General features: G+C 44.7%; 2 protein-coding genes across 3 annotated transcripts; both read right to left on the bottom strand.

Annotated features, from left to right (window-relative positions):
* Positions 1-10,251: 10,251 nt before the first annotated feature.
* cd34 (CD34 molecule) lies at positions 10,252-25,591 on the bottom strand. Its single transcript, XM_010732009.3, has 8 exons — positions 25,335-25,591; positions 15,846-15,911; positions 15,532-15,731; positions 15,287-15,361; positions 13,297-13,411; positions 13,124-13,176; positions 12,736-12,888; positions 10,252-12,078 (listed from the first exon to the last, which is right to left on the bottom strand). The coding sequence occupies exons 1-8, from the start codon at positions 25,408-25,410 to the stop codon at positions 11,887-11,889; spliced, it is 930 nt and encodes a 309-aa protein (XP_010730311.2). The 5' UTR covers positions 25,411-25,591; the 3' UTR covers positions 10,252-11,886.
* Positions 25,592-38,436: 12,845 nt separating this feature from the next.
* plxna2 (plexin A2) lies at positions 38,437-199,183 on the bottom strand. Of its 2 annotated transcripts, none has more exons than XM_019273879.1 (32): positions 199,121-199,183; positions 173,973-175,308; positions 169,956-170,138; positions 133,620-133,754; positions 110,827-110,927; positions 101,827-101,950; positions 99,614-99,767; positions 97,427-97,523; positions 95,419-95,533; positions 94,099-94,299; positions 93,248-93,344; positions 92,763-92,962; positions 85,554-85,705; positions 82,423-82,540; positions 80,660-80,796; positions 78,657-78,824; positions 77,265-77,358; positions 71,384-71,623; positions 70,846-70,989; positions 69,836-70,070; positions 67,838-67,980; positions 66,101-66,369; positions 57,207-57,273; positions 56,884-57,030; positions 56,068-56,227; positions 54,783-54,886; positions 49,443-49,542; positions 46,707-46,897; positions 46,390-46,559; positions 46,037-46,249; positions 45,613-45,763; positions 38,437-42,458 (listed from the first exon to the last, which is right to left on the bottom strand). In XM_019273879.1, exons 2-32 carry the CDS (start codon positions 175,170-175,172, stop codon positions 42,363-42,365), a joined length of 5,706 nt encoding a protein of 1,901 aa, XP_019129424.1. In that variant the 5' UTR covers positions 175,173-175,308; positions 199,121-199,183; the 3' UTR covers positions 38,437-42,362. The 2 variants fall into 2 exon arrangements, with proteins under 2 accessions (XP_019129424.1, XP_019129423.1); XM_019273878.2 differs by lacking the exon at positions 199,121-199,183 and adding an exon at positions 197,994-199,070.
* Positions 199,184-282,015: the final 82,832 nt, after the last annotated feature.

Below are 282,015 nucleotides of genomic sequence, written 5' to 3'. Positions count from 1 at the left end.
TTAGGCCTCCGTTCAATGCACGTCTTTCTTCCTATGTTCCTTTTTCCCACCGGCACGTTTCCCCTATCCCTTGTCCCAACCCCCACCGCCCCTTTCGTCTTCTTAACCTCCCTAAAACCAATACGATCTACTCTCAGTGCCATGACTAATACCCCTGTTCCCCCATTAAGTATTGCAGTGTATTAAGACCCAAATAGCCATTGAGGTATGCCAAATAAATCATAATAATGATTAATAGAAAAGATTCTTGATTCAAAACAAATTATATTGATAAACCCCTAGCTAATTTTTTTAGTGTTTACTCCACATCTTTTCTCCTTTAAAGTATCTGCGTGGAATTTTATTTTATTATTTTTAGTTTTTTTATAACAACTAATGATGAGGCATGTTTGTGATTTGAAGATGTTTTTCTTTTCTCTAACCCTTTATTAGGCTATTTTATGCACCAGAGGCTAAACACATGATATATGAGATTCCAGTTAGAGACATTCATTGTAGATTAGTAACTTATCGGTGGCCATATGGCCTCCCTTGCTCGGTTACACACTCCAATCGCGTCTCTTTTAAAAGCCCTGAAGATGTGTTTCACCAGCCTCTTCTAAGTGATGGAGTCTTTTATGACAGCATTTTCTGTTGTGTGTTACTTCACATGAGAGATTTCTGTAGGAAATTTGTGTTTTGAAGCTGTTTGAAAAAAAAGTGTTATGTCATGCTAGCTTAAATGCATGTACTGTGTGTTTGATTCTAGCATCAGTGTGATTCATCTAGCCTAGGACAGAAGGGTGTACTTTTTAAGTTTAGCTTACCCTTAATTCAACCTATTTGATAACAAAAAAATATAAATGTTTAGATTTTTGTTTTTTGTTTTTTTTGTTTTGTGTTGGGTTTATTTATTTTTTTTATTTTATTTTTTTCATTTGAATGTTTGTGCTGTTGTTATGTTTTATATATATATATATATAATATATATATATATATATTATATATAAAATACATGAGCTGATCAGGTCGATATAAAAAACTATATCATATACTATATATACTGATATTATCAGGGGCTGGTAGGCAGGTGAGTGTAAAAAAAATGGTAAAATCATGATTTTGAAAAATTTGGAAATTCCGACATCACCGCCGTGAACTTCCGCGTCAAGATGATACCCTGTCGGTTTCTGTGTCCGTTTAGGCGCACAGGATAAAGGGAAAACACCTGCAGCCCTCGGTGTTTATGTGAACCCTGGAAAGCTGGAAATAATCTAACGGGATGACGACACCTGTATCCGCAGCATCGTGAACGTGCAGTGCTGCGGAACTTTCTAGAACACAGGTGAGCTGACGTCAGTTTGGCCAATTCACCAATAAATAAATAAAAAAAACACCGTGCGGCCTTTTAAATATTAAAATGAAATAAGAAGATTAATTATTATTTCCGACACGTCAGACACGTCGCTGAGTTTAAAACGCAGCAGACAAACCGAGGTGAACCGTGTCGCGTGTCTCTGCTCTCTGCGCCTGTTTGTAAACATGCGTCAAAAGCACGTGACCCCGAGAGGAGCCGTCCAATCAGCGGACGGGGTGTGCGCCGGGTGGGCGTGGCCGTTTGTGTCGCTGTGAAAATGTCGGTGGTGTGTGTGTGTGTGTGTGTGTGTGTGTTTTTTTCTGTAATCAGTGCAGGGGTCCCATCTGGATTTGATTTTAAAGTGGGAGGTGGATCGGGGTGGGAGGTTGGTTTTGGCAGCGGTGGATGACGGAGTGGCGACAACAACAAGGACGTGTTGCGAAAGAGGCTGTGTGGGTAAGTCATCGCCCCTTTCCCGGAGAAAGTGTTTATTTACATCCAGCGCCATGCTCCACAAATCATACAACCCTGCACATATTTTATATATATAGCATGGTATAGGTACTGTGCATGTATGGTGAGCGGTGAGGCTGTTTAAGAATTATTTATTTATTATTTTTATTTTTTTTATTTTTATTTCATATGACGTTCCTATACTGTAACATGCTTTATTTGCTCTTGTTGCTCATAGGTATCTCTTACCAGAGCCAATTAAAAATCACGCATGCCCGTGAATTGATTGTCGTGCGCAGTTGTCTTCCAACGTTACCCGGAAATAAGCAAGGATTTGCTCTCAGCTGTTTCTTTTTTTTATTATTATTATTATTTATTAAAAACATGTAAAAATGTTTTTTTTAGTTGTGTGAAACAAGTTGTAGTTTGACTCCAGCTGAGGTCAAAAAAAGAAACGGGCTCCCTCCTCATGGGGACGGGGACACCACACCGGGTCTGTTCTGGCGTCTCCAAAAACCAGGAGGAGGGAAACGGCAGCGGTAGCGCTCATTCCATCAGCTGCTCGCCCTGCATCGAGTCTCCACAGTCAGTCCACAGATTCAAACTTTTGCACACAAAAATAAAAAATAAAAAAATAAAAAATATAAATAAATAATTACTTAAACAGCCTACCGCTCACCATACATGCACAGTAACCTATACCCATGCATATATATATAAATACATATGTACAGGATTGTATGATTTGGTGGAGCATGGCGCTGGATGTAAATAAACACTTTCTCCGGGAAAGGGGCGATGACTTACCCACACAGCCTCTTTCGCAACACGTCCTTGTTGTTGTCGCCACTCCGTCATCCACCGCTGCCAAAACCAACCTCCCACCCCGATCCACCTCCCACTTTAAAATCAAATCCAGAGTGGACCCCTGCACTGATTACAGAAAAACACACACACACACACACACACACACACACACACACACACACGCACCGACATTTTCACAGCGACACAAACAGGCCACGCCCACCCGGCGCACACCCCCGTCCGCTGATTGGACGGCTCCTCTCGGGGTCACGTGCTTTTGACGCATGTTTACAAACAGGCGCAGAGAGCAGAGACACGCGACACGGTTCACCTCCGGTTTGTCTGCTGCGTTTTAAACTCAGCGACGTGTCTGACGTGTCGGAATATAATAAATTAATCTTAATATCTCATATTTAATAGTTAAAAGGCCGCACGAGTGTTTTTTTTATTTATTTATTGGTGAATTGGCCAAACTGACGTCAGCTCACCTGTGTTCTAGAAAGTTCCGAGCACATGCACGTTCATCGATGCTGCGGATACAGGTGTCGTCATCCCGTTTGATTATTTCCAGCTTCCAGGGTTCACATAAACACCGAGAGCTGCAGGTGTTTTCCCTTTATTCTGTGCGCCTAGAAACGGACACAGAGAAACCTGACAGGGTATCATCTTGACGCGGAAGTTCACGGCGGTGATGTCGGAATTTCCAAATTTTTCAAAATCATGATTTTACCATATTTTTTATACACTCACCTGCCTACCAGCCCCTGATAATATCAGTATATATAGTATAGTATATAGTATATTTTTTTTTTAGATTCGACCCGAGCAGCTCATGTTGGTGCAATATATATTATATATATATATATAGATAATAGATATTATAATATAGAGAGATATCTATATATAAGATAATCTAGATATAGACACACATACGGAATAGATATATATATATATATATAGATATATCTCTATCTATATCTCGAGCTGATCGTATATGATAATCCACCCACCTATAGTATAATACTCTCTATGCTATTATCTCTCATCTACTCTCTCATCATATCTATATCTCGAGATCTCTCTATCAATGCGAGACATACATACCACTCACCCACCCACACCCCACACCATACCCCGCACCAACACTCAAATAAAAATTAATAATACTACTACCGCCAACACCAAACAAACACAACACAACCAATAAAAACCACTAACACACACAGCTATAGCGTGCATCCAACTTACTTTTTCCCCCACCCAGCTTCAAAAACCAACAATTTCCTACAGAAATCTCTCATGTGTGAAGTAACCAAACAGAAATTGCATTTTCATAAAAGACTCCACTCCCGGATAGCAGAGGTGTGTGGAGAACACATTTTCAGGGCGAGCCCCTGATAATATCAGTATATATGTATAGTATATATGTATAGTATTTTTTATATTCGACCTGATCAGCTCATGTATTATATATATATTATATATATATATATATATATGATATATATCTATATATTATATAATAATAGAGAACAAACAACAGCACAAACATTCAAATGAAAAAAAAAATAATAATAATAATAATAAACCCATAAACCCATAAACCCAACACAAAACAAAAAAACTAAACCAAATAATACCAAAAATCTAAACATTATATATTTATTTTAGTTAACAAATAGGTTGAATTAAAGGGTAAGCTAACAATAAAAAGGTACACCCTTGTGTCCTAAGGCTAGATGAATCACACTGATGCTAGAATCAAACACAATATTTATGTGGAATAAGCTAAAATAAGCATGACATAACACTTTTTTTTTCCCCCAACAGCTTCAAAAACACAAATTTCCTACAGAAAATCTCTCATGTGAAGTAACCAAAGCAGAAAATTGCATGTTCATAAAAGACTCCATCACTGATAGAAGGAGGTTGGTGGAGAACACATTTTCAGGGCTTTTAAAAGAGACGCGATTGGAGTGTGTAACCGAGCAAGGGAGGCCATATGGCCACCGATAAGATTACTAATCTACAATGAATGTCTCTAACTGGAATCTCATATTATCATGTGTTTAATCTCTGGTGCATAAAATAGCCTAATAAAAGGGTCAGAGAAAAGAAAAACATCTTCAAATCACAAACATGCATCATCATTGGTTGTTAAAAAACACCTAATAATAATTCCACGCAGCATACTTTAACAAGGAGAAAAGACGTGGAGTAAAACACTAAAATATAATTAGCTTTAAATCAATATATTTTTGTTAAAATTCAAGAATCTTTTTCTATTTAATCATTTATTTTGATTTATTTTTTGCATACCTCAATGGCTATTTTTGTCTTAATACACTTTGCAATTACTATTTATGTATGGTGAACAGTATTTATTCATTTCAACGTATATAGTATTCTATTTTTTAAGATTATTAAATTGACTAATTTGCTTTTGTTGCTGTGACAATGCAGTTGAATTGCCTATTTTCAAAATGCATGTATGTAGGCAAGAGTGCCTTGAAATTAGAGCCAAGGCCGTGGTGTTCAGTAAGGAATATACAAGCCTCAAGTCAGGCTTGAACCGTGGTGTCCACTGCCAAGTAGACCATGTGTCTGTGAACTGGCAGAGTGTAAAGCTTGTAAGACTTCTAATGAGGTTATAGAGACTTGCAGGTATTTTTATACTCACTGCAGAAATACACTTTAACAGATCCAAACAGCATTGCACTAACAGTGACGTCTATCACGACAACACAGCTTCAGATTGTAGTTTACATGATGTGCATGAGAAAAAAAAGCAGAATGTACAGTCACACATGTCTTAAGTTAAAACTTCGGTTGGGCCGGGGGAATCAAATTCCTTAAAATTATAACAAATGGTTCGCTTTGTATTTGTTTCTTTTCACTCTGACTCTGCTGTTTCAGGCTTGCCCTCAGTTTGCCTCTAAGGCCACAGCAGGGGGCATCCTAACCCAACAATATCACATTCAAACTTCACGTTCCTCTGCATGCTTCAAAGTTTGGATTATTTCAGTTTGGACTGATGTCAAATCACTTCCACCACAATGTTGTGTATTTGCCTATTTTAATGTGTGTATATTTTAATCGAATATTTCAGTTTAAGTATTTAGAGGCTAATATTACATCTCGTTTAATCAGCCAGATACATTAGACTTCTAGTAAGTAGCATTATTGCACAATTTGTCTGGAGTATTTAAATCCGCATTAGTACATTTTCATTAGTATGCAATCAACTGCATGATCTACACATTACACTGCAGGGTGTGATGTGCCTTCTGTGAACAGTTGCATCACTGGAAAAAGGAGACAATGCCTTCCAGATTGTTTTCCTCAGCAGATGTTGGGAATGGACGACAGCACAGAGAAATGTGCAGGAAACAGACGGGATATCAATTTTCCGTTGTTATTTGCTGTTTAGGTGTCTATGGAGACAAAATATACAATCTGAGCTTTTCAATTTTCATCATTTGTTCATTAGTACATCCGCTGCTTTCATAATCCAAGTGCAGTCGCTCCATTTTTAACCTCATACCACACATATTAGGCAGATGACGCGTGATAAGAACCTGCAGTTTATGAACACCAAATTAATCTTGTGGCGACTTTTAATCAGGCGTAAACTGTTGTTACACAAGAAATGATTAAAAAAAGTGACCTGGCCTTTGACACGGCTCTCTGATGGGACATTTACATGTAGGACGTGTCTGGTTACTCCCTCGTGTGTGCACATTAGTCAGTGGGGCTCCATATTTGTCTTAGAGTGGGACCCCTCCCTTAATGTGGATCCCAGCTTTGAAACTGCATAGTACATTTCCCATGATGCATGTTTGGAGTTTTTTTTTAAATATATAAAGTTTCTCTCTCCGGTTTTCATGCATTTTAGATTTTGAGAGGATGTCTCTGCGAGCGTGGGTGGATGTGTACTGTTGTGTTCATTCAAGGGTGTTGCATGAGGAAAGAAAACAAACTCTTTCACAGCTGCCAAGATGTCAGAGACGTAAATCATTCCATCAAGTTCAAGTGGAGTACACTTCTGGAACTGAAACCCACTCAAACTTTATGAATTGTTCTCTTGATAAGCGGGTCGGTTTAATCTCTAAAAAACTAAAACAGGTGGCATTGAATTAACTGATTCCAGGTTAGGTTTAACTGGGCCTTCGTTATCCATTCTGATCACAGATTTCTTGATGTAATACAGTGTGTGATTCAACGTGCGTAGGTCATTTCTTTTGATTGGCAGAGTGCGATTAAATTGCCCAGTGCAATTAACTCTGACAACTGTTTTGTTTACTCTCCTCCACAGTAACAGTATATTTGGGCAGTAATTTCATTTCCAGGTCTGGCTCTCAGCATGCAGCCAATTCTCCAGTCTCTCATCTCTATCTGAGGATACTTTCAGGTTCAACAATGAGCTATTTTGTGGTATTATAACAGCACTCACTTGGCCTATAAATCTGTTATTCATAACTCTTTTTTTTCCCCCAAGCCTGTTGTCTAGCAATATTGTTTGTACATTTTGTACATAATTACATATTTCTATGTAAGTCATGTTGAACATGAACAACAGATGTTGTTCATAAACAGAAAACCCATGAAGTATTATCCCCCAACTCAGCTCCACTGAGCGTTTTAGCTTCTTTAAGCACATTGTTTTGATTTTTAGCACTACTAAATGACTCAGGCACACTGTCACAAGTATTTTACATTCACACCAGGTGTTTAACTCACTGCACACTAACTACCAAGCACCAAATAGCACATGGACAAAGTTAGCACCTAGCTGATGTTAGGCCCAGTTTGTGCCTCTGGTGTACTGGCATGCATTCAGGTGATACAGGTAAGCACTGGTAATTAACCAGCGCTGTTCAAAAGCACTTACCGCTGTTCTGACGGCATTTTCCGAATCCTCAAACAGTCTTCCAACTCCCTGGATGAAAAACTATTCTGCCTGCTACACATAAAAAAAGATATTTGACCCTTTTTTCCACGTTGCAACACTTGTTTCCTCTCCAGGTGGCCGACCAGGTGCCATCTTTGTTTTGATTCAGGAACAGACGTCATTCAGCAAACGGAATATTTTGTTATCCAGATGTTTAGAAGAGAGTCTGGATTCTGGAAATACATCCAGAACAACAATAAGTGTTTTAAAACGACCTGGAGTTTTCCAAACACCACTGGTTAATTATGTATCTATGACCAAAATATGCAAATGAGGGTGCACACACAGGGCCAATTAGCAGCTAGATATTTAGTAAGGACTTACACTCATCAGGTGGTCAGACACATGACTCCAAATGTAAAGCTGCTCCATACCTGCTGGGCGTGTTAATAAGCAGCTGTTTGCTAATATCAAATTAAAATAATATGTCAGTGTGTTCACATATTGTTTCTGCTGCCACCATGCGGCCAACATTTGTAACTGCAGGTTTAAAATCATAATCTTTTAGATGGATGAAATGTTTTTCTGCTTCACTGTTAACCTGCTAAAGGTTCTTTCTTAATTTTTCCAGACAAAAAAAATCCCGACATTTGGATTAATATTTACTGTATCTGTCTTGTACATAATTGATTGGGACTAACTACATGGTGCTTGCATTAATCATTGAATATAATGCATTTTCACTGTAGGAAAACTTGTTAACAGAGACTATCTCGTTGTTGCATGAACTTCAGAGAGGCCATGCTGTGTTATTCACAGTTTTCCAGTCAGTATCAACACCACATGTGATGATCCAGAAAGGAATTAAGTTGGTAAACATCCCTTGTTGTATTTTGTCCTAGAACCGAAAACTCAGAGGAGAGATATGATGTATGATGGCTCCAAATCCTGTATCATGCAGGATGAAAGACCTGATGAATTCCTTCGTTAATACTGCCTCCCAGCATCACTGTAACCTTTTCATGAACCCGAAACTTTATCATCTTTTAATTTTCATCGCAGGCTCCGTCTGCAGACCACACCTTCTGACCTCAGGGTCCCACTCGGCCTCTTGTGTGCACTTCTTTACCTCCCACCCTTCCATTCCGCCCAATATTATCTTACCATCAATGAGTTTGGAAGGGGTGTGCTCTGGCAAGGAGAAGGAAAACATGACGTATCTGGCAGCTGTAGCTACGCAGAGGGGGGAGCCACCCCACAATAAAAACAACCAGCTGAGTTTTGTTCGTAATCCCAGATTCCACTGCACATACACTACTCTTGGCTGGATGGAGGAGTAGAGGGGTGGAGAAATTTAAGAGCTGGATGGGATGAAGGATGGGAGGGGAGGAGGCTGGAGCTGGGGGACTTGTGTGACACTGAAGAAAAGCTGCAGAAGAGAAGATTTGGAGTGATATGCAGTAGGGGTACAGGGGCCGATTGGTGGAAAAATGAAAAGTTTGATTCACCCAAATCACAAATAAAACATTTTTATTCACTTATTGTTGGTATTAGGCCAGTTAGATACCATTGGAGTGCAATTGAGTTGAATGGAATTTTCTTTGCAATGATCACAGAATAGAAAAATAATTCAACCGCATCTCTTTCCAGACACAATGTCTGCTTTACTCTGGATAATGCACATAGCACATTGACTACAGTTTGCATAGTATTTCCAATGAAAAATGCTCACAACAAAGTCTCTGGATTATGAAGAGATTATGGAGATGTTTTCAATAATGCAAGCAGCTCAATTTCACTTAATCTCCATTGTATTGGGTCGGTGGCAGAAAATCCAGAGATGCATATCCCAAAAACTGGGCAAATCAATCTGCATGCCAAGATACTATTAGTGATTTATGAAAGAATATGTGTCTAACTTGAACGAACCATCCCTTTAAGTTTGATAGAAGAGAGAGCCTATAAGGAATAAGTAAAAAGAGAAGTGAACTCGATATTCTCACATAGTCTGTTGGTTTCTTTATTCAAGGCACTGTGTGTAAAATAAGATCTTAGCTGGGGATTCACCTCACAGAGTTCAAGGTCAAAAAAGGCTGCAAATGACACATAGAGGGACGATTACATCCACCGGGATTTACACGTCTTAAATTTGCACCGTGCAGCAGTTGGCCAGACTCAGAATGTAGATGATGACATACAACCCAATATATTTATGTCTGTGCTATGTGTTTTTCTGTGACGGTTGTGTCAATTTGTGACAACAACAGGACTGTCCGACAGCAGCACTCAACAGCCTTGAGGAAATATTTTCCTGGCAGGGTGTGGAAGGGGACAGGGCAGGGTAGGAATTCACACGGGGCTTGATCTTGTGATGAAAGAAGGGTGTGTGTGTGTGTGGGGATGGGAAATAAACTGTCACACCGTCACATGCAGCGGATGATGACAGAAAATACATTTTTAAATAAATGCGTATACGTGACATGATGGATAGTGAGCAGGCTCCGGGCTGACATGTTGCTCATGAACATGTACTGTGCCGTATAGAAAAGACAGCTGGTGGATGTTTTCGCTGCCCCACCCAAACTGTGAAAGACAAAACAGCGCAAAGTGATGTCATTACTACCGCTTATGCAAACCAGCTGTGTGATGTTATGGGCTGCACGGGATTTAAATTCAATGTGTGTGTGTTAGAGCACAGATGTACAGATGAATCCTCCATACGCTCACTCCTATTTAAAAAGAAACGAGGCTGAGAACACGACAATTCCTAAAAAGTTATTTATTTTTTCGCATTTTATTCTTTCATGTTAAACCCAATTTAAACTACAGGGTGCTAGTAAAAATGTTGCAATTAGTTAGAAATGAAATTATACAAAATTCAAAAGGAGAAATCAATGCAAGACATCCCACTTACAGTATATATCAGAATATTTTTCAGAACATTGCGGCTTACTTTTGTATTCAGGACAAAGAAATCACAGATTTGGGGCCACTGGTTGCGTCTTTTCTAACACAGCCCTTTAAACATATTTCTTTATGTTGTATGACCTGGATCACAATTAAGTGCCACAGAAGATTTTAGAGTACAACATAAGCCATGAAATGAAATTCTTTGATACACAGAAACAAACAAATGTGGGTACACAAAATAAAATCAATTTAAAAAAAAGCACCATACTATACATACTGCTCAAAAGAATACTGGTAGTGAAAAGAGCTTAAACAGTATATTGAAAAGAGAGTAACACTGACAAAAACAGAGCTGACAGTGAGAGACTCTGCGTCCGTCTGTTCGCCAGACAGCCGGTCTCATGATTTTCAGCAGTGACTGTGAAACCGCCGTAAGAGAGAGAGGCCTGTTGGCTTTGTGATTGATTTCACTACAGCGTGCAGTGATAGATTGGAGAATTCCTCTGGGCTGAGAAAATGGTGTGATTAAAACTTCAATACTCCTTCCGCCTCAACGGGGATGTGAGGGTGAGGGGGGGGGTGAATCACTTTGTCAACTCATTTCACAAAATTGTACACTTTTCATGGCTAATGTCACATGCACATTCAAGACATCGTCATTCACTCGGAATTTACCACAAACAACCACGCGTACATACAGCGAGCAAGCTTAGATGCATGTATGGATATATACATACAGTGCATGCACAGTACAAATGCAAGTATACGTTAACACACACACACACACACACACATGCATGATCTGAAGGCACACCAACTGATCAATAACTCAATCAGACATACGAGATCAGAGCCCAAATTGATTTTCTCTCTGAGAAGTCTGTAAACAGATTTCAAGGCAGTGTGATTTATTTCCTCTTGGCTTTACAACAAACTAAGAAATGATTTCATTTATATGCTTATTTATATGCTTTTAACTAGAGGAGGGTCGGTGGGAGCTTAAAACCTGATGACATGCAGAGACTCTGCTGTGTGACAGCACATGGCTGTGACTCCAGAGGCTGCAGTCATCATGGGAACCAGTGCTGCTGAAAATACACTCTCTTCCCACCCAGAACTGCCCATCTCCTGTCTCTCGTTCCCAGCCGGACTGCCGTCAACAACCCAGGGACTGAGCCTTCGTCATCATCGACATCACTCACCGTCGCCATCATCAGACTAGTTTTTCCTGATGTTTATTGAGGCACACAGCCAAAGGAGGAGGCAAAGGGGACCATAACAAGAAGAGTGTTGATGTAGGAGAATGTTCTAGTCCCTGATGTCCACCTTGTTGTGGAGTCTTTGTGGTTGGGCAGGAGTGGATTCAGAAAGGGAGGAGAGTTTGCATAGACATGTATGTGTGTGTGTGTGTGTGTGTGTGTGTGTGTGTGTGTGTATGTATCGGTGTGTTTGTGGGGTTAGTTCCTGGTCTGCGATTATTTGTAGACTTTCACAGCTCGGTGTCTGCTGTCTTGGTGGAGTGGCCATTGGTGGGAGGAGGTGTTTGGGTCTTCTCTGCCTCGGGGGACTCGCCGCCGTTCACACTAGGTTTCTCCGGGGTTTCTGGAGGGGGGTTGAGGGGGGCCACGGATACAAGGGTGTTCCCCTGGTTCTCCTGATCTACTGGATAGGCCTCCTCCGCCTGCAGATACAGCACGAAAAAGAAAGGATGGATGGAAAATTTCACCCGGGTGGCGGGATATTTAAGGAACTAGCTGCGGGGAAGGGAGCACATATGCATCTGTGCACAAAACTACTTCACTGTGCTGTTGTCCTTCGCTTAAACCTCTAAGGAAAGCGAAAAGCATTTGTTTTGATGATTGGACGTCCTGTCACGCACAAAAAAAGACACATATGTACACAGATGCATCCACCAAGTCCCCCACCCGCTTCAACTATTGCTTATAAACACACAAACACATCCTCTAATGTGGTCACATCTGCGTCTGGCTAGTAGATGAAACAGTGACTTCTGCAGATGAATATGGCAGCAGAGAGCAGGGTGTGGGTCTCTCCCTCTCTCTCTGTATTCTCTGTGATAGCTGGCCAGCAGCATTTCCCAATTAAAACGCTGGCAGCTAAAGAAGAAAATAATGATTTTAAACATGATTTCAGATGTAGGAAAACATGAATCTCGCCTGAGGAAATCTCTGCATGCTGGTAGTGAATCTATAACGTGATTGCAGCAAGTACGCGGTCAAAGAATGACTGTACTCCTACAGGTCATAATGTAAGGTTAAAAGTTACAGTGTCTGCTGATTGCGCAGTGGTAACATACAGATCCGTAAAATGTGCTCACCAGCTTCACTTCCTTGACGTCAGACCTGCGTTGGCATTTCAAGTATCCCACGATGATTCCGAGGGCGGCAAGCAGACCAGAGACCAGAACTCCCACGAATACGTTGGGACGCGATGAAGACGATGCTGGAGCGTCAATATTTGTCACACCCAGCTGCAAACAAGTCGAAGAGATATATGGTTTTGGTCAAAAGAAGTATGTGCATGTGTGATGATTTGAAACCATGCAAAATCAGCAATTCTTCGGCCCAATAAAACAGAAAAGAGGGGCATGTTTAGAGACATCTCAGTGCATCCTTGATGCAGAAGTTTGAGTACTGGATTAAAGTCAGTTAAATTCAGTTAGAGACCTCCACACCATCATAACTAAGTACCTGGTGCTCTCTTACCTTGTCTTTGAAATGTTCGCCCCGGAGGGTTTTAACCAAAGCATCCACGTTAGCTGCAATGTTTAGAAATACAATTAGAAAATACATATTATACTATATCAGTAGAATAGAATACATAAATTAAACTGAACATGTAAAGTGATTATGTACGGATGGATGCCATCAATACTCACCACTATCACTGGTCATTGCCAAATTCTTGCCGTTTTGGAAGATCTTTAGGACGCAGCTTTCTGCATTTGCGCACCAGCCTGCAGGGGTCTCGGTAATAATGCTTTTAGTTGCTTCCTATAAAAGAGGATTTGTACGTCAGGGTACAACGCACACTTGTAATTCACAATACCTTTCTGAATAAACACAATCAATAGAGGATTAACACAGACAGGAAGGATTAATCTTAACTTATTCTGTGCAGCACATTTCGAGAAATCATAAAAGCGCTTCAAAACTTGCGGAAGCCTGATTGAATTTCACATTTTCAGTCTCTCAAACACAGAGTATAGACGCTTTATCTATTTTGGGTGATCACTGAGGCCAACAGTCAAATGTGTGTTCCTGAATTCTCCCCACTGACCATCCGTGCACGTAGGCCTTTAAGTGCGTAATGGAGACAAAATGCAGTGGGATGGAAAATTTGCTGACCACACCTTCTTTCTTCCCACCTTAACCCTGAACTATGATATCACCCCATTGCACAACTTTTCAAAGGCCTGTGCAACTTGGGAGCACTCTTGATTTTCTGTAATGTGATCCAGACAGCTCTCAGTGTTCCCAGAAGACCACTTCGAGCAAACCCTGAATCCTGAAGTTAGTTGGGAGTGGGCCCACAGCTGGACTCTCCAGTTAACACCCAGATCTTTGAGGCAAAGAGGAAGAAACAGGGCTCAACTCGAACGTCGAAGTCACTCCAGTGGAACCTTTTCCCTCCAACCATCTGTCTGTGTCACTTGTGACCCATGACATGTTGCACTTGGGAATCCTACATTGTCTCATACCCTGCTTTGCTTGACCTTACTCGGCCTCCTGCACCCGTGGCTAGAGTTCAGAGGAGTTACAATAGGTCTGCATTTGAATAAACACATCTGAACAACGGAGAGATTTAATCTGATACAAAACAATGTGTTTTTATTAATGTTGTCATATTAAACACTTTGTTTTATAGAGAGTGATGGCTTGGGGATTTACAGAGATATGAAAAAAAATATTTTCCACTTTGTATACAGAACATTGTTGCTGTCTTTTAAGGTCTTTCACACCATTCGCTCTTTCTTGCCTTGCTTTTTTGAACTGATCATCATCTGGCTAAAGCGTCTGGCATGCTGGTCCATGTTTAGTTTCAGGTTGAGTCTGACAAATGACTTCTGCAGATGCTTCTGGCTCTGTGGCTGATACAGCAATGACCCAAATAGTGGCTAACTAAAACATGTGGACTGGGAGCTGACCTGCTGCTGTGGCTTTGTTCACCTGTACTGACATACTGTATAATTTAACAATGAGCTCTGTTTGAACGTTTTGAGGCATTACTGAACGAATATACACACAATTAGAATTTACCAGTGAAAGGGAAAACTATAATTATGTACTAAGATGGCTCCAAACATGATATTTTCTAAAGTTTGGAGTCTTTCAAAACTCAAAACAAAACAAAAACACCTCTTTGTATTAAGGGAAAATGCAGCCACACCCTCCTCGTCCTTTTGTCTTAAGGACCTCGGAGAAAAGGAGGAAATTTCGTCCCCTCCTCTTCAATTGTCTCCCTGCAGGAACACAATCTCAAGATTTACGACACTCGAGGAATGTCTGAGAAAATATCTGTCTTTATAAAAGAGCCATTTACAACTATAGCTCTTTAAAACACATCTACTTCCCCTAGGTGGGGAAAAACCACATCCTCAGGACTCAAGGTGTAGGGGGCCAGATAAAGTTCTTGGTAAAAGTAAACTGTCACTAGAAGTTGAAGAACATGGTGGTCTTAAATTCTGCATGCAGAAATCTCAACTGTTGGTAGTTGGATCCTGCCTGTGGTTGGCAGGGACGGGAGGCATGGTGGGCTTTTGTTACAAGACGAATGACATGAAGGTGACAGCAGGATGTAGCTTTGGAGAATATATTCTACTTTTACAGTCATATTGTGAGAAATAAAATGGATTGACTCATACTTACACAATTATCTGTTGTCACCTCAGCCTTGACAGCATCTGCTGAGATGTCTTCCTCTCCAACACACCTCACATCAGGCTGTGGAGACAGCAAACCAGGTCAGGTAAGGTCAGAAAAAAGAAAATATGGCGAGAACCACAACATAATCATCATCCATTGTAATTTTCCATTGTAATGTTTAATGGCAGTACTAACTCCAGGTCTTTGGTAGACAGTCACCATCTGAACATTGTACAGGCGGTACTCACCACCACATCAGCTGAGGCCACACTGACATCGCCGGGAGCAGCAGTGACCCCTGAGATGCCTGGAGCGCCTCCATCAGGTAAAGTAAACATGGTAAACCCAGGATCAGCAGCAGTAGCAGCGTCTTGACCGCCAACATCGGGAGAATCTGATGGGGCATTAGTGTTGACTGGAGCTGCAGCAGAGTCCAGGGCATCTGTCACTGAGAACACAATTCAAGGACAATGCTATTGCACACAGGGAGATACTGGACGAGTCTTAAGGTAAGGATATAGAGGGATATGACATTAGAAAATCTGAACTTCAAGGCTCCTACCAGCACTGCTGTCTGCATCTGCAGGTGCTACAGGTGTAGCTGATGGATCTTGACACATCACCTCATCTGCAAGGAAGGGAAAGCAAGAGAGACACAGAGGGCAAGACAGCAGCAAGTTAAACACTTGGATTTGCATCCGATGAATCATTGCTCTTTGTGGCCAGCTTTAAAACTCCTCATTTGATTTGGGACCATGCTCAAAATTTTGGAACGACAGAAAACCTGGCACCATTTGCAATGCACTCATGGATGTACAGATATATGTGACCAGATTACTTTGCTATTGGAGAAAACCTCAACACCTGAAGCGTCTCGGGAGAGTTCAGGAACCTATAAGTAGCATCTTTTTCTGTGATTTGTAAGCATATTTATGGATGTTTATTCATGCTGGACATCATATAATGATATCCCCGAGAAGTTAAAATATTTGCATCATGTCTGTATGTTCAGATTTCAGCAAGTTATGACTTATCACAGCCTCTGCTACAGCTCCCACTGCTCGTCATGTTGGCATGTGCCAAATAAGCCAAACTACAACAACTAACTTCCTGTTGTTTTTAGAACACTGGTGTCAAAAAATATGTTCCCCCCCTTACCTTTTCCTCTCCCTAACCCCAACCAGTCATCTTCTGAGATGCTTATCCAGGCCACACACTTTACCTTAACCCCAACCAATTATCTTTGCTACACCTAATCACAACCTAACCCAAGCAGCCAACCCCAACTACAGAATGGAGCGCTTCAGGAAACAAGAGCTTAAACAAAAGGAATGCACCGCCCGAGGGGGAAATGGAAAAGATGTAAGCGGTATCTCGGAATGAAATCTCTCGCTCTGTGGAATGTTTGTGTGAATGAGGTCAGGGCAGATGGTTGGTCTGGTGAACCAAAACTCATGCCCGGCCCATAGATGCCAAAACCAATTTGGCATGTGTGTTCTCAGGGGCTTTATCTAATTACTAGTCACATATGGGCTAATTCTCACAGTCTGCAGCCTAATAAACAGCATAGTCTAAAAGGTCATGACCTCCTGACTACACATCCCTCCTCAGGGGAGAGATCCTGTTTCTATAATAATCCTGGAAATAAACAGTTGGGTGGTGCTAAGACCCTTCTGACATAGAAAGGTTAAGAAAAGAAGGAAAGCATTCCTCGAGTTCATGTGAGGTTGTTTTAGGTAAAGGAATAGAAGGCTTCACTAATTACCTGTTGAAGTATAATATGACGGGATAATGAGTAGATAATGTTGTCAGCGGGCATTTTAACTTTGCGTTGTCTCACTGAACCCACGCACAGCTGCACCGAGCTCTCTCTAAAGTTGCATCAGTGTGTGTTTAAGTCCAATCAGCAATCAGCCTTACCAAACAAAAAGAGACGAGTCTGTTTGAGTAGGAATCAGAGACTACAGCAGTGTAATCCAATTCATCCCGCGCCATCATTTCTAAACACTCTCCTCCGCATGGAAGGAAACCAATATAGTGTGTAAACAGTTTACCATCGAACCAAAACTATGCTGCAAACAGGGAGGAAACGTGTTTGGTGAACCATTACCGTTATTTAGTTAATCATAAGACACATTTAGACGTTTGGTGTGTTTTTGCAATCCTATAAACATGAATGACTTTAACACACTCTGGTATAAGTTCCAAACTTTAACTACAAAACAAAAAGTAGTGTTACATCATTTCTTTCCCAGTGACCACCGTGATAGACCGGACGAGCTCTGTAACATACGGTTCCCTCCTGTAGTGTGTTCTATCTCTGCGGTGGCGTCGGCTGGCTGAACGTTGTCCAAAGCTGGTCAGACGCTGCATTTTTTTTACTGGTGTAAGCGGGCACAAATCGTAATGTTTAACTGTGCTATTAGAGGCCTTCAGCTAATTGCCTTCGGCTTGAGCTGCTCTGTTTAATAGAGCTGTAATTTAGGACAAAAAATGTTTAGCCTCCGCACCACTTGAATTAACCTCAGTACCTCAGTTTATGCCTTATTCAGGAGGTATAAAGATTTTATTAGGACAAATAGTATCTATGGAATGTTTTTAAAGCACTTCACTGTTTAACCATTTATTAAGTGTTGACTGGAATAAGCATGATTTATTTATGTCTTAAAGTTACCCCAGTATAAATCACTGTATTAATGGGTTCTCGTTCAAACACAAAGTGCTAGTGGATGCAGACATACACACCAATCTGCTCACTTTCACACACACGGTAACTCTCCATGTGGACACAGACACCTCAGACAGCTGTGTGAGAAATCTCACTGTGTTTCCAGCCAGGCCTCCTCAGCATCAACACGAAGCCTTTAGGACGTCCAGTCTCAACACAAACACAGGAGAAACATACATAACACTCCTACTCCATAAACACAACCTCGGTGGCTCTCCTGAGAGTTTTAAATCGGGGGGCCGCTCAGAGAGCACGAGGCCACGGGCTGCAAGACTTTAACCTCAGCTTCAGTCCTGCTCTTCACCACACTCTTCACTACTGAACTACATCAAGTGGATTTCCTGCGCTGGCTGTCCTCCTTAAAGCTTTCAGCCTGGGTGTTCCGGTCTTTGACGTGGTGTGTGGTGTGCAGCCAAAGAACTAAATCACAGGGTTAAAGAGAGGATATGACATGAGCTGGGGATGGTGAGTGACAGTTCAAATGCTGCATTTTTTTCCCGCCCCGCGGTTGGACATATCAACGGCAATTAGAAGCCAGGACAAAAGCAGCTATTTCACCAGCGAATGACAAGTGTAATTTGGTGAAATGCTTCAAATGCCTTACAGCACCATGTCTGCTTGCATAGTTAGCACACAAAGCTCCTGGCGAATGCGTCTAGATTTACAGGACCACAACCATTACTGTTGACATGCTGCTGGAATGTGCTCCAGCTACGCAGCTGCAGGACTCAGCTGACCCAACTCTGCTTCATGAACTCAACTTGAAACAGCTCTTAGTTGAAACTGTAACTGTAAATATGAGAGCTATCAGGTGCAGAAATAAAGCAATCGAAGTCCCTTGGAGGATGGTCAAGAATTTCACAACCGAGGGCTTTCTACTGAACTCACAAACCCGCATCGAACATCATTACTTACTGCTTGAATTCCAGGGTCTAGTCCAAACTGAAAATAAATCACATTACAAGGCTGAGATGGATACACAAACACATAAAAACGTTGTGTAACACTCCATGATGTGATGAGAGCGATGACTGATGAGAAAAGTGCAGATGTGAGACGGCTTCCCAGGTTTCTTTGCTCCGCGTCAGGTAGTGAATCATATACTGTGTTTCCAAATGGACAGAGTCAGGAGAGCGGGGAAAGAGACATGATGAAGTGGAGGCGCTGTCTTATCATCAATTTACATACTGAAGCCGTCTTGTGTTTTTACATTTGGCTCTGTTTTCATCCAGACAACCGTCCTCCTCACTGAAGAAAACCCACATGAGTTCATGAACGCACACCTACAACGTAGGGAGTATAGACATCAGTCTAAAATACTGACAGGGGCAAACACACACTATACCACCTGAACTTTGGATGTTTTTCGATCCCAGTGTGTTCAACTCGACAGTCCAGTTTGCACCAAGCTTGATTCCAGCATGCTCAATAGCTGCTTTCTTTTCTTATCTGGAGAGCTACTGTATGTTTTGGGGTGGCATCTGTGATTCTACAATCATCTGATGATGAAGATGTTGTCGTGTTCTGGGATCTCAGCATAGACTGTGGTGAGTACAGTGTTATTATAACTGGTACCTGCGGCCAGAGCTACAAACATAAAGTCTGGGTTGTAATATGGCACCATTTCCACTTCAGGTTTGCAGCACCTCTTTTTTTGTCTTGGTGCCTCTGGACCCTGTAGTGATCTAGTTTATGCCACACAGAGGCATCGGCATGCTGCACAGGTAGATTGTTAACTTGCACACACATGCACGCTTTTATTACCCGCCACTGTTTTTGGTGGAAAGCAGCTGCAGCCAAACAGATTGCATTTCTATGTTTATGTGCACTTCAGATAGCGGGGAAGTGATTCTTTTTTTATATGGTGCTATCTGCTCCCATGGTTAGTCACTCATCTTGTCAGAGCCTTTCCTATCCTCTTCCTGACGTCTAGGAGCCACTGTGACTGTCATCTTTCTACCCTTCCTGCTGTTTCAACGCTCTGATTTAAGGGTGGGGAAGTGCGAGGAAATCTGCAGTAGAAACAAACATATTTCGCATGAGGAGGGGGGGGCAGCAGCTGCATTAAGTCTCCTTAGGGAGCTCTTTCCCTCCCTGCATTTGTGCTGTGCTGTCAGAGAGAAGTGAAGTCTCTGACATCATGCTTCAGCTCTAAATCCTGGGACTTGCATTTGACCTCCACCCAGACCACAGAGACAACACCTTGGCTGTCATGACGTGCCACACCCTCCTCTCTTTCCAGATGTCCGCGGAAGACTCTAAACTCTCCCCTCACCCGTTTTCTTCTCATTTCCTACTGTACTGCCACTTCAGCTTAAGTCGGGAATTCTTTCAGCCTCGCGGACCCCCGAGGGAATTCTAGGGTCTGAAAAAACGCAAACAGGAAGGAAGACTGTGGTCAACCGAGATGAAGAAACGAGGCTCAGACTGCAACTAATTATTTTTTATTGTCGATTAATTCACCCGTTTTTTGTCGTTGTTTGTTTCAAATGTCTCTTTAGTCAATAAAATATCAAACAGAGCAAATCTTCCCATTTGAGAGGGTGTGACCACGTTATGTTTGTCAGTTTTGTTAGTTTGTTTTCTGCTGATCAGAAATGAGGTCTGCGTACAGGCTACACACACACACTGTCTATACTACTACAACTGTGTAACCATGGAAATCGATTACAGTCTACTTTACTACTCTCAGCCACTCCAGTAACAATCAGAAAGAAAGGAACTCCCAGGAATACGCCGCTCAGGTTCCTGAACGTGAGAACTATTTTGGTTTCTGCACAGACGGGTGGCAAAAGTTGACTTTTCCGCCCCGTCCACGCCCGTGATGTTTTTATACAAAACACGAGATAGTTTTGGAGGAAAAAAAAAAAAAAAGGAATTAATAACAGATTTGTGGAATGTTATCCATGCACATCCTAGGACAGGATGTGGCTGTCACAGCACACGCCATGCAATGACCTCTGCAGAGGTTAACATGCTGGGGGCTACAGATAACACACACACACACACAGGCTCTGGAATACAGACACACACTCCTGGAGTTGGATTACATCTGTCATGTTATCATCTTTCATACAGGACGGGTAAAAACCAAACCAAACCCTCCAGTTTGGGGCGAAAGCAAAGAGTGAAAAAAGTAACAGTAAGCAGCTACTGACCATTGTTTTTATTCAGCCCCTAATTCACTCATAAAAATAGTTTCAGCCGGGCAGTGAAACTTTAAACCTGTGTTTCCAAAAACAGCCCATCCATTTTGTCCGTGGATTAGGATCTGGAAACACCAGCTGCTTTGGGAGGCCGTAGCATCTAGCAGCTCTCCTCTCTGTGTCAGAACCAGCAACCGGGCTGCAACAGCAGATGTCCCTGGACTGATTCCAGCTGCTGTTTTTACACGAGAGTGTGTGTGTGGGGAGAGGTTGTAAAAAGATATCGAAACCTATAACCCTTAAAACAATCTGGCTCTGATATGGTTTGAGGCAAAAGGAGCCAAGGGTGGGAGTGGAAGATTGATTGAGAAATAATAGCAATAATCAGAGTTGCAGATGTGACTTAAAATCTGCAGTTTTGTCCAAAAGGTGTCCAGACTCAGGACCTGCAAGAACAGCAAAAAGGGGGCACAATCTTGTGTTTTCAATTAGGAAGTATAGAGCATGGCTTCCACGACTTGCTTTTTACTGAACATTAATTACCAGGAGCCATTATTCTGGCAGTCAGAAGGCCTCAGCCGAGGCTCATTAAGTGCTTTTATTCCCGAGGGTAAACAGCATACCCCTCCATAAAGACAGCCCTGCCTGGTTATCCAACATACTCTACGTGCTATTCCTTTCTACCGTTGTTTGGCATGACATCATCGTAACCTTGGATCAGTCAGCGCCGCTGAAGTTTTAAGTTTTGAGCGGGCTTGAAAAGAAAAAGGATGACACAAGAAGTAGAGAGCTCCTCCAAGTTCTGGTTTTGGACTTCGCACCATAATCTCGGGGCAGCTCATTAGCCGAACAGAGGGGGTGATTTGGTGATCTGATATCTGGAGTTTCTCTGCCTCGGTGCTGCCTGTACCCGCCAAATTTTCTGGGCTGAAAATGGAGAAACCAGAGGAGAGGCCTTTCTTCCTTTATGCTGGTAAAACCTAACAGCTGTAAAATTGCAGCAGGGTGCCAGGGGAACAAGGAACAATAAGCTCACCAGAACAGCAGTAATTGGAATAGGAAGATTTGAATGCTAACACAGCATCTGCTTTTCATTAGAGATTGTTTCACTAGGTAAATATTGTTGCTAGACGATCTATTTCTCCAAGTCGAGTCCTTTTTCCTTTAAAGATAATTTAAGCTTTAGTGGCTTTGTTTTCTTCTTATTAATATGTTTTCTTTGGAAAACAGTCGCCTTCAAATGAAGATAATTCAGAGAGGGAGAAGTAGATTTTAATAAGTCCTCCTCTTGTTACTGTGAGTGAAGGCCAGCAGAAGGGGGTAACAGAACAGACACTGATGACAGGCGGTTTTTGTTAGAACATTTGAATGATTTCAGCTGTAGCCTGACCTGGCTCTCTCGCTCTCTCTCTTGCATGTAGAAATCACCGAAGCAAACTGGCGGCTTGACAGAACACAGGCTCCAGGTTTAATTACTTTGTGAGCTCACGTGGCTCCTCAGCCATAACTATGAGCCCAAGTGGACACACACCCTAGCCTGACATAAGACCGCTATCTGCCAAGGCTTATATAAAAAGACCCACACCCTCCCAGCAGATGACGTGAATTCAAAACTTCACCATCACAACTTGGGACTGAAAGAATGTTGGTCAATAACTCAAGGCCATGAGAAAGTGAGTGGCAATATTCTGCCCGTGTTTATGTTGGATAGGCAAAGGGCTGCTATCTGAGGAATTTGTGCACAGGGAGATACGAATGCGATCGGTATTGTCGCAGCTCATTCAGCTCCGCCTGAGGGCCCTTGACTTAGCAACAGAAACATTCATTGTGGATGACATGCTGAAAATGAGAGAGACAAGATGTTTTTCTCCTTCTCCAGAGCTGATTTAAAGCTCGGGTTTTCCCCCAAAAAGAGAGACAGCTTATAAAATACTCCAAGGGGCGTTGAATGACATCATCCAACATTGCAGTCCATGCCCAATTCAGCACTACATATTTGCTCGCCTGCATAACTACTGAATGACAGCCATGGGAAGTGGGAGCATAGACGAGCAGTCAGTGGTGTTGGCCTGTTCATATATACATATGATCTGTGAATCTGTGTTTTGAGAATCTAGTAGTTTGAGTTGTGAGTTTTAGATCTGCACAGCTTAAAGATTAATCGCTCTGTTTAGTGACTTTGGCTGCAGACTCTGCAATAAATATTCTGCCCAGATAGTATTGCAATGCCGCATCGTCTTTGAGTGACACTTGAAATGCATTTTTTTTTCATTCCAAAAGAAAAACTGATGTTGCCCGATGAGTGGTAAATCCAAGGTCTTTGCAAGATTGCTCATTTCCATGGCTTCCAAATATGAGACAAAGAGAGATGGTTGTATAAATACTACAAAGCCTGTTTTTTAAGACAGGCCAGGGATCAGCTGCCTCGCCCAGTTACCCTTGCGGGGCTAATGACGTCACTGCCATCAAAAACTGATGCAGCGTTGATTAAAGCTCCTGATTCACAATGATTTCACACTGAGAACAAGACACAATAGGCGACATTTGTCAGAAGGCAGTGACTTGACAAAGAGTCTTCTTCATGTACACCAAGACAGCCATAACGGAGCATGAAACATTAAAACTGTCTGTCTTGACGTCAACGGAGGGGCCAGACCTCTGACCCATATATCACTGCAACCACATAGCCCTATATTGTGAAAAGAGTCAATGAGGAGACAGATCGTCTCTTGTGACTTGGCTGGCGTTGCAAAATATATCAAAACAAAAACAGAGAAGAGCCGCAGAAGTATGCAGCTGATTGACGGAGTGGCAGGATGTAGCTGCAATAAACCATTGCATGCGTGAGGCTGAAGGGGTTCTCCTCTTTTTTTTGTTTTTGTTTTGTTTGCCGGAGCCATATGTGACCAGGCCTGTGCAAATTCGCACAGCGATGCCAGTTGGAGTGTCAACAATGTAGCAGGTCCGTGTGATCGGAGGGCTGCTGTTGGATGTGGTGAAGAATGAGGACGGGTCAGCAGACTTGAGACAACACCCCTGTGATATTCTCAAAGTAGAAACGAGGACTTGTGTGTGAAAAAGCTAAAAACAGGTTTGTGCCAGTGTTAGATCTTATTTCAAACAGGAAGCCAAGAACATTACATTGGTGTAGGCAATATGCAAATATGACAAAAGGCAGGCTGGGCATGTAATTAGGAATGGCTCAAAACAAAATCCTAATTATAGCGATAATAAGATAGTATAATAACAATAATACACAAAAAAATACATTAGTCGTGTCTTGAAATGTTGTCCCTGTATCGTGGCTTTAATTTCTTGGTGGGGAGTGCCCAGAGAAATTAGATTCCCATGTCAATCTAATTACCATCTGTTAAGCTGCTGCTGAGACGGTATGCGGTGTGCCTTTTTATTGTGCAAAACTACCAACATGTTCCGCCGTCTCATGATCTTTTCCCTTTTAAAGTAAACCCTTAGTTATTTTCATCAGTCTGGGATACTCCTCCTAGTACTTCCCAAGGTCATTCCAAACATTCACCGCCCCCATGTGCCCATAGATGGGGGCCCTAATGGCTCTGGAGAAGTCGTTACATTGGGCTGAACTAGAACTAGTCCTGCTTTACAACCAATGGGGCAGCAACACCGTCCAAGCCATACATCACCCTGCAATTAGCATCGGGCCTCAGACTGATTTGGAGTGGACTGCCCAGTGAGTCCACATGCATCCGCATGATTGCAGACACACACTTAGTGCTCACAGATCTGAAGGAAACACAGTCAAGGGTCGAATCCATGTGTTACATGCACATGAAACGTGATGCAAAAGAGAGTTACGCACATTAGCTCCACCCAGATGCACTGCAGGATTTAAAGCATAATTATTCTCAACTGCAACTTTCCACTGCTGAGCAGACCCTTTGTGTCTGCACCAACCCCGCCGCTAACCATGCCTCTTTGCATCTGTGTGCAACCTCATGGCAGAGCACATCAAAGCAACCCCTCCCGACCAGTTTGTAAGAAACCGCAGTTGATGTAAACATGCATATGTACAAATCCCCTGGACACACAAAAACAAAAGTTCATTTCCACGCATGGTATGAAACTGCGAGAGGAGAGGGAACACTGAGGCGTGTCAAAGTTGCAAAAGAAGACTGTAAACAATAAGTATAAGAGTACTCACTGCTGAGCAATAGAGCGCAGAGCACCAGAACTCCAGCCGTCCTTCTCCAGAGCCCATTCATTCTCCACATGGTCATCCTCTCTGGTCAGCGAGCCGGTGGGACTGTGTGTTAGAGTAAAAGAGTGTGGTGAGGTGATAATGAGCGAGTGTGTGAGGGCGGAGGGGGAGTTGGGAGTTTCCTGTGAGGTCTAAGTGAGCGGGACAGACAAGCAGGATAAAGCCCGGTTTGTGTTCTGTTGCTCTTTATATGGCCCCACTCCTCTGGCCTCTCTCTCTCTCTCTCTCTCTCTCTGCTCTTTCCACACCCCCTTCTCTAACCGCCTGCTGTAACCCGTTTCCCCCTACACCGTCCCAGCCTCCTCCCTCGTCCCCGAGTGCGTGCACATTTGCAGCAAGCACCAGAATGAGATAGGTTAGTGGCTTAAAACTTGACATCCTGTTGAGCTTTATCTTTATTGCAGGCTTGTGCGTTTGTGGCTTAACCGTTTTTTCTGCGACGTGGAGGCTGTGGTGGTCGCGCTTCAGGAAAGCTTTCAGGTGATGATGCTCTGGAGAACAAGCTGTTTTCCAGTGGAAAATAAAGCACACGCTGGCTCCTGTGAACACATTTGAATTAAAAAAATACTCATCTACAACAGACTTCATCTCGACTTTGAGACAGGATTCGTGAAAAGGTGTTAAAGAATCCGAGTGTGTCCCATTTCTCTGTGTTGAGGATGCACCTGGTAAGCAGGAAGCACCCCTCCTGCCTACTACATGTTGTGTACATAGCAGAGAGGCCTGTAAAAGCACATGGCGTCTCACACAAAACCCCAGTTTTTGTGTGTCCCTGGACAGATGACTAACAGGCCATAGTAAGTCATCCATTGAACCGAAGTACTAGCGCACGCTTCCATGTACTGTACACGCCTTTTTTTTCTCCCAAAGCTGACATCATAGACAAAAACACATGCTATTTCCTAATCACACCACATCAGCAGAAAGCGACCAACAATTCGTTTTGATGTGCGGTGTTGTTGGAGAGTGTGATGCTGGGTGTTCACGGTTCATGTTCGGTGAGAGAGATGTGCTGTTCCAGTGATCCAGGCAGGCCACATCTGGAAACACTGCAGTCCCACCGCTGGGTTTTCTGAGAAGTGTCTGGAGACTAGCTTGTTAAACAATGCAGCCATATGAGGCCGAATCAAGCCAAGATCAGGCTGGTGTCGTGGAAAGGGGCGCTCCTGCTGGTCACCCTGCATCTTACAGACCAGATACTTTAAAAAGTCAAAGGGTCTATATCTCTATTTGAAGAAATCAGACTCCATTGACAAAAACATCATTGCAACACTCAAACTCGACAGAAACACAATAAGACTTACTAAAACCATTTCCCTTAAGGATTACGTTGCAGCCAGTTTCCTGTCTTCAGACGGGCGAAGCCCTGACGCTCAATACTGCACCAATTCCAAAAATTGTTGTCCCCATTGGTCGCTCTTACGGGAAAACACAACAATACATAAAATGGAAGAACCGTTTGAATGTCTAAACCGCCATAAACTGTGAAAAGACTTGAAAGTTCAAAAATTGATCTTCTCTAATAACTCCTTTGTCGAAAATGTCTTTTATATTCGCAATATTACAAAGCTTTGATTTTGAACATGATTCAATGGGAGTCAGTTCACTCATTTCAGTGATTCAAGTGTTTTTTTTTTTTAGATTTATATGCTGGGATTAGTATTTCAGCAGAAAGAAACATCAAAACTCTGGGAACAAAAACACGGCTCAAAACAACTCACACCACAACGGGCAGAAACTAATTAAGTCAAACAATCGTGTTACGTGACAGTCAGTCAAATTAATAATTGAATAAACAGCTGTGCTTTCAAATGAACGCTATTACACAAAAATATCATCCTGGTTATTAATTCTCAGAAGTTCAAACATAGTTGATATAATATTTAAAAAAGGTCCAGTGGGAATCAAATCCGACTGCCAATCTTGAGTAATTTTCTCTCATTATCGCACTGTTAGACAATCATAACGGAGGGGTGTAACACTTAAGCTGCCCAAATATAATGAAAAATAAATGAACATAATGCAACATGAGTGAAAAACCCCATTAAAAGTAATAGACCAGTTAACTGGACTGAGTAATTTCAATATGTGGGTACATTCACCGTGTTTTCACATCCATCTTCCAACTTCTCTCCCCTGGCATGATATTTGTTTGTACAGTATTTGAATGTGAAGCACGTGTCTGTTTACAGCTGAAGAATCCTGATTAGCCGAGCCTGGCTCCGGAATATTTCTGGCAGATTAAACTTATATCTCTCGTGCCCTTCCGTCCTTCCCTCCAGTCACCCTCTTATCCTGACATCTGACTTATTTTGGTTGAGATGCACAAAGAATCTCTGTACGGTGGGGGTGGGCACTGCCAGGACATCACGAGGATCAGCAGATGGTAGCAGAGAATCTGACCCTCAGGGATCTGTTTGGGTTTTTTAAAAAATATATATTTTCTTTGTCGTCGATGTTTTTTTAGGAGTTTTTGGTGTTTTGTGAGCCAGCTGGATGGAGCGATCGTAAGAGCGCGACTGTACAGGCTAACCGATGAAAGCTCACATTTTGAAAAGCATGAATATGAGAACACTGCGAGAGAGCTGGTGGATAAGCTGTTGCTGTTCCCAATAATAGGCCTGGTTGTGGCCTCATTTTCCCTCATCTGTTTCTGTGCACAGGGTGGTATCCTTCTTCTGCACTGTGGTATGTGACAATATCATTTGCTGAATACTAAGAGGTTGTTTTTTCCTGTAGACTGCAGTAAAAAAGCGAGAGCTTGTACCCTATAGCCATTCTGCTTCTAACTGAAAGGAGCAGTGTGCAGGATTTTGTGACACCTAGAGGTGTAAACTGCTGATTGCAACCATGTCGCCTCACCCTCTCCTTTCTAGTATGAAGAAGAAACTACAGTTGACAGAAAACAAACAAACAGACAAAAAGGAAAGGCTCTATCTAGTGCAAGTGTTGGGCTCCTGTTAAAACATGGTTGTTGTCATGGCAGTCTTTTTCGTGTAAAAACATTATAGACGGTCTAAAATATGGATGTTGCATCCGTGACATTTCAGAGGAGCTGTTTTTAAGCTCCGGTGATTCTGGCTATTGCCATTTTGGCAGTCCTGCTTCAGCGGCCTCCCAGCTAATCTAAAAGTGGGCAAAGACGTGGATCATTGGTGGACTTGGGTCGGGCTGAATGACAACTGAGGGCTCAAACAAGAAACCTGTAACTGTACCCACCTGTCAAAGCATCAAAGCAACCACCAGAAGTGGACCCACTTGCAGACACAGAAGTACGGAGACCACAAAAATGCAATAAATAAAAATCCAGGACTAAGAACAAAAAAATGGGATTAGAGGCAGGAACACAGGTAAGCAGACCCATAATGGACAGACAAAGAAACAAAGGAAACACAGGAACTAAATAACCATTCAGGTGAGACAAATCAGGGACAGATGCATAATCAAAAACAAGGCAGGAATACAGAGGAGAACTACAAAATAAAACAGGAAACACAAAATTGACTCCAAACTGTTTCGATATTCTTTAAATAGATCTTACTGGACTTTTAAAAACCTCCTACATGCAACCTATCTTCTTTGTTTTGTTGATGTTGTTGATTCTCCATTGGTTTTAACTGGCATTTGCAAAGAGGCTGATGATATTAAAAGAGCTCAGAGTGAGGTCATCTGAGACAGCGTATCTTCTGGGATCTGTGCCACGGTAATTTAATAATTCCACAAACATTCCTGGAAGTTGCGAGGCTTTCCTGCTTTCTTTGTCATTAGTTGCAGCATGGATTAGGAGGGTGGATGCAGTGACTCATCCCTCTCGGTGCGATGACACTGCCGGTGTTTCTCAATTCGGTCTGACGGGCTCCTCTCCTCCTCCCTCATCATCCTGTTGACCTACCCGTCTATCGCCACTCCTGCATCGAAATTCCTCTTCTGTTTCCTGCCATTCTCCCTCTGCATGATTAATCCTAACGGCCAGGAGTTCACCCTGCCCTGTGTCCAGAAGTGTGCAGACAGACCCAGTGATGACCCCGAAGCCGATGAAAGACAAACATGGAAATGTATTTATATTCACCCTTAACCTTTTTGCTTGGGGCGTCCTGATGCTCATCCTTCCATGTTTGTTACACAAGACCGTGTGAAACGGGACAGACCTGGCCAAGTGTTTCCGCATCAGCACCAGAGTCCAGTTTCTCACCATGGGACCTGGGTGGAAAGAGCAACAGGAAAACAAAATGGAACGTAACAATTTGGCATGACAAACACTCTGGAGAGTTCATCAATGTAGAGTACATCCCACACTCTCAGGTCTGGGGTAGCTCAAACGAGTGAGGAACGAAACCTGAAGCCACAAAGATATGCTTTAGGATATGATGTCAACGTCGTAGTATCTCGACACCGCCGACAAATCTTATTGAAGAAAACAGACTGCCAGAGGAGACAGAGGCAAACAGTTAACATGACAGAGGCCTCAACCTCTTTTGTTATTACATCATGTTCTGTGAAACCCAAAGAACGTCTCTGTGTAAATACACTTCTCACACAGAATTCTGTTGAATGTGTCCTGCAGGGAAGACTAAACTGAATATCTGATACATGCTCTTGATAATCTAGTGCAGAGCTGTTCGAAATGTTTCCTCTCTTATCCGTTTAGTTCGGAGTCTTTAGTTCTGCATGGCCTGCTTGCTTTATTGATTGAGAGGTCTGCTGTTGTTGTACTTTCCAAAACACCCATGTGAAGGCCAGTGCCAAAAAATCCTCCCTTTCCTTCTCCTCCCACCTTTAAACTCTCCTTCATTCTCTCCGTTTGCCTTGATGCCATACAGATGTTCTTCTTTAGCACTCCCCTCTGGAGGGAGCCTACTCCTATTGTTCATAAAATCAATCCCATGGTCCCGGCTGACCCAGCCCAATGCACAGAGCACGCACATACTGCAGACAGTTATGCACACTCAGTCTTGGACACATATGATCAGATACAAAGCGCAGTAAGCCAACAAAGCAACAATTGCAACACTTCTTTGGAAAACCCCAGCTCAGAGGACAGCGAGTTAATAACAAAACTCTGACACACACACACACACACATCTCCTTTTTCACAGTCTCCTCTTCGTCCCCAGCTTCCTCCTGTCCTTTCCTGTGTTTTTTCTTTTTCTTTTTTTGAAAAGGGCAAACTCTACAGGCCTGTAACTATCCCTAATTGGCTCTGATTGGGTGGCTCGGTAGACATCTTGAAGTGATTTATGCTCAAGGTTGAGAGAGGGTTGTGAAGGTTGGGAGTGCTCTGGGTCTCTGAGATTCTCATTCATAACCCCAGGAGCTTTAAATCCCCCGATCCAGACTCTCGTTGAGTGTTTCTATTATGGTCTATGCATATTGATGCAGAAAAGAAGCACTTGCAAAGAATGGGACCAAAGCACTGAGCACTTCCAAAGGCATTTCACAGCTCATATTTCACTGCCACATATTTTTGATTTGTTACTCCACTTTTTGCAATTAAATTGAGCAATCATTTATTGGTCCTTAATGTCCATGTTATATAACTTTTCTGCTATTGGGTTGCAACAACAGCAAAGACAAAAAAAGGAAGGGGGGAAAAGGGAGGAAAAGTTTGTGCATCTCATTTTCATCAGCAACAAATTAATATCCTGTTTATGAAACGTTTTAACGTTCCAGACTTTTCTTTAATCCATCACAACAAAGAGGAACCGCAGAAAAAAAAATGAAAGGCTGCCGTTTGCATGGTACCAGATGAGAGAAGCCCACTATAGTATTGGCATCCTTGTAAGTACATAATAAACTGTGTGTGTTCTGGCAGCACATGACCAGATAAGGTCTGCGGGATCAATTCATTAGAGTGCGGACTGCCCAGATGGTCCTCATTACATGTATCTGTTTGATTTATCTCTGGAGCACTTTCGTCAAACGTCGGCGGTAATAGTGGTTTTCGGGTAAAAAAAAAAAAAAAAGCAGTAATCTAGCCAGTTGTAACATTTTTGCCAAAGTTCAGTAATGACTGATATTATGGTCTCTAGGGGCCCCATTAAAATCTACAAGTTCATGTACAACTTTGTTGAAACAGATGTTAGACATTTTTATTATTCATTTGTTTTACCATAATAGGAAGGATTAAACTGCAAATGACCCTCGAATGCAGGTGTTTACATGCAATTAACAGTCGCAAGCTCCAACTTTATGTAGTTTTCTTTAGTAGAGTGGTGGTGCTTCAGTTTTCCAAAGGGAATCTGACCACAGAAGCTATTTCACACAGTGAACCATGAGATGGCACTACAGGACCAGGCTTGTAAAACCATCTCACGCCTGGCACAAAGGGAAAAGAGATTTCTCAATGACTCAACTCTGCACTCTTGTGGTGGCAGGAAACACTAAAGATATCCTCTTGAGTTACAGTTCTCCAACCTTTGCCATTGAAAACATATGGAGTTGACTAAAGCCACGCCATGAACCTGTCAACGTGTCATCATTTGAAGTTAAAGATGAGGTCCAGAGGAAAATATAAGAACAAGAGCCACGCATGCCAGAAATAAAAATAAAAAACAGATATAGTATTGTAAGGGACCTTGAAAAAAAGCCAATGGGTAAAGTAAGACAATGCACATCTAAGATCAGATGAGACAGCCTCCAGACTTTACGATACAGACCTTCTCATTCAATAACCCACCATAAAACGTCTGGAGTTTTTTTTGGGTGGGGGTATGGTGATGAGTGGATGAGGTGTGTGTGTGTTTTGAAGCAGGGAGCTATACACCTCACCCTAGTCGTTCTCTGAAGTGTTGCTCTGGGCTCGTCGGGAGACGCTCAGGTCCTCCACATCAAATATTCATTTCACAGAAACTCCTAAGCCTTAAATAATTCTCAAAGAAGTGTGCCGAAAGCAGGCCCTTGCTATCCGAGGCACGTTTCTATCTGGACAATGCATTCAAGGGAGCACGAGGACGGAGAAAGAAAGAAGGGGAGAAAGAAAGAAAGAAAGAAAGAAAGGGGGTGGCGGAGAGATAGAGAGAGACAGTGAGTGGGAATTGGATCTATTGTCTGGGCCCACAACAGATGGCTTGCTTTAAAAGGTATCAACTGGATATGCAGTGTGCAACAGGCCATGTTTAATGACAGATTATAGTTAAAGGAGATTAAGAGCAGAGTAAAAGTTGCTTTGTGATGTCGGATAAACATGGTAGTCAGTGTTAAACATCCTGATTAATCACCTTTCGGACATTTAAAGACCGTGAAGGGTTTCGAATAAAGCGTTCTAAAAATATCTGATGGATATTATCTATTGATTTAGTGGACTGAGTCTTAATTTCAAGGTTTTTGAAAACCTGCTTTCATTCGAAACTGAATTGGCAGTGCTCAACCCTGTCAAGCCTGTGTGATAACAACCATCACCTGATCTCATCTGATCTGACCTTACTCTCATCCAGGGCCTTTATTCCAACCACAATTACACCATACCGGATGGATAATCTCGCACTCATTACCCCCTCCATATCTGAGACCCTGACTGAACAAATCTGTCCCCTCTGGTGAGCGTGTGGCAGGTGGTGTGTCGACTTGGCCCCCGCCCCAGTCCTCGGTCCTGGCGCGCTGATAAGAGCTCAGCGTGGAAAATCAGACAGCGGCGCTCTGGCCTTTCAGAAACGAGCAGGAGAAAATGAGCCATGAAGGAAATCGGAGGTGATTATCTTTATTATCAGCCAGGGGAGTAACTGTGGAAACGGCGACCTGTGGGGGGGAAAGAGAGAGAGAGAGAGAGAGAGAGATGCACAAGCTGTTCCAGCAGCCTGCTGATTGGCCCATACAAGCTCCAGTGGTAATTAACATCTGCATATGCAAACGAGTGCTCCAGCTAGGGAAATTTGGCAGGCGTTTCTCACCTGCACCCCGTGCCTGAAAGCAGCAGGGTGTTTGAGTTTGTGTCACTGTGTGTACGTCTAAGCGTGTGCGTGGGTACACGGGGCGCACAGGCAGACACACGCGCGCACAAAAATCAAATTATGTGTGTTCTTGCGACTTCATATTCATAACACAACCCTGTTCCTGGGCGCACTCGTGTATTTTAATGTCTCTGCGCATTTGCATAGCTTGAAAAAAATAAAAAATACTTACGGCTGCACTTTTTGGGAAGCACAGTTGGTATGGGTGGACCCCGGGGGCCACTGGGTCGAAATGGACGCCACCCACCCACTTCTTTGTTTTTGCTGGCGGTGCTAAAAGACATGAAGCCACACAACAGGAGGCTGTCAGCGGGCCTGCTGGGAGAGCCTCATTACCATCTCAGGGAGCAGGGAACAAGTCGCGTCCGGAAGAAAGCCGACGATCGTCAGCCTCGCTTGCTGATGGGGACAGTCACAGTGCTTGGAAAGGTGGAGGAACTTGTCAGCAAACTTTCTACAGGCATATGGACGAAGACAAACAGTTACTTAAAGGTGCAGTGTGTAGGATTTAGGAGTATTTCTTGCAGGAATATGAATACTATATTCATTAGTATGTTTTCATTAGTGTATAATAACCTGTGTATAAGAATTGGTCTAAAAATATTTATATCTACAGTGACAGCGGGTCCTCTTCCATGGAGTCTGCCATGTTGAACCACCATTTTTCTACAGTAGCCCAGAACAGACAAACCAAACACTGATCCAGATATAGACTTGAGCTTTTAATGTGAATTTTGCAGCCAGAGTTTCACCCTCTACAGCAGGGGTCCCCAAACTTTTTTCGGTGCGGGCCACATCAACTTGCCCTTTCAGTGATACGGGGCCGGGGTCAGTCTATAACCTGAAATGATATCAGTCCCACCAGGATTTCACGGGCCTTTTTTTGAAATAGTTGTGGCCTAAATGCCTGATGTTGCATGAGGTTTTCAAAAAAATTGCGGTGAAAGTTGCGGTGCTTTTTACATTTTTGTTGCGATTTTGTTGCGGGAGGAAGTGAAAGTTGTGATAAATTGCGATTCGACAGTCGCGGAGAGGGCGCAGCGAGAACTAAGTCCACGGCCCCAGGAAGCGGCGAGGTCCGGGCAGGAGGGCGCTGTAAAGCTCGCGGTCGGAGCCGTGAGGCACCTTCGCCCCCGAGCCTTTCCAAGCTGACCCAGAGCCGGTCGCGGTGCACCGCTGCGGAGAAAATGCACCCGCGGAGGCCAGCCAGCCCCGGGCAGAGGTCCTACGAGGGGGTCCTTCCGCACCTTGAATCCCCCAGGCAGACTGCGCGGAAGTTTATCACGAGCAAAATCACGTATATAATAATATATATATACCATTACATATACCATTGTGTGAGGGAATGAAAATTAGCTAGTACTGGAAATTGTTCGTAAATAAGGTAGATTTTAATTTGAATGCCAAGCTTAATGATTAAGTGTGGATATTTTATAATAGGAAAATTTTGAAAAATAGGCCATGTTTAGAGGGATTGTTTGGGATCGTTAAGTGGGTCACTCCAATTGTTTAGGCGGGCCGGATGTGGCCCGCGGGCCGTAGTTTGGAGACTCCTGCTCTACAGGATAAGTTGAGACGTGGCGGAGTGTTTATTTGGTGCCACTAAGTCCTACGCACTGGACCTTTAATAGCACTTCCGTTTGCATAATTCAAAGAACTCGTCCTGCTGATTACGCACCTGTTTGTTCCTGTGTTTTCCATCATCATACTATTTACTGTGTGTGTGTGTGTGTGTGAGGCTAACACATGCTGCTCGAATGAGTCTCTGACCTGTGAATTATGCAGAGCGCCTTACTGACGCGGTCGACGCGTGTTGCGGAGAGTTCTAATGAGAGGGAGGCTAGCGGGGCGGCGGGCGAGACGAGCTGCAGAGCACACTGAGAATGACAGCTCCAGCAGCGGGAAGCCAGACTATAAATAGAGCCTGTGCCGAGAGCTCAGGCACCTGGATTCACATTCGTTTGCAATTTCGCTCCGTCCAACTTCCACCGCATCTCTTTCTTGTTTTCCGTTCATGCTTCTCATGTCTCCTCTATGTCAAAGTTTTTTTTTTCTTTCATCTCTCTTTACTGTCTCTCCGTCCTGTCAGGCGTCTTCTTGGATTGTATCAGTCCAACTCTTCCTCCCATTCCTGGTTTTTCTCATTTTCTCCAACACGTCCAACAAGTTCAATTTAAACAAATACACTTTTTACAATAAATTAAAGTCTCGCCTTTAAGTAAGAAATAAACCTGATTTTTAAAATGTATAAATCGGGTTTAGTCAGTCAAAACTGAAGAAGCCCCCCAAACTGATGGTACCCACAAGGCATAATCCAAGAGCTAGGCGCTTCTTGCTTTAGAGGGCACACCCACCCACTTCTGGCTGCCATCGGGGTCCAAGGCTTCATGCCACATGCAGCTTGCTCTGCTGCACTTCCTGAGAAAATGGTGACAGTATAGAAGATGCAAGTCGTATCCATGATGTTACCCGTAGGTTCCGGGCAGCAGCCAGAGCAACCGAGCCTGCCTGTTCCACCTCATGGCTATTCTTAAAAATTGGCAAAGACATGCATCATCGGTGGAGTTGAGGCGGGATAAATGACGCCTCAACAAGCCTCGGAGGTTTCTGCTTGATCATGATGACAACATGACCATGGTTTTGAGTTGATGCCACAGTACATACATCTTGTTGCTGTATCACCCGTGAACCACACAAATCCGCTGCTGAAAATAGTCCCAAACAAACACACTATTTACTCCTGTTTAAGTCATGCTTGCTAGAAACTAGAATTCCAGATGTTTTAGGAAATCTTTCAGGCTTAATTAATGTCCTTGCAAATACAGCTATAGCTGATTCTGAGCAGAATCTTTAAGATACAACCTATGGCTCTAAATGATAAATGGAGTGCAGGTTTACAGTGTGGTGTGAAGCACCTTACAGTGCCCCACATTGTTCCATGCGCTCCTCAGAAGCAGCGGCGCTTGCTCAAGGACACTTGGAGTTGTCGGCCATAAATCTAACCTGCAGTGCGAGAGCTTTTTGACTACAGGAGTACAGTACAACCCTGCTACCGCCACAAAATGTGGCAATCTGAAACTTGCGCCTCAAAAGTGGCAAAGGGAAAACAAAGACGTTTTACGACCGTCATGATCAGGATGAAAAGCACTGAGGTCCAACAAGGTGTTACGGATTGTTTCATTATGAAATTAATACCCGACCATTCTTCGAAAAATGGGGCTGAAATCACCCCTGGCATCCTCTTTTGCCAACTCACATTAATTATTTCAGAATTTGCCTTGTAATCCAGGCTGAGAATCCTACCCAGAACGAATGGGATGTCAGCTTTATGCAACTACTTGTAAAGGCATTACAGGGCGTTAAGTCCCGTGTGGATTTGAATTGGTCTCAGCAGTACAGGATTAGAAGCAGCGGGGATTAGACCCCTAGAGGAGCAGGGGTGGCCGAGGGACTCAAGATATAGAATACATATTGCTAGATACACTGACTGCACCGGGATGTGGAGAAGCATCGTGACTCCACCTCAGTAAACTCGGTCCTTTTCTGTGGTGTTGTGTAAAATGACCAATCCTCTGTCTTTCTAGACATAATCAGTAAAATCTGCTTTTGACACAGGTGTGATAACACTGCCTTGTATTCATGTGGTGCAAATGGTGGTGGGGCTGCCAGAATCTCACTGTGTGGATGATGAAAATAGCCAAAAATCACAATAACACTGTAATGACTGTCAGGGAATAAGGTGGCAGTTTCGTTCGATGACTTTCCTTAACACATGAGTATCTCAGCCTCCTTCCTGATTCTCTCTCTGCCCACCATCTCCATCTACTCTTCTTCCTACTCTTTACCCTCTAATAAAAGACAGGTCCATCCAAAAAGTGGACATTTATAAAAAAGTATAAGCTTATGCCTCAGTGGTCATCCACAGTCGTCCTCTGTGGAATCACTGACCCCAGGGCCATTTCATTCCAGCTAAACACACTGACCCACACCTCCATTAACAACCTAATGTGATTGCAGCCCCCGTGTTGGCGCAGAGAAGCCGAGCCCGGTCTGAACTAACAGACTCGCATGAAGATAAACGACCGCAATTCAGCGTGTTACAGCCGCGGGTTATTCCGTGGCCAGGAAGTAAGTGCGAAATGCAAGATGAACCCAGAGAGCTACCGGGGATGGGCGAGAGAGAGAGTGAGATAGTCAGTGTCTGCTTGTGGATATGCCTGACAGTGATCACCCTAGGGCAGAGATTAGACAGTATAAGGAATGGAGTGTGGAGGCTCTGGCCAACGCCATGTTTGCTGTCCTGCCTCCTGCCACCTCCCGGCTAATCTAAAAATGGGAAAAGACGCACATCCTCACTGGTTTTTGTACCATGCTCGGCTTCATTTCAGAGCCACAGAGGTTGCCACTTAGTTTCAACCACTACCGACACCGTGGCAGCCAGAGCCACTGATTTTGAGCCTCCATTCCTTATACTCTCAGTGGTTTCAACACATTTAAAGGGTCCAGTGTGTAGGATTTAATGGCATCCAGGCAGTGAGGTTTCAGATTGCAACCAACTGAATACCTCACCTCACTGCCCACCTTTGCCAAGGATGTATGAGAAACTATGGTGGCCCTATCTAAAGCCTGTGATCAGGGCCGGTCCTAGCTATGGGCAATGTGGGCGGCCGCCCAGGGCGCATTCTCCGTGGGGGGCGCACGAACGCCCGAAAAAGCAAAAAACCTCGGTAATTTTCGATACCGCTCATTAAGTTAGCGGAGCGGGCGCCCCGGGAGCGGGGTGTTGACAAGGCAGAGGGGGGCGTCGGACAGACCGATGGGGGCGCACGCATCCCGGGGCGCACGGCGCATCCAGGGGCGCACGGGCGTCCGTTAGGGCGCACGAGAAAATGTTCACTCCGGGGGTGGGCGGTTCGCCCAGGGCGCAAATGTGACCAGGACCGGCGCTGCCTGTGATAGTTCACAAACACAGGCAGCTGTTTCTGTTTACATCCCCTAAAGCATGATGGGAAGTGTAGTGTGATTCCCTCCTCTCGACAAAAAGACATGATTCCAGATTTTGGCTCTATGCAATTTTTAACCAGCAAAGTTTATTTATATATAACAACAGTACAAAGTGAATCCTTGGCTTGCAAAATAGGTGTGCTTCATATTTACAATAGGTACACAATAATATATTATCATAACAAAACCAAAGCAAATAAAAAACAAAACAAAACAAGAGAACAACCTTTTTTTTTTAAATACTTTAAGTTTCTTACAATTTTCACAACACTTTTATAAAACAAGAAGAACAGACAGCCATTATTATTATCATCATCATCATCATCATCGTCATCATCATTGCCAGTAATTACTATTTTACAGAACTCCAGTGTCTACAAAGGGTTTGTTTACAATGTGTTTAAAATGGAAGGATACTCGTTTTATACTTGGTGATATTTTGACTTTGAGAGTAATACATTGATCTGGATTTCAATTCATCTGCCGTAAAGCAAATAAAAAAATAAAATAAAGGCTGATAAAATGTGAAATGTTGTATAAGGAATGACACGTGCCAGTCAAAAAAACACAACACCGTCTTTTTCGGCTCCACGTTTAGACTGAAAAAAAAAGTGCACCACGCATCTTCAGTTAGCAATCAGCTCGAGCTGAAATGAGGTTGTGTGTTCGTGAGCGTCTCTCCACATCTCACATCAACTGGCAGTCAAACGGGATTCTGCGCTGCAGAAAGAGTAAACAAACTTTTCTCAGTTCAAACTGAATCAAAATAGTCCCAGAAATAAGTGTTACAGCATGGAAACGAGCTATATCTAGTAATTTAAAAAACAAAACAAAATCTCTTTCACATAAAAAAAAGGTGCATTCAGCTGTGATTTCAGACGAGTGTACAAGTGGGAAGAAGAATCGCAGTTCGATTTAAATGACGGCGCGGATCGATACGGAATACCAGGCGGAGATTAAACCGGGAATTAAAAACGCATGCAAAAAAATAAAATCTCACGCAAGACAAAAAAGGAAAATCCTGATATAAACGATCTCTGAGAGGAAAAAATAAATCAAAGCCACTCTCCAAACAATTTGTGTGCCTCTGATTACATTTGTCACAATTCTTCTTTGTCTTGCAAAAAAAAGAAAAACACACACACACAAAAAAGGCATTTAGGTCCAGTTAAAATGATAAAAAGCATTACTCCATACAAGCAATGTGAGGTATGAAGGAGGATACAATTCTATTTGCTGAAATTGGGAAGACACCTTAATCAAAAGGAAGAAGCTTTATGTTGTGTGTGTGTGTACTGTATAAGTGCGCCTTTGTGTACCGATAGATGTTTATTATAGGGAGTGACAAGGTGCTTTTTTCAGACGAGGGAACAAATCACGACAACTCGTCCCCACCTCTGCCCCCACTGGCCAGACACAGTAATAGCATGTCTCATCCTATATTTCTCCTCGCCTGTTAGTTTGATGTTTTTTTTTTCCATCTCCTGATCATACTGTGCACACAACCGACTCAGATCAAAGAGCAGCTTCAAAACCCGGAGCAGGAAACTAGAGCTAAAGGGGTTCTCTCTCTCTCTCTCTCTCTCTCTCTCTCTCTCTCTCTCTCTTTCTACCTCTTCTCCCTCCCTCTCCTCATTTCTCGACACTTCTTCTTCAAACGGCTCAGGCGAGCCGAGTGCTGAGCGAGGCAATGTCTGCCTGAGCCCGGGTCGTACCCTCTTCACCTTTCCTTTTTTTTTTTTTTTAACTTTATCTCGCTAAGACAGTTCTCAGCAAAAAGGATCCAGGGGCCAGGTATCACTAAAAAAAAAAAAAAAAGCAGGGAACGGACTGTGCTGCCGAGTCGACGACTAATAAGATCAGGAACACTAAGCAGGTGGGTATCTAAGGCCACAGAGAAAAGAAGCACCTTTCACCCACTACTGGTGTTTGTCATGCTCTCAACGCACACAACTGCAGTATACTGTGCAAACCTTTTTTTGAATTTTTATTTATTCTACCTATGTTCAAGTACTTGATGTAAACAACAAGCAAACATATATCTCGGAAGAAAATGACCTCGCCTGTCCGGAGGATGGGATCTACAGTTTGTCGTCATCCAGCTAGAAGGTTGGAAGGTTACATCATCCTTTTAAGCTCGTGACATTTTGGTTTAAGACGCATCCACATGACATGAAACATACTCTTTTTTTGTTTTTGTTTTTTTTAAACGTAGATCTCCTTTCTCCCGCTTATGTTTCGTACCTTTCACGAGTTTCCAAAAAACTCGCCGTTCCAGTTACGCAAGCTTCAACTTTAACCGGCTCTACTCTCCAAATACGAGAAGTTTTGCTCCCTCTGTAAAGCATAAACCGATTTTTTTTTTTTTTTGTTTTTTTTGTTTTGACACATTAGTGAACAATTTCGACAGGATCTTTTGGCACTTGGTCAAAAAAACTAGACCCACGCAGATAGATAGGCTTCTTATAGTCTGTGTGAGGAAAAACGGGTGGTGGTGGTGGTGGTCGGGTGAGATCTCCCCGTCAGTTGACATCTCAACTGGCCAACAAACTCGGGCTGGCATGCTTCATTGGCACTTGATAAAAAATAAAAAAAAAGAAATATGGACCCTTAGAACACTTCAGATGTGTGACAGCATGCATGCAAAGTACACATAAAGTTGTTCCCAAAGAGATACAAACTGTGGTTATATAACAGAGTGCTCTCGTCTGGTCTGTGCAGACGATACGCGCTCTCCTCCCCTTTAGCAGTAATGTGATTTACGGGTAAATAATTTTCGGGAAGCGGTTGGATGGGCCGGGTGGAGCCAGGACGGACAAATGGAGTTGTTCACTTGACGGGCTACTGCAAATATCTACGGAGCTTCAGTTCAACTGAGCCCGCTTTTTCTGTTTGCAAAACTCAAATAGACAGACAAACAAACAGACGAACAAATCATTAAAACATAAAAACATTTGTACATTCACATACACTGATTGGCAACCGGTACATACACAGATGACCTAACTGCTGACAAAAAAAAACAAAACAGAGTGATGTTGATTTAAGGTCATCTCCTAAAAATACACTATAGACTTCATCGCCGTCATCCTCAAGTTTTAGGTGCAAGCATGCTGGCTGAACTGTTTGACCACCACAGAGTTGGAGTTCCATTGATGAGTTTTCATGTTTTCCTGTACACTTCTGATTGGATAAAGAGCAGAGGTTTTTCCCGTGTCCGTGTCATGTGACGCATCAGTCTGAGGAGAGAAGATGTGGACCATGGCCTGTTTTACAAACCACACTACCGCCGCTGTAGTGTTACACTCGTTATGTCTTTTTATACAACGACACTTATGTGGGATCCTGGGTGGATATTTCGACTGCAACTGATAATATTCAAATGTACAAGTACAAAAATAAAATCTGAGAAATCTGAACGCGCTGTCCAACATGAGATCTGCTCTTCTTCTTCTTTTCTTCTTCCTAATCTCCATTTCACACTCAGACGTGTTTCTGACTGAGTGAATAAATCTGTTTCTCCGTTTTTTGTTTTTTGCTCTCCGGCAGTCTTCTCCAGCACGGCACAAACACACACTCATGCACACGCCCGCGCACACACACACCCACCCACACACGACGACGTACAATTTCCTGTCAAACTGAGAGAAAATATCCTTTGAGAAAAAGAAACAAACAAACAAAAAAAATAATAATAAATACAAGCCATGTTGTTGCCTTTCCCCGCTGATGTTCCTTCCTTATGTCATTATTAGCTCCAGCTGCAGGGCCCCTCTATCTTAAGTTCGTTGGCCCCTTAACTGGCGCCATCATGGAAGGAGGTGGGAGAATTACAAACTAAAGCAGTTGTATGTCTGTCCAGCTGTGGATGCAGGGAGGTCCCAGGTCTGGTTCATGGTTCTAGCTCCCACAATGAGAGGTATAAGTAATGCGGGACCTTTTTTCATTTTTTTTTCATTTTGGGAGGTCCTGTAGAGATCGTGGTCCTGTCTCTCTCTCTCGTTCTCGTTCTCGGTCGCTCTCAGCTCTCGAGCGACATGGCAGAGATGAGCTGCTCCACCTTGTAGGACAACCTCTGCTTCCTTGCCTGTTCGTCTTGCTCCAGGGCTGCCGTGATCTGAGGAGAGAAACACAAGGCCATGCTGAAACACAACACGGTCGGACTACATCCTGCGTGGAATTAGATCTGACAACATCTAATAGGAAATAATTGTTTTCTTTGAGGTGTTCTTCTAGGGTTCCTTTATGGACATCACATGAAAGAAGCAGGAAAAGAATTACATCACTGCTTTTGCCTTTGACAGCATGGAGAAATATTTGTGTATTAGCCTTTCCCCCGTTTTATCTTTCTGAGCCCATTTCTTTCTTAAATTTGGCATTTGTCAAGTCGGGGTTCAAAGGGAATCCAGACAGGCTCTCTCCCCTTTCGTTCTCTCATCTAGTGTCTGCCTTGTCAAGATGAATCTACGTCAGAGTGACACAGCAGCACGCATCGCAAAGGCCTTTTAATATGAATATATAACAGCAGAAAAAGACACATTTTTATCACCTTTGATATAGATCTCTGCGTCGACGTATGGCTTCATAAAGTTCGCTGTTGTGTTTCTGTCGGCTACTGTAGATCCATTACACATATCAATAATCAATGATCTAAACAAAATAATTAATTGACCCCTCTTATGCAGTGTCATTTTAAATATTCGGAGATAAATAATAAATGAACACGGGAGGGAAAGCGTCGCCCGCAATGCACTATTCATCCATGCTGAGTCACGTTTTAAAAAAACTAAAAGAAGAAGTATATTTCACTATTATTCTGTCAATTTAACTCTCAAGTTATTGTTGCTATGAAAAAAATATGTTAATTTTTGGGCTTTCAAACGTTTTACAATCAGGGCTCTAAATGAACTTTTTTGATCGAGTTTCTGAAGTTACCAGCCAATAAGAATTTCCACTAGCCACATTTTTTCCCGTGCAAAAAAGACAGATTATGAGAGCAACTGAATTCATTCATTCATTCATTTTATTAACCAAAGGTTTAAATTAATCTTACAATGAAGTTGGGAACTTAAGTACATACAAAAATTATCCCAACATTTCATTACTCGTCGCGTGCAGGAAGGACCAAATACGCCAACGCTCACGCAACGCCCCGGGAAGCCTGTTTGACCAGTGAGAGCACGCGCTGTGCGGGTTCCCATAGAAACCACGATCACGCGTCCCGCGAAATAGATGGTAGAGGGCCTCATTTATCACCGGCCAAGCTGGCTAGTGAGTTTTTTGTTTTAATACACGCCAAAATGTATTTTCACCCGCATTTGGCGGGTTGGCGGGTGTTAATTTAGAGCCCTGTTTACAATGCATCAAAATTCCCATCAGGCACGACTGGAATGTCGCTTTGTCGCCTTTAGAACCACATTTTTGGTTTTTCGAGTCGGTCGGCGGCTCTCCCGCCTTTCACGCGGCAAAAGTCGACTGACTTGCTTGTCGTCTGGAAAACATGTCAGCAACATCCTCACTCTTCCTTTTTTCTTTTCCCCGCCTAGCATGGCAAACCTTTGTTCGCCTCCTGTCCTCTTGCGGAGCACGCTAGCTTTCTGCCCACCTAACATCTTCCACTCATCTGCTTAAGTGCTCTTAAAAGGCTGGCAGCTACAGGCAGGAGCATTTCCTCCTCCTCCTCCTCCTCCTCCTCCTACTCCTCATCATCTGGGCCCCCGATAGCAATCTATTATTAATCTGTAGCACTGTATGCAGGTGCAGCTCCCACCGCCATCTCCCAAATCCATTTTTAAGTAGGCTGCGGCTGCTCTGGCCTGGTTAGCCTGACACACAGCCCTTTTGTGAAAGAGAAGGGGAGGCCGAGAAAGAGTGAAGCTATAGGCGAGACAAGCGGATACTGCGGGCAAATCGTGACGGCATGCAAAAACACAAAGAGCATACGTCGTGCATACGTCTCCGTGCGCACGCGCACACACGCCGGACGCCTACGAGTTGCAGAGGCAGCAGAAGTGGGAAAAGTGTGAGATTCATGGAGAGCAAAGGGGAAGCTGACTGGATAATGGGTAAAAAGAGAAGGAATGTACGGGCGGATAGAGAGCGAGAAAGAGGGAGAGATACCGTGGTCCAACATAAAGGTCAGGCTAATGCTTCCCAGAGGAGGAGCTGACATTAGAAGCAGAATGTCTCCATAAATGCACTCTCTCTCTTTCTCTTCCTCCCTCCTTTTTTACGCTTCCTGTGATCTGACAGCATGTGTGTGTGTGTGTTCCCCATGATTCTGCTCATGAGCGCCCTATATAACAGATCGCCCCGCTCTAACTCAGCACGGGCGAAAAAGGACAGAGCGGCACGCTGAGAGCTTGTAGACATTCACTTTCTACTCTACAGATCAGACACACTGCCTTGTTAAGCTCAGGTCTCACTAGACCTCTGGGCTTCGGGGAAGTCTACTGAAGACTCCGAGCCGACCTCACTAACCTTTCGGTCTGAGAACACAGAGGGCGAGATATACCTAACATTACAGCGAGGAGCAAATTTGCCGGAGACGCCCTTTTGTTCCAATTTTCGCTCGCGATCCTGCCTGTAATTAGCGGCTGATTTACTATTAGGCGGCAGCTCATTACGCAATCAGTGCCTGGGACTGCCCTCCAGGTAGAATCTGTGAAGTGGAAGGGAGCTCGGTGGGTAGTTCAGAGGGATTTCCAAGCTCTGGAAAAGAAATTATGCTGCGTAAAAATACTCAGGAATAAAAGTTCCAAAGGCATTTAATAAGGGCAGAGTTCAGCTCCACCTGAGGAAAAACTGTCTGTTACACTCCAAATTATAATAAAATTCGCACTATTAATGCAACAGGAGCAAGAAAGGGAGACGGGGATAGAATACAGAGAGATAGCAGCGGAGGATGGAGGTGGTGTTTCGGAATACAAAGGCATGTCTCCTCAAATTTAATTGGATAAACTGGAATTTTCCATCCTGTCTTTGTCTGGTGTCATTTAGTGTTCTGTCTTTCCCTCGTCCTATGTGTCCGCTCAGTTTTTGTCCAGAAATGACGGAGCTCCGCGATTTCTGCAGACTGCGCAAGTCAACCACAGTTTCGTCTTTGCTATATGCACGATTCTCTGTCTGCACGTTGAGGAGAGAGATTCACTGCTGACACAAAGTCGGGGCGAACTTGTCTTTGACCGGAACGTGGCGTAAATCCAAGGTGCACGATGCGTCATGAACATTTTGCGCGCGAGCGCACCGTGCGTCTGCCGAGCGTCACTCACCTCCTCGCTGTACTTGCTGACGTAAGAGTAGATCTCGTTGAGGGCGCTGAGCATGTTGAACTCTGTGGAGTGGAGTCTGGCCTGTTCTGCCAAATAGGCGTTCATGTCCTGGTCGCTAATGGCTGGCAGCCGGTTGATGTCGGCGTAGTACCTGAGGAAAAAAAACTTGGCATCACTCGCGAGTAATAGCTCAAATGAGACCCAAATTCTTTATGCGGTATCATTTTTTGGACTCTCTGTAACAATGTATGCTTACAGTCACTCTCAAAAGGCTTTTACATAATCTGGTTGAGAAGTGCAGGCCAGAAGAAAGAGAATTATGAATCAATTTCCCTCGAAGATTCCACTTTTTATTGTAAGAGGATACAAAAAGGATGCGACAGGGGGGGATCAGAATGTTTAAAGCCAGTGCATCAGCTCCTACCTCTCTACCCAGCTCTTGTAATTGGGGATATCTTTAGCGTAGAGCAGCTTATTGGATGGGGAGTCTTTGCCCAGGCGGTGCTCTGAAGTGGAGCACGAATCCATAAAGGTCTGAGCAACCACAGACAGACAGGCGTCTGTGATGCTGCTCTTATGGATGTCGAACACAAACTGCGGGTTCTTGATCACGTTTACCCAGAAACGCAACGGGAGGCTGGAAGATGGAGGAAAAAAAAAACGAGGATGAGTAAGAGGCAGAATCTCAGCTTGAATTCTCAGAAATCAGGCGAGCCGAGTTCACGGATCGGATCATCGGAGGACGTACATGCACGTGATAGGTGATAGGACACTCACCAGTTGCTTTTCCATGTGTGGCGTACGTCTGTGTCATGAATGCCGTGTTTGTCCGCCTGCTCGTCCAGGAAGTCGAACATGTACTTGATGGCGAGGGGAAGAGTGCTCCCTCGGTGAACCGTACTGAACAACGTCTCGAATAGATCGTCCACAAATTTTTGTAGTGTACCCTGACAGACGGAGGAGGAGGAGGAGAGGGCACAGATTAGCAATTTACTGGCAAAGAGACAGCCTGGATCTAAGATAACGGGGTGTGTCTATAAGGACTCGGACGTGCCGACACATAGAAGCGTATGGGGGGGAGAATACTGATGTACCTTGGTAGCTAGCAGCCTGGTCAGATAAATCTCGGAGACCATCTTGCTACCGCGGTCGCCTTCCTTCTGGTCTCCGTGTTCGTGGTTCTTCACCAGGTGCCACACCTTCACGCCACTTTCCAGATCGGGGGTGATCATGGGAGCGCGTGAACGGAGGCTGTCGGGACTGCCCGTGTAGCGGAATGAAGAATCTGCCCAGGAAAGGAACATAAAAAAAATATTGTCAGTAAATGACTGCACACTAACATTCTCTCACTCATTTCCATCTCTTCTTGCTGAATGTTTGTGTGTTTGCTGCGCCGTAAAAGGAAATTGCAGCGGTGGATAATTTCATAGAGTAAGCGGAGTAATGAAAGGGGGAGTGGGAGTTGTGGTCCCTGGTGTTGCATTGATTAGTCGTGGCCTCCCTTGAAACTGGAATCCTTGATGACACACAATATGGGTGAAAACAAGACCCTGCCACCCGCATACAGGGTGCAGCGGGACAGAGGTATTCACAAAATGCTACATGTTCGTTCTGTTTGTTCTCTCTCTGTCGTGAATGATTTGCTTCTTTCTCTTCTTTATGTAACCTCTGTCTCACTGACTCACACACGTCGAGCCTGGCTCCGCCTTAAAGCACTCGTAATTGGCTCTTCCCCCGCCGCACTGTATTGAAAGCGTCCCTGTCACACTCACTAATCAATGCATCAAAAGATCCCTAATTCGTTAAGCACCGGAGCCACCCTCCCCTTCATCCATACATCCTCCTCTCGTCTCCGCTCTTGTGTTCCTGCCTCCTCGCTCTTCACTCGGTCTGAATGATGCCGGTTTTTAAGTTTTTTCTCTAATTAGCCCGCCGTCTACTCCTGGCAGCCGGGGTCTCTAGAGGTTCAGGATCTGAGGGATCTCAATGAGGATCTCTCTGACCTGGCTTCAAAGGCCCGAGCTGAACAACAAAGCTTTTTGCTACCAATACAGCCACTTACACATTTCAAATAGAACCAACCTGCACCTCTGTAGAGGCCACTAGGGACCAGGGCCCGGGTAGGCGGGGGTTGAATATATGTGGCTGTGTGCAGGGTGGATTGAGACCCCAAATCCCAGCTTAATCCAGTCACTGTTTTTTACTGCTCTACTATTTCCTCAGCCCCTTTATCCTTTCCGGGGCCCCTCAGCCTTTTCCTAAACTCCCCTAACACTAAGCTACGACCCGCAGCCCTTCCTTCGTCCTCTGCAGGCCTCCCATCTCCTGGACACAGTCAGGCAAGTAGGGTTAGTAGGGGATTTTAGGGCTGGAGTTAGGGGGGTGGGTGGATGCCGGTGGTGTAAATTGAGTCAAGATGCTAAGTGTTGAACGTTAAATTGGTATGAATCCATCAGCAGGTGTCGAGCTGCAGCTGTGCCTGCTGTGCCAACCCATGATTGATGAGGGACGAGCACATGCCAGCAAGAGCCTCCGCTTTCTATGCAACGCACGTCCAAACCAAACTCCAGTGCCTGAGCACACTGGCTCACCAAAAAGAAAAAAGAAAGTAAATAGAAAAATGTGAGCGAGTGCAGCCTCTCAGCAGCTCATTGAAATCTCGTGACAGGTTAAAACATCCCTTGTGAATAAGATATTTGAGAGTAACTCTGTGTAACAACAACAAGGCGTAGCAGGTGGGGGTAAAATGAATGTGCGATATTGAAACGACAACACAATGATTCTGCGCTTTTGTCGCATCGGTAGTTCTACTTGCTGACATTAGTTTGGTTGTTAAAAAGAGAGTAATGACTGAGCACGCTGTAATCTTCTTAAGGCCAGCGGAGATAATCTTCCACAGTTATGTTGTGAATGTCACTCCACATTCAGATGTTTTTGGATGGGAAGTATCTGCAGTCAAACACGCCTTGTATTTGAGGGGTGAAGACGCCGTTAGACAGTTTAAAGGCAGCGTTCGCTTTCTATCCCCCCCAATCCTGATAATTGGCCGTCGCTCGTTTATCTTTTTTTCTGTTTGTGTGAAGTATCATTCACACGGAATAATTAGCAATCACAAGTCGCCCCGGTGCTGCTGTGCGTGTGCCTGGCGTCGGACCAAATTCGGCACCCACCCACCAAGCAGCACAACAGTACAAGCGCGTCTAAAGCAGGCACGTGCGTGTAGGTGCTCCACGTACTGTCAGCTGGCAGCCTGTTGTGTCCTGCACGGAGCGCATCTTCATTCTGATAAATATTGTGTCTTTAAAATCTAACAGTAACCATAACTGTCATATTTATCAAAGGGTTTTTTGTGGGCAGGTTTTTCCTCACTCGAACTGAGGGTCTAAGGACAGAGGGTGTCACTCCCTGTACCGATTGTAAAGCCCTCCGAGGCAAATGTATTTTGTGACTTTGGGCTATACAAATGAAATTTGATTTGATTTGATATCTGTCACTCTCTGCTGCTCTTTGCCTCTTCTTCTTTACATTCTTGTACCATAGCAACACAACTGTGAAGCAAAAACTGCAGCATGCACAACTGAAGAGAGGAAAAACGGTTGGAAAAACAGAGCTGGCCGTTGCTCTGGGGGTGAGCAGATTTGTCTTTGTTCATATCTGAAACATTCTGATGTGTCTGCAAGGCGACCAGATTACATTTGCATGGAATTAAAACTGAGTAAGGCCTGCAAACACATCCATAATTACCTAATATATATGCTGTTGGCAGTTTGCAATCAACGTCGAAGCCACAACAAGGCCGTGAAAGGAGCAATCTGCTCTAACCGACTCACCGTATCTGCTGATGGAGGTGCGGGATATGCTGGCTGAGGATGGGATGTTGTACGACGAGGTCTGTTTGGGCACCAAAGCCACGACGCAGCGGTCTGACACCTGTGGGAAAAGACAGACACATGTAACATGAATCTGCTGCTATCTTTTGGTGTTTTTCCATATTTTACTTAGCACAGTTCTTCTTGTAGTAGACTACATAATTCCCAAACCAGTGCCTTCATGCCATATCTGTGCTCCCCTGCTGTTCTCTACTACAGACCCTGTGGCTGTGGCTGCATGAAAAGGCTGTGCTACTACATGACTGTCATTGTTATCCCCCATCGCAAACATTAGAAACATGATGTAAGCCTTGGAAGACGCTAAGAGGGGGTGAAAGAGAGCGGGAGAGACGGAGGGGGGGAAAAAGAAAAGAAAAGAGAGAACTGTCAGAAAGAAAGAGACGGAGACTAGAGCTCTGAACGTCTCATCTCATCTCGTGTGCGCTTCACAACCTCAGAGAAAATGGGGTACGCAGGTACGGCCTAATAATAGCATTAAAGCGGCACAGAGTCGGAGTCAAAGGAAAAAGACGGAGAGAAGAGGCTGGGGAAAGATGGCGCGTCATGAAAAAGAGACACACGCTGAGGTTTATCCTCCCCCCCTCTGTGGTTTACATTTACAAAGGGCCCTTGGCCTTATATGACGTGCTGGAGTCACTTCAGATAAGCTGAGAAAAACTGATGCAAACATTCGAAATGATAGTTTGAAAATCGGTTACTTAACAACCCTTCTTAGCAGAGATCTCTCGTCAGTCAAACACTGTGATTGATTCATGAAAAGGCAATTAAACTATAATTAATCTTTGAAAGGCTGTATTACTGTTAGTACACCAAAAAACATCACATTTTTAGGAGCAAAACAAAACTCGTGGTTCTTTTTTTTTTCCAAAAGCCAAAAACAACAAACAGCTTGTTGGCTGGCATTTTCAGGCCACCCCGAGGAGGGATTTCTGCTTCAGACCGGGCGACGAAAAACTGATGAGCCTCCAGCGGAGAAATAAACAAAAGGCAAATGCCAGGCACCAAAAGGAATACCTCAAAGAATCTATAGAAAAACAGAAATGTCTTCTTTTCATCTTCCCTTAGCAGGAACGCCGTCTTTTCTGTCCCTTGTTGGAAACCAGGCGAGTGGATATTGGGACGGACATTTGCAGAGCGTCTACTTGCTCTCGAGAGGCCCTCCGCCTCTCATCCTCCCCCTCAAGTCTCGTCCTCAACCCTTTTCCTTGCCATTCTTTCCAAACTAAACTCTGCTGTGCTATTAGTTGGAGTTGCCATCTGGCCACACTGAAGAGAGGCACTTGGAAACCTGGAATGAAATCTGCAGGAATCCTCTTAAAGAAAGATGCAGCTCTGGTTGCCCTGGCCTCTTGGAGGGTCTTCCTTCAACCTAATCCCCGATCCACGACCGGCATCTTTGACCCTTCGCTCTCTTAAGCTCACCTTCTTCACATTTGTCTCTGCTTTCCTAAACCTAATTTCTGCAGCCACTCCGTCCTAAAGCCTCCTCTTGGCCCGACGACGCACGCACCAACTCTAATACACCAACACTTGCGTGAAGCTTCCACCACTATTCCTGTGATACATTTTCTCCGGGGAGCATGAAATAGCTTCTCTGTCCCCCGCATTCCCTTTAACGCCTCCCCTCCATCTCTCTCTTTCTCTCTGCTTTTTATGGCTGACAGAGAGGCTACAGCAGCGATGGGTCCTTGTGATAGAGTAAATGATTGAAGGCGTGCAGATTCGCCCTTCAGGGATAATCCAGTGTGGGGCTGATAGTGGGCAGGTGTGATAAGGGCTGTTGGGCCCTGCCTGTGATAAGACCTTCTATTAGACAGTGCAGAGCCCGAGCAGACAGCAGAGTGTGGTCAGCCTCTATCTTTCTTTTCTCAGCCCTTCACATCACAAACCCACAGCCCCGGCCCTAGCCTGTCTGTCCCCATCTCTCCTGGACTCATGCCCTAAGATCACGATGTTTATCATACCTGCCAACTCTGCTCAGTAGTTTGGAAACACACAAACAAAGTATGTGTGTGAATATAACTCTTTTGAGTGTCAAAAGGAGTCTTCAGTGGAGTTAAATGCCAATCTGCAAGCCTTTCTGAAGGTAAATCAATGAAATGTGTCACTGAAGTGCAGGTTTTTTCAAACACTGTGCTTGTTGCTATTGAATATATGACTCAGGGTGCAGAATTAATCAAATACGTCGTTTCCTATTTTCATGGAAAACAACTATTTGTTCAAATATTTTTCCTTCCTCCATATCCCCACCTGTCTTGGATTTGTATTCAGGTTTACAGTGGGGTCCAGTGAGCCGAGACAGCCGCACACAGCATTAGATTAATGAACAGACAGCGATGTAGTAGTATCCGTTGTGTCTGGGTTTCTGTTGAAAATAGCCCAAAATGCCCCCGAGTGATGTCTGCAAGGTGGGTAACAGGATCTAGCTGGCAAGGCTCTCCTGGTGTGGTCATCAGTGTCTGCTCTCCCTGTTCCTTCACCGCAGAGAAGAGGACGGACGGAGGTCACCGAGCAGCGGGGGGAGGAGGAGGAGGCGGAGGAGGAGGAGGGAAGTTTCCAAACTGACTTTTTACTTTATGTTTTGACGCAGTCTGAAAGTGAAAGAGGGAGCCGTCTGCCCTTTACTGTCAGTTATCTGCGCATTAGGAATAATATTCTTGAAAAAAAAAAAAAAAAACACAGTGTCCATGTGTCCGCACGCAAGCGGACGCGGCAAACAAATATTAATATGCTGGAAAAGCCACAGTCCACCTGTCATAAATCAACACGTTGTCAAATATCATCAGTGTAATTACTCACAGAGCACGCCCAGGTGAATATGGTGCAGGTCTGTTTGCGATTTGAGTCCTAATAAATAACCCGAGCAGTCTGACAACTCCAGTTCGTGACAATGCCCTGTGTTTACGAGAATAATTAACGCTGCCCTCTCTGATTCATGCGACTGCGGTGCACCTCGGGATCCATGCTTACTGGATCCGGATGCGATCCAGCAGGAGGAGGAAGGTTTAACGCTTTACCTATGCCTATGAGACGAAAGAGACCTGGGAGAGGGAGGCGGAAAAGAAGGTGTGATGAAACGCTTCAACGCGACAGGGCGGGAGATTAAACAACAAAAAGATCCAAATCAGCAATCGGCCCAAAAAAAAATTCTCCAATCTCATAAATCTTTTATCTCAACCACTGGTTTTGTCTGTGCACGCGAGAGCGAGTGCTGTATATGTGTGTGCACGCGCATATTCTATCTTCTTCTGTCTTTATCTATGCATGGAAGACTGTAAAAAAAAACAAATACAGAAGTAGAAATAGTGCAGTGGGAAGATGGGTCCCCTGACTGTGAGCCGAATAAAGATTCTGAACTTGTTTTAAATGTGTGCGTTTATGTTTTTAATTTCGTTGCGGCAGGGAGCTGGGAAGGTGTGTATTTCCATATCCAGGTTATGTAAACTATTATTTCCCGTGTGGCAGGGTAAATAGCCAGTGGGGGTTCTTGGTGATGCTGAGAGACCCATGAATTTTAATGCCTCTGTCTGGTCCCTGTGTCTCTGCTACGGGAGAATTACACTCCAGGTGATGCTCGGTCTCACTCTGCATATTTCAGACCTCTCTTTCAATATTGCCTCTTTACTTTTTTTCCCTTTACTTCAAGCTTTTCCCTCTCTCACTCCGGGGCCTAATGAGCTGTGATCCCTTGTTGTGATAGGCAGCCAGATGTGCAGTTGCAGCTTCCAGCACAATGACATGTGACACACAATCTCCCGCACAGGGGGCCACATTGCCAGCTCATCGAAAACGTAATGATGCACAGTCGTCTATGTTGTTCCATTCTACTCTCATCTCTTCCTACCGCCAACTGTCCTATCCCTTCACGCATCGTCTCTCCCTCCCTCTTTCTCTTGGTCCCCCCCCCCCCCCACGTTTTTTTCCCACTGCAGCCCACCGGCATCTCCTCTGAAGTTGCACAGCGACGGGCTTTAACGTTCTACGCAGGGACCCCTTAGATCCGTGATCAATAGCGGGGCCTTAGATCTGCTATTGAGCGAGCGAACAAGTGAAGCCGGCCACACGCGTGTTTGCTTTGTGCCCCGTAGCGTCTCCCTCGGCTAACGATTGTGATGCAAAGAATTGCAAAAAAGAAAAAACAACAACAACAACAGAGAAAGCCCATTATGGCGTGGAGGCAAACACACTGCGCGGCTCCATCAAGGATTAAAAGCACTGCAGAGACCAGAGAAGAAGTAATACTCAAGGCCACGTGACGAGGAAAGGGAGGACGGAGGAAATAAAAAACGAACGCTCATTGCTCTTCAGAGGGCGAGAAGGAAAAAAGAGGAAGAGAAATGTAAGCAAGACAAAATGTATGGAGGGAGTTTGAAGACAATGAAGGTGAGGGGAGACAAAGACGCTGCACGGTGAAGGACATTATGACGTGTCCCTTCTTCTTAATGACTGCTACATCTGTTAAATTATGCTGCGGCAGGAGTTTAGAATGACCCTTCCCTCCCAGCGTGAGGTCTCCGATCCTCGACAGTCCTCGCCCCCCATTTTTTCCGCCTCGAGATGGAGCTCCTAGGCCCCCATGGTCCGGGTCTCCAACCCCAGCCACAGCTGCTTTCTCAGACCTAGCTTCTGCTCTTGACCAGGTAGCCCACAATCAAGCCTCATGCAGTCTTTAAGCAGATGGTCCCCCCCCCCTTTGGCTGACTAATGAGAGACCGCTGAGCATGCGCCGTTAAAGATTCATGACATCCTACCCTGCCTGTTCCTTTTTTTTTTTTTTCCTTTATTTATCTTTATTATTTCTGCAGAACTCCTCTTGTTCTCTATTTTCTCGAGAGAATTGTGGGGTGTGAATTGAGGTTTCCTACGCGCAATAGAGACAATCACAGCGGGTCTAATTGTTGCACATAAGTCAACAGGCCAAAGAAAGAGAGGGAGGGAGAGACGGTGTCCTCCTGACTGGAGCAGCAGCAGCGTCTCTCCGGGGAGGAGGGAGAAGTGTCGGGCCGAGATGCTGAGGGTTCATCTCTCCTGCCACCTGTACAGTAATTGTCCTCTATTCTGTCACTTGGATCACACCAAGCAAGGGCATGCAAATGAGGAGCATGAAAATTGGCTGCCTAAAAAAAAGTCAAGAGCGGTTGGGGGGAAAACATCAAAGTTTGCCGAAGTATGCGGTATAATAATAAAAAAAAAGCCAAGGTGAAACTTGAACTGAAACGATAAAGAAGGTGAAGTCTGAGAGTTAATTAAAGGGAAACTTTACATTAAAGGTATATTTACCTGGTAGTGCATGAGAGTGTTGAGTCTCTTCCAGTCGTTCTCTATCTTGGTGGTGATGTCTTCGTCCTGCAACACCACGCGAGCCATTCGCCCCTGGCGCCACTCTGAGAAGACAAGACATGTAGGATATCAGCTCTTCCTCTCGCGGACTGGGATTGACACGCATCTTAATTAAACACGCCAACGATTTCGAGATGTACACGCAAGGCGGGCTGCACGCTTTAATTGGTACTTGTGTGGCGGATAAAACGGCGTCCCATTAGCATACGCAGCGGTTCGGGGGCCCGTCAGGGTCAGAAAGAGAAGAGGAGTAGAGCAAGACAAGAAAGGATGAAAAAGCAAAGTATGAGAAAATCACCTCCTTTCAAAGGAAAGAGAGGGGGGAACAGGTGGGGGCTGTATATGTAGCTGGTGCTGGTGGAGGGTTGTAGCTGACGGCTCGCTGTGGGGTAATGAAATGATAATAAGGGTGTTGACGGGGGAAGTGGACAGCCATTGTGGCTCTCATGCTGGGAGTGATCATTGATTTTCTCCTCTGTTGACTTGGTTTTTATTACGTTTGTGCCTCTGCCAGGTGACCACATGATACCTCTGCCCTACAATCGCTCTACAGCAAAAAAATATAACAAAAAAAAAAAGTGCACACACTCAATCCAAGTTGCACAGGCTCAATTATTCTCAATGCAACAGTGAGAAGTGAGCGAGAGAGGACAGCGGATGGACCCGCAGCCGTATTGTAGAGATGTGACGGCGTGCTGATTTGCAGCGAGCAGTGGGAGGCTTTTGTTCTCTCCGCCCATGAGGAGTGAGAGAAAATGAAAGCGACAGAGAAATGGGGAGGCAAGGTACGGACAGGCGGGGATGAAAGTGGCAGACTGCGTGGGAGTGGAGCCCAGCGTGAAGCTGGCGAGCCCGTCTGTCAGGCTCTTACCTGGGTCAGCCAGACAAGCCACGTCACAGACACACAAACACACACACATGCGCACTTCTCTGTCTCGATCTACTGTGTCTTATTGGCACTGCCGGGCAGAGAAAGCAGCCAGACGGAGGGATGCGCCACACAGTGTCAGTCAGTTTGATAGAAGGCCTGGCAGCAGCACACTGCGGCTGGCTGGCTGGCTGGCTGGCTGTGCTGCTGGAACACAGCTTTTATCACACTAATGCACCGATAATCTGTACACATGGCTAGGTTTTCTATCACTGATACATTAATCTGTGGGTGTGAAGGACTTTACACCTGCCAGTTGCATCTGTGAGTGTCTGGATTGGTGTGTGCGAGTCTTACCGAGGTCCATGTCGACAGCACGCGGCCGCTGAGAATAGGGCATGTTCTTGTAAACGGCGTCTAGTATCTTCTCCTTCACTTGGGTGATGGTGTCACAGTTCAGCACCTTGACTGGAATCTCCGGACTGTTCTCGTTGTCGGGGTTCACGCAGTTTAGGATCTGGATTGTTGGAGAATAAGACAGGAAAAATGAAGTAGGAGCAGAGAAAAAGAGGCTAGAGGTGTCCGGGTTACTGCCTGGACTTTGGTCCAGTTTGAGGCTTCGCCCTCATTAGAGTCTCCTTGGAGCATGGCAGGAGCTTCGAGAAAACCATTTCCGCTCTCGCTGGCAACCCAAAATCTAATTTCACACCTTCGGCGGGACACCAATTTCCAGCTCTGCCGGGGTATTAGCACGTAATGAGCCAAATTCCCAGTCGGAGCAATCAGAGCATTGTCATGTCACATGCTGGCTGTGTGAGTGTGTGGTTGGTTTTTTTGTTGTGTGTGCATGTGCGTATATGTGTGTATGTGGAGAGGGAGCTGTTCAGCCACCTACCCTGATGTTGGACCAACACTAGAGCCTGTGGGATCATTAGTTAATTTACTTCCCATACAGGAAGGAAGACACCCAACACAGCAGACAAAGCTATGGCGTCTTAATAATGGTCGGTGGTGAAAAAGTAATTTTTTTCTCCTGGGCGTTTGTGTCTGCATGTGTATGGCAGCATTTTGCTATATTCGAGCCTGTGCATGTGCATGTGCGTTATGTTTCCACGTGTGTGTTTGTGTACGCCCGCGGAGCTCTGGGCGAACTCCTCTGCAAGTTTGACGTACCAGGGTTTTGTACTCGATCTGCTGACGGATGAGCTTGTCTTCACTCAGGGAGTAGCGGGCCTCTCCGGTGATGGCGTCGATGGGCCCTTTTTCCATCTGCTGCTTGATGGCGCAATACAGCATGAACAGAGGCTCCCCGGCACACTCCTGCAGACAAGACGAACCAACCAAACAGATTCACACATGAGGGCACTGGAAAAAAACACCTACAAGTCCACATACATGTACATATCCGATAATGTGCAATCACACGTTTAATTTAGGAACTTTATGAAATGTTCATATAACACCTGCAGACACCGATAAATGCTTGGTGTGCTAACCTTGAGGAATTTGTGAAGGAGGAAGGCGAACCAGTTTGTGAGCATCTTCTCTGCAACCGACTCCGTTCTGAAATCACACAAAAAAACCAGAAAAAAAAACAAAATTTAACTCTTCTTTCTGTTGATATTTCAAAAGCTTTAGATAATACAAGAGCTCCATAATTCATGAGGTGATGTGTAAGACTTCTGGGAGGTTATCTTGGCATCCTGTGGGTACCGCCTGCAACATCGTGGTCATGGTGAGTGAGCAGAACACGAGCAGAGTGTGTGTGTGTGCACATGGTTAAAAAAAAGCGCGTGATTGAGTATGCATAGATGCGAGCGTGTGTGTGTGTGTGTGTGTGTGTGTGTGTGTGTGTGTATTCACGTGTGGTTGAACACAGCGGGACATCAGCAGCTGTGACAAGCCTCAGCTGTTGAGAGAGACGAGTGCTGTCACAGCCAGGTAACGCCTGATCACAGCCAAAACGATCTCCTCTCCTCTCATTTCCTCCCTCCTTCTTCCTCCTCCCCCCCTAACTCCGCTTGCCTTTCCCAGTCAATCGCACGTGGAGGTACAGCTCGCTTGCTGGGCTCGATTGGGCATGAAAACACACAAGTGTGCAATGACCTCTTGACTGTTTCCACCGCAGAGCGCACAAGAGGAGAACCGTGTATGTCTCTTTTATATATATATATATATAATTTCTGCTCACATCTTTCTCTGAATGCCAGACAAACAATCTGCTCATTAGCACCATCATGGAACACTAGAAACAGAAGTTAGACCAAAACAGACGGGTGGGAATGGTTAACGAGCATGAAGCATGGATGAAAGGTTTAGTTCTGTGTTTCTCATGTGGACAAAGCAACCTGAGGTGAATCCCCAACAACAACAAGCTCCCACCTCGACTCTCCTGCCCTGCCCTCTCTCTCGCCTCGCCCGTTTGACTACCGTGCAAGCCCGCACGCTGGCAGGATTCAAAAAGCCGCCCCCCCGGAAAAAAAAAAACTGGAAATGGATTTTTCTATTCCGTCATTACCCCTGCTTTGTTTTCACATTAATCAGAAGTTAAGATGCCATTGCAAAGTGTCCCGTGGACTGTTTTTGCAAGTGAGTGTGACTTGTCACGAGGACGTGAATGATCCTCTCTCTCTCTGCGTTCCAAATTCAAACAGCGTTGAAAAAGAGAAAGAAAAAATGACCCTCTTAATGTGGCAGGAAATGACTGTGATTACTCTGGTGTATATAATGGAGGGGGGGCATACAGCGTACACTGTGCTGAACTGGGGGGGGATTAGCATGGAATCGAAGCGGCCAGGTATTAAAAGACGAAGCTGGAAGGCTTCCGTCTCCTCACGAGCTAAATAGAGCCAGGGATGATTATACCTATTCAGACTCTGAATGCACCTTAAAGGAAGATTATGACTATCATGGAGATAATTGCGTTAAGTCCTGTTTAAGGGCTATAAGCAAGAGTCTGGGGACTGAAGTCCCAGGAGGACTGTCTTAGCCAGGGGAGGTTCCAACAGCTTTTAGTCACCGAGACGAGGAAAAAGCGTCAGTCATTCTCTCTGTCTCATTAAGACGGAGACGGGGTGAGGCTTCTTCCCTCTTGTTCTTTTTCCTACAGCCTTCCTGCAGCCAGCAGCACGGCGGAGCAGAGGTTTTATATTTTGTGTTGAATGATGTGTTGTGATGTTGCCTTCCTCTCCCCCCCCCCCCCCCCCTCCACCCGCTGCCTTGAGGCGATTCCTCTGACTGCCGGCCAGTCTGTTGGCAGCTTGTTCGCAGAGGACGGAGAGAGAGAGAGAGAGGTAGGTGACAGCCTATTTGAAGTGCGATGCGCCTTGCAGCGGGGGAGGAAAGATGTAGATTAATTCACCCAGATTCGGCTACGAGCACGAGAGAGTAAACATTGCTGGAAAGCTGTGCGGCTCTCTTGTGCACGTGACTGCATCCTCACACACACACACACACACACACACACACACACACACACACACACACACACACACAGGTGTGTGATTCTCTTTCATTCTGACATATACAAACACACAGGTGGGGGTGCACATAAAGAAAGCAAGTCGCAGTATCCACAAGCTCAATGTTTGAAACAACATAATAAGGAGCAGCGACCGAGGCGCCTGCGGCTGTATTTGCACGCAGAACAAACCTAAATACATTGTGGATTTTTTTTTGGACAATACCCCAAATCCCTCCGTAATTGCCCTCCTTCCTCTACGAGAATTCACCTCTCCTTGCCCCCCCTCCCTCCCTCCCTCCTCGCTCTGCGATGCTTACCGTGCGCCCCCCCCCCCTCCCGGCTTGTATGAGACTTGAGTGTGTTAGAAGTTAATGGAACCTATTAAGCATTTTAATAAGCTCAGCAAGTCCCCGAGAAGGAAGTCAAATAAAGCCTTTTTTTTGTGTGTGACTCCCCCTTAATATCGCTCCCTTTGAATGTCGGGGAGAGAGGAGGAGGAGGAGGAAGGGGGGGGAGAACGCACTTTGTTCTCCTCCTTCTCCTTTTCCTTCTTGTCCTCCTCCTCATCTGCCTCCCCTTCCTTTTTTTTGCTATTAATTGAGTGTCATTAATGAACATCAGGATTTCATTATCCCACATAGTGTTTAAGAGGGGCTATGCATCCCCCCCCCCTCCATCTCTAGTCTCCTAATGGCAGATAGGCTTGAGTTGGGGAGGGAGCGAGGGGGGGATGTCTTTCAATGAAACTAATGCCAAACACAATACTCGCTCTCTTAATAACTCTGTACTCCATTGCTCTGCATGGGCGGAAATCTCATTACAAAAATGCTGAGGAGAAAAATAACACAAGATTGAAAAGTCTCAAGGTGATAGAAGCAATGTTCTGTGATTCCATTAAAAGAACATTATGAAGGAGAGAAAGAAACTGGGTGAAGGGAAAACCTAAGGAGGAGACGGAGAGAATGGAGGCTCGGGCGTAATGTGTAAAAGAAGTGTCGGGCTTTACAAGAATGTTGTGGTTGGGGGTCATCGAACACAGAGGAGTTTTAGTAATAATGGACGGGCAGGAGGGGAGGGCAACGCTGTGAAATAACGAGAGACATGAGGACCCTCTCTGGTTAAAATGAGCGCCGAGAGAAAGCGAGAGAAAGCGAGAGCGCGGGAACATATTTCACTAATGTAGCAAAATACAATCCAAACACCGCGAGGTGCAGCATCAGTTCCACTTAGCGCACCGGAGAGTGAGCAAATCAAACGCATTGTCAAAGCTCAGATATTGCTTTCAAAAAGCTTTTAGGAGAATGTAAGTGTCTGCAAGCTCAAATCTTTCCGTGTCGAGACAAAGAAAAGCGGGAATGCATCTCAAATCTTTAAATACCAAAGAGACCAAAGAGTTTCTTTGGAAAAAAACACGTCTCTGAAGAGCATGAGTGCACCCTTCAAATGTGTTTCCAGGAACTTAACTGACTTGGGATATTATATCTCTGCTACATAAAGGCAATGTGCTGTACATGCTATAATTTGTTTTCTCTGCATTGTTGCTGTGATGGATGGCGAAATGGGAGCCAGCACTTAAGCAAAATAGTCAGAAGAGTACGTGCCCACGGAACAACTGCAGCATGACGTGAACACAAACTGCCCTCTGCCATCCAAACGCATCCAGACCGCCGTTATACTCAGCCAATGACACGAGCCGGTGCCTGGTGTCATTCTCTGCAACTACTACTTCCTCAAATAAAACAACGACGATTTGTTTTCCATCCCGCTTAATCATAAATTAACTTTCTTTCTGTCATTCCAGTTTAACGTTCAGGAAAGAAATGAATTGCATAAAAGTGCATATTAATAATTTATTTTAGGTGCTGTGAGGTCAGCGATCAGATGTTAGCAGACACATGAGCAGAGATGTATAGTAACGAAGTGGAACTACTTAAGTACTGTACTTAAGTACTAAAATGCAGTATCTGTACTTTTTTGGAGTATTATTTTTTCCCCCAACTTTTACTGCACTACATATTTTTGATGAATTTAATACTTTTACTCCGATACATTTTTCATGTGCTGAATCGTTACTCGTTACTATTGTAGCGTCCAGCCGGACGAGGCGATATTGAACAAACTGCATTTATTGCTGAACGGTTTGGTTCCAGGACTCGGTGACTGTCGGTCGGAACCACGCCAAAAAACAACAACAACAGTCCCGGTCTCATGAACATTGTAACACTGTAACATTAGAAGTTCTGCCTTAATAAATATTTGAAATAATATAAACAACAGTACTTGTACTTTTACTTTCAGTACTTGAGTAGAAATGTTTTACATACTTCTACTTGCAATACTTAAGTACAAAACATTTGGAATACTTTAGTACTTTTACTTAAGTATGGTGTTTAACGAACACTTCAACTTCTACTCAAGTCAGTTTTTTGATATAGCACTTGTACTTCTACTCCACTCTGTTACTTGAGTACTTTATACATCTCTGCACATGAGTGAAGAACAGGCAGACAATTTTTTTCCTTCTACCTTTAGCTGTGCAAACTATTTGAGAAAGCCACATACCTCGTCGCTTTTTATTCGAAAAAATCTGAAATTATTATAGCCGTATCTATGCTGAGGTTCACTTTGGGAGTGACCAGGATGAGTACAACAGAGGGACAGCACATGTTAGAGGTTTTGGAGATAAAGTCAGAGAGAGGCCAGACTGAGATGGTTCGGACATGTCCAGAGGAGAGAGAGTGAACATATTGGTAGAAGGATGCTGAGTTTTGAACTGACAGACAGGAGGAGGCCTAGAGGAAGACCAAAGAGGAGGTTTATGGATGCAGTGCAAGAAGACATGAAGGTTGGTGGTGTGAGAGAAGAGGATGCAGAAGACAGGGTTAGATGGAGGCAACTGATTCGCTGTGGCGACCCCTGAAGGGAAAAGCCGAAAGGAGAAGAAGAAGATCTATAGTTAGGACTCTATATAAAGCGAAGACTGTAATCTAATATTATCATTCCCAATAAAGTACAGATAGCACATCAGCAATTAAACACTCAAATATGAAGAAAAAAAAATGCTATCAGGGGATAATCTGCCGTGTGAGACAGTATGTGTGAGAGGAATACAGAGAACAGGCAGAGACGCGGTGTTAATGTTAATGTTAATCAGACATCCAGTTTACATGCAGCATCTTCAGTGTGCGGCCCACGTAAGTTCCCTCGTGGAAACGCATTCGGAACCTCCTTTTAATTTGCAGAATTAATACGTTTATGAGTTGTTTAAACTCCTAATTCGAGTCCCACTCTCTTCTCTCGCCCGCGCTCTCTCTCTCAACCTTCCCCTTCATTTTTCCTCTCGTCTGCCCTCTCGTCCTCCCCTTCCCCTCCGCGCTGTGGCTGGAGATGGCATGGTGCTCCATCACTTGAGCTCACCACAGAGAACGGGGCTCAATAATTAAAGGCGCCTTGCTTTCGCTGGAGCGGCCACATTGTACTGCCGCTGTGTCCCTCTGCGCTATGAGCACACACTGTACCTAAGGTCTTATACGCACTGACAATATACTGTATAGCACAAATACTTCTCCCTGTAAAGCTTTCGAATGTTTTCGCTATAAACAAAAATTCTGTGTTTTCTTCCTAATAATTTACCCTACAGTATCTCCTGTGAACTATTCAAGGTCCAGTGTGTAGGATTTAGTGGCATCTAGCAGTGTAGTTGCAGATTGCGGCCCCCTCGTGTCACCCTCTGAGTTTAGCCCACAACTAAAGGGCCTAAAAGACCTTATCTGAAGCTCTAATGTTTAGTTTGTGCATTCTGGGCCCCCGATGCACACTGCTCTGGTGCTCGACAGTGTGTGTCAGCCTCCAACACAAAGACTAATTACTCCCGTTTGAGTAATGCTTGCTGAAAACAGTGCCCAGGTCTTTTAGGAAGTTACGTAAAATCAAAGTATAGTGTGTGGATGTTGGAAAACACAGAGACGAACTGATGCTTTGTTGGTTTTGGTCTTTTCATGGCTTTAGTTGACAATAACACACATATAGAATATCACCACAACCATTTGGATCCGTTGTACGTGTTAAACTTGGATCACGATTGCAGGGTCACTGAGGAAACAGGGAGGGATCGACATGCTGAAAAAGCCATGACGGATGGAGCTATATTTGTATCTGCGCGATTCTAACTTTCTCTTAAAAGGTCGAGCATGCTCGCTCGTGGAGACCTCAAGAGAAAAGCATTCGATGACAGCTGAGCGATGGTGAGAGGAGCGAAGCTCTTCGCTGTGACTCGGACGCGTCTTGGGACGCACTTTCAACCCACTGTAATATAAATGAGAAGAGGAAGAAGAAGGTTGGCTGGTGACCTGAAGGTTGCTCCTGTATGTAAACGTGGTCCAGGGACTGTGAGCTCACTAATAATTCATGTAGAGCAACATTTTAGTGTGACCCCTACTTCTACTAATCTACTGAAAGCACACTGGGTTCTAATATAGCCAACACAGTACATTAGGATAGTGTGCTCGTACACAACATGCAATTTGGACGCCATAAAAAAAAACAAAAAAACACAAGGATCTGTTTACATGCTGCCAATTCGTTTCATACCAGAAAACAGAGAGGTATCTTAGCCAGCATAATAGCAAGCATTACGCGATCCTATTATATATGATAATGGGCTGAGAAGAAGCCGACAGAAAAGACAAGTGAACGCTAAGATGGCAACAAAGCACAGCCCAGCAGCCTCTCTCTCTCTCTACGCCCAGTGCAAACACAATTACTGCTTAGAGACGTGCTCGTTTCGACTATCATCACAGACGTGTGTGTGTGTTTGCGCATGTATGTGTGTGTGTGAGTGAGTCAGCAGGCTGGCTTGACTGTCGGCTTTACTTTAAATAGGCAACGAGGAAGACAACAACAGCAAAAGAGCCACGTCGAATCGATAATCCCTTAAATTCTTCAGAAAAAAAATGGGGAGTGAAATTTAAAAAAAAAACACTATGGGACATTTAGCCCTGCAGGCTGCAAGCGGCAGGACCCCGAGGATTACGTACTCACTGTGCTCCTTAATAAGAGAGGATAATGAAAACTTTTAAAAGGTGATGAGGGGCCCTGCTGTCATCTGGAATAACAGCTTAATCCAAGTCCATTTGATGCTGTGTCACTTTAGTCCACTTCTCTGTCTTTCAGCCTTTCTCTGCTTGTCTTTTTTTTTTTGTCTGGCGGTATTCGTTCTGACTATTAATGTGGGATTTTTTTTCAGAACAGAGACACAGCGGGATCGACGGTGAGGCAGTGGTTAAACGGCCCTTTCATCCAAAGCTATGAGGTTTTTGCTCGCTCATTCACCCTGTCCTGACCATCGGGAATAATGGGGTTCAATTGGGTATCTTGGCGAAAGACACTTAGACATGTGGACGAGAGGCGGTGGGGATCAAACGGCCGACCTTGTGATCAGTGGACGACCTGCCACCTTAGTAAGGCGGTTTGTGCTTTTGAATCTGCAGGCAGGATCTGAGGTCTTTCTGTGTGCAGTTTTCTCCCACAGTCCAGAGCAACGTTTAGTTTAGGTTAACCGCCAACTGAATGTGAGTTTGAATGATCGTCTGTCTTTATATGTCAGCTCTGAGTCCGACGGCGTACTCTGCCTCTCGCCCCCCCGACATCAGCCGTCAGGCCAAAGACCCTCTAGAGGATCACATCAGAACATTAACATCAGAATGGAGGTGTTGTTTGAAAGTAGCAGCTGCTCGCTCTGGCTGTATCTGCTTATTAGTCATGTAATCATAATCAAAACCATGCACAGGAGCAGTCAGGCTTTCAGCTCAGAGAGTCTATTCACAGGGCCGCGCTTTGTACTGTCTGTTTCTTTTGTGCTCCGTATTGTTTGTCAGTCCTTTAACCTGTTTCTATACCTACAGAGCCACCAAAGCAGCTGAGGACACTCAGGCAAGGACTTAGCGGGTGTTTAAAGTTTTACCACATCACCCCAACTCCCCCGGAAAACAATGTACGCTGCAGACACAGAGATGGGGAAGAGGAAAAAAAAAAAAAGAAAGTTAAGCTGAACCGCTTCTGAATGTTTTATAAAGGAGCCCGAGCCTGGAGGATAAGCGAGGCTGACATTGGCACTGAGAGAGACCAGGGGAGAGACAGTGAGAGAGAGAGAGAGAGAGAGAGAGAGAGAGAGAGAGAGAGAATACAGAATTGTGCATAAAACTCATGATGTGAAGAGCGCGTGGCGTTTATGTCAGCATGCTGTGGATGTACTGTAGCACTCATTACAAGTCTTATCCTGTGAAGCGTCTACGCGGCGACGCAGGGGAAATTCAAAATGCATGCACAGCTCTAGACCGGTCGCCATTCATCTGTCTATATGCATCATCGTCCTCCTACAGGCTTCCGCTCCCTTACATGTTTTTAAAACGAGGACAGTGTTTTTTCAGGATCTGCAGAACTATTCTCCGAGCACAGGATCACATGTGAAGGGATGTTTCCTGTATCCTCTCGACATCAAACGACTAAGAGATTTCTTGTAGTGACTGTGTACGATTTGCTTCCCTCTTCTTTTAATCATTTCAATTAAAAGGGAACATCGGGGCGGTGGGTAGCGTAGTGGGTTAAGCGGCCGCCCCGTGTGTGGAGGCTACAGTCCTCGCTGCAGCCGGCCATTTACTGCGTGCCCCCTGCTTCCTGTCTATCTTCAGCTGTCCTATCATTAAAGGCATGAGAGGCCAAAAAAATAACTGTTTACTTAACAATACTTTGTCTGTTTGCTATAAAAAGCTTTGTGGGTGTGTGAGCTGTAAATCTGATTCATAAACTTTAATTAACACATTCAATAAACGACTTTTAAATTTAGCCGGAACCAGCCGAACCGAGTCCTCGGGTCACTTACACGACGTTATCGCTGTGTTCGTGTCTTAACACGCGCTCCCCCCTTACCTGCGCAGCAGCAGTTTGGGGTGGTTCTTGCTCTCCAGGTTGCGGTCGATGAGGTCCGACAGCAGGTGTTTAAGGACGTCGGTGGCGTACTCCAGTCGCCCTTGCAGGGCAGTCATGATAAGTGAGGCCACGTTGCCGCGGTCCCTCATGGAGAAAGAGCGCTGCATTTCCAGCGTTCGGATGAAGGTGAGCAGGAACACTTTGTTGTTGATGAGCTGGCCAAACAGCTTCAGGGCCTTCTCTACATTCTGCTGGCCATTCCCTGACACCTGGGGTAGAAGAGGAAGGGAAGCATGCATGTTAGTGCTAATAAGAGAACTCATTTGAATAATAAATGTCAGGGAAACAATTTGCTAATTTACTGTGTTTACTGTGTTTGAGGTGCTATGTCCCCTGAGGGTTGCAGGAGTTGAGTTGTTGGTGCTGGTTATTATTTTTCTTCTTAAATCCGCCCCGGTTAGACAAACCCAAGATGTTAAACAGTGACGAGCTGAATGAGTTTTCGAAAAGGGCCGCTGCTTTCCCAACTTTCATCTTGACCTTGTCTCACACAGAATAAAGATTTTTTTTTTCCAAAGGCACCAAAATGCCTCACTCATGTTTCACTCCAGGCAGACAGAAGTTCCCACTCATGGTGAGTAACTGAGAAGATCTTAATCAATTATTGACCCGGGTCTGTTAAAAAGCATTGGACCCCTTGAGTTAGCTGCCACTTCGCTTTCAAGTCAAATGTCAAAGAACTTGCCACGGTAAGACAATCCCAAAGTGACAAAACTCACTTTCTTTGTTGTTGTTGTTTGAGCACACGTCACTGTTTTGTTTTTAAAAGTTTGGATGTCGGGGGCGGTCGGTAGCATAGTGGGTTAAGCGACCGCCCCGTGTGTGGAGGCTATAGTCCTCGCTGCAGCTGGTCCCGGTTCGAATCCCGCATCGGACGGCTAATTTACTGCGTGTCATTACCCCTCTCTCTGCCCCCTGCTTCCTGTCTATCTTCAGCTGTACTATCATAAAAGGCCAAAAAAAAAAGTTTGGATGTCCAATTTGGGTTTTTCTTGGTCAGACATCGCCTGCGACACCCCACTACCTAACCAGGCCTAGTAAACCAATCCAACCTTACATCACACACAATCTACAAACAAAGTGCTGGACCTCTGTCATGATGAATCTCTTTATCCCTGATAGTTTGGACTCTGTGTGTCTTCCACATAAAATAAACCCATTCCCCAGCACTACTCTGGCCCCATGAAGACGAGCAAAAAAAAAAAAAAAAAGTGTTAAGCAGCCAGTTTTTCCCCCAGTGGAGGAAACCACAGTCATGCCTGAGGATTGGGAATTACTCAGTTCATTACCCCTCATACTGCAGCCACTGGTGGATGAAATAGCCATGTGCTGGGACCCTGTTTTCCATGAGGGAGCTTGCATGTGAGGCGCATATACATGTGTGTATGCCAGCTATATGTGTGTATGTGTGGGAGACCAGAGGGTAGGAAGGATAAGTGGCACACTGCTATCCTTCCCCCCTCAAGCACTTTGGCACTTATGGAGGTTACCCTGCGGGGAGAGCGGTAAGGGCAGACACACTCTCCCCCCTCTATCTCTCTTTTTACCTCAGCTTGACTTTCTCTTGCCCTTTTCTTATTACATTTGCTGCATATATGCCCCAGCCACCTTCCTTCCTTCCTTCTCTTCCAATCTCTCTCTCTCTCTCTCCCTTGCACTCTTTCTTTCTCTCGTTACCTCCAGTTCTCGGAGGACAGGATGATCCTCGATGCCGGGAAAGAGGACCCTCATAGCGTATGTCCTGTAGTCCAAATGGGGGATACCGGCTCTGTCCAGGTCACTGGTCAGCTCATTGATGTCTGTCTGCAGCTCGGCAAAGGCTGGGAGAGCGGGAAGAGAGAAAAAAAAGAGAGAGATGAGTTGAAGGGAATACTTGAGACATGCAGCATGAGAGCAAAACCCATTCTTTAATCCCCAAAGAACCAAATACACGAATCCTCCTCATCTTCATGGTGTTTACCATCGTTTTGATGAAGCTGACAGTTAAAGCCCGAGATAGTCTTCATGTCAGAGAAACTCAACATTTCACATATTTCACCTCGCACACACACTTTTCTTTCACACTCATTTTTATCTACAGTACCAGCCCGTAAATTGGCTGCAGCTAAGGCCCCAAAGTGTGTGTGTGTGTGTGTGTGTGTGTGTCATCTCCGTGTGAGGCTGCAGGTGAGCACCAGTTAATTGGCTCCATCCTGACTGACTCCTGTTCAGGCCCCACGGCTCTGTTGAACTGCTTCGCCGCCTTTGGGGAGGGCCCCCGTGTCTGCAGCCTATCACAGGAGCAGCAGCAGTCCCCCTAACACCTTCTTCAAAACTCCGCCATCTCCAGCCGGTCTTAGCCCTCACCTCCTGGCCCCTAGCCCGCCCCCCCTTCCCACTGCGACTGGTGGGTTAACACCACCAGCACATGAGCTCACATGGAGTGTATATACTCATAAGGAGGAACCCAGGTACCCATCTAAATCCACCCCGCGGGGCAGTACACTCCTGGCCACTGCTAATGGTTAAAACATTAATCTTCTCTTTTCCCAAGGCTGCCTGTGTGTGACTGGTTCTGTCTCTCTGCCTATCTGTCTGTCTGTCATTTGACCATTCTGAAAGTTTGTTGCAATTGGGTGTTTTTTTTTTTTATTTATTTTACTTCATAATAACAACCGGGAGAGCCGATCAGGGGTGGCTGGAAGGGATAAATAATAAGGTCCTCTCTGGCTGATGAAATCCCCTGAACACTGTCAAACACAAACCCCACGTATGCTTGTCTCGGTGATTGGCTATAATGACCTCGATGATGACATCGGAGGCCAATCAGCTGTGTTTATTTGAAAGCATTCATAGAAAACTCAATGTTGCAACACGGGGCGCCCCCGTGGTGAACCGCTGCTCGAGAGCGGATAGCAGGAGGTCGGCCTGTGGTTATCTGTTTTTCCCTCCCACTGGGCGGAAGGTCAACGGTCAAATGGACTCTCTTAACCCAGGAGCCGCAAGAGAGGAGTGCGTTCGATAGTGTAGCAGGGACACTGACAACTCACTTTTGCGGCACCAAAACACACGCAGATTTAAAAAGGCGCGCGTGAAAAGATAAACGTGGAATTACCCTCAACTTAAGACCGGGATAAAAACATAATAAGCATAACGTGTCTCTCGCTGGGAGGAGGTTGAGGTTACGCTAATGAGAATCTCTGTATTCATGTGTCAGTTTGTGTTGCGAGTGTGTGTCCTGCATGCAAACGAGAGAGAGAGCGGCAAGAACCGCGACGCCTCTCTACGTGACGAGACGGGTCACGCGCGGGGTTAACCGACTCTGTGTTGTGATATATAGGCAGCGTGACTCACTGACCCAGATCTGGAGAAATTTTCGCTGCATTATTTAACACACACACACACACACACACACACACACACACAAATCACCAGCGATTTACTTACTGTACTCTGCGCACAAATACAGAATTACGTCTGTTTTGCGAGTACAGTCTTTACAATGAAATTCATTCACCGGCTCCATTAAGCTGCATGAGTGATAGAGCAGCCTCTGAAATTACTGACTGTAAATGGAATATTCCAAGCAAAGCAGACACATAATCAACCTCGCTCTGCAATTTGAAATCCAAACAATAGTGCCTCTACTCGGCACTAGCACTTAGTCCGCTGACCACACACAGTTCCAATATTAACCTTCTTTGCACTCCAGGGCGACTCGTGACTCCAGGTTGTCCATTTGCATCTGCAGGCGCTTCAGGGTGAGGTCGTTCTCTCGGGACTTTCGCTTGTAGGCGATGAGGACGAGGATGACGATGATGAGGAGGAGGCCTCCGCCGGCGGCGATGCTGACGATGGCGGGCAGGGTCAGCAGGCTGTCGGACATGATGTGGACCGAGCCGGGAGAGACGTGGAGACCGCCTACCTGAACCTTTGGAGAGATAGATGAACACAGACGGTGTTTTAAAAGGACATGTTTGGGGGAATCTAGCTGCTGGCTGCAACCCCCTCGCCTCACTCTCAGTTCAGTCTTAAAACAGTGTTTGGTTTGTCTGTTCTAGGCTTACTGTAGACACTTGGTAAAGGCTCATTCTATGCCAACAACAACATAATAACTCTTATTTCCAGCCGGTTATACAGAAATAAAAACACAGTTATGCATATTATATCCAATTTCTGCCACATTCTGTAAATAGAGCCTAAATCTTACACTCCAAAACTAAAAAAAGAAAGTGAGAAACCCAATCCAATCAACTGGTCCTGAGATCTATATCACATGGTAACTGATACACAGCGACACATAAGCCAAGTCTCCCGAAAAACGCTGCCAAAACATAAGGTAAATATTGTATGCTGAAAGTGATACTGAGTGCAAACACATGCGGCCACCTACATGCCGACGGGGGAGAGGGAAACAGTCCGGGCTTGCACTCAATAAGCGAGCAGGCAACTAAAAATAATTGCAGCGGATTCTGGCAGAACCTTTTGACAGCCAGAGCACACTCACGCCGCTCTCCCTTTGACCTATTTCCTTCAGCTGAATGAACAATGATGAGAGCACGAATAATGGAGTTTAGAGGCCAACTATTATGAGGAAGAAATCAAAAATGAAGGGAGGGGGGGGTAGACGGGAACAGAGTCAGAGGAAAAAGTTAGGAAGACAGACGCTAAGAAAAGACGCAGACAGACCCATTACCCATACTGACCATGACTTTGTATTGTCCGGTGAGGTTGGGCGGCTCGCACAGCAGCTGGCTCTCAGACACGGTGACAGAGCAGGGAGTCTCTCCTATCAGCACGGTGTAGTTAAGCTTCACCCCTCCTGACGCCGGAGGAACCAGGTTTCTGCCCTGTGGGCACACGGAGATGGACAGCAGGGGTTGCGAAATTAGGAAGGGAAAAACTCGGGACACACACAAAAAACACCACGAGGCTCGATGAGGATCAGACAATTTCACAAACCCAGCAAAAGCCCAATATGTCCCCCCTCAACATGCTGTAAATTAGATTCCATGGATTGGGCACAGCTGTGGCCAAATGTGACTCCATGCTGAGATCAAACAAGGCGATGCACTTCACAGTGACAGTAAGTGGGAACAGCTGGGAGTCAGGACTAAAAAATAAAATATATTCCTTCGTGTCCTCGGGTTAGAAGATGTCTTAAAACCACGGAATGCATAAATTATATATATTTAGCTGATGTTGATGCCCAAAGAAAGTAGCTATGATCTGTGTTTCTGGTACCTTGAGAATGATGGGGGAGCCTGGTTTCTGCTCCAGGACACCGTTGGTGCTGAGAGGCTCAAAGTAAGGGTTTGGGTAGTAGAGGAGGTTGGTGTTGTTGTAGACCAGCAGCGCCTGGACGTTGTTGAAGATGAACCCGAACTCGTCGGCGTGCTTTACCGTGTCCAAACCGGGAAGGTACTCTGCCATCAGGGAGGGAGCGAAGCAGCTCATGCTGGTGGTGTTCAACACTTTACACACCTAGGCAGGACGGATAAAGACAAGGAGAGGGGAGAAAATCACAGTTTTGATATGCTGTCGGAGATGTATTGCATTCAAATAGTCCACATATCATGCTATGATAGCCTGGAAAGAAACATGAAATGCCATTCAGTCATCCGGGATAAACGCAGACGGTTTTAGCACAGCTTCTTTTTTCTCCGTTTCTCCAGAATAAAAACACAAAGTTTCAAGCTGATTTGTTGTAAAGCGCAATCTTAGCCGAAACGCATCAACACGAACCCTGCAGGCAGATCTGCGGCCTAATAATTGGCACATAAAATCCTCATTCTTTTCAGAGAAAAGGGGATTTATCGTCTGTCATTAAATCCGTCTTTATTGGAGAGGAAGCCTCCATAAAACTGAAAATAAATTGCAGCTACTGCTTCGCTGAGAAACACTGGAGGACAACAACCACAAAGGATGGAGCCAGTGCTCCTCTATCTCCTTAGGTAGAGGTTGAGCTATGGCTCTTTTATTACTTCTCTCCAGTTTTCCCAGATGAGAGGACCTGTCTTCCATCCATCCTCACTTGCTCGGCTCTAGAGGGAAAAGGGAGAGAGGATTGATTGCTGCACAGCACTCTGCTCAGAGAGGTTTTTATCTCCTCTCACTCCTTCCCAGCTCTGTGTCTCTCTCTCTGGGGAAGAAACTTAATTAGAGGTAAATATCATCAAAGCTGGTGAACGCCAGCGACTACCACGCCTCCTACCTGTTGTCCGCTGCTCAGGAGCAAGCGAGGGAGATCGATGCAAACTCATTCTGCGTGGGCTACACCAAATGTATTTTGCCAGCGTGGTGCAAGGTGTGTGTGTGTGTGTGTGTGTGTGTGTGACTGCAGAGGTGGAAGGAGAGTCTGGTCTCTTTATTTACTTTTCTCTTGGATACAGACTGGAGAGTGGTAGAGGGCACCGCATCTAGACGTGATAAGAAATCGTGATTGAAGAACTTGGGCATTCTGTGCAACCGATTACTTTAATCATTGATTATTCTGTTGATTATTACTATTTTCTCAATTCATCTTTAGGATGTTTGGCCTATCGAGTGTCTGATACAGTTTCCTAAAGGTAAAGGTGACATCTTCTAATGCCTTGTTTCAGTTTTTAATGACCTAAAACGCTTGAAAAATAACCCAAACTACTTTTTTAATCCATCAAAGTAGTTGCTGTTCACTTCTTTGTCGATTTAGTAAACCAATCTTCATCCCTATTTGATTCATCAGCTGGCTGAAATCTGGGTTTTTACTCTATTCCAACCTCACCACCGTCACAGCAAAGTGTGCAGCTGCACTCCGAGGTCTGAATGCTCCGTAGTAGCTTTCCCCCCTCGACCTTTCCCCGACTTTCTTTTTTTAGGATTCACGCTTACGGTAGCAGCGCATGACAGAAGTGAGACAACGAGCCTCTTTTTTAAAAATAGCTAAACCAAACAACCAGATAGGACTCCTGACATACTTTCACCAAATGTAGGTTCTGTATATGCATGGGCACTCCGCTGGAAGCCAGAGGTGACTGACAGAATTTGAACAGCGTATAATGTATAATGTGCGATAACATTGTTGTTCACAGAGAAGATGGTGAATGATTAATTCATGAATGAATAATTCTCCTCCTAACATATATAAAGCAATTACAGGAGGAACGCGTCATGCGGATTTCTTTTACCTGCCCGCACGTTATGTTCTATACGGAGATTTAAAATGGACAAAAGAGTTCACGTTAAGTTGGATCCGGGCTGCTTTCTTACTGTTGGCATGGTAACACGTTATATAGACAGGCCCAGATGCTCTGGCAGCATCCTCGTGACTGTCACGTTGGAACAGCGAGGCATTTGCAAGTCAACTACAGCGCCGACTACCATCTGCTCCGCCAGAGATGGATACTGTAGGGTTTTTTTCTCCTCATCACTTTCTCTCCTTTTACTTTAAATAAATCATTTCCTTCGCTGTATTAAAAAAAAACTGCTTCTATCATGTAGGATATTTTGTGACGTGTGTAAATCCAAAGAGCGAGTAAATAGTGATGGTGAATGGGGCATTGTGGGATTTGATGAAGGACGTGTGGTATTTGGGTTCCTCTGTGGGTGTGGCTGTATTTTTAAAAAGAGTATTACTCCTGCCTTTCAATAGATTACTTTGAAACAATGCATACTGACTTACATGCAAACTAAATCACAGGATTATTTTCTACCACTCCATCTACAGTACACAGCCATGACATTACCCTGCCTCCATTCCAAACAACATTATATACTTTCACTCTCTATCTTGAGCGCATTCACAATAAAAACTCAATTCTCTATACTGCCAAATGCACAGCATACAATGGTACATCCAGTCCTTTAGGCCATGTGTGTGGGGAAAAGTAGCTACACATTGTTCAGCATTGATAAAGTGAATTGAGGTCAACAGATAGAGAAAATAATTGGAATCTCGGCCTCATCTGTCTTCTTTCTCCAGTGTTGGACAGAGCCAGGGTGTTTTAAGGCAGTAACACTCCAACCCCTCTGGCTGAATACATTACCATGATCTACTGTGCTGCTACAGCCCACTCAACCATTCAAAGGTCTCTGGCCAGGGAAGTAGTGAGAGAGAGGGATAGAGGGAAAAGACGTGGACTGGCTGTGCAGATGAGCGTAGGAGAAATGCGAAGGGTCAGAGGGTCAAAGGTCACGCTAATGTTCGATAGATAGTCGCTGGCTGTTCCTGTACTTTGTTACTCCTACACTGCGCCTATTTATTTTCCAACCAATGGCTAATACGGGCATTCGTTCTAACTCCATTAAGGATGTGTGTGCCGTTTAAAAGCCAGATCTGGGTAGTTTCATTTTCCTCCGAGATGTGTGCAACGCCGAAAGCGAAAAAAAAATCATCAGCGAGGACGTCTCGTGATGAGGGTGCGACTAATTTCGAGCATTTCGTGCGAGCACTTCTGCATGCGTTAACAAGTGTGTTCTCTTCTTTCAAAGTCAGCGCCGAGGCTACACAACAGAGATGTCAAGGAGGAACAACAGTAGTAGCCCTCTACATGGCGAACACTCAAGATACCGTGATGATTCAATGAGCCACTCGTGATGCTGTTAGTGCTGAGACGTCCGGCATCGTAAGACAGACTCATTATAAACTGTAGGTTCTGAGCATCCGGTGTCATTGCTCATAGTAATGATATGCGCCTCGATCTGTTCAGCGTACCAGGCAATCAGCCTGATTGGCCTTGACGTGACAGGCATAGACGTGACACACACCCGTGCCGAACACTTTCTGTGATCAGCAGCAGCCGCAAATGCACCTGGTGTACCGAGCCTGACACTCCGTCCAGGCGTCTTAAGTGTGGCAAATACGGTAGATGAAATCTTCCCGGGACAGGGAAATGTTCTGGGGCTGGAAAATAACCTCCCTTTAAGCTTTAATCAAGATTATGATAAATGTTTCAGTTGTGAAATCCTGTGACAGATACAGAGCGTTTCCACAAAGAAAATTGTCCTTTCTCTCTCTCTCTCTCTTCTCCCGGTTTCTTTGTGAATCTGTGCAGGTGACACAAGGGAGGGAGCGAAGCGAAGCAATTTAGTGGGAGACAGGTGATCATTTGAAGGCTGGCTGACAGACAGCGGCTCTTATTGCTATGGGCTGCTCCGCTGTTTGCCTTCCTCCAGTGACAAAAGGGGGGAAAAAAAAAGGGGGTAGAGAGGAGGGAGAGACGGGATGAAGGATAGGTAATTGTAAACTTAGCATTTAATAGAAATTCATTCTCTGTGGCTGTGGGGCCAATCAAGACGGTGACACAGGCTTATTTTGCGAGGCGCTAGGTGGGAAGGGGAGGGGGTTTGTGTGGAAGAGACGAGGCAGGGTGGAGATGAACAACTCTCTTTCAAAGCCTTGGAAACTGACAAATCAGACGGCACGGCACTTACACCCCGACTCAAATCCCATTTCGCCAGGTCTCCGAGAGTCTCTCACTATATTTTTTCCTCTCTTCTTTAAACATGAAACATCACAGATCTGTTTTTTTACCTGTCATTTTTTTTTAAGATTTCATAACTGACAAAAGCCTTTTAGGGAAGCTGTGTCCTTACTTGCCGTAAGCGCAAAAAAGCCCGCGGCAGAGTTATGATTTTTTAGTAAAGGAACATTGACTAAGCAAGTCAGACACTTAAGGCCAATTTTAGACTACTAATGTCAGGAAAGGGGAGATGGGATTGCAGAGGAGGAGGAGGAGGAGGAGGAGGAGGAGGAGGCACGTTGGGACAAAACTGCAGAATTCTAAAAGTGAGACGCGGCGTTGAGGAGGTTGTTGTGCATGCATGCATGCATGCGTACTAACCTGTTCGGAAATTCTATAAATGAGGCATGAGATATATACGTGGCTGCAGTATATGCAGGAGCATAATGTGTGGGACCGTTTGCAGTTTTTCTCAGTTTTCTGTGCTACAGAAAACACGTGTACGTTGCATGTGAGCGAGGAGTGCGTACGTGCGGCGATTGTTCGTCGAGATGTCTGATGTATCTATGCAAATTAGAGCCCTTACCATGCATTAAAGCCGTGGTTCACAGTGGGCGGTTAGGACCACTCACGGTGGGCGGTTAGGACGCGGGGTCATGAGATGATTACCACAGTCAGAAGTCAGAAAATTCTCATAAATACAAATATAAAACTTTATTTTTTGGACTTTTCTCTAATCTTAGTGTTGATTTCGTGCACTACCGTCTACTCTGACCTCTTTAGACATATCATTTATCACCTGGCCGTTGTAAGGGCTTCGTATTAAGGCATCAGAAGTAAAAACGTTGGGAACTCATTGTGTTAGAGAATGCTTTTGTCTTGTGTTAGTACAGTTTTGCCTATTCTTCTCCCAACCCCGCTCACACCCCTTTAGTTCCTTTCATTCCTCTGATCTCCCAACCTTTCCCCAGACAGTGGAGAAGAAATCCCATCCTCTTAATTAAACAAGGAGCCCCAGGACAGGGGCTCAAATACAATTTGTAACGATTTCCCCGCAGCCGAGACTTTGATTATACAAGGGCTCTTTATGCTGACCAAAGACTTCTGACCACAGTTAATCTTCCATTGATACCCATTAGGAGTCTCCATGCACACCTCCATTCTTCCCACTAACCCACCCACACCCCACCCTTTTTTTCCTTCTCTAAACTCTATTACACTTAAAATATCTTCATATACTGCAGTTTGAAAAGCTGATTCTTCCTCCAACAAGTGGAAACGTCGTTCAGGATGAGCTGTGTGACAGTAAAAACACATCAGGGCTCGGCAGGTAGCGGGGGGGTGGGATGCGGAGCTGAGATTTAGCCTCGAGAAAATGTAGGGTAAACTCTTAATTAAATGCCGCATGCAGACCACACTCACTGCCGGCTGCATTATTCAGATGCTCGTTGGGAGTGCTTGAGACGACTGGGTTCAAGCGGAAGTTAGGCAAGCGTAGAAAGCTGGAGGGGCTGTTAGGAGAGATAGTACTTCTTTTTTTTACCCAAGCTAAACATCACTTAGCCTTCTTGTACTGCAGTATTTGGTGAGTCAAGCAGGACCTAGTTAGTGTGCATAGCACGGGTATTTAGGTGAGTACACACCGGACTGGCTCTTGTTGCTTGAAACAGTATAGTTGTACTTACGTTGACAGACTCTCGGCCAGCGTATTTGACTCTGATCCTGGGCTCCTGAACCACGTCCAGATTGGTCCCTGTCACCATCAGAGGTGTGTGGCCACTGAGGGGGAAAAAAAAAACACCAGAGAACACAATTTATTCCACAGGTTTCAAACGCCTTCTGATTTCTCTCTCTCTTATCTTTTTCAGATTCGAGGAAAAAAGTAATAGAAACAGGAAGAGAAATAAAGTAAGAAGAAGTAGTTCAAAGGCAACTCCAGGCTAAACTTTCCAGCCCCCCGATGTCTCTCCTCAGAATATTCACCATCAGTCGAAAATAAGCGTATCAAATCGGCTTTCATCCTCTGGTTTCTTTTGGGAGATAATAGCCTTTGGAGTGCGGGATGATTAGAGATGCTTTTTTTAACCGACTTCACTTGGCTACAATCAACTGGTTGCAGATTTTGGGCATCTCAAGCTTATAAGGATGCAGCGGTGGGTCCTGGGCGTCCTCGTCACAAGGCGAGCCACAAACAAAGCGCAGGAGAGAAGGTGGAAACCGCGGCTCTCCCTGCAGCTGTTTGGGTTGCTGTAGATGTTTGTTGTGCTTGTCAATGTGGGCTGAATAAAGATGCCGGGCAGGAGTTGTCACTATAATAAATGTCAGATGGGTCTGCTCTACTGTAACGCTATGGACAGTGAGTTACTCTTAGACGGACCTTGTGCTGTCTGAAGGCTCATTAAATTATATTCTTAGCTGCTGTGAGGACTCACACGCTGACTCCTGCTCATCTGTCTCTGTCTAAACACATTAATAACAGAATAATATGTTTATCTACCTAAAATAAGCAACAAAAAAAAAAAGATGACCGACGTGACGCCCTTTCCTGTCCCTGTCTCCCTTCCATCTCCCCCGCTTTCCCTCTGTGCCTTCACACTTCTGCTGCAGTGTCCCTTTACACTCTGCTCGGAAGCCCGAGCCATCTGCTGTGGATTCGCACCTCTGATAGCACATTGTTCTCCATTTCATCTTCATCCCCTCTTCTTCCTTTTAATTAGTTGTGCATAGTGTGTGCGCCCTATCTGCCAAAGGCGTTCAACAGATGGATCAACACTGAATCCGATAGGAGAATCTCAGCCTTAACAGTGCCCATGCTTTCCAATTTGAGAGCTGTGGCACTTCTATCAGATCCAGACTAATTGGAAGAGAACCGACTAGTAATTGAAAGTGCAATATTGACTTGTGTCTGCTTACTTCCACTGGCTTGGACTGGCTGGATATAGGGAGAGGAGGTGGTGGAGGGGTGGAGGAAATCCTTAGTCTGGGTGACAGAAGCTCGGTGAGGACGTCAATAAAATAACAGTCTGTGCAGTATATGGTGCAATACGCATCCTATGAGACAAGTGTTATGACTTTACCTTGCGATGCTCCAGTCCGGGTCAATGCGCTGGACAGTGGGATCTTCTATGTACTCGAAGGTGAGGCTCTCCCTGATTTGGGCGTGATCCACGCTTACGCTGATTTGGACCGGGCCGACCCCAGACAGGGACGGGGCGGAGTAGCACACTATCTCCGTCATGGTCCGTCTACAGAAGAAAATAATATAATTTCAACATGTATCAGATAAAAACGACATCATGGCGTAGTGGGTAAAGCGGCCGCCCCATGTGTGGAGGCTATAGTCCTCGCTGCAGCTGGCCCCGGTTCGAATCCCGCATCGGACGGCTAATTTACTGCGTGTCACTCCCCCTCTCTCTGCCCCCTGCTTCAGCTGTACTATCAATAAAGGCATAAAAGGCCAAAAAAAATAAATTAAAAATTAAAACGACATCATAGTTCTGAAAAGTCAAACTATGTGTAGCCCTTAAGCGTGATTTATTCATTTTACTGTATCTTCTGAACATACAGCTTCTGTTTACACCCCCTCAAACATCAGAATATATTACGCATTTTGTACTACCACCTCTGTTCTGTAATTATCGGAGACAGAAGATGGCAAAAAAAAAAACAACTAAACCTGTCATTTCCTTGGTATAACAAATAAGAGCTAATTACTGCATGGGAGACATTTGAAGAGTAAACTCGTAAACACGGAACATTTTTCAGAGCTTCTGAGACTTTTCAAAGACTTGTGATCTCTCTGATGTGATCACAGATACACAGAGGCGCAAGTGACCCGACGAACATAGAAGTCTATGCACACAAACTCCATCACTATCATATACGCCCCCCTCCCCTCTCCACGGCTCCATGTTCTACCTGCACACCCCCTGAATTTGTCCCAATTCATTAGCAGAGGAGAGTTTGTAGGAGAGCGGACCCCCCACCGTCCTCCTCCTCCTCCTCCTCCTCTCCCCCTCATGCCAGGAATACAGCGGAGAAACACAAACCAGTAATTAGCCTCATATCTCATTAAAGCTGGCTTGACTCCTCGACCTTACCAACGTTACAGTCGGGGCTACCGTGGCAAGGCTTAGATGCCTACAGGAGTGGAAAGGAGAAGGAGGGCGTATGGGAGCAACTAAGAAAGAGAGGGAGAAGGAAAAAGAGGAGGAGGAGGAAGAAGGCTGGTTGGGGTGAGAGACAAGAGAAATAAAAAAAAAAACAGATGAACAGATTGATAGAAAGATATAGCGAGAAGGAGAGGGGGTGGATGGAAAAGAAGAAAGCTCCACAGGAGCACCAGGTTTTCCAGAAGCTATTATTACAGGGTTTGATGCAGTAGGTCATCAAAACCTTATTAAGATTTACATAAGTTTCTGACAGGGAGAGAGAGAAAGGCTTTCCCCTGGGGGATTTCTCAGTAATATCAGCGGGGGGGGGGTGGGGGGGGGGCGGGGGGGGGGGGGGGGGGCGTGAATGTAGCAGCTTATTTAATGGGAATAATCCACATAATCTCGGGAACAAGAGCTATTGTTTTTATTCTTTTTTTTCATTCGCTCGCAGCGCCATATATCTAACATTCCCCGACAGTGATGTATGTAGCGGCTCCAAAAAAAGTTAAAGGAACACTGAGTCAAAGAACTGTGCCGTTATCTTCATATATTCAAAAGGCAGAAATGTTGCAGATGGATCAAAATGCAAATGTGAACATTTAGATTAAGATATTAGGAATAAAAGTGCCAGCGTGACAGAAAACAAATGGGCTCCTTTTTTTTTTTGGAATTACTTAATGCCAAGTGTCAACATTCTTAGATTTTAATGTTGGGACCTGCAAACTGTGAAATTTCAATTTGTGTCTTTCATTTACACGTCATGTTTCTACAGCATCTTAATGCACGAGTACAATAAAAAGCCTTTCTCCGTGAACAGTCTGTGTTGAACAAATGCCCGACCGTGCAGGCCGTTTAGACAAATTCAACTTTACAGGCCTACTAATAGATCTTTGATGGTGGAAATCGGTACAAGAGGAAAGTCTCACCCGAAGAACTCGCACGTCTGGTTTCCAAACTGAACGTTGACGCTGCTGCCGGCGCCAAGGTTTTCCCCCATTATGGTTACTTTGGTGCCCCCGGACTCTGGACCTCGGCTCGGAGACAGACCTGTGACTGAGGGAGTCTACAAAACAGAGAAGATGCAGAGAGGAGAGGTTAATAGACGATGTGTGATGACGTGAAAGTAAATTGAAGGGAGAGGGAAAGGAGCAGAGAGAAAGGGCAAAGCAAAGGTGGGTATTTTCTAAGATAAAAAAGGGGCAGCATCTCTGTGATCTCAGGCAAATTGCACTTATTCATATTGCCGGGCCGATGGAAGTGGAGTGCAACACTGGTGGGAGAAAAGAGGATAAAACCGGGAGCTCTTAGAGTCCCTGAGAGATCCTCCTCCTTCCTGTGTGTCGTGCATTGCTCGGCTGTGTCTGAGTGAAGCTTTTTTTTTAAAGACAGTCTGAAAATAACTAGTGTTTACAGCTGCAGGCAGCTAGCCCACCGTCACACAGACAGACAGATGGAGGACTATCCAAGCAGACAGCCCATCATACAGAGAAACACACACACACACATGTGCAGCAGCACACGCAGACTTCAATTTAAAAACGACTAAATGCAAACTGTCGTTTACGCTGCCCCCTTTGCCAAGAGCTTAAGTATCTGGCTGGAAAAAGACACAAGTCTTGTCTGGGAAAAATTGAAGAACGCTTCTGTGATGGTATATTCTTGTTATTTTTAGGTGGCCTACAATGCAGGAGAATAGCAAGTGGTGCCAATCCCATCCTCAAGTTATTCTTCGAGGAATTCTGCTGTTTCCCAGAGCAGCAGCTTCAACGCTGGTGAGAAAAAAAGCAGCTGACGATTTAACAGCGGAGCCATGAGAGCACAACTCCAAACTGTCAGCTAAGTGTGACTTCCACGATACAGGCTAAAGCAGGTACTCTGAAAACAACAGTAGTAATTTAACGGCTGCTGTTAATTGTTAGGGGAGTGTTAATTGTGAAGGTGTGATGGAGTGCAAATGGAAAAGTAGATTATCCGTCAGCTGCAGGCGTGTGTGCGTCAGAGAGTAGATAACGTTTACCTGCAGAGCGGATTACCGCTGTCCATTTTAGAAAGATGTTTGTTTCTTGCTCCATCTCTCTCATGACCCCCCACCCAATCACATTTGATTATTATTTTCATATCCCTTCTGCTCACACTTGCAGGAGAATTTTAACCAAACCTAAAACACTGCAGGAGCTCTCAATCATGCAGAAACACAAACACCTCAAAGAAATCTTATATACACTGTAGATTAATCTGTTTTTCCAACCATTGAGCAGTTCCAACTTAATTCAGCTCAGCCAGCAGGTTGTAACGAATGTATTGATTTGCAAAAAAAAAATACCGTACATGAGGCTATATTCATTTAACTGCATGACCCCCATCTCAATAAAGGCAGACAGCGTTTACAAGCAGAGAGCTGCAGAGATCATTAACGGATAAAACCTTGTGCTCTTAATGGAAATACGTTATTTTGCAAAATAACAAGTAAGCATCCGCAGAGATGCTTAATAACGACCGCCGGCAGTCACGCATCATTATTCGCCTGTGGCGCGAAGAGAACAATTACTTTGAAGGAAGAGTACAAATCGCTTTTAATTGAACTAACTGTATGTTTTGTATCACTTCAGTGCACATCTTTAGTTTGTGCGGCGCACTTTGCTAATGTACATTAGGGTGTTATATGAGGATACTTGTTTTCGGTTATTACCACAAAGGAGTAGAGCTGTGAGGAACGAGCTCTGAGTTCTGGTCTGCACTCTCCCACACACAGCTGGACCGGACCGGGTCTGCTTTCAGCGGGAGCTGGATCCATCTCGCACACGATCCTACGAAACAACAACACAAGATAATTGATTAAAATAACTGCAAAAGAAAGTTGAATTTTAAGACTCCGCTGTTTGTAAAAGCTGGACTGGAGAAGACTAAAAAAAAGCTCAGAAGTTGTCTACATGTTTCAATGCTTGAGCGAAGTCGAGAGAAAGTAATCAAAACACTTCTCTGCTTCGATATCGATTCATCTCCCACTCTAAATGCAATCTTCTTTTCATTGTCTCACTCATTTCATTACGGGACACATCCAGACATCGACAAGAATCACCCCCCTCCTCGATGACAGTCCTCAAATGAGGCCCAGTGTTCCTCCTTCCCTTGGCACTCCAACACACACAAGTTTGAGGGATGTAAATTTCCCACCAACAGCCCCGGTGCTGTGCCAGCGTGGCTTCGTTTAATGTAAATCACGTAGCGGGATCAATACAGCTTCATCACACCATGTGATCAGGTGTCGCCGAGCGCTGCAGGTGACTAGATCAAATGACATAATAAAAACGAGGACGTCTATTGATCGGCGGTGCCAGGGAGTAACAAAGTACGAGAAGCAATCACAGCGTGGAAAGAAAGATGGAAAGAAAAACGCGCGGCGAGGGCAGATGGCAGGGGCCGGCAGAGGAGTGGAGCACATGAAGCAGAGCAGACGTATTATTTCTCCGGTGCTGATCATCTGAATTACAACAAATGACTGTGGGAGAGTTGTTGGATGAAGTATGTGGAAGAGAGAGAGAGGCTAACGGAGGATTTACTCACTGACAGAGCTGATATTTTCTTGTCACCTCAGAGAAACACACACACTCACCTGAAGGCCTACTGAAGAAGTACCGGTCCCCTTTGTGGAGCTGCAAATTTATGGAAATATGTTTTTCAAAAAACTGAACATTCGATTGTGTGTTCTCCTCGTTCTCCAGCAAGACGGACGCTCTGCTCTAAGTAAAACCTGAGGGCTACTTTTTTTTTTTTAAAGTGAATTCGTACTAATGAGGACTCAATTTGGCCACTAGAAAAATGCAGCAGAACAGCATCAGCCCCACGGAAAAAAAAAAATAGTACTTTCTGACTGCTGGAAAAACACAAAAGTTGAGGCTTTTTCTTCAAAGCGACGAGTGGCTTTCACACACTCCTCTGAAGTAGCAACATAAAAAGAGATATAAATATGTATACATCTCTTTTTCTTTCTTTTTTTTTGTCCGATCCAGTCCGGCCCACCGTAGAAAAACCTGGCGACTGAATTAAAGACTGGAAACAAAAACAGCAACAGTCGGTGTGTAATGAACCTAAAGGCTCTGAATCCAGCTCAGAGCGACCCCCCGCCAACACTCCAACTCCTTCAAAGTTCGACTAAAGGGGTCATAGGTTCGTTTTTTAATTTCGCTCAGTCTATTCTTTTACATGCCATATAAATGAATTCCCCAAGCTCTCCCCAATTGGATTAAAGTGCTGTCAGATCAGTGCGCTGCTGACAAATTGTCCCCTACAGCCAAGTGGCACATAGTGAATTTTAATTACAACTGCCCTGTAAAGAGCGAGGAGCCGCCGACGTACTGTAAATCATACTTTCCAAATACCACAGAAAGTGGGAAACATCTTGATTTAATCGCCAAAACAACCACGTGAATTAGTAAGAGCAGTGTAACCGCACATGTGTGTGTGTGTGTGACCAAATGTGTGTGACATATGTATTGTAACGACACCGCGAGACCTAAAAGTATGTGAGTTACGGTGGCGGCGGCGCGGTGCTGAGCTGTTCTCTTTTTGAGGGCAGAAGTAGGCCAAGGAAAGAATTAGGGTTAAAGGCTCCTCTGAGAGCCATGACTGTGATAGCCTGTGAGTGTGTGTGTGTGTGTGTGTGTGTGTCAGCTGTGCTCCTTTAAAACTTCACACTTTTCTCTAACTGACTCCAAGTCAGCGGACGTAGGAGGAATTTCACACTAACTCAAAGGCAGACCTAAAGAAATCTAATAATAACATACATTTCTATAGGAATGTGCGAGGAATGAGCGTTGTACCACGTCTTTTAATATTTATATATTTCCCCTCATACTGTATTGATTTTTCTCGGTGTAATTATTCAACCTACAGTCGCTACATAATGAGTGTTTTTTTCACGCCGGCTGTATAGAATCCTTTAAAAAATGATTATAGGATTACATTTTTTCATAAAGAATTGCATTTCCTCTACCAATAAAGCTCGATACCCGGAGGCAATTCAACCTGATCCTAATCCGAATACGCTAATATATATTTATGGTAAAGCATCTAAGCCTGGTGTGTGTGTGTGTACATCCTTGCCTTGCATCACCTGGGGAGGTTAAACAACCACGAGGCGCTGAGTTTCTTACCCTGCACACGTCTGTGTGTCTACCCAAAGAGAGGGGGGGCAAGTCGTGAGGCACGAGCAACGTTTCATTAGTTTCAGGGTGAACGGGACAGACTTTAACGTGATGTATGCACAGCATGGGACAATTAGGGAGGTAAACACAAGTAAACACACACAGCTGTTATGGGATTGTTGTTGACTAGATGAGCTACAGAGAGAAAGAGAGAGAGAGAGAGAAGTGGGCTAGTGTGCTGCAGGGGGAGAACAGCAATGTCAGGGCCAGACTGTCTGGACCTGCTCCAGCCTTCATTAAAGAGAAGAGATGGTGGGGAAAGCAGATTTTCTGTCACAATGCACATATATCGATCAGATCCATGTATGCGGCGATGTGTCAAAACCCCGCTCTACATCCGTGTGTTAATAACTGATTTAACGCATGTTTATTATCTTGTAGCCGGTGTTGTGTTTCCTATCAGACGATTTGTCACGCAAACTGTGCTGCTGACAAATTGGGATAATTAATAATAATAATTAAAAACATCTTCATGCCGCATTGTGAACAACGCTCTCTGAACTGCTCTCGGCGATTTCAAAGGAGTTCTTCAAACCGAGCTGAGTTTGATGTTGTTTCTAATCAATGCATGGCTGATCACAATCGTTAACGCTCCATCCTTGCTCGCGTGACTTACTGCTCGGCGATGATGTAGCCGTCCTCCACGGGCGTGCACCTCACCCCCGCCACCTCCACGTTGCCCACCATGTCCGAAAAGGCCAGGCCGAGATTCGTGCCATGGATGGTCACGCGCGTGCCTCCCTCCGGAGGTCCAGCCACTGGGGTCACCTACAGGGAAGCAAAAAAAAAAAAACAACTTGTAAGTGCTTTTTGGCAGTGACATTAAAGTTATGGACCTTTTCTTGAAATCATTAAATAAGCACTGAGGTTTTTCACTGATGCTTAAGGGTAAATGTGCTCTTACGGTCCAGGTGGCTGTAGAAGCAATTAAGAGCACTCCCACGCCTGCATCCGCAGAATGTCAGAACATGCTATGAGTCACTGTGCTGAGAGCATGTGGTATCACACCGGCGGTTAATATTTTGTTGATCTTCCTGTCTAAATATGACATAAACACACACAAAGACCAACTTCTTCCTGTAAACTTCACAGCGGTAAATCCAATAAAAGAAACTTCACGATTAAAAGAAAATGGGATGGATTATTAACATTCTGGATAGGCGCCTGCTCGGAATATACTGCTGTTGCCATGGATGATAAATCTAACAAGGGGCCGTATTAATGCTTAGTGCAGACCACCTACTCATAAAATACAATATGGCTGCCCAGCATGACCTTGGCACAGGGTGGCACGCTGCCTTCTGTGCCGCAGAGCCCTGTTGAGGCTCCGACCTGGCCCTCATCCAGCCCTTTAAACAAGCGAGGAGAAGAAGAGGAGGAGGAGGAGGAGGGAGAAAAAAAAAGAGATAAAGAAAGAACCGAGAGAGTAGACGACAGTGTTCGGTGAAAAGGAGATGGAGGACACTAGGAAAGAGGAGGACGGAGGAGGAGGAGACGACCGTCACTTTGCTGTGTGGAGCTGCTATTGCTGTGTAAACAATCAATATGCTATTACTGGCCATGCAAGCAGAAGGGGTGGGAGAAAAAAAAAAAAAAAGAACAACAACAGCCAGTTGTGCCCGCTTACTGAGCCGCAAAAGTGCCACGTGATGGCGACCCCTCCGAGCGGTGCCGAACACCCTTCCCCTCCCTCCCGACACCCACTTGGGGCATTGCGGCTTCCCTGTGGGACGCCGGCATTGTAATCTAGATTCAGTGGACATTAATTGCTCTGGATGTAAAGTAAGTGTGTCACTGCGCCGCCCGAGGGGTCTGAATACATGAATCTTTTAGCACTGCTTGGGCATGCAGGGTATAGAGGGGGGGGAGGCAGCGGCGGCGGCGGTGGTGATGGTGGTGGTGGTGGTGGTGAAGCGGAGGGGGGAGGACATAACGGCTAAATATATCCATGTCAGGCGATGGCAGCAGCTATTCGAGTAGACTTAGTGCGGTTACATAAGCAGTGTAAGGGCCTGAGAGAGAACGAGAGGAGAGAGAGAGAAAAAATAAGAGAGTGGAGGAAAGAAAAGAAGAGAGAAAATGGAGACGAGCAGCAGAGGGAATGTGGATGCCGCTCTGTTTGGTCCTACAGGCCGTGATGGATGACAGGTGAGGCGGGGGGGGAACGGTGACAGGGCAGCAGTGCTGGATCACAGATGGGCATGTTAAAAGCTTGGGAGAACCTCCTCCTCCTTCTTCTTCTAACCCTTGAGGGTGAAATGGAGCTCTTCCCACGGTGGACCAAGCACAAGGAAGACTAGTCTAATCCATGCATGAAACCCATTTGACTGAGCCCCCCCCCCCCCCCCCCCCCATTGGCAGATAGAGGCTCGATTCATGAGTGGATCATAGAAAAACTTCAAAGGATCACGCCACCGATGTCTCCAGGCTGGGAGGCGTGAGAGGAGTGCGGCGCTTTGTCTCCGTGTCTGTATTTCTTACACAAACAAAAAGGAGCAGGATCTATAAAAGGACCCTCCTTGTACACGAGACTATGGCTTCGACTGCCTGTAAACCAGATCGTAATGACCTTTGCGGACCAGAGGGAACCCGCTGCAGTCGTGTACTGTGGATAATCTTTAGAGAGGCGGCGTTTGCGTTTCATATTTCACTGCAGCGTCTTCTGCTCTGCATCTTCTTCTCCTTCCCTTTGCTTTCCGTCTTTCATCATCTCGTCTCCCTCAGGCTAGGTGACACATCCTCCTCCTCCTCCTCTTCTTCCTCTAAGCACCGGCTTGCTTGTTTGTCTTAACACACAGACTTTTTTCGAGAGGGGAACCTCATTGGACATGCATGCACACCCTTACCCCCCCACCCCTCTCTCCCCCGTTCCCACCCAGTGCTACCATGCCATGCTCCCTGTGTAATCCTTTTAGGAGCAGTGCTGCTGCCCGCCTGGCATTGTCACACTGTCAATAGAGGGTAATTCCCAACAAACAGACAGTCAGCTTGCACATCGCACTCCCTGCACCCCGGCTCTCGCTTCTTCTTTTCTGTAGCATAATCTATTTCTCTCAGCTCAGAGGATCAGAGCGTTGGCCACTTTTAGCCACCACTATTTCCTCTGACATTCTGCAGGATTTTGGCAAAAACCAAAAGAAGACTTAAGAGGGGGTGAGATGGCCTAAATTGAGAAAAAAAAATAATTCTAATCCACGAGAAAGAGAAAGGGGCTCTTTCGGGAAGATAATGTGCACGAGGACAAAACTGTGGACACACAGAGGAACGGCGGTCAATGTGAACAGCCCGGGGGACGTCTGTCAGTGTTGACTTATTCACTTGAAGTAATGGTGGGGAAAGTTGTGCTGATGCAGCCGAGGCTAAACTCAATACACGGAGCAGAGGACAACGCGCCGCCCCCCCTGCTGCCTCCGGGCTATGCAAGCCTAGCACGTCGCTGTAACTACAGTAGCTGACGGAGCTGAATGGCATTCTCCAATTCAGAGCTAATAATGTTTAATCACCCCATTTATTCCTAAAATATAACACAACGTCAGCATTTCTGCCGTATATTCTTTATTAGCGACCTTTAATATACACGTTTATTGCACTCGATTCTTCCCAGAATTACACGAAGCGACAGAGGACGGTCTTTCCACTCTCTTGCCAGCAGATTGATATTTTGCTTTGGAAATTAAATAGCCCTTGACACACGTTAGGAGCTTGCCGCTAATCTCTTTGTCTTTGGACTCGGCTCAGACTAATTCGAGCATGTCACGTTTAATTGTGAGTAGCATTTAATGGGCTTGATAAAAAACCCCACTGATCACTTGTTCCCGTACAAACTACATCCTAAATACTTTATGGGGGTCTTAAATGTCTTGTAGTGAGCCAAGAGATACGGGTTGGGATGAAAAGGAGCTTTTTTTAGTTAGTGTGTAAAGAGGAGAAAACAAGTGACAAATTGATTGGATGTGGGGCGTGTTTGTGGATGACAGCGTGTTTGAACGGGCCTTTTAACGCGTTAGTTGTAGATGCGTGGTGTGTTGTAAAGACTCACTTTTACTGTGCAACATTTACTTCATCCCTCTATTGTCTTGTTTAATGAGGGGAACCACACATGCTGCACAGCAGCTCTCTCGGGGGTTTCAGTTCAGCCGTACCCATGATAGTGACTGACAGGCCCACCATCCCTGCTGTGTTCCAAAATATCAACAATGAGCTTGCGACGGAGACAGAAAGGGAGGAATCCTACACTTTTTTTCTATCCCGAGGCGACGGCGAGATTATATTCAATGTCACTGGGAGGCGGGGAAGCCTCTCTGCTACACTGTAAACTCGTACAGAAGCCACGGCCAGAGCCTATTGAGGAGATGCCTTTAATATGCCCGTCCAACTCCCAGCTTCATTTGATGTCGTTCCCTCTGCTGTTAGCAAGGGCTTACATCTCTTCAATATTAATGGCCCATGGTGGGAGGCACCATGGCACTTAATAGAAACATTAATTATTCAAAAGGCCTATCTTTTGGTAGGCACATCTACTAATGTGCTAGTATGTATACAAATCAGCTCATGATGGGGGGCTTCGGAGCATACAATCAAAACCAAATTTATTAATAAATTCAGCCCACCAGGGGGATGTCTGCTTCTTAAAGGAACTGTAATCACCGAGACGAAGGGGGCTGGGGGGGGGTGGCGGTGGCAGACGGACGCCGACATCACCGGCAATGAAGAGAAGAAATATCGGCGTGTCTGTCTGCGCGGATCTGAAGTGCGTGCTCTTGTGAATCATGCAAATGAAAGCCGAGTTGGTTTTTTCGCCACCTATAGCTGTAAACAGAGTTCAGACAGCCCACAGGGGCTCCCTCTCTCCCCTCTCCTATTGGTTCTTCCCACCTTTTCATGGTTCAGTTCCTTTGCTCTGTCCTTTGTTCTCTCCGTTGCCTCACTTCACCCCCTTTGCTCGCCTCGCTCGGATTCACAGATTTTAACATCATCCGTTCCCTGAAAGAGTCATCCTGCAACACTCCGACTCTGTAACCTATCATTACTCAGCCAGGAATAACTGATAATTACTGTACTGTATTTGTGAGCTCCACTGCAACATTAAACTTGTTGCACTGATCTTCGGCTTACAAACTGTATTTTGTTGGAAAAAGGCTTATGCTATAGGTTTTTCGCATCTCCAGCCCCAGAATATAAGGCAAATTGGTGCGTCTTTCCATTCGATACACGATGTATTTCTACCTAGTTATTGACCATGAGCAAGCCCATACTATGATTCTGACAAACTGGCACATGAAGCTGATGTTCTCTGTAGATATTTGAGATGTTTCTGTAGCTCCTTTGGAAGTACCTTGAGGTGATATCTTGACAGGCCAGGAGTTGATGATCAATACACCATTGGACAACAGATGGATTCAATAATTTAAAGGTATACGGCACCTAAAGCTGCTTCGTGTTTAAGTGTTCTTTTCATACTTCAGCTTTGCTGATCAATACGTGATTGGGCTGAAGCCTCATCGATGAAAAATGTGTATTTTACTTGTGCTGGTCCTCAAACGAAAAGAAACAGCATCGTCACACAAACTCCTTGCAGTATTCTGAATATCAGTAAATCTCCCGGGTCCCTTAATGTTTGCAGAGTGACAGATGAAGGTCTGGGCAAGTGGTGGCCTCGGTAATCGCATACTGTGATTCACAACACTAATGAAAACCTGGTGGGGACTGAGGTATGTCCCACTGGATGGCAGTGAGCATGTGCCATAGAATGACAAACCGAGAGCGTAATAGAGTTACACAAGAGCCTAATTCAATTCGCCGAGATGAGTCAGAGATAGTGATGCACGGGGACACACACAGGGAAGGAAGGAGACAGACGGATAGGGGGAGTGATGGAGAGTTTAAAAAGAAGTAAGGACGGCCTTCTTCTTCATCCCGCCTCTAGTTTTCCGTTCTTATCTGCATACAGTATAGCAAATCAATTATCCAAGTCGTTAACTTCACTTTTTAATTGGCTGGAGTTAGATGTGTGTGTGTGTGTGGTGGAGGAACGAGAGGCCGAGTGAATCAATAGGGTGGTAGAAGGGTCTGGTGGGTTAACCACAATGCACTGGTGCGTTACCAAGCCTAATTAAATAGTATGTCCTCCTGGCCTGAGTCCCCCCCCCCCGTGACAGCAAACCCGCCAGGCGGGATAAAAATGTGGCCTAAGCAAGTAAAGGCTCCACTTATGGGAAAACAAATAAGGACTTCCAGGTCATGATCCTGGTGGTGCTGAGGTGGAGGACGTCGAACCGTTTGAGTAGTTGCGATATCCGAGAAGGCTCTGGAGAAACAAAGGCGAGCCACGAACACGCGTCCTTGTTGTCTTCGTGAATCGCGAGATATGAAAAAGACCCGTAACTGTTAGCTCGCAACTCTTTTGTTTGTGTGTGTGTGTTTTCTTTTCATCTGGGTCCCTTTTTAACATTTGTTGGTGCCAAAGTTACTTTCAAAGAGCTGGAATAACCTTGTGAGAAGACAAAAAATCTCTGAGCAGGCAGCTGTGCATACTGCACAAAGCGAAGGCAGATGTCAGAGACGGGCCTTTAAAACTGAATATCTCTCTCTGTGTGGGTGTGTGTGTGTATTTCAGGGTCCTTGCCCTTGGATAAACCCTGAAGGTAAGAAGAACTATCACATAAACATGCACCTGTGATCAAAACACAGTGCCACACATGTACATACACATAAACACAGAGGAGCATATGCTTTTTTTAAGCGCTTAAGAAAAAAAACAAAACAAATGTTCTCTCAATTAGAGAAAGCGGTACAAGAAAAAAAAACAGAAACACAAGACAGGAAAGGAACTGAACGTTCACAATTTGCAAAGCGTTTGGTGGCCCCGGCTCCCTGGGGAGCTTTTATTTTGAAAGCTCATTCTCATTCTTCTTGGGTTAAGAGGAAAACAAAGCAGGATAGCATGGCTTCTTCTTCATGCACTGCCTCTCAATGACATTTCATTGTCAAGTAGGGCTGCCACGATTAGTCGATTAGTCACGATTATGTCGACGAACAAAATCGTTGACAACTAATTTAGTAGTCGACGCTTCATTTTCATCCCCATGAATTCAGGGCGGTGTTGCAATTTTAACCAATCACCGCGATTTTTCCGCAACTTCCGAAGTCTGCCTGGGGTATTCAACTCGGTGGGTCAGGGACAGCTGCACAGTGCAGGAGGATCCCCTTGTGGGACCTCTCCCCGGCGCTGACTGGCCTCCGCCGAGCGCATTTCCTCCTCGGCGGCTCTGGGTCGGCATGGAAACACTCGGGGGCGAAGCTGGCTCATGGCTCCGTCCGCGAGCTTTACAGCGCCCGCCCACTTGCCCCTCTCCGAGACAATCAATTTACGTACAATCCGATTAGTCGACTAATCGGAAAAATAATCGGCGATTAGTCGACTATCAAAATAATCGTTTGTGGCAGCCCTATTGTCAAGAGACCCCTACCCGTCTCCCTAAGACCTCTGCTGTCATCAGTACAACTTTCACACTTTCAGCATGCCAGGATCATGTAATCTGTGTTTACTGCTACTTTTAGTGGTTATGATAGAGGATACAAGGCGAGTCTTCAAGTATGTAACAGCACTGCTGCTGCCACTAACGCCAAGGTCTTATCAAGCTGTTACACGTCGGTGTAGCTGTTAAGTTTTAGATTTGAATTACAGTCCTGCGGTGTCAGCCTGAGTCGTGATCCTCTATGAAAAACTGCAGCAAAGCGGCGGCTGATTATTGCACATTGATTGGAGCTGGATATGTGTGGGCAGGCAGGCAGGCAGGAGGAGGGACAGACGGAGGATACTGACCTCGGTGATGCGTGGGTTGGTGCACTTGACGTTCTTGCTGGACAGGTTCAGCCAGCGGGTGGTGTAAGGGTTGATGGGGGGGCAGTGGTGCCGCAGGGTGCACCTTCCCTCTCCGCTGCACCAGCCGCACTGAAACTTCCTGTCCGCCTTCAGACACATGCCGCAGCTGTCCCGCTGGGCCGCGCACTTGTACAGGTGCACTGCGGGGACAAGCGACAACTGAGAGATCTGCAAAAGTATCTAGGGAGCGTTTTATTTCAGGAAAACAGACGGCAGGTTTATTACGAGTGAAATATATACGACATAACATGGTAACTGTGATTAAAATAGCATATAAATATACAGTACATGCACAAACTATCTGGAACTCTGCTTAAAAGAGACACGATCTGAAGACAGAGAGAGAAAATGATAGAGAGTGCCAGGTTGGTCCGTCTTCATCCTGCTTGCCAGCGCATGTTGACAGCAGCACCTCTTGTTCTTACCTTGGATATTCTCCGGGTTATCAATAATAAAGTTGCCGTTCCACACCACCGAGAAATCCACAGGCAGCTCGCTGATTTTCATTCCCTCGTACAGATACTAAAGGCCAAAGATTGGTGAGAGAGAGAGAGAGAGAGAAACAGGGCCGGAAGATATACAGAGAGATGTAGATGAAGGTGGAAAAGAGACAAAAGGAGAAGAGGATATCGATAGGAGATTTGGTTATTTGAATCCCCATGATTCCTTCTGTGGATACAGAACTATGTCCTTCCCAAAGTTACCCCAAAGTTACATCATCGCATCATCAGAGAGCTGACAAAAAGTGAGAAGCCACAAGAAACGGGGACAGCTGAGCAGAAGCTTGAACTTTCCTTGTGGCCTTTAGAGATGGTGTCCTTAACTGCCTCCTATGCCCTTAATTCCAGCCTGACTTTCATTGTGCAAGCATGTGTATTTGTGTGTGTGTGGGTGTGTGTGAGTAAGAGAGAGAGACAGATAGGAGAGAGTAAAATGTGTATGTCTGTGGTTCCTCTGGGAAGATACTGCAGAAGTCAGTGCGTGCTTGACTGGAGGGCAGAGCCATGCTGCAGTCTTCTCCACTGTAATTACCTAAACTGCATCTACCGGGTCTCCACTGACTAAATGACACACATATGTACACAAGCACACACACGCCCACACGCACAGTGTATTTTATACCGTAATATATGGTGATATAACCCATATAATCAGTCTATTTTTCTGTAAATGTAAATGAATAATAATACAAAAATCACACACCCACCCAAACAAATCATGCATCACCAATTACACCTAATCTGGCACAATCTGGGCGAAGTGTTACCAAACTTACCGAGCTGTTCTGGCACTGCACGCTGGAGCTGTTGAAGCGGAGGGCTGTTACTCGGTGGCTGACCCCCTGGATGTGGAGGACACACTCGTAGCCGCGTTGGCCAGACTGGGGCTGGGGCAGGTTCCTGGCTTTCAGGGTGATAGGCTTCACCTCCCCCGCTGGGATCAGAATCTCCCCAGAGCGCACCAGCTGGGGACAGTCCTGGAAGAAAAGGGAGCACACGTCAGTGCCAACAAAAAAGAAAAACAAACAAACTAAAAAACAGAGATGATGCTCTTTTTCTGTCTTTAGGTCACCGGCAAGATAAGAGGGAGGATAATAAGAAGTATCAAGTACAACGAGTACGTCTGAAAACTAAAGTTAGAATCTGAAAGTGACTCCTTTGACCTTGGAAAGCACTGAGCTGATGCATAAGTGTTGAACAACTCATTATCAGGAGTAGAACTGTGAAACGGCTCAGCTGGCGAAGACACTGATCAAATAAGAGGCAGCGATTTCCAGGTCAATTCTGCTGGAAATATAACGCGCAAAGGAACATTTGCACACGCACTTTGGTCTTTTTGGTCCTTAAAGATCCATGAATCTTGAACACAGCCTTATCTCTCATCCTATGGAGACTGCTTAGACAGAGAGAAGCCAGTCTTTATTCGTAATTCTGATCCAATTAACAAAACTGTGCGCGAGTTCCAAGTGTTTATGAACCCGAAAGGCTGCGGGAGCGACGCCCGCTGCCAGCGGATCCAGATTTACTGCAACTTAGGAGCAATTAACACTCTTTGTTGTCCTTTAGTGCGAGTAAATGAGTTTATGGAGGTAGAAAAAAAACAAACATATACCGCGGCAAATACCCAAGTACTGTCTGTGTGCATAGCCAAAGAGACACACACACACACACATGAGGTATATTTCAAGCAGTTTGTATCTACTGCACATGATTGACTGGGCCAGAGTGATCCTGTGTCATTGTTAAGACACGCTAAGCTCAATAACTCCAGAGATAATAGAGTGTTAATTGCTACCGCGGAGAACAAGAGCTCTGAGTGAGAAACGCCAATTTCGGAAATAGAAGAGCTTAGATGGCTGTCTTTCTGAAGACATGCCCCGAGGCCGACACGGAGCTGGAACACGGAGCAGGATGCAGGCAGAAGGAAACAGGGAAGAGAGAAGAAGAGAGAGAAGAGAGAACAAAAACACAGGAAAGGAAGAGAAAGTTCTGCTCGCAAGCTTGCATGCATGTGTGTGTGTGTGTTCATGCATTCGTGTGTGTGTTCATGCATTCGTGTGTGTGTTCATGCATTCGTGTGTGTGTGTTCCACCAACCTCAGACGCGTTGACTCGTCCCTCCTGGAAGGAGCAGCTGGAGGGGTCATGGGTACACAAGTTGCGGTACTTGCACCAGTGGCAGCGGAAGGCACTGTTCACACATGATAGACACCTGCACGGACACACACAAAAACACACAAACACACACACGGAGGGAGAGAATTAGGAAAAAGCAGCACAGTCAAGGAGACGCAGAGAGTTTGCCAAAGAGGGGAGGAGGAGGTGGGTGGGGGAGAAGTGCCACAGAGGAAATGAGTTCAGATCCCAAGTGGGCACCTGCTGTTGTTGTGCCCTTGTGGTTGGCACAGTACCTAATAGCTGCTGGGCCAAATTCTCCCTGCATATATTTCCCCAACTGCCGTATATATATTAATGCTGCATGTCATATATGTGAACGGTAGGGTTTGCATATTAGCCCTTTGTAACCAGAATCAGATGGAGAAAGAGAGACGGAGAGAGAGAGAGCGGAGGAACGGCGGCGTAATGAGGACAAACAAGACATTGGCGCAGCTTGATCCTGCAATTACCATTAGCCCCGCATTGTTGGAGTGTCGCTGTAATTACCAGCTGTTAGGTGTGTTTTTTTTTTTTTACATGTAGAAGGGTGTGCATGTGTGTCACCATAGGGGACATACTGCGTCACCATAGGGGGGCATATACTGCACCGGATCAGACCCCTTTACTAAAAATAAGAGCATAAACGAAAAAAAAAAAAAAAAAAAACACTCCAGCGTTCATACTCGGGTGTCTAATTATTACTCGTGAATGACCTCAGAGTTCTACTTCAGCGCGGCGGCTCGGGCACTTTCCAACACTCTGCGCTGATTACATGGATGAATGGCTGGAGAGATGAGCCGGTGCAGAGATGGACAAGAAAAAAAGAAGAAGTGACAGCCTGAGGCTACAAGGCATGATAGTCTCCGTATATATATATTGCCAAGACAACACACACCTTTAATTGATTGTGGCATTTACTCTTCAGAGAGCTTATTGTAGTCGCTCTTTGCTCTCTCTCTCTCTCTGAAATACGGTCGAGTTATGCACACTTGCTTATTGTGAAATATTCATCGGGGAAAAAAAGCACGGGAGGGATCTCTGGCAAGCTCCCTAATAAAGAAGAAAAGAGCTGATTCACCTTCTGGCTAACACAGTAGAGAGAGAGAGAGAGAGAGAGAGAGAGAGTGTGTGTGTGTGTGTGTGTAAGAGAGAGCATATGCCCTTTTCAAGTGTACACATCTTTCTTTGTGTGTGTGTCTGTGTGTGTTTGTCATCGCCGATTAACTGAGCTGATGTGAGAGCTGGTAATTGCTTTCTGTGCTACTCAGACGGCTTACAGCTATAGGCTACTATGTGTGTGTGTGTGTGTGTGTGTGTGTGTGGGAGAGAGCTCCAGAGTAACACTAGCTGCATTAATCAGGCAAAAAAAAGAGACGGTGGCTACAACATTTTGTTTTAATGTCGAGGAGGAGTGATGTGTTGATATGACGTGCTTTTTCCTGCGACCCCCCCCCCCTGCTATGCGTCACTTCTGCTCTCCATTGTGACACTCCAAACCCGGGCGAAGCCTTTGGATGGAGCACAAACAGAATCTGCCACACTCGGATTGAAGCAAGCAATTGCAACAGAGGCACAGCCGACGCCGAGGATCTCCATTCAATTCGACATCACTCAATCAGACGTGGCATAAAAAAAAGGGGCATGAAATCCCCTCTACTGAAGACCTGTTAGGCAGAAAGCTGCGTTTCTTTTTTTGTACTGCAGAAGAAGAAGGCTTCATTAGCGAAACAGCACAGAAACTTCCTGTTACGGGGCTCAGGGAGCAGCCGGCGATCAGATTACATTAGTCTTTACAGGGGGATATTTTTAGGGGTGGACTGAGAGCGGCTAAGGTCGAGGACAAATTGTAACTAATTCCCAAAGCATTGATCCGGTGGTTTTTGGGCAGCAGTTCTGGGGTATTGTTTTTTTTTTAGTAAATGAATGGGGCTGTGAAAGAGATACTCACAGTTGGTGGACGCTGCAGTTGTAAAACTTGACCTCTGTGCTGATGAGCATCTGACCCGTTTCCTTCGAATTGAGCCTCAGCTCAACGCCGGACCAATCTGAGAGAGAGAGGAGGCAAGAGATGACGCAACATTATAATAATAGCAGACATCAAGTTGTTTTGTGCCGGTGATGGTGGCATACAAGTGAAGGATATATCTTGAAGAGTAGCATTTTGTGCGTGGTATTGTACATAAAAAGAAACATTACTCGTGCATGAAATTAGCAGATTTCAGGCGCATGCAGAGCCATTTAATCTGATCAAATGTTGTCTTGCGGCATTTTTCTGAACAGAGTTCTGGCAGTGCTTCTATTCTCTGTGAAAAAAAAACAGCCTCTTGTCTCTCCCCCCCCACGAGAATACAGGCTCCATAAATATGTGCGTGCGTGTTTGTATATGTGCAGAACAGCCTGAATTTCAGATGACATTCAGTGTGTAGGAGGCTTGAATGACCCTCCGCGGCCCGTTCTCTCCACAGCACCTGTTGGGAATCGGGCTCTGTTTCACGCTGTAGTCTGTACTGTAGGCAGGCTGGGCTCATGGCAGACTTCTACCATTGCGTATTTGTCTCACAGGATCTGGCAAACAAAGTGGGATAGAGTTCCTGTTGTCCGCACAAAAACCTCCTCTAGGATCTTTCTTCTTTAGCTCAGGCTCAACATCACTCCTGCCTCCTCACAGTTCTAACATCCTGCAACTTCACTCTTGTTTTAATTTCCCCTCGCTCCTTCATCTCCCCTTTCTTCTCCGCGTTTAATCTCATTTCCTCCTCTCCTCTCCTCCCTTATCCTCTCGTTCTGTCCTCTACTCTCCTCAGGTCATCGCCGCCGTGCGATCGATGACGACGTGCAACAGATAGAAAGCCTTAGCATAGGGGAACGGAGACGGGAGGAGGATAGAGGGGAGGTCAGGAGGAGGAAGGGGCCTCGAAATAAATCGAGGTATAAACAGTGGGGGAACAAAGGAGGAGGGAGGAGGAACGGAGGAAGGTGGTCAAAAGGGGGGAAGGGAAGAGAGGAAGGGTGGGATGGATGGATGGATGGATGGAAGAAGGGCTTACAGGGGGGGGATTGGCTGACATTTACCTAGGGGAGAACATTCATATTAGTGCCTGATGCAGCCCTCCCCATGGGAGCGCTGGGCAAACAGGGCTGTCATTTACTCACAGGCAGGAGGATTACCAAACCCCCAAAACACACAGTGGTTTCCACACACGGCACATAATATATTATTCAGCCTGTTTGGTTCTGTCACCCTGCAGCCATCTTGGCTCGCAAACAACAGGTATTTATTGTCCAACAACAGGTGTTAGTATTCATAATGACATATATGTTTGCAAATAAACAAATGCCACGCCGGGCCGTGGTATTTTTATGGAAATATGCCGGAGGAACGCTGCAAAGGTCGTGATATTTCTATGAATGGTATATTAGTGGCGATTAGCATATCTTTATTCCCGGACCAAAAATTTGTCTTTGGATATGTTTTTACTCTGAATGTGTTCTACTTCAACTTTTATGAGATATCCATGAGCTCTGTTCAGATACATTTAATCACTTTGATGAATTATGGTTTATCATGTCTGTTCTCTGTGTATTGTATCAGACGCCGACAGCGCTGACTCCCCCCATGCCTCGGCTATGCTGGGACACTAATCCACCACATCAACTAAATCGTCCTCCGTCTATTTTTTTGAACCTACATGTTAGCCCATCGCCCATTAGCCCTATCTGAGGGCAGTGATATGGGGAACTGAGGCTCAGCCACAGGCTAAAGGGGACAATCAGTCTGATCCTCCATCAGCTCTAATGGAGCCTGGCCTTGTGTGTAGCACACTTCACAGCTAGAAAACTTATCCTGGATCAGCGGGGGAGCTTGTTACGTAGACGGTGTCTGCTTAAAATAGGAGTGTTGAATCGATAGAGATGTTGCACGTGTGCGCAGGTGAAAAGCTCGGTGTGGCGTAAACAGCAGAAAGGCACAAACAGCATGGTTATGTTTGGGTGTGAAAAGGTTCACCGATCTAGTCGCTATGATCAGATCAGTGTCCTCTGGGAGTACGTAGGAAAATCCATTTTTTTGGAAGCACACATCTCACCAGTTCGCATGCGATGGACGAGCACGTGTGTGTCGGTTTGTTGTATCTACCTTGGTCGGTGGGGATGAGAGGGACATCCTTGGCGGCAGGAGACACGCAGAGTATCTGGTTGCCATTGACCTGCCCTTCCACCTCCGTCAGGTTGCCAAAGGAGCAGGTGATGCCCGCAGAAAGGTCGGGAACGTGGCTCACCTTCACGAGAAGCTGCACACAAAGGAAGGGACAGCGTTAATACGATGTGACAAAGTAGAAGAGCCGAAGCACGCTGATGCGTGAAGCCTCGGTAATGTTACATAAGCAACGAAACGGGGGAATAAATCCTGATTGCACATCCTTTATGGCGTTCGCGTCTTCGGCGAGGATGAGATATGAGCAGCGGTGTAATAAGCTCTAAACAAAATGTAAAAAAAGGGACACGCTGCTGCTGCTGGAAAAGCTTTGCCAAGATGCGTTGCTGCTTAAAAAATGTTATCAACACTGTAATAAGGAAATAAAGCTGTGTTTGGATCTTCATCTTCCATTTGAGGGAAGATATCACCCCAGCAGCAGAGACAGTGTGATTCATTAAGCGGTCAATACGAAGCTGGAGGAAAGGAAATTAGAAAAAATGCTCACTTGGCCATTTCTATTTTTGTTTTCCCTCAAGGACGCATGTAGGTACCACCACTACTACACAACGTGCGATATAAACCAACACGCATGCAGATGCACATAAAGGCGTTTGAAGCCGCTCTCTCTCTCCGGAGAGAGCCGTGACACCGGGGCTGGAGCGTTCAGCTGCTCTTGCCTATAAATAAATGTATTCTGCACACAGGGTGTGTGATCTGGCTCTCCAGCCAAGAGAGAGGCAGTCTGGATAATTATCACCATGGCATTTCACAGCCTTGTTCCATTAGCTGTTATTTTTGGGCCGTACCGTTTGAAGTTTCCTCTTTGTTTTATCTGCCTCTCGCTAAACACCGCGGGGCTACTGGGACAGGCAAGGCAGCTGAGCAGCTTAACTGTAGGCCTTTCAAGAGATGCTGACTGTCTCAGTCGCTGACTACGCTGCCTCCCTCGTTAGCTGGCTTACTCTGGTACCCGGCGAGAGGATGGATGATTTCTCCCTTTTTTTTTTTTTTTTTTTTCCTGCTGAGGACCTCTCGTCTTCCCCTGTTTTACTTTCACCGTGTTTGTGTTGCTTCACTTGGCGAGGTGTGTCAGAGAGATCCTTGATTACAGCAATCACAGCAATCAATGTCTTTTGTTCAATGCAGAATTCCCCGAGTAACCTCTCACATTAATTAGCTCTCATCGCTTCTGTCAAGACACACATGCATACAGACAAACACTCAAAATCTGCTCAGGCGCACACATGCACAAACACACAAACACACAAACACACACGAGGCTGCTGCAGAGAGTACGCTCGTCTCCGAGTGTTAAGCCTTTGCTCTTTTTTGTTCTCTCGTCCTCCCCGATGACGGTGGCGCTGAGTGTTCTTCGCAGCTTGGCGGCGGCGACCGGCCTAATTGGTGGCAGAGTTTTAATAAAAGGTAATTTGATTGTTTTCTCTCTCGTTATCGCTCCCGGTGCCCACGAAAAAAGAAAGGCTGTGTTGTCATGGAGATAGCTGTCTGCTGACGTTAGAGTTTCGAATTTGCAAGTGTTGTTGTTGGACGGTTCGGTGAGATGACCCTTGTTACTGACATGGAAACAGAGATAACTTGTAACATTTTGCCTGACCTACACCTTCTCTTGACACGACGGTCCGTCCCTGAACAAATCAATCTAGAATAGGTTGATAAATATGCTCTTTAAACCGACATGGGTATCTAAAGACTTGAAGCGAGTCCACGCGTGTGAATGTGCAGCATTCAGCAGAACTCTCTCACTGATGCTTCATCTGTCTGTATTTTTTTTTTCCTCTGCTCGGTCCATGTGGAAATGTTGCACTGTATTCAGCTGCACCCGGACAACTTTAACACCTACACACCCACCCACACACAAACATGTCTTGGCACACAAATTGACTGCTCTGTACCAAGTGAGCATATGCACGCTCAAACGCCCACGTGGAGCTCTTATGAACCTTCCCATCTAATGTTTATGCATCAACCACAATCAAGACTAGGCAAACTGCTATGTGGGATCATTTAAAAATCTTCCTCTGCCTCTGTACGTGGGTAGGAAATGTGGAAATGGGGGATAATTTCTCATTGTAATGTGTAGCGAGTAGTAGTTGGGATTGCAGGTGTTTGGTATTTTGTGTATGCAAACTTACGGGAACGCTTGGCTCCGACACCGCAATGCTGTCCGGGTACACGGTGGCCTTCACACACTGGTTGAGAGAGGCGGCGAAACGGTACGGCTCGTCTGCGCGCTCACACCGGTTCCTCTGAGAGCAGCTGAATAGAGAAGAGAAGGAGGGACAAAGAGAGACAGGGGTTATTGATATTTCTTTTTTTTCCAAAAGGAGAGGCTAGCAGAGGCCATTACAGCCCCGAGAAGAAAATAAACGAGATTACAGCAATTATAACCAAAACATAAGTGACCCCACGGATGAATAAATGAGAAAAAGAAGGCGCCGCCTGCCAAAGTTAGAACAGGAAAGAAGATAACGACAATTAAAAGTGGATAAAAGTTCTGAAAACAACAGCAGGATGAATGTGACTTTGTGTCTCTTTGACTGGAAGACACCTCTACATCTACAGACACATTATAATTGATAATCTTTTCAGACGTCTGGATTTGTCACTAACTACTTTTAGTATTTACACCAGATGCTTTGTGCTTTTTTTTCTCAGTTTTCGTGTTTGCATTTGTCACGCAGATTTATTTGTTTTGTGTTGATTAAGGCTGTAAAAGCGACGCGCTCTAGACTCTGGGCTAAGTTATGTTGTTGTTACCGGGCTGTTTTATTATCGTTTTGCAAAACATATGGCATATTGAAAAAGAAAAAAAAAGTTAAAAAAAAAAAAAAACCTTGTAAAAATGTTTTACAGCACTCCCACCGTCGCTAACAGCTGGCCTCTAGGACACGTCGCTTTAAAGGTTTTTACAAAACAGTGCACGCGCTCCCGATAAACCACAGGAACAAGTGGTGGCACCGGCGGGCAAATGAACACAACCAAACTTACAAAGCACTTACACGCCCAAATGATATCCTTCAATCACTGCACAACTTTGAACGCGTAACTAGTGCAAATTACACGCTCATACGTGATCTTAATGGCCGGATAGTGTATCAAGTACCACGCAACACCCCCCACACAATCCGCCACATCTCTCATTAAAACTCATCCACCTCATCCTTCCTTATTAAAACCGTGCGTTCCCTCCAGCCCCATTACACCAAAGGCTCTCTATCCTCATCCAACCCAGCAGTCTAAGTGTCTGACTAACTGGCTGTCTGGTCACAGCAGCTCTAATTGGACTCCGATGGGTCAGCCGCTGTCCATGGTGCTGCTGATGTGCCACTACAAGCCCCTGTCCATTCCCCTCTGGCTGCTGACTGCCTGCTGTGTGTGTGTGTGTGTGTGTGTGTGTGTGTGTGTGTGGCGGTGTGTGTTAGAGCCCCATATCATGCTTCTTAACCACATACTCTCACCCATACTGACTCTGAAGCTACATCTTCATCCATCTGCCTCCGTGTGTAATTATGTTGTCAGAAGTTCAAGACTCACATGAACAGGCACAAGCACACCACCGTGGTTCACATGCACACACACACACACACACACACACTTACACACAAACATTCATATGCACAGTACTCCTTTGGGATTTCAGAGAGCAGGAAAGTGTGGAATTAGTGTAGTCGTGTGACTCTCCCACTGGGAATGGGAAGCCATTGTGGCAGTTTTTTCTTTTTTTAAATGATCACCTGGTTTCTCCCTTTGCCACTTTTGAGATTCTCTACATCATTTCTATATTTTAAATGTGACAGTTTTATTCTTACTCCTCATCATCTTCATTTTTTTTTGCATTTGTCTCAGTAATTGCTGCATTTGCCATATCCTATCCCCCCCATGTCTGTGCACATCTCGCCTCAGTTTTTCATGAGTTGAAATTAGCACACTTTTCTTAGGCGGGGCATTATTCCGTCTGCAATTTGGCGCTTCTTTTTTTTTTTCTTCTTTTTTACGTTCCACAATGGCGGGCAGAAAATGGCGCTTTATGCTGCATGCACAATGTTTTATGCACGAGCTATATGGGTACAGATGCAAAAAAAAAAAAAAAAAAAAAAACCTGGACCGTCATTAACTGACAAAAAGCCTCGCATTGATTTTCCTCAGTGTGATTTAAAGTAAAATTCATTTCGGTAGGGGGGGGGTGAAGCAAGATGAGAGCAGCGCGGCAAGGGAGGGGTGGAGGATGGCTGCTCTGTTGCCATGGTTTCTGGAGATGGCCATTATCTCTGTGTAGTCAGAAGCTGACCCCTTTGCCTCTCTCATTAGCTGAAGTGCATGCCACTGAGTGTTGACTAGAATTCTGCCTTCCTCATATTCCCCCTCATGACCCCCCTCCCCACACCCTTATCCTCCTGTCTGGCCCTGGCCTGTCACTCAGGAGCTTCGCACAGTTCCTTTGTCTTCCATCAGTCACATTCCTGAAAGGGTGGTGCGCTGGTGCTTCTCGCACGGAGAAATAAGGTGTTAAAAGAAGCGATATACACAATGAATTTTAAAAAATGCCTCTGTGTACAGACTGACATGCATTTCTTTCAGCCTGTCTCCCCGTAATAAGAAGCTCATAGCTATTTTCCCTCCAGCGGCTGCTGGAGGCAGTCAGCCTGGGTGTTATGCTCTCTAAGCCCTGTCCATGGTGCTGAAGGAGCTGCGACTACTTCCATCTCTACTCTTCTCTGGCATCTACGACTCCACTGCGGGGTATGAACGCAGTCGTAAGTGGCAGCAGCGCTTCATGCAGTCGTGTAAGGTGAGCGGGAAAACAAGAAAACATACACATAATAAAAAAAAGCATATTGTTTTCTCCTGTGGCAGTTTGTGTGGGCTGCGCCGTTGGAGTTGGAGCTCTGAGGTGCAAATAAATCCCTGACACATTTATATGTAATCTAATTCAGTAGCCTATATCTAAAAGGTACAGTGTAATTTGTAGTATTACGTGGCTGCAGAGGTTTTTCCAGCACGGGAGCGTGAAAGCAAACAGAGGCCAGACCTCAGAGTCCATTCCGCCAATGACTGCTTCTTATTTTGTTCTGGCCCCAGACAGGCAATTACACTGTCGCCTCTGCTGTGCCGGGCTTTGATAGACACCCAGACGTATAAACACACACACACACACACACCCATTCGCACGTGGATGCTAAAAACACACAGACGCATCCCTCCCTGTAAGCCACAGAGAATCGATGCGTGCACTTTAACGGACGCATACATATGCAAAATAACATACAGTTCACATGACATCCTTCACACGTTTTATGAACCCCCTTTACACACACACACACACACACACACACACACACACACACACACACACACACACACACACACACACACACACCCCGGCCTTGACAAGCAGAGCAAGAAGAGGCAGGCGACAGGGAAAAGATGTGTGTTCTTCTATCCCTCCTCCCCTTCCTTTACCACATCTAAGGACTTCAGTGAAAGTGTGAAGGCCTGTCTGATTGCAGCTCTGGCTGTTGAGTACAGTGTTTAAAAAACAGGAGGAGAGAACAGAGAGGGGGAGCCATTTTAAAAATCACCTTCCTTCCCTCCCTCCCTCACTGGAGGCAGACCGCCACAACGCCACGCGGAAAAAGGAAAACAACTGGAGAGCGGAGACGCTTTGGTGGCGGTGGGGCGGTGGGAAGACGGAGTCACTGAGAGGACGAACTAGATGTATATTGAATATTTGATGTGCTTAACAAAGCTTTACCAGTCTTAAATGGTAACCCATTATGTTAGAGAATCACTGGCGTGATTTGATTTGCTTGAACAGGACCCCCCCGTAGTCTGGGGACATTTCTACACAAACACATGTTAATATAAACATGTATGAAGACTGACTGCACTGGGACTCTGGCTCCCCAACATGAATACAGGAATCATTTAGGTGAGCAGTGATGTGCAGGGCTGTGCTGCCTACACACACACACACACCTCTTTCCTTCGCTGTTTTATCCACATACTGAGCGATTCAGGGCATTTGTTTCCTACTGCTGCATCCCTAAAGTGTGAGGATATCTATTTAAATGCAGACCGCAGGAGGTACGATGGGGGAAAAAAGTAGGCAAGGTTTTCAATTTCAAAACCACGCCACAGAAATGGTAAACATCGCCCGGCTTGGGTTCCTGTGTGGGCCTGGGCTGACATGTGAGGGTGTAGTTTGAAACTCAAAGTTCATGTCAGGGGTCAAACCAACCGCTGGCTGTGGCGACTGATAATGTCACCGCGGGACAGTGCCAACAGGACACAGAGCGCAGGATGGCTTCGCTTGCATCTCCTCTCGGAGAAGCTATTGTAGTGCAAACTGTGCACATATGGTGTATGCAAAACAAAGTCTGCCAGTGCTCTGTTTAAGATATTGAGTGAGGGTAAGGAGAAAGAGAAGGGGAGATAAAGAGACCATTGCCTGGTCCTCTGCATCAAAGCATCAAGCTGTAGCTTCACTCGAGTGGGCTGAGCGGAGAGAAGAACGAACAAAAGGCGGAGGCAGCAGTGCGGCGATGGAAGCATCTCAAGAAGAAAATAAGTGAGCAAGCAAGAGAGACACACACACACAAACTGTATTTTTAGGATCATTAACTGTATTATATGCAGCCTGCCCACTCATGTACGCACCGGCGCTGTATTTCAGCCAACCTGTGCTAGGAGTCTATGGAAATATTGATAGACCTGCATGTTTGGTGATCGATATCTCATTAGGCACAATTGGGAAGATGGATGCGGCTTCCCCTCCGACTGCTAACTGTGGCTGTAGCTGATGGCGTCGGCCATTAGACACACGGTCTTGACATCTGCGATGGGCTGAAGCAGCCATTTTCATTGCGAGGGGCTAATTGTCGGCGCCGTCTGTAAATTAGATTTAGATTTTTATGGCCCGGCGTCGTGCGTAAGCTCGGCGATGAACATGCCACATAAACAAAGGAAGTAGTTATAAAAAAAAAAAAATAAGCCTGTGGCGTCTGGTTTTAACTTTTGGAGACAACAAGTGCATTCCTCTACAGCAACATAAATGACTATTTCCTTTCTCTTAAGTCCCGGGGTCACATTCCAAAACAAGAGTACTCTGTTATAGACTTGGCTGTGTCCCAAACCCCCTGATGCCTTCCTGTTGACAAAGTGTACCCGTATAATGAGCTCCGACCAGGATGCCAAACTAATAATTTGACAGTATTTAAGCCCATGTTTGTGAAACGTGGACAGCTGTGCCATTCAGGCTGCAGTGTGGGTTGTTACTGAAACAGATCTGAGCAGTTCAGCCACATGCAGACTGACAGTACAATACAATACAGTATCACAGCGTAGTGTAGTGACATGTTGTTCTGCCTCGGAGCAGAGCCGCTGCTGACTCACTCTCTGCTGGGGCTTACTACACCAATAGCCCTAAGCTGTCATCTACTCGACAAACTAGGACTGATTTTGACACGCTGAACAGCATTTCTTATGCACATATTACATAACTACAACCTATCATTCATTCATTATTCTGGTTCAACAGCTGACCTTGGCTGTGGACCATTTGCCCGTTTGTCTCAGCCCTTGGACTGAAGTCAGACTAATCCTGACAAATCTCAGCAGAACCCTCTCCTGTCCTGGAATTTTTTCGAAGCAAGTTAAGAGGATAGGGAGCGGAGAACGGGGAAATTTTTGGAAATGGAAAGCCTCTTTTGGGCATGATTAGAGAGCTAATCTAACAACAACGAGAGGCAGGCTAAGCAGGAGAGAGAGAGGGAGAGAGAGAAAGCATCACCACGGCTCCATGTTTTTGGATTGTGGTCAGACGGAGGCTGATCTACCCATTCACAGGACCGCGACTGAAGAGCGCTCGAGATGATGAGCTCCCCTTTGAGCCGCAATCAAAATGCTGCTCGGTTTTGTGGGCCCGATGAGTGTGCAACATCAAACGCTCTCTCATTCTCTTCCCCTCATTCTTATCCTCTCTCTTCTTTCCCCTCCCTCTCTCTCTCTCATTCTTCATGCATTCAGTGGATGCCTAGCAGCTGCTGGTAATTAAAGGACTTTAGTGTCTCGCACCACAGTGAATCAGAGGATAGAAGAAAGCGGGTAGAAAGACAGCGGCGAAGACAGAGAACGCCACTCCGGGCCCAGCTCGCCGCCTCGCTCTGCCTTTCCCTCTCATTCTCTCCTTCTTCCTCCCCATCATCGCAAAGAAAGCTAATGTCCTCCTATGTTCCCAATTAGCCACCTCAGAATGCCACACTTCAATGAGCGTCCACACGCAAACATAAAGAAAAAGGGGAGGTGGTGTTAGGAGGAGGAGGAGGAGAAGAAAAGAGGATGGATATTGTGGATGGCAGCTGTAAAAAAGGGTGGTTGATCAAAGCGAGGGGTGTTTATGTACGGCAAGCCGACCATCTCTGGAGTGTGGAAGAGCTTATTCCAGAGGGGGAGAGTGTCTCTGAAAGGGAGACGGCGCTGTGCTGAGCCGAGAGGAGATGAGCGACATTAGCTCGGCTGTGAGGGGGAACGAGGGAGGTGTACGCAAACATGGGGAAAACGGGGAGAGGGATAATTTTGTAAAATCAACAATGGCTTATGGATGGATGATGAAGAAGTGGAGAAATGGAGGGAGGGAGGGAGGGGGGGAAAGGGTGATCACAGCTGTGGATGGCACCACGGCTGGCAAGAAATGTAATTTTGGGTGTGTGGGACGATGGGAGCTCTTCAACCAGAAGGCTGCAGCTGCTTGTCTCCAGCAGTATTTGACAGATACTTCCCTCCACTCTTGGTCATGTTGTACATCCATGCATGTCTTTGTGCCAAATAAACCCACGGAGCAAAGCCCTTCAAGGTTTACATCTACTGTCTGGTTTACCTTGCTTTGTTTGTGATTAGTCGTGTTTCCGTTGAAATCCCTCTCGGGTAAACAAGTGCCTGTTTCCATCAACCGTCTTCGCACGTAGAGTGGTTCAATAGGACTCGACAAGATTACATAATTGATTGAGCACCTGCAACTTTGATACAACGTCGCGTTTTTTTGTTGCCGCTTCCCCACCTAAGAAGGCATTTGTGCGTTTATTATTTTTTTTAATGAATGAATTCCTCATTTTTTTGATGTATGTGTGCCCTGAGGTGTTTTTATCATCCAGCCATCTGGATTTAAACCAGCGACGTCGCGGTTATGAACACCCCGGCTCTTTTTTTAATGCGTATCTTCGAGGAGAGGCATGTAATTATGAGTGGCAGCATGACAGGAACGCTTTGTCCGCGGCAGAGGAGGCTCAATCAGGTACGACAATGTCAAAAATGTCTTTAAAAGAATCGGTTTCTTTCGGCGTTTATTGCATATTTTCTTTTTTGGATATGCCAATATTCCCGCTTCTTTCAAGAATAGAAACTTTCCTTATTGCAATATTCGATTTTTTAGGTTTATGAGCAGCAGCGAGAAGAGCCATCCATTCTTCTTCTTCTGTTCACCCTCCCCAATAACTCAGCGAGAGCTGACAGAGGTCCTGCCACACTCATTGCGGGGTCAGGACAGAGAAAGGGGTATTAGGATCAGAGACAGGTGGCACTAGGGTCTGCTGCGTTGAGGGAACAGATGGCTGATCTGACGTGAATTGGGTGGGTGGGTGGATGGAGGAGGGGTCTGACCTTTTCTCCCCACGGTACAGTACAGCGGTCCACGCAAGTGTTTGTGCATGTACACAAAAATCGAACACACACATTCAGACTTCTTCACACACACATGCTCGAGATGGTATTTACACACCAGACAGCTGTTTTCCTCCCCACAGCTGCTTTCACCACCACATCTCCTCAAGCCCGTTCACCTTTCAGCGTCAACCACCTCTTACATGTTGTGGATTTATCCCGTCCTGAATTATCCCATTCCCTACCACACCTACACCCAAGCATGTGATTAACAGCCTATAGCACGGAGGCTAATGTTGTGGTAAATGATCCCTGTGTGAAGGCACGCAAAACTGCAGAGAATACCGAGCTTCAGACAGCCCCTCCCCGTACCTCCGCAGGCACATGCTGAATTACCTTGTCGCTAGGCAATTATTTGTCCTGTCCCAGCTTTGGAGTGATGTAAATTACTTTAAGTGCACTTTGCAGGGGCCGCCATCACGATAATGATGATTGCGGCGGGGCTTTGACACACACAAATATTCAGCTATACCTTTAGAGAGAGAGAGAGAGGGGGCTGCGTTTAAAGGAGGGGGGGCTGTGAGAGGGGACTTCAAGACATGGCAGCTACGAAGGAGCTCAGACTGATGAGAAACGACGTGTGTGCTCGAGAAACAAAAGGCGGGACGGAGACAGAGAGGAATCTCTTTCAGCATCTGCGCCTGTATTCATCATCTGTCCTCAAGACGCCCGCTCAGTCATTTCATTCAGTCAATACCACAATGTCTCACACCCCCAAAAAGAATATATATACATACATATACAGACACGTTTTATTCTTTTACTTTATTCTAAGTGCTTTTTGTCTGGTTTTCCAGAAGTTTGTCCTGTCGCAGTAACATTCCAGCTCCAGCAGGTGTCACTCATGACTTCTCTGCTTGTTCTGTCTGGCTGCTGTTGTTTCAGTGGGTGGTAAATGTCCCCTAACTTGCTCAGAACAAATATAGTTTGGCTCCATCAGATTCACATCATGTCCATCAAACATTCATCACAGCAGAGTATATATATATATATATATATATATATATATATGTCTGATGTACATATATATATATGAATGACAGCTTCTTTTGCAGGAGAACTGGTCAAATAATGTGCCTCCGTGGTCTATTTTCTCTCTTTCTCATTTCAGTAAGTCACACACATCCTGAATGGACTCATTTCCTGTTAATATCAAGTCATGTCAGAGGAGGACAACAGTCACGGCGGCTGCGGCAAGTAACTCTGAACCCCACTGTGCACCTCTGAGGCACAACTACCCATTTCCAGACAGACACCGTCTCGTCTCCTCGATTTCAAACTGATCCGAGATAAACACCAGGAGGAAAAAAACCTCCTGCCTTAGAGCGGGGCGGGGGGAATTTGAGGGGTCATCTTGAGTTTAACAAAATTCGTAAAAGTATCAGTAAACTGGATCTGGATGCTTGAAGAATACTCACATATTATGCAGGACACACCAGCCGCAGTGTGGATCCCCGGAGCTCAAACACTCTCCACAGGTCCCGTACTGCTCGCATGACTCGATGGGAACTTGGGTGACCTGAAAGCACATAAAAAACGGGTCAGGGGTCATGAGGGCAGCGCGAGAAAACGCTGAAACAAGATGCACAAAAACAGCCTCTGGGTATGTGTGTGTGTGCACTAAGGGAATGCTCACTCAGTCACACTTCAACGGATGACCGACCGCGTGTTTACTCTTCTACACGATTTAAACACGCAAAACAAATATCTTCTTTCAGCGGAAACATTAAAGTATGATAATTCTATGTTACGGTAACTTAAGGATTTCTTCCCATGCATGTTCTAACAATGTCAATGTTTTATGTTGACCCGATAAAGGGCCTCGAATGTTTGCTTGCTCCATGTATGTCAGTAGTGTGTGAGATGTCAACTGTACGGGCAACTGTTGCCTTTATCTTAAGCCAAAGGACCAGAAGTGAGCAGGTGGGATCAGTTGGCCAGAGAAAGCTGCTTCTCTGCCATCAATGGGCTCTTGTCTGCACCGGGGCATCTGTCCACCTAAGTGGAGCCTGTACAAACACACCTACACATGGAGAAGCAGCGACAGACGCTTTTCTCAAGATCGCGTCCAATTTCATTTAAAAAAATGTAAATTAACACTCGGGGTTTCCCCCTCAAGCTCATGCAAAAGATCAACTTTATTATCCAAATCGATGACTGCGGCGTAATTACAAACTGAGAAAGTAATTATTAACGTTGTACTGTACGTTTAATATTTTGAATGAAGGGAGTAGAAATGATATTACAATGCAAAACATGTTCAAAGTGTCAACGGCAAAGAATTTGAATGAGCACTTTCAGCGCAAAGCAAACACACTCACACACCCACCAAACCGCTCTAATCCAGGGCGGTTGGACTACAATAATTTGAATAAAGAACAAACATCCTAGCGCACATGGGCTTATGTGACTTACACAAACACAGGCAAGGAGAATTCACATGTCGAGCACAAGAATCAAACATCGACAACTACCGAGGGCGTGTCAGTTGAGCTGTGTGATCCACAGCCTGGGCCTGTTTACAGCTACATCATCATGTACTCATCCTTCTGTCAGTTATATAAAAGTGTGTGTGTGTGTGTGTGTGTGTCTGTCTGCCAGACAAGTTTCTGCTCAACCACATGGCCCTCAGTCTGTTTGTGCAGCCCAGAGTGAGGTCTGTACGATCCGGAGGTCAGTGTGTGTGTGTTTGTGTGTGTCTTTAAGTGTCCCATGGGGCCACCCTCGCTCACACTTGCATTTCACTCTGTCAGCAGGAGTAAACACACACACACACACACACACACACTGCCACATAACGCAACAAAAACACCAACACCACCGCTGCACCACACATGAACAGAAGCGCCACTGGAAAAAAGGTGGATTTCAATGCCTGACACAGATTAATTTTCATTCCCTGTCTGTCTTTCAATTTCCTGGCAATTGCCTTGTTGGATAATGACAGCAGACTCTGACAGTGTTTGCCCTGCTCGGCTCCAAACCTCCAGGCTCAGATCAATGCCTAATAAGTGGCTCCTCCGCACAATGTGGGCGAGTGAATGAAAGGTGCAAATAACACCGTTTAAGTGTTATTTCGAATCCTTTTGCAAATCACCCACAACTTTGGTGATATTAATTGCCGTTAGCACCAATGGGCTGGAATTAACTGTCAGCTAGGAAGAGATAACAGCTGGGCGTCCATCAAAGCTTTTTTTTTCTTTTATTACAGTGTGTCAAATTAAAAAAAAAACAGCTGACAGCAAAAAAAAAAATAAATAAATCCGTAACAAACGCCTGCTATTGCACGGCCTGTGAAAAAGTTGTAGTCTGCAAAACTGTCAGCTGCCGTGAAAACTCAGAGCTATATGTATTCTAGCCTATGTTTTTTTTTTTTCTCCTCCTTTCCGTTTTGTCTTTGCTCCTCGAAAAGCTCAATAACCCTCCTCCACCTGTCTGCCCGGTCCTAAACCCTGCGGCAACAGAAAGACGGGGCCCAAAGGGACACAAAGAAATCTATTGACACTGGTGGGACTTTGACAGTCGTTGCGCTGTGTGGCAGCACCGCCGTGGACACTCCTGTTAGATTAACCCCCTGCCACCTCAACAAACTCTATTTGTGTGTGTGTGTGTGTGTGTGTGCGTCGTCTAGCTTCGGGACAAACAGGTGGCATGCTGTAATGAGCTGCAGACGGGGTCACATCAGCAGCAGAAGCTGCGACTGATGACAAACAAGCCCACCAGGAATGAGACTTGGCTGGGGGGGAAATAGTCAACTTGGTCTAGTGTGTGTGTGTGTGTCCCAAAGTCTCTGAATCCCTCTTCACCGCCCCCCCAAAAAGCCTTCAGATCCTTTCCAAAACATGTGCAAGGCCCCGGTGAAACTTTATAGTATAACTTTCACACAGCGCCCAGCTCCATGAAAGGGTTACAGTGTGGAGACAGCTGTCAGCAGGGAGGTGGGAGGGGGAGTCAAGGAGTAAAAAAGGGGGGAGTCCCTTATGGAGCAGACAGACAGACAGACACAGCCCGCTGTCAGCTGATACAGACTGAAACACACACAAAAAAGAGGGGAGGGGGTGATACAGAAGAGGGAGAGCGAGGTAACAGGTGAGCTGAAAAAGCCCAGACTACGAGAGAGTGTGTTTAACTCTGTTCTGTATGTGCGTGTGTGTGTGTTGATGTTAAGACCAGCATGGGCCAGTAGTGGAGGTGAGATGGGGGCAGGGTTTTTTTTGCGAGGAGGTGGGGGGATCACAGCAGCTGTTGCCCAGCACACGCTACAGTCACTCAACACAGCGGGGCTTGCACAATGAAGCCCCTTCTCCCACTGTGTGTGCATGTGTGTGTGTGTGTGTGTGTGTGTGTGTGTGTACGCACGCCCAGCGCCGTAACGGATGTGCAGATTGTTGTTCCTGTGTTTTCATGGAGGACAAAGAAGCGCCGCGTGTGATCTGTTACTGCCTCCGACTTTCTCTGCTCTCTGTCTCTCTCTCGGGTTCAAACCCACGGCTGACCCGAGGTAAGGCCGAGACTCGTCAAGCGAAAGAGAGAGAGAGAGAGAGAGAGTGCTGCGCCCCGGTTAATGAATGCTAATAAAATTCCCACTTAAGATGACCTCAGCGGGGGGTTATTCAACCTAGAGGGGCTGCAGTGGAGGCGCATGCTGGAGCAACCTGGGTGACTGACTGACAGCCGCGGGTTAAAACAACAGCTTCCTCTCATTCAAAGGCTCGTGCTGAATAGGGTTCAGCTTCCATTATCATCGCCAATCCCTCACTAATGCCGGGGTGTCATGTCTGTTACTGAAACCTACAGCCGGGGATCTGGGGACTAGTACTTAACGCATCAGTTGGCTAGATTTCCATGCAAGAATATCAACCTGAAATCACAAAACTAAACAATAGTAGGCAGTAGTCTTAGTTTTTAACGCAACATGATTTTTGAATAATGAAGTCTTCTAAATTCAACCTGGCACCCCTTGCTGCCATTTCAAGCCACACAACATGAGAGCTTTCACCGTGCATCTGTTATAAATAATGGATTCGGCTTTAGTTTTGTTGCAGTTGTGTCTCCAGAAAAAACAACTTCGACGACAACAAAAACCAGAGAGGTGACGGCAGAGGCGGAGGTGTGGGCATTGCATAACAAACGTGCTGCTGTGTTTTTAGCATATAAAGAAAAAAGGCCAGAGGATATAAAAGATAAATAAAGAAATAAATCCCGCTGCACATATTTTCCACTGTTATTTTCTGGCCACCTGTGAATGGGGACCGTTTCAGCTCCTCTGCACTGCTGCATTGAGACCCAGCCATGCTCACTGCACCTCTGTGATGGATGGGGAGGAGGGGGGGGCACAGGGGGCAGGACAGGAAAAGAAGACAGAAAAAAAAAAAAGAAAAAACGAGGGATAAAGAAGGAACAGAGCAGAGAGGAAACGGCCCATTGCTTTGTGTTCTGATGAGACCCGGTCTCTGCGGTGCCAGATGTGCCTCGCCACGCCGAGCGAGCGAGCGAGGGAGGGAGAGAAAAGGCAGAAACAGAAAGAGAGAAAAATCCCACAGTCACCAGTAATGCAGAGGAAGCGATTTTGCAAGCTGTTGCCAAGGCAACAGGCCTGGCTCTCTGACCTCAGGAACACCCCCACATCTAACCAGCCCCCCCCCCCCCCCCCCCCCCCCCCCCCCCACACCACCCTCGACGAAACCTTCCAAACCTTGAACAGCGCACGGTAAACAGCTGGCACCTCTGGGACTTCCTGCCACCTAGACCTCCTTTTATACATGTATAGAGACACACACACACACACACACACACACACACACACACACACACGCACACACTGGCAGCTCCCCTACACCCTATCCATTTTTAATGAGAGTTAGCCGGGCTACCACGTCACTGGAATGAGGCACATCGATCATGAACACAATACCCATTCCAGCAGAGAGAGAGAGAGAGAGAGAGGGAAAGCATGGAAGGAGTGTATATCTGTGTGTGTGTGTGTGTGTGTGTGTGTGTTCGAGTCAGCCTAATGACAAAGCCACAAAAGCAGAGCAAATACTTTCTGCCGAATGAACGAATAACACAAATCTACATGCCCCGAGTCCCACAGTGAACCTGCAGCCAGTGTTTCCTGTGTCCAGGCTAACCAAACACGGACGGCTGAGCCACTTCCTCGACCGGCCGCTCTTTTAATCTGCTCTAGTAATCCCGCTGAGGCTCTTCCCGAGGACAGCGCATCTCCTTGTCTCTTTCTCGCTCTCTTTTTTTTTTCCTGAACTCACAAAATCCCTCCACTGTCCTCTCCGAGACCCAAACAAATCCACTCTGTAGTGTTTTTTACGGCGGAGTCATCTCATCCCGCCTGTTGACATCCGCCCACAAAGAATGGCATTCTCTCACAGTCACAAGAACACTCGACGCTGGGAAAAAAATAAACCCCGCAATGGAAATCAAAGTCTACTTTACCCCGCTGGCTTGATTTAACCAGTTTTACAGGAGTTTTTTTTTGACTGGAATTGAGAATAAATTACTTTTCAAGGTGTTTTTCTCGCAGTATGAGGCTGAGGTCAGCCGCTGGTTCAAACCCAATCATCAACATCCATTCTCAGCCCGGCTGGCCCTGAGAAGAGAGGTGAGGGGTTTCTGTTGAAATGTTGTGGCTAGTCTAAGGATAATCAGACCTTGGGACTCGCACAAATTACTTGATTAGAGACACAACAGGGGCTGTTGGTGGGTGCATGGGTGTTGATCCCTCGGAGGCCACGAGTTGACAGTGCAAAGACACCGAAAAACAGCTGGGAGCTTTGATGATTTTTAAAAAAAAGTAATTAATTACAGCCACATGTGGAGATAATGGTTGCACATGAAAAGCCCTTTTCATCGCGTTCATCAAAATACTACAACTTTTATCCTCTGGAGACGCAGCGCTCTGTTCTACGCTTTTAAAGATGCTTGTTGTGTTGTTCTCGTTACAGATGTCAGAGGCTCCCTGACAAGTCGTTTGAGAGAAACACGTTTTTCTGTAGAAAATACACAATATTGATTTTTCTTCTACTGTATTACATTTATTAAAGAACTGTCTACAGCCCTAATGTGGGATAGGTCCTGGATAAATGGAAGTTAGAAGAATTCAATGGGAAATACACTACCAGAGTGTGTTAGTGCTTCTTTTTTTTTTCCTGAAGGTCAGAGCCTTTGATTCTCTGTGTTTTTCAGAATAAGTGATTTTAAAGTAGAGGAGATAGCATTCAGAATGGATATTACTCATTGATTTTAAGAGGCTAAACCTAGAAAAAAAATATGAAACGATACAGCCTGCCTCATCTACAAACAGCCATCTCCCATACACCACAAATGATTTGGTGTAATAATGGGAGCTTTTAACCTTTATTGTCACCGCCGGCGCTCTCTCGGCCCATCTTCTATCCTTATTTCTCTCCGTCTATTCACCCACTCAAAGACAAAAAACACACACACACACATTTTGTTTATTGGATCTGGCTTGAGCTCCTAGATTTCAATTGAAAACATCAAGACACTGTAGCACCATAAGGCAGCGTTTAAAAACAGAATGGGGCAATGGTGGTGGGGGGGACACTGCGATGCAAACACAACAACCCATACAGCTACACTAACCCTCTCTGAGTATAGTATAGTGGATGTTTTGCTATCACAGTTTGATCAAGCAGAACTGATTTTTTTCCAAATCCGAAGCCAAAAAAAGGCATCGGTAGCCCACCAACACCACAATATTTGGGCTTTAACCCCCCTTTCCCCCCTGTACCCCTTCAGTCCTGGGCATGCCTGGTCCCTGGCAGCTCATCAGAAATAACAGACTGGTAGGAGACAAACTGCCAGGCAGGAGAGAAGGGGAGGAACAGGTCAGGCGTGTGTCTTCTGACCGCAGTTTGAACCCTGAAGCTGAGTGGCCATTATGCGTGTAAGGCTGACCCGGGGACCATAACTATGTATTTAAAGTGGAAATAATACACTTCAACGTCTCTCTCGTGACATTTTCATGTGATGAACAGTCATTGTTGTGGCGTCCGTGGTGGAATTCATGTGGTCAAGACTTTGGCGTCTTTTCCAGAAGGATTATCTGCGGATGTGAGGTTCTGTGGCGATGACAGTCTCGGTGTCGGCGGGCTAAGCTCTTTTTCTACTTATTTTTCGAATGACACATGTTACGGGTTCTGCCAGAGGTGAAGAACACATATGCCACTGGAATATTCCCAAAATTCCGGCAAAATAAAAGCCCGTAACGCGTCGTGATTACAACAGAAAATGTGGCATGGAGAGGGTATTGGGCAAAGAGTAGCTCAATTTAATTCATATAAAATTGCAGCAGATTCTTACATAGCATAGTATTTCTGCTGGGATGTTGGTGTTGCCTTCAGTCCCACACCCCCATCATTTGATCCAATACAACATCTTATTATGAGGAGTGTCTGTTCATCCTCCTACACATTCATTTACTGATCAGTTACAGGATATATAACAGATTTTATGTTTTAAAAGCCGTTAATGCAACAAAACATTAAAATAAAGTCATGTCTGTTTTGAACATTTTCAAAATACACATTTCAGAACTTTCTATTTATCTGTCTTCTCCTAGCTGTGGGTATTCGGTATCCCCTTTCCCCCCCCATGTACAGGCCCCTGTGCAAAAACACAGATAAAATTCCCTTCTCTCTTGGACTTGCGTTTGGAAACACAGCATAGAGAACACACACACACAGACACACAGACACACACAGACACAGAGACACCACATACTTGCACAAACACGGTATTAAATTTCAGTATGTGTCCCCAGACTGATGGCCAACTGTATGGATTAAAGGCAAAGCGGGGCAGTGAGCAAAAAGGAAGGTGGAGGAGGGAGATCATGGGATTGTCTCATAATCTGTGTGTGTGTGTGTTTGTGTGTGTGTGTTTAGGCATTACAGACTAGAGGACTAGACTTGGGAGGAGGGGGGGTGAGGCAGTTGGAGGGAGCGTGAGCGCAGAAATAATGGAGTGAGGGAATCGACCAGTGAGGAGGATGAAAAATCCAAGCAGTCGATACAGCTAGGAGTGTATCAATTATGTATGGCTTCAATCCTCTTTTTGGGCAAGGGGAGTAAAAGTAGGTGTGTTTTGACTGTGTGTGTGTGTATGTGCTTCGACTGTGTTTTTTAGTATATATACCACTAAAGCCCCTTTGTGCCAACAGCTTTAAAATGCTCCCAAAACAAGTCTATAAAAACACACACACAAAAAAATCTGATTTTATGACTCCTTTGGGCCCATAACTTCATTTTTTCAGTTGATAAACAACTTTAATGGAATGCCGTGCCAACTAATAACCTTAGCAAACCACCCAATCATTTACTTAAGCTTCATCTACTGTAATATCACCATGTCAAGCACAGCTAATGATACCTTCACTTACTCTTTTTTTACAGATCTAATTTGCACCTTCTTATACGAGGTAAAGATGTTAAGATGGATACCGGCGATACGATCTCAAAGTCCACGGCTCTTTCCTTGGCCCTTTCTCGCCTTTCTTTTCCACTTATCTCCTCATCTCTGTCTCTACTCTTTTTCCCTCCCTCCCTCCCCTTGCTGAACCCACTCCTATGTGCTCCCGTGTTCGCTCTCTCCTCCTCTTGCGGGCTCCCAGTCGAGGTGGCCTCTTCGCTCGGTAATTCAGTCAGGAGGCTAAAAGGAGGAAATTACATCCATGCTGCCTGACCACTTTGAACTCTCAGCCTCCCCTACCACCACCCACCCACCCCTTCCACCACCCTGCTTGCTCACTGTTTTTTTCTTCTTAAAAAAAGGCCCACACTGACATTTAAGAGATGCAAAAGCTGTGAAAGTGCCTAAGAGTGTGCTCGCTCATGTGTCAAAAGACATGTCACGATGACCCACAGTACGCCACGATCAGATCCAACCTTGTTTTGGTATCAACTCAACTGACAATACGTCTCTCAACACTGTAAATACCTGTTTTTGGCACTTTGATTTAACTTAAAACCATGCATGTCTGTGCATCTTCACACTCTGCATCTCTATTATACGGGGCGGCAGTAGCTCAGTCCACAGAGACTTGGCTTCAGAACCAGAGGGTGGCCGGTTTAAGTCCAGCATGCACCCAAAATATGGAAGGTGTTCTGGTAGCTGGAGAGGTGCCCTTGATCAAGGCACTGAACCCCCCCAACTGCTCGCAGGGCGCCGGTCTGGCCATCACTCCACCATCTATCTCCACATTTGCATGTCTATGAGCCCTGTACTTGTGCTGTATGTGTGTTTGGGGTTAAAAATGCATGTAAATAAAATAACAGAGTGAAAAGAGAATTTCCCCGTTGAGGGGATTAATAAAGTATATCTTCTTCTTATTATGCATAATGCATAACATACTGCAACGGAAATGATTAAGCCTTGTTTTTCCACCGTCAGACGTCATAACGAAGCGGACGCTAATGCTGTCTGAACAGCTCCCCCCCCCTTCAAAGTCTGATGTGACTCATTAGCATTAGCAACGAGCTGGAAAATCTTTAAGTCACTTTAAGTGGTAAAAAAAAAAAAAAGGTCGAACCATCGAAGAGAATGGAGTTCGAGTGTGCTTAACCATCACAAGAGGGAAATTATGAATATACATAGCCGAGTTCACATAAGTGAGTTTGTGTCCATGAGTGATACTCAGACAGCATTAACAGCCTGTTACTGTTAGTTAGTCCTTCACTCGCCTGCACTCGCTTCCATCGCCCGCTGCCGTCTACATATCTGTCTCAGTCATTATTATTCTTATTCACGTCTTTGTTTTTCTGTGTGCGTTCATTTCAGCTGCTCTCAATGTCCGAAAATATACCTGTCTCTTTTTTAACCCACCTGTCTGGACTGTTTGCATACGCGACCTTCTTGTTTTTGTCACTTGTCACTGTACCTCTTTGTCTTTCTATGAATCTCTGGCCTGTCTGTCTTAGTCCGACTGTCTGTGTGTGTCTCTCAGCGGGATCCCAGACTGTCAATGCAGCCAGTAATGAGGTGTATGCTTCAGTCAGCATGTGAGGAGTTAATAAGGAAGCAGCAGAGGCCATCACACATCAACAGGCATGAGTGTGTGTGTGTGTGTGTGTGTGTGTGTGTGTGTGTGTGTGTGTGTGTGTGTGTGTGTGTGTGTGTGTGTTTGGGGGAGCCTCTCTGGCACACTTACGGCTGCCTGTCGACCAACGGGGGTATTGATTTGGAGGGGAAGGCAGACAGAAATGAATTCTGATCCACAGAGGGACTCCACAGTGCATGTCTGAGTGTGTAAGGTTTTTCTTTTTTTTTTTGTGAGTGCGTGTAAATTACGTGTGTGTGTGTGTGTGTGTGTGTGTGTGTGTGTGTGTGAGCATGTTTGTTCTCTTTGTCTCAGCGTCTCTCTCCCAGTGTACATGATGTACATACAAATGAAGGGTTTCGTTACACCCCACTGCTCTCAGGGCTGTTGCTTGTGCATGAGCGTAAGTGTGTGTGTGTGTGTGTGTGTGTGTGTGTGTGTGTGTGTGTGTGTGTGTGTGTGTGTGTTTGGGTGCGTGCTTGTGCCTGGATGGATGTTAGTCTGTGTACATGAGAAAGAGAGACAGATAGGGAGGAGGGGCATTGTTAACTAGGCTCAGGTGGTGGGGGACACTTCATGTAATCCCAAATTGGGTGTGTATTTGCACATACACGTGTGTGTGTGCATGTTTGTAAGAACGCATGCACGCACATACAGTACACACATTTGTACGTGTGTCACATACAAAAATACTCCTCACCTGGGCTTCAGGCGTGATACATTAATGAGAGCCTACAAGTATTATTAAGGCTGAAAGACCTCCTCAGTGCCGCCATTTAATCCAATTTTTTTTTTAAATATACGGTGACAGAGGACTATGGACAAACACGCTCCTGCAGAGAAGAGAAAAATATTAGATTTGCCTCTAAAGAGACTCTGTGGGGTGAGAAGGAGAAAGAAAGCGGTGACTGATCTCCAGTGGTGTGTCTAAAAAGTGCCTGGGTGTTTTTTTGTTTGGCAGAAGAGGGAAAAAAAAAAAAAAAATCAACATAATGAGCCCAAACTGCCTTTGTGTCTCACTCTCTCCGTCTCTACACCCTCTGTCTCTTTCTCCCTCTCATCCCACGACTCTCAGACAGCTGCTTCTGTGCAGCCAAATTAACTGCTCCCCGGTTGCTTTTGGGAAGAGAAGAAAAAAAAAGTGAAATAAATAAGCATTTTGCCTCTGAGGGATACAGTGTTTTTTGGTATGAAGTTTTAAAAAAAAACGCTCTGGATGCTGCCTCCATTCAGAGAGAGAGTGTAGGTAGCAATATGTTTCCCCTGCGACAAAATCTGTAGTTTCTCCACCCTAAAATCGCCCCCACACACACACACACAGCTCCATCACTCTGTGGCCCCTATCTATTACCACCATGTGATCCTTCTGGCTCCAAATATCCGATTTACAAGTCAGCAAGAAGGGGTAATATTTCAACAGGCTGTCGGCGGTACTGTACTGTTTAAATCACTGGCCTTATCTTGGCCTGTGCTCTTTCTAATATTTTCCCTCAAATATTGCGTTAGAGATACGTTATCCGGGCCCGCACGTTCATCTTCTTCCTTTAGCCGAATGTGTGTCTGCATATGTACGAGCAGACATAGATAAATGTTTGTCTGGCAGCGTGTGCATGTATATGTGTGTGTGCACGTCATTTCTCGAATATATGTCAGTGTACTTATATGACCGAGCCCCACATAAAGTCTAAGTCCGAATGTATACTGCACAGATTTACATGCATATAATTCTGTCCAGCAAGAGTCCAAAATAGGATAGCAGACTTGTTTTGCCATTGATAAACACATAGAGATATGCAGTAACACATGAGCACACACACACACACACACACCCATATACATGCACTGTACAATACTACATCCATCACCGGGGCTCAGGCTGACAGCTTTGTCAAAGTGAGCCGCGGGGGAGAGGAGAATGGCATTGTGGGATTGAGTCCTCCCATCGGACGCTGCACTGACAGGAGAAAAGAAAAGGGGAAGAAGAGGGGAGAAAAGGGGGGAACGAAGTGGGAGAAAATCGGGGGAATGTGTGTGCACAACCGCTGCAAGTGGGGGAGATAAAGAGAGAGAGAGAGAGAGAGAGAGACAGGAGGAGAGGAGAGGGCTGAGCTGCCAGGGGTAGCCCATCAAAACCAGCAGCTCTCCTGCTGTAGCCTGTTTACTAAGACTGGCCTTGTGAAGGACAGACAAAGAGCATATTGCAGACCTGGCAGCATGACCGCATCGCACAGTAAAACACACACACACACACACACACACACACACACACACACAGACACAAAAGACCTCCTGAGGGTCTGCCAAACTGCAGCAAATGAACCGAGGGCCCCGGTTAGAACACACAGAGCAACAATGTACTCAGTGACAAATGCAACATAAGATGCATGCGTGTGTACAAGCGCGCACACACACACACACACACACACACTTATTCACTTCTTTAGAAGGCAGCTGGTAGTGTAGTGAAGCGAGCCGCTCTCAAACAGGAGAGATCAGCCTTACAGAGTCACCTTTATCACAGCGCCGGGCCACCGGTGTGTGGGCTCAGCTTCAAAATCTACCAGACTACCCCACACTTGGCGATCGCAGCCCCCGTCTCAGCGCCGAAAAAAGAGAAAGACAGCGGAAAAAGCGAGAGAGGCAGCGAGACTCGCAGACATGGCGTCCCCCCAATTATAGACCAAACATTGCCACTCTATTCACTTTACTCTTCGCCTGGCTCCTGACAAACCCTGTCGTGATTCCTTCAACCAACACTCTCCCTGACACTCTCTAGGCTCTAATTAGGCTTGTAAATAATTATTGCAATTAAAGCCTACAATTAGGAGGAGTGGAAGCACTGCCATTAGTTTCACAATAAATGTCATGAGCGTTTCTGCATAGGCGCGGGGAGGAAACAGACAAATGCTGTGCCATTATAGAAGCAGACAGACAGTCAGAGTGCAAGAGACAGAAAGAGAGAAGAGAGGGGGGGGGGGTATATGAAGGCAGTTGACATACTCACAGCTCTTAATTATAGAGCTGATTATTCTGGCAGGATGGCTCCTGGACTGTTCCTTTGGCTCACATTCACAAAGTGACAAAGTGAGCATGCACACATATCTGCTACACACACACTAACGTGAGCAGCATGCACACCTACGCGTAAGAGAGCACATATATAGAAGCTGGAACAGAGGGAGAAGTAAGCAAGAAATCAGCACATAAACACGGCGTCAAGTAGAGACCGGGGCTTAATAAGGGATAAATAGCACTGTTTCTAGATAATGAAGGGCTTTGAACAAGTTCAAGGACAGGTTTGCTATTCAAAGTGCTTAGAGTGATGATTTCCTGCCTAAAATTGACCACATCTCTTCGGTGTTTACTTCTAAATATTTGTAATTAGTTGCCTTTGTGAGACGCCGCCTCACTCGCCCACACTCTGCCAATCAGACGCACATTTACTGTATCTTTCTGCAGAATCTTTTCCAAGAATCCCACATGGTTCAACAATGCAGCAAGAGTGCAGGCTGGATGTTTCTTTTTTTTTTCTTCGGGGGCTACGTCTGTGGGAGAAACAGTCAGTTGGTTAATGGCAGGCTTTGGGAGACTGCAGACAGACAGAGACAGAGGTGTCAGAGAGTCTCAGGATCAGGTATCCTTTTTTCCTCATTATCTCGTATTATGTCAGGGGAGGGCGGCGAGAGACTCCTCTGGGAAGGGTTGGGGTGGGAGACGGCGGTGGAGTTTTTAGCTGGTATTAAGGGATGCACAGTCTCTCTCATGTGGGCCTTGACATCCATTCATAGCATAGACTTGACACTATTGAGTTTATTCGAGTAGTCGATTTCACCTGAAGCAGACGTCAAGCTACACGCCGCTTGTTTACCGACAGCTGCACGGTCCGCGAACACAGCCCGCTGGTCTAAGTCACTGAATTCGCAGCTTGTACAGTGCATTACTGTGTATTGACCGGTTCTGATATAGCAAAGGGGGGTGTGGATAGATGGATAGGGAAATGGGAGGTAAGAAAGGGGGGAGTTCAGGCTGGGACCCGGGTGCACAGGCTTCTATTAATTAACAGCTTGATGGAGGCTGACAGGACGTGTGCTGCTATCAAATAATGAGGTTAGGATTGGCCAATGGTTCCAGGGCACAAAACCTGATTAACACTAATCCTGGCTTAAGTCAATTAACAATGCCTGCTCAGGGACTCATGCAAATGAGGTGCCTTTGTTAGAGGTGGGCTAGCACGGAGGGAGCAAACAGAGTTCGGCGTTCAGACATGTGAAACATTGCTGGAACATGGCAGGAAGGGGGAAGGACACTCGTATCGGTCATCGTTAGAGACAGAAACCGCTGACTCTGCTTGGAGTGGTCAAGCAGATGGATGCAATAAAAACATGATTCAATGAAGGGGCGTCTCTAAATGACCTGCTGAGTGACCCCATTGGGTTGATGAACAGACTCGGTCAACCCTTGAACTTCCCATAACCCCCTGACCTTACAATGCTGGAAAAAAAAGAGACACGAGGAGCTGATGAAAAGACTAAAGATGAATTTGCTGTAAGGTGACAAGAAACTACGACAATACTAAAGGACTGAAAAAGCAATAGGAGCGTGAAGTTAGCCTGGTTTATTTACTTCAGACTGATCAAGAACATTGCAAACACACACACACATCCAAATACACAAAGCTCAAGATTTAAGGGAGCTTGACAAGTGGGTCAGGGATGAAAGTGGTTTCTTCAGAATGAAAAGCTAAATGGCATCATCAATAACATTGGATGTGCGTATTGACAGGGGAATTTATCCTAATTTGTCCGGGTGTCAATATCAAGTGAAGCTGTCACTGAAGCAGTGAAGAATCTAAGCCCAAGGTTCCAAACTGCAGCTCCAGTCCTTTTTTTTTTTCCTTTCTTTCTTTCCAACAGCAGCGCACCTGGTTAAGGATGAGGCCATGCGATTGATTCGCTGGCCCTCGACACTATGGCTGCCAAACTGACCCCCGCTGTCGCACTGACATCCCTGATAAAACACGATGGCTGATCTATCAAGTCGGTGTCTGACGTCTGACTGATAGCAGGCTGTTCTGAAGATGTTTGTCTGTTGTTGTGGTCTGTCGGAAAAAAAAAAAAACAGATAGCTGCTAGTAAGCCGTGGCCACGGCTCCCCTCTCATGATCAAGCCACGATGAGGGTGGAATGGGAGGCCCATATGTTGGCATCACAGTTTCCTCACGCATGACAGAGAACCTTTGTTCAGGTCACTTCTCCCCTATAAACACTGGTGAGGACTTTATGGTTGCCTGGCATATATGGCACCTTATGTATCGGTTTTACCATATAAAACAAACCTTGTTTGACCCCAATTTAAGGCCCAGGTTAAGTGCAATACAGTGGTCCCTCGTTTATCGCGGGGGATACGTTCTAAAAATACCCCGCAATAAACGAAATCCGCAAAGTAAGTTTTACAATTATTATACATGTTTTAAGGCCGTAAAACCCCTAACCACACACTTTTATACACATTTTTACACGCATTTTGTACAGTACTCCCTTAATTAATCAGGACGCAGAACACACGTGCGGTTCTCACTTAGCCAATCAGGACGCATAACACAATGTGCGTTCATACTGTACAGTACACTGTAAAAATAAAGCATGCAAAATTACACAAAAAAAATCCGCGAAACAGCGAGTCCGCGAAAAGTGAACCGCGATATAGCGAGGGACGACTGTATATCTTTCTTGACTCACATTCATTTGGCCCAACCAACAACTGGGGAATTAGGGAATATTTAGGAACTTGTGAGGGAAAGAGATCTCTCTCTTTTTTTTCTTGCATTGCAGAATCCATCTTTCAGCTTTTTTTGTTTTTTACCTCATGTGTAAAAGCTTTGAGAAGACGATTGTGGGTCTTCACAGAGTCGCTTGCTGAATTCAGCACGTTCCACTGATTGCTCTGCCTCTTGATTGTCCTCTGTGCTGTAACGGAGGGTAGTCCAAGTTATTGGGACTCTTTGTCCGAGTGTCACTGACGGACAGATCGGTAAGAAACACAGAGATCAGGGTCAATGGTCAAACCCCTGTTCTTGTTCACTCTCTCTGGCAGCTGCAACCTAACAAGACCGCCCTCGGGCCGACGCAGGGTCAAGGGACAGCAAGGCAACACTTGTTGAGGTAGCGGTAGACGCCGGAAACCTCTTTGCTACTCAGCCCTGACAGCAGACTAACAAACAACAAAGGAAGGAGGGGACCAGAAGAAGTAGACACAAAGCGCTCAGCCTTTGTGCCTTTCTGACTTTGTCTGCCCGACTGTTGCGTCCATTCTTTTGGCCTGAAGCTTCTTTCCTCCCCACTAGATTATTGTTCCTCTTCTATGAGAAAAGGATACAAGCATCTTCCGGTAGGCTCGTAAATAGATGGTTAAAGTAAGAGTTGGGCTTTTAGAAAAAGAAAAAAAAAAACGCATCAGGAAAACATGCACGCATACTTAAGTCTTTGAATGAGAGGCCTGGACGTGAGCCAGTCCAATCTGCTTGTTGTGGAGGGTGTAAACAGTAAAACCGGGAAACAAAAGCCCTTCCACCAACACTGCTGCGCGTCGCTTTTGAGTCTGCACAAGCTGTAACACCTACAGTGCACAGTGGAAGGCCTGGCTATAAGCCATCATGTGTTCCATGCCCATTAACACATGAAATCAGCGTGTCATACACACCAAAGTCCTGCATAATGATGAGCCAGTAGCATGTCAGCTAATCTAAGCCTGGACGAGGTGTGAATGAATCCTATTTCCCCCTGTCTTGATAACCACTGAAGCCATTTCCCCCCCATAATCTAACCACACCAGCCAAACAAAGGTTCTGCTGGGATAAAGAGAAGGAGGAATCAGAAAACTCAAGGGAAAAGGAGGGTGTGGGTGCTCGGAGGGAGAACAGGTTGAGAAGAGGCCTCATACAACAAAAAAAAAAGGTAAAAAAAAAAAGAAGAAAGAATCCATGCATGGATTTCAAATTTCACAGCTGAGCACCTGGAAGAAATTGCCAGGCTTGAAAAAAAAAAAAGAGGTCTTCTTTTCTTTTCTGATAATCTCTGAGCTGTAATGTTGCCGTTCCATACATGGAGCTGGGGTAAGGGAGGAAGGATGGCGTACGAGGATCGGAGGCTGAGGGGGGGGGGGGTTTAATGTTTGCTAAAGAGCCAAGAGTGTACTGGAGAGTGACAGCAACACATGGCCCAACGCCTCTATAGGGGGAGGACTGTGTGTCTGTCCATGAAAGACGAGTCTGTTTTACAAGGCGGCTCAGTATCCCTCAGTTGGTCATGCTAGCAAGAATTTCACACTCATCCTTATAAAGAGCTGGCAATTAGAGGGCTACTATTTCAGTGAGAACACTATTAAGTCTGTTAGGGTCTATTATGTACTCTTGTGTGCCACAGCCATAAAACATTACAAAAACCATTGAGCTCCATTACAAAGTCAACACCTGCCTCTTTTCTTGGGATTCAATTAAGACATGATAAAAAGGTAACCACTTTTATGGGGGGGGGGGTTCTTTCATTCGGAGTATTTTTTTTTTTCTTTATTAAGGTGTTTTCAAAAAACCTTTTCAGGCAGAACTAAAACCACGCCACAGGTATCACTTCAAAATCCCTTTTCAGATGTTAAATCTTGATTGTTCCCCATGAATAATACATTATATCCCGGGCTCGGCGTACTGGCCGCTGACCAAAGGCAACGGCAACATAATGCAGTCACTGATTCTCAACCGTGTGCGATGAGCGCTCGCCCTACTGCTGGGTGCCAGCGGGCATAATGGCACAAAACACCACAAAAGGGAATAAAAAGGGCCTCGTGAAAAATGCCGATAATCCAAGGCCGCCCCCAAAAGACCCCCCATTCGATACTGGAGTAGTTTGTGGTCATTTATCGCAGTTGCGCTTGCATTGTGTTGATAAAGAGAACGGATGCCGCTTAAGGCCTCGTGTGTCAGGGGCTCTCCATCGACACGAACTCCCGAAATGCAGCGCGGGCGCACACGAACATATACAAATGCTGGTCACGATGTTAAAAGAAACAAATGAGAGCCCCTTTTGCATTCTCAGGCACACTCAGAAACGTAAGAAAGAGAAAGAGAGAGGTAGTGAATGAGAGCGAGAGAGAGAAAGACACACATGCACCAGTTGGTAGGGACGAGGCCAACACTCATGCAGATCCGACAGCTCTGAATTTGCATGAGCTGGCAAAAGCACCAGTGGTTTTCACTCTGCTCCAGCTGCCATTCACACACGAATACTCTTTATACCTGTTTGATTAGAGCCTCTGCTGCGATTGTTACGGCACCAGAGTATTGTACTGCAGGGACGGTGTATCCGGCTGAATGTAAAGTAGAACCTATGAGGTTAAAGCCTCGTGTGTTTTACCGTTCAAAACTTGGGCAGATGTTATCCGGTGCACGCCACGCTTTGTTTTGTTGGGTGGTATTCAGTTGAAAATCTACCAGCTTTTGATGCAATATTAAACGCGAGCGAGGTGTTTCGGAAATGTAAGACATTTCGAGGGGCATTTCGTGTGATGCAGACAGAAAAAAAAAAGAAAAGGAGAGAGTAAAAGTCGAGGACGTGTCTAGGAGGCAGCTCAACTGAATCTCCCCAAACAGCTCTGACCTTTTTCTCTCCATCACTGCGTTTGCCGCCAGCGTTGCTACCCAGCAAAGTACCGAAAAAAAAATAAAAAATCTCCGGATTATTGGTCTAAATATAGAAGCAGTCACACACATACTCATGCAAGATGACTCAAACATGTGATCTGGCAGAAATCCATGCGACGGATCTGGAGCGAGAAAAAAAAAAAACACGGGATGGCGCGAGGACAGTTGGAAGACACAAAGCTGTGTGTGAGTGTGAAAATCCGGAGATGATGCAACAATACGTGTGTTTTTTGAGGTTTTTCAATAGAGGCACCATGGTGGATGTACACAGATGTCTGAAGATACATCTTGAAATGAAAACCTCCTGCTATGTATTTCGGCTCTGTCAGTAATGATACAGCACCCTACAGGAAGGTGCGCACACACACACATACACACACACACACACACACACACACACACACACACACTGCTCCTGGAGAGGAGAAACTCAGTGAGCCAGGTCTTTTCATCAGTTCCACTGCGCTGCCTCGCACTTGGTCAATCTCGCCACATCATTAATACGGTGGATGCTATTGTCGTTACATCTACAAAACAAAAGCGCAGTTTTAACATGGCAGCGCCATGGATCGAATATGAAACGGGGGGGGGGGCTGTTAAATATGTTTGGCGGCGGTGGGGGGTGAATGATGGTGTGGGAGTGCGAGGAAGGAGGAAACAAATGGGAAACGAGGAAGAGCGGAAAGTTCTTTCACACTCTCCGAGGCAGCTTGGGTTAGGCAGCGGATGTGTAAGAGTCTGAGGCTGAAGAATATCTATACATATGCAATAGGTGTAATCTATATATATATGTGCGGGTGAGAGGAAAAAGGCTAGATGAAAAGCTTCTGAAAGCCTGGTGGAGATTCCATTTGAATACTGAATGAGAGGCTGGTGCTCGCATGTGTCTGTAATTATAGTTTTTGTTTTTTTTCGCGCACGTGATTGCGAGAGCCGGTGCATTATGCCGGTGCCTATGCAAATGAAAACTGAGGGAGCATGTGCTTTGTGTGTGTGTGTGTGTGTGTGTGTGTCCCTGTGGGTGCCTGTCTGCGTGTTTGTGTTTACAAAGGCCCTCGCACATCCCACGATTCTCGGCTTCGCCACAACACACACAGACAGGTGTGAGGACCGGAGAGAGAGAGCGAGAGCCCAGATTGTGGAGCACGGCCTTGCTGAGCAAATATTACTCCCTCTCTCTCCTATTCAATGTCTGTCTGTCTCTCCCCGTGGTCTCTCTGTATTCTCTCTCTTACCCACTGTGCCAAACACAGAGGGCCTCTTTGTTATTCAGAGTAGGAAATGCAACTGGAGCCAAATCTGCCCCTGCTTTCTGTTTGATATCATCCCCCCTTTGTTCTTATACGCTCTCCCATCACGATGCACTTGGCCTCAAACGGCATCAGCCAGACACATGGGAACCGGAGTGGAGCTCAGACAGGCGTAGATCTCGTGATGTCCTGGATGTCTGACTTCAAGAGATGCTCGAGGTGACATTTAGGCTAATGATGAGAGAAAGGTCAAATAGATCGCTTGCGCTGAATGCTAGTGTGAAAGGGGGGGGGGGGGGCTGTGTTTGAAGGTGGCGGCTGTATGTTTTTGAATGCTTTATTGGAAAAATTAAACGTGGCACCCGAGACTACACATCCTAAATTCAATACCTTGAGCAGAAAGCGGTTACAGCTTCGTGAGAGACAATTAAACATTTGGTCAAGTGTCCGGAGTCACGGATCAACAAAACAAAACGTGCACTTTCTGTTAAATTCTGCAATTTATGAGTGTGCGGCCGAGCTAAATCCCAATCCGGTTACTCTGTCAGGTGTGACTATCGAGTGGTATCCTTGAACACGCAGGGTAACATCCCCGAAGTAGCTGAAAGCATTTTTTAGTATGTGTGTGTCTGTCTGCTTCGATCCTCCCCAACCCCCCGGAGAGCAAAACAGAAGCGTCTTACAAGCTGAATACTAATAATATTCACCAGCATCACTCCTCATTCAGATGACTAGCAGTTATGAACTCACACATCAAAAGCTTGTTTCATCTGCAGAATGAGTGGGAATAAAGGACTTGGTAAATATAGGAAACAGACTTTAGGCTCAGTAAAAACTGGTCTTTATCTATGTCACGCCTCGCAAACGGAGTTATCATCTCAGCTGTCAGACGCGTTTGAATATATCATGTTTGTGTTGGAATGGAGCAGATTTGATTTCTTATCCCCGAGACATCTGTGAAAACATTTTGGCGGATGTAATGTCTAAATGTTAATAATAAGGGAGATTTGAGATTTTAAATATTGTGTTCAAATATCATCTCTGTTGTATGTCTTACTAAGAACAATCTCAGCAGTAACGCCGGCTGGAGTACGGCGCTATCACGATCGCATTTGTTCTCGCAGCAGGAAAGTGTCTGATTAGAAACGAGCAACCTTTCAACAGGGTTTTTTAATGGGGTTAGTTATAGATGCTGAGATTACACTAAACCTGTTAACTCCTCTCCTCCTCTAGCTCTCAGCAAGAGACACTATCCGGGTTGCTGCACACTTTTTAAGATCAAACTTTATACTTTCTAAGACCCGTTTGAGACCTAGAACAGGAGGAAGATGGGTCCCACATTTCCACAGTGGAACAAACAGAAGGTAACATGGGTGTAAGCATTCCCGGTACTTTTCATCTCAAGGCCAAAGTTTGGCCTCAGTGGTAAGTTTTTCCGTTTCCATTTGAGTAAGTGCTTTGTCCTCCCCCCAAAAATGCAGTGTCTTGCAACGGAGAAGTTGAGATGGATACAACTTTTGGAAAAAAAAAACCAGCCCAACGTCACGCTGTGGTCTCCAATCAGACGCTGAGACTGGTCGGACCTCAATAGTCAGCCTGAAACTGAGACTATCCAGGTGGATCCATGGACTTAACTGTGACCTGTCGTGTTCTGGCTTTGTTTATTTCATGTACCCAGCTTCTGAATCTGTTTCTGGTTTACAATTTACGCTGTAAAATAGTGACACGAAGAAGTTTAGTTTAGTTTGTGTCCGATGATCTGAGAGAGAGAAAGAGGGAGAGCGTGATTTGTGGTCGAGAGACATAGACAGTGAATGAGAGTAACTGAGCACGGACTTGATAAAGCTGGTTAATCAGCGAAATGAAAAATTATTTCCAGATTGTTTCACAGCGGTTATGTTCACCACATCAGGCCCCCCTGACAACCCTGCAGCATTTCGCCACAGCCCCTGATCCTCCTCTGTGACTAATAAATAATGTGAATATAAGACGTAATATAAATCCACTATCTAATGTGAACTAGGCCCTGTGTACAGTAACAGAGAGGTAGAGTTGATAAAATATTCGGACATATCTCATCTCAGAAAGTGAAAATTAGATATTCCATGGCCTTTAAATTCGACTTACTTACTATTTAATAAATAAGTCCTTCACACCACATCCACGGCTCCTGACCTGTGAGCTCTGGCCAGCCAGTTGCTGAGTGTGTTAAAAGCAGAGATAAGGAGAGAGGACGGCAATCTATCACCTCACCCTGACAGCCTCGCACGTCGGCTGTCTCTAGGGTTGCTCGCGCTGCCACGCTCCCCTGCAGCTGCTCCTCCTCTCCTCTCCTCTCCTCTCCTCTCCTCCTTCTTTTCATCTCTTTTCTACCCTATCATGTCTTTCTCTCCTCTCCTCTCCTCTCCTCTCCTCTCCTCTCCTCACTTCTCCTCCTTCTTTTCATCTCTTTTCTACCCTATCATGTCTTCCTCTCATCTCCTCACCCCTTACCATGTCCTCGTGTCCCCCCTTCCACCCTCGCCTGCTCCGCCTACTTAGTATGTCAGATGCATTGATGGCCATCGGCTGCTTCCCACCCACCACGCAATGCTGTGTCACTTCATTAGAAGTGTGAAAGGATGACCTTGCACTCTGTCTCTCTTTTTCTCCCGGTGTCTCTCTTTACTCTGTCTAAGTTTCATGCTCCTCCAGCTGTCCCTCTTTCCCTCATCACTCTTCCCCACATCCTCTGCCTCAGCCAGCCAGCCGGCAAGTGCCCTTCATCTTCCTCTCTCCCTCTCTCTCTCTCTCATTCTACCTTGTCTCTTCCTTGTCTCTCTATTTCTTTCCTTCTCCCTGCCCTCATTGTTCTCCTTCATTATCAAACGCTGTCACAACGTCCCCTGCTGTGCCACCCAGGTTATTTATAGCTATCAGAGGGTGGCGGTGCTGGTGAAGTTGAGAGGTGGGCCATCTTGGGGCCCTGCTCGAGCACACACACACACACACACACACACACACACACACACACACACACACACACACACTTTCACACCCTTTTGCGTGACATTTAAACATATGCACACACAGAAACACACACACACACACACACACACACACACACACACAAAGATGCACTTAAATCATCCATTCTCCACTTCTCGTGTAATCAGAGAGCACAGGTTTGCATGCGTTTGTCTTTTCGACACCTACCTGTCTCTCAGACATGACGTAGAGGTAGTTGCGGTCGAGGGAGAAGGCCATGTCTCGCAGGACGGGGCTGCCGTCCTTGATGACCGATATCGTCTCGTACTGGACGCCGCCGTGCGGAGGCCCGTCGACTCGTATCTGGGGAACACACACGGAACACGAACAGGTCAATGATTGCTATTTATATCAGTGTAACAGCAGGGAGGGGAAAACAGATGAAGAGTGATTGACAGGAGTGACAGACGTGGGTCAAATAATATTTGCAAAACAATCTATCATTATTCATTTGGCGACTTAGAGAAACAGCCTGGTGGAGATACTCCGCGGTGGATGTTTGGAGAGTGGAATGAAGAAGAAGTGAAAACAGCGGAGAGGTGATTCATTAAGTTTCTTTTTCATTGTGTGGCCCTTGTATTATTGCATGGTATGAGGTTAATGTGATTCCTTGTAGGATGGGGTTACCACAACTGTTAGGAATTATTTGCTGATATTATTGGACCTTTGTGAAACCTTAGCTCTGTTTTCCTTTCCTCTTTCTCCTGACGAATGATGTACTCCCTCAGTAAAGCTTTGAACTTGAGGCCAAGACCACCTAACTACAAAAACAGTGGGAAAAGCCTGACTTATATGAAGTACATGACCCTCCCTGACCCAAACGGGCCAACGCCGGCCCCTGTTTCGTCTTTATTCATCAGATCCCACCAGACAAATATATAGCCAGCACAGTAAATCTCAAGGAGGCGGCCCCGGTGCTAGACGTGAGAGATGTCTCCGTGATGTCCCCATGTCAATGGGACCTCCTCCACCCATGAAAGCTGATGGCTCTATCATCTGTCCATCTCCGCCTGCCTTCACTCCACCCAAACATCCATCTATCTATTCAAATGGTGACAGCACCAAAGAGCCAGACAGACTCTCTACAAAACATCACAGAGGGGAAAGTCAAGGTCATATGTCTGTCAAAAGGAGATCAACTAGGAGGGGATGCGAGCAAATGTGCATGCGCCGCGCACCCGGGCCTTTGTTTGTGTGTGCCTGTGTGTGTGTCAAAACTGCTGGACGGTCAAGTAAAAGAAACGTGATGTAAGTTTCACACAAAGCCCCCAGAGCTTTGCCATCAAAGCCTGTAGGGTTAGCCGAGTACACGACAGCAGGCGGCACAGTTCAGGGCCAGAGCTCAAAGTGGTTTGAGTCTTCCACAGCTGACCTACGTCTGACCTTGGCAAGCTAATCCAAACAACGGGGAAAAAAAAGAAAAAAAGAAAGACATATGCGAAAACCATATGTAGGAGGAGAAAAGGCAGGATGTGGGGGCCGTGCCAGTCTTCATCTGGTTACTGACACTGCAGTGTGCGAGGGAGACCTCAGCAAACATGCTCATCCATAAAGCATGTCGGCGGCGTAGCCAGACCAGCGCTGTTCTGTTCACTACTGTGTCAGTGTGTGTGTGTGTGTGTGTGTGTGTGTGTGTGTGCACCCGTAGGAGCAGTCTGTCATGCTGTGATATGTGTCCTAGCAGGCAGCCACTAGGGATCACAAGATAACCCCCCCCCCCCTTCCCCGCCTGCAGTTCATCTGAATCAGATTGCTATCACACAGTCTCTCTCTCTCCACTGTCCAGGGGCCTCTAAAAAAAAAAATCGCATTTTGGCCAGGAGTACACACACTCCAACACACAGCTGTTTTAGAGTTAGTCCAGAACAAAAAACCTCCACTCTCCAGACACACTTCTGTTAAACACCAACAGCATACCGGCCCGAGCAATTACTAAAACAGTTACAGTGTCCCGTTAAGCAAACACATTCAATCAGGAGTGCAGAGGTGTATACGAAGAGATAAATAATGAATGACCTTTTCCTTTTCCCAGTCACCGACACCATCTGTTTCTCCGTCTCTGCTTCTTTTGTATATACTTTTTTTTACCCCCCTCCCCAACAGCTTAGGCTTACGCCTCATGCAACATAACTGACACTCCATCCCACCGCGTACACACACACAAACACACACCCACGAGCAGTTGCTTTTCACATCAAGAAGCGGCTTTTCTACAGTAGCTGTAAATCTGGCAAAGTGTGTTACGTTCACACATATGCAGACACAAACACACACACACACACACACCCACGACATCGTAAGGAAGTGATGAAATGTGTGCACATGTGCGACGTGGGTTAGTGCTTCACGGGACGGGCGGGTGGGCGGGCCCGGCTCACCCCTGGGTGGGCGAATGAGATGAAAAAAAATTATCAAAATAAATAAATTATTAAAAAAAAAGGAAGGAGGAAAATGAAAACCTTGGGCGAGTGAAAGGAGAAACCAGTGCTTACTGGAGCAAAAATAATTCTGTCGAAAAACTCTGTTGACCTCACTCACTCCCCATGCTACCTTTCCCAGCAGCGTATCTACCACCTGAGTGAGCCGCTCACTCCGGCCCAAAACATTTATTTCCTCAGCATCACTTTACCTGCTCTCTCAGGTGCTTAAACTCTGCCCCATTTGACCCTGCATTATTTATCAGCCGACAGGTTTCATACTCTCGAGCCCATCTGACGCTATTCCACCCCGGACCAACCTACCCCCCCCTCTTACCCCAGAGAACTGCCCTCGGTCTGGCCTGGTCTAACACGGTCCCCCCTATTTCAACACCACAGCCATTAGCTAGTCTCTCTCTATCAGCAGCGTCTGGGAGCTGCAACTGAGTAAAGTGAGGAAGAGAGGGGGGAGGAAAAAAAGGTGAAGACGGATGAGAGTGTGGAAAAACATTCTCCATGTATCCTGAGGGGAACCGCGGCCTGTGTAGTTAATATTTGTGAAAACAGTGTTGGGGCTTGAATGTCCAAAAAATGGTGGTCAGAAAGTGAAGGCTCATAATATCCAAGAGGCGTGCAATGTTCTTTCATATACAAACCAAACAGACGCACACACAGCATCACTGTGAAAGATGCCCGGAGAACTGAGGACGGAAATAAATGTCCCCAGGCATCGCTGAGTAGGAGGACTTCTTAATCAACCAGCTAGAAATCCTGGAGCACACGCACGGTTGCCGTATTTAGTTTTTAAAATCCAAACCGCTTTCACCACTTTGAAATAACTTTGGACACATTCTACAGTTATTTCAAAATGCTACCACCCTGTATTTGTCTTTATATGCTTTGTCAAGTCAAAGTTTCATCTTTCTTCTTTTAAACATCCATCCAACCCTTGCAGGGTCTTAGTGGGGCTGGGACCTATCCCAGCTGACTTTGGGGCGAAAGGCTGAGTACACCCTGGACAAGCCGACAGCTCATCACAGGGCACATAGAGACAACAGCTATACACGTACACACATCTACGGGATATTTAGAGTCTCTTACATACATACATTTCAAAATGTTTCCCAAAAATAACCTCATCTTAGAAATCATTTTAGATTTTTGCCACTGAAAACAAGATTCCTGTGATATTAATGAGGAGCCTCCTTGGGGGGCAAAGTTGCCACATTTTTCAAAAAGTTTTGTTTGTATGTACAAACTTTAAATCGCAGCACCTAGTCAGGCGTAAGCCGGTGGGAAGTAGGAGGAGGGGGTTTGGCCAGTAGGGAAGCCGTGGCAGCTGCATCAGAGGCTTCCCCTTGTGGCTACAAGGGCCTGTGCCAGTGGGGTGCTTTTGATCAGACCATGTAAGCACCCTGGAAAAAACGTTTGAAGATTGACCAAACTCCAATTCAAATTGCCCTTCTCCTCTCTTTCTCTTTCTCTCTCTCTCTCTCCCTTGGTCTCACTGGTTTTGAACACAGTGCCAGACACTGGATCCCCGACTGCGCGAGTCTGTGTGAAGCAATTTGCTGAGTGAAAAGTGCTGAATAAATCCGGGGGTAAAAGTGCATCAAATGTGTGTTTGTAGTTGCATCGCGGATGCTGCCCGAGATAGAAAGAAAAAGGAAAAAAGCCCCAAAACTGTGTGTCCTCTTATAGACGCTGTTATGCAACATATCCAAAATGACCGGTTTCCAAGTGGTGCAATCATAACACTGCACGCAGAGGATGTGACACGTAAAATGACAGTGTTCAAATTTAGTTTTTTTTTAAAAGGGAAAACATTGAAACACATTTTTTAAAAAAGCAAAACACAGTGAGGGATGATTCGTCTCCGTTTTTACAGCTCGTCTCCGAGTGTTTGTTCAACATTAGCCACTCAATTTTTAAAGAATGTTTCTCCTTTAATGGGCGCAGATGTTAACTATTACCTGAGAGCTGCTTTCTTTTCAGATTTGGAAAAGAAAAAAAAAAGAGAGAGGCTATTTTCTAACCCTTCGCCTTGAGGGAGGTTAGCGTTTCTGAAACAGGACGCACATGTTTACAGGTGTCTGCCAACACCAATACATATCCATGTGAGGGTTGTACATTATTTTACCACCGTATTTCAGCTGGCAGAGCGGATTGCAAACCCACGCATGGGAAACCTTTTTACCAAACCACACACAGCACACTCCACACTAACACCTTGTACCAGGACAGGATTAAGTCAAATTGTAGGCCTTTCCACCTACACCCTGTACCAGAATAGCACAATGGTAAGTTGATTTAAGGGAGATTGTGCTTTCACTGCTCAGAATCAGAAACACATTGTGCTCGAACGCAGAGTGAAAGTTGAACTCCCTGAGTAACCTATCTGGGCAGCTATCGCCTGCATCTACACTAATCCAGTTCAACAGTTCTAGGATGTTGAAGTGATAGGCATTGCCTTTATCTTGGCTGATCCCCACACACTGGATTAGATTCTTGCGAAAGCACACACCGCCGCTGACGCCACACACCCCGTCTGTCTCGCTCTGTCTCGATGCGTTGACCCCTTACAGAGACACCAGAGAGGAGAGAGAGAGGGGGGAGATGTGCAGTCGAGTCGGGGTCACGCAGACTGAAAAAAAGACGCAGGTCAAGAGGGATCCGACAATGACCGCAATAAACCTTTATCCGATCAAATCCAATACGTCTGACGGGACCAATCTAAGCCTCCGTAAAAAGGCCTCGAATTAGATGCTGTGATTGGTCGGCACCTCGGCCCAGACGACAGGTGACAGCTGACGGCGTTTTAAGAGCCAGTGGAGCTTGTCAGGAGGCATCCACGATCCGAAAAGGCTTCTGTGACAGCCGGGCGCTCTCACCACCATCGGTTTTGCATTGCAAACACAACTTTGAGGAAGAAAGCGCCACCTTCCCACACACACACGTAATGTTGCCCTTTGCTTCACCCCTTCCGTACGAAACGTTCACTCTTGTTCAGCACTCCAGATCTATCGCAAGTGCTATGGCAGGATAGTGCACCCAAAAACAAAAAGCCCAGCAACCTTCTGTGTTTTATTGTTTGTGTACAAGCATGTGAGTGTGGGTACTACATGTTACACGGCAGGGTGAAAGAAGGGTGACACTAGTGTATGAGGTGTACTGACAGATCTATTGTCCACCCCCCCCTGGTGATGGATGCATAATGCCCAGCCCAGGATGAAGTCAGTCCCTCTGGGTGTGAGTGGAGGCTGCATCAGGGTGAGTGGACTGGTGGACTATGAGTCACCCAGGGGGGGATTTATCACCAACACACCATCTAGGCACATGTACACGGTTCATGCAGGAACATAAGTGACTCACACACACATACACATACACAGACAGACACACACACACACACACACACACACACACATACATACACAGACAGACAGACAGACAAATCAGCCGCCTGTATTCAACAATTGGCAGAACACTGTGTACAAACCGGGCTCACTATCTCTATCTATTCGCATGTCTGTCCTGGAAACCTGGCTTGAAATGTAGCAGACTGCTATTGTATTTCTTGACTTCAGGTGGAATGAGTACAGGCTATCCAGCCGTCTTTCTCTCTGTGTGTGTGTGTGTGTGTGTGTGTGTCTCTCTCTCTCTCTCTCTCTCACTTTCTTTCTCCGCGCACTGGGGAGAAAACATGGGGCCTCTCTCCGCCTCGATAACGCATCTAATCCATCACCACTGTCAGGCTGAAGAATTCTGGTGTCAGTAGCGAGCGGCATGTAGAAATGTGCTGTGTGTATGTGTGTGTGTGTGTGTGTGTGTGTGTGTGTGTGTGTGTGTGTGTGTGTGTGTGTGTGTGTGCGATGGCTCCCACCAGCCCAGCACGCCGCCCTCTTCTGTTCCTGTTCCTGTTGTACAATATAAGCTCCCATAAGGCGTATGTACGCCCGCTTGCCTATATGCTCCAAGTGCCACTTCGCATTGGACAGACCGAGGACGGAGAGGCCTCTCTGGGGTGATGGAGGAGTGGGAAGACAGGCGGAGAGCGAGGCATGGTGGGACGGAGGGGCAATATCTCCTAAAATGACCTGAGCCCTTTAGTCAATACAAGGGGCAATTACTTCATACTTCTGTCCAGGCACAATAAAGCCTATTGATTTGTCTCTCCACCCCATGCACAAAGCACATAACACTCTCCTGCACAACATCTTTCCTCATCTGATTGGACAGCAGTGCAGGATGGAGTCTATACCCGACAAATCACACATGATAACCATTCAAATGAGCAATTCTTTACTATCATTGATTGTCAGTGAACATCGAAAAGCAAACATCCCATTAAACGGATTCCCGGGCCAGGCTTAACAAGCAGTCTTACAACAGCCGTCACCATAATAGCTCTATCCAAGACTGATTCGATTCCATTTTAGCTCTGTAATATCGTCGCATAACTCACAACCCCCGAAACATGACTGTATCAGCACTTTCCCCTGTTTGCCCCCGGGTCCAAATAGAAACCAGAAGACCGCGGCATGCATTAGGGGTCTGCGGTAGGATGAGATCAGGCCTCAACTCTGATCAGCCCAAACACACATATTAAAAGCACAGCGGCACAATGCGAGGGCCTATATTTAGCTCCACATTAAAACACTGAACAGGGGCCAGCGTGCTGGTGATGGACTCCGGCCAAAAAAAGGTTTAGAGAGAGAGCAAAAAAAAAACGGAGGGATGTGGTAGGAGGGATTTTCTGCTTAGCCCTCAAAACTGGGGTTCGCCAGCCGAGTGGGGGAAGCCACTTTTTCTACTCAAATGGCGCTCCGATATGGAGAAGAAAAAGAATGGTTTGTGTACGCAGACTAAATAGCTGACGCCACAAGAAGTTTTTCCTTTTATTGGCTGACCCGACAGAAGAAAGTTAGAGATAGAGGGAACAGAGGGACCTAACAGGGAGAGAGATGAGGGGATGCGTCGAAGAGTAGGAATGAAAATTGGCAAAGTGTAAAGGGGAGGTGAGAAAAAGGACTTAGCACTGCGGCTACTCCCAACAGAGACACAGCAGCATTCACACTTCAGCCCTGGTGTTGACAAGCAGTTAGCCCTAGCAGAGGTTTAATGTACAGGCCTGCACAATATACCATACCAAGATGAAACACACACTTAACAATTATACACAAGCCCACGCGCTTGCTTTCAGTTATATTTAACATTTTTCCATGTTATCACAGACAAACACCTCGTAACAAAAGCCTTATTTCTAATAATGGAGCCATCTCTCCTGGGAGAGTTTTGTTTCAAAAGGTGGAGGTCTTACGTGCTGAAGGAAGAAAGGAAAATCTTATTTTATACGAGTAAATAAGCGAGGGACAAAGCAATCACACGACTATTACAAGCAGTACACAGAGCCAAAGCGCCGGTGGTTAGACAAAAGTTATTACAGGAATGTCAAACAGTCTGAAACCAAGAAGAAAACATCACACCTCCTGTTTTCTCCCTCGGCACGTCTTCAAAGTAGATCACAGAGATGTGTGAATCGCAAAAGCAGCTCGGGAAAAAGGTTCAGGTGAGGGGCAAATTAGCTGAGATTGTTTCAATTTCTCCCACCGGGTTTGTGCGATTTTAAATGTGGGACAAAGATTGGCAGGTAGAAGAGAGATACTGGTAAATTATAGCCGGCGGGATCGGCGCGGCAAATGAGAATATAAAAGCACTTCAATCAAGCCCACCTTGTACACCTGTGATGCGCGTTGGCTTTAATAACCTCCCTATACGTCTCAAGCTGTGTTCGATATCGCTGAGATGTATTTGCGAGCGTGCAATTGATGAATCTATTACATATATATGAAGCTTTGACACTCAATGAAGTGCACATTAATGTGCCCCCCCCCCCTTTTGACATATGCTGGACCTATTACAGATAAGTACAGTGGCATGTAATGAGACATGAGCCTGAAGGGGACTGGGGGAGAGGTAGAGGACATAAAGAAAAGGAGATAAATGTGGAGGCAGAATAAAGGGGGGCGCGGAATATATCGCATAGAATGATGAATACATAGAGGGAAGACATGAGAAAGATTATCCCTCGAAGCAGAAAAATGTATCTGTGAGATCCATATTTCTGTTTATTTTTGGCACCATCCTTGATCCGTCAATAACTCTGTGATGTCCGCAGCCTACTTTGAGTTTCCTCTGAGCCATGACTACCGACATAAGGCACAGGTGCTCAGCCGAAGAGGTGCATCTCTTCCCTAACCAACCCATACCACACATAGCTCCATAGAGACACATGTCACAACCTTTCACCTCCTATAACACATGACCTACCAAGTCCCCAGCAACCACTAGGATAATTAGAGCTCCTCCTGTAGGGTACCACAAAGAGACAAGGGTAAGATGGACACCACGCAGTGAACCTTTAACCTCCGTGGACCAACAGAAACAAAGTAGGAAGGAGGAGGAGGAGGAAGAGGGATAAGAAAAGTGGGATGAACTATAGGGGGACAGGGGTTATCCAATCAGTCCTCTGCGGTGGAGACAGTGATGCTACTGGTGAGTTGTGTGTGTGTGTGTGTGTGTGTGTGTATGGTGGGTGGGTGGGTAGGTGGGAGGGAGATTGTGTGACCCCATTCAACATGCTCACAAGAAAAGCAGGCCAAAACCCGTTTGCCGGACAAGGGTTGCCATGGTAACCTCTCTCCCCTTGGGCACGAGATCAGCGGGGAACCAACCGAAAGAAGTGTGCGTTCATGTGAATGTCGTGCGTGTGTGTGCGTGTGTGTGTGTGTGTGTGTGCGGATATGTTTGGAGATTTCTGAAAAACTGTTATGTCATCACTATTGTTAAGGCTGTGTTTGGCTCAGGGTGAACTGGTTAAGAGAGCACGCCTGCATCTTTTTTTTTTTTTCTGTCAGTCTCTGTCCTTCAAGGGACTTTTTGGTTGGCTCAGTGTTGGTTTCCCCCCCCCAAGCGAGAACATGTGGTGAGATCAGTTTGCCAGGAAACGCCAGCATTCCAGCACAAACACTCTCTCTCAGGATACAAACAGGATATATGGGGTCATGACTCCAGTTAAATGTGATTTATCTTCACGGGTTAACGGCTTCTTGGTGCTTTTACAACACCAACATTGCGACTTTGGTATCAGCCCTCGCATTTATTTTGATTTTATGCTGGAACAAAAGGTTTTCCTTTCACATTTTTACAGTTTAATATTACATAATTCAATAGATGCACTCCGTGTTAATAATTGCAGGGCTGCCGGTCAACCAGGCGCCATACGCGAATATAAACATATCATGGGATTATTTTAAAAAGTGTCATCATGTTTGCATAGTAACACATCAATTTACAGAAATGAAATACCTTGTCAGACTTTCCTCCACTGGAAAAGAAGTGTTACATCAGTGGAGCAGGCGTTTTTTAAGGTGATGAAATAACCTCCTAAATAATGCAACGTGTGTAACACCATATTTTACATTGTTTTAAAAGTGAAAAAAATAAATAAATGGGGCGAGCGAGCCTTTATTTGGTTTACATTATTACCGCGGCGCTGTATAATTGATGCTATACTGTACACATTAACGATAATGCACGTGTGTTTGTGTCTGTGTGTTTCTTGTGTGGCCTAATTATCCAACCACTGTACTGTAGCGTTAAACGTCTGTGAGGTCAGCACACATGAAAAAAAAAAGCCAAACACTAACTGAATTTAAAAAAAAAAGCTTTACTGCACATAAATAATTCAGCCCCGTATAGTCTAGATGACATTTATACTTCCCCGCTCTGTAAAGTATGTCCAAGCAAGCATGTGTAATCCTGTCTGCACATAAAACAAGATAATGACTTTCAGGCATATTCGTTCTATGCGAGAGCAGCACCAAACCAGGCTTTGATTCATTAGTCTGCTAATTAGAAAACACTGTGAGGAATGAGTTGTGGTCTCAAACATTCCCATGCACATTCATGACAGCGCAAACACACATAATCAGACAAGCAACACGCTTGTGTACACACACACGGGCACTGTACCGACTTCATACACTGCGGCTGTGTGTCCCTGTTTGTACATTAAACATGCAAAACAGCAACAGGCCCTGCGTTTCTTTTCCATAGACCAGACCTGATCAGAGATACTCATCAGCAGAGACATGTGTTGGTGACAGAGTATCTTCCTTTATCCCCCCCCCCTCTCCGAACACACCCACATACACACTCCCTCATCCTCTCACATCCCCTCATAACTCACACACATGCTCTGAAGCGGCAGGAGGGGAAAAACGCTGCGTTTGCAGAACAGACGAGCGGCGTACACTCGGGTCAGAGTGAGTTGAAAAAGAAGTAGAGAGACAGAGACGGAGAAGGTAGAGAGGACTGTGTGTGTGTGTGTGTTGGTGTGTGTTTGTGTGTGATGCCAGCACATTTTGTAGTCTATGAATCTTCACTAAAGCTCTTTAAAATTGCCCACCAATCTTGCGTCAGGATTTAATGCCTGCTTCTCTCCAGAAGAAATAGACCAGCCAGTTAAAGTATGCTAATTCAGTGGCACTAAATACACTGCTTTAAATGTCAAGCTTCCATTATTACACACACACACACACACACATGCACTGCTTGCCTCAGGACCAGCGCAGAATCATAAACACACACACACACACACACACACAAATCAGGCCCCTGCAAGGACACAAGGAGCATAAAGACTTATAGATCACAACCACTTTACAAAATCAATAACACAATGAACAAAGGACGTTTGCGACAAAAGTGCAATAATAAAGCGGCTTTTATGTATCTGACGGGGAGACTGAGTGAGGAATAGAAAGATACAGTATCAAGAAAGGGAGGGAGGGAGGAAGACGGAAGATAACAATAAGAGTCAGAGACGGAGAGAGGTAGCGTTCAAATGAGAGCCCGAGTGTAGCAGAAAGCAAATCAGCTCGCACACAGCCAGAGAGAAGCCTGGCACTCCTCCCCAACCAAGGGTGACAGCAGCATTAATTCTATTAACCCTATTAGTATTCCATCCTCATCGCCTCGCTGGGTCAATACACACCTCCATCACACTGCAAAGCTTCTGCTTCGCTCTTCCATATGCAAAAAAGGGAGTGGGGTGCGGGTGGAGGGTTCAGGGATGGCTGGATAAATAGGAGCTCAGACAGTTGGCACTTCCCCTGCTCAGGGTACGGACTGTAATGACCAGCCAGGCTCTGTCAGACCATCTCTTGTCTATGACACTAACGCTGACAGACACGCGGCGCAGTGTGGCAATCAGGTAGGGAGCGAGGAGGAGCGGTGATGGATACAAGTCCTCCAATTTGTCTGCAGGTCACATTTGGGAAATGGATAAACAGGCTGTGTGTGTGTTCAGGTTTAAAAAAAAAAAATGTAATCAAACTTAAAGCCATGCTGTTTATTTTAAAAATCATAAAAACACATAGCTCATCGTACAAATTCAAATTTGAAGTCACGTGCACCGGCGCCAGGCTTTTTTTTTTTTCACAGCCGACATTTTGACATGTCGTAGCAGGAAAAAGGTGTTCTTAATAACGTCGTCGAGGGGTGCAGCTCTCTTCACGTGTCCCCGAGAGCTTTCACAGACTGTGACAGCGTGCACAGCTCGCACAATACCAGGAAGCAGCTAAATGGAACCCAGCCATCATTAATTTCACTATTCGCACCTCTGCTGTCTGTGACATGTCAAAAACGGGGAGAAAGGCTTATTCAATAGACTCGGAGATATTGGCAGCACAGCCTTTGCTCGTCGGATATACAACCCGTGGCTAATGTTAGATAACTTCAGCAAGACATTGCTGTATATTTCACTGATGTCAGCTCAACACCAGAGTCGGTTAACTGGCTTTTGCTCATATGTTGTTTTAGCACCCATCTGTCCGTTATCTGTAACCACTTATCCTCATCAGTGTCACGGTGGAGCTGCAGCCCATCCCAGCTCACTCACTGTGGGCGAGAGGCGTGGGCACGCCGCCCGGACAAGTCACCAGCTCGTTGCAGTTGGTTTTTTTAGTGTTCAGTGTCACAAAACAAATATTTAAATCATGTTACCACCAGATTGAAACAAGCGATAATCACACCGCAGCCTACCTCACTAACTGTCGTATTTTGTTTCCCCACTGTCGGTAAGGTTCACTGACTCCGAATTAGGTCATCGAACGATGACATCATTAAAGCTTAAAACTAATAAACTGAAAAAAAAAATCGCATTCAACAGGCCTCGGCAACCTGAGAAGTGCATTACTTCATCCTGGCAGTCGGATGTAAGCGCATTGCCGGTGTTTTGCTCTGGCGACAAACCTATATGTGAGTACCAGGCTGAATATCTCTGCTGCAGCTCAGCGCGGGGGGAAACAAAGGGGAGGGAATTTCACACACTGAAAAAGACAGTAGCTTGGAAACACTCGATTAAGCCAACTGAGACTGCTGAAGTTTCATATTGCTGCGGCTGAACTTTCGGAATGTAATTTGCACCTAACCGGACTGTGAATTTCGCTTCACGTTCCTTAAGTTCAAGTGCTCTATGAAGGTATCAGGGCCACTACAGAGAGAAGCGATGATTACAGTGACTCATAACTCTTTCAGCATATATCGCACAGTGTATTAAGTGTGGTATTAAGAGACACTCGAAAACATTCAAACCTTTCATCACCATAAGTTCCTGTGAAATGTGGAGAAATTCAACGTGCCGTTATGATAAAAAACTGCAGAAACGGTGTCCGGTGTTCACAGCAGTGATGAATTGAATAATTAAGTAACATGGCGGGGCAACGGGCAATTAAATGAAACTTCTTGTTTCTAATTTTAAAAATGGACATGGAGCACAGCAAAAACCCGTCACTGCTTGACTACTGGTGTGAACAGATATAAAAAAAATACCTCTGTATAAGAAATACTTCTGCTTATAAATAACAGTAATGTGTCTGAAGACTCTGCGTGGATCCAAAAATAATGAAAATCCAACATGGTCTGGCCTTAAAGTTGCTCTGTGGCCAACACACAGCAGGAGTATGGGGAGCAGAGGAGCCCTCTCCTCCCCATCCGCCTCCATCTCAGGGTGGGCGAGCGAGGTTGCCAACAGACACCGGCGTACCAAGTATGTAGGACAGCGCCATTAGGGTATTAGTGCCGGTCAGCAGACAGCCAGTTTGTGTATGTGTGTGTGTGTGTGTGGTGTGTGTCGAGAAGAAATTGGGGATGTGCAATAACACCCTGGAGGAGGAGACACAATCTGATGCTATGTGTTTGACAGGATGCAGCATCACACACTTACTGCACCTTTGGGGTGTATTAGCATGGCCGTGTGTGTAAATGGGTGGCATATATGTGCAAGGAATTAAACCAACAACCACCCCCACCCCTTATTGCTGCCTGCTCGAACAGCACTGCTACCACACACACCACTCTGTGCCCTGGCCTTGAGCTACAAGAGTGGACGTATAAAGAGACGTGACAGCTTTTCCTCTCACTCCTCCACGTACGTAGCCACAGCATTGGAGGAGGTTATCTCTGCTGCGTCTGAAGCCGAGATGAGGGAGCGAGTGTGATCTCTCCCACTGTCTGGCCTGACTGATTCACGTCCATATTACCTGAGGGATTAGCTATTTCCTCTGTATAAATCCACTTTTGTGAGGTAATGTCTAGCATTAGCAGTGGGGGCCGTAGAGGGTTTTTGTTACACTCCAAAAAAAATAAATAATCTTTTGCCAAAAACACATACAAGACTAACCGTGCAATCCAAAAAAGGAGGCATGTTACAGTCTCTGACTGCCATTTTCTCTTACTCTTGCTCTATCACGACTTGGCCAGATTTAGAATGAGATCATTCTCCGAGGAGGAAATGTTCATCTACTTTCACACGTCCACGCTTTGAAATGTAAAGATTTCAAGGCCGGGTGTAATTGATACCTTGATTTAAAGTGTACCGTTCAAATATGAGCTAAGCCGGGCAGATCAGGTACGCTGTCCTTTTTTTTTGTGTGTGTGTGTGTGTGTCTTTAATTAGTTGTAGAAACCACATCAAATAATACACGCTTCATCCAGTTTCTCTTTTTCACGAGCTGACCACAGACTCCGGCCAGACGGCTCCATGTTTTGGTACCTCGGGTCCAGATCCCCCCATAACTCTCTGGCCTTCCTGTTATCCCACAACTGCTCTCTTTCTGGAAAAATACATCTCTTTTCTTTCCCCCCCTTTCTCTCCATGTCTCCCTTGTTCTCCGTACTGTACAAAACCACATAAATGTTTGGGTCAACACAAACCTAGAGGCTTGTTTTTCCATCTTTGAAGGCGAACGGGGGGGACTTAGGGTAAGGATTCATAGCACATTGATATAATGCGTCTACATTTCTACCCCCCCTTCCTGACCGCTGCTTACACTCTCTTTGTTCCCCATACAACAAGAGGCTAAATAACTGTGTCCATATGTGGGAAGTAACCAAGAGGAGAATGAAGAGGAGGATGGAGGAGGGAGGAGGGAGGAGGAGGAGAAACGGGGGTGTTTGGTTGGTTAACGGTTTTTGGCAGACCCGGGGAGGTATTTTCGCCGTCTTAGAGGGGGGCGAGACAGTGGATAACCCCCCTGAGACGCGCACAGACGCTCACATACGCGCACCCTCCCTAAAGGGATCGTTAAAAAGGAAAAAGGTCATAGGGCATTCGAAGTGAGTTATGCACTTGATTCACTGTCCCCGGTCGCGTGGAGTGTGAGAGGAAAGAGAGAGAGACGGGAAAAACTGCAGATGGTACGAAGAGTGCTCGTCACGCACTGTTGTGTTACAATATACGGGCCAGAAAAAACAGTACTAGGATCAGTTTCGGCTGGGTACAGAATATCCCACCGTACCTGAGAGAGGGAGTAAGGAAAACAATCGGGGATCTGTGCCGTGTGAACAGCTGAAAGTTTTAGCACTGTGTACATAAACTCAAATAAGGTTTAGAGTTCATTAGGTTCACCGGCCATCTCACAAACAGGTTTGAGCTCTGTTTATTAGGATTTTATGAATTGTTCAAAGAGGATCATTTGTATGTATGAAGAGTCCCGGGTGTTAATGCAGAGCCGCAGATGTCATGTGTTCTCTCATGTAGGTGTAAAGCCTCCAGGGGTGGGTGTGTGTGGGGGGGTCGCTTCAGGTTAAAGGTCACCAAATCCCTTCATAAGCTACCTCATGTGAAAAGCGAACGAAGCGTGCTGCAGGGGTCAAGAGGAAACATTAATGAGGCGGCTATAGTATCATGAACTATTTCCTGGTGGATCTAAAGTTAATCCCTCAGATTTAGCCGACAGTGTGTCTTTAACCAGATTATGTCACGATAATCGGCCTAACACCGCAAAGAATTCAGTTTGGTGTCATAGCCATAATAGTTTCATGACATCAGCCAATCCTGTGATTCTATATAAATGACAAGTGTCTAATCTACAGTGTATATACTCTGCGTAGGTCCCAGGATCACCTACTGTAATCCTCCGGGTGCAGCACAATAGGAGAACCGTAATCTCAACTCCTTACAAAGGCATCAGGCTGGTGCTGCTGAGCGAATGACGAGCGTGTGTGTGTTCATGCAAGCGCTCGAGTGTGTGTTAACGTTCATACATGCATAAATGGTTTTTCAGGTCTCTTGGGGGTGTCTCTTGGTCTGCGCCCCCTCCAGTGAACACATGTGCGAGGGTTCGAGATGAGGGGGGGGTGTCGAGGGCAGACAGCGGTATGGGTGGGGGGGTTTAGGGGATGGGTGTGAGGTATGCGGAGTCCTGAGGGCAATGAAGGGGATGGACCCGAGGTGAACAGACAGGAAAACCCCCCACATAGAGCTCTCCCCATACGATCCCCTTCATACACCTCATCTGTCCGCCACACACTTTCCATTTATTTATTCTCCCCTCGCTCTTAATGCTCGGTTAATGCCAGCCCGAAAGGCACATGACTATAAAAGGTGCATTCCTTTGCCATCTGAATGAATGTGTGTGCGCACCTGCACGTGTCTGCGCACATGATCCAAATGCCACGTATAGGCTAACTGGGGCCGGCTGAAGTTATGAGGCTGGAGTTGAATTGAAGGATTGAAGGGGGCAGCGGGTGAAGCAGGGGCGGGAAAGAGGGTCACACATGAGTGGTCGCGTGAAGGCCCTGCCGTCCCTACTTCCTGCCACAGATCGGTCTGAAGGGAGGCCCTCCATAATTCAATAACAATAATCCCCAATGAAGGCCCAATAAAGCAGGCCCGCCGTGGGGTGGAACTAACTGGCCGTGCGCCTCCTCCTTCTCCAAACCATCCGTCCATCACTGATTGGGGAGAGGAGAGGCCGGGATGGTGAAATGGGGTAGCGGGGTGGGGGTCTGGGGAACAGGCCCAGCTGACATGTCGCCTGCAGCCAGCAGCCAGGCAGACAGACACAGATCCCGTCTATCCCTCCCTCCTTCCACTCCAACCTAACCCACCCTCCCCTCCTGTCCATCCCCCTCGGCCCACCTCACCCCAAGTCCGCCTGCCTGCTGAGCAGGAGACAGATCTGAGGAGTGCAGCTGCCTCCCCATAGTTCCCCGGATGACTGAGCGGCCATGACCGCGAGCTTGGCCTGCAACCCCTACGCACAATCACACATGCACACACAGACAATTGACACCTAAACAGGGGAGGGGTATAGAGAAGGCACGTCTCAGTGGGGGTCACCTATCGATCATGTCACCTGTCCTATAATGTGGTGTGACGGCTGACTGACCTCTGGGATATATAACATTATTATTTATGGCTCACACATCCATGAACCTTCCCCTTATAGTCCCATAATACTTCACCTAAGGTGGATGAACTCATTATGGAAAAAATGAAGAGCATTTTTAGCATCACTATATTATAAAGGTCACAAAATATGTCATTATGGTTAACAGCATGCGTGCACGTTTCTGTGTTTGGCTTCCCTTTCTGTAACTGTCTCCTTGATGACCACTTCAGAGACTCTCTTGACTTGTACTTGCATTGTGTTGCTGTATTGTTTGGGTATCCATTCGGTTGCTTAGTCAACCAGTATCCGGGCAGAGCTCCTTAGAGTTACACGACACAAACAAAAACAGTAAGCTGCTCGGATGAGACCAAATTGTCTCTAATGCCATCATAAGGCCTAGAGATGTTAAACAGCAGACAACAAACAGTAACTAAGGTATAGGAATGTACTAATTAAAGTTAATTAAAGCACGAGACTTTCCTCATCCTGCGTTACGTCTTTGATCTTCCAGAGGCAGCTAATTTGTTCTTTCATGCACAGAGAGTATGTGGCAAGATGTACGACTTTCCAGGAGAAATATTCTTTTATTCCTTTTGGAGATTTAAACCAGTGGAAATGGTGTTTCCCATTAAAATCTACTGATAGCCAACATTCAGTAGACGTACGTCTGTGGACACTGATGTGATGAGCGTGACAAAAAGAAGAAGTCTGTGTGTCTCTTTCGTTTAGTTTGGTTTAATTGCTTGGCCGTCCTGACAGACATATGGTTAAAGCGTATTAAATGATTGAATTAAAGTTATTTGTGAGCGTCATTCTGCAGTGACAGGCAGCTGTCTGTCATAAATTAAACAAGAACTTTTGGTATTCGCTCTGACAGGCCCGAGATTTACTCGCAGCTTGTCGTCGAAGGAGATGAAGGCATCAGAGTTAAGGTCAGAGATAAAAACAAAAACTTCAAATACGAGTCACATCAACCGGTGAAGCATGTATATGTGACATTCTATATTTTCTGTATGTCTGCCATACATCTGTGTGTCTGTGTGTGTGTGTGTCTGTGTGTGTGTGTGTGCATGCCATTGCTCCCATGAGTGTCAGTAGGGTACTGCCTGTTGACAGATGAGAGCTGTGCTGTGAGGGGGTCTCTGTGAGGCCTGACAGATCTGTGACAGAGTGTGCCTGAGGAGAGAGGCCTTCATGTTAATCCACTCTCATACATGTTAACTACACTTGGATAGTCCCATACATGAGCTGCCTTAAAACAGCCTGGTACGGTTCGACACGCCCCCCGTCTCAGCCCACAAAAAAAAAACAAAAAAAACCCATGAGAGCCCCAAAACAACCCTGCCAAAGTCAGAAACCGACCTCTTCGTCACATAACGCCACAAAAATTTGCAAAACACTGGCAGGCACGCTAGTTAGCAAACACACACACACACACACACACACACATACCCGCAATCACTTAAACACAGTGAAAGTTGAAAAAAAGCAAGGCTGTCATTAAGTGAGCAGACTGGTAGGCTGAAAATACAAGCAGACACAGAGCTAACAAAGCAGACGGGGAGGAAGAAAAAGAAGACAGCTTACTTAAGCTGTCTGAAATAAGCATGTGTTTTAATGATGGGGAGACCATGAACTAAAACTGTGTGAAGAAAAGACACTCTCTGTTTTTTTGTTTTTTCCTCCAAAAAGCTCATAAAAAAAAAAACAACTATTCTGACCAGCTCTGGTTCAGAGGTCCAGACCAGTTAAAGCAGAATATTGGCCACAGCTGGCATATTTGCATGGTGAGGACACTTCCTTCTCTAGTGGGGTTTTTGTAGAGAATGTGAGTGCGAGGTGTTGGCCAAATGGGCACCACCTCATTTGGCACCGAACCGAACTCTTGTTTAAACATAGCACCGTGCCAAAAAAGCAAAAAAAAAAAAAAAGGAAGCCGAAACATCTTCGTTCAACTGGTCCCTGAGCGGGGTTTTAGTGTCGCTTCATTACATTCTTAGAGTAAATATTGAGAACAACAGAGCCAACAGTGATTCATTTCTTTTTACTGCACAGAAGGGTCAAAAAGAACGGAGCGGACTGAAACGCTTCTTAAGCATAACTGACAGCACGTACGATTTTTTGTTTTCTAAGCGCAGCGATCCAGAGTGTTTCATATTCCCAGTCTGAACCGGAACGCGTTGGACTGATGTTGACATGGATAGAAAACGGGGTGGGGGGTGGATTAGGTTGGCGTGTTTACTTTGAGGAGCCGGGTATGTGCCGTCTAATCCACTTCTTGTGGGAACCTGTAATGCCGTCTGATACCTGTTAAGAGCGCAGACACGCAGAGGCCTCTCTCGCTGCCGCTTCGCCCGCGGTCATGCCTCTGAAACGGCTCTTCTCTGAGAGGTACAGTAAGTCATTATGAGTCACAGACAGTCTACCGTCTAACCCCCCCCCCCCTCTACAGTAACGCTGTGAACACAGGATGTGGTGGTTGTGCAACGCACACACACACACACATGCATGTATGCGCAGTCAATTAAGTGAGAGAAAGTCAGACAGGGAGTGCTGACCAACACTTGAGCCGCCGGAAAACTGACTGTACCGAGCATATGCAAGAGCATGCAATGAAAGACTTTTAGGAAACTTTTAGTGCAGTTTGGTAATGTGCTATATTTTCACCAACCTCGCCTCTCATCTCTTTTTCTCCCAGAAGCCTTATCAATGAGAAAACATGGCCAGAACAAAGGTCTTGGGATGTGCCCGGGCTGCAAGGCTGACCGGACAAACTGTTTCTGCACGTTGCCCATTGTTTTGCATACGTGTATCACTGTAACAGCACCGTGCTCACACGCCCACTAAACAAACACATCCCTCATCACGTCGGTGCCCATGTCAGTCAACAGCAGCAGAGAGAACCCGAGCCGGAGCCGCCGCGGTTTTAAGGGGGTCTGGCTCGTGAGTCGGATGTTGATGTTTTAATCACGTCTTTGCTATTTGCATGTCATTTCGCTGCCATAACTCCTGCGCCTCTCTCTCTCTCCTCCAGTCCCACCATCCCTAATGAAGAACAGAGAAATGTCAGACAGCTAGAGAGGAGAGGAAGGATTATGTTTAGTCTTGTCCCACATCAACATCACACAACAACCCCGATCCAATCAACCGAAGAAAGTGGCATAATGAAGATGTGGGTTTGTCTAGCGGTGCGTACAGGTGTGTGTATGTGTGTTTGTGTATTTGAATGAAAGGCAGATTTCAATTGCCCCATACGCGGAACAATAGGGCCAATCAGTCTCCCGGATCAGGCCTGATTAAAAGATGAGCTCACTGTAGGTGAGTACGTTAGCGATGATATCTCGGCCGAGGATACAATGAACCGCGGTTTCACATAAAGATTCGACACTCTCGCCGATTGTTTCCTCAAAGACGGACTGAGTGAGCACTCCTGCTAAAGTGCGAGAGAACAAGAAGCCATTTCCCAAAACAATTTGAGCGTTCCATCTTGATAGCCTTGAAAGGCATGAGCAGAATGACAACCCGGCAGTGTAAAACAGTGCTATTCTCATTACCCTCTGCGGAGGGAATAGAGAGAAAGAGTGTGAGGCAGGCTAATGAGCTAGTTAAGGTGGCAGTAAATGTCATTCCTCCTCTGGCAGGCCCCAGGCTGCAGTACTGCTACAGGCCATTACCTGGACAGGGACACATAGAGCTTGCGTCAGCAGTTTACTGTACAGGCTGGCATTCACGCTCACACACACACACAGGGAAAGAAAGAAAGAAAAGGGAAGGAAGGAGGAGAGAGAGAACATACATACTGTAACACCACAACCCCTCTATATAACATGCATTACATTAAAAGCCTAAGTGGATCATGTTGAGGGAAGAAGTGCGCGAACTGAGGAGACACAGTCTTTAGTCGTTTTTAATCTTCTTTCCATTGACAGGAACTGTAATGAGTAAAGAGCTTTTCTGGCTCCCTTCCACTCAGGTGTTGACCATGGTCTGCTGGCTTGTTAGCTGCTTGGCCACAGAGTTTGACCTTTGGTAATTTATTCTCAAGTCCATCTGGAAGGATTGGATTTCCAAATTGGATCACGGTGAGTTTGCTGAAGTGAACAAGGACAAAGTCTGAAGGTGTTCCGAAGTTTTTTTTCTCACGGACGGAGCAAAGAGATAGCGGACGTAGTTGCTGAATCGAGACAATTTACTTGCTTTAAAAATGTAAAAAAAAAAAAAAAAAGAAGTCAGAGCACTGTAAAGACAGAAGTTTGCACGGTCAGTCGTTTGAATTTAACAAAGCGACTAATTCCCTCCCTGTGGGCAAAGACGACCACGGTTCATTTTGAGGATAAAATGAAAGAAGTGGAGGTGCAAAGATGGAGTAAGTGAATTAACTCTATCTGGCTCTGAATTGAACTTCCCTCGTCCAAACAGACAGCAGCTCACACAGACGCCTTCCCTTTTTAAGGCAAACTGAGGGCAACGCGATATTTAACAGTAAATCCTCGCCGGTTTAAATATGCCAACGCTGTCGACGCGTCAAGAGCCGTGTTTATTTTACTCTGCTGATATTTCAGTCCATACCGGCCGCGTCGCATGCAGTGAGACAGTCCAGGCTCGTTGGTGGTCTCTCGCCTGCACACTACATGTTTGTTTTAGGCTCATCTTGGCACAAGGTGTCACAGAGAGAAGCCAGCATTTTTTTTAAACAAAGACGCAGCAACTGTGTCCACACACACACACACACACATCTTGCCCACTTTCACACCTTGAACCCAAGTGGAGCATTAATCCAGCTTTTGTAAAAGGAGAGCCCTCCTGCACTCACTCACAATCTCCGAGGGCCTCAAACAAATAAACTTTCTTTTGGTTTTAAATAAAGCCCCTGAGCTCCTCTGGATTTTAAATACACTTTGGCTCTACTTCCCCCGCTGGTTTCAATACACCTCTGGGTCCAGTGTATGGAGTATGGGCTGCTGCCCATATGGTCCCCACTGGATTAGGCTAAGAAGGCCAGCCACATAATGGTGAGGCCTGGGGAACCATTAAAAACCCATTAATTGTGAATTTTGAAGATCCTTACGGCAATGATATGCTAATATTTCTCAGCACTAGAGACAGAGATGGACTGAAGAAAAGAGAAGCAGCCAATGCGACAGAAAAGAAATAGACGGAGTGAAGAGGAGGGTGAGAGAGAGAGAGAGAAAAAAAGAAACTGCAGACTGTTCCAGGTCGCTGTAACTTCCTAACATCCACTTGTGTCTGCCAGACACACTCGCATATACACAGACACACACACAACAGTGTGCGAGAGGGAGTTGTGGAGAATAAAGAAAAGGGGAGAGCAGAGGAGGATAGAGGAAAAAAAAACTGCAGGCAGCAGGAGACAAAGAGGTCAGTGTAGTGGAAAACATGGAGTCTGACATTAAAGCGATGCAGTTCAACTTACTCGCTTTAGCGCCAGAAACGCATAGCTGAGAGATCTACAACGCACGCAAGAGCGAGAGAGTGGGAGAGGAGGACAGATGGGGAGAGGGGGAAAAAAAAACGTGAGAAAGAAACAAAAGAAGAACAGAAAGTCAGTGGAAGTTTAACAAAGACGCGGAGCAAAAACTGCCACATGCATATGGTTTCATCTCCTGGTATATTAAAAAAAAAAAAGCACTGATAGTGTTCATTGGTTTCGTAGCCAGGTGGCACGAGGCGGAGAAATTCTGCTTATCTCTGCATTCCTGTGTGTTGCACAGTGGACAGTGTGGGGGGACATTAGAAAGGATAAGTCCCCACCAAGCAGATTAACCAGAGCCAGCCAGGGGACCAGAACACAGATTTGGGATGCATCGCCCCGAGTAAGATTTAGGCTTTTCACTGGCAATTACTCACAGTATACATTTCAATGCATAACCCCCCGAATGGAGCGGATGCTGCTCTGGCTCTGAAAGGGACTTTAACTAATCTGAGACTTGCCACTGTACCAGAAGCTTACAGTCTGTTTTTCAGGCTGAGCAGAGCTGTGAGCCGCCGCTTTCTGCTGTTTTACGGTCACTACTCCTCTTCCGGCTACTTGGTATTCATGAAAACGCCACTTGTATATAACATGGATTTCATTATTTCAACGTGTAGTATACATGTCGCGTTAGAGCGCAGCTGACATCTGAGAAATCAACGCATCAGCATCAATAACCGCCGTAGCCACAATAAAGGAAACGGCGGCTACAAACGGCCAGGCGCTCTTCCATGTGCAGCACTTCAAGCCTAATGTCCTTTCCCTGTGTGCATCGAGGATGCTGATGAAGGGAAAGACTGGACTTGTCATTTCCCTGTTGGGCCCTCGGGAGCCAGGTGTCCCTCTTTAATGGAGGCATGCGGAGTCTAACGTAGGTTAATGAGCTACGCAGGCCCCAGAGGAGATAAGGCATTATAGGCTATATGAGATCTCATCCCTTCTTCCCTCCATTTGTGTCAGACCCTGAGAGAGAGAGAGAGAGAAAGAGGAAACAAAGGAGAATGTGGTGGAATGGAAGCAGAGGTGAACGAGAGAGAGAGAGTACAGAGAGCGTAAAAGAAGGATAGAAAAGACACAACAAACAAAAGCCAAAAAAAAAAAAAAAGAAAGCCAGGTTTGCCAGCCCCCTTTAAAACAATTAAAGCCTGGATGAGATTCACTGTAAAGGTTCCACTGCCAAGCAAGAGCCAAATGTGGCAGCGAAGGGAAAGCTCAGTGAGAGCGGTCCTAATCAGAAACAGATTCTCTACGACAACAAACCAAACCACACACACACACACACACACACACACACACACACACACATGAAAGTTGACACTTTACATATTAAAGCTCTGCAGGGAGGGAAAAAAGCCCGTGGAAACATCAAATTGTAATGAGGAACAGGCTCGGCGAGCGCAGAGGGGATAGAAAGGAAGAGACAAAAAGACAGAGCGATGAAATGATGACGGAGGAAATAAGAGATTTTAAATATAATGTAAGCCCGACATGCGTGTTTGCTGTGGAGTTGTACAGTATGGCTTTGCTTTCCTCCTTTTGTCTCTGCTCTCAGATGTGGCTTAGTCTTTTGTTTGGCTTGTCTGTGGCTGCATCGCGCATAGACACGAGAGCAAGCGTGATGTTTGTTTGTATGTGTTCAGGTGGATAGAAATAGGAGATGAGAGACATGATGATAGAGGTGTAGCTGGAAAAAAAAAGGAGGAAGATGTACGAGGAAAAGAGGAAGGTTAGGAGAGGTGAAGAGAAATGTGGAGAAACAGAGGTGAGAGGAGATAAAGCTGCAAGACGAGCAGAAAAGGGGGGAGAGAGAGAGAAGTGGAGGAGGTGCGACCAGGTCTGAGCCCGGGAGCAGAGAGCATGGTAAGGAAGAGGCAGCCTCACATTCCAGACTTGATCCTGTATAAACCCTGTCTGTTACTGCAGATCTGATATGGAAATAGGAGGCCAGATGGGGGCTTCCACTGGCCTTATAAGGGATTGCAGCTTGGCCTGGATCACGGGTGAGAAGCCATGGAGAATGAAAAAAACGAGAGGCAGAGACAGGAATAGGGAACGGGCATTTGAGAAAAACAACATGAGACAATCTCGGAGACTAAGATGCTGAAAAGTGGATACACATGAAGAGGGAAGAAGAGATAGAGAGAATAGTTGTAGACGGCAGCAGAGTATGTGACGAAGAACGAAGGTGAAAAGAAAAAAGAGAGAGCCGAAGCCAGACGATTTCTGATGATATTCTTGTTTTTCTCCTCCTCTGATGCTGTTTCAATGATCTTTGGTCTTCCAACGGTGGATTCATCAGCGTCCAAGAACAGAAACAATTTCCTCCTCGTCACACAATGGCAAACTTAACAAAGGAACCCAACACAACTTGATTGGTGCAATTCATTCCGCCTCCATTGTATCAGAGAGTCCCATAGGTGCGCTTTATTGTACGATTTGTCTCTACTGCCAGAAGGAATAACGTCGCCCTTGAGAAAGTCTGCAGATGCAAAGGAGCCAAACTCAATGAAAGGATAGATGTTTACCGTGATGAACGCCTCACAAATGAATTCAGCAAAATCCATCTCCCATCGTCATCTGTTCCCAACGAAAGCCTAACAACAGTCGTGTTGGTTTATCCCTTTTATTCGACTCCCTTTGCTTTACTAACAGTGTTTCCTAGTCAAGATGTTCAGACAGTGGGAGCCAACAACCCGCTGAGAAACCTGATCAGCCACACTAATCTGATCAGCTGCACTTTGTTCAAGTGTGTCTTATTTAAAGAGGACAGCACTCCCAGCGTGGCATAACCCAAACACCGTCCTATCCCCTTTCAGCCCGAGGATCCTGGGGAGCCGTCATCTGATCCACTGCACACCTTCCGATCCCACCACCCCCCAACCACCGCCGCTACCGCCTCCACGCCACCCACCACCCTCCTAGATCTAGCTCGCAGCCCAAACACAGCATACCTGCACCCAAATGTTCGCCCGACCGCGACAATCTGAGCCTATTAGGGAGAAAACTCATGACACAAGAGTTTTTTTCATTTCCTAATCAGTTGGAAGGCAAAAAGCCTCCTCCACCATCCTCCACCCTCCTCCTCCTCAATGTGTGTATGTGCATGTGATGAAACACTCTTGAAATAGAGTGAAACGTGTAGCGTCTTTTTGAATGTATGATCAAGGGAGTTTTGGCACAACTCCCTCATACAAATAAGTCAAATTTGTTTGCGCACCAACCCCAAAGAACACGTGATAAAACAGACAAACCTTCCGCCGGGTGTATTATGTCGCACACGCTGTGAAATTAATTCATCGTACACTAAAGGCGCAATACCGTCGGGAAGCATCAAACAAATGATGTGGACGCGATCTTTGCCCTCCAGCAGCCAAATTTAACTGATACGCGTTTAACCTAAAACTGTTGTTGTCTGATTTCTGCCAATTCATTATCACAGTCGGTTAATATAGGCCAAACACACGCGCACCAACACAAAACACACCTCCTCTATCCACACACCCCGCTGTGCCAACAGCTGCTTCCAGCAGCACCAAACTGTGGCTGCCAAATACACCGAGACACTTAACCATGACTGACGGTAACACGTTATTCCCCACAGAAATCTTTACCTCCCCCCTTCTTTCTTTTTAAGCGTAGTAAAACAGAGGAATGTTGATAGTTTTCTGCTCCGCTGTGATTCCATCAAATCATCACCTCCTCCGCCTCGGCTGCTAATCCGATCTGACACGGCGCGCCCGTGTTACCGAGCACGAGGACGCCTTCAGCCTTGACCCTTAGCTTTAGTCAAGTTACCAGACACCCGCATAATGTTTTCCCAACCGCTAACCATTAGGGTTTAATTAACAACAGCGGTGGCTGAGCTGACCCGTGGCTGGAAGAGGCCTCTGACTCTTGCTCAGTTCTTTTAGATATCGCGACCTCTCCGGTGCCCTCTCGGTGGCCTGGCATAGGGGTGATGCAGGTGCTTTTACATGCTATTTCCTTCACTTGCAGCTCAACACTTCTCCTCCTATTTCCAGTTATGCCGTATCTGTCAGGCTATCCATCCACCCACACAGTCTGACATATCACAAACTTTACACAGACTGTATTTTTCCCCCTCATTTCTATATCTCCATTCAAACCGATCTGCTTCTCACACTCTGTACTCCCTCTATCTGTCACTATTTCGACGCCGCCAGTCAGTGTGTGCGGTATGTAATGCCATTATATGGTTGTGACATTGTGCTTCACTCGGCTGTTGGAGGGGTCAGATAGCGGTCTGTTCTCTGGAAGGAAAATACTGAAACTCAGCCACAGCTTCATACTTTATACAGGGAATATGAGGTGAATGTCAGCTTTTCACAATAACAACATTCTTGCGATATGTATAGAAAGTCCGACTGCGTCAAGGTCTAAAGGAGGCTGTGAGGTTTGACTGGATGATCTACGCACACACACACTGTACTCTGCTACAAGACACGCACTGTCCAATCCCATTAAGACTGTAGCCATCTTTGGTGGACAGCTGGACTATTAAGAGGGAGTCTAGGCTGATTTTCATGACAGCGTGAGGCCAAGACCTGACATACAGCTGTCAGGAGTAAGAGATCCCCCCCCCCCCCCCCCCCCCCTCCCTATGTGTGTGTGTGTGTGTGGGAGCAGAAGTGAGGAGCAGGTATAGGCTGAGTGAGCAGAGATTATCAGTGGCTTGAAATATTATCACATGCTATTAGCACTGTATCACTGTTCATTAGGCTGATGGCTAGCTGGAGTTACTTGACAGCCCTGCGGTACGAGTGTGAGAGATGGAGAGAGAGTGAGAGATGTGAGGAGATGGAGTGTGCATGGAACAAAAGTAGAAAAGGAAATTGGAGCACTAGGAAAATCAGGGAAAATGATAGAGGCCTGCTCGCCTCGATCCGTCACTGTCGAGAGTTTCAACATCCAAGTTTAAGGGGTAAACTCGAGTATCTGACGGGAAACGGAATACGGTATTTAACGTTGCAACAAGCAGGAACATGGCATGTTACCACAACTCCTAATACTTATTGTCATAACAGCGACAGTGAGTGATAACCGGATGACAGTGTGCAATGTCAAAAAGCATATATCAAAGAAATGATTTGTGTAGGGCCCATAAAAGCTTCCTGTAAACACCGCGCGATCATAGAAATACATTAAACAATGCTGTCACCCAGACAAGCTTAACTCCAAGGGCTCTGATAACTGCTGCTGTCTTTGTATGAAGTAGGCGACAGAGGAGCAGTAAAGCTGTCTCCCTATCAGACAGAAACATTAGTCGCTGTCACACTCGGTTTGCCTTTGCGCAGACAACAGTTTAGTATATCATCAAAAGCCAAAAACAATTCCCGCGTCTCGAGATCTATTGGCAAGCGTGCCACTCGAAACGGAGGCACACATTTGCAAAGTAGATGAGAGGAGAAGGCCGTTCTGCGCACGAGTAATCTGGAATCATTATGCATGCTATCGAACACATAAACAATGCATGTTTTTTTTTTCTCCCCCCTTTTCGTAACTGCTTCTAATGAGGACAATCATTATGATGCATGTAAAATAGGGAAGATTCATCAAGAACTTCAAAAACATTCTCAATGGGGCGGTCGGTAGCGTAGTGGGTTAAGCGGCCGCCCCGTGTGTGGAGGCTATAGTCCTCGCTGCAGCTGGCCGTGGTTCGAATCCCGCATCGGACGGCCATCTTCAGCTGTCCTATCATTAAAGGCCAGAAAAATAATCTTTAAAAAACATTCTCCATGTTTCAGGGCTACTGTTGGAGTTTCTATGCAAGTTTACAAAGTTATAGTTTGCTCTCACCCCCCTTCTGTCCTTCCCTATTCCCCCTTTTATCTAATTTTGGACCACTCTAAGAGCCAGCAGTAATGAATTGGCTAATCACAGTTATCTGGGCCCATTCAAGTGCTTTGTAAAGCAAATCAATAAAGCTTTGGCACCGAGCCAGCCATCCACTTTGACAGACGTTGCTCGCTAATCTATTTCTGTGTTGTTGTTGTTTTTTTTTCTGTCCTAAAGATGTTTGCTCGTTCTCCGCCTGTCCCCTTTTCTCTCTGTGTACTTCAGCAAAGTCAGCGGGGAAATTGAAGAAGAAGAAGTAGAAAAAAAAAACTCATATACCGTGCCAGCTGGCAACTCACAGGACAAAAGTCAAGCACTGAGTACTTAAAGTTCATTTGACAGAGAGAGAAATTTTCTCTTTGATTGCCGGAACTGTTGGAAGTCGTCGGAGCGCTGAGACTTATACCTCGGGCAAGAAAAAAAAAAGAAAAACAACAAGGCCTACATCCATACTATTCTGTTTCCACAGTAACAGATCAATAACAGCGACGCAACAACTGATAAGAATTTCTATGAATTTCAAATGTTCTCCCTGTGGTGCCTACATTTGCTGCAGACTAAACAGGAATATTGATAAGCCTGCGAGTCCCTCCCTCCCTCCCAACACGCCTCCCTTGCATAATGTTTTGGACGTGTTTTTCCTTGTGTTGTTATTGCGCGTGAAACATTCGACTGCCAAGAATGCGTGGGCTCGAAATACCATTCAGTATTCATAGAAATGCGAAAAGGCCACTTCTTACACAGAGAAACATTTGGGGGGAAAATGCAGCCTTATTTTCACTTGTTTAATCTTCCTGCCTAACCAGGAAGACATGGATTTGGGTAGTAAGTGTCGTTTGATGTGGCTTCCCACTCCAAATGACACTACTGCTCCCAACGTTGGTAAAGAAAAAACCACACAATCCACTGCCACAGGCTTAGTTTGAGTCCCAGGCTCTGCATGTTAAAGCCAGAGCCAAGCTCCCTTTTCCCTGTAAGACCCTAAGTACTTCCAAACATGAGAACATTTTCACGAGCAAAGTAAATAATACTGCCATCAACCTAATTTGTAGCACACCCAGGCAAGATGAAATGCTGATTACAGCAATGCTCTCTCTACGCTTAGCCTCTAATAATAACAATGGGTTAATTAATCTAACTCATGAAGTCCAATTATGGGACACACTCAACAGGGTGAAAGAGAAGGCATCGCCGGTAACAGATCTAATAAATACAATCAAGTTGCCTACTTAGAAGAGGCGTGATTGTGGCGATAAATTAATAAATAAGCCGTGCACAACATATTTATGGACATATGCGATTCTGTCTTTGTGTCTTTTGGGATTTTGCGTGCGATTCACGCTGCTGCACATCTTCCGGCTCCTAAATTAAGGCCTACACGCATAAAAAAATCCATCTGCAGTAAAAAAAACGCATGCACTGTAGTATAAGTATTTGTCTCTTGTTGTTAAGATAATGAAAAATGTTTCCTTCGAGACGCTGGCAGAGAAAAGAGCAAGCAATTAGAGGAAGAGAATGGAGAGGGAGACCGACAGAAGGAGTGAAAGCAACAGAGAGCTGTTTGAATGTGATTAATGAGATCACTGCGGGGTAGGCTGTGTCACTGTAATAGTCTGAGCATGGGAGAGAGGCAGAAAAGGACTGAGAGTTGAGAGACTGAGATGGAGAAAGGGACATGAAGAAAGAGAGAATTGGAGGGAGGGGGGGGTGGATTGACAATGGATACATTTAACTCACAGCTATGAAAAGAAAGAGGGAATGAGACATGGAGACCGACAGAGAGAGTAAATCAGAGAGACTAAGAAGGAAAAAAAGCAGATATAAGGCTCCGATGAATGGAACGGCAGGGGCTCTCAGTCTTCTTTTGGCCTTTTAACGGTGAAGGGTTTAGAGAAGCTCGCACCAGGTCTGGCAGATAGAAAGGCTCGCACTCTGAGGACAGCCATGAAAGACACAGCCTGACGCTGAAGCTTTGGGATGCCTCTTTATCTGACTCAGGGTTAAGAACCGAGCAGGAGGGGGGTCAAGTGGAGGCCAGGTTCTTAAGAAGGTCACACAGACATCCTCCCAGTCCACAACTCAATGAACAAGCCGGTTATTAGCTTGACTATAGATGGTTATGGTAATTTAAAAACACCAATGGCAACCACCTCCAAAACACCCGAACATTTGACATTTGCTACAAAAATCGTTTCTACTGATAAAACGAAAGATTTAAAGCTTCAGCCTTCAGTTTGGACCACCTGCCGATCAGAGGGAATTCCCTACGAAGCAGAGAAATGCCTTAATAGAGCATTTCACAGCACTCTAAGATAATATTTAATGGTCGTCCTGTCTCGCTTGTAGAGGTTAGAAGCGCGGTTGACATTCTCTCTGCAGACACCCTGAGGTCCAGGTAATGGCAAAAAAAAAAAATACAATTTACCTCTCCCCAAAACGTGGCGCTTTAACTGTGGGACATTTGATTCAGCCTCTTTGAGAAAATGCTGCAGGTTGTGTTGAAAGGAAAAATGTTCTTTTTCTAGCGCCTGGCTCCCAGCTGATGCCAGTGGGCAAACAGAGGCTGTGTTACTTTGTTTAACATGATTAAAAAATATTAAAGGCAATCTAACGGGGAGAGTCCTGGAGACATATCGGCAGCGGTCATAACGCTCCTAATGCCTCCGCGTCAATTTGCCAAAATCTTAGTTGCCTGTTTGATAAACAGGTGTGTCGAGTATGGTTTTCATTTCATTTTAAACAAGCAAGACAGACATAACCAAAGACAATGTTTAACAAAAGGATGCAATTATTTGTTCTGCGCGGGATGAATTGGACCACGCCATTCAATCTGAAACAAAGTGATGCGATGGCCATTACAGGAGGCATTCGGTGCGAAATAACAATTTGCGAGTGCGATGATTGGAAACAAATTCCACCTGGTGGCAATTGTGACGACGCTGTTTTACGGGCAATTGTATTTCTTTTCATGTCAGCTCAAGGTTAATACGAGTCGTGCATTGACAATGGAGATGTTTAATAAAGGCAATGAAATGATTCATTCTTTGTGCTTTTAGGTGGTTTATTTGCAATCCCAGGAGACGCAGCTAATGGCCGACTGGAAACAACAACAATACAAAGATAACACGTTCATATCATACTTCATATATCATGAAAGCGAGTGTGTGTGTGTGTGTGGATGCAGTTAACAGGAACCCTCAGTTCAGTTGTACCCCAGGGGAAACAGGACGGGCTTCCATTCAGTTGTTGCTAGGGACTTCATTGCTGATTCTAGACTGATTCTTCCCTCTCTCCGTCTCTCTCTGGTTGTCTGTCAACCACCACCTGTCTGTCACTGTGACTCTCCAGCTCTGTCTTCCCCCACCTGTCGTCTTCTCTCTTCCACTTCCTCCTTCCTCGCTCTCTCCTCCAATTTCCTTCTCCATTACCGGCTTGACAATCCGGGTAGGCTACGGCAAAAACGCAAATCTGCTTACCTGATCCCCTCGCTTCCATAGGAAAATCCAGGCCAGGCTAAGCCGGGTCACATGAAAAGCTGGGCTTGAACAAGTCGAGCAGGTGAGCTCTGGGCTTGACAGGCAACAGCGTGGCAAGGCTCTCAGATCAAATTGCCTCTGAGGGGCGACCAACCCAAAGACTAACTCTCTGAAGCTCATTGTGGGGGGTGAAAACAACACAGAGGGTTGAGAGAGGGGAGGGAGGGTTTGACCACTTGTCCACCAGGGCCCCCGTAGGAGCAGCTGCATGCGTTTACAAGCCTTTCAAGTCCTCGACGCTTTACGCCCTGTGATCAGCTGCTATCCTCGGCGACACTCGAGACGCACACGCGTCTGCACAACAACACGCACATGGGTGAGTCAGCCATGCATCTCCTGCTGTGTTGACCAGTTTAACAGGACTTGTCCAGTTAAACACCTGAACCGACCCTTTCAAGTTGTCCCCCGTCAGCTGCCAGGGGCGACATCCAATTCCTGATTATTCATCAGGGCATGATGAGAAGATTTAATTAGGCCGAAAGCAGCACAACATCAAGAGCCGGAAGATATTTTTTCCATCCATGGTTCACCACTGATACGACCCACCACTAATCAACCCCTGACTTCCATTCAACACTCAGATCCACCACCACAACTTGTGGTGTTTGAATAAAGAAAACAAAACATATATACATTTTCACGTGAAGGTTTCATGGCTCCATTACATATCATATAAATAAATACGTTCTCCCTATATAGACTCTACTGAATGTAGAACTCAGGGGAGGATGCCATCTGGGAATGCGTCTCTTTGGTCTCTGGTCCAACAGCTCTTAAACCGTGACCCCCCGTATGGCAGAACTGGGCCGGGTGAGGTTCATTCTCACTGTCTGCGAATCGACTCTGATTAACAGGGGAATCCTGAATGTGGTTCTGCTGAGCTGCCTTTAACCTCCCCATTCATCTATCGCCGGGATGCCTTTCAACATCCAATTTTTACATGTGCAGCCGTGCCCTCCATCTCCATCTTTATATCAAAGGCAAAGCTCCCCGGCAGCTCTTCTCCTCCTTAATGCCGTCGTTGCTTCCCACCAATCCCGGGTCCTCCGTGCGGGATATGTCTGTGCTTAAGCACAAAGTGAATCGCACACAGCCAATTCCAATTTAGATGATGCAATTCTTTGGTAATGTGTCTCCAGAATAAACTGCATAGCAGATTGACTATATCTATAATTTGACCTGGGTTCGCCCTGTAGCAGTCTTTTGGTCTACGGGTACATAAGAATGATAACGCAGAAGATGGAGCCTGGTGAGTATCAATGCAAATCCAGCTCTAGAATTTAAATAGGACATTAAGTCACGGGCAGGACTACAGGCTCAGTGGCTAGTTTTGGTCCTGATTGGAACTGGTTTCACAGTAGCTGGAAAAAGGGTCCGGGATATCGATTGGCCCCTTGCCGCTTTCTGCTGAGGTGAACATCTGCTGCCCTCCACAATCAATCACTGCCTCCATGGGTGCCACCCAGAAGTCCACAACCAGTTTCTGAAAACCTCATGACACTCAGGCTACACATTCATCACACAACACATAACATGTTTCACTCTACCTTGTGAATATGGATTTGTTTGTTTGATCCTACATCACGCAGTAAATGTAAGCACTTCACACCCTGTAAAACATGATCGCAGCATGTCAGCTCTAACCGTCTCATATACTGTATGGGGCTCACAATTGTTTCCACTATGTATGCATTCTGCTCACCTCACTGTCTGCCTTCTCCCCCTCCCCAGCATCTTAACCCCCTCTTCCTCAATCAATCCCCTGCAAAAGCTGGCCACGGGCAGCTGTATCCGCCAACACTATCCCCTCATAGCTTTGCCATGCTCCAGCAAAGCCCAGGAAACATCAGCATACGGGAGCTGGTCTGCAGGGAGAGTGAGAGGGTGGCGGGGGGAGAGGGATGGAGGAGCGGGATTGAATGGGGAAAGCGGGAGATGGAGGGGAGGTGGAGGAGGAGGGGGGTTCTTTGGGAAGGGAGCCAATCCAATTACAGGCAGCGGTGCAGCCCCGGTTTCTTTGGCGGCACTAAATTCACATTTCAACGGTCTCTTCCTCCCTCCCCCCCAGTACCTTCCTGCTTCTCCTTCTATCTCTGTTTCTTCTCTGCTACTCTTTTTTTTTTCTCATCACGGCTCAGACACCCCACTAACCGTGCATCCCCACACCACACCACACCACACCACACACCCCCTTCCTTTTTTCGCCATCTGCCCGTCTCCCTCGGTTTGCACGAAAGAGGTAAACCTATAGAAAATGCGTCGCCGGCAAAGCATCTCGTCACCCTATAGCTGTGTCATGCTCAGATCCGAAAGGAAGCCCGCAGCCTATGTGTCACACAACCAGGGTAGCTTATCAGCCTCCTACAGAAGAGCTGCATCCAGGGCTCATCAGGTCATCCTCTCCCCTTTTGCCCTCCCCGTGACACCTGAGGGACTGCAACCTTAATGTAAACACACATGCATATTTCAGTCAGACTGAAACGCGGGGCAGAAACCTCAACAATGAAAGCGTGCAGAGCGGTCCTTCCTCTTTCCTACAGTATCGCTACAGTCACGCAGAGTTATCTACGGTGGGTAGGGTAATTGTGGTCATCCTTTCTGTCGGTGTTAACTCGTGCAAGCATGCAAATCACAACTAGTCCTCGTCCAATAACATACATGCATACAAATATTGGCACAGCGGTGACAGCTCCTCTTCTAACCGCACGATTTCAAACAGTGGTGAAAACTGTCAATCTAAATACGTCTCACTGGCCGTGACATGTGCATGCTCTCATACATAAAATACATGTTGAGGAGTAGTGTTCATTTTTTTGGTATTCACAAAATATTCAGAGTAATTCCACCAGAAATGCATGTTCTCATCTTGGCTACCCCACAGTGAGAGGCTGATAACTAATTAGAATGACAACAAATACTCATTACAGGGGAGTTTGCTAATGTATTCTTAGCGCAAGTGCTATTGGTACCTTATTCTGTTGTCATGTGGATCAGGTTTTTCCGCTCTGACTACTAGACCATGGTACCCATTCTCTAGGTGCCCGACTCATATCCTGGTTATTACCTCCCCCATGTTGGCGTTACTGTGGTTACAGTCATGCTCCTCTGAGGAGCGAGCCTAAGTACACAGCAGCACGCAAAGGCTGTTTTGCATGGATTGAAGGGCGGCGGCGGTGGCGGCGGCTACAGACAAGAGTGTGGAAAGAACTGGGGAGATAAACACAGTATGCAAGCAACACAGTGAGGAAAACACTCTTTACTGTCTCATCTAATTTAAGCAAGTAGGAAAAAGGTAGTAAATTATTAAACAGCTCAAACAGGGGATTACATGGAATGAATATTCTCTCAACCACAGCCTTATTGGTGTATTCATTTAATTATGAATAGACGGAGACCAAAATAACCCAGGCCGACACCATTTGTGTTGCATTGCCAGGCTTCGAAATAACAAAGAACTTGCCAAAAGAGGTATCAAAATGGGTTTTTTAGCAACTCTCTCTTTCCGTTCAAAAATCTTCCACTGAGCTCCGTGCAGCTGCTGTTAGAAGGAGGGGGGGGGGGGGGGGGGGGGGGGGCGGCTGTATGAGTCAGTTACGGCCCTGTGACACACTCCTGCTGTCACTCAAACAGGCACCCCCATGCGACGAGGAGCCAAGTGAATACCGACAAATCCTTCAACCAGCTGTCTAAATGCAGCCGAGAACCAACCATCAGTATGCAAGGCAAACGACTACTGTAACACAAAGCGCCCACGCAAACACATAACATCTACATTTAAAACATTAAATATATAGGCTATAGAAGTGTCAGCTCTCGAGGGTCAGAGCCAAAAAGAGCTCCTCTTCTAAATTAAACAGCAAAACGCAGACACTTCTGATTGACAATATCACTCCTCATATCATCCAAACCCAGAGTACTGCACTCGCTTTTCCTCGCCGTTCAATCCTGCCACCCAGAAATCTCATCAAATACCTTGTTTCCTGTGGCTGCAGTGTGAAATCTATCATTATTAACTGGCCAGCAACCCTTAACCCTCTGCAGCGTCCGTGTTCTCTAACCAAGACTAGAAGGTTTAGTGCACGGGCCCGCTCCCTCTTTTGCCTCTCAGTGGGCCACGGGCAGAAAGGTGCCTATTAAAATTAATGGGCCGGCGCGGGTTATTCAACATTGCGACACTGGAGCTCACTTAACAGGGAAACTGGTAATGACCACTACAGTGAGCTAGCCATCGCCATTACCTCTCTCAGACGCTTTGACAGCAAGCATTAAATATTAAGGAGATACGTTTCCCTGTGACCATGATCCATCTGCACAGAAATAGGACCACTTCACAGTGTCTGTGCCCCATGGACCACTGGACAGCCCGAGTCCTTATGTATCACAGTGATGAAGTGAGCAGAAATCTCCAACAACAGGCCTTTAACTGCCGGGCGAGAGGAGGGGAAAGTAGGCGTAGCACTCACCTTCTTTAGACGTCCACTCTTGGTGCCCACAAAGGCTACACAGTAGCCATTGTAGACGTAGGAGGTGACGGAAGTCATGCGGTCTCGAGTCTCGGTGTAGAGAGTGTGACCGGTCACCAGCTGAGAACCACCGAGCGGCTGGTTGATGTCCAGGCCACAGAAAGAGTCGTCAATGGGCACCGGCTGCAGACAGAGAAGAAAAACAAATGTTATAGCTCGGAGTACAAGGATAAAAAACTATAGAAACCCTTGAAGTGAGATGCACCGGATGAGGTGGAGGGCAGAGATGCTGAGACACGGACTATTATAAAAGAAGACAGCTCGGTAAGGAGGAAAGATGAAGGTGACAGAGTGAAACAGAAGGAGGGGAGAGTCACGCAAAGTTGTGGAGAGAGTGGCGATGTCAGAGATGGAAATGAGGGGTGAGTCTGAGAGAGAGAGGTGGAGGGCGAGGTGGAGGTGCACGGACGAGCCTTCCGGCCAGACAAACGTTTGCCTTTCTGTTCCACTTGGCAGACATGTTTCAGCTCCGCCTGACTGAGCCCCACCTTGCTCTCACCGTGGCTCATTACCCTGGCCTATCATCACAGCTCGGGCAGGAAGACACGCACTGCATGATAACTACGTACGCCGGCAGACACACTGCAGGATAACTGTGCAGCTCTGAAATATACATGTAAACTAAGAGGCTGCAATGAAGTGCATTCACCCCTTCATTAGAAAAGAATCAATTTAGGCGTGATTGTAGTGTGCATAACTTACGAGAATCGCCCAGAGTGAAGTCTATCTCGAATAAGATAGGAGGAAGCAGTGAGTGAGGAGCAGGGCAGTGGTCCTGGTGTTGAATCAGGTCAACTGGGACAGTCTGAGTGGCGGTGGCCTCAAAGTGCCATGTGGAGTGAAGTGAGACGGCCAGGCAGCCTGAGACACGGCATGCCTCCCATGTATATATCCTATAGTCCTTTCCTCACAAACTCTATTTTATTCCTCCTCTGAATATATACACACACACACACACACACACAGCAGTCTTCGACTCCAACTCATTAATTCTCTTTCTGTCACTATATCTTTCTCCCGTCTGTCTCCGTCGCTGTCAGAAATGGTATACGCCGACTACGCTGAGTGACATTTCCCACTCTGGGAGGCAGCTCAGCCTCGCACAACCCACCAGCGGCCGTAAAAACCTTTTCAGTACTCGAGTACGCAGATTTTCACGAGTGGAGTAAAAGCAATAACGCTGACGGGGAATAATCGCCTCTGCTCTTATAGGCGGGCACGCCCCCCCCTCCTCCGCCCCTCCGCTTTATGGCATTTCCTTTTATTTGCTTGGGCCAAAAATAGCACAGCAGAAGTGCTACAGGGTACTCCACTGCAGTATTTAACCAAACAAGAAAAGAAATCCATGTAAGCTTACATTACTCTTGTCTCCGCCGGTAATAAAATCAAATGTGCCGTATATAAGTGTGTAACGCTTGTTTTAAACGTGCTGGTTGGACACGGACACACAGAATGAATCAGACGGGAGAGCGAACAGCTATCTTAAAAAAAAAAAAAACAGCCGTGAGTTCCAGACTTTGGCTTATCGATAGCTGCTTCTTCAAATGCATGCAGCTAGTCCACATATGGTCTGTTGGGCTCCAGAGCACTTGGTTCTGATTATATCTAGATTGTTTAGATGATGTACGCTTAGTAGACTTGGCAAGCAAAGCCAAATCCCCCCCGGAGTCCATGTGGTTGAGTTTTTCTTCTCCACCTTTTTTTTTTTGTGTGTGTTTGTTTTCCCCCTCCCGCCTTGTCACAGATCTCCTAAAGAAATGTAGATTTACCGCGTCTCAGTCTGTTTCTCATGATACAGATTACACTGGTTATCTCTAAAGAGACAAAAAATAGACTGTGTGATTAATCCTTATCGAATAACTCACAATTGAGCACAATATTTAATCTGTGCTGGGGAAAAAAAAAACTGTTGTTACACAGGTCTGCTTCAACTGTAGATGATATAATCGTGTTGAACAATGACATAAATTCAATTTGGTGTGGAATTTGAACGAAGGATGAATTAGATGTGACAGAATATCTACTGGCAGAGTTTTCTCTCCCAAGGCTGTATTAGTCTTATCAATACTAACTCCCCTTTGCTCTCACGAGTGGTTAATTAGTCGGTGGGGCAGGAGCAAAAACCAAGACAGGATGATAGTGTTAGTCGGAGACAGACACACACACACACACACACAGCCTGATACAGAAAGAATCCCATCATGGCTCTCCTCCCTGGGAGTGTCTATAGAGATGGTGTGAATCTCCAGATGGCAGAAGGCTGGACGGCTGGGTGATAAATCTTTGATTGGCTGCTGTGTCTGAATCCCCTGGCTCAGCCTCACTTTCCATTCCCAGCCTTAGCTTTGGTCTTGCATGTAAACTTACACGCAGTGAAATATCTGCAAGAGAGGAGGTGCCGAGCTGGGGGTATCATTAAAGGTTCTCTGCTTTGAGTGCACCGGCTACTTTTAAGAGCTCCTCATCCGTTGACATCCATCTGCATAATCCATATTATACTATGGATTTATTGGCTGTTCAATGAGCATGAAAACACGCTCTTAAGGACTGTATTTTACATCTTCTTATCTCCGTGGCTACACACACACACACACACACACACACAAGGCTCGTGTATCCGCGGTGTATAATGTGAAAGGAGAGCTGAGCGTTATTGGCAGTGCATGCCTAGAGAATGGAGTGGGAGGTGCGGCGTTGCAGGTAATGGCTGGCACCCTTCAGAGCACACTGAGATGATTGGGGTTTGTCTAAGGAAACTGAAAAAGGGTTCTAATTTGAGCTCCCGCAGATAGAAAGCCTCCCAACCTCAGGATTGTCACCGACATATCGCACCATTTCTTCTCCTCTCCGCCTACTCTCCTACTTCCAACCTCGCCGCCGCCCGCCTCCTCGGTGGAGCTAATAAAACCCAACGGTGCTAGTTGGAGATAATGTCTCCCTCCTCCTGACAATCACCTCTGACACTGTGCTAATGGGGAATTTACTGATTTTAATAAGAGTGGTCAATTGAGTGACCTGGGGGGATTAGCATCAAGGGAAAGCAGATCAGTGGCTCTCATCATTGTCAGGATAAGGATATCATTAAATCTAAAAATACATTAAGACCTACGCCATAGCCTCATCTCAGACACACTCAGCGTTCACAAGCCTTTCCTATACACACAGCACCCATGCACACGCACACACACTGTAACTGACTAGTCGCACACTTAACTAATCATTAATTCTTAATATTCTTAAATTCCTATAAGCAATTACAGAATGAAAGCACAGAGGACGGTGTTCTCCAGGGAATGAGGGAAAATCAAGAAACTTAATTCTACTTCACAACATGTAGCAGACGCGTGGCCTTGTATTATAGCATAATTGGGGGCTTCAGAAGAAATAGACCGGCGTGTGATCTATGTTGGCATCAGAAGCGGGGTAACCACGGCTACTTTTTCCTCGCTGTACAAATAGAGAACATGTTTATTTAAGAGGAAAAGTACATATTCTCTAATTTATGATGATCTGTCATTGAAATAGCTCGATAGATCATTTTCCCTGATATCAGGGCAACGAAACAGTTTGACATAATTGCACGCTGTGCTTAAATTATTCGTTAACAAGGAGCATACTACCCGAGGCAGTCAAAAGAATTTCCCGATGATTACCGTGTTTATTTTCATTGCAGCACACGCCCTCAAAACTTTGAACGCTGTGGTTTCAAGGCTCATTGAGGAGCTTTGGACATCCCCTTACTGTTTAATGTTCTGACTATTAGACTGTGTAAATTTACATCTCCCAGTAACAGCACTTTTGGACCCCTGATTGTTCTGTCCGATAATGGATAATGGAAATGTCACCACAATGAAAAGGCATACTTCAGTCATAATCATTTCCATACTGTAAATGAGTAAGAAGTGCATGATGTATGAAAGAACATGTTCTTAATCGGCGCATATCACTGTAACTTACTGCTTTGGTGCACTGCACATCCTTCCCAAGCAGCCAGTTGAGCTCCAGGTTGCCTTCTCCCTGGTAGCAGGACTGCAGGCGCTCCTTGATTCGTGCATTGATGTCTCGGATGGTGAACACGCAGAGCGCTGAGTCATCTGGCGGGCGGTGGAACTGCTTCTGGCCCTTGGAGAAGATGGTGAAGAGCACATCGTCTTGGGCGCTGATGTTGAGCGAGGCGGCGAGAACGCGGCCCGGCTTGCCGAGGTAGGCGGCCTGCAGTAGCCGGTACTCGACGCCGTTCTTCACACAGCCAACGGGGAGAGAGACGTAGGAGTGGAACTTTCGATCGTCTTTGCAGAGGCGGACAATTCGAGAAGTGTAGAAGAGGTCACTGGTGGAGCCGCTCGATGACATGCTGTTCTCTGGCGTCTCAGGCTGGACGGTCAGGAAGTAAACAAAGCTGCCACTGGCGAAGCCGTAAACATAGTAGATGTCAAAGTGTGAGACCAGAGCCAGGGTGTCAGAGGGTATCTTGATGAGGGAGGACACAAAGTCAGTGTGCAATTCATAGTCAAGCATAGCAGATGATTCGGGGTCACGGGGCAGCTTTCGACTAGAGATGGTAGGAAAGTAGTCCTGTTTTCCGTCTACTGCTGTGCCAATAAAAAGGGTGCCATCCTGGCCCTGTGAAGGCACAATGACCCCATACATTGTCCCAGTCTGGTTGACACTGGAGAGGTAGTGCTCTTTCTTGTGGGAGGGCTCCACTAAGATAAAGAGGTCGTCCAATCTGAGGAGTTTACAGACACCCTGGTAGAGGCTGCCACAGGCCAGCAGCCGGTTTTGGGAGTAATCAATGAGGAGAAGCTTGTTGACATTATTGGTAGAGACAAGGGGCTCGGAACAGGGTTGGACAATCAGAGGGGGGTAGCAGGCCTTGTTATCATCCTCTGGGCCTGTATCGTGGGAAACAAGGAGGGTCAGGTTGCCTGAGAGCTTGTACACACGGTTGACTGCTCCAATATATAATGCCCCGGTGGTTTGGTGAACAGTCAGGTGGTTGAAGACCCAGTCCCGACGTTCAGGGTGGAAACTAGTGAATGTCTGCCCACTGCACAGGGCTGGTATCACTAAGAACCAGAAGCCTAGCAGAGTGGCTGTAGCTCCTACTTTAGGGTCAGGTGATAAAGTCCTGCGTGTTGCCCGCCGGCCCACCATGTTTAACGGGCCTGCAAGGAAACTGCAGAGGAAGCAGAGAGAATGGATGAGGGAGGAAGAAGGGAGGAGACCTTGGCCTTTTTGTTGTTGAAGGCTAACTTGCAGGTCAAATCCTCGCGAGGCTCTTCACATGTTTCTGGAAAAGAAAACAAGAAAGAGAAGAGGCGTTAAGATATCGCAGCGTGACTCACAGATCCGAGAAAAGGAAACACATGACCAAATGGAAAAAGGCGCTTCATTAGGGATTTCACTGCTCGAAAAAAGGTCAAAGTTCATTGCTCTCAGCGCCGCAATGAGCTGTGAAGAAGAGGAGTGGAGGTCTAAAAAGACAATTGACGGAAAGCATTATGGTGCGCATTCCAAAGGAGTTGCTGGACACGGCGGGACAATGTAGGAAAAGAGAGGCAGGTCACAGCAAACGGAAATTAGCCTGACCTGACTCATACTACCGCTGTTGCTGTCACACACTGAGCAAGTGGTTTCTAAGAACAGAACAAAATCTAGCACAGGCATTGCCCAGAGACTCATTTCACATAAAGACTTGGGCACTTGGCAATGACTCATCAGGCTGAAAGATCTGTTGATAATTTATTTAAACTCATCCAAGGTCTTGAAACACTGTTTGATTAAGAATATATCTAATTTAGCGTGTTCATTCATTTAGCATGGTACATAAAGTAAGGCCTTAAAATTTGCCCTTTTATATCTTTTCCAATAAAACAAAGCAATAATGAATGAAAACATTATGATGACAGTCTTATTTGTGACTACACTACAACTATGAAAGCAACACTTCATAAAAATCTAATATGAATAAATACTAGGTACAAAAGCACACAGCTGAAAGTCCTGTGCACTTTTCCAACATCGGCCGCCTCATTTAATTTCTACATTCTACACCCTCCCTCATTTTTTACTCCGACTACAACCCATCAACCAACAGCCCTATCTTTTGTGCCCTTTCCATATCTATCTGTGAAAACATACATCAAGCAAAGTCTGCAATTTGCGCATTAACCATGCTCAGCCTGGGCTGCAGAGATCCCTCCACATGCCATAAACCATGAGACGGAGCTCTGTGCAGTCTGTCCCCAGGAGTTAATTATCTCATCCATTGGAAAGGAAGGCCTGGATCTTATTACTGGAACAAAGTGAGAACAAATTGGGAGCCACTTCCACCCTCCCCTCACCCCACCGTTGCTCTCTGCTCTTTAAGGGGCATGTTATACAGAATATGAATCTATTAATTATTCTTTTCTGAACATATCTGTTGTTTTTTTTAAATCCTTTTGTCCTGTTTATCTCCTGTCAGCATGATCAGATCGTAGAGGGATTAATCACCGGCGGCACAATAATCATCTTTAAATGAATCAGCCTCGGTATTAGATGTGTACACAGCTCCCCTTATTAAAAACACCAGAATATACAGTATGTGTATGTGTGTGTGTGTGCCTCATTCCCTCAGTATTATCAGTGTACTCTATCAGAACCAAGCAGTGTGAGGGGCTAACAAGTGGAGACAATGGCAGTGCATCCCAAAATCAAGTATGATTAGGCGTAGCGATCCAACAAGGGTAATTACTGTGGAGCTGGAGGAGGTAAGCTGGGGAGCGACATGGGGACGCCAGGGGCTTGGACGTGTCAGAGACGGCCCTACATCGTTTGTCACGCTCCAGATTTGCATTTCCAGCAGTGAGGGCACAGAAAAAAATCAAGGGTGAACGATGTGGCTGGAATAATCAAGGATTGCGTCTTGAATTAACGAGCGCTACAAAGAGATACCGCACATCACACACTACTACTACAAGGCAGGTTTGATTTGCAGAGTCGATTTGGGATTCCCTCTGAACCGTGACTGGCCTTTCATAGACCCCGCGTCCAAATCTGGTAATGGCCATCTTGGGGGACCCTCCCTCCCCCCCCCACCGTGATCAACGGGTACGCTACTCAGCTCAGACTTAAATATAGACCCTTAGGGAGTGTATTGATCCATGTGTCCATAAACACAGGTCCTAAGGCCCAGTCAAGCTGTTCTTGGCGTGTGCGCAGGCAGAGGTGTGGGAGGTGCTCCGTCCCGGGAGCACTTTATTAGCATGGTCATAAAAGTGCCATTGCCGAGGCGAGGGCCAGACCCCCACCCTCACTTTCAGCTGCCTGTGCTCTGCCATGCTCCTTTGTTTGAGTTTGTACATGCTAGATGTGCAAAGTGGATCCCTTTGGTGGTATAATCAGCCTCCTGCTGAGCCGGCTTTTTGCTCAAGCCCCGCAGCCTTTTGCCCTTTAGAGATTTTGCCACACCCCCCACCCCTTAATCGTATATGCGTATACAACATTTACTCCCATCCATCTTTTCCGTGTCTCTCTTTTTTTTATTTCACTCTTCTTCCACAGTGATTGTAAGGAAATATATGCGGTACTCCCTCATGTTGTGCCAACAGCTGCACAGGCAGAGAAAGAGACTTGAGTGAATGGTGTAAATAAAAAGCCTCCACAAAGGTTATCCATTCATATTGTTTTGGGTAACAGAGGGAATGAAGTCTTTGTTTAAGCTGATTGCATGACCACCTCTTTGTTGTACTTGACAGAGACTTTCTCTGTACCATGCAGCTGAGGAGTCGACTTGAAAAGAATAAGAACAACACCGGATCAGCCCTCGTGCTCTTGAGTTCAAAGCCCTGTCTCTCTTTTGTTTATGAGGAGTCAGAATTACCGAGAAGGAAATTAACATATAAATACAACCAGGAATGATTCATACTTAAAACACAGTTACCTACTGACCTAGAAACAGAAGAGGGCATGACTGCGTTGGTAGTAAAAAGAATTACGGTTGAGGTAGAATGAAAACAGCGTTTTCACATTTTAATTGCCAGTATAAGTCAGCGCCGTTGGAAATTTCCCGCTGACTTCATGCCAGATCAGCAATAAACAACTGTATGACTCAGACGACATCAAACACAAGAGTAAAGTCCTAGTTCCGAAATAAGTTCACTTTGTGGATGCGTCACAACTGTGGTCATGGCGCTGAGGAAGACAGACGGACGGGCATGATGACAAACTGTCAGCTGCTTCAGTGCGTTACATCACATAAGGATGTAGAAATGCCAAAAAAAATAAAACCCTCTCAAAATATCATGGTCATTGTCAGTACATTTCCATTTTAACTCTCATCTGATGATCGCTTTGGCAGACATGGTAGGCAGAGAAGTCAGGAGAGACAGGAAAGCATTTGTATCCCAGCACACACGCAAGCTGTGATCACAGGACGGAGAAAAGACAGTTTTTGCTAAACTTTCCATTCATAATGAATAGTCAGGCGCACAAAACACTGTGATGGCATCCAGGCTGCTTCTAAACACGCTTGTTAGACAAACTGGTCCCACTGGCTGCCCTGTGCTCTGTCACTGTGGCTGGTTGTGGATCTCTGTGCTGAAAATGCTGCAGATTTACCCCCACCAGGTCGCTGGCCGTGCCAACCGTGGTCAAAGGGGAGCTGCATTGTGGCCGATTATCTCGTGAATAGACGCTAAAGAGCAACAGAAGGAATGAGCAAGGAGGCCAGGACAGGAGAAAATGCAAACCATCACTGAGGATTGTGGACACAACAGCCCGAGGGCAGCGCAGCAGCCAGAAAACTGAATCAGGCGAGAACAGGCTTCGGGAAGTGGCCTCTGGAGAAGAACCTGTCAACCTCGAATAGGAAGCAGGTCTTCTGCTTTTTTTTTTTTTTTTGTCCCCTCATACTAAGCTCCTTAACAATAGAGCCAAATTTGCTTGATCTCCTAAATTCATATTTACTGCAATTGTATTGCAAAAGATAAAGAACATAAACCAAAATCCGTTTACGGCGGTAAATCCATTGTTGTCGGATGGGAAAGGGAAATGGGAGATATAATTTCATGCCTTGGATTAATGTGTTATTCCCCGGCTGATTAATGTGAAGCGTGAAATCTAAACGCTTACGTAAAAAGTGATACGCTACAAATCAAAGAGACAACTTGGAACAAAATTCAGAAACAAACCAGCTAGTCAAGAAAAGTAAAAGGTTTCAGATTTTGTAGTGTTTTGCTCGCTGCGTGGGAAGCTTTTGAGTTAATGTGGCCGTTTCCACAGCAAAAAGAGAAAGTTTAATCTTCCTTAAAAAGGGAGATCTTTTTCTATAGGAGCCTATAAAAAAGCGATTAGCAGCAGAGGTTAGTTCATTACTTTTCCCTCTCTCTGCTGCTATCAAGAGCAGAGATAATGGGAGGACTCGCTGGCATCTTGAGTTGTTGAGCTGGAGTTATATTTATACATTCTTTTGTCTCAATGGGAAATGGATTTCTCTGCTCCGGTGCCAGCTCCATCCGTCAGCTTCCAAGAAAACTCCACACATCTCTTCTGCATCCATCCATACTTCCATTCCAGCAACCACAAGGAAATCACACAGTAGCAAAGTAGAGGTATGACACCCTCCGAAACCACGCGACGTTCAGTTACTGTTATCATTGCGCTCTGTCTGGTTTCCTGTGCTGCGGTGTTTGGAGAGAGTCAGTTACGCCTCATGGATTCAAAATTCCGTCACTGTGGTGGACCCAAATCCTAAATAAGAAAATAGTTCTGACTTTAGCGTCGCAGAACGGTGCAAACGCTGCTGTTGCCAATTTAAATCGATGGCATGAACTGTTTTTGTTCATCTTTAGTCGTGATACCTGCTAGGCTCTGATACAGCAAAAATAATTTAGTGGTGCACGGTGAATTAATGCACGCTTTCCCGTGATTAAGCATGAGCTCCAAGGGCACTCGAACAGAGCACTTTGCATCCAGTGGTTTAATAGTACTATCTTTATTAGTGACCTGTATCAGTGCACTTGCTCATCATGACCGTCTGAGTTTAGAGGCCTTCGATTGCCTTTCACTGAATTGCGCCAATTGAAAACAGTCGCAGCACTTCATCCCGACGCTTTACTACAATGACGGGATTATTAAAAACGCACGTTTCAAGACACACAAAAAAGAAGCGTGTCATCGTGACAGAGGAGTAGTCGAGCCTCGGCGTAGCTGCTTATCCCTGAATACAAACAGGGGCACGTGTTTCTAATCTTTCCCTTTTAACCCTGTCTCTGAACCCCCCACCGCTCCCACTTCATACTCTGTTTGAACAAACACACGCTGGTATTATGCCTAAAACCTATGACATCCACCGAGAGATTACAATGTCATTGTTATTCTAATGATTTTTGTTTCCCCTCCCACAGTCGCCACCTCCTCAAAACACACTGGCTCACTTGTACGAGCTCAGACATGCACATCCGCACCGACGATCAAAGCCGTGTGTACATATAGACAAAGGCACCCAGACGCACATCCAGCACAGTCGTTCATAAATTATCCCACCCTCCTCTCTTCAATCCTTGTTATTGCTGACACAACCAACAGCCCCCGCGTACTTTTCCTATTAAACCGCAGGTTGAATCCTGAGGTGTGATCTTCGCAGGCAGTCCCAACTACCAGTAGCTATGCGGCGTGCGCCTCATCATCGCTGTCTGTCATCCTGTGAAGGCAGCTTTCTATTAGGAGGCATTTCCATAAATCTAAATTGTAAAAGGGGGGCCTCGGCGAGAGGAGAGGGAATCCTCGGCGGGCGAAGACAACAAACAGAGCGGAGATGTCACAGGAGGCCGCGGGATCAGATATCTCACCTCAGCTCACGTACGGATTGGAACTGAACCGGGCTCTTTGATTGACGCCGTACAGATTTGATCAAATCGTAGGGCCTTAAGTATTCCTGAAGCATGTTGGCGACGCGATTCTGTCGCTTTGCGAGTCGATATCGTGCTGTAATGAAAGCCGTGTGCACGGGAATGCAGTTGTACAACATGAAAGGTGAAGTACCTCTGGAGTGTTTTTCGGTGGATGCTGAATTTGAAAATGGATCATGTTTATATGAATTATTAAAGACAGTCGATGTATGGATACGAGGCATTCAAGATCATGAGCTGTGTTTCCTGCCATCCAAAGGAATTTTAAAGTGAGATTGGATGTGACAAAGCTACAGCAGCTGATCATTTTTTTGGGCTGTGATCTTGTTTTGCTGAAGGCGTGCATTATGTATTGTCTCCATATTTGTATATGGGGATGTGACATCACATTTCTCAGATCTGAGCGTGCTTCTTCCCCCGGGCCGAATCTTACGGAACATTTAAAAGTTGTTGAAGCAGACAAATGGACTTGGACCAACTCAAGAATTGGCTGGTACACCAGGTAGCAGGTGCAAAAGGACAGCCAGAGGGGCATTGGTCTGAACGAGCAGGCAATTGTGCATCCTGTGTGGAGTAGACTGGAATGAGATGAATGAACGGCTCAGTTCGTTCTGGCTCGGCCGCAATCAGATTACATAAACTCCAGGTCATTAACGCGCCGCAGAGTTGAACAGAAAAAGAGACGACTAGCCACGGCGAGGGCGGCCGAGCCAAGAAGATACAGATGACGTTAACCCAAACAAGGGCAGGCCACAGCACGATCTGTGTGTGTGTGTGTGCACCGGCATTACCAGAGTGTGCGTCACCGCACGCTGGTTTGTGTAGATGTATTTGCTTTCTTTATCAACAGACTCTCCCTGCAGAGGTGTTATCTGCCTGCAGCTGCACTCGGGGCCAAACAAAGCATGGACTCTGACCTTTGGCGTGGAGTTACCCAATCAGGATGAGGACACCGATGGGCTGAACCTTCTGTCAAATAATCATACCAAATCCGCCAAAACCGCTCTGCGAGGGAGTGAAATGCACGAGATTAATAGAAAGTGTGTGTGTGTGTGTGTGTGTGTGTGTGAAACATTGCAGGTTCACAGAGGCGGACTAATGAAGAAGATGGCATCACAAAAAAATGGCTTCCATTTCAGTAGCCACATATATCCCTTACGCATTCACTCACTCCCCCCACACCATGCTTCATGATTTGTCTCATCGGGAGATCGGAGTCGTGCTGGAGCACGGCTCAGTGGCCAAAGCGACTACTGCTGGAGGAAAAGGAGGAAGGCGAACTATAAAGTACAGCGAGAGAGAAACTGAGATAAGGGGACAGAAAACAGTGAGTGATGGTCTGTGAAAGTGAGCGAGAAGGACGAAGGAAGACTCTCAGTATGAGTTTGTGTGGGAAAGATGAAAAAAGAGGAAGGAAGGAAGGAAGGAAGGAAGGAAGGAAGGAAGGAAGGAAGGGGAGCCATGTAACCATTCTTCCAGCTGGGTAACAAGCCGTTGCAGCCACAACTTTAGGAGTTGGCACGGTGCGTCCGCTATTATCTGGAGCAAATTTACACAGCCTGGCTGGCACACTTGAGACAGAGAGAGAGAGGGGAGGTGGTCAAAGAGGGAGAGGAAGGAGGAGACACACTTAGACAAAAAAAAAGGGTGAACAAAGATACAGATGCTACTATTATTTTGGTCTAAATGTATACTCTATGTGATCATTACACACAACGAGACCTGTTATTTCACTCAGCAGACACCAGCCAGGATCCAGAATGGTTACGTAAGAGTTTCTTGGGGAAAAAAAAAAAATAGGAATCCTGTCAGTCAAAGTAATCCCTTCAATTTCTTCTGCTACTGTTTTCATCTACAGACCATATGATATAGGCCCCGGTCTAGCTCTGTAATCGCACGCCGGGCTGAGAGGATGATGCTACTCCAGGGCTGGCACTGAAAAACATAGCAGGAGACGCAGTCCTCCATCAAAAACAAGGGAAAAGATCACTGTGGATTGCCACATGGCTGAAAAGGAGATGGTGTGTGTGATGATGATACAGTACCGACGGAGCAGCGCTGTGATCTAACTCTGTAACAGTGACAGCGTGACTTTTGAAGTCATACCACACATGTGACTGTGAGCGGCCAGCTGTAGCTCTATCCATGCTAAAATCAATTATCTGTCAATGCAATTAACATGACAGTAGAATATGTGTGACCCCACCCCCTCCACACACACACACACACACACACACACACACACACACACTCACACACTCTAAATCCTGGAACAGTTCTCTGGCAGTGTGCGTGCCACTGGCACAGAAACAAAAAAACTATACACTAGACGGAGTTAAATCCCAGTTTTCAGTCTACTGAGTGAAGCAGGAGACAGTCATCTGTTCATCTCAGCTGTCATGTGATTGTCTAATGATGTCTGCAGCTGCAGTTGGCGTGTGTGTGTGTGTGTCTGTGTGTGTGTGTTTGCACACAAGTTGTTGTCTTTTCTGTCTGTGTCAGCATGCATGCGGCCGATATAATATCTCACGCTCATCCAGGACAGCAGACAGTTTTTTATTTATTTTTTTCTCTCTGGGACTCTCTCCGCCGGGTTAATGATGTTTACAGCCAGCCACGCTCCTTCACTGACACTTTGACAAACACTGCAAGACCGCATAAACAAACACTCCACTTCCAGCCATGACAGGTTTCCCTCTGCCACATAGGAGGCTTGGAGATATGGCTCTTTCAGTTCCGAAGGCTCCACTGCAGTTCGCGTAGTCCACTTGGAGTTTGCTCCCGGGGGTCAGCAGTAGCTGCAGAGCTTATCTCACACTCATGACTGTGACTTATTGCAATGGAAGCACTTGTGAGGAGTAAAACCGCCTAACCCCCGATGACCCGCTCTTCTTCCCTCCAGACTGAGCGCAGTAAAATAAACATCTCGCCTTGTCCTCGCGTCCTCCGTTGCTCCGTCTTCTCACCAAACTCGATTAAGGGTCAGAGAAGACCAAATATTAAGAGTTTGACCGAAACCAGACGGCCTCTGTGAAATAACGGCACAGATAAGGAGTCATGTGAAAGGATGAAGAAAGAACTGTTTACAAGATCTGTGTCCGATCACAGCGCCAACGATAACACTGAGCACTGTGTTTCACAATTATTTCACGTGCAATCGGGTAAATAATCTTGACATGTCTACAGTAAAGTAACACAGTGAATTCTAGGTAATGTGCTGGCTGTATTGCTTGCTTGAGTGAAGAAACTGATTGTGTTCAAGATCTGCTAGGACCAAATACTAGTACTCAGTCATTGGCAATGAAATTCCTAATTCCAATGCACGTCTCAGTCGCAATACTGTTTTGGTCCATCCTCTATGCTCAGTAATTGTTCATTTTCCCTGCTTCATGTGCTTAATATGCTTCTAAATGTGAAAATATTCTACGTAGTTCATTTGTATTAATTTTGGCTGTTTGCATGGGGTGTTTTATTTTGAAAATCGGCCGAATTCTCTATGCCGTTGCCGCGTCTGGCTTCCCACCGGGTCAAGCATAGATTGACGTGGGCTGTTGATTAGAACGGCTGCGTAAAGCCTGGTGGAATTCAGGGGTCAGGCCAACAATGTTCAGACTATATGCACAAAAGGAAAATCACACAAGTGGAAATAAGAATCTGAGCTCAAACAGGGCAGAGGTTAAATACAGGTATATAAAATATAATATGATAAATATAACAAAATATAATACAATAAAATAAAATATAATACTGTGATAGACTGTGACACCGGGCATAGTGGTGCCTTCATCTCAAATACCCTGTCTGAGGACCATTAGGGCCGATTTTCAGGCCCTTTCTGCTCAGGCACATATAACAGATGCATTATCACACAGTTACAAAGGGTTGAGCCTCTCTCCTGCTTTCTTTTTTCTCTCTACCTCAGACTGGTAGAGGCTCCTCTAATTTCATCAGATGTGATAAAACACCACAAAATCAAGTCTGCGGCTAGTTACTTAGCCCAATCTGCCTTTGGATGAGAGGCAATAACAGCATGTGGTGAGGAAATTGGGTGCTTACTCACACAGAAGGATACATGCCTAGCAAGCAGAATGTACAGTTTTCCCCCGTGAAGACTGCCCGCCACAAAACAGAACAATGGCTCTCATCTCCATGTGTGTATATACAGCAGTTATTTTAACAGCCAGCAAAGGGGGTTGGATAAAGCCCATATGTGCCACAGTTTTAGGAACGCAGCCATCAGCATTATACTAAGCAATCCTGCACTTTTAAATAAACATATAAGGATGGAAGAATTCGATTGGTTCACTGACCGGAACATAATGTACTGGTTACATGTTCTCTGAAAGAACAATGGGCAATAGGGCAATAACTTCTGAGAATAGCACAGACCGGTTTGGAACGCTTTCCCCTAAAAAAATTCGGAGAGATTTAGCACATAGTGAGAGAAAGTTACAAAACTGCTGCCACAGACCACAGCTCGGAGAAAAGCTTACACCACATTTGTATGCAAGACCAAGTGGGACTTGAAAATGAATATGAATAATAAAACAGTAGCGAGCGCTGCAGTAAGCATTAGTTCAGCCTCGCAAATGCTGGATGTCTAAAAGAATCCACCTGATCGTCCTCTGGGGGAGGCGAGGCAGCCAATGTCATGCCGGGACAGGACAAGACAGAATCGGATAGGATGGGACAAAGCTCAGAGACCAAAGCTGGATGACCGACTGACTGAGTGACTTGCTGTATCGGTGCTGAAGCGCACATGCATGCCTTCCGGCCTGTTCCGTGTGAAACCTCCGTACAGGATGTAGCGCTGGTCCGGGATACGGTGGAAAATCAGCACTAGCTGGTTTCCTGTGAGCCGGGCAGGCAGGCATGTCAACAAAGCAGCACTGCTATAAATTCAGCCAAACGCATCAGATAGTTTACTAAATTACACACTGTGCTTGTGAATCACAACAACTCACGAGGACAAAATGATTTGACAAGGATGCTCTTTAAAATGGCCAACTTATATATATATATATATATATATATATTATATATATAAATACAAAAAAATACAAGCTCAGCAAAAACCTACAGTTCACAGCGGTGACATATAGCATGTACCCTAGAGTACAGACATGCACAAAAAGACTGTAAAGCCCATTTATTACACATGTGGCACAAAGCGCTCCACACCTGCTTATAGTGGGGATGGGGTGAGCAGCGGGGGAGGTGGGAGAGGTGGAAGGGAAAAAAAAAAAAATGTCACAGTGACCTAGAAGGTCTATGATGAAAAATAGCATGTTAGGCAGAGTAATAGCAATGCTTGGTATTATTCACTCTAGCTGTGAAGGTTGAGCATTGTACTGCATAATACACAAGAGATGGAGAGAGAGCGTTTGTACGAGCATTATCGTCCACGACGCTGTGATGAAGCACTGAGGACAGCAAAGGATGAGATGGGGAAGAGATCCAATACTCATTATGTTCAAAGTCACAGGGACAGAAGGGGGAAAATAGAAATGGCCCTATGGACTTCTTGGGATTATATTTTGTGGCCTTAATACAGAAAAACCTTGGTCACCACCGAATATTACCCGGCCGGTGTGCTTCTTTTCTTGCTTGATAACTCCGGCCCAAGGTTTTTGCCCTTTTTTTGGTGAACCAAGAAAAAAGTCTGAAATAAGATAGACGTGACGTGATGTACGCCGTCTATACCGCATTAGATTCCCGGCTGTCAGAGCCGCTCCGAGTCTGTCAGAGCTGTATGAAGAGCTACTACTGCCCGTCCACTACATCAGTGAACCCGGGAATAAGTGCATCGCACTCATTTTCACAGGCCACGGGCTCCTGGATGTGTCCCCCTGCTCTGCTGTAGATATAACTGGGAGATAGTCAGGCCATCCATATTCTTCAAGACAGACACTGGAGAGCATCTTTTCTATGTGGCCTCTGAGCCTCATACGACTGTCCATCAGTATTCTTCTTGTACTACATCTTGATATAGGCACCCAGCGGAAGGGGTTCGGATCTCCGGAAAGCATGTCATTGATGTAATCACACACACTTGCATGCGCATAAGTAGGTCTTAAGGGAGGAGGGGGGGGGAAACATTGACATTCATAGCGAGACTTGTCTAAATCCAGCTCCAGTGTGAAATGGAGTGTAATGCTCACAATGCTTTGACTGCACATCATGTAAAATGTTGGGTAAGAGAAACACATGTACAAAGGGCTTAAGTGTAACAGCTCTCCAGTGGAGTATCCGGCCTTAGCCTTAGTCACCAAATCACTTTCACCAGCACAGCCTCCCTCTCTCCGAATCCGGGCAGTTTCTTTCTGAGCATTAGGGTTCGATCAAAGACTAATCTCAGCCGGTAAGATGATTCAAATTAACATCTGTTTCATTGTTAAGGAAGTAAGACAGATCCCACAGTGCAAAATGTGAGCGAGAAACAAAAAGACAGACGGACAAAAAAAGAGAGAGGGGCGAGAGAAAGAGCAATAAAGAAAGGGAGAGAGGGAAAGAGCAATATCAAGAGAAAAGGAGAGAGCAATAAAGAACATGAACAGACAGAGCAATAATAACTGAAAATAAATCAAAGAAAAGAACGTTCCCATGCTTGGTCAGTAGGACCGGAGCCAAACCGAGGCGATCTGAATTCCTCAGTGGCGGCCTTTACCTCGCATTAACTTTTTTTTCTTCCTCAGACCGCACACATAGATGATGAAGCTAAAGGGAGAGACGCTGCGGCTTGACTGCTTTAAAAGCGATCATGCCGGGCCCGCGGGTTTTAGCGAAGCAGTAAAATGAGGCTTCGGCGAGCGAGCCAGCCCCCCTCTCTCTCCATCCAATTGAGAGATGTAACCGAAACCTCTCCACGATAAGTATGCTGTGGCAGAGGATATGATGAAACCGATGCCCCGCGTTAGAGTCAGCATAAACACGGCAGCCGGCCCGGGCAGCCCGAGTATTTCCTTCTATCTACCACATTCTGTCGTTTCTTAGATCGGGCGAGGAGATGGGGGCAAAGCAGGGGTAGGGGTATTTGGCAGTCACCCCCTTTTTCAGCCAAACAAAACAGCCCACGCTGCTGCCACCGCCGCCACCGCTCCCCGTAAACTGCATCAGCAGTAAGCAAAACATATAATCGTGCTCCAGCTAAAAAGTGCAATAACAGGAAAGAGAAAAAAAAAACGATAAAATCGACTATTTGCTACCCTCGAGAAAATGTAACGAAGGAGGGAGGGGGGAGAAAGCCCCATTCAGCATTTCATCAGTAACATAAATAAGAGCAGCTGGGGCAGACTAACATGCTGAAGTGGGCTAATTAGGACACTTGGTGGTTGGTTCACCGCTGTTTCAGTCTGGCTGGGGCCGACTAGGAGTCAATGAGAGCGTTTTCCCATTAGTCTGGAGTATTACGCCTCCACACACACACCTAGATCATCTATAAGCTGCATATCCTGTCAGCATGCTGAAGCAGGGTTAGTTACTCAGCTACTCCCAACCGCTTTGTTTTCTTTAACTAACCCTGCGCAAACACCGTCACTGAGTTATACCTCTACCTCTTCCTTTTCCGTCCCTCCCTACCAGCTTCCTCCTCTCTTCCTGTCTGACTCAATGTCATGAGTGAAAAACTCAGTCCTCCTTGTTTCTTCCTCTGTTTTTTTTTGCACCACAGGCTGGGCCACGCTTCAATGCATTCTCACAAGCCTTCTAAGCGCTACTACAGAGTGATCCCTGACCTCGATCAGTCATAAGGTCAATGTATTGACCTGTGGGAGCAAAGTGTTTTTTTTACAAGCACTCACTGTGGCTTTCTTTTAGATTGTTGGCCATATGCATCCGATATTCTCATCTTTCATCTGCCCATAAAATGAGTTATCAATGGTAGTACAGGTCAAGCACGGATAATCCTGCGTGCATACATCCACAAATACACTTAGCGACATTATTCCGGAGCCGATTTCGCCGCATTTTCTTTCCCAGTAAAGACCTTTCATTGCCAAAAGTTACAACAGATCTGCTCTCAGGCCATGTGAGGAAAAAGGCACCTTTTGTACCTCCGGTAGTGTTATAAAAAGAACTGCTGTGAATGAATGTGACAATGACTCCTGCAGGAAAACCCACTCTCGCCGTCTCTCTTCCGTCTACAAGTTAGATTCTGCTTTCTTTGCTTTCCCTTTTTCTTCCCCTCATTGCTTGCGTCCGAGATCAGTGTACAAAGAGAGAGGTGGGGTTGTTTACCTTGACACAAAGCTTCTGTACGTGTTCTGTGCGCCTCAGGGAGCCAGGCAGGCAGAAACACAACATTTCAGCTTTTCAGACTTTAAGCCACCGAAGCTACTAATGCTTTGTACGACACAACCCACGAGCGCTGTAGCCTTGGCAGAATAAACAAAGGCAAGGTGTCCTTTATAAGGCTTGTCAATGTCTGCACACAAGCACCATGAAGAATTTACATTGTGGTAAGAAGAAGTGTGTGTGTGTGTGTGCTCTCATTAACTAAGAATCTTCTTGTGAGAACTTGGACCTATTCAACGATGACATGTCTCCTAGCTGCCCTCCTCCTGTTTTCAAACTTTTCTTTTTTGTCTGAGAATGCACGGCAGAAGGCAAGAAGGTCCCAGACTGCAGGTGAATGTGAAAATGTGCTGACATTTCCCAGCATCTAAGCACACATGCCAGTCCCCTCTGGCATCCCTCCAGCCAGCTCACTCTCACTTCCAACCAGCCCCCCCAAACAAACAGGCGAGAACCGAAAAAGAGGAAGCAGATGAAAGGCAGGAGATTGAGGAGACACCGTATGCCGTGTTAATCACCAGCACTGGAAAAGAAACAAAGAATAAAACCATTTACATTGAGAAAAGACTCAAACGGGTGCTTAATTATGACGATCAAACGCTCCTATTCGGCGATATGTGTTTGTGGATAAAAAAAAAAACATTCATTAGGGAAGTTGAAACCCGGCAAAAGCAAAAGTGTTTATATTCGACATTATGTTCGCAAAAAAAAAAAAAAAAATGCCTGGAAACGTTGTGCATGGTTTGTAATAAAATGCAAATTCACTTCACCTATTCACCCCTGTCAGGTTGAACATGTTCTCTGCGAAACGTGGGGGAGGGCTCGCGGCAGCAGAAGCAATGAGGCTTGTGCAAAGTACTTAACAGTAAACACTGTACCTACGAGCTTCAGAGATGCCTTCTGCAACCAGGAGGAGAAAAAATCATTTTTAATTTCAAGCTCCGAGAGATGAATAAGGAAATGCAGATGTGTCTGGTAAAAGAAATCGAGGCTGTAGCAGCAGTAAAGGTGTCAAATAACCTTTGAATGCACCTTCTGTGTGGATCAGCATTAGTGTAAATCTCTAACTGTTGCAGATTAAGACAAGAAATGATGCTCAATCATTGCTTTCAAGTACAAACCTGCCCAGTCCCTCCCCTGCTTTCCCACTCTCTCACCACCTCTTCCCTCCCTTCTTCTACCTCGGCCTCCCTTAGGCAGGCGAAATGTTTCAGAGCAGTCATACTTAATCAACATCTTCACGGACAACAACACGAGGATTTCAAGTCCTCTGCTGCAAAAGGCTCGGCTTGTCACACTCTAAATAATTGTCTTAGATGCTCGTTCTCTTTTGAACGCTTACAGAAAAAGACGACGCCTCTGACCTACATCGCGCCGGATGTGTAAAGATGTACAGATTTTTTGATCGTGCGTTGATATCACATCAACACTATGTTAATGATTTCCCCGTCTTTCTGTCGCGGGTTACACGAGGATGCTGTTGTCATGTTTCACGTTTCATTGCTTATGACAGAGGCAGAATACTGCGTCTGCCTCCCGCTGTGCACTGAGTGCATGCAGTGTTTCCCTTTTGATAGCAAGGGCCACTGGAAGGCAAGAGCAGTGAACAACAACAACGTCCAACTTCCTCTCTGATAGACTCATCTTGATAACGCTTGGCTGGCAGACGCAAATACCAGTCATTCGGAAAGCACGCTGTTACAGTAGCCCGACTTAGTGTGTGCAGCGTTACACACAATGGCCATTTTCTTCATATCGTTTGATAAGACGGGCTCCCAGAAGAGGGAAAACAGGATTTATTGTTCCCAAACATTCCACAAAGCTGGATGGTTATGGTGCACGAAGCTATAATCTTAAAAGTTCAGGCCGAGGTTAGAAATCAACAACAAAAGCAATTACATTCATAAAGTGTTATTAACGTTTTTGCCAGGAGAGCAACACGTCCTCACAGACTTTGTGTGGGCTCTGTGACAAGCTGCCTCCCTTTTTTAAGTACCCTTCATCCCTTTTTCTCCCACTGGTTTCACTGTGTGGATCAGACTCATGCATTCATGCATAAACATAACTGTTATCCCAGGGGAGAATTCATTTCCCCCTGGCCTGGACACTATAAATCACCTTGGGCCAAAATAAAGAGTCTGGAGTTGAGTGCTGGCAGCATTAACTTCAGACCAAACTTTCTTTCATGACACATCTGAGATCCTTCCTTCCCTGTACCTTCCGCAAACCTGACCTGAGCGTTCAAAAGTTCAAAAATATGCACCGTAAGAAGTCTCTCTGTGTCATATCTTTTTGCCGTTAATGCTTCTATCAACATTTCAGGGAAATAAGATGCCACAGCGGGCCACATCTTATGTTTTGAAGTCGTGGGAGTTTCAAGGTCTTTCATCATCAATTCAGCACAGTTTACTTTGGTCTACAACAGTGGAAAAAGTTTATCAAGAGGACGTGTGTGTGTGCGTACACGAGAGAAGGAACAAGACGGCGGATTCCAAAAACCAGGGTTTACTGTTTACTATCTCACTCAGGAATGAATTTTGGAAGGCCACGTTTCCCACCCATTCCTTTTCTTCCCTTCGCCTCTCTTCTGAAAGGGCTGAGGATGAGTCAAGGCTAGTGCCTCACACTTAAAAAAAAAAAAAAAAAAAAACAGCCATCAGCACAGATAAGGCCATACCTCGCTGCGAAATAGTAACAAAAAAAAGAAGACGGCGTAGGCGCAGGTATCTACATGTCACCGAGTCTCAGTGCACGATGAGGGAATTTGAGTGTTGCAAACCCATAGGAGGAAAATTCAATAGAATAAGCACAGAGGGAATTAAGTTAATGTAAACACAGCGACCTGCAAAGCATGCATGGGTCAATCTGGTAAGAGAAACACATGCTGAGGGAGCTAATGGCTGTGATGGCCTCTTTTGACCTGAAAGTGCTCCTAGTTGGTACACGGTGTATATACAGCAGAGAGACAAAGCTGCTGTTGGCCTGTGCTATGGCACATGAGCAGACTAGACAAGCAAACGTCTGCACCCCCTTTTTTTTCCTGCAGTAACCATGGCGACAGTGGCAGGCAGGGGCATCCTCATCACCAGGGGGCAGTGTGGGCAGCGCAACATGGTGTTGCCCTTACTTCTTGCCCACCACACACACACACACACACACACACACACACACACACACACAGGCATTAGCAAAAAGACACATGTGCCACGCAGTCAAACAAAAACTAAATTAAAATGGACACACCACACGCAGCCAAGCACAAATTAAACGCACACACACACACACACACACACACATCATCTGCTCCTGACAGCTGCCCCTTGGCGTCCCAACACCACACAACCCCCCCCCCCCACACACACACACACCCACACACACACACACACACACATCATCTGCTCCTGACAGCTGCCCCTTGGCGTCCCAACACAACACAACCCCCCCCCCCCCCCACACACACACACACACACACACACACACACACACACACACACTCTCTCTCACACACTCCCGCTCCTTTTTGTTGCTCACTTATTGTCGCACATCCTCCCATGACACCGGCTAATTGATTATTGATGGTGCCGGGCTAAACTGACTTATATTCAAACGGATGTGAAAGGAGAAGAAACTGGTCGGGACAATGCGTTCAGCGCCTTTCATGAAAATGAAGTAAGTCAGGGCCATTTGTATGTAAAGCTTCAGGTCCTTTGGTCTCCCCGTTCTTTCTTTTTGTTGTTGTTGTTGTTGTTGTTGTTGCGTTTAAAAAGCTGCGCTGGGCAGCCTTGAGAGCAGTTTGAGGGCTAAGGCGACTGAAAAACAAGCCACCAGCTGACAAAAAAAAATAATCACTGCAGCCTTCATGGCTTGCTGGGGTGACAGTCTGACTTCCAACCGGTGTGAAGATCAGTGACAAACAAACAGCCAGACTTGTTATTCTGCGGGTCTCTGTGCCAGGATTGCTGCCCTTATCGCCGGCATCGCGTCATTTTGTTACACGTGGTAAAAATATAGGACGGCTTGTGGCAGCGGAGATCAGATAAAGAGTGAGAGAGCGCCCGGGCAGGGGAATGTGGAGATGGGGCTGAATGCCTAAACAGGCTGTTGTATGAGGGGGGGGAGAGACTGATGATTGTGGCAGGCCGATTGAGGCACTAAAGAATGGCAGAGGCGAAAGATCCTGTCCCATGGAAATGTGTCATGAAGGCAGTTCTATTAACATCTTAATAAAGGCTTCCCAGGCCCTGAGAGCCCTCGTGAGCAGACTGCCTTCTCCACTCGCACAGGGGGGCCCAAAGCCGCTCTCGCAGCATGTCAACGAGAGAACATTTAAGTTCTGCCAGTATCGGCATTGTGAGGGTGTTAGGCTTCCCAAAGGAGTAGCCTAAATGCCTCCCCGCAAACATGCTCCACTAAATTCCTTTATTCCCTTTCCCCTCTACTTTCATTTACTGTCCATTTCTCCATCTGTTGGATTCAGCCGTCCCTACAAAAGGCTTTGTTTCAGCAAAGCTGGCGAGCCTTTGGGACAGCAGAGTGCACACACTGGGGTTCATTGCTAACTTGCTGCCATCAATAGAGAGAGAGCAGGATCTGGACTCGGCCACGGTCGCGCCTGGCAGAGGGACGACTGTTAACCGTTCCCCGACGGTCCTCTGATGAGACTGGCTGGAGCCTGTCTGCGGACACACACACACACACAAACACACACACACACACCCCTCATCCTGACAGAGATGAGGGGAACAAACTCAAACAACAGCACTGTCAGAGGAAAGGTACGGTCTCCCTGTGTGCCGTGAAAAATGAAATGCAAAAGGAGCGGCATTGATTTCTGCACTCTGCGCTATGTGTTGCTCATACTGGGCAAGCTCCTACTTAACAATGTAGTGGCCTGTAGTCATCAATTTAAAATGGTTTCAACGATTCAATAAGTCACTGAAGGCTACACGCCACACAACTACTCAAGATGATGAAAAGTGGCCACGGCGGCATGACTGGACCATTAAACGTTGTCCTTTGGTGTTTTCCAACATCTGCTGTCGTGTGAGGATTATCAAAAGAGTGATGCTGCATCCCAAACATCCATGAGATCTATGAGGATAGGCGACGCTGGATTTGATTCCTCAGCACGAAGCCGAGTGTTGGAATGCGTCAAGCTGACACAGGCGAGGACGAAGTGAATGAAAACACATATATGTAACGGAGAGAGACTGAAAATCTATTTGCTCCGCTTCCCAGCATAAGTTCTGGTGGTATCATGTTGTAACAATGTGGAAGCACTCCAGCTGTCAGTTCCAAATTTTCGCCGGATACCTGCCAGTCATCTGAGTATCAATATCTGAGTCACTGCAACAATATTTAATGTCATCTCATACCAGATGCAGAGAGACAGACTTCTCAGAGCGCTGCCTCTACAACCAACTAACAGCTTAACTGAACATTTGTTGGGATAATCATGGCCTCAGAGAGACTCTGTCTCTATCTTCACTGCTGCTGAGGCAGCTAGAAAAACTCATGTTGCTCAGAATTATCAAGAGGAGAGAAGACGTACATGTAGCCAGCCGCCTGCTGAGTGGATGAAGAGAAAGATCTTCTTCTTTCCACTGAAGCAAGACCCCCCCCCTCTCTCTCAGACTAAAATGTTCTCCCTGGCTGCACTCCACTTGATCAATGTCACCTCAGATCCAGATCTCGCTCATGTCAATCCTCTACACGTGCCCCTAAAAACGCAGATCCCAGACACAAACATGCACATAACAAGGCTGAGCGAGTGGAGTGTGTGTGTGTGTGTGTGTGGGTCAAAGGAGATTGAGATCTCTGTTGCGACAGCTGGACAGTTGAGACGTCCAGATAAACAGCCCACAGTGGACGAAAAGACGGGGAGGGACAATTTCATTAAAACAAACAACTCGCTCGCTATTTGTGCACTCCTGCAGATAGGAAAGGAGGGGGAGAATGAGTCAGTGAACTCACAAAAGCACCATTATCTACATGTGTTTGCATGTTTGCGTGTGTGTGTGTGTGTGTGTGTGCAAGCAAAAGACAGTTGGTGATGGTGGGGGTTGCTGGAACGGGGGAGGGCAGGAGGGAAACACAGAATCCACAGCCGCCGAGCGCATTCGCAGTGTTCACTCATTAAGAAATAGGTCAAGGATTCTGCCTGCATGCGTAGCGACTTGTCAAAATCTCTCAAGCTAAACTGTGGTGAGTCTGGCTGCCTTAAGGCGGGGAATCCAAAAGAGGAGCCAGCAGTGTGCTGGTGGTGACACAGCACACACACACACACAGAAAAAAAAAAAAAAAGGCAGTAACAACTCATTCAGGAGCAAATCGTGCAGCTACAAAAAAATAAAGTCGCCATCATAGTTGTTGAGTGGAATAAGTGGAAGGCACTGAATGGAAAAAGAGGACGTGTGCCGGCACCGTGGCCGGATAATTAACTCAGCTTGTTGTTTTTTTGGGGCTCTTTGCTCTTCATCAACAGAGGACGCTCTTGAGCCATGTGCGCCAATCAATAGTCACCGATGCTGAGAGATACTGACGGTGACAGACAGATTATGATGCCACAAACGCTTCATCGAAACCACCCACAGGGTACGTCAGAGGGCCGGTTCCTCTTAGGGAGACATTAGATTTCATAGTCAGAGGTCACCTATCTGTGCACGAAAACAGCTACTCGAAAAAGTCAAGATGGAACATTTGGAGTGAAGACACAATCCTGTGCAGTCCTGGCTCAAATAAATCTATCACCACTGTTGAAGGACACAAAGTGATGAATATTTTCCTGAACCGACTCAATGCAAATCGCTTCCAACATCACAAATACCGAGCGAGAGACCACCTCGCTTGACCACACAGCTTCTCCGTGAATCCAATCAAAATAATGCGGCCCCCCCGCGGAGTGGTGAAGTGGCGGAGAAACATCAACCGTTAAACTCCACAAAAGCTCAATCTTAAGTTTGTCCAGTCGACGCAATTTCTCTCCAGCTCGGTGAGGTTAACCCCATTGATTGGACGAGTGTGTGATGTTGTGGGTTTTTCCTCGAGGAGAGGGCTTTCTTGGACGCCGTGCCTTCAAAGGCATCACTTGAAAGTGATTCATTGAGCAGAATTCTTAACATCCCCGCTCATATCCTCCATTATTTAAGAAGAGAGAACAAACCGACTGCGATCCGCTGCTTTCAGAATAAACTGAGACCATCAACAACGGCTCTGGGAATATTTTTAACAGCGGTTCACTGGTACGATCTTCAAAGGAATAAGTTGGCAGCAATAAACTTGTGTCATGTAAGGTTACAGAATCAGAAATAATGAAAATAAATTAGGAGCTAATAGAACTGCATTAAAAATAGTAATTTAACAGCTGCTGGCCAGTGTGGCTGATGCTCAGTAGCAGCATCACACTATCAGTTTTTTTCCTCTTTCTTCATTAGATTGGACTTAATTAGGTGAATATAATCAGCATGTGATAATCAAACCAGTGCTGAGTGCTGGTTTGTTCTTCCAAAGGCAGCAATTTCCACCCTGGTGGCTGCTGTTGGGGTCAAACTGCCGTTTCACTTTGAGATGGATATTAGAATAATGATGTGAGTGTGGGTCACGCTCAGATGCACAAAAAAAAACATGATTTCACCAAGAAGGAACGGGTTTTGATTGCACGGGGGGCCCAAGAGGGATTAATATGCTACCCGTCAGCCGTGGCAGATGTAAGTTATTTTCATGCAAATGTAAAGCAATTTACTACTTAAGACAACATTTATTTTCTTTGGAGTCATTGTCGTGGGTGCTTGCCGGAGCGTTGGCAGCCCCCGACAGAGAATGAAGATTTGTAGGTGCATCTGCTGAATAGGACAGATGAGGTCTCGAGTCGATCTGGAATCCTAAATTGTTGCCAGTTGGCAACGATATATCAGATTTGTTGCCTCTTTTGTTGCGATTTGGGTTTTTTTTTTTTGGTTTTAACCACTTGAGATGAAGAAGAAGAAGAAGAAGAGAGCAAATCCAGATTAAATTTAGATGACGTGAACTAGATCAGTGACCTCATAGGACTAATTGACAGAGGATATATTTTTGTGAATGTAATAAGTCAGAAATGTAACAGTCTGATAATCAGCTACAGATATAGACTTCAGGGTTCACTTGTTGCAGTGACACAGGTCCAGATCTGTAACGTCTGCAACCAGTCAACATATTACATCTAAAAAAAGGTTTAAAAAGAAGAAGAAGAAGTATTCTATAAATATAAATCATGTGGACACTGAAGGCTGTGATTTTTTTGTGCTCACAATCAAGGTCAGCAAATCAGTCCAGCATTAAGGACATAAAGATAAAAATAACTTCATATTAACACAAACCAGAGGCAGCTGATCAGAAAGAATGATGCTCACTGGAAGTCAGTGATACATGGTGCATCAGGAGGCAGACACATCGTGATGAATGGGGGGGACAGAGCATAAATGGTTGTAATGTAAAGCAACACCTGAGTGTACAGCCTGCTCTGGGCTGAGGACACACTTCCCATCATGCACAGACTGCGCGTTTTTGTTCTCACATGATCATTCATTTCACATCGTGAGCTGCAAAGGCTTTGCCACCTTATGAGAGAGCCTGCAGCCTAAAAAAAATGAAAAATGTCTCTCTTCACTTGTCTCTCCGCAGTGTCGGAAATTAGCCCTTTAAACAGGAGCCGGTGTGGTTTGTGTTTGTGGCACGCATGACAGGGACGCGGGATTGAAACAAATATTTGCGCACTGTGGAGCAGATTCAAGCCAAAATGATGATGGTTACTCACCTCTTCATTTAAACTGGATCTCCCGGTTTATATCCTCTTCTCTCTTCCCCTCCAGATCCAGATCCAGCTCCTGCTGCTGTTCTGGGATTTTTTAATTTATTTTAAACTGATGCGCTCGGACTCACATCCACAGTGGAGAGAAAAAAAAAGAAAAATCCAAATGCTCTATTCTGGTCAAAGCTTTCCCGGAGATGCTTGAATAATTTAACAGTCACTAGTTTTTCCAAATCCGCCTTGGAAACCTGTTAAGCGACGGCGGCAGCAGCGGCGGCGGCGGCGGCGTCATTCATTCAAGCACAAACCTTCATTACCGACAAACGCGGTGCGTAAACTTCGCAGCGGAGCCGTCACCATCTGAACCGAATGTTACTTTACTAAAACCGTGTCACCGAAACGGCACATTCCTTCAGTTCAGGGGATTCAAACGTCCTCCTCCTCCTCCTCCTCCTTCTCCTCCTCCAGGCTACAGCACAGTGCTGGTTATATGCGCAACCGAAGCGGTGACCGGGCTCGCCATCCGTTCCCGACGGTGGTAAAAAATTTCGCAGCGTCAGTTCAGACCCGCAGCGGTGCTTTCTCACAGGAGCTCTGCCGGACTGACATAGATTAGCGGCTCCATCAATGTACAGTAGTGAGTGTGTGTGTGTGTGTACGCCGCCACTGGCACAACTGCGCGTTTAAACCCAGCCCCCTCACACACACACACACACTCCTTCTCATTATGGAGTTAACCGTTTCCGCCCAAAGACAAACACTCATAATAATGAATACATTACAGAAAGCCTTAGAATAACATTTTAGGAGATGCTGAGAATAATATTTCCTTTAAAACACTGACAGCAGTTTGTTGTTCACATAAAGACAGACGGTGATTGGCAATGCAGCACCCACTCACATCACAGCTGCCAAAAGAAAAAAAAAACATCCCACCTCACCACAAAAAGATGCCTCAAGTTTCAAACACACCAAATATAATGAACAGTTTGGATAACTCTCTCTCTCTCTAGAAGGATTCATGCATTTTAATTCCTTTTCTTTCTGTTCATCACAACCAGCTAAAGACAAATTAAGACTTAAACATGGATTAAACATTTTGCATCACATATATAAAAAGAAAACGTTCTTACCTGTCAGAGTTTTGTCTGCGCAGCACACACTCCCAACACAGCCAGTGCCACTCTCCAATGCAACTCTGTTTCTGTTAGAACACTGCCATCTATAGGCCAAAGGGTCCACATGTTCCTGCTCTCTCTCTCTCTCTCTCTCTCTCTCTCTCATTTTATAATTTCTCTTTCTGATTTCCTCATCCTCTCTGACTCAAAGGTGTATGCGTTGTACTCGGAGCTCAGGATTGTTTCCAACTTTGCAGATAATGATCACAGAGGAGTCTTAACTGCAGCTACATGTAAGGCACTTTGGGTGCACAAAGTGGTGCATAGAAATCCGTGATAGTGCATCTTCTCTTCTTTTTGCAGGAAGTTTTTGTTCACGTTACTTGCAGGGTTGCAGACTGACAATGGGAATGCAACCAATCATTTTCTTTTTTATTCAAAACCTTTCATCAGCGATCTCACCAATGGCTGCCAAGTATTGACTTTCTTTGCATGACTGAGACCATCAACTGGATCCATTTCCTCGACACAATTATATATTCCTCTATTCAAATTATGGGATGACATTGAAATAGTTATACACCAACCTCTCATCGTCTTGCATCTGTGTGTCCTTGATGGGTTATGACAAAAAAAAAAAAAGTAGGCTATCCACATTCTGTGATGCATCAATAATGCAGAGTTGGGAAAAAGGGAGCCAGTGTCTGCCATCAAAAGTATTGCAAAACTGCCAGGAGGGAGAAGATGTGGAACAAGCAGTGTAAGTACACTAAAAGCACAGCGCCCACTTAAAGACAGGGTCAATAGCTGGAGGGTGTCCATATTGGAATTCCACAGCACTACCTCTCGGATGGATCTTAGTCAACCCTGGGCGGCAAGGGGGGTAATCAAATACAGACTTTTCAATTCATTACTTAGGGCCCTGTTTGGAGAACGAGCTGTGATCTGTTTGATTGGAACATAACTCAATTCATATTGAAAGGACGGGGTTGTACAGAACTGTCTGGAAGAGGTTCTTGCCTGTTTTTTTGTGCAGAGAGAAATGATAGATTAAGCCTTTTTTTTTTTTTTTTTGCAAGGTGAAGCTTGGTTATTACGTACAGTGCAATTCTATCAGTCATATTTTACTTTAGGACACATATCGACTGAGGCTGAGGCTGGCTGTAAGACTCTGTGAGAGCGAGAGAAAGAAAAGACAACTGCGCCGTTTGAGACGGAACATGTTTTTGCTCCACCTGCCAGGACTGGAGTTGTAGTTATTCTTTAAATCAAATATAATTATGATCATTTATTACACTTTCTTAGATGTCCAGTGTGTGGGATTTAACCGGCATCTATGGTGATGCTGTAGATTGCAACCAACTGAATACCCCTCGCCTCAACCGCTGCTTCCGAGCACGTAGGAGAAGCTGGTGACTCCCTCTGTACTAATGAAACCTATGAATATTATATTACATTTCTGTTATATTCTCCCAAAGTCTTGCACCTTTAAACTTGATTTTCCTTTCAATCAACAAACCAACGGGAAAATATCCACGCCGGTGTGCCTCTGCATCACGCTCAGCTTCGCGTCTTCGCTCTTTCAAGCACCTTAATTGAAGGCTAACACACGGCGTTTGCTTATCGACGCGCTCGTAACTTACAGATGCGCCTCTTGTCACATACCTTCATTAAAACCTTGTCTCTCACCCGCGAGAGGGGCTGTGTCAAAGACGGTCCAGGTTCTCAGTGGTATAACTCAGCCACTTGAAGTTCTGGCACCTTTCCACCCCCCCCGGATCTGAAATCAAAGCACACGTCATCGGTCATTAGGGTGTTGTCAGATAAGCAAGCTGTTGGTTACTTTATATTTATGTATACATTTGGAATCTGGCCTAGAAGTCGCAGACAGACAGAGAAGCGGCGAGGCATGAAACGCACGGGGATTCAAAGTGGGTGAGGAGGTTAATTGCTGGAAGTATGATTGTGTGATGTGCTACTGTTTATTTCCGGATGTACAGGGGCGGCCGGGTGCATGCAAAGAAGAAAGAGGGGAGGGGGGTGATGCTGTGAGACATGTGTGACAGGAGATAGAGAGGGGTGAGTCATGGCAAAGCACAAAGCTTATTTGTTGGAAGATCAGTTCAGCGAGCAAATCCAACGGCGGTCAGGTGGAGGGCGGTGCTGGGAATGAGGCTCCGAAAGGTAATGTGGAGAGATGGCCGGCTGCAGGGCTGCCACTTGACCGTTTGCTGATCAAAGCGCTCGCACGCAGCGATTTCATACTAAATTGGAAGGTTTCAAAGGGGCCTCTTGTGATGCCTTTAATTCTTTCCCCCTCCAGCCATATTTGAAGATATCACGAGGGAATGTGGCAACCTGTCCACTCCACTGAAACTCCATTCCCTCTCTTCTCTGACCCGTGTAGGCAATCAGCCTGACTGGAGAGAAAAACAAATACCAGGAAACATTTAGATGGAAGTCATTCTTCTGCATATGACGCCAATTATTTCTGTTAAACGGTTAAATCATGTCAGTTATTATACTAATCTAATTCTTTTGATTAACAAATATCATTTCTTTCTTTGCTATATGAATATAAATGCCACACGTCACAGAAAGGAGGTGTAACAGTTTAAACATTAATACAAACATTATATTCTCATTTCATCCTCCAAGTAACGAGCAGAGATAGATTCATGTTTATTTCTAGAGCTGTGAGCAGAGAGAGAGAGAGTCCAGAATGTGCAGCGTGTGTCTTGGGACTTGGATGTGTGTGTGTGTGTGTGTGTGTGTGTGTGGCATTTGAACCAGGTCCATTATGGAAGTCCACCCCCGCTGCTTACTTCCCACCATCCACCTGTTAAGAGTGGGTACCGGATACATTCTCAAGAGGCTCGAGGGACTACTGCCATGCAATCAGCAATTACACACACATACACACAGGAAGCGCATTCGTACAGGTGGCCCATTACATCAGTAATGGCCCCGCTGACAGTGCCTCAGCAGCCTCAGCAGCCCACAACCATGTGGTGATGATCGGACGGTTTTCAGGCTCTACACCGAGGAGAAATGTTTTTTTTTTTTCCGCACAGGAAGCTGCTAGAGGAAGGAAGGATGTGGAATCACAGCATCACGCTCGGGGTCAAGTTTTAGTTAACAAATTGCGACTATTTTGAGGACAGCAGAGGCGATAGCAGCGTGTCGAACTCGGTGAGTGTATATTGAAGAGGTGCAATTTTCTTTTCCGTCCAATCTGCACGAGGGATACACAAGCCACCCCGAAGTACAATTAAACATAATGCGCCCGATCTGCGGGGCCCCCAAAACGTACATCTCTCATTGGAGGCATCTCTTAAAGCTCGTCAGAATTTGTCAATGGAAAAAAAAAAAAAAAAACTAAATTAAAAAGGCAATTCATTTCCACAGAGACGCAATCACAGGAGACGTGGTAATTGCAAGCTGCTCTGATGTGTTTGCTGAGTGAGGCATTGTATTAAACCGTTTTTTTAATGTTTATTATTTTGTCCTTGCTTGGAGGCATTCCACGAGCTGCAGCCTCGTGCTGTAATCTCACACATCAGACTTATGGCGACAAATCACGGACTCGGATGCCGTCGGTTACGGAAACGCGGCACCTTAAAAATAGCAACAGGAAGAGAGAGAGTGACGGCAAAAGTACAGATGGTCCATCTTTCAACACATCAGTGCCACGATTGAGCTGTCAGACGAGATGAATAATGATGATATAAAAAAAAACAATTAACTACTTTGTGCCCACAGCGCTAAGTCATTTACACTCCTGCGTAAGTGCAAGGTGAGCAAAATCCAAAATATGCCTCATAAAATAGGCAGGCTCCCGATTGGTTGGACTGTTTATTGGTCACGCATGTACACAACCTCCAGCGTGCACACAGATGCTTGTGACTGCACACACACACACACACAGTATGGGGGCTGGGTGTAAGGAAAGGAAAGGAAAATTAGCAAAGTCCCCTTTACAATGCAAAGCACCTTCCATTAGATAGTCGACTGTTTTAATAAGATACTTATCAGAATGTGAATCTCAGGAAATTGCCCGGCTATTTGTTTTACTGGAGCTGCTCACTTTGCCACTCGGCTCTCTCGATAAAGCATTTTGTTTTAATTAGACACATTTTCCACACTCCTCCAGGGATGACCTCTTATTACGCTGAAGTGGGCTCTGCTCAGCGGAGCAGGCAGCCAGGAACAAGCTCCTTCCGTGCATCTCAATCATTTCCTCATCCACGCTCATCTCAGGGGCCCGGGACCAAATCAAAGGAGTCACTATTAAGCAGAACCAAATTGTTTAACGCAGTAATCTCCTGCATATTTTTCATCCCTTCTCCCCATTTGCAATTTGAGACATGGTGGAGAAAAAATAAATATGATGCATTGTTTTGCATACTAACAAGGGGACCTCGGATATCTTCATCCTTCACGGTTGTGGAGGATAGTTCGGCGACGACGAGAAAGACATTTTCTGACTCATGAGTGCTACAGAGGAAATAAGACGTAACGCTTTATCCGAAGTATCTGCAAAGCAAGGGAGGAAAATCCCGACAACTGGCTGCGTTGGGTGGGATTACCGCTCTACCTTTAGCTCACGTTCTGATGCTGGCAAGCTCGCAGAAGTGAAACATGATTTTAGGGGCTTATGAGGCTCCGTTAAACAGATAGGGAACAACATATTCAGTCAGCATGCAGTATCTGCTACTTCCTGCATTAAATTTTAAAAAACAGTGGACTAAGCTACCAGATGTATGTGGGTGAGGGGGAAGAAGAAAAAAAAACAACAAAACACTGCCAGATATACCAAGAAAATAGAGTCGGACTGCAGCCAATCTAACATTTGCTTCTGGACGTGAGACAGAAATCATTGGGCTATTGGACAGAAAGGGCTCATGTGTCATCTCATTTCATTTGGTTACTTCCATCACGGAGAAGAGGATAGATAGAAAGATAGATGGATAGATAGAGGACAGAGCAATTATGTCCACCATTACGTTTGATCTCCTAGGTATGAGAGGAAAGAGTGGTGAAGCAGAGTGTGGGACTGATGAGAGCTTACCGGCAGCTTGAGACCTGCTCTGCTCCAGACAGGGATTTAGGTCTTGTGCCTGCCTGCCTGCCTGCCTGTCCATATGGTAGCATAAAATCACAATGATACCTTAATCCAGCCTGGCCTTTCACATGGGGGCTAGTGGCATGCCCAGATATGAAATGTAAATGGGGGATTGAAGATGTCAATAGGGAAATGCCAGCATCACAGTCTGACATAGTCATTAACTCCGCTATTTTTGTTCTCCGTGCCACGGGCGGGAAAAAAAAAAAAACCCACATGGATGCAGAGCACGTGATGAATCCTGAAAGACCGCCTTTGCTTCATTTACATTGCAAACACACAGTGGGACACACACACACACGAACATGCTCATGTGTGTTCATACGTTCACATGGAGACAGACGTACAGACAAAACAAATCTGTATCATGCTAATCATTTTCTTCACACGGTCCATATGGTCCATGTTTATCATCACTAATTAACCGTTCGTGGGATATTTGGATGTGCAATAATTCTCGTTTCCGCAGCTGGAGTTCAGGTTTTTGCAGCGTAACGTGAAGGTTCTGACTGAGCGTATGGATACTTACCGCCAGGTCCTTCAATCATTCTTTGCTTTGCAGAAAGATTCAAATTCAAATTAGATTAATTCCAAGTTTCATTTCTTAATCATGAATTATTCACCAATGAAATAGCTCTGAAGCACCACCAAATGTATCCTGTAGGAGTTCTGGGCTATCATTATCTATAAAAATGATATTAAAAATGTACGTCTTGCCCGAGGACTGGCTTTAAAAATTCCTCATCCGTTCTCCCAAAGACATTTCAGAGATGTATCGCATTCGCAGCAAAACTTTGGCATGCAAAGCAGGTGTGACTGTCCTGTAGGTCTGAATGCAATGAAACGTGCATCAATTTCAGACATGTGATGAATAAGCATGCTCTGATGGATCGAGGATGAATTGATTGTGTGAATATAGAGGAACTCTGTTTAAAACCGCTTCGAGTGCCGCTTTCAAAATATCATAAACAAGAATGAAAGTGACTCTGCGGGATGGAGGTCATTGAAAATAAATCAAAATCTCCATATCTCACTCTCCTCAACCTCCCTCGGTCGCTGCAGGAAGAATTAAAATAGATTGCAAAAATATTATTGTGACCAATGTTCTGTGGTCGTGCAGGAGGTAGGATCTCACACACAACCCCACAGGCATGCACGATGATGCCGCCACACTCTGTTGTCTCGCAGACCTGGTTTAAATAATTGGTGGCATTTACTTTTCTGCTGACTCTGCCTATTCGATACCCATTTACTGTTTCATAACCCACCCACCATTTCTTGCTATCGCAATTACTCTTGGTGTCGATATTAATGCACACGCGTGCCTTTGTTTTCTCCTTAATTACACAATCGCTTATCTCACTTTCTTACACCTATACTCCAGTTCATTACGGAGCCATAAATAGTTTTCCGCAAAGAGAATCAGAATCAGCTTCATTGGCCGAGTATGAAAGGATTTTTTTGTTCATTTTCTCTCAATATACCGAGACACAACCATTTACTAGCAGATAGAAACAGAAAGCTGACCTGGCTGATGTGTCTGAAGCTTAACTTCTAAAATATATTTCATCTCGACAAAGACGTGAAGTGCAACTGTGTGCACCCCTCTCCATCCATTGCTGCTTTTAGGGCGCACAGAACTAATCTCGCACTCTGTACTATTGTGTGTTTCTCTCTTTCCCTTTTCCTCCTCACCTCTATGGCACGGCCTTTGTTTTTAAGTGTCTGGGTGTGTGTATGTAGGTGTTTGAGAAACCGTGAGAGAGCATATCACGATTTCCTCCCCAGGGATCCATGACCAGCCAAACCAGCCCTAACATCCTTAGTAATGCTACTACAGTATTTCTGTGCAGCCTGCCCTGGCATGTGCCCCGTGCTACACACCAAACATGGCTGATGGCAGGGAGTCTCCAGTATGATTTTCCCGAAGACAACCCCGGGAGCACAGATCCTCGCTCTTGTTTTTCAGGCTTTTTCTAATGGAGGCAAACATGTTGTTGCAAGATTTTTGTGGTCGCAGGAAATGTCGGATACAAAAAACAAAAAAAAAAAATGATTTAGCTGTCGCAACCACTTTCTGGAGGATGGGAGAAATTCAGAACAAGGCATCCTTCTGTGTGACTTTCGTGAAAAATAGAAACCAAATGTTATTGTTGTTAGTGCTAAATGATAGTGTAGAGATGACACCGGGTTCGATTTATTCCAGGATGTATTTTTCATTCTCCATTTGCGCTGTCGTCTCCTCTTGATCTTTTCTCTTTACACACAGTTGGAGGGAGACAACAAATCTGTGACATGAATGTGCGATGACGACTTTGGATAGTCACTCTTGTCTTTGACGGGGCGGCAATATGAAACTATTAATAAAAAATATCAAAACCTCATGCTGCCTTTTTAAGTAACCAACAAAGGAAACCCTTTATACTCTTTAGAGATGTTACCAAGCATCACACCCTATATGCAGTGATGCTTATTTCCTATGGTAACCGGTTATGACATATATACCGTAATGATGAATCTCCCACATTTAGGGGCCATGAGAGCTGGTGCACCATCACTCGTCAACCCCCCCTCCTTCAACCACGCGCCCGACGTGAGTGATGGCTGAACCCCGCTATGTTAAATCACGACTGGATTCCGTTACTGCCATCGTGCACCTCTACGCCCGGGCGGCTAATGAAGTCTGAATGAGCGCTGCGGCTAAAAATGAAATAGAATTCGTACTGTTTGAATGATGTGTACAAAGAGTAGCCCCGCAGTGCATTGCAGGGTGGACATTACACCCCAAAACATCGAAAAATGAACAACAACCACAGTCCATCCCCGTGGATGCACCATCGCTTTTGTTTTTTTGTTGATACTTGCGGCTAATTACCAACTGCATTCTCAGTGGTAAATTACAATGTCAGTAATTTAAAAAAAAGGGGGTTGTTAGGGACACCCAGTGAGTCCCTGCATGACTTGTAGCGGCTCTGTAAAATGGCAGTTAAATGTTTATGAAGCATGTCAACACAGGGGTTGGATCTGCAGCAGCATATGAGAGACAATGGGCCAAGTTCAGCTGGATGGCAGCACACAGTCATACTCATTCTCCACAAGCCCTCACAACACGTATTATTTAGCGCCATTACCAGGAAACAGAGAGACTGGGCATTTAATTAGCCTTTTAATTGCAGTGTAAATCCACACGGCGAACCCAACTATCAAAGCGCCATTTCCCCCCTGAACCACAGTCCATCTGAGCCACCAATTATATGTAAGATTTTGTATAGAGCAGATGGAGAAGCGTATTGGAATACATCCCAAACTTCAATATCCTTCATTCCACAAAAAACGGACAATACCGAGGTCTCTGCGAGTGACCCACTGCGTCTGTTTCAAATCATAGCACCAGTCTGCAAAGACCGGAAACCCTCATCTGGTGACCGTTGAGGTTCCACTTAACCCTCCATTGTTCTCGTTCACACCACTCATTTGAATGGCTGGTTTCTTTTCAACCATTAAAACAGCTCATCGCACTCCCGGAACGTCGTGTGATTTCTTTGCTCCGGCAGACGCGGGAGATCAAGTTTTCTTGATATGGAAAGCGATGAGTTTGTGTGGGCTTGTGTCTGTTTTTTGGGGGTTTTTTTGGGGGGGGGTAGTCATTCTGAATAAGTCATAAAATCTCTTCGGCCCAGTTTGCAGCGAGGCAGTGTTCGATTTCTCCTCAATTCTCTGCTGACACACAGAATAAGCCGCCAGTCAGCCGCTCTATCCTGTCCACCTGCAGAAGTGTTGATTTGCCTGTAAGCCGCCCAAGGCTGATTGATTCCTGAGTGAAAGCTTCAGGCACATGAGTGACACCACATGATTACTGTTTACACATGACTGCTGTTTGCCAGACTTGCAGGCCTCATCACATTATGACCATAAATAGGAGAGCACCCAAAATATTAAGATACTGTACGACCCCCTCCCGAGTCTGACAGAGGCTGTTTTTGCAGCTCTTGTGCATTTTTTGGAGTGTGTAAGTGTGGTTTGTTCAGCTCCAGTATGTATTAACTTTGAGATTCACTAAAGAAAAGTCATTTAATGTGAAATCCATAAGGCCATATTCCTAATGTAGCATGAAGCTAGCTTCCCTCTGAGAGTTATAGAGTTAATGGAGCCACGATGCAATGATACATCACTGAAGGAAGAGAAGAAAAAAAAGGAAATACACACATCCTTTTGTTTGACTGCAGTCTGAGACCTTCAGCTGTACATATTTGTTTAGGATTTCTGCAGCTTATTAATGGATGCATACACGTCCATCGTGTGTTTGGTCTCGGATAAGAGAAGGAGCGGTGTACATCTCTTGACAGTGAAGTAAATTATCCATTTCTAACGTCCCATTGCACCTTCCGCCCCCTGTGGAGTGGATAGAATTGGATCATAATTGAATCACTTGCAGCAATTATGATGGCTCGCCCTTGGCTATACGGGTAGGTCAGTGTCATGATGACACAGTATATCACATGTTACCACAAACACACACACACACACACACAGAAAACATGCAACAGTACTGCTGTGCCTTGAATCTAACACAAGGAAAATCTAGTCTTTAAACCAAAAACAGTATGATTTTAAGATGACCGAGCTTCGCGTGAGCTTTTAATCATATTTGACATGTTTGTGCTCTCACTCTTAGGATGGATGTTCTTCTTGATGTTTGGGAGTTAAAGCATCCATGAACTGATGTTTATTTATATTTGTCCAAACATCAGAAAAATATCGTACCTTATTTATTTAGCACAATATCACAAATCACAAATCCGCTTCAAGGGGTTTTTACAATCTGTCTAACACCATCTATCCTCGATTTGGATAAGAAAAAAAAATGTCGAGACGCTTCTTGGAATCAGGTGAACGCAGCCCCCCCCCCTCCACCCTTTTTACCTCAAAAACTCCACCACCTCTTCGTTTAACCCTACCCATATTCGCCGAGCAGCTCAGACATCCCCAATCACCGAGAGTTTTAAGGTTGCCAAGCAACAACCGCTCATGAGTGCTGGTACACAGGCCGTACGGCTGAGCCTGTTCTGCTTGTTCACACAGATGTGACCAGCTGGGAGGAGCAGAGGCCGGAGGCAAATACATTTTCTAAGAGAAGGGAACACTGTGTGTGGCCTGGTCTTGCTGTACTTTGATGTTGGGGAGACTTTTTTTTTAAGGCTGCGTAGAGAGAAAACATATGATATTTGTAGTTGTTTACTTCATTTTAGGAATATATTTTTATAGCTCAAACATGGCATGGAGGGTTAGTGTGACTGAACATCTTATCTCTATTCCAGGAAAAGAAGAAAAAAGAAAGGGACTTGTGATTTATCTGAGCCTTTTATCTCAAACGAAGGAGCCTTTCCCTTCAAATTAACATAGGATTTTTGGTTAAGAACAAACACTGCATTGCATTAAGTACAGAACCTCTAAATTAACATAATTGTGTGGGCAATTACGCTAAAAGTGTGGAGCGAGTGTTTTTCAAAGTAAGCATGATCTTGTTTTAAAAGATTGAATTTGCTAATTCGGTTAGAGCCCACTATCTTCGGCGACGGCATTGACCCTGTATCATGCCAAGCCCACTCATGGGGCGGAGAAAAAAGGGGGGTGGGAGATGGTGTCATGAAATTAGAGCTGGAGGGTAAACACTCATCCAGTGTATACATTTCCTGACATTCAGGGCCATTTAGTCTCTGACATATGCCACATACTGAATCGCACTTTTGTTCAATTATGGACGAAATTGTTTTGTTTTGAAAGAATGCTCGGAGACACCCGACCCATTATTTATGCATCAGATTTAAATTGTTACGTATAGGCATCCATAAAGGAATCAAATATCAAGTTCTACTGAGGTTTATGTGACGTATGGGCCAATCAAAAGCTAATAAATGATGCATTATAGTTCATATGGTTTGTAATCTGTTCCAGCCCTGTGGGAGCGCACATGACTGTCGGTGAATAAATAGGCGTCCCCGGCTGAAAACGCGGTAAGAGGTGCGAGATGACTCGAGGTGTGTTTTTGTTTCTTTGAGTGTACGTGAGTGCAAAAGTGCACGAGTCCACGGGTGAGAGAGCGAGATGACAGGTATATTTGTTTGTCTTGGCCCCTGGCTGTGACCTTGGCTCCCTCTTTGGTTTGTTCAGCGTGAAACCAAATCCCTTAATCAATCCTTTAAACTGCCCTCACCTTTTCTACCATTAGAGCAATTACACTTTGGGCCATCAGCTTTTCAAACCCAATAATAACGGTGGGTGTGCTGCATCCCCGACTCTGTTGTTTCAGGGCCTGAGGAACTAATAAAGAAGGATTCTTTACACGGAATATGTAATAATCCTCCATAAAGAATTAAAGGCAGTCCATGTGTGGTATGGAATAAATAAGCAGAAATCACTTTCAGCTTTGATTTTCTGCCATCCATTAAAAAAAAAAATCTGTGTTTTCTAGAATTTCAGAAGATGATTGTAAATGATCAAATGATTGCAGCAGAATACTTATTCTCTCTTCGTGTGGTCGGCTACCTTTTCTTTTTCTTTTTTTTTCTCCCCCTGCAGTGAAATCCTCAAGAGGAGCTACTATTAGTCACAACCGAGACTGGTGTTGATATAGGAGACTGTTGCCGCATTGCTGAGAGTCCCCAGGTCGGTAGCAAAACACATCACAGACTTGCAGGAGAAATAGTGGAGCTGCTTTTGGATTGAATGCAGGTTTCTGCTTTGGAAATCAGAAAAATACGTGGAACTTTGAACTCTGAACAAAAGTACTTAAAGAGAGGTTCAACTGCACAGATCAGTGCGCTAAATTCAAAAGAAGGGTGACATCATCCTAAATCGGCACACGGTACTACCTCTGTTGCCTCTTTTCCCCTCGGATCATCTCATACAGATGAAAACTCATGCTCGGCCACCTCTAAAATGACTATACTGCGAAAAACAAATGTGAATCTTGTCCGCGCTCCAAATGTATTCATATCACATATCCGCAGATACCGTTTCTCATTTAGCATGTGGCAATCTTGTTTCACTGCTACGTCGCTGATGCGCAAGGGAGCGTCTGACCTCTGCTGACCCCTGCCCTTCACAGTTCATGTGACTTATATCGACTCCGAGGATGACTGCCCCTGCTAACTGCACATCAGCGTGTCCGCTCACACAAAGGCCCGGCTCGCCTGTTATCAAAAGTCAGATCTGGCTCTGACTACAATCCATTTCCCTCCTCGCTCTCGGGTCTCCTTTGCCACCTCATGACAGCAGCTTTTCCAGCTCATTTCACTTGAGATAGCCACGTCACGAAAGAAGACAGGGACATCTCCGCGGTGACCCTGCCTCAATAGGCAAACGCTTTATTTGATTGAGTTCTGTAGCACTGCAAACACAAGGAAGATCAGATGACATCGTATCCTTGTAAACAGAAGCTGAGGAGACACTATTCTAAGGCACTGGGGTCTAAAGGGCAAGGCAAGGATAAGTGTATTGCTTGATGAGCTTTTAAAAGTCAGTCTGGTTCCAAATCTCCTGAAAGGCTCATTTAACCCTGATCCTCCTCCTGAAATGGCAATTTGATTTGTCCAGTGGTTAATGTACTAGAGGACCCTTAATGTAATTTGACGGCAGGTGGGGGTGTTTGGTGGGCCGACACGGGCAGAAATTATTTTAAGTAAAACTCCACAAAAGACTTGGAGTGCTTTACAGTTCACCCCTAGCCAGCCAAAGGGAGGATTGAGGGCATCTCGGGGCTGATCAGTGCAGCCTCTGATGGGACCAACAAAAGGGAGCAGTCTCTGGCTTTATCTCACCAGGCAGGAGGACTTTGTTAGCCCCTCCATAATAAACTGAATGCAGCCAGCCACTGGGCTCTAATTGAATTTCCTGGCTTGGTAACTCACCTGCTTCTATACCATTGTTACTCAACAGAGTGCACCTTCACTTGGCCTAGATACTGCTGCTTCCATCTCCCCTTTCAACCCGACGAAGCCAACACTTTTCTACCACACTGGTTGAAAACAATGAGATCGAAGCAGTGTTGGGCATCACTACTGCAGCATATTGCTGCCAGAAAAAAAGAAAAATGGGTCAGTGAAAAGTTTATTACATATTTTCACAAACTTACTGTACTACAAAGTCTGATGGAGGGTAAAGCTGCCAGTATACCCTAAAATCAGAATTCGAGGATGTGTGTCTTCCCATAACTTTCTGAAACCGACTGATAACCTCACCCAAGACCAAGACTTTGAGGGGTCGAGACCAAGGCAGGACAAAACAGTCAGACAGTGTATTGCAGGATTTATACACTGCTGGGTGTTCTCTTTTGGATGTTGTGTTACAAAAGGAACTTTAGGAGTTCAAACTTTATTAAAGGGTTTGTCTGTCAGTTCGTGGCCTTGTGGTTAAACCTTGAACAGAACTCCTCAGACCTCTCTTTCGTTTTCTGTGCTGCACAGGTGTTTGCTCTATAACTGTTTCTCAGGACACAAATAAGACATTAGCAGATGATTTTTGGGGACACACTGGTGATATCCCTACAGTTGTGGTCCTGAAAGAAATTCTCAAGTCTTCTTTGGAGGACCAGGACCTTCAAAATGTGGTCTTGAGACCAGTCTCAAGCACTACAACACTGGTTCTGGTATGTTTGTTAACACTAAACCTACATTAAGGAATCACCTGTTTTTATAGGAGGTTATAGGGGGTGTGTGGGCAGGCAGCTACACTTTCGAAAATAGCGCAGTGCATGGCTGTCTGTGTCTACATATGCTAAATACAGAAGATGTTACATGCATGGTTGGAAGCTTTGACAGAGTTCAAATTAATATTGAAACTAATGTATATAACGACTTACTTCTGCCGTTGAGTAATAGACAGTTGGCTGTGCAACCCTCAAGCTCAAAGAAAAGTAAAAAAAACTCTTGTGTAGAGTGCTTGACCTTCAGGGAGCCAAGGTTACAATCCTGAGCACAGCTGGTGAGAGAGGCTGACAGTTTACTCACTGAATTAATGATACAAGTCAAGGTCAAGTGCTAACTGATTATGCACCCCATATGCAGCCAGGGGAAAAAAACATGCTGCAAATTCCTTTACACCTGGAGTGGTGATTATGCACCAATTCCTAAGTCACATTTAGTTTTCTTTTCCCCCCTTGCAGGCTGAAAGTGCAGCAGTGGGGAAACCAGTGGGAAAGGTACTTAAGGCACGTACGCATGTCTGTGCAACCTTTGCTTTCGGTTGGCAGTTCGGGGGCCCAGCAGAGTGTGAGGAGATCGGTCACAGAGGCAGAGTAACATCCTGAAAACATGTAATCAGTATCTGGCTGCTGTTAATTGAAGATGTTAGTGCAGTGGAGTGGGTAATGACACAGGAACCTTCTTGTTCTGCCACAGATGGACTCCAGACCCACACACACACACACACACACAGAACACCACACACTCCACAGTCATCCCACATCCATTCTTGTCAGCTTCTTACCAAAGATAATGTGTAGAGGTGGTGGAGCACCGAGGCTACCTCAGTCTGAAAAGGCTTTGATGGGAGACCAAAAATAGGGACGGCAATGATAAGAGTTCTGATTTACATATTCAGTCAGGTCTCCACAGATGTTTCCAACAACGCCAGAACCATTCAACCCTTCTTTCTTGAACACGCCCTGGATGAAAGGACATGCATGCAGGTACAAAATTAATACTCCCATGTTTGACACCTCCAAACAATCAGACTCCCACACTGCCCCCTTGAGGTCAGTAAGCGTTTAGAGCTTGAGGAGGGAAAACAGAAGCTGCACTGCAAAAATAAATAGGTTAGTGAATGCTCTGGTGCTTTTTAAAACCCTATAAATAGATCCTTAAAAAAAAAAAAAAAACTAATTGGCCTGCATATCAGACTCTTGAATTAAACTGAAGATCTCTACCTTTCCCCACATAAATGTCACATCCGTGTAAGTGATCCCTCCTGACAGATTTTCAAGAAAAAGATCTCTGTGCATTCATACCGAGAGTGCAAAGCTCACATCACTGATGTGTCAGTCTTCAGTTCTTTTGCAGAGCGCCTCGGTAGCCTTCACTCACATCCAATGACTTGTCATAAACTCTTCACAGCTCCCCTGCTCGGCGAAGAAGTTCATCCTGATTACCAGAAAGGGGAGAATATGGAGCCGCTGCGACTCTGCTGCGGTGACTCAAAAAGGAAATCACTCGATGAAAGCTGTAATTTAATCAGCAACTATGCTTCATCTGCATCGCCCACCCCCATCCCCAACAGCAGCAACAGCCTTCCCACTAAAGCGTGGCACGCCTGGTGTTTATATGGCATGGATGTGTTGCTGAGGATTCCAGCAAACAAACCTGCCTGATCCTCATCTGAATAGAGCCTGATTATCTCCACATGCAGCCCCAGCGTGTCATCAATACACGGCCAGTAGAAGTCTACAAGACCCCCGAAGCTTTGCAGCAAAACAGACTAGGCTTCACAACCGTCCTACCGCCGCCACCAGAACCACCACGAGCTTTAATTAGAAGCATCCTTCGCTCCCTCTCTCTTCCTCCCTCTAGGACTCTCTCGCTTGATTTGCTTGGATTTCTTACAGGCAGGTGACTTTTGTCTCCGACTGATAACAACTGTGGGGGGTCTCGCGAGTGCCCCGAAATAGTTCCATCTACCAAATAAGAGACACGAAAACATGCACGTGCCACGTGACACCGTCGCCCCCGCTGTGCTGCACCGGGTGTCCTGTCACACCGGTGGGGGCAAAACTAATGCACATCCGTCGGCGGTGATGACAGCCCATCTTTAGGCTGTAATGAAGCGAGGAGGAGAGTAATGAACTCTAGTGCGCAGGCCAAACGTACAACAGAAGCAGAACAGGATGCACGGAGACACAAAGGCAGTGAAATGGAGATAAAAAGAGAGAGAGAGAGGTGGGGGGGCGTAATAGATAACAAGGCTGAGGTGTGACAAAAAGACTGTGTTAACCATGAGGCTGATGGCAGAGACCTTATCCGAAGAGTGACAGAGGAACACACCCCCCGTTAATGCCCTCTCAACAATAGCCTCCTCTCCATTTCAGCCCCTTTCTGCTCACTTTCCTCTGAGACGTGGCTTCCGTATCCTCTGAGTGCAAAACCTGAATGAGGCCGACTGAAGCCAGCTCTAATGGGAACGTTCGAAGGATAAATAGCTGCTACCGAGCCATCTCGTTTTAAATAACAATGCGCACAGATGCACAAGTGTCGGACAGAAGTGCTTGTTTTTTGGCTTCCTTGGCGGGGCTGGAGTTGGACGAGGACACTTGGCTGTAGCGGCCGTTTTTTTAAAAGCTCTCCGTGATACGTGGGCAGGCGTAAGCGATGTGGCACGGGAGAAATTAGTCTATCATCAGACTTTTTTTTTTCCCCCCCTCCGGCGGAATTTCATTCTTAATCAAAAAGCTCATTACAGCACATGCAGGTTGACGTGTCCTTTCATATCCTGCAGAAATGTGATCCAGCCACCTCCAGAAGTCGATGCAATTATTGACAAGCAAGACAGAAAAAGAAACTACGGTTTCGAAACATTTCCAACAGTTGTGTAACCCTTAAGCATTTATTCTTGCTTTTAGTAGTTTTCTCTGCAATTCCATTTGATTTCTCATTACTCCCAGGGTAACAGAACGAGAGCCGCAGACGATAATGAAGCCTCTTTGTTCTGGCCCGCAGCTCTGATGGCCATTTTCAGCAGTTCCTAAAGAAAGTCATTCCATATTGGGTTCCATTCAGCGAAATGGCCCATCATCATGATGCAATATATAACCCTTGCCCCAAATTTCTCTCTTGCAGCTCCCTAGAAACCTGGATGCTATGTTTTGTGATCAAACAGCCCCTGGAGGCAGCGATAATGCGCCTAATGTATAGCATTGTTGCAGCTGAACCACTGCGGAAAGCAGGAAAAATAGACCAGAAAGCCGAACAATGACGTTTGTAGAAAATTACTTTCTAATTGAGGCATATGCCATGGACATGACAGATAAATTAGCCATTGTCAAGGCATTCAGCTGTGGTGCGTCACTTTCTGCTTGTGTGTTATTTGTCTGGGCATTTTCAGGCTAAATGTTTTGTTTGTGCTTGTGTCTGTCTTTATGTTGATGTTTACCCAGCATTCACTTTCAAAATCCGAAACTGTGACTAACACTAACCGCATTTTACTGCTGTCACTTTTACAACATAACTAATACTATACTCTTAATATATATATATATTTTTAAAAAAACAGTTTGCCCTCAGAGGTTAATTCCACACCAAGAATCGCAATCAGATTTCCTGAACGACTCAATAAGTCAATCGTCGGGTACCGTCATGCGCTATAGCGTGTCGTTATTTTGTCGCGCAGTGAACCTGAAAATCAACCTAAAAACCAACCGAGCCATTAGTGACCACAAGACTGATAGATGCTACTGGAGCCTGACTGATATATTGGTCACTTATTATAGATATAACGGGAACATCATATATGTTATAAATATGGCTGATATTAAAACAGTTTTTACAGAAAATAATATAGAAAATACATAGAAAAATATACTTGGAGTTGCATTATGTAAGATTCCCAGTGTCGGTGCACTGATGTCATTTTATTGTTCAACTGTAATATATCCTGCCTTTATTAAATTAAATTGTGTTTGATCGGCACATTTGAGGGATCAATGCAAAAAAAAAAGTGTTTTAATATATATATATATATACACACAGTATATATATGTATAAAGAATATTGGCTGATGTATTGATATCCGATTTGTCCGTAATGTTAGTGTTGGCTCAAAAAATCTTTCTATTGATTATTAATTACACAAAACACAAAGCAAAATGAGACAAAAATTCAGTAATATTGACATAGCGTGGGGCTGCTGGGGTTCGAATCTGAAAAACCCGAAACATTGACATATTGCTGTATATCTTGCCATCTTGTGTGAAAAGGCTTTGCATATGTGCAATATAAGCCTAAAACAACTGAAAGGCTGTTTGACAGTACTGATGCTGCATAGCGAGCGTACTCTCTGCTGAGAGTATTTTTGTAAAACCTCATTTATGTCGACACGTTTGTATTCAGCAAACATATTTGAACTGACAGGTTTTGCAACAAAGGTTATGTAAAGGTTCACTTACTTATTAAAAATGTAATAATTTAAACGCAAGCTTTGAGAAATGATTGACAATTTAGTCTGTACACACGCTGCCTTTGGTGTTTTCCAAAAAACTCAAGTCTGAAAAACAACTGCAAAGGGGTGTTACATTCTGTGAACCATCTGGACCCTGAACACAACTGGAAACTAGGAGGACTCACACACTGTGATGCTGATGTGTACAGTTTTTTGTGTGAAGAAATGCAGATGTGTACCTCTCATAAAGGACACAGATAACAAACTTGCGTATAGGAGTGTGTGACGGTGTTTTCTCTCTAAACAGATGGCAACGCAGTCTCGTGTGCCACGAGTCTACCCAACTAACTTCTAAACAACTGGGCCCGGGTTTACACAGTAAGTACAGACTGCTTTGGTGAAACTTGTGGAACAAACAAAACTGGGCACGACAGAAGCTTTGTGAAACCGAGCCAAACTTGTGAAGTGATGCAGCTGTTACGGTGGAACCACCGTGGGGGCCTCTCAGGGCCTTGTTTGGAAGAGGTGACAGACATTGCATAGTGCCAGAGCTGCTCTATCGATGCTTTCATGACTTCTGATGGGCAGTTTGGGGGATTTTTGTTTGACAATCACAAATTTCTGGCCTTTGTCTAGCAAAAAAAACCAAACAAAACATTTGGCTAGAGGTTTCTGAGCCATCGTGGAAAGAATAATACATAAAAAGCTTAGAGGGAGCAACGTGACAAAACATAATGAGACAGCTTGTGTTGAAAGAGACAATGAAAAGGTGAGAATCAGTCACAGGTGTAGCTTTAATGTTAAATACTGAGGAACCGCAGTATCCCTCAACCACTTTGTCTAGTCCCTGCTAGCGGAGCCCTTGTCGATATCCAGCCCATAGTCCCTCAGTGGGAGCTGTCGAGTCCCAGTCAGAGCTGCTAGGCATGTGTCTCTAAATGGAAGTAAGTGTAATTACAGGATGGCGAAGGCAGGTAGCGGGCGGCCAGGCAATCATTTTCCCTGATTGAGACAGAAAGTTAAGGTCTGAAAGGCCATCGGAGTGTGAGCCCACGGCAGGCGCACAGTCTGATGCCTCAATAAACCGGGCTGAAATTAGAAACTTCTTTTGGACGTAGGAGTGACTCTTTCATTGATACCGGAGCCCTGAGTTGGTATGATGATATCTTCTTTAATGTCAATAAGGCTCTCTGGTGTTTTAGTTACCGCTCCCCAGTGCGGCATTAAATCACTTTGAAACGGGCGAAGCTTGGGCTGCGTGAGAGCCAAGTTATTCGATGCATACGACGTAATTGAATTTATTTATTTATCCAAAGCAATAACAGAATGTATTTCCCAGGCGAGATGTGAGTGTTGCATTCCACTGAACAGAGCAGGAGATTTACTGTGCATGAGCACAATTACAAGCATACCAACAAAATTCATACGTCAGAGCAGGGAGAGATATTCGGAATTTAATTTGCTTTTCTTTTTTTTTTCTGCGCCTTCCGAGTCACTGCAATAATGCAGTGTTTTGTAACTAATTACTCATGACTCGTCTTTGTCTCCGAAGAATAAGCACACCTTAGGCAATATAAATCATTTCTGACGGAGATTGACACTGATCGCACTAATCCCTTTATTTATGTATTCCGCGTCTAATCCAGGCACGGGCAATTGCATACTGCCGAGACACGGTGCGGTGTATTACAGTAATGTCTCAAACACAAGTTATAAATGATAAAGGGAGGGTTATGTGTGATGCTTTACATTGTTTGAGGAATGCATTAGACACAAAAGAACCATGTGACAATGGAGGGTGAGTGCTTTCGTCCATCTGGGCGGCTTAAGCAGGAAACCCATGAAGCGTTCACACAGAGAATGAGCAACTGTGCAGACATGTTTAGGAAAAAGGGTCAGTTCACCCAAATAAAAGATTATATTTTCCTATCGTTGGTGGTCTCTAGTCATGCAGATGAGTTTGGGTTTTTTCCCCCTCCAGGTTTTCTCCAAGTATCTCTCCATGAGATTCAGTGCAATTCAGGACTTCATGGACTATCATTTTGTGGCATTTAATGTATGAAAATGATCTAAAGCTCTTGGCAATCCTCAGACTTGTTTCCATTCCACGACTTTCTACTAAAATCTGTATGAAAACAGTTGACAGAGCTCCACAAATAAAGTCCTATTCACCTCCATTGTATTGAGGTGCTGGCAGAAACCAAAATTATCTGCACATCTCAGGCTCCCGATTGTTGTTGTAATTTTGATGAACTGATCCTTTAAAGACAAATTTAATAAGGAAAGTCAAGGATTGTGCTATTATTTTCCTTATTAACTTATATTTTATATGTTTTTGGGACCAACAAAAGGAAGTCGACACACTATTATGAAAGCTAAAAGGCCAAAACCCAGACAGGTCTTTCAATATTTAAAAAGTAGTCACTTGAATGAGCCTAAAATATAATGCGTTCATCCTGTCGGCGGGAATCGAAAAGGAAAAACAAGAGTCGCCCAACTGTGTTAGCTGTTTACCTTCAGTGGGTAAATACATTTTTCATGGAAATATGACTAATGTTTAGGAAAGTTCTGTAAGCAGATTAAGAGGTGCACTTAGCTGCACATGGGGTAGCAAGAGTGTGTGGATGTGGGTGGCACGGTTGGATGTGAGGGGTGTGGAGAACTCGCTGGCATCAGGCTGTATAGCCTCCCCAGGCAACATGTCCTCTTTTGCATTAACCCCGTGCTGTGATGCTGAGCCTATAATTAATAAAGGGTGTGATAGAGAGAGGGAGAGAGGGAGCACCGTGGTGGGAAAAGGAGGGTGTACAAATGATTATTTTACATTTGTCATTGACAAACGAGATCCCATCTACTGCCTTGTTATATACTTTACAGTTGAACTGATTTATCACATATCTCAATATGCATCCAAAAGCTCAGTCAGTCAATCACTGACTGGAGAGACTGTTTAATTTTAGTACGTAGCGGCTTATGTTTGCGGGTTACACAATAACAGTATAAAGAATGGAGAGAGCACGAGTGGCGTCACCCACGGGTTTCCGAAGCTCCGTTTCGAAAGCCGAAAATATGCGGCATTGGACGTCGCCAAGTTGGCTGCACTGCTTCTTCCACCTCCTGGCTGATCTAAATATAAGTGGCTTAATTGCTGGTTAGCATTTTTAGTATTCCAATTCGAAACCATATTCAAAACATGAGGCACTAGCTTTAAGTTATCTTCTTCATAACTAAGACACATCGTATATATATTTATTCCCACTATACGGTGACGTATCATCCTGTCATTTGTTGAACATTTCTGTTATTTGTCATGTAATTGTGAAGCACTCTGTAAAGTCTGTTTCAATACGAGCTCCATGAATCAATCACCCTTCTCATGTTTAATAATGATGATTGAGTAATAAGCAAAGATGGTCTGGCGTATGCACGCGATGAATTAATGGCACGGCATGTATACATTTATAAATACTAATTGCACTTCTTCTTTGTCATTCTTCTCGTGGACAGGTCTAATGAGCGGCGGAGCAGACACGAGTATCGACATGCCGACAGATGTTTAGGGGCGTTTCTACATCCATATATGGCCGACTGTTGGGGGTGGAAATGAGGCTTGTGCACGTGTGCCAAATTCCACAATAACTCGGATTTATGAAACAGAAACGGGCGTTCGTGCAGCTTTACAAATCTGCGCGTGAATATTTCTTTAAGCGCTTTTTGCTGTGACTCACAGACTTTCATCTAGCCTCTGATGTTTAAGAGAGAGTCTCCACCCCGAGGCTGGATCGCCTTGTAATATTGGTGCAAGGATTGTGTGGAGCTGCACACAAGGTCTTAATCTAGTGGGATGCAGATTGCCGATGAACTTTAATCTTATACATAAAATGAGGTGTGATCATGTGGCCATGACATTGGCCCAATGTGTTTATCTGACTGCTGAAATAAGAAGTGACGGATTCAAAAAGCAAATTGCAAATCAATCCCATTTGATGTCCACATAAAAGCATGAATTAAACGTGTGGAAGGAAGGGAGACGGGGAAACGTAGATAAAATGTCAATGAGGCAAATATTCCGCCAACATTTACCTCAATAGCTTTCATTCCCAAGGGCTGAAAGGCCTCATGAGCCACGATAAAGTACCAACTAGGTTTAGAAGGGCCTTGCTTTCATAAAATCAATGCAAGAGGAGAGGGGAAATGGTTGCCAAGCATTGCAATGTCTTGATTGCTGTCTGGAGAGGAGCACACTCTGCTGATCAATGCTGATTTATACACAAAAAAAAAAGGAGCAGTCAAATGCATTTCATGCTTTTCCTGGGTAAAAACATTCCTGACACATGTAAAGACTCAATTAGCCATGTGCACCTTTGTTTTCCAAAGTACCAGGAATGACTTACACACTTATCTTTACTGTTTTTCATTTGTTTCCATAACTGCTTATCCTTATCAGGGCTGCAGGGAGCTGGAGCCAATCCTCAAGCTTTCTTTGCTGATCTGCCCCAATCTAATCCAGCTGTAGTGAGTCTGATTACTGATAACACTGTAAAGGCCTGTCTGAAGGGAGTAGAGGACCTGGCATGTTGGTGTCAAGACAACCAACAACCTCCTCTTGAATGTCAGAAAGACTAAGGAGCTTGATAGTGGACTTCGGGAAGAAGTATGGGAGGAACTACACCCCCTTAATACCAACAGGTCTTTGAGAGGACGGACAGTTTCAAGTACCCTGGTGTCCGGATCAACCGAGGGCCTGACCTGGGTGCTGCATACTGACTTTGTGGTGACAAGAGCAAGGCAAGAGACAGTTTCACCAGAGACGCTTGAGTAAATTACAGATATCTAATACTGAGAATTTCTACTCCAGAAACTACACACTTCTCTGCAATCAAGAGTGTTTTGATGGAGGAGGAAAATCACTGGCTAGTATGGAAACGGCACCAAACAAGACCATGAAACCCTGCAAAGAGTGGTTCACTCAGGTGAACTTACAACAGGTCGGGCTCTACCCTGCCTTTAAGACACCTACCAGTCATGGCAATAGATATTACTACCATTACGGTAATAAAAATGACTTTTTAACTTACTGATTTACTCACATTACTCCCATAAAAACATTATTTATTATGTTTTATCTGATTGAACAAATTATGGGCTTACATTTTACTCCCTGTATGTGACAACACATTAAACAATATATGCACGACGGACCCCCCTCAGAACCCTATGGAGAGTAGGAAAGAGAGGGGAAATAGGTAAAAGAACCAGAGGGTTAGACGGTATTTATAGGACTGTTGGAAGCAATAAACTTAACTTAACTCAAACTCATGTAGCTCCAAACGTGTGCTATAGTATCGAATCCTCCAGATGGATGAATGCTTTTTTCCACATGATTACCTGTCATGCATAGCTCAGTGTGACACTGACAGGATTTACCTTCCTTGGCCCTTATAACTCCATACGAGTATGGTCTCCCAGGAGACAGCAGGTATAGGAAATGCAACATGTTAAATGTTGGTCTGGTTGCGTACGTAGGGCCAAGGTCAGAAGGGCTCAGAAACATCATTATTCACAGCTTAAGTTGCAGTGGCGTGCCATCAAAGAGCAATGAGTCGAGTGCAGCCATGTGAGAAGGAAGGACTTGATGGTTTTTCATCTTTACCTCCACCGTTTTCCAGCGCCAATGAAGAATTCATGCCCCGTGAGCAATTGAACATATTTGTACGAATGCGAAGAGACAGATTTTGCTACGCGCTACCAGCAAGGTTATGTAAAAAACAGAGGGTGGGCAATGCAGATGCAATTTGTCACTGATGTGCCACGTTTCCAAGCAAACCACTTTTCAAGTCAAGATAATGAAGCCCCCCTACCGCCCGCCACCCCCGAAATACACACACACGCACACTTTGTCTAATACAGTACATCAACTCTCCTCAAGCTGTCATGATTGTAGACAGCCAGGCAGTGGCATCTATTCACAATCAATTCAAAATGGTCCCTGCCACTTTTTATTGAATTTCACATCAACAGAAGGGACAATTAAGATGATGAGTTTTGGTGGGCGGACAGTTGAAGAAAACCATGCCCACCAGGCAAACTGCCCCCTCCAAGAGTGTGCCGGCAAACCCACTGCGTGGGACTGCACGTGTAGGTGGCATACGCGCTCTACAGTTACAGATCATGTTCCTGCCTCGCAGTGGAACAGTGAGGTAGGCAGCCGGATCAGGTGGTGTGACAAAGTAGTGTGTAGTGATCATTTTGAAGGAGACTAGTCCCTGTGTGATGAAGAGATCATTGTCCAGGTGATGTTTCACTAAGCTCCACAGACACCAAGAGCTGCCGGTGGCGACGGAAGAAAACACTTGCTTAGTATGAGGCTGGGAATAAAGTTACAAAGATTTCAGTTCTCATCATTCCACAGACTCGAGTAGTGTATACACAATTTATACAAACAACGGCAAATGCGCCGCTGATTTCCTTCCAGCCTGCCTTCTGTGTGTTATTCTACTTTATGATGAAAATGTGATGTAGTGTGGATGGAAATCCATCAGAAGGGAAAAACACTGCACAAACATTTGCATAATACTGTACAGTACGTGCATTTTCTGGTCGGACAAAAAAGAAAAGAAAAACACAGTTCTGAAGCAAAGAAGGGAACACTTCCCGTACAAAACGAGAACTCTGGCAGTGCATAAAAAGAGATAGCTGTCAACATACGCGGCGATAAAAACAAAGATTGTAGCTGTTCATAAAAACAACACGAATTCAAGTGAATTTCAAGAGTTTAAGGCCACATTGTGCTACACTGACCTTTAAGTAAAAACAAAGCCATTATTGTCCAACACAAACATTAATCTTTTACAGTTTGGCTATAGTAAATGAGATCCAGCAATAAAAGATGTATTTATGACCTACAGCAAAGGGCACTCCAATAGCGGCGTTGAGAAATATCATGTTTCAACTGGTTGTTATGTCGACGATGGCAATGAAGGACACAATGAGAGAGAGAGAGAGAGAGAGAGAGAGATGTAGGCAACAAATGCAGTGACACAAACATAAAGTGCCAGCCTCGCTTTAATGGAACGCCCGTGAACAGCCAGAGAAAATGGCAACGTAAGAGGCGGCTAAGTGACTTCTCTCTCTGCCAGCCTGGGGCAGAGACGCAGGGGCAGAACAGTGAAAAATAAAGAAAGTCCTCGTCCTGAAACATGGATGTTTGTGTCCAGAGGACAACTCCTGGCCTCAGGGCCTTCATTTTACTCCATTAGGTGAAGTGACCTGGACAAGATCGGGGCAAACATGCTGAAAGGACACACTGAGAGACAGTGGAGAAGCCTTTTTTTTTTTTTTTTTTCGACTCTACTGCAGAAGAACATCAGCTCCCTACACAAAAGCTGTTGTCTGATGGACTGACCCAAAGGGGAAACTTTTTGTATATGTGTGTATATATGTGCGTGTGTTGTTGATATAGCGGTCTCTCGAGGCTCGCTGTCAGAGATGTGTGACAGGGCTTGAAATGGCCTCCAAAAAAAAGCAAAGGCCATGTTGGACAAGGTAAACAGAAACACACTCTGTACAACAAAGATCTTGTCTCTATGGGCCGTGATCGTGTGTGTGTTTGTGTGTGTGTGTGTGTTCTTTTTTACCATGCAATGTTGCTGTGTTTGTGCCATGCATGTGGAGAACATGCATGCGGGTGTAAATTGATTCTAATTATTGCTGCATCCTCGTTTTGCACCCTGTGGTTGAGTGGCCGTGTGTGACAGACACAGCTGCGAGGGTGTCAGTGGGTGTCTTGGATTGGACGCGAGGCAGGAGGACAAGGCAGCTGAGGGTCCCTGCTTGACACACAGCACCGGCCCGATATCTTGGCCTCTCTCTCTCTCTCTCTCTCTGTCTCCACTTCGCTGTCTCTCCCTCTTTGCTATCCGAGCCTCTAGCCTTTTCACCCCGCTCTGATTAATGAGTCTCGTCAGGTACCGTCCGTTGCCACTCACACCAATTAAGACATTAAGGCCTTTCCACATGGCTTCCTGCTCTTAAACAAACAGCAGGACCGCCGGGTCCATCCTCTCTCTCTCTCTCGCTCTCAGCGGGAGCTAGAGTCTCTCGCCCCAATCAGTGTCCCGCTGTCCCGGCTATGCTTGTCCTCATTGGGGCGGACGGGCAAAGAGAGAGACTGGGCCCGTTAGCCACCTACAGTGGAACCCAGCGCAGAAAAAATGAGCAATCAAAGCCGAGTGTCAAACAATCCCTGCGTGACGGGCAGCCCTCCGCAGAGATATCTCCCTGTTCTCTGCGCCCATGCCTGCAGGACGCCGCTGCAGGACGCCGCCGCGTCTGAACCGCAGTCTTAATTGGATCGACCACTAACTGGCTTTAGCGGTGCAACAAGGGGGAAAAGAAAATTATTAGCCTGACTTGATTGGATGCTTTTATCCCTGATTCTCACCAGACCCTTGAAAGTTAATTGTCTCTGACCCTCTGCTGCCCATGTCAAGAAACTCTTCAAACCTTGATTGACTACATTATCCTCCCTCTGAAGTGGACAATAAAAGATCTTCCTTCATGATGGAGTGTGTCTTGTGTTTGTGTAATCAAGCGTAATACGTCGCCGGTGCAGTTTCAATGGCAACCATGCCCTAACGAGATTAGCCATGGATATCAGCTAGTCACATTATTTAGTAGAGGAGAGCCGGAGAAGGATGAGCTCTTAATGTGCAGTGATTCGTTCTGTGTGTCCAAGCGTGTTTTCCGTGTGTGTCGAGGACGGGGGGGGGGGGGGCCCGCGCGCCCGCTGGTCTTTATGTTCCTGTGCCTGCGGTGTTCGTAGCCATCACCTCATGTTAGTATGCCAGTCAATCAAGTGACGGGGGCCTGTCTCTCATCAAGGTGCTATGCATGATTGCCAACGCTTGGATGCGCAGAAATTTGCACCTCCTTGGAGAGTGTGCCCCCGCTGAGAGGGAAGGACTCATCTGTCACACAGACCGCCGCAGCAATCCGCAGTGACAGATGTGCAGTCTGACTCAAACGGATGACAGCACAGTACAGGAGGCCAAACAGTAAACACATGTGGGGACAGTGACATACAGCTGGCATAAAGTGTTGGTCTGCATGCATGGTGATGATATGTTATCACGGTGTATAACACTGAGGTATGTATATTGATGATTTTCTATGTGCTTTTGTTCCAGAAATTAGATTAATTGCGTATATAAATGTATATAGATGTATTTAGTGTTTATCTATAAAAGGTCTAGCAAGGAAAAAGTTATTCTGCAAAGTAACAACAAACTTAAATCTTCAAAGATGAGCCTCAAGATATGACATAATCTCAGGTTATTCACTGATCCTCTTTGTTTTTAACATTATTATCCAAATGTAATATTTATGACCTGCACAACAGCTACAGCTTTGCACATAAAATTTTCAGAAAATGTGCCTGGTGTTGTGCATGTTTCCTGTCCGTAATCATTTCCTTTTGTTGAAGCCAGTCACATTTTCATCCATTTCGCCCCCCCTGGTATAGAGCCACCAGGCTTTTGGAACTTTGTCAAATCTTTTGACCTGTAACAGAATGAAAAGGCAGAAGGCAGCTACTGCAGCACTCAGGACCAGGGAAATTAGCAGAGAGAGAGAGAGGGCGGGGGCGAAATAAAGGGAAAGGATGGAGAGATGAAGGAAAGGAGCTGCAGTGTGTGCAGTGGGGAGGCGGGCGGAGGGGATGTTTTCTATGTCACTGCAGTCCCATATTGTCCCCAGAAAATGTCACTCTGCCCTTGGGAGGCAGCGCTCCGAGGCGAGACTCATCTGTCTGACCGCATTTACCGAGATGTTCTGTGGCCAGATCCAGAGGAGCCTGGGAGGCGTCCCACTGCACTTTGTCTGCCCGCGAACACCCCTCGCACGGATCGTTTCACACAAAACCTACGACGGGCTTGATCTTTCAGCCACAAAATATCCCCATTTGTTTTGGAAGTTATCATACATTTTCAGATCAGATTCATATTTTTGTGCATAGCAGCTTAAATGGATGGATGTATACTCGGCGCGTCGCATCGAAAATGGCCGGAAGTTTTCGAAAAAGTAAAAGAAAAAGAAGCAAACAAAGAAAATAAGTCTGGCAAACTATTTGACTAAAGTCAATTCTGCTGTAACGTTCAGTCACTCATTCACAATTAAAGTAATTATCACCACTGGTCCCATCAGTCTGATGTAATGATATGCAAATGTATGAAACATTAATGGTCCGTCTCATGAAATGTTTGGGTAGGGACAGCAGAGTTTTTTTCTCGGCTTCTAATCAAATAAGCAGACAGATATTTTTCTACTTTTTTCCACACTTGGCTAATTCAAGTTTCACTAAAAAGATTCACAGAAGAGTGATAAAGCAAGGTGGAAGAAGAGAAAATGACTATTTTTAGTCAATGTACAGTCATTTGCTTGATTGATAGTCAACATAAATAGTTATAGCAGTAAACAGAAATGGGAATACAAAGTCCCAAAGGGATAAATCACCCATATTAGTAATGTCAGTGTACACAAGCTTTTGATACGAACATCAAAACAGACATCAACCCTCATTCTTGTGCATTGAATTCCTAGAATGGCTATGGTGTTAATAAATTAGTATGAATACATAACGGAGTAATCCTCTAATCTACTACATTTTTGTCGTGCTGAAAGGCAAGCTGCGTCCGCTGCTGAGGATTAAAGCAGCTCATTAAAGAGAGGCATCCATGATTGAAATAGGCCAAGAGCTCTTTTCTCTGAAACCAAACGGAAGACAAAGGCAGCTCAAGGAAATGAATGGTTTATCAGGTCCGGGCAGAACCCTTGTCTTGTCTACCATAAGCCCCGGACACGACATCGGCTGCATCGACTCGGGCTGAGCACCGAGATTAAATGGCTTATTGACTGAGACAGGACAGAGGCATCAAAAAATGTAGACTTTGTAGACGGAGTCACCTTCAGATGTCATCCAGCTCGACTGAAAGATGCATTGTTTGATTCGTACGCCAACGTTGGAATTTGCTCTCCAGTTAGAGAGACGAGTTCAAAAAGAGCTGCCGCCGTCGTGCACTTTGAGTCGCGGATCTGGTTTTCAAAGAGAAAAAGAGACCATATTTATAGTGTCAGTCTACAGCAGCACACCCGGCATTACACTTGAGGACTGACACTTGATTAAATGTTGAAATGCCATCGCTTCTCTTCTTTCCTCCTCTGAAAGATTCATAAAGGCCAGTTAGTGACTGTGTCACCTCTGAGAGCAGGTGGGCCTGCGACGTGGGAACGGTGGCTTGTCTTTCCAATAACTGATCACCCGCCCACAAATCATTGACATCAGTTCCTCAACTATAAGTTTCTCCCTATACTTTATTGGATGGCGTGGACTTTAATAATTTATAAGTACTCAGGGGGCATCCATGGAAGCAAGATTGAATTTTTCAAATGCAGTTTATCTGGCAATTGCAGCTGGGGGCCTCTTGAAGGTGTATTCTGTAGCTTGTCAATATGCTTTGCCCATATAGGCTGTGACATTAAATTAAATAGGTTATTGACTGGCAGGTGAGTTTGGCAATGAGGCTGCTAGAATGCACACTCACTAGCTCACTGACCCAACCTGTTACGGATCAGTGCTCTATAAATCAGAGCATAATAGATCCAGATCTTTGCCTTCTGTTTCCCTCAGCATCCTTTATTTGTTTTTAATTTGTACTGATGCTAATCCCATGGCTCTGCTCACATATACAGAAGCAATAACAGTGGAAATGCCACTGCGTCTCCCAGGGTGCTTGTCATCTGTTCGCTGTGTGCGTCTTTACCCGGAGTAATGTGGAGTGGGCAATGTTAGTGGACAAGACCTAAGCTAGTAATGCATTTGTTGATTGCTTCTTGATATTGCTGGATTACATGATAGCTCGTGGAATCACTCGCTCATTCTCCTTCACGTGAACACACACACACACACACAAGGTACCCGAGTCTAGACTGACATATCTGACACAAATTGTTTAACGGTGTCCAACAAATCGGTCCTATCAAATATAGAACTGCAACTTTTTTAACAAATCATATTAATATATTAAAGCTTGAGACAATAACATATGGTTAATGAATGGTTAGGTTACTTTTAATAAGAAAGAAAACATTAATTGCAGGTCGGTGACAGGAGGCAAACTCTGGTTTAAGGTGGAAATGCTACACCCACTCATCTCTTTGTACCCTGCGTGTGTTGTTTCCACTCTGATCTCAGAGTGGGCAGTGAAACAGTTTTTTCAGCTTTCAGCCTTCATGTATATAAATTGTATTTAAAATTGTACACCCTCTTCTTTATGTATCCAGAGACTTACCTCTTCTAAAGCATTGGGCAAAACTGTGACACTGCTGGCATTTCCTGTAGTGGTACTTGGAGGAATCTCTGAAATGCATGTCAAACCGTCTACAACACTTTGAATGAAATTAAACTAAGGGAATCCAGAGAGTAGTAGTTCTGCGTTTACTAAAATATCTTTCTTCAATATCAGTCTGATGTGTAGACACGTTCATTAACATAGTTAACGTTAAAATGTGACGTGAGCGTAGGTGAAACGAATCCTTCAAAAACTCAGCAATCGTTGTTCCAAACAGGAGATATCAGGATGAGAAATGCGGATCAGGAGAACCCCTTTAATACAGGATGAGGTCTGGTTCTTGATCTGGTTTTGTCAACACTCAACAGTAAAGAATCTTCTTCCTGTGTGAACTACATGTAGGTAAATGGGGTCGGCCTACCTTGATGAATTTTAATGCATTTCAAAATAGCGGCACTCGGAAAAACAAATATTTTCCCGGCTCTAACTGCTCTAAAGATTAGCTTTTGTTTAGCTTGATGCTACAGGTAATAGCCCCACAAACAGTATATATAATATGTTTCTTGCATTAACAGCTTAAGCTGTTACTCCAGGGTTAGTGCAGACTCTTTCATGTCCTCTTTCAGCGTTTTACTGTTGCCTCTACAATTACACCTGGAGAAGCCATAACCAAAGCGAAGGTGTTAAACTAACACCCAACATCATTTTCTCAACACTTTGGGACATCAGGCCATTCCTATGGAAACGCACAGACTGTCAGAGAAAGAGAATAGTAGAGAAGAGAAACACAATTACCATGAGAAGCCATTTCCCTCATTCCGCCGACCAATCTTGGCAGTGCTGCGTTTGATCGATGTAAGGCCACCTGCCACGCCGTGAGGTGTGCTTAGACGCTGGAACATGTTGCCAGCCAGATGCAATTTGCTTAATGTTGTGTAGATATTGCCGCTATAATGATAGAATATCATGTTGCGGGTTTTCCTGTAATGCAGCAGAGAAGATGCCAGGAGAGTAAAGTGAAATGGTGACTAGTCAAATGTCCGGTTGGAAAAAAAATAAATAAATATATAGGATGTTGCAATACATCAAGACAGGAACCTAAAACTGAAGCAGTGCGGCTCATTGCACAGAGGCAAAAATAAATAAATAAAATAAAAGCAGCGTGTGTGAAAACACTTTCTCCACCACATTGACCACGCAGCCGGGACCCCAGTTAAACCAGTGCGGATGAGGAATGACATTACAGTTTACTGGTGAAGCAGACAGCTGCATGGCGGCAGGCACAGTTACAAACAAAACAACTCACAAACACTGTCACTAAATGAATTTCACTTTAAATGTAATTACTCTGAAAAGATATCAGTGAAAGTTCTCAGCTTTTTAACTTTCCAATTCTGTCCTCATCCTCTCCCGGACAAACAAAGCACTATGGCTGAGCGCCAGAGCAAATGGATTCCCAAACATGGTAATGCAGCTCCTCTTCTTCACCGCCTTTTTTTTTTTTGTATTTACTTTTAATTTGTATTGATCTTTTGCCTGCACCTCAATTTTGCTGATGTCAGAAAGGTGAGGGAGCATTACAATATACAATACTTTTTTTCTCCCCCTCTTATCGCCGAGGAAATGAAAAGCAAATGGCACCTTTGTCCAGGACGTGAGATCGTCCAGGCAGAAGGGCTCTGAAGCGCGGGGGGAGAAATTGAAAAGGTTGCAGGTTCACATCCTCGGACAATGACAGCCCCTCTCTGCCTCCACTCCTGCAGCTCACAGGAGATTAGAAGAGCAAGAAAGATAAGGAGCAGCATTGGCTAAATGCGTTTTTTTTTTTTTTTTTTTTTCCTTTTCCTGGGCTGGACAGATCGAAAAAAAAAAAAAAAAAAAAAAAAGCTGAAGTGCTCCAGTTAGCCAGAAGACAGACAAATAGACGGAGACAGACTGGCGGCGGAGCAGGGACACAAAGTGATTCGTTCAGAACTGACCTTGGCTTGATTGTTGTGCTTAAACTGGTCTGCTGGTTCAAAGATAAAATAAAAAAAGCCGGGTACACAAGATCAATAATAAAACACAGTATCAAAGAGTACATTTAAAAATCACATCAGAAGCAACGAAGGCAAAGAGGTCTGTGGTAGTGATCAAATCTTAATTCTGAGACCATATGCTCAAAATTTAACTGGACATGTTAAATGTGTACATGCAACATGCACACACACACACCCGCACCACAAATTCTCTTGAGCAGAGCAACATCTTTGTGCTCTTCATGACCCACATAAAATATGATAATGCATGCAGTCAGCCTGCAAAATAGGTGAGGCTTTAGGGAAATGATGAAGGACCATAGTGCAGCGAAGGCCACCGAGCACACTGCTACTTAGCAGACATCCTGCTGCTCCCCTGAGACACACACTGTCCTCCTCACTCACTCTCTGGGCCACTCAGCCTCCGAATTAAAAACGAAATGAGCCGCTATTATTGTTGCATCTATAATATAGATTCACGGCGCACGTCCTCAAGACTTCAGTTGTTTATCTTCCCTCATCTGGGCGGCTCAGCGTTGAGAATATTCTTACATTTCTGTATGACGGGCAAGACTCTCAGAGAGCAACCTTTCCAGGACAAACAGTAGTTTATTCTTAAACATTTCGTGATTTATTCAAACCGAAGCTGCTTCCATCGTTCCTCGCCTCGCCATTACCACATTTCCGCCAGCTTGGACGCAGATCTTATCACTCGTCCATCCAGACTTGCACGTCATACTATAGCGGGATGAAACATGTCCATACATATTTCATCACACAAACAACCAATCAATTTCACTACGGGCTCAGAGACAGACAGAGAGACAGAGAGAGAGACAGGTATGAACTGCCGATGGTGAGCAGAATCTGTGCTAAACATGTCTGAATTTTTATTTGCCTTGAAAGAGAATTATTAAAGTTCAAGCTTTCAGCGAGAGTGTGGTCTGTCCGTTCGTCTGTCAGGGCTGTGCTCTCTCTCTCCCTGCATCTCCTGTCGGTTTGGACCCACCTGATGTTTGAATTAGCTGGTTTAAATGACAGGGCCGCCTCAGAGAGACGCCCACAGGCCCCCTGCTCTCCCAGGGTTTCAAAGGGCCCGGCGACCCGGGTTGCTGTCGGCTGTCAGGGAGGAGATGGGAACGTGTGGTGGTGAGATAACCTGTACAGGACAGAGCCCAGAGTTGTGCGCCTCTTTGACAGGCTTATTAACGGGAAACCGCCAAGGAAAAAAGCCCCTATCGGCAGAGGGATCAGGGGAGAAGAAACCTTCCCTTATCACCAGGACACCAGGGATTAAAGCCTGGCCTGCTCTGATAAATTAATTATTCTCTCTTATCTGTCATGTTTAAAGACTGTCAGACAAACCCACCTAGAGCCACAGTACTGGACAACCTATGCTACGATGAGAGAGAAAGGAACATGAGGGAATCAGACTGTGCTGCAGCTCTCTCTGGATGCTCTTTTGTCCAGTCTGCAAAGCGAAATGGAAACAAAGAGAAAGAGAAGGGTTTCAAGCAAACAGCATACTGTTTTGGAAAATAGGAAAATTCCTATGCATCTGTAATCCATTACATTTTTTCTGGCAGCGTTGAAATGCACCAGTACTTTTGTGTGGTTTATTCAGCATTCTGCAAGAATGCGCCTTAAAGAGCATGCTGTGTTTCTGATGAACTGAACGCATCCGTTTGCAACAAATGAACGTGAATGTGTTGTTAACTGCCATCCGAGTTAACGGCAGCCACAGCACAGGAGCATGGTCACTGTCACTTCAGACGCAGCAACCTTAACCGCAAAATATTTGATTTTTTTATGAGCAAATCAGTGCAGAGAATGGATTTCTTTCATCTACAAAAACTTTGACACACAACACCGGCCTTTCTTTAAAAAAAATGAATTTGTAGATACAGAGGAACAGGCTTAGACTGTCCATCAGGAGCATACTTCAGTATTACAAATGCAAAATTGGTAAATGGATAAATCAAAAGCAAAAAAGATATCAGGCAACTACAGTCACTCAGAATTGCAGCCAGCCAGCCAGCCAGACCCCGTCCTGCCTGCTTTTAACCTGATGGTCACACACGACTGGTTGTACGCGCCGACACATCAGGACAACGTTCAGCCAGTGAGTGTGCATGGTCGAGCAGTGTGGAGACAAAATGGTGAAAGGGAAAAGACGGAGCTGAAGGGACAGTGAAGAAGAAAATACATACATATGTTCATGATGATGACATGGTTAGTGTTTAAAAACTACCCCTCCTGAGTTGATTTAAAAGGCATCAACAGAAAGGAAAGGAGTAGATGTATATGCAGGACATAATATGGAAAATAAAGACCTGTGGAAGTAGAATTTACTCAAGAGCTACTGGAGCTTCATGACGATCCGCAGAAGTCCAGTCAGAGCTGTGAGGAAATGCCAGGTAGCATCTGAATTTCACCCATCTTTGTCTTTTTCGCTTACAAAATACACGACAGAAGGTGATATTACATTATATAGGATGTAATATAATGTATATGGAAAGGTTTGAAAGAAAAGTAGCTATTATGTTATTGATTTCATCAAGTCACCAGTCTCTGTTGTGATGCTCGGTTTGCAACAGTCTGTAACAACATACTGTGATTAGTTTACAGCATGCTTAAGACTACTGCAGTTAGTTCTACAGTGGCTATACTGTGGCATGTCAGGAATTTATTGGCTAATTGTTGCCAGCCAGTTGCTGCAATTTTCATGATAAACTTTTAACAGTACACCAAAGGGACTGTCTATTTACTGCTCTCATTCTGTATTAAACGCATTTTAAATGAGACGCAGTACAGAAACAGTTTACCATAACAGCAATATGCCCATAAAGTAAACAAAAGAATATTTACTAAATGAAGTTTTCATTTTAAACAGTATGCCATCTAAGTCTAACAGCCGTTTCCAACACTTTAACATCTCTTGGGTAGTGTGGACGTTGACTGTTAATAACTAAATGTTAATTGCTCGTTTACAACTAAAAGCTGAGCGATCAGTGCTGTGACATTTTAGATCAATCCGCATCAACAGAAAGACACCATATAATTCTCAGTCCTCTGAACGCGGCTTGCTTTAAAGCACGGATGCCCTAAATGCACAGACATGCGCCGCCTATGTCATAACCTGCCCTTTAATGCCCTTGAGGAAACTGCTTGAAGTCTGTCAGCGGCGCTCACCTCCAGCCTGACTGGGACAGAGAGGCGGCAGCATACCTGGAGGGTGATTGACAGGCTGGTGCGAGTCGGGGGGCTTCACCAGCACCTCCGCAATAATAGCAAAATGTGAATGCTGGGAATATTAATGTCCTTCATATTTTATTAATTCTGAATCCGTGGGATATCTGCTCGGTGCTTTATGAAAAGAAAACATCAATCCTGCAGTGGTAATGAGCGCAGGAGCAATTTAGGCGTAAGGGGAGTAGACGGGGAGGAGGTGGGAATAGGAACCCCTCTAGTTATGTACTGAGGGAGATGCAGAAAACTAATATTTGGACGTCCGCTGTTGGGTATCGTCCGTTGAATGAGAGTGCTGCAGGGAAGGTACGCCACACACTGGCTATTGCAGCAGCTAAATATGACAATTTTTGTTTTGACACCCCTCTTCATATTTATATATCATGTCTGTCTACGCATGATTGCGAGACGCGTACGCGTGCACGACCGCCCTCTCTGTATGCGCCGTGTGTTTGATTTCCTTGATTGAAGTGTGGGGGGCTTTTGTTGTTCTCAAAGCTTGTCACATATTTTAAAGCATCAACTTGACACGACGGCGCAGCAACTCAAAGGTCAAAACAAATACGACGTAGATGTAAGCCTGACGGAGCATTGCAGAGTCACAGACATGTGTCGAGGCGTTTCAGACCATCTGGCTGAAAGATCTCGTAAGTCAAAGCACAGGTTTGATAAATTACAAAGGGCTTGTCATTATTTGTTTGCATCTGAATGGAAAATCGCTTAAAAGCCGATCGCTGGCGTGATAGTTTTGCCCCGTGCTATTACGTTGTCGGCTGATTCAAGGAAAAACAATAGAGTGTCTGTCTTCATGGCCACATGCTAGAACTTCTACTCCAGCAGATGCCTGTAGCGTTAGTGTGAGCAGGTGGTTGCCTGCGTGTTATTGTTACAGGACCAGGCCGATTGATGCGATTATGTGATGTGAGCAGATGGATGGAGGAATAATGACGACTGCCGCCATTCACGGCCCGCTCTCTTATATCCAGGATTTCAGAAAGAGTTGATTTTACATATGGTGCACAGGCTCCCTAATCACATGATAGATGTTTCGTATTCTCTGGGGCAGTACATTGTTCTCAAATGGGCACAAATAGACAGTTTAATAGTTTCTGGCTACAGCCTCAGTTGCCATTTGAAGGCCGCCATTATGTCTAATCATAAAACATCTGGAACATATCAGAATCGGCCTCTCTGCCGCTGCCATTAGGGGTCCAATCTCTCAGACTTCCTCCTCTGTGTTTATTTGGATGGCTCTAGGCTGAATAGCAAAGCAAATACTTGAGACTAATAAAAGTGATAAATGATTTCGTGGCGATTCGATGAAAGTTTCAGCTCTTTTTTTCCCCCTGCAATAATAAATCATATTCGGCGATGATGCCACTCGCCCATTCACATTCCACATCAGTCAGCCGCTGTCCCTCACCAATGACATTTAATCCTCTTTCAACCTAATAAAAACATCCTCACTCTTATTTGCTGTATTCTCATCGCATCTAAAACATCTACCACCACTCTTTCCTCATCACTACCTCCACATGTTTGAATACATTCAAAAAAAAAAAGCTTTTCAGTCTTTTGGTGCCACAGCCCTGACCCCTACCAGCTTCAAACCTGATTATTATATTTTACATGTGAGCTGATGTGGGCATCTCAGGGTAACAGCAGAATGGACACGGTGCTGGAGCCTGGAAATAATTCTATAATGATTATAGTGCTCCTCAAAATGTCACTGTGATACCGCGATTTGAGCTCTTGTCGTTTTTTTGACAATGGCATGTGGAAATGTGCCACGTGTCTGTCCTGTAAGCGCTGTCATCATTTCACCCTCAAAGGAAGTTTCAGGTACATTAGAAAGTTAAAATGATTCCACAGTACAGTAGCTATATGATGGGTTTTTTTTTTTTGGAAAACAAAGTTTATGTGAAGAGAATATCACTGTGTTAAAGTGAAACTTTAGGTAATGAGGTATAGGTAGAACTGAGGAAAGAAAACAATGACATTTTATTCGAAACAACTTGAATATTTAATCTCTTAAATCACTGCAAAATTTGTCTGTATCTTAGTTTAAAATCTAAGATCACAGTTCACTTTAGCCCACGAAGTGAGCCTGAAGCACTCAGTATTTTCAAGATCTATCTATCTATCTATCTATCTATCTATCTATCTATCTATCTATCTATCTATCTATCTATCTATCTATCCATCCATCCATCCATCCATCCATCCATCCATCCATCGATGGGACTACAACTTACACCTAAAATACACAGCATGCGGAACGGCTCTGCTCCGGAACGGCTGCGTACTCCGCCGTCCGCCAACTCACACATAATCCGTTTGTGATGCACACTGGTGCGTCTCCGCCGGCCACCGAGCGTCGCAAGAACGCACGAGATCTCACAAATTCACGCATAATCGCACGATATTGCCGGCTGACTCCTACAATGGCATTCCACGCCACATCTTTTTTCTGGTGTCCTTATAAAATGGATGTGAGGTGTCATAAATGATCGGTTGATTTTGGACCCCCAGAATCAACTTCTCCTCATCCATGGTGTCGACGGGGTGAAAAGACGCCTGAAAACCTCTGACCTGTTGACTTCAGGTCGGCCTTGCCCATTATTCTCGTAATGAAACTCAATATTTTGTATTTTGTAGCTGATTTCCTTCCCCGCACAGTCTGCTCTGTGCTGAATTTATACGCCGCGCTCCGGCGTCCGTGAAAAATAGAAGCTCTGCGTATGTGTTGCGGAGGGCTGCCGGTCGCCGCAGTCGTTCAGGAGCTATATCGTGGCGAAACTGGAGACTGTGTGAGCTGACACATTGGCTAAAATTGAAACACATGCAGTGTATTTTAGGGGTAATACAGATGGAACGATGGAACAGTGCAAGCCAAATGTTTGTCAGTGCGTTTGTCACATTCTCTGCTGTGCTGCACAGTCTTATGTACAGCTGTATGAGTAGATTATTGGACTCTGCAAACAGTCTAATTCTAACACTGACAAACCCGCACTAAGTCCAGTCAGGTTTTTCTCCAGTATTTGGAACCATTGGCGTTTAGCCTGATTTTTGTTTTGCATGTTTGCATCTGTCTGGTTTATTGCTGTTTTTTATTGTGCTATGGACCGTGTGTGCGTGTCTGTAATAAAGCTCATCAGTAATCCATTTACAGGCATTCACTGTACAATAAAACAATGTTAATGATAATGATCAGAATTATCACAGCTCTCTTGTATCTTGTATCCCTCCCTGCCACTGAACACACCTTGGAGTTAAGCCAGACTCTTATTTCCCTGCCATATATTTATATGGGCGATGTCATTTGGAGCCAGGGAATAGTTCAAGTGGGCTCAACTGCACGGTGAATAATTTAAGATTCTATTAACATTCAAATTTGACATTGATTTGACACAGTCAGGCCTCTGCTAACTGACAAGAAATAGCAAGGCTGAGGGGAGAAAAAGTTGTGCCATGGTAACTGTGCAGATGGCTTTTTAATGCAATTATATATCTCAGATAGTTTCCCTCGGATTTATTTTGTCCCTAATGTGGATATCGATGCATATACGTGTTCCCTCAAGTCTGATTTTCATGTATCCTGCTTGTCGGCAACCCTCATGAGCTGACCAGAAATAACCTTTGAGAAGGCCAAAGGAGGAGTGAAACAAAGCCATAGTAGGGGTGTGTGTGTGTGTTCACATGAGGGATCACAAATCAATAGCTTGGGGTCATCTTCTCTAGACAATCGTAACTTTGCAGATAAAGCAGCACAGGCCCGGGCAACCTCATCGCCTTTTAAAGATCTGTTTACACAGAGACAAAGACAGGGAGGAGAGACCTTTTAATAGGACAGACCTGCCACTCGCATTGAGGTCATTGAATTTAGAGCTCGCATTTAGTGGACAGATGCCTGGTTAGTTCCGGGCTGTTCAGTTTTTGTACTTAGATGCGGAGCAGCTCTGTTATGTCTGGATATTATTATGTAAAATCTTACTGCCACTTTAGATTGTGTACTCGAGTCGTGATTAAAACAGATTTCAAAAGTTGCGGTCGTTAACATTCAGACGGTCAAACTGGCATTTACCTAGTAGAATACAAAAGAGATTTGTTCAGGAGAGAATGGCTGTGCTCAAACCCACAAAATCTTCAAATACACGATATATTCCAATCATAAATGAATTGAACTCTGAGGGAATGTACAAAAAATGAGCAACAACAGAGACCAACCGAGTTTAAGGAAAGATACAATACTCTACTTACCACTCTGCACCGCACAGAGCAGTCATACTATAGAATAAACCTGCAGGAGAGGGGATTGTTTTGGCTTTATGTGTCTAATACCTGATGTCATTCTCCTTCTGCTGTATTGCTTTAAGTCAGAGGGCCGGTCGGATGATTGCATCTGCGGTGCTATCACCGGCGAGAGTGAAAGTTTCATCAAAAAGCAGATGAAATAACTTTTTTTTTTTCTGGGTTATGAACAATGTTTGTCAAACTTGACCGACAGTATGGCTCTGCCCTGTCAGATGGCTCGGGGATTTGACATTATCTCTAGTCTGTACTGTACTAGTCGTAGCTCGAGAATAGAAGATCATGCTGATCTACACCAGCAGAGTAGACAATGGCAGCGAAGGAATCAAGATTTTTAGCCATGGATGGTAACAAAGTTCCTTCTTAAAAGAGGCAATGATATAATTTAAGAGATGTACTGAATTTCCGGGAACTCACCCAAGCGTAAAATGCATTTTTGCTGTGAAAGTATCACATTTCTCCTCCATCTCAATCTCATATTTTTGCCTCTAATAAGCCTTCGGCAATAAAAGGGTCAGGATTCAAGTTGGACTTGGACAATGTGAGTTATACTGCAGGGTGTCACTGCCCATGGCATTGGAAAACGATGCTGAAGATTACTCTTGTTATGAGTGGACAAAGTTTTACACAGTGGAAACCTCAGGATGGATTATCTAAAAATAAATCTGCCCACACATTAGATATCATTTACATTAAAGGTCAAGTACAGGAATCCATTAACTGTTTCTCCACACATCTATTTGTTAATTATTCTCTCTCAACTCCTATAAAATGCTATAATAAGACCACTTCAAATCCATTTCAAAGGGTCCATTACTTGCAGCGCCTATGGTGAAAGGCTCAGGGCACTGAAATGCCATCCACTGTCTTCTGTTACACAGTTCCCCTTTTTGTACCAATCTTGTAATGGCTACCAGAGTAATCGACAGTGAAAACACTCGTTAGGCTGCAGGCCTAGTTACAACCACGGTGCTCCACTGCAGATGCTGCTGACGCGGTCCTGTATTTATATTTGATTCCGCAGTAATATCTTGTCAGGGTGGTGTGGAGGGGCTAACAGGAAATCTCCGATCTCTCCGAGGACCTGAGTGGCCAGGAAAAGCTCATTACAGAGACATGCGGGCTGAAGAAAGAGCGTGCAGAAATACCTTTATCCTGCTAAGGTGGGTCCCTGGTGGGACTCAGCAGCTGTCATTTACCATCAACTCCAGCTGTGTTAATTCCATATAAACCTCTGATTGCAGCAGACTGCGGTGTCTCCTGAGGACCTGGGGTGTGACAATCATCAGTCAGGCCTTAAAATGGGGGCATATTACAGATAGGGTTAATCCACCGTAGCCCGAGGAGGTGCCAAGTTCCCTGTTGTCATAGATACTGTAGGCCCCTGCAGCTGCGTGGGATAGTCTCCACATGGTATTGAACTACATAGCAAAAACAAACTTTAGGTATCCCAATAATCCAACCTGCTGCAGTAACCTAATCACTATACTGTATAGCAGAAATATCTGGTGTATTAAATCCAAATTCAGGTTGAGGAACAGCTTAGCCAGCTTATCCAGGAGATGTGATTGTGTTATTACAAAAGTTTTATTCTTTTCCCCTCGTCCACGAGGCGCCGCAAGGTTAAAAGATCAAATCGACGACAGTCCGCAGAATAGCTTCTAACTTTATCGCTCATATCAGAAGTCTCTCCGAACAAGTTACAACAGAACGCATTACAATGAGAGAGAGAGAGAGGTGTGCACGGTTTCATGCAGTGACCTGTGTTGCACTGGAGTGATAAGGTGTCACGGCTTCTGTGCATTTAATCCATCAAACAAACCCCCCTTACTCAAAATAAAAATAAAAACAGGGCCTGAACCATGATGTGACAAATGTGGCTTATCATAACGTGCCCTACGATGAAGACGACAATATATAAAGAATTACAGAGAGAACTGCATATATCCATCACAAAGGAGATGGCATGGCACCACGATATAGCCAGCATATGTTACCAAGAAACCGTGGATCTCAACTATGAATACATTATGAGGTGACGACCAAATAAAACCACACTTTGTCCCCTCCCCCCCCGTCGCTTTTATGAGGTTACCATGTATATATGCAGTCATCCGGCAGATGAAAGTAGTTTTATGCATTCATGTCCAGAAATGACGGCGTCTGCAGGTTTCTAATGACGGCTAAAAATAGTCGGATATATACGGCATCTTGAGAGGGGGGGCTGCTGTTATGGGCGTAGGGAGCAAGGGAAGCAAATAAAACAGTAAATTTCAGGGCGCCGCGATGGGAGGAAAAAAAATACTGACTCTCCTGAATTAGATTTGTCAATTCACGTATTACAATCACTTAGTCAGAGCAAGCAGGCCGGAGCAAAATAAAAAAAAAAGACGGATGGCCTGACGCGTCGTATCTTCATTGTCGTCTTTCATTGTATTCTTTCGCGTGACAAATACATTATTGAAACAACTTTTTACAGTGCATTAGCAATGGGCAAAAGTTTTTTATCATTATATTTCTGCACACACATTCCCTGTGGTTGCACATTACAGGCACGAGCGTGTGTGCATGTCTGAGTGTGTGTTTCAGAGAATCCAGGGCTGCGGATGAGACCTGGCCTCACCTACCCCAGAGTTGTCTATTAGACAGGTGACAGGATGTCTGTAATCACCACCTCGGCAAAGTTCAGACAGACTATTACCTACAGTATACCCCGCACCCACACACACACAGACACCCTCCTGTAATCACTGTGGCTGGCCAGACTTCCCTCATCATTACCCCGGGAGACAGGAGATAGAAAAATTCCACCAACACCATATCTCCCTGCTCTGGCGGATGGCTAATGGTAGAAGTAGGGTGAGTTTTTTTTTATTTCATTTTGCCCATATTGCACTCCATCACTGTTAGTTACCCCCCCACCACGACCCCCAACAACCTGCCCTGAGGATGAATAATTTTGCATACGAGGTAGTGGAAATGATCACTGAATGAATCATTGTAAAGCGAATGTCATTTGTCAACTGTACAGATACTGGACAACCGTGTGTGATGGATGAAACGCAGTGGGGGGGGGGTCAGATCTGTGACGGAAAATAAAGTGAGAGCGGGACGGAGAGGGCAAAGAGGGATGCAGCAGGGATGGGAGTCTGCGTTAATGATATGGTCATATGTACACAGTGGAGCTCAGATGTGATTAAGGCAATGATATGATGGGTGGTGTCAGTGCCGAGCTTAATGACTAATGCAATGAGATGGAATTGGAAGAGACACTGGTGTCAGGCTGAAGTGGAATAATGCCTGGAGCCCCTGCAGCAGCCGACACATGGAGCTGCCACAATGAGCAGCCTCATAAGCACAAATCGTTACGGTAGCTGGAGACTTAGACATGCATAATTAGCCTCAGTGCAGAACAATACAAAATTGAAATTCAGTGCTTTTGACATTCTGTCAGGCAAATGATAAATAACCAGAAAAAATAATGACAATGATTATTTCACTTATTTGTCATGAATCAGTATCCACTGCTCTAAAATGAATGCGCACTGGAAATAAGAAAAAGAAAAAAAAAATGTTCCAGCGATAGGGCAATGACTCAGTGGAATAATGAGGACCCCGACCATCATGATACAGAAGTATTCATAACACTGTGAACCGGAGACTCCTCCGTGCCGAGCCTAAAAGTCTGCCACTAATTTACATCTCCTGTTGGTAGAATAAAGTGCGTGTATATCTCCGTGCGCCTCCTTCAGCCTGTTTAGTGTAAGAAATCAACAAGATTCACATGGCAGTCAAAAAAAAAGGGAGGATAGACTAAAAAAGGGCTAAAAACCAGCTCCATCGGGATGACCAGGGACATGGCCTCGTTCCATTTTACTGCTGCTTGGCCTTTCAGGAAACAGAAGTGCTTGCCATTGCACATCTCCAATAATATCTCTCTGCATACATAAAACGGAGGATGGGGAGGCACACAAGGAAAGCCCAGATTGTTTATGGTTGCAATATAGATTTTATACAGCTCCTAGGAAAAGGGAATTACGTCTTAAATTACAAAGATGTCTCTGTGAGTTGTCAGCGGCGCGAGTTATATGGGACTGGTGGCTAGTGTGGCTGTTTGGCTCCGGGGGACATCGGGGAGCTGAGGGCTCCAAAATGGGGCTCGGCAGCGACAGCTGACCTACAGTGCGCAGAGTCAGCTCAAAATAACAGAGTTACTCAAAACTCCCTGATGGAACAATGGCCCAGATGAGGCCCGATGTGTGAAGTGTGTGAACAAAGCAGAGGGAAGTAGAAAAACACAACAGGCAACACAGCAGTGTTTTGTTCAAGCGTAGGATTCATACTAAGCCGAGCGCGAATCCGCAACTGTCTTTTGACAGCAACAACAAGCAGGGAGGCATATGAACTACGAATCATTCTTTTGTTTATCCCACAATAATAAAAGATCATTAGAATGGATATTTACAGTAACTATTGTAGGCATTATCTATTTTCTAAGACAACACAAGTCCTCTATTAGGCATCTAGGAGCCGAGGGAAAGACAGAAAAGGTGTGCGAAGCTGAAAAAACTAAAAAGAAATATCATTGGATGAGGAAAACATGGAAGTTTAGGAAAAAGGAGATGTTATATCATAGTGCTGAATCTGAAAAAAATCACGAGCTATGAGTCAACTCTTTAATAAAACACTGCAAATATCTCACATGCAAGCCAGCATTATGTGCTGAATAATTTGTTCCCTTAAATTAATAATTCATACGCTCAAATTACTTAATTCATTCTCTCCAATAAATAATTTGTGCTCACAAATTATTATATCTCGCCCTCCCATTATTAATTAATCCCATTTAATTAGGCTAATATTGTTAGTGTAGCAGTAAGAACTGACATGACTGACTGTTGTGGTAGGTAGTCTGGTCACTTAAAGGTCCAGTGTGTTAGGATTTACTCGCATCTAGCAGTGAGGTTGCCATCCAAGCATGTAGGAGAACCTATGACGGCCCTATCTAGAAACCTGGCAGTGCAACATGGTGTGATTATATACTAATAAAAGGATACTAATTAATATTATATTCAATGTCACCATATTCTGCCAATAAATCCACCTGAATCTTGCACACTGAACTGGAGCAGCAGGCAGTTACTGCATGTATTCCACCTGTTCTTGTGTCCTTGACACTCATTCTTACACAGTTTTCTTCCATCTAACATGGCAACAACCCTAAAGGCAAGTTGTGCAGGGGAGAACGAATACCAGCAAAGGCATGCTGTACAGTAAGTTATTAAAAAATACCAACTTTTAGATCTAGCGACCCAATGCAGTAGAATGTAGATCTGATGTAGTTTTACATGTAGGGTCAGTTTATTGACAGTTTTAAGACCAGACTGAGCAGCAGAGATGTTCTTCACTGATGATTAAGCACATCAACAACTGATCACTGTGAGATTTGTAATGTCATTATTAGTGTTGACTCAAATATTTTCTGGATCAAATCCCCATCAAAAACTCATAATAGCAATAAAAAAGTATGCAAATGATTATATACACTCAGTTAGGGACGCGGAGAAATAAGTCCTACCTTCGTGAAGGTCAGTTTTGTTAGAGGTGAACGATGACTCTACTGGTCGTGTAGTTTATGGCTCTGCTGAAGTGTGCTGCATTCTGCTGGTCGTAAGAGATATTTCTAATATTTTTGTCAATTCCATTTATATCATATTTTGGGAAACGTGCTTATTCTCTTACTTGTTGAGAGTCGGACAATAAGATCGATACCACTCTCATATTTGTCCAATAAATATGAGGCTAAAGCCATCAGGCTGGAAGCAGCAAGCTCTGTCCTGATGCTTATGTATCGTGTTGCATCTATATTCACAGTACCAGACCCCCAAATGACAACTGTCATATGCAATTACATTAGGTTGCATTTTCTAGGGGTCCATGACGAATTGTTCCGAGGTAAATATCCTCTAGGCGAAGTGATTTGGTCTAAAAGTTTCTTTAGTGCCACTGTAGGTGACTGGTTTTCTCTATGAATAGCCTTATCCCATAGCATTACAGTATCAGGGTCCTGATCCTAAGACAGGAGAACATTTATCACAGAGGCCGGCCCATTTATAAAATGACATTCCTAACTGGCCCGCTTCCAGCTCAGAGAACCACGCACCGGCTTTACTGAACACTGTGGGTAACAAGATCTAAGCTAAAGAGGCAAAAGGAGTGGCAAGAGGTGAAACACGTCCTTCCATATCCTCCAGATCTTTGCTTAAAGGTTACAGAGAAGAGTTTAACCGGTGTACAGTTCCCTGGAATAAGAGGAAAAGATCACCAAGGATATCGGTCAATAACAATCCAATTACCTCCGCTGCTCACTACACAGTAGAGTCTCTTCGCTGATGTCTTCATACACGTGATGTAGCAACAAATTCTGATCAAATAAGTCATTGAAATGCACACAGAGTGTGACATTTACATTGTCATTTACTGAGACAGTAGAATATTCATTATTAATTCAAAGCCTGTTGAATTATTTAATATAGAGAATGTTAACTGGGATTACAGCGTCGAAAAGTGCGAACATCTCTGGTTGAGTCAACAAATAAATCATATTTTGTTCCCTGCTGGAGGGCAACTGAAAAAAAAATGGGGGGAGAATATAAACATAAACGCACGGCCTCTTCTTTTCCTGCCTTGTTGTCTCTTGTTGGACGTAAGCCATGAGGAAAACAGATTTGCACACGGAACAGTAGCCAAGCCTCTGAATGTAAGCGCTAATTATATCTACACACTCATTACATAAATTTGCACTGGACTTAGTTCAAGTGTGTGTCGGTCAAGAAACCAGAGAGAGTGTGCAATTTACGTGACGAGAGACAAAGGAGGCTTTCCGCGGATGATAAAGTATGTACACGTATGCTCAAGGTGCTCAAGGACTTGCATAAGACCTCCAGACGCATCAGACACAATGACCCCGGCATCGTCTTTCTATTAAAGTTAATAATTCACAGGGTAATTTGGGTGCATGGGAAATGTTCTGGTTTAGGGGAGAGGAATTTAGGACCAATGTGATGATGAGAGACCCCCGCCCCCTCTTTTCCATCTACCCCTGTGTGCACATGCCCTTGACCTCAGGGCCCAAAGATCAACAACTTGACAGTGACATTAACAAGCCTCCGCCAGGGGGGCCAATTTAGTAGCCCCTAACAGCCTCTCGTTAGCCTCATTATCGAACATATGGTTTAGATCACAGCTCCGGGAAATACATTTTTTGCCTTCTTACAACAGACCTTTGATGCCCTAAAACAAACAAATGTCTGGGCACGATCCATTATCCAGTACAGTTAACAGACACAGAACGAGATATACAAATTCTTAAAATATGGAATACTCATTTTGACTCAGTAAATTCAGGTTTCAACAATAAGTATTGCCCGATCACCCAGGCCAAATAAAATACCATGTTAATGGCTAGTTGTTGTTTTTTTAAGGTACGTCTAGAGAAACATAGTTAGAGTGCCACAACAAGAGCCAACAGCATTTCACTTATATGGCATCGCTAACAAATAAACCACTAATGAACAAACCTACTTGTATAGGGGCAAGTGATAATTGCCCACTTAACTGACTGAAACATTAAAGTTAAACCCTGAAATTTGTAATGCTGTGTAATCTAGCAGTTTCTTCACTGCTACTTTCCTTTTCTTTCATCTACCACTATGAACCTGGCTGTTACGGGGCGGCTGTGGCTCAGAGGCAGAGCGGGTCGTCCATTAATCAGATGATCGGTGGTTCGATCCCCTCCAGTCTGCATGTCGAAGTGTCCTTGGGCAAGATACTGAACCCCAAATTGCTCCCGGGGGCCATCGGTGTGTGAATGCTCCTAAAACTGATGAGCACTTGGCACCTTGCATGGTAGCCAATGCCATCAGTGTGTGAATGGGGTGAATCAGATATGTACTGTAAAGCACTTTGAGTGGTCGGAAGACTAGAAAGGCGCTATATAAGTACAGTCCATTTACAGTCCATTTATGGTGAGGCAGGTATAGTAAGTACTCAGGGAGTCACTGACTCTAGAGTAAGGCTCTGTGAGGCTGCACTTTCCACAATCACACCATGCTGATGTTTGGAAGGTAACATCTGCCACGTTCAGCATGTCAGCAACATTTTATAATTGGCACTAAACACAAAGTACATCTGAGGTTGAAACATGTATGGAGTATTTAAGTATTTCATGAAGGAAAATATTGGAAAAATTTAAAGTTTTTACTGATAGATGAAAAGTTGGGAAATCACCAAAGTTGTAACAATTCCTCCCAAAGGAACGTGAATGTTCAAATAACAGTTGAGGCCATTCACACAAAACAACCACAAAGGTCAATGGATCATCAAAGTTCTTAGGATTCATCCTCTGGGTACCATGAATGTCTACAAAATGTCATAGAAATACATATATATATATATATATATATATATATATATATATATATATATATATATATATATATATATATATTTGTCAAGACATGCTACTAAAAGCTAAAAAAAAAAATCTACCGGTGGCGCTTCATCCTCTGTGGAACATGAGGGATTTATTGCTCACTGAAATAAAAAAATATTTTTCAATCATGGCCCACTGGCAAGTGTAAGGTTTGTTATTTTGACACTTTATTCCAGTAGCAATCGTGTTGAAACAGTTTGAAGCCTTATTATTAAGCTCCCTGACTGCATGTATTCATTATACTGTAAATGCTGTAAAGATGCCAAAAGCACTATGCTCAAGCTTTAACTGATCATACCAATATGACAAAATAGGTGTTCATTACTGTAAACTATATTTCTGGTTTATCACACAACTTTCCTAACAACTAAAAAGAATCTGCGTGGGTTTCCACCTTGTTTATTCAATTCCGGCCGCTGGAAATGACAAAAAAAAATCTATTTTCAGTCCTGCTGTGGATGTACCACGCAAATGCCATGACAGGCAGGAGATGGAAAATACTGTTGTATTTCTAGGGACAGACTCCTGTGTCAGTGAAAACATTCAGAGAAAGGGTCAACAGTCTTGTCCACTTCATGCAACACTGGATAGCAGAGACCTCTGGCCTAATTAGTCCTCTAATTTGTGCATTCCAGACAAAGCTATTTACAGACACGGGTTGACTCAGGGAGGAAATAGAATAGTTTTCACAGCCGAGGAGGCGAGAAGAGTTGAGTCATCGCTTCAGTCTACAATTGTTCCGAACAAAATTGACATTTCCTCGATGCTGATCCGAGTGTGTTGCTGATATTTGAGTATGTGTGCGGCGAGGGTGTAGAGCTAATGGTCGACATCTCACCTAAGTCTACGCCTCAAATATGACGCCGCTCCATACTTGGAAAGAAGTGTGAAACACAGCCCCACTTTACTCTCATGGGTTTTAATCTATTTTCACATTAACCCTTTGCTCCGATGCTTGACCTGCAAGGTTACCAACGTGACGCCACGGTGTCAACAGACAGATTCAAGTGTCAGCTGGCATCGGCGAAGCGAAGCGGGGCAATATTGTGCTGTTTGTCGATGTGATGCGACTCCTGTGGCCTGGGGAGATGGGCACGGCCAGGCCATAGGGCCCCCTAGCTGGGTAATAAATCACAGAGATGACAGGAATAGTGGCCTTTACATTAGGACACACTCACACAACACATATAGTGTTTGTGCGGACAACTCAACAACCACTAGATTACACAAACACACAATTTCACCTTTCACTTTAACAAAACAAAGAGGTTCCTTTATTGATATCATCGTCATAATGACTAGTGCGCTTTATCACCACCATTCATCATTTTCATGTTTTATTGTATATGATATGGTTTCATCTGTTTTGTCAATTAAACCACAATAGCTTGGTAGTTCATAAGAATTGCCTGAGCTTGACGCTCCTAATGTTGCAAAATGTGGTTGGTGTCATGATTGATATTGCACACAAAACAAATCAATAAGCCTAAGCATTGCATTCCCTGAGATACCCCATCTAATCAAAACTATCAATCCTACACGTCTAGCCTGGTCGGTAGTCATTACCAGCGTGCACGGCCCGAGGCTATTAGTGCTGGAGCTACCTAGTGAGCTGAGCAGAGTACCTTCAACATTAGTGTGGTCAAACACCCTCAGCGCAGCAGGATCAATGAATGACAGGGTTGTGGAGCCAGCAAAGCATGATCATACTAATGGGCCATGGTAAATGGACCAGCTATGGGTAGTATAGGCTCACTGGCCTGCTCTGTGATCCAGAGCCGTGCCCATTTCACGGTGTCTGCCTGGGACCTGGCCGCACTTACTCACCGAGATGGAGAGCTTCGTGTAGGAGACCGAATTTTCGAGAAGGGTTTGTCTGAGGTGGCGGGACTATCATTGAAGACAAAGAGGGGGCTGTCTGTATTTGTTAAGTTATGGGATGACTCATACAGCTTTGTAAGAGGAAATCTGTCTTCGCTGAGCCTTGAACACTTTGGCCACATCTCACTGTCTTCTGCTCGCGTGCATAGACAGCTCGGGATATAGATAGCTTGGTGATCACCATCCATTCCACCAAAGAAATTTGATTACAAAATATTTCTTTTCTATTTTCCATTTCTCAATTTTACATAATTATTCATATAGAGCATTCATATATTAATGTATTTTATCTTCTAATTGTTGTTGGACATGGATTAAGATCTAAGGCACAGAAGCATAACCTATATCGAGCTGTAGATATTTAGAAAATACTGTAGTTGTTAGCAGGACTTGGTCTGGGTCTTTTCTATTCAACATGCTGATGATGATGTAAAAGCTGACTTATCCTCAATCTGTTTGTCTTTTTGTATTAGTATAGTAAACATTCAGCTGTGCTGCGACGTGCCAAAATTACTGACAAATTCCAAACCGACCTCAAAGTCTTCCAGAGATGTAAATACGCACACAGAGGCTGCAATTGGCAAGTGTTATATGACACAAAATCTCATCCGTTTAACAAAATTGCATTGCGTTGGTACATTTTCTCATTGGTTTTTGATTTCTTTCAGTATTGATATTGATAGAATGTTATTTCCAACAAAATAAAGTTTCTTTTCATGGTTTTTACTGGAAGTTTATGAAATAAATTTCTGTAAAACGTGTGACACCTCCATCAGAGTAAATTTGCTTTTAAGTCTGATCTTCCGTGCGGCATGAGTTGTTGTTTTTTTTTTTTTCCTTCCTTCATATCCCACTGGAAAATACAAGAAAATAATGGGTGTAGATCAAGAAATGTCTCATTGTCGCCCCAAGCAGTGCCCCTGATCTTAACAAACTCATGACACTAACCACAGCTGACGAGTGCAGAAAGCTGAGCAAGCCTTCTTTTACTGTTAAGGGCCAATAAAGAGATTCAGCTGAAGGAAGGACAGGTCAGACGTCAGTGGCAGTCAAGTTGATCATGTTTTGTGGGATGCCTCACTGTGGAACACAATGTTACGCATTTTAATTTTCAACCCAGGTTTTTTTTGGAAAAGTTTTTGCTCCAAACGATATGGAGTCAAGAACAGAGGCGCTCACCAGCAGAGCTCTCCGACAGCCTTTATCGTCTTTTATGTAATGACAGAGAGCAGGACAGACGCCTTTCATAATGATTTCCTTGTGTTAATGTCATTCCAACATAAATTCATAATGTTAATATAAACTTCTGTACCACAGAGGGGGGAAATGATAGAACTCCTTATTATTAAGTAAATGACTCACACTACAAGGGTGTCTTTTGATGAACTGTTGGATATTTCTTTGAATAACAAAACCACATATTGTGTGATCACTCTTCTTAATGTGTTATGCTCCATCTTTTATCATCGAAACAGCTTTCTAACAATATGGCAAGCAGAACAGACAATTCATCTCAACTGCTCTCAGTGGAAAACTTTGAAGTCTTGCCATCTGATCCTCACTTAGTGCAACGAATGGGCCTACACTCTCACCAACGTACACCAAGCGGTAACCTTGGACCTGCCCAAACACTGCAGTTCCTCGTACAGACACTTGAGGCTGGCTACAGAATAAGTCAGTCTCCATAAGTCCCCATATTAAAATGCCCAACTTCACAGCAGAAATAAACAGCCTGGTGCAAGAAACCAGTTATGGTCTCTATAGCTAATTTCCCTGTTCATGACATAACTCACCCACTGAAATTATATGAAGGCTTATGCATAATAAAAGTGAGGCCACTTTGACTGACAGGTGGGTGCCGTCAAAGGTGGCTTGTCTGGACAACCAAGCTTCATTGAGGCCACCTCAGCGCCACGTCTTTGCCTACTTTTTAGTTAGCTGGGAGACAGCAGAAGCAGGACTGCCAAGATGCCGGTGGCCAGAGCCACCACACACTGAGCTACACAACAGCTCTTCAGAAAGCTATAGGTGACGTCACGGATACTACATCCATCTTATATATAGTCTATGGCCACCATTCTCATACTGGGGTCCCCAGTCATTTTGTACATCTTGCACACACCCCCATCATGGAAAAAACACGAAGAAATGCATATGATGCAGCTTTTAAGTTAAAGGTAATCGATCTGACTGTCAAAGAAGGAAACAGAGCTACTGCACGTACATCATCCCGTGTTGATGGAGTGTTGGTGCCGTACTGCCGACTTTCGAGCACAGTTTGAAAACAAGTGTGTCTTAAATTAAGACAAAAAAAGTCTTTCTGTGTAAATATCTCATGTTACAACATGACTTATATATACGGCTTATATTCAAGTGCGGCCTATATATGTATAAAATGTATTTTCTTCTTAAAATTTAGCCGGTGCGGCTTATATTCAGGTGCGCTCAATTGTCCGAAAATTACGGTCATTCCTTTGGCATCTACTAGCACAAATAGCAGTAAACCTGCGTGAGGATTATGAGGGGGTCCGTAGAAACTTTGCTCATCTGTAAGGGATCCCTGGCCCTGAAAAGATTGAGAACACTTGGTCTATGGCACTCTGCACTCACTGTACGAGTCAAAAGTGAGGTAAAAGGGAGCACTAACCTATAAAGCAGGTGCCATGTTGGCTTGTACTCACACTCTCCATGGAAAGTCACCTGCAGGACCGGCAAAAGAAAGATGGAAAGCGGTGGATGTTTCTAGATTTCCAGTTGGCCACTGCAACAGTCCAAGTCCAAAATGGCGGTCATCAGCTCAGCTGGTGGTCCTCTCTGTCTAATGAGAAGATGAGAAGTTTGTCTTTATACTCACTTTAATATCAAGTGCTGTCTCATACAGAGTTAGAATAGCTGACAGTATTATTACACACTGACAATATGCAGTCACAAACATTCAAAGCATGTTTAACATTTAATAACATACCGTCTGTGTACCGTCCATAGGCCCTCAACAAGGTGCCATAACTCTGTGTTCACCAAATATAGAGATACATTCACTCTCTCAAACGTCAACAAATTCCTGCACCATGACCTCTATAACCCGCCCCTCAACCTTTACAGTGACAGGTGATTGGGCCGAAAGCCTTGAATGACAGCCAGTGCAAATGTCAAGATGGACAGTCTTATGCTTCTCAGTGTCAGACTGTGAAATAACCGCATTGATTTTCATGTGCATAGCACAAAACATCTGCATTTTAATGGACTTTAACATGTAATTTCTAAAAGTTTATTTATTCTTCTTGTATTTATTTGCATGTTTATCTTTGTCTACAAATGCAATTTTATACTACAGGCTACACTGGACATGCATCAAATTAGTAGCTACACAAAAACAACAAAACATATTGATTTCTGAGTATAAATCAATTTTTAATTTTAGTTTGACTTTAGTAGTTTTTGAATACGGGAAAATAACTACTACTAAAACAAGGGAACTAAATGCTTTAGATATGTTCATTCACCATTATACGGTGCAATGTGCAATTGAAGGTGAGCGCTGTGATGCCAAACGGTATTTATTTAATCAGTATTTTTATTTGACACACATTAGGACCTGGATTAATCAAACTGCATTAAAGTTCAGGGTCATTAACAACCTGTCCAGTGAATTGCCTTGTACCTGTGGAGATGACGCCAGACTACTTCGACCTGCCAGTGACGAGTCGGACACACTGTGAGCCAATCAACTTAGGAAGCAAACAATTCATGTCGGAAGGGAAAAGGCCAAACTCAGAGCCCTGTAAATGACAAACATCAATGTAGAGAAAATGAATGCATGAGGAGACACTACGTTATTGTACCGTGAAGTCCATAAATCTATCAGAAAGGTCACAGGGGCTTTTAGCCGGCATTAATCACACTGAGACGCAGATAAAAATACAAGGAACAGGATGACAGGGGGAAAGAAAAAAAAGCTTTTTATTCTCCGTCTGTCAGTGTCTTCTAACTGCGGAGCGCACATCTGTCCCTGTTACACGCAAAAAAATACTTTGACTGCGGTGTCTTTCACAGGTGTGTGGCTCTTGCTCGCACGGTAAATCAAGGTGTTATTTTTTCTATTTTCTGAGAGGGAGTCTTGATTACTTTTTTTTTCTAGTGGCTGCGTCTCTTTTTTTATGTGGCTGTGTTTTGTCGCACATCGCAGTGAAATTTAACCCGGTTTTGTTTGCCCTCCCTCGTTCACACAAATCATCTGGTCTAATTCCCTTAAATGATTCTATTTTGTGTATGGTTTTGTTTGTGTGCATACGGGTGTAAAGATTGTGAAAATATTATTCAGACTGTTGATGGGAAATAGCCTATTTTCTGAAAAGATGTTTCATGAAAAAGTCCCCCATATCCCCAAACTGTAAACACATATAGACTCCAGATAATATTGCACCAAATGCTTCCTCCTAACCCTTTTAACAGCATATGATTCATAACTGTTCACCAGTCGACCATCTTCACACATTGCATTTATAATTTTTAAACCTATACTTTCTGCTTTTTTAAAAGCTCTCACATGGACTCGGCTGGAGGAGCGAGCCTTGCGTGTGGTCACCATATTGCTGCCTGCTCAGACTAGCTCTTAAGGAGGTGTAAAAACCAATTACAGCAGCACAAGTGTTGCAAGATGAGAATGGAGGGGGGGGGGGGGGGGGAGAAACCGGTAGTGGCCAAGACTGAACTGAGAATTGAGAAGGGACAAAGAAACGTAGAAGAAGCATAACAAAACTGACAAATCTGGCTTCGCTCAGACAAGACAGACACTGAATTATTGAAATAAGTAGAGCTGACTTTCATTCACTGACTTTCCTAAAGCGTCGTGGTATGATATTCATCAAGGTCATGAAATAATTTGTTTCATTTTCCTCAGACCACCCACAGCCGGCCTTCTTATCATTATTTATTAGCATTGTGGTGATGCTAGAGGAAGAATATGGAAGTATAAGGGCAAAGGGGGCGTCTCGCTCAGGTAAAAAGGCCATGATCTCCTATCAGAAATGCTATCCATAATTTATCAACTAAACAAATGATGCACCTTGGCTCTCCCATTGTTCTCGCGCCCCTTATCTTTTCTTGGCTGAAAGCAGGTGCAGCGAGAAAAGCCTGAACACAAAGCCAGCAGATGAAGGCCTTAGAAGACCAGATGATAATGATCCAGCCAATCCATAGGCTCGTGTGTGAGTCTCTGCATACCCAGCCACACATCTTTCTCCTAATTAGATACAATTTACTGATCCGCACACAAGAAAATATAATTTGACGAACTATTCACAAGCTGCAAAAGGTTAATTAATAAATAGCAACATGTGATTTATGCGTATCGCATGTAAAACTCCAACCACGAGCTTCAAGGTCTGGCCGTGCGATGCATTCAATGTATTCATCAAAAGGCTATGATCCATCTTGTGTTCTATTTAGCTCGGAGCTATAATTACATGTGGAGGTAGTATTCATATTTTCTCGCTACAAAGACCGACTTCGTAAAAATATAAAGCCAACGTGAAGCGTGTCTTTTTCACGCTGGCTCTTTTTAATATTCTTTCCGAGTTTCCGATGTGAATAGAGCACCTGTATTGCTGTCACGTCTCTTTAGAATTTTTAATACATTTCTGGGTTATTTGATTTAAAGAACACGTTGCCAAAAAACATGACAGCTTAATCCCAGTTAGCACCGTGTTTACGGACGTTCGCAGAGCCACTGCACTGCAAACTAAATCTGATGTGACCTTTGAAAAATGTTTTCTATTTATCTTTATTATTCATGCACCTCCCTCACAGTCCAGTGCAGCAGAACAGACTATATAACCAGACCCTACGACTACTGTGTCTAACGGTTATTTGCGATACCATAGCTAAATAAGATAAATAATTTAGCATCCTTGTGTTGGGGCAGTGTAATAAAGCTGATGTCTTTATACAGCGGGGATCTGGCTAGCCGTGCACTTTCTAAGTGAGATGGATGAGGCAGAGCCTAAACTGCTGAGGGGTGAAGTGAATTAGGCTCACATTAGAGCTCGCATTTTACCATCACAATCAAAACGGAGGAGAGTGGGTGAACCTCGTCCCTCTGCTGAAAGAGCACACGCCGTATAGCTCAGACTCTCGCTTAACGAACGGGATAAAAAAAAAAACTTTGAATGAGAGTGAGAGCAATTAAAAATGCAGATAAGAATGCCAAGGGTTATCGAAAATATAAGTTACCTGAAATATGTGTTCGTGTGCGCACGTGTCTTATATTCCGAGTGTGTAATCGAGTGCGAAACACAGAAAAGACTAATTATGATATGCAATGTGCTTACTGCACATATTTGACAATTCTGTTATCAATCTTAAAGTAAATTAAACATCCTGTGAACATGGGAATTAATTTTCTAGCTTGCTGAAAATTGTATTGTCCCTCAAGGTCTGTATAATTATCTCTAAAATGGAGCACACTCAGTTAGGTCCATATCTATTAAAATCTGTCGCCAATTAGGGGAATTAAAAAATACATTTAGAGTGTAATAATATAAACAGGAGCTGAACCAACACTAAAACTATGTCTCGTCTCGTTCTTGTCTGCGTGTACTAGCCATCACATAAAGTTCTCATGTCTTAAAATATATTCTACAATATCCCAAAAGAGTTAATTTGCAAATTAATTCCGACTTGTCAAACAGAACGGATTACACTCTGAGAGACAAAGGATGGAGAGAGACGGGGGGAGTCTTCCGACAGGCTTTCACCTTAGTTATAAAATGTCAGAATGTCAAGGCTTTCTACTTGGCACTACTTGCGGGAGCCTCATTTGATACCCAATATATGTATGACAACATTTCAGTCGAGCAGTCAGGCAAAGGCCCGGGTCGCATTTTAAAAACATCTCCTGACCTTTCCACGGTGGCGGTAATTGCTAATGCCAGACAAGGAGAGAATGTAAGTCTCTTATGAGTCACAGCATTGAGAATGGACCCGGTGACATCTGTGATGGGAGAGGGCTTAGGGGAGGGAAATAGACACCAAAGTCACAATTTCAAGGAAAAAGAAACTACCGGCAGACTTTAAGTGCAACCCAATCACCCCCACAGATACCTGCACAGATACCTCAGCTGATAATGAAAATAAACTCTGCATCATATCCTTCTGAAAAGACACAATACTTAAGGCCTCAGAGGGATCCAGGTTTCATTTTCTTTACCTTACTCTCGGTGTCAAGGGGCTAAAAGTTGATGGCGGTGTGACAGCAAATCCATTCCCTTCTATTTCATTTCTCCATTGCTTCTGCCCGATGCAGCAATGCCGAGGCGCAGACAGATTAGAGATGAAATTAGAGAGACATAAAGATGACTCGAGGAGTCGAAAAGGAAATCCACTTGAACAGAAGAAACGGCTTCACTCCAGAGCACAGTCAGGAAACTTCTTCTGCCAGTGAGCGCGTCAAGAGGAATTCATCACTGAGAATAAAAATAAAGCTCCTTTCATATCGAGTTAATAAGTCTTCCTGCAGCACTTATTCTTGCTGATAAAAGTATCTGCTTCATATCATATCTAAAAAAGTAAAAGCCTAGTGGTCTTTCAAAATAAATCTGTTTTTGATGTGATGGAAACTCTTCAGGTCACAGATAGAGTCTCTCATTAAACATCATAACCTTCAGCAGCTGTGGTCAGCAGGAGCTAAATCAGAGATAAATAGTGACAGGTGTACATTTAACAAGCAGCAGAACTATAATGGCGTTTCCCATTGTCCTGCATGATCCCACCCATGGCTGCCACCGGTCGTAGGGTTCTGAACGCCCCTCTGGCCAACAAACCACGGGTGTTAATCTTATGACGTGGGTGCATTGTTGATCACACTAATCACAAGCAGAGGAGACACTGGATCGATGGAAATATATGTGTTTATGGGGGCCTGGAACAGGACTTGGGCAGGTGTTTGGTTTCTGTGCCATCGCTGGCGCCAGCACTCACTCACTGCCCATTCGTATTATAGCCTTCAGCCAAAGAGACAGCTTGCGAGGCGCTGGCCCCTGATCCCAGCACATTAGTTTAATGCCTAGATCTGTGGAACTGTTCCCGACTCCCTCTCCAGCCTGGCACAGCAGTCCACCAGACAGACAGACAGACAGACAGACAGACAGATAGACGTGTACACACACACACACACACACACACACAACCTGGCTTCATCATACTGAAGCCCAGAATTGCATCTTTAGAAAGCTGCTTGCTTCCACTTTCTGTTTCTCCTAACTGGCATCAACTATGAACAGCTGTGTCATGTGGCAAAGACGTTAGCTTTCCAGCATGTTGAAAAAATACAGCATTAAATTGGCAAAAAATGTTTTTAAGTGTTTGCACTGCTGTCTCTCTCTTTCTCTCTTTTTTTTTTTTTTTTCCAATACGTGGAAATAGCTATGCACCAGCAGGATTTATTTATTTGGCTCTTGCCGTAAGCACAGCATGTGCTGACGATTAGAAGTTATTCACGAAGAGTAAACAAGATCCATGCAAGTTGATCACCGAGTAAATACACAGCAGGCTCCGAGATGACCAATTGTACCTTAAATATAAGCCCATCCATCCTCGTAGACGCCATCAGGAAGAAGACCAAGGGGCCAACTAGGAACCCATCTGTCTATGTGTCAGCACCTATGTGTCAGTGCTAAGAAGACACAATCTGTTCAAGATAACCCGCCAGAGGAAGAGAGCAAATAAACATCTGTATGTATATTTATACAGTATATCCAAGCCTCCACCCTGATGAGTGTAAGGCGCGCTTGGATGAGGGTCTGGATTTGATTCGGAGCCAGCGTTAAAGCACATCATCTGCTAAGATGTTCCGTCTTTTTTTTTCCTCCTCGATTTCACCTGGACTCACCGAGACACGCTGACAGCTTCAGAAACCCCTGGAGCGGAGATCTAGGAGCAAACATATGGGCTGTCAGTAAAATGGGAGAGACAAACTCTCGTCAGATATTTTTTCATTTTGCCCGACAGTTGGTAAGGATGGATATTTATTTATTTATTAATTTATTGGATGGTTGGATGAAGGGGCTGTTTTTGACAAAAGGAACATGAAAAAAGCAAACTCATCGTGTTGTAAGTAGGATGCAGAAGTAAATCTCTGCAAAGAAACAAAGTGCTGTGTGCGTCTATGATTGCATCTATGATTTTTTAATTAAACACAAAAAACTGATAAAACCAGATTATAGTCAGTTATCATTGCTTACCAAATTCACACCAGCGTAATGTACGCTTCAAACAAAAACTATTTTGTTTGATCGTTTTTCATCGTGTCAGATCAAAACCGATGAGTATTTCAAACCACAAATATACCTAATTACTGATAACGGCTTTTCATGTAACTAATTCATTACCTGGTGTGAGACTGCCTGAAGAGAGTGTTTCTTTTTTTCATAATAATCCATATTAATGCGGTCACAAAGGAAAAAGTTCAACAATGGAAATGAATTCTTTCACTTGTTGCCTTTGATACCTTTTCAGAAATTTCAGAATTTTAGAAACATGTCACATGTTGAAACAAAAGTCTTTTCTCTTTCAATTATTTCTGGGGGAAAAAAAAGCACTAAAGACTCGGGTCGAACAAGATGGATTTTTGCAGTGCGTGCAACACACACACACACACACACACACACACACACACACACACAAACACACCTGTCACCAAAGCCTTATCAACACTGACCTGCATTGCAGCCCCTTCCTGTGATGTCTGATGTGACAGCACGTGTTTGAACGGCCCATAAATTAGAAGCTGCAAATGTTTGCTCAGTTTAACCTTGTGTAGGTGAGGGCTGATTGAGGAATACAGAAACAGAGACGTGTGTGTGTTTGTTAATGTGTGTCCGAGAGGCAGAAATGGACAGACAGACGGACCCTTTAACCCTTCTACAGGCTCCGTTATTTTCTTCTAGTAGCTTCAGCTCCCTTGAGACAATCCAGTCCTCATGATCCGTCACCTTTACAGTCCCTTTATCCCTCCATCATATCAACGCTTCTTCCAAAACTGCATCAGTTTTTTTAAAGTAGAGTAATCGTCTCTTGCTCAAAATATTTTAAGACACCGGAGAGAATAAAAAGAGTTAGAACTCAGCGTGAGCTTGACAATTTCATTTACAACCCTGTTGATATCAATTTTTTTCCTCTGTGGCAGCTACTACCTGAAGTTACAGGCTTCTTAACACAACCAACATTAAAGAGGAATGCAATACTGAGATTCCATCCTTAATTTTATACATTTTTTGTTGCTTTAGTGTATTTTGAGTTGTCATATTAAGTATGGTGTGTTATGGCAGCAGCAAAAAGCAGAGGGGGAAAAAACACATGCAGAATACAACCATCTGTTGTTGTGTCATTTGAGTGATGTTAACTGTCCTGCACGCACATTTCACATATGGAAACTGTCCATATCCATATGTGAAATGTGTTTTTAAATCCGCTTCATAGGAAGTTTTGAAATCCCCCTGCTCTTCTTGTCACAGCTTTAGGGTAGCTATCGACAAATTATAAAAGCAGGCGCCGCACTTTCTGAAGAGATATGACGCCGCAGAAATATTTCAAAACCATCTAGATGTGAGTTTTGATGTGCTTCAGAGGATAAAGTTGAGCTTCTTCTAGAATAAATATATAGCATTTCTTATTGTTGTGTTCTTTTTTATCAGCTGAGCTAGAAATAGCTCTTCTTCTTCCCTCCCCTGATCCATTTGTAGCATTTCTGCTTATGGTTGAAAAGAAGTTGACAGGGTTTCCAGTCTTTCAGTTTAGTTTGAGAAGTTGCCTTTAGGGTCCTGACAAGGACAGCCGGCATCACGCACCACCTGCCAATAATGTTAACAAGGACCCACAGCCCCACGCTGATGGGTTGTTCCAGCACTGGAGGGATTGCTGGCAGTAATGGCCATATCTTTCCCACATGGTGTCCAGCTCTCAGGAATCCTCCCTGCAGCTTGCAGTGCAGCACGGTCTCCATACAGCTGCAGGAAACGGCACACATGTTGCACATGGCACGGCAGCTCACCGAAATTACCAAAGCGCCTGCACATACTCTGGACAGGATTCTCATATTAACTGGTATGTTGTTATATTATGTTTATATCACGGAAATAATCTCTTTAACACTAACTGTGTCCAGGATAAACGAAATAAATTATAAGATTGGCCAGAATATATAAAGATACAAGATGTTTTCATCAAAAGGAAATGTATTTTTCTCAGAATTCCCTCAGAAATGTAATCAGTACAGCTCCTCAACATTTCTGCCTGATTATACACATTTAGAGGTGGCTGACAGGGAGAAACAAACCATGCAACGTGCTTGAACAGAACATTTCTGAACCAGAACAACTGGCATCTTGTGTAGTAGTATCATTTCACGGTGCTCGGGCAATTTAAACACAGTCACTTCTCCTTCCCAACTGTTATGGCATGCATAATAAAGAGGCGGTGAAATCATTTGTCAGGCTTTGATGGAAGTTGTTCAGTACCCGGGGGATGGGCTTTTTCACTCTCACACAGACTGTGATGAGGCAAAGGCGGTGTCTGTTCACTTGACTCAAAAGGCCCCAACATTTAATACTTAGAACCAAATTATTATCAAAGCATTTTGTGGACATGGGCTTCCCCCCTCTTCACATGAGAGCTAATCAGTTTTAATGGGGATATGTGCTGTAATCATGGTGCCAAAACAGTCCCAAGGCTCAGGGCCTATTACACTCTGTAAAATATTAATGACTCTCCAGTTAAAAAAAAAAAAAAAACATCTAAAGGAACTCCCAGAAGACACGGGAGCCCAAATATCTTCTCCCCTGTTGAGCACATTTAGACAGCTCAACTGTCTAAATGTGCCTCTCCTTCTAAACATTAAACACTGACCTTGGTAAGAGTGTGTCATCCTTGTTTTGTAAAAATACAGGTATTGACAAAAAATAAAAGCCAAGCTACTGTGAACAGACTTTTAAGGAGATGAAGCCGAAAGAAGTTTTGGAAAATGTCATTTTTTACGAGGCATCTCGGTGCCACTGAACGGAAGCGTGCTTCCAATTAAGTACTAAATTGTATCATTTGGGGATAAATGAACTTCCACATTGTCTCTGCTTGTCTCTATTCAGTTTGCTCCAGCCAGCTGTGACGGGCCCTCGGCGTGGGCAGAATCTGGATAGCTATTCTGGGGCTCGTGCTTGGACGCTTAGCTTGGGCTACAGCCCAGACATGGCGTTAGGATCCACCTTCTCCTTAAACACACAAAAGGAATCGAGTGACGTATCTGTCCACTGGTGCTCATTACACATCATCATGGCACGGCGGACAATCCATTAGCGCGTTCATGCTGGCAGCGCGGAGCTCCTCCGTCTTATCAAAAAACAACCAGATGACCGAACAAACAGTAGACATGCGGATGGATGGATGAAAGATGGAATGATTGAGCGTGTGTGAGATGTGCTGTGCAAGGCTCGTTAATGGGGGAAAAGAAAACACCAGAAAGAATCAAGATAATCAAAAGTATTTTTGTTTTTTTTTTACATTGCTTTGGAAACACAAATCTTAAATCGACATTATTTGAACTGAACGCCAAAAACAAACAAGCAGATGAAGCCAGTGAAAGCAGATGGTAAGTGACGCCTTGGATACAGCACCTGGACTCCACTTAGATCATAAAATAGTTTCAATCTCCTCCTATCATTTAGAACACTCGAGGGTAGACAGTTATTGTTCAGACAAGTGTATCTGCACTGTAATGTGCCATAAACATATCATAGGGGCGCTATCTCCAATATGGCAGTGGTAATAGCCCATGACATATAGGTATAACCAAAGAAAGGAACAGGTAATGAGACTATTATCTGAGACAGAGCGCGCTCTTGCAGTGTCCTAAATGGCACGGGGACAGTTTGAAAAATATCTTCACGCACGGTATTCACGCGTGGTTGACTGCAGAGAATTAGGCCAAATTCTCTGCACTATCATTCAAGTTGGGGCCTGTGAGGGCCTTCAAACCACGTTGTAATTACAAATTACTTTTTCTAATTAATTTCGGGCCTTCGTGTCCCATTAGCTCACGGTTATGCGGGTTACAGCTAATTGAAAATGTTATTAAGCTAATAATGTTTACTTTGTCTTGTGTGGGTTGAACCCGGTGCAGCTAAAGTGCATCTCCTCCCTCTCTGCCTTTCATTCCCGGGAGCTGTTTGCTTTTTGTAATTGAAGATGGGAGAGGTTCTTCTTTTCTTTTTTTTTTTACCTCCAGGGCTACTTCAGTCCCCTAATCCATATTGACATGGTGTCTCCAGGAGATGGGCTGAATGTTAACCTGCAGTGCTGCTCTGTCCCCCTTATTACACAGAGAGGCATAGAGCGATGGACACAGGATGGCCTCCTCCCGCCTAGAACAATCACGTGACTGCTCGTCTTTGCTTCACGTCTCTGTTGGAGCACTCCAGAGGAACTAGTTTATCCATGTGTTAAAAACACAATGCGTGCATACTTCACTGCAGCGCCTGAAGTAACATTTTGACACATCTGAAAGCGTCGACTTTCCTCGCTTGAACACGATGCTGTTTGCAAAACATCGTGCTCTAATACTCAGTATAAATCTATGCAGGGTTCATGATATAATCCATGGAAAGTGTCGGCTTATTACATGAGGTATGAGGTAAATATCTGCTTCCTGTGCTAGTCCTCGTTATCCAATATAATATTGCTTTGTAACCGTGACCAACATGTCCTCAGTCTGATTTTCTGCCAATATCACTCTGTCTATTCTCATCAGATTTCAGCCTATCACATGGCAATAATTATTGAAGGTGAGGGCAACCATTTAAACCAACTAATAATACAGGCAGACGTTTTTTAAATGGTTCTCAAACAAGATATTAAAATATGTTGGTTGTTTAGAATCAGAAATCTCAATAAAACCTTTAAAACAAAAACATGGGGCGGTCAGTAGCGTAGTGGGTTAAGCGGCCGCCCCGTGTGTAGAGGCTATAGTCCTCGCTGTAGCTGGCCCTGGTTCGAATCCCGCATTGGACGGCCGTTGTCACTCCCCCTCTCTCTGCCCCCTGCTTCCTGTCTATCTTCAGCTGTCCTATCATTAAAGGCATAAAAGGCCAAAAAAATTATCTTAAAAAAGAAACAAAACAATTCAATGTTTCGTACCCTGGATCCTTTAAATTCAGTCGTATTTTACATTCCTTTAAAAATATATAATACATTCATAAAATATGTTTTTACACATAATGTTATTATGAGTATTTGGCCAACATTTTTGTGAATAAACATTCATGTTCATGTGTACCAAATTCTGCTCATTATAGAATACTCATACTGACTGTGAAACTCTTGGGCCATGTCAATTTAATTGGTAAGCCTGAGAGCTTTATCTGAATAGCATGACAGAGCAACATCCAATAACCTTGAAGTGACAAGAACCAAGAAAAACAACGACCGCAGTGACTAACATTTGCTAATTTTAGCAACGCCGGATGTCCTTGCCTTTGTTAGAACGATTATTCTCTGCATTCTTCTTCCACCCTAGACGACAACATGAGCATTCGTGAGCAGTGACGCGTTAATTGTTCGGGTTCACTCTGTTTCACGCTCACATACGAGGATAATGATCGTGTCTCCAACTTCTGCTTACAGTACATGTAACAATGTGAAAATGTACATTTACCAAAAACACTGCCGTATTTCTAATTGCAGCCTTTCAGAGGTTTTTGGTTTCTGGCTGAATTCTACTAACCTTTGCTTTAAAATTCTGTGCCCTGGCTACTTAACCTCACGGTGTTCTCACCTTGTTCCTGCCTTTTCAACAGCCTCGCTATGGAGAGGAACCAGCCAATTTCCCATCAGTCTGTTAAAAGCTAGATTTGCATTAATGAGGCCTGCGGTGTTAAGCCTGAGGGGTGGCTCTTTTTTGGTCGAATCTCCAGCTGCTGCAAAATAAGCCACAAACTTTTACTGACACAAGCATTTAACCAGACTGAGCACCGGAGGATCTGAGGTAGAGGACGTTTGAAGGAGAGCGGCTTCATGATGGACCCTGTATTATCTGAAATGTACTGACTCCAGCATGAGGGGGAAAATTTAAAACACATTTTAAGTCCAAGATAAAAAAAATAATGTACTATTCAATTTTCTTTTTTATTCAACAAAAATATATCAGATAAAAGTTATTTATGTTGTTTCCATGATGACCTCCATGGATGCTGTCATTGTTATTAACGTCTGGTAACTACTTCTCCAAGAGTTTACAATTTTAATAGAAGCTTCACCTTTGTGAAGCGTTCTTTTGCACTTTTCTAGGAGGAGGTTGGAAATTTTCTAGTTCTGAATGAGGAATGCAGCATAAGCAGCCTGACAGGACCGCTAGTGAGGCCACAGACCTGTCGTCAGACTTGGTCGTGTTGATCTGTTCCGAAGTTTTATCTGTAAAATTTGAATGATAATTCTAGATCTGTTTATCCCTTCAGATGAAATTATAGTTCTTGCATAAATAATTAACCAGTAACTCTTGATCTTAGTGGTCTTGTCAAAGAATGTTTGATCATCCAAACTCTGTGTGTGTGTAAATTGATTGCTGCTACCATTTACAGTACAATCCATCTGCCAAAGAGATGAGTGGGGAAAGTCCAAAGAAAGATAGAGTTATCCGTCAATTTAGGATTAATCAATTTCCCATTCTTTGTTCATTGATGCAAGACAGCTTAAACACTGCCGAGTTGAAGTTGACAGACACTGTAGAAGAACAACTGAGCCACCATTAAAAGAAATCTACATTTCCGTATACAGTCGTCCCTCGCTATAACGCGGTTCACTTTTCGCGGACTCGCTGTTTCGCGGATTTTTTTAGTGTCATTTTGCATGCTTTTTTTTTACAGCGTACTGTACAGTATGAACGCGCATTGTGTTCTGCGTCCTGATTAACTAAGGGAGTACTGTACAAAATCCGTGTAAAAAGATGTATAAAAGTGTGTGGTTAGGGGGTTTACGGCCTTAAAACATGTATAATAATTGTAAAACTTACTTCGTTTATTGTGGGTTATTTTTAGAACATATCCCCCGCGATAAACGAGGGGCCACTGTATTTAGCTTCCATTGGATCCAAGTCTTTGGCCCCATATCCAGACACCATGGCGAGACTTTGCAGGGCAGCAGATGTTAAAAGGCTGTTGTATTACCCGTCTTTAATTTATAGCAGACTGCTCCCCATCCTGAGTGTGCTATATTGGCCACAGGGAGCTCAGACTTTATGTTGAAGGCCCAGATAGCTCTCAGCAGTAGTTCTCACCTCAAACAAAAATTGATGCTCTCTGCGGTGCTTCATGCGCGCAGTATGAATAAGCCTTGTGAAAATGCTTTATGGCCGTTGTCAAGCTGTTTCCTGTTGATGGAAAAACATAATTGATTTGGAACAATTTTGAATTGGTTATGAATCCTGAATTTGTATAAAAATCCTTTTGTTGTGGGCTATCCACACAGATATATGCAGGGCATCATTATTCCTCACCACATGCATTTCCCTTTAGAGCCTTGCCGTGATCAATCTGCAATCATGTTATTATTATGGAGCTATTTCCAACAATGAAACTGAAATTGAAGCTCCACTGACTTGTTGAATGAAACCCTAATGGATAGCTGTGGGAAACTGCCACAGAGACTGATTAATTAGACCTTCACCATGAGCTCTAAAGCCTTCCCTTTCCATCTCATTAGAACAAAAGCCCACCACATCCTGGCTACAATACTTATTAGCCTTTCAGAGAAGCGAAAACTGATATTCTCCGCATGCACAATTGTGTGATGATGAAGCTTTAAGTGTGCTGTGTTGCTACCATGGGACGGAGATGACATTTTGTTTTACCTCGCACATCCCGTAACTGTGTTTTCTGTCGATCTCAGTCCCGTCTGATTAATGTTGATCTGATATTCCACCACTGAGAGCAGGAGTGGAGCCTGACCAACCAGGTGTGACAGGCCAGTGGGTCTCTGCAGCAGGAGGTGATAATGATGATGGTCATTCCACACAAACAGAGCGCAGATTCACTCACACACACTGATATCTTAGAATAACTGTGCAAACTACACAAAGGCTCGTGCGGCCATTAGTATAAATGGGTTTTATACGAAATGTGTGAGTTTGTTTTCAATACAAATGACAGCATTAGAACTCGTGCATCGCATATAGAAACGCCTCTTAGTAATTTGGTATTGGATCCTGACTCAGAGAGTGTCACACGGGACTCCTGGACGTACGCAAGACCCCGCGATAAACTGTGTATAAAGAAAACAACAACAACAAACAGCTGATTATAAAAAGCATCTGTTGTGTCATAATGTCAACAATTAGTCTTTCATCGTCCATGTTGAGACCCTTTGATCGATTGACTGCTCACCTGGTGACACCGGTCGTGACGTAACGTTGATGTGAAATTGTGATAAGCTACATGAACTGCGTATTGTGTTTTATTTTGAAAGGGGGCGGAAGTTTATTATGTTGATTCTGTGTGGGATTTCCTGCCTGGTGCGCAGTGCTCTGTTGAAATTTACGAGGTTTAGTAGCGGCTCGCATCAAAAATAGAAATGCTACGGAATGCTCGCGGAGAGACGCTTCTGAGGCGCCAATATTGGAGATTTATCTAACAGAGGAAGAATATATAAGCTTAGGAAGACAATATGAGAATACAACTACAAGAGCAGCACTATAGGAATATCACACAAAGAACATGGTACAAGTATTTCAGGTGAAAAGTCCGAGATCCTGGTTCTGATTCTGACAAAGAGAGTTGCATACATTAATACAGTTCATGCCCTGCCCCTGGTGTTACCACGGAGCTTCCTACTAGATTAGGAATTCAGCTGAAGTTCAGCTGTTATCCTGACAAGCGAGTCCTCTCATGATGAGGAATAGGCCCTTATCTCAGCTTTGCAAGTTTAAGAAGAACTCCCAATAGAAACTCCTGTGAATAACTGCCACTTATAGACTTATATATTTTTGCTACCCAAACTCTTGGCAGAAGTTACAGCTCTGAAGAAAGACAAACTTAAGAACCGTGTTCTTTAAAGGAAGACACACAAATAGTTAAAAGTGTAACACAGTTATGAATCAATCTGTCACCACACAAGACAAAACATGAACATCATGCAACCCTCTGAAAAAGTACAATTAATCTTCATTCACTTTAGGATAAAAAAAAAAAAATCACCTTCCATTTTGTGTCATTGCACATTTAATGGGATGCAGTCAGCCGGTCTGTGGCAGTAAACTAGTACGCTAGCGAGCTGGCATGATGCCAGACTGGACCAAAAACATCTGTTCACATTATTAATGAATCAATTATATGTCACACATGTGCCAGGCCTTCGGGGGTGGGTGGTGGAAGGCGAAATGCGTTGAGGGGTTGGGGGTAGAAAGTCTGAGTATGCTGAGGGTTTGGACTCCCCAAAGGGGGCACAGCCTTCAGTCACTGCTATTGTTTGTGTTTCTCTCACAGATGACTGATATACAACCTGTCCGGGCTGCATGTCAATCACTGTACACATAAAACAAAAGAATTCTTAGAAATCAAGAGGAAGCCGTGTGGAAAATAAGGGTGGGAAAAGAAAAGAAAAGAGTTTTGTTACCACTAAACCCAATTTCCGCAGTTGCACTCTGATAAGTGAAGCAAGTCATTGAGTCCGCTGTAAAAGTTACTACAGCAAAACATCATTATGGTATTACTTTCCACCAGCTGGAGTAAGGAAAAAAATATGGGCCATTACCACATTAGCCTGTACATGTCTGCGGGGCGCTCACATACATGTAATTGTACGTCAACAGCGAGACAGGTAATACTTACTGTTTACCCAGTCCATGTGATTCATCATGCAAGCTGTGTGCAGGGGATGCTGTCACCGAGCATTTACATCATTAGAGGAGGAGGTGAGGCCGCGGTCTCCGCGCTTAACACGGTGGCCGTTGACTCCTAATGGGTTCCAGCATGTTTCATACTCCTCTAGAGAATGCTGCTTGCCAGGTTGGTACATCCCAGTGGTCTGGGAATGGTTTCCTTCTCTGAGTCAAATATGTGGAAAAACAAATGTAAGCAAGGAACATGTGTCCCCATTTTTTAATATCATGTCAGAAAAGCCAAATTCTGGATATGAATATTGCAAATAAAAATAAAAAACTGTTTACTTTTCAGCTGGGATGAGAATCATTTTGCAGTTATTATATTTTGAGTTGACTGGGGAGTTGTTTGTCCGCTCAGAGCAGATGTGGTTCTGGGGCAGCTGTTCAAAACTGTCAGAAGTGTTAAACAAACCCTGATGGGAATAAGCTTACATAAACACTGACGAGATGTTGGTTTTCTTTGCACTTTTAGATTTACATTAACACCGGCAGCGTGCCATGTGAATTCTAAAGTGAAATGCTAATCACGTTAAAAGGATTTGATAACATCTAGAAAAGGAAAACACGCGTTCAGACGAGCAGACCGCAGTGTCATCGGCGTACGAGACAACAGCTCTGTTTGGACAAACTATTCCCTCAGTGGTTTTGCTGGATTCAGCTTCTGTGATTTTGTTCCATTTTAAAATGCAGCTCCGTCACAACTGTCAGAAGTAGTTATGTACAGCAGTGTTTATTCTAGGGTGGTCTAATGTTCAGGTTCAAGTTTCTATATCATTTTCTCATGTTAAAACTCATTTTGTTGAACTTTTTTTGGTGTTAGTGGCACTAAAACAGTCATTACGAACATTAAAGGTTGCATTTAAATATTCATTTTTCATAAAACAGAAGCATTAAGAACTGACTCGTTGTTTACTGGCAAGATATTTTCCCTCTTCATTAATATTCCACTCATTCAGTTTCATGAAATCATACCAGTGTATCTGCTAATAGGAAATACATGTAGATGGATTAAAATTGAAATGTGCCAACACTTTCAGAAAATATTCTGTCACTGGCAGCAGATCAATTCGAGGAATACTTGCCTCCCCTCACAGCTGAAGTACCTCTGCGGAACAGAAAAGAAATCAAATTGAGTAAGATTCGGGTTATTCAAAAGCGCTTTTACCTCTCCTCGGGTTTTGGATCGCTCAGCGCTTTTTCACAAAAGAACTGTCCTTTTACATTAAAATGAGTGACCCTCCTCTGTCATATAAAGTTCCACACAGACCTATATTTTTGTTGATGCGGTTAGCGGCGCTTTAGGCAAAATGACAAGTTGCTTTTTGACCAGAGCTGATGGCTTTTTTTTTTTCCCGTTTTTTTTTTTTGTTGAGACACAAGGGGGGAAAAAATTACTTCCATTTCAGTGCCCATTTGTTGGCCTTCCAGTGATGTGTGACCCTGTTTTATTTGATTTCATTTGTTCACTTTCATCACTCTTATTCACTTTGATTTACTGGAATGGCCACAGAGAGAAGTTAGACATGTATTTGAAGTGGCACTGAGAAACTACTGTCATCATCTCATCTGGAAAGTACTGATGTAGTTACTTTTTCAAACTCTCAGAAACAAAGATTCACAGAGATTTCTCAGTCTAGCGGACAATAGATGTTGGATAACTCCTCGTGATGCTTTTATCTCTTTGTTGAATTTATGAACTGCAAATAAATTTCTTCCTATCCCATGATTAATAAATGTGTCATTAAAGCGGACAGTCTTCTGTAATTCCATTTCCGTTCAATATGAAAATTGGAAGTAGAGTGCTGCCAAGTAATCAGTCTCTGTGACATTGTGATTAACAGCTGAGGTAGTTGGGGATTGGGTGGGGGGGGGCAGAGGGCAGGACAGCTGGCATGGTCCACTGACCCTCCAGCTAACAAGCACCGGGCATAATTAGTAATCTAAGTCACCTTATAGGGTCTGTCTATGCCCTTCACACTAGGATCACTCTGGAAACAAGGTGGAATTGTAGCTCATGTTCCCTGACTGCTCATCAAGCAATTACTGACCGGCTCATCACCAAAGAAAAAGGGGATTAGACATGCAGGTAAGACGAACCAAGAGAAAAGGGCAAAGAGGAGCTGAGAAAAGGGCGACTGAATATCAGTGTCTCTAATTTTCTTTTTTTTTTCCTTTTGATAAGATGTGTAGCTCCCATTGTAGTCTAACTTTTCATCCTCCAAATTAATCCTCAGAGAACTGTCGTTTAATAATTACAAATCCCAGCGATAATTATGATAGCCACACTAATCCAGTTACTTAAAAAAAAAAAATGGATGGCTGCTGCTACAATGAGGAAATATGTCACCAACTGAAATAGCCGATAATTGGAACAAACTTCTTAAATTTCTTTGGATGAAAAAAAAACTCCTCAATAAACATCAAAGCTATGCCAGGCCTGTTTGAATCGGGCCAGGGGTGCTGATCTATAAAGATTTACCTTCAGACGTCACTGTTTCACTGCGGGACCGTTTGAAACAGGCAGACATCACAAGACAGTCTCTGAGATGCTCTGAGAGAGTGCTGGAGTAACGTCGTTCTCTGAAAAGCTGCAAGAGGAATCAGGAATTATTGACAAAAAAAAAAGTGATAGCAAACACAGCCAGTAATTACAGCGTGTTTAGTGATGAATGGTGTAATCATGACTCAAAATGTATTTCTTACTATATGAGTTTGTGCTAGAGGACTCTATTATATCTAACTAACAAATACTGAGTGTGGTCCATTCATTTCTTCCCTCTCTGCACTTTCATCTAAAGTGGTTTTAAAAGAGTTTTATTTATGGTTTGATTATTGTCCTTTTACAGAAAACAAACTCATCCCATCCATCATCTCCAACAGTGGGCGACAGAATTTTCCTGGCAGAATGCGTGGCTTGCAGAATACTGTTTATGTGTGGGTGGGGGAAAAAAAAGCTCGTAGGCCCAAAGACAGCACACTGAGATTGATGAACAATTGATGTAAAATGACCAATCATGGCTAACAAAGATTATCAGAACGGCCTGTCTGTGTATGACTAAAAGTGTAAAGAGTAGTTTGTAGAGTTCTGATGATGGGATGAAGTCATTCATATGAACGCAATTTACTATTTTAGACTTAACATAATTAAAAAATGGGAAATATTTATGTTGTCTTATTCTAGAAAGAAAAAAACGTTGACACTGTGGGTTTAATCTAAAAATAAAAAATGAATACAAATGCAGCGGTAACCTTTAAGACTCATTATTTTGAATTTGACAGCTGAAAAGGGTAAAAACAAGGGAACTGTGCAGTGACAGAATCCCTGTAAAATCTGCATCTTAAGCTACAAGTTAACATCTGTCTTACCACATAACCTCTGCTGGCTATTTTAACCCAGTCTAACCTGTAGGGCAATTACTATTATTATCAAGGGATCACCGCCCCACTAAAATGAAAAGAACTGAATTTTTATGTGAAAAAAGTGAAGCCCATCTCTATCAAACAAAGAAAAACAGGCTATCCCCACTGGACACAGTGTCATCGTTGGCCGAGCGGTCTTGTCACTGATGCAGAGGGACACATGACCCCCCCATTTCGGACCACGCTGATCCGACTGTACCAGATGGGATTGACTTTTCTCCCGCCCCCTCTCTCCAGGCCCTGTCACAGACAGCTGCAGGGACACAGCAGCAGGGAGAGCGGGGGCAGACTGGTCAGCCCACAGGATACATAGACGAACCACCAGAGAGAGTGGAGTAAGACCATGACCCCCCCACTGTTTATCTCCATAACCCGCCTCTTCCCTGTTCCTTACTCCACGCACCATAAATGATGTGGATGTTTAGGCGATGGAACTCTGCTGTGGACGTATCGTATAATGTCTGCCCTGCCTCGAGCTGTCCATAGGTCGCTCATGTGGCCTTCTTCCCCTCGCCAAGGTTGTGGAAGTCACGCTCAACACCCTTGGAGACATTTTCGTTCTATTTCACACTCTCTCGTGTTGCTCTCATTTTCTCTATAAGGTCGAACTCCTGCTGGCTGTCGAGCAGGGGAGTTCATTTGTGGACTTTTCCAGTTGCCTCTGCCCTGAAAATGCAGCGGCAAGTAATTTCAGCTCCGAGCTTAATAACATTTCGCTTCCTTCGAGTCATTTCTCATACACGCCCCCATTCTGATAAATATTAACAAATGAATCAGAGTTAATGGTTTAAATTAAATGTCTGTGACCAGTCATCATTAATAAGTTCTATGGGGCTTCTCTCTTGCAAGCTCATTACAGCATTGTTCATAATGTATTACTGTTGACTCCCTAATGGCTTCTTAAAGGACTATTACAGAAAGCCCTTGCTATTTTTTTCTGTAATAGCCACAAGTCAATCTGCTTAAGAGGCTCGAGTGCCAAATATAAAATATTCTTAGAAGTCCATTCAGGGCTCAGTTCCTGTAAGGAGAAAGATAAAATACCAGTAAAGTCACAATAGCTGGACACAATATGCAGCCACACTCACTTACAGAACAAAGGGAAAGAGAGGGGGGAGAGGATACTGGCAAGGAGGATATACCTTCAAATTATAATGGGAAATCACACCTTAGTGATATGTGTTTGGTATTGCTGCACTAAATTGTATTCTCAGTACAGTATCACAATTGTAAGAGTCTGAAAACGACCTGCACGTGAACCTATAATAATTAATGAAAGGAAAATTCTATTTTTTCTTCGTCGAATAAAATCCAGTATCTCGAGGCTCGAGTCAAAATTCCAGAAAAGTTTCAGCAAGCCAACACTGAAAAACTGAACTTTGGGATGAATGTGAAGTCACTCAAATGAGAATATGAAATTTTTTAAATAAATTATTAAAGCAAGAACCTGCAGTGCTGTTTTCAAAGAAATGTCCAATTCATCATCCTGGATGTTTCAAAGTGGGATTATAAAGAAATGCTGGAGAGAAAATCCAGTCTGTCCTGCTTCAGCAATCTCTGTCAACCTAAGAGAAAAGCTAGATCAAGCCGGGAAGCGAAGGTGAACGTTTGTCCTTGCCTTCCCTGTCAGTGAAAGAGGATGCCTCAGATAATGAGAGGGGATAAATGGCTTATAGTGGAGCCAACCCCAAACTGAACAAATGATTATTCAGTTTGTTTGCAGAAGGCTTTTTACATAATAAAGCACAGAGAAGAGATGTGTGCTCCATTTGTGGATTAAATAGTATCTGAATTACATTACTCATCCTTGGGATATATTTTCAGAAAATTAAAAAGAAAAACTTTAATCATATCGACTATCATCTTTGCAGCTAGATGGAAAAAAATGTGGATCTCCAAGAGTGGAGGACGATGTGTGTCACTGTAGGTCAAGACTGGATGCATGAATCTACAGCCATGGCACCATCTTACTTTAACCTGTTAGTATCTATTGAGCGACTATCCAAACGATCAAAAAACTATAGTCGCAGAGAGGCTAAGTAGGGAAAAAAAACTTTTACCTGCCGGACGCGCTGGTGGTCGATGAATCACGGCTCCAAAAACGCATTGCATTTGTAGGCTATATTTATTTCAAGTCAAACACAAACAACGGGCGATTTCATGATGTTCAATATGTCCATGCATCTTGTTGACTTTTAGATAATATTAAGCAAAACAAAGTAAAGCGGTCAGCAAAGTAGGACTTTCCCCCTCACCCTTTCAGTTCATTCAAACACAAAAAAAAAACTCGCCAGGTGAAGAACAGCTGATATTACTGCTGCTGACGTAACACCCCACACCATGTGACGCATGTCCCCGTATGTAAAAAATAATAAACTCGTAAAGGCATGCACCCAATTATCACAAACTATGAGCTGGCACCTACAGTATCCGTGAATACAAAATTTCAGTGCAGTTCATCTGATAGTTGTTGAGGTATTTTAGTCTGGATCAAAGAGGATCACTGACCAACCAATACCCCGACATTGCCATCCATAAAGCCAAGCCACTAGCACTGGTAATGCATTTTTTATTCAATTGAAATTTTGGTAATACATGGCTTCCAACAATAGCGATATCTGTCTTAATTCAATATTCAGAATATGAATTTACTGTAAGACTTTACAGCATTGGTGCCAAGCCTGTGTCTCACTTTATATCTATTCAGATACCCAACGCTCAGTCAATCATTTTAATGGATCTGTGCAGTCTTTGCCAAGAGGCAGGAAAAATGTTTAGGGCAGAGAAAAAAATTGCAGTAGTCAGCAGTATCCATAAAATCCCATAACATATTGCGTTAAAATACACAATGAAGCAGAAGAAAACTATAGATTACAGTTAGCGAACACAGTTTTCATTTTTCACACAGCTGTTTGTCAAAGAGCGCCCACTGTGAAGCCACAAACTGTTGTTGGGTCCTCATGCATCAGGACCCGAACACGTCAATACATTATCTGCCATTGCCCCCAAGCTGTTGTTATTTTTAATTAACCAATTTTGCACACACCTTTCTTTGCATGAGGTGGACTAACTGAGAGATAAACAGCAATGTGAGCGGAGGCTACAGTGTTATACTGGAGTGCAATAGATCCAAGACAGACACAGCTATCCTCAGAGTCTGACAACATAACTGATGAGCGGCGAGCTTGTGCACACACACTAGTTTGTCATGAGTGACATCTTCATTTTGCTATCAATTCCTTCAAGAATAACAGCGATGTCCTTAACTAAGACATCGGAAGCAGTTGCTCAAGCATGGCAGCTCATAGACGATTCCACTGCATCCTGTAAGCTTCAGGCCTGAATTAGAAAATGACTCCACGAGGGCTTCTCAGGGGGAAAAGGCAGATACACAGGGTCTCTTTGTTTAGAGACTCCTCGTCCACGTAATGACTTTACATTATTATTTTCATCTTTCTCACAGCAGAGGGAAGGGACTGTGATTGAATCCAAATCAATCTGTCAGATGGCGACGCTCGAAAAGCCAATTGCATTTGAGCAACACACAGAGGAGAGGTGCATTCACTCGCCAGGCAAATCAGAGCCTCGAGGAGATTGTACATTGGAGTGAGCAATTGAGTCTGGAGCAGGATTCCTATTCAATTCCAGTTTAATTAGATCTCTAGCCTCTAATTGACTTTCTAATTTGTCAATTAGCAATCAACATTAGAATTTTTATTTCAGACTTTGCTAATCTGTTCGAACGAGAGAGGAGACAACAGTAATTGTAATGAGCGAAAGAGGGAAACATTTGAGAATCCTTTAGAAATATTTCTGCGTGTGATCTTTGGGGTAATTATCAGACACTCTGACAGGACGACATGATTTATTAAACGTACGTCTCGGAGAGGCGATGGGCCATGCAGCAGTAGCCAGCCGCGCATCAGTCATGAACTCTCCTCCACTGCATGAATGCATTGCTTGTTGTGGTGTAAACACCGGCTTCTCAATTAGCATCTGAGAAGTCATTAACACATGTTAATTAACTCATGATTATGGAACAGAAAAGATTTCAATCAACATCAGCTTTTACGAGCAAGACTATAAATATGGGCAATTCTGAAGCATCTGTTGGAAAACCCTTTTGAAGACGAGCATATTGCATCTTCCCGGATAAATAGAACTGCTGCTGAGAGGAAGCTAGACCTCAGCTGTACTGTATAAAGGCCTCCACCTGGGCCAGAGAAGCCTCCTCCAGTTAGACCAGCTGGAGCAGGGCACCTCCTATGGGACTGGAGGGCCAATTACACCACATAATAATTCATAGCAAACCAGTAATGAAGTCCCCATCCTCATCAGCTCCAATTAGAAAAAAACTGAAGAGGGGAGGGGAGAGAAAGAAGAAGAAGTGGATAAAGAGTCCAAAGATTTTTAGGATGATTGTAGAGAGAATTCAAGATTCCCTAGAAGGATTCTCACATGGGTTTTTTTCCATTATAAATAGTAATTGATGTTTTCTTGACAAATTAACTTGGACTGCAGTTGTGACAGCAATAACTACTTTTTTTTTTTTTTTTTTTTTTTTAGATGATGACAAAAAAAAGAACAGTTTAAACTATAGGAAGAACATGTCACCGCAAGTAATTTTGTGTCTACGTCCCAAAAAGAAAAATTATTTGGTCAAACTAAACATATCTCTCATTAGCTGTGGGAAATGTTACTAGTCCAGAGGGTAATGAAGGCACAGTATAATATTTCTTCTGATGGGGCCTCGCTGTCTCTTTGTGGCAAACCACCCACAGTGCGTAATACATGCTTAACAACCCCCCACGCCGCTGATCTGGTGGTACCGCTGAGGGGAAAGACCATCATTTGAATCAGACTGGAGAATAATTTTAATTGGATTACTGAACAGTGGGATGATTTCAACGCTGTTGACAGAAAATTACAGACTTTGCAGTTTCCTTGTGCTACACTCAAGGACATACAAACGGATTATGATCTCAGTGTGGACAAAAAGTATGCTAATACAGGACAGACATGGAGTATATGAGTCAAAAGGAGGGAAGTAGATAAATCCCTCATTAGTCTGTTTGCATTTCGCTTGTCCTATGTTTGGAAAAAGGCTTCAGCCCACTGGGGATTGAGGCGTGAGGAGCAGGCACAGGTGGTGTGATCTCCTCGGGGAGTAGCAAGTTCTAAAATAACACAATTTAAATATTTTGGCAGGAAAAATAATACCAATAATTATCCCAAAGTCACCAGTCTAGTCAATCCTTGGGGACGTTGCGCCTACGCTCACAACAGACGAAGTTAAAGGCAGTCCTCTCTCTAGACGCCCACATTTTCAAAGATATTACCGACTTTGACATCATATTGTGACGGTAATGTGAGTTTCCGTCATGTATTAAACTAATAACCAGGAGATATGGAATAATGGTGATGGAAGAATGACCCTCAACTACACAAACTTTCTCTAACTCTCGCCTTCCTATTTACTTTCAGCTTTAGTCGAGTCACTGGCGCATCTAATTTCTCTCATTTCTTTTCTCCTTTATCCTCCGTCCTCCACTTGACCTGGAAATCGATCTGGTCCACCTTCATTATGGATCAGACATCTCAATTCTCTTAATGCTGTTCGGAGATGCAAAAGTAAGAGCCGCAAACAAGGGTACACTGGAGACAAATGAGAGATATGAAATGAAGATGCACCCGCTATCATTGAAAGAAATGGGCACACGTGACTTGAATGAAAAATGGAGTACACGATTGCTCACCCTTCTAAAGTGATGGATTATGCATCAAGGGATTGATTCATTTGAATCTTATTTTGGGGGTTCACAGTGTTTACAGTCAACCGCACACAATATACAACACAGTGGACCGAGTTGAATTGTTGTCAAGGAGAGTATATGCAGAGAAACTGAATTCCCAAGTAGAAATAATATAAAACTTAGACCAGTTCATCAAGTACTTTCTCAGTTCAAACGACTTAGATTTCCTTCCGGGGCCAATTTAGGGACCTGCTTCGTTTAGAGAGAGATATTGCATGGCATTATTCATATGCAGTAATTATATTGGAGCGCCATAACATGACAGTAATATGGGAAGGAGTGATGGTGATGTGTCCCAGTCATATCATTCTCAACAAACATATTCCCAGTTGGTCTAGTTAGATGCAGGAAAATTGCCTTGAAATTGTTACCTCATTGCAAATAACAGTAATAAGGTGGTGGAGATGAATAACTGTTGTTGCGCTAAGGGTTCTAACGGTAAACAAAGCCATACATTACGATAATGTTACTATGCAGGATTGCCACACAAGCAGTGAAGACACCCAAACTGAGGTCATTAAAGGGTGACTGCTGAGTCTCTGCCTCTGCTATTCGGTCATTAGCGGGGGAACAATTATTTGCAGCATGTGGTCTACGCGTTGTATATTACATTAAATAGTTTGTTTGTCAATGGTGCTGTCTCTATCTAAGAGAATAAATGCTATTTATTTGGTTCCTTTAAGAGTGTTGCGTTCGGGGGAAAAAAGAAAAAAGAGAGAGACAAAATAATAAACGCCAGGCTCAAATGATGTGTGAATCTTCACTCTAATAATACATTATTATATATTCTAGTATCTGTATTGTTGCATTTCAGCGTCTGTTTTTAGAAAATCCACTTTAAAGATTTCACTGACTGTAAAGTAAAAGCAACAGTATGCAACCTTTCCCTCCATTCCTGTGAAGCAGTTAACCGTGCTTTCACGGAGGCTATAATCTTGACTTAAAGTGCCACAAGGTCAATTTGGTCACTTTTACTTCAAACTGCCACATACGTCTTGAGTACCAGTGGGAGCTGAGGAAGTGCAATGAACATGGCCTTCTGCACAATGTCAGCTCCTTTGACGTGCTGCTTAACTCTTCTGTTGCCGATGGGAACTGCTGCTGTGTGCTACATTAAACAATATCGAGGAGATTTGTGGTGCAATAAGGACATTTGCTGGTATAAATTTTCTTTATCAAGTTGACATTCCACATCCCTGGGACCAGCCTGCAATGTCAGGAGTCAGCACCCCTACATCACCTCCTCCGCCTACCACACGGCTTGCAAAGCACCCGTCCCATATGCCTATCCCTACGGATGGTGGGTGCACAGGGCAGCGGCTCCATGTATAGCCATCCATCTTTCAGTCTGTGCCTCTTCAATCTGTGGTTGAAGGGAAGGGAAGTCATTGTGGAGTGGCAGATCGGAGTGGGGGTTCTCATTTTGAAGAAGAAAAAAAAAAGGTCCGGACGGTGTGTGCTATGTTTGCTCAGCCTGCCCAGGAAAGTGAAGTCTATGGTGCTGGAAAGGCGGCTCAGACCGGTTGTCCAACCTCAGATTCAGGAGGAATAATGCGGATCTGGCTTGGCCATGGAACAGTGGACTCTTTCAGGCGTGCTGGAGGGATCACAGGAGTTTGACCATCTGGTTCTGTTCTGTTCTGTTGGCTTCATCAGACAGTGACCCTTCAGCAGGCGCTGTGGCAGTTTGCAGCCGAGTGTGAATCAAGCCGGGATGAGATCAGCACCTCCAAGTCTGAGGCCATGGTGCTCTGCAGGAAAATGGTGGAATGCTCTTTCTGGGTTGGGAGTGAGTTGCTGAGTGAAGGAGTTGAAGTATCTTGGGAACTTCTTCACGAGTAACAAGAAAATGGAGTGTGGGAAGGACAGGGGTTGTCTTTTGCCAGAAGGCAAAACTCTCGATTTTCCAGTCTATCTACGTTCCAACCCTCACCTATGGTCATGAGCTTTGGGTAATGACCAAAAGAATTAGATCGCAGATACAAGCAGCCAAAATGAGTTTCCTCTGTAGGGTGCCTGAGATAGCTTGAAGATCCAGAGAGAACTCGGAGTAGAGCCACTTCTCCTTTCGTGACGAAAAGAGCCAGCTGAGCTGCCTCCTGGGCGCTTTGCTTTGGAGGCTGATTCTGACCGTGTCCAACTAGCAGGAGACCCCGGGGCAAACCCAGAACTCGCTGGAGGGCCCATCTGGCCTGGAAACACCTCAGGATCCCCTACGGGGAGCTGGAGCTGGAATAAACCTGCTGCCACCACGACTTGACCCTAGATAAGCGTAAGGAAACAGATGAAATTTCCTTAAACACAGTGTATATTAAGAATGATAGAGAAATGATAAATGACAGGAATATAGACCTCACTTCTGCATAAAGCAAGTGGTATCTTTGTTCGGACAAAATGCTGGTGTGAGGTTTGAATCTGCACTGGAAAGGAGAAAATTCATTTTAATTTCCTTCTCCGTGTTGCACTGTGTGGAAATGTTCATGAGAAGCTATACCTTATGATTCATGTGCTGGGCACAGATCAGCTCTGGCTTGCTTGTCGACCAAATCAGAAGCAAAGCCTGACTCACTGTGTGCTTGAAATGCGAGTTGTTGAATAAAACAGTGCAGCATTTCAATGATTATAAAATCGATTCTCCCCTCAGCAGGAGCTGGGGGAATGAAGATCGTCTGGGCATCCCTTTAATTGCTTATTATGATGAATATGAGTGATGAGTTCATCCATCAGCCAAACTGAGCAACACATTGCCAAGCACAAATGTTCCCACAGATGTTACTCAGCTGGTTTTATCATATTTGACATGACTGAAATGATAATGTTACCGTGTTTACCACTTTTTCCACAAGCCGTGACAACCGCAGGTCACAACAAACCCAACAAGGATCCAAGCGACACAAAAGGTTACAGAGTGACGCTGCACTTCCTGCCCACATCTTCGAATAGATCACACCTTGCTCTCAGCCATCTGACCTTTAAATGCTCTGGGAAGTTTCAGGCACGCAACAGAGGCGCCTAAGTCTACTTTATGATCTTCAGAAATGTTTCACTTTTTTATCTAATGGGCATGCAAGTTGAGGCTGTTTGCGGAGGGTGCGTCTCTAATTTGAATGCTGAACAGGAAACATCTGCCTGGAGTCAGGAAGATTCATCTCTCTGTCATTCTCCATCCCGCACAGCATCCAATCCAACCCTCCTCCTCATAAAGTGGGAGGGAGGTGGTGGAGAGAAAAAAAATTAAAAAACAACAAATATTAATGAGGTGTTACACTGAGAAATAACGATGTGTGCACTCCCTGATAGCATCTGTACTTCCTTAATGGCATGCACAATTATGTGGGCTTCCATTAATATCAAGGCTGGAACTGTCAACGCTAAGGGCTTCACTTCAATCACTGCTGTGCCTCCACTGCATGTCTCTGTACGTACACAGAAAAGAAATAATATGTGAAATATAGCTACAGTGCCAGGCTATTAAGACACATAAATAGCTGCTAGGGGGACCATAGCCAACAGCGGCCCCAACACATATTTGTAATGGAAAAAATAAAAATGATTTAAATATACAGTAATGTTCTGAAACATCTTGGGGCACATCTTGTATCGGACCTTGTGATTCCTGCAAAGTCAAAAACAAGGCTTCTATAAAATTCAAGTAGTAATGAAGACCAGTGTGACCATGCAGCTTTATGTTTTAGACAATAAAATCACATTTATAACCCGTATCACTTTTGAAAAATAAAGAAAAGAAACCAAAAAACAAAACAAAACATGGATCACTAAGTAGCATAAGTCCATAAAAACAATCTCAAAGTCACATGTGACAGTAACCACACATCTTAGCGGGTAGAAAATATAAATATTGCTTTCTTAAATATGTTAATTCAATATATTCGAATAAATTTGAACACAAAGTGTTGCGTGTTTTTAAAAAAAAGCTTGCAGTGTTACATATAATCAAGCTAACGACGTGCATTAATTTCAGCCAGGGTTATTTTATCAGATAATGGTGTCACATTGAATATATTTCCAGACAGCATTAACACATCCATCCACGCAGCGATGAGATGGTTGCATAATTACACCTCTAAAAGGGAATTCATTGCACGTCAGCTATTATACAAAAACAGATGAAAGATGTTGTTCCATTTGTTGTCCATAAACCACGTATAACAAAATCTCCATTAAGCCTC

This window comes from Larimichthys crocea, chromosome XV (genome assembly GCF_000972845.2).
Source record: "Larimichthys crocea isolate SSNF chromosome XV, L_crocea_2.0, whole genome shotgun sequence".
Lineage (NCBI taxonomy): Eukaryota > Metazoa > Chordata > Actinopteri > Sciaenidae > Larimichthys > Larimichthys crocea.
This window is presented reverse-complemented; position numbering and strand designations above follow the sequence as displayed.

Excerpts from the sequence above, each read along its gene's own strand:
- cd34 (XM_010732009.3), bottom strand. The coding sequence starts at position 25,410 with ATGACCATGTGGAGAATGAATGGGCTCTGGAGAAGGACGGCTGGAGTT. Across the intron at positions 15,732-15,845 it reads AGATGCAGACAGCAGTGCTG|TGACAGATGCCCTGGACTCT; the intron begins GTAGGAGCCTTG and ends TTGTGTTCTCAG. Across the intron at positions 13,412-15,286 it reads AGGTGACAACAGATAATTGT|GAAGCAACTAAAAGCATTAT; the intron begins GTAAGTATGAGT and ends CCTCTTTTATAG.
- plxna2 (XM_019273879.1), bottom strand. The coding sequence starts at position 175,172 with ATGGTGGGCCGGCGGGCAACACGCAGGACTTTATCACCTGACCCTAAA. Across the intron at positions 80,797-82,422 it reads CACAGCTCTACTCCTTTGTG|ACTCCCTCAGTCACAGGTCT; the intron begins GTAATAACCGAA and ends TCTGTTTTGTAG. Across the intron at positions 49,543-54,782 it reads ACACTCTCATGCACTACCAG|GTGTCAGACCGCTGCGTCGT; the intron begins GTAAATATACCT and ends CTTTTCCCACAG.